The sequence below is a fragment of the Haliotis rufescens genome, unplaced genomic scaffold (genome assembly GCF_023055435.1).
Source record: "Haliotis rufescens isolate VD_foot unplaced genomic scaffold, xgHalRufe1.0.p SCAF_4, whole genome shotgun sequence".
Classification (NCBI taxonomy): domain Eukaryota; kingdom Metazoa; phylum Mollusca; class Gastropoda; order Lepetellida; family Haliotidae; genus Haliotis; species Haliotis rufescens.
Window position 1 is genome coordinate 51348606 of NW_025964112.1, and position 285455 is coordinate 51634060.

General features: G+C 40.0%; 3 protein-coding genes and 2 long non-coding RNA genes across 27 annotated transcripts; 3 read left to right on the forward strand and 2 right to left on the reverse strand.

Annotated features, from left to right (window-relative positions):
- Positions 1-436: 436 nt before the first annotated feature.
- On the reverse strand, positions 437-85889 carry LOC124150920. Its single transcript, XR_006863294.2, has 3 exons — positions 83141-85889; positions 4114-4173; positions 437-2851 (listed from the first exon to the last, which is right to left on the reverse strand). It is a non-coding gene; the product is annotated as an uncharacterized LOC124150920 (long non-coding RNA).
- Positions 85890-108777: 22888 nt separating this feature from the next.
- LOC124150898 (glucose-6-phosphatase 2-like) lies at positions 108778-118407 on the forward strand. Of its 3 annotated transcripts, none has more exons than XM_046523091.2 (8): positions 108778-108916; positions 109917-109986; positions 110587-110744; positions 112370-112479; positions 113908-113992; positions 114303-114421; positions 116632-116874; positions 117736-118407. In XM_046523091.2, the coding sequence occupies exons 2-8, from the start codon at positions 109918-109920 to the stop codon at positions 117993-117995; spliced, it is 1044 nt and encodes a 347-aa protein (XP_046379047.2). In that variant the 5' UTR covers positions 108778-108916; position 109917; the 3' UTR covers positions 117996-118407. The 3 variants fall into 3 exon arrangements, with proteins under 3 accessions (XP_046379047.2, XP_046379063.2, XP_048238077.1); XM_046523107.2 differs by having other exon boundaries at positions 108793-108902; XM_048382120.1 differs by lacking the exon at positions 108778-108916 and having other exon boundaries at positions 108925-109986.
- On the forward strand, positions 114430-116625 carry LOC125372366. 2 transcript variants are annotated; one of them, XR_007218095.1, is made up of 3 exons: positions 114430-114633; positions 114694-114723; positions 114904-116625. It is a non-coding gene; the product is annotated as an uncharacterized LOC125372366 (long non-coding RNA). The 2 variants fall into 2 exon arrangements; XR_007218096.1 differs by having other exon boundaries at positions 114430-114723; positions 114904-115393; positions 115484-115494.
- A 1470-nt stretch (positions 118408-119877) lies between the features above and the next one.
- Positions 119878-233336, reverse strand: LOC124150819 (bromodomain adjacent to zinc finger domain protein 2B-like). Of its 20 annotated transcripts, none has more exons than XM_046522921.2 (39): positions 233110-233336; positions 204049-204123; positions 178178-178268; positions 177267-177443; positions 170236-170427; positions 167833-168209; positions 166909-167205; positions 166050-166247; positions 164959-165067; positions 164108-164224; positions 163563-163741; positions 162276-162377; positions 161288-161459; positions 157720-157734; positions 155726-155818; positions 154612-154727; positions 153054-153083; positions 150643-150708; positions 148699-148764; positions 147491-147553; positions 146712-146789; positions 146169-146280; positions 145587-145729; positions 144752-144859; positions 143618-143802; positions 142893-143130; positions 142310-142366; positions 139931-141182; positions 137393-137551; positions 136703-136932; positions 134047-134255; positions 132092-132311; positions 130458-130547; positions 129330-129386; positions 128761-128873; positions 128036-128078; positions 126505-126644; positions 125513-125656; positions 119878-124759 (listed from the first exon to the last, which is right to left on the reverse strand). In XM_046522921.2, the coding sequence occupies exons 3-39, from the start codon at positions 178245-178247 to the stop codon at positions 124603-124605; spliced, it is 6174 nt and encodes a 2057-aa protein (XP_046378877.2). In that variant the 5' UTR covers positions 178248-178268; positions 204049-204123; positions 233110-233336; the 3' UTR covers positions 119878-124602. The 20 variants fall into 20 exon arrangements, with proteins under 20 accessions (XP_046378877.2, XP_046378938.2, XP_046378900.2 ...); XM_046522982.2 differs by having other exon boundaries at positions 132092-132314; positions 167833-168167; positions 233110-233335; XM_046522944.2 differs by having other exon boundaries at positions 132092-132314; positions 150664-150708; positions 233110-233335.
- A 12791-nt stretch (positions 233337-246127) lies between these two features.
- LOC124150811 (lymphocyte-specific helicase-like) lies at positions 246128-279099 on the forward strand. The gene is made up of 22 exons (XM_048382103.1): positions 246128-246293; positions 247955-248094; positions 249175-249248; positions 252705-252869; positions 253567-253764; positions 255042-255081; positions 255545-255621; positions 255795-256034; positions 258319-258432; positions 261238-261420; positions 261796-262019; positions 263208-263333; positions 263716-263818; positions 265459-265620; positions 267214-267404; positions 268765-268990; positions 269698-269817; positions 271301-271417; positions 272821-272980; positions 274929-275123; positions 276308-276477; positions 277868-279099. Coding segments are annotated over exons 1-21 (3015 nt in total). The 5' UTR covers positions 246128-246291; the 3' UTR covers positions 276466-276477; positions 277868-279099.
- Positions 279100-285455: the final 6356 nt, after the last annotated feature.

Below are 285455 nucleotides of genomic sequence, written 5' to 3' on the forward strand. Positions count from 1 at the left end.
TAACTGGTTCTGTCCTATTTACAAGTGAAATGACTGACAAGGTACATATAGCATATTGCAATCTAACCCTAGTCTAACAATTATCATTGTCAAAACCTGCTAAGGCAATGGTCAAGGGTATTTATCGTTGTAATACAGTACAATGTAACCATCTCTACATACACGAAAACACAATATTGTAATATCACACACTTTTATTAATTATGCTTTAGCAATATAGGATTCGTACATTTCCGTCTTGTATTGTTGTCTGTACTTCACAGAAGAGTGTTTAAGTGAGTGAGTTGGATTTAACGCCGCTTTTAACATTATTCCAGTTATATCTTTGCTTAATGTGGGAGGAAAGCCCGAAGTGATGCAGATCTCAGACGTTTAGCACTTCGGTGAAACCCACGAGCACGGGTATGGTGCTGACAAACCTAGAAACATAATTAGGGCGAACCGGGATTCGAACCCACAATTATAGGTTTCTAGCGTGCCTAAGGGACGCAACTCTGCACGGCGAATTGCGGCGCCTTAGAAGACTGGACTACCCGTGCCCCCACTTTACAGAAGAAGAAAGTATAGCTTCCATATGAAAATGTAGTTAAATATAAGCAGTACAAGGAATAGGAATACTATTACTCAAAAGCGATTAAATGCACGCTATTGGTTAGACAACTCCAACAAGTGAGAGAGTGAGTTGGGTTTAACGCCGCTTTGAACAGTGTTTCAATTATAGCAGGGTGTGTCAGTTTGATGTGGGAGGAAAGCCCGAAGAGAATCAGTTCTCAGACGTTTTCCACTTTGGTAAACCCACGAGCACGGGTATGGTTCTGACAAACCTAGAAACATAATCGGGGCGATCCGGGATTCCACCCACGATCATAGGTTTCTGATTGAGGATATGATTCGTTTATGGGATGTTAAAAATCTCTAAGCCAAGGAAAGATAAATATCTCGTTACCAACTGTTCTGTTCTGAGAATGTTTTCTCGAAAACGAGGCTACACTACCAAACAGTGTCATGTATTCTGATGCCAATGTTGCTTATATTGTTGCTATGTACTTATTCCCCTCAACTCGATACTTCATCTGTCATACCGGTTCCCTGAAAGAATGTATTCTATATATATTCTATACAAATGGAATTGATATTGAAGAGTTAATAGTTGTATGTTTTATTTTAAAAAGTCAGTTAAACAATACAGAAGTTGTTATCCATAAAAAATTCAAGTCTTCACGATCTTCCAACTCCTGTCAAAGACTTCTTTTACTACTTTTAAAAAACATTCTGTATGTGTTATTTTTCACCAATGTGTATATACCACACTAACATTAAAAACATAGGTTTTTTATCCCGGTACAATTCTCTGCTAGAGTTCATAGGGGACCTCCGTTATCTTTAGATATACTGACGGAAGAAAATATAAGATCACATAACTATTACAGATCAGTTTTACAAATATTTTCAGTAACATTATTAACACCGACAGAATATGTGTATGGTAGTGACTTTTATTGGCTTGTGTCTTGTTTAACACCGCATTCAGCGATTCAAGTGACCTGTACAAATACGAGTATGGACCAGACAAACCAGTGATTAATATTGTGAGCAAAGACCTACGCCGTCGGAGTACAAATCGAAATTTAGTTGCATGCTACTACAGGCATATCTTAACCCGGAATCACCCGGAATCATCCGGAATCACCCGGAATCACCCGGAATCACCCGGAATACCCCGTAAACCCCCGGAATCCCCCAGAATGTGAGTAATGTCTGATGTGTTATTTCCAAAGACGAAAAACCCCTTTTTTGTACAGATAACCTTTCACACTTAACACACTTTTAACCTTCCCTTATTTCCGCCAGTCAGTATATATTATGTGAATGCTTACCATAGACGTACAGAAAGATACAGGAAATCCCCAAACAAGGGTATCAACACGTATGTTAGATACAATTGGACAGGACGTCTTAAAGGGTGCATGAGGTTCTTTCGGGAGGACACCTTACCCTTTCGCGAACATCAATAGTCATCACTGATTTTCAGTCATCCATTCATATACTTTCCACCGCTATTTCGCCCAATGGAAAATGTTTCGTCGGATAATCGAGACTGGTTATTCTCTGGCCTTGGTTTTTTATGCTTATGTTTACGTCCGGGTTAAATTCAATGTTCATTGTCCCTAGCAACATGTGCTTGCCGTAAGTGCGGTTTGTTGGATAGGGTGATCAGGCTAGATGACTTGCGTGTCATTATGCCCTGACGATCTGGGACGTCGCTCATAATGTCAACCGCCAGTTTGTCTGGTCCAGACTCGTATATATACAGGTCGGCGCGATGAAGCTGGAATATTGCTGACTGTGGTGTTAAACAACAAATAAACGTTACGACCGAAGATAACTGTATGTGACACACTGGATATATTTAATCAGGAAAGGATCTACACGTGTGGGTCTGCGTTGGAGGCAGTGGTTGCCAACATGCACATACAATCATATTCATTGTTATGTACCATCACATGAGAGATACTGGTTTGGCACAAATTTCAAATATTGCATTTCGATGAAGATCAACTATTCTGACTGTTCTGTAAGCGTTATAATACAAAGCGACAGCAACCAGCCAATGTGGATGATTGCATGGTCTACATTGTTGCATAATAAACGGCCAGGAGCCGAAGTCGTTGAAGGGTTTTATCCCTGGAATCACACAGTATCCAACACAAATATGTATGACGTCATCAATCTATGTGCATACTGTCATCAGTAGTGTGCGTTGTGGAATTGTGGTCCGTCTTGGGGGGCTTATTGTAACTATGCTGTCTAAACGTGGACTGTTTTCGAAGAAGTTCGTTCGATTCCCGTACTGAAAATAAGAAGTGACATGTTAAATTGCAATATTGTTAATATCGACATCTAAAAAGGAAAAACGGAATGAAATATCAGCACTGAAAAGAATAAAATCATCAATTAAACGAATATCAATATTCAAATATGTCATAAGTGACACATGTATACCAAGAAAACTTCAAACTGGAAAGCAAACATATTGCGTGTCTACTGCTGAAATAAACATAATATAAACAAGGACATATGCTAACTTTAATACGACTTAAAATATTTAGTATACATTATAATGCCGTTACATTTGCAAGCATATGGGATGTTATGTCTCATGTTAAAACCAGGATTAATTATAATTATAGAAATTACGTTTTTAAATTCAATTCATTGCCTTAAATATACCTTTCTATTATACCTGAAGTATTATAAAAATATGATGAATTAACTTCATGCTTTTTGTCTAATTGTCATTGTCATAATAAAATTATATACGAATCTTAAAAAGAAAACTTGAATGATCCGTGTCATACAGAATCATTCGAGCATGCTAAATACCATCTCATAAGGAAAGGTTATATTAAAGTATGTATGTGGGAAATGTCATTAGTTTAGCACGATGCAATGGTTCAGAAATACTAAAGCAGGCACCGTATAGTTGATGTTAAATTCTAACTAGTACAGTTTGGAAGCGTGCAGACAAATAATTGCCAATCATGATTATTATGTATAAAGTCCAAAAACTTATAATAATTCATTCCATTGGTGCATTGATGAAACCATTTAATAACTGAATTGTGATAACATTGTTGAATGTACACTCTTTCGTAAATAGGATTATATTAAGTTGATGAAAGTAACAAATTATAATCTATTTCTACATTAAGAACTTATTTATGTATAAAAAAAAGTTTTCTTTGTTCGATCTTTGCTACGCGCAAATTGTTTAAGCAAAGTTATCTCCCCTTGAAACAACGTAATCGTTTTATGTATATAAATTTGCATGATTTGTTGAGAAACATATATAACAATAGAGGAGGCGTACAGCAAGGATATATTTTGAGACCACTACTTATTGACATGCTGAGACTAATAAACATAGAATATAGGTTATCAGCGTACATATGCAGATTGGACAAAGGCACAGGACAAACATTGAAGAGCACTTTGGGAATTTTTTTGCATTCACGGCCAAAGACGTAACGAAAATAACGGAGACTAACGTAAAATCCGTAAGTCACATGAAACTAAAATAAACTAAGGGGAGATAACTATGATAGCGCAAACCTGGGTTTTCCTGCTTTCTCGGTGGCCAGGTCTTTCCACGGGCTATAGATCTGTTTGCATCTGCTCAGTGTGAAGCAAGAAAAGAAGGTCAGATACGGAACAGTCTATTTGCGCATGATGAAGCCATAATAAATATTGTTAATGCGGCCTAAAACAAGACAGGGAGAGTAAACATGTAAACAAACATTGAAGGGACGCTAACAAGGGATATACACAGAATCCTTATATGCATAAACATGTGATTAATATTTGTAAGCGAGCATGATGACCCAGTCTATATCGCTGTGCAGAGTGGCGTCCATTAGGCGTACCAGGATTCAATAGACGTTGTCAGGGGTAATAGTCCGACAGCACCTTACCGTGCTGGTAAGTTTGACATAGTCGTAAGCGTCCATGACCTATGTCGGGCTGTGCCTTTTCCCCTTGTTACGTGAGTACGGATTTAGGCCGCGTTTAGCAATATTCCAGCAAAATCACAGCGGGGACACTAGAAATGGGCTTCAAATATTGAACCCATCTGGAGAATCGAACCCAGATCTTCGGCGCTTTAGCCATTAGGCTACCCCACCGCACCGTTGTTAAGCCGATATGCTATGATCTTATTGAAATATTGTTAAAATGACGTTAAACCCACTAATTCACACCTTTCATCATGAGCGAGTGAGTGAGTATGGTTTAACGCCGCTTTTAGCAATATTCCAGCAATATCACGGCGGGGGACACCACAAATGGGCTTCACACATTGTACCCATGTCGGGAATCGAACCCGGGTCTTCGGCGTGATGAGCGAACGCTTTAACCACTAGGCTACCCGACCGCCCCCCTTTCATCATGAAGGGCAAGACGTCCTTTGAAACATTGCATGTTATAACATCAATATAAGGATTATAGATTATTCATTTGGTAAATATAAATTATGATACGAGTTGTATGTCATACTGATTTTACAAAATAAGTGTCAGAATTCTTGTATTTCCTGAGCGAGAGCGAGGGTAATGCATGAATTCTTACACGAGTTTCGTAAAATCAGTATGACACACATGCAAGTGTAATAATTTCTTAATCCCTTCTAGCTCCCCTTTTGAAAACTGTACTTATCACGACCGCCGTTTCAGATAAAAAAAACACAATTGTCGAATGACGTCAACAATTTCAGCTAAGACATCGTTTCCTGTGTGACGTCATTCCGACATTACGTCACAATGAGATTCGAATGACGTCAACAATGCCTCCGGATGACGTAAACAATACAGTGGTGCACGTGAAGTGATATGTTTGCACTAGTGCACACACTATGTTAATTAACTTATTTTTAACCGTATAGGTAATAACAAAACTTGTAACATCGAAAATTCAATATCTGTCAACCTTTTTAATTTGTTTTTAATACTAACAGGCTCAATATAGGCAAAATAACTTTTTCACGTGAAACTATGTTAGTAATAAGTTTCCATTACTGAACAATAACAGAACCTACAGCGTTCCTCCAGTTCACAGTACATTAGAAAGTAGGTCATTGTTGCAAAGTCTTCACTCGAAAACAAATATTGCCAATCTATTTTAATGTTTGCACTGCACGCCGCCCGTCGATAGTTTTGTATATTGATATAATTAGTGTTAGTGAGTAGTCTGTTTGATCCCCATACTAGGCAAATGGTTAACGTTCAAAACTGATTGGGTTTAAAAATACAAAAACAAGTTTTCGATCGATAAGAATTGGATTGACGACACCCGTATGTTATTTGTATGGAACGGGAGCTAGTAGAGTGTTGATTTTGTGACTCAGGGGATTTCCATGCAAGCAATGACGATGATGTGAATATTAATGACAGAAACCGAAGTGTATATAGGTGATTTGTCGCTAGTACAATACATGACACTCTATCCAACATGATTTGTCGCAAAAACAATGCATAATACTCTATCCAACACGATTTGTCCCTGATATTATGCATAACATGCTATCCAATATGATTTGTCCCTTACACAAGGCATAACACTCTATCATATATGATCGGTCCATAATACAGTGAATAGCACTCTATCCAACACGATTTGTCACTGATATTAAGCATAACATTCTATCCAATATGATTTGTCTATCATATATGATCGGTCCATAATACAATGTATAGCACTCTATCCAACATTATTTGTCCCTAATAAAATGCATATAATTCTATCCAACATGTATTGTCCCTAATACAATGCATAAAACTCTATCCAACATGATTTGTCCCAAATACAATGCATAACACACATTTCTATATGATCGGTCCATAATACAGTGTATAGCACTCTATCCAACATGATTTGTCCCTAATACAATGCATAAAACTCTATCCAACACCATTTTGCCCAAATACAATGCATAACACACATATCTATATGATCGGTCAATAATACAATGCATAACACTCTATCCAACACGATTTGTCGCAAAAACAATGCATAATACTCTATCCAACATGATTTGTCGCTAATACAATACATTACCCTCTATCCAACATGATTTGTCCCTGATATTATGCATAACATGCTATCCAATATGATTTGTCCCTTACACAAGGCATAACACTCTATCATATATGATCGGTCCATAATACAGTGTATAGCACTCTATCCAACATGATTTGGACCTAATACAATGCATAAAACTCTATCCAACATGATTTGTCCCAAATACAATGCATAACACACATTTCTATATGATCGGTCAATAATACAATGCATAACACTCTATCCAACATGATTTGTCGCTAATACAATACATGACACTCTATCCAACACGATTTGTCGCAAAAACAAAGCATAATACTCTATCCAACATGATTTGTCGCTAAACAATACATTACATTCTATCCAACATGATTTGTCCCTGATATTATGCATAACATGCTATCCAATATGATTTGTCCATTACACACGGCATCACTCTATCATATATGATCGGTCCATAATACAGTGTATAGCACTCTATCCAACATGATTTGTCCCTAATAAAATGCATAAAACTCTATCCAACACGATTTGTCCCAAATACAATGCATAACACACATTTCTATATGATCGGTCAATAATACAATGCATAACACTCTATCCAACACGATTTGTCGCAAAAACAATGCATAATACTCTATCCAACATGATTTGTCGCTAATACAATACATGACACTCTATCCAACACGATTTGTCCCAAATACAATTCATAAAACTATTCAATATGATTTGTCCCAACACAGTGCATAACACTATATCCAACATGACTTGTCCTCTACTACAAAACAGGAATGGTCAAGAACTGCTTGAGATATGTGTTCATCCCATGTTTACCTGAATGTTTTTGTATTCTGGTAAATATCAGTGCCACGACAAGATTCAAAATACTATATATGTCATGGTGTGCATGAAACGGTGCTGTTGTTATGCTGTTGTTATGCCGTTGTTATGCTGTTGTTATGCTGTTGCTATGCCCTGTGTACGAGTGAGAGGGTGCATGTGTACTGATGCTGCAGTCAGTAACATCCCTGCTACACCACGGAGGTGTGTGTCGGTACTGGTAGACCAGGGATTGATAGCATTAGCACCGATCCACGCCATCGGGGTACGATTACACACAATGAAAGGTCACACCGGTGCCTTACGCACCCAATCCTCATCCGTCAACAACGGGCTAGAGATTAGTTCTGCCCCTATAGAGGCCCTATGTCTGAGTGAGTGAGTGAGTGAGTGAGTGAGTGAGTGAGTGAGTGAGTGAGTGAGTGAGTGAGTGGGTGGGTGGGTGGGTGGGTGAGTGAGTGAGTGAGTGAGTGAGTGAGTGAGTGAGTGAGTGAGTGAGTGAGTGAGTTGGGTTTAACGACACTTTGAACAGTATTTCAATTAAGTCACGATGTGTCGACTTGATATGAAAGGAAAGTGATGCATGAGACACAGAGATCTTAGCTCTAAGTCGATCGTAAGTCTATGTTAAAGTACAGGAGTTTAGGTGGTCGTAGCGCTGCGATCGTTTTGTGAAACGGGTCCCTGGTGAAACCCACAAGCACGTTCATGGCGCAGACAAACCTGAAAGCATTATCAGGCCGAACCCGGATTCGAACCCACGATCACAGGTGCCTTAGACGAACAGGGGCGCCTTAGACGAATCGGCTACCGATGTCCCTATGTTGTACTGGCATACCACTCGGTTGTCACTGCTGGGATTTGCAAACTTATGAAACTTCAACATGTACAAGTTGACGAGCCCTCCTCAGTCTATCGAATCTCATTTGGTATCCAAATATTTACAGAAAGAGCAATTTACAGAAATTCGAAAGCCGGCAGTTGTACAGTTTCAGAGAAGCCCGCTAATGTCTATTTTTCCAAGGGTCAAAGCGTATTCTGAAATTCTCTGTTGCCCACGATATTATACAAGGCCAAGTAAATCAGCTCCAGTAACGAGAAGCGTCAATATGCAGGGCTTTGTAAGTTATGTGAACGCCGAGCATATAATTGAAATTGAAAGATAGGCGAGGAAAGTGAATTACGGCGAAGAGAATTGGAAACGCGAAATCGGATGCAAAATCAACGACAAACCAAAGTTAAATATAGGACAAAAAAAAGAATAGCTTGCAATTGGATGGCAATAACTTTAGATCGGACAAAAACTAGATCATGTCCCATAAATCAAATGGCTTACAAAAAATGCCTTTCTGAGCTTAATTCATCTGATTTAATGGCTTGGAAAGAAATCATCTCCCAAATGAAATGAGATCCTAGTCGCAATAACAGAACATGGGTATTTGTTTCTCCTTGCCATTTTCATTCCCGGAATCTCGGTTATGTCCTCGAGGTCTGGAGCGCGACCATACTTGCCTGGATATACCTTGGTTTGCGTCCATATAAATCAGGGTGATACAAGCCTCGCGAGACATAGAGTGACCACGGGGATTCTGTGATGGGGATATCGGTGTTTTATGAGTACACTCCATAACTGATCAACCATCAGCGGTGTCAGGTTGATGTCCTTGTCCAAAGTAGAGTGTCTGCGGCATCACCTTGAACAATGACCTCCCTTCACCCGTGCCTTTCTGGGCTGCGGTGGTCGTGTGATCTCATTGGTCGCTTCCCACTATTCAGAGTTGCTTCCCTTAGTCATTGCAGGCTGTGCTGGTCGTGGGTTTGAGTCGCGGAACCGTACTTCTTATGAACCTCATCCTTGGGAAAGTCGTTTTCGTCTTTCCATATTAGTTACTGGCCATTTGGGGTGGGTAGAAAGTTTTTAAACAATGAATTGGACGAGGAAATGTAGGTGAAAAAATATTTTTGCCTTAATTCTTGGAATTAAAATAAACGTTCGCTGGATATGCTCGGAGTCTCAAGAAATGTGTTGTGAAAATAATGTAGAACACAATTGTGAACTGAGAACCGGTGACATCAATAATATTCTGTCTCCCAACCCCCTGATCATTTAAATTGACGCCATGACATAAAACAAAACTATTTATTTTCAAGCCTTAGTTAAGTCAATGCACTTAAAAACGATGAACGGTAGATACCCGGTGTACGTAATATTGAGTACAGATGTGTGTTTAGAAACTATAGTATAATATGTGCATGTTGCACCTTTGGAACATAACAGGTTGATAATGTAACGTTGAGCCTTCTGTATTTTGCACAATGTGGACATAAATAGCCATTAATACATTGCTGATGGCAAGTATGTGATTTGAAAGATGTAGTATGCCCTCATTGTTGCCATATACTTGACTGCGTGAACCGCCCCCGTGTTCAAGTTGTAGAGCATCCGCCCGGAAGGTCCGGGGTTCGATCCCCGGCTCCGTCATACGAAAAGATTTGTTGTTACCCTGTCTGGCGCTCGGAATTAAGGGGATAAAACAAGGACTGGTCGGCTCGGAGTCAGTCTACTGTGTTTGAGTGGGGTACTCATGTTAAACTGCGGCATGGTATCTCAGTGAGCTAGCACTATAAATCGGCATCAGTCCGGACTAATACAAACAGCGACACACATGCACGTGCATGCACGTCGCTATGCAAGTGCAATAATCTTGTACGCGACGTGAAACCCAATTTCACATCCCCTCTTCATGAAAATTTGACAATATCATTCCTTCCCATTCAGTGATTACCTCCCTTATCAAGCAACACTGGGTTAAAACGACCGCCGGTCCTGCTGATGGCGCAGACTAGAATTGTAGAGTCAGACCCAGCACACCTGGGGTGGAAATGGGTATTGTCTCCTCGATTGTAGGATTTGCAAAGCCAACTCGGCGTCAACAGATATTTTCCAAATCTTTCATGTTTTTAATCAAGGTGCTCACGTGATTTCACGCACTTCGCGAAGTAGGACCCGTTTTATCACAAAATAGAATTTGATTATCTTCACTGGGCGCCGCTATTTTGTTAAAAGCAAATGCAGACAGACATATTGCAAATGCAAGTGATATGAGAGGTGGAATCTACTTGGTCAATAGGAGGGGACATATAAGGGCGATAACTCGTAATAGCCACTGGTGGCGCTACGATGGAGCTTAGAGATTCGAGCCTCGTTCGACAAGGGTGGAAACTTGACTTTTACAGTCAGTTAACTCCCTTGCCTCGGGAAGGTGGTACAAGATTTGTACGTTAAAGCCTTTGCAAGAAGGTCAAGTTGAGGTAACTGACTTGCAGTTCTGGCAGTAAGTACAGCAATATAAATGTCAGGCAGGGTCTCATGACGCTTTTGGGAAGAAACCATCCTGTTTTGTTGTGACTTCTGTATTATTTCATACTACCTTGATTATACAATCGAGACATTTGTGTGTCTCTTCACGGGTGTCTCATCACAATCACAAACATTTATAATGATCCCAGCTCTGTGTGTTAGACAACGATGCAAAACTGAACATTTATAGCAGAGTTGATTGTTTTTGTAACCATCTGTATATACAATGTACATCCATCATATTATGAGTTGATTTGTCGGCGTGGTACAGACACGTGGAAGAGAGTACAGACCCAGCACCTGTTCTCAGGGTTCCTCCACATCCCCTGACAAGCGTACATGTAGCTACATATATCATCCCAGTCTCCAGGCTGCAGAACCAAGACCCAATATACATTACGTACAGATCACACTGATCCGTCACTCGAGACTGTTGTAACAAGAGCCCTTTGAAGTAATGAATTTGAAATAACTTGAATTATTTCAAGCACGGAAGAGAAAGTTGTCATGAACTTACTTGTTTTGACGCATTTGTATTCATTGTCATAAGTGCAGTGTGACGAGTATATTTTGTTAAGCGGTACGGTGTCCAGTCTACCAAGGCGCCGCAATTCGCCGTGCAGAGTTGCGTCCCTTGGGCACACCAACCTATGATCGTGGGTTCGGAGCCCGATTTGCCCCGATTATGTTTCTAGGTTTGAAGTCACCCTACACGTGCTCTTGGATTTCACCAAGGTGGTAAACGTCTAAGACCTGCATCATTTCAGGCTTTCCTCCCACACTAGGCTGACAAGCCGTGATATAACTGGATTACTATTTAAAGGTTCCTCAAACCCAAGTCACTCACTCACTCACTCACTCATATATTGTTAAGATAACTATGGTTATAAAAAGTATCATAATGTTCAAACGGTGACGTAAAAATAAAACGATGACTAAACACGCAATACCATTTCACCAGAGTAATAAATCTGTTTAGTTTCTTATCACCAAAACTTGAGTTGGAATATGAAGATATATTATACCATAAAAACTGCACCAACGAACTTCAGAGTCCATATATATTACGCAAAAATAAGAAATTCAAGTGGTTTTACAGGTATATCAATTTGATGCCAGGGTTTGCCTTTTGAAAATTTTAACTGCTTGCTGATAAAACATGGCAAAAGACTGTTAAGCGGTGGTGTTAATAATTTACAGGACTTGTTCAAACTAGAAGGCCTGAATATGATATTCGGTTACACGTCGAACACAGCATGCCTATTTGGCAATAACGTTATTATCACAATCTGTTTGATATTACAAAGGTTGTAACGCATTACGTTTCTCGTGCTTAATTTTACGTATGTCTACTCAAAATTGCACTTAAGGACATAACTGTATTTAATTCCTGTTATATGGTTATTTCACTCATAACAAATATGTATTCTCAAACGTCAGCTACATATTTATTAGTTTCTCTATCCGCAAATCAGCCATTATAATTATTTAAAAAATGCTACTCCAGTCATCGAAACAACTGTTTTGGTAAACAAATTTACGGATAATCTAATCACTTGGCCCATATTAAGCCCACCTCGAGACGTCAGTCAGTAATGATAGTCCATAGTGCATTTCTGGTCGTTATGGGAATGTACCAAATGACACCCCTTATGCCATATCATATACACTGAAGCACGACTACTTATCTTGGATGACGTCATTGCAGTGAGGTCATTGGGTGCAAACATCAGCAGTTGTCGTGCCCGTCTTCAAAGAAGAAGCTTGATGGTAATTATTGTTATACTTTTGAAAGAGGGGGGGTCGGGTAGCCTAGCGTTCTCTCGTCACGACGAAGATCCGGGTTCGATTCCCGACATGGGTACAATGTGTGCAACCCATTTCTGGTGTCCCCCGCCGTGATATTGCTGGAATATTGCTAAAAGCGGCGTAATACCATACTAACTCACTCACTTTTGAAAGAAAAATTGTTATGAATACATCACACTTTTTATGGATAGTAACTTTTTTTAATTCTTTGTACGACGTTTAAGAGCTACTTCTTGCTCCTTCATCAGGATTGTTATAACACTAGTCCGATGTAGTATTTGTGATTATATTTTTATTTTTTAAAGTAAACATGGATAAACTGACCTCGAAGATATCTGATGTTTTGCAATCGCGTATACTGCATGTGCACATGACGGACGCCATCAATGGGGTGGGACATGATCAATGCTTTTTCGCGAACACAAGGTATTATCACTATTTGATAGTGATTCACAAACACGTGGTCATTATGTAGCCGGAATCGTATAATCGACATTGTTTTTGGCAGAGATTTCTTATGAATATGGAAATGTTTTTGTCGCTTATACTTTTTTAAAACACCAGGTGTCCTTCATCAATAAATCCTTGTTATTTAGAAGACTGAATATCCTTTGGTCCATAGTAAACAGAACCTAACAGTGGCCAGTGGTTGGGATGTTTTACAGTGAAGACTATTTTACAGTCAAATTATTTATACACAATATTGGTTAATAAAATATTGACAAGTTACGAAGTGTACACGTTTTAACAGAAGACATGAAAGATAAAAAATGTTTTCTAATTTTGGGTTATTTAGGAAATAGTTTTACGTTTATTGTATTCTTAAAGCTGAATATATTGCACACTCATAATGAAAGTGGAATTAATCTGACAATTTGTTTGTTTGTTTGTTGTTTAACGCCGCACTCAGCAATATTCCATCGATATGACGGCGGTCTGTAAATAATCGAGTCTGGACCAGACAATCCAGTGCATCATGAGCATCGACCCACGCAATTGGGATCGATGACATGCACCAACTAGGTCAGCGAACCTGACCACCCGATCCCGTTAGTCGGCTCTTACGACAAGCGCAATCACCTATTCTGACCATGCTCTTCACGGATGAATCTACAAATTTACGCGTATCAAAGGGGAACACAAAGTACGTGATCTTCACTACCAGTTGTCGGAATTCCATTTTGCGGAAGTATCGGTGTCAAAGTGGGTTAGATCGCTGACTTCTCGGAGAAGTCTGGGTTCGAATCCCTTTGGGAACTCCACCTAAATAAGTACTAGAATTTGTACTTTACTAAGAAAGTGTGATCCCAAATATATCATAGTTAATTCTTTTCAAGTTATACTTCTCTTGAATTTCTACCTTTACATATATTTCACAGTTTTCTTTAAAATTACTTTCAGGTAACGATGCAATATCTTTACTCGCTGCAGAAATGCTGTAACATGTTTTTCGCTCAAATAACCCCCACAATGTCTTCTCTGATACCATGAATAAATATTTACCCCGCCCAGCTCGATCCGTACAAAAACAGAGTGTTATGCCGTGCAGTGAGTGTGACCTTATGAATATACTGCAGTGGGAAATAAGATTAGACACAAACGTAACTACAGAAAAAATCCATATTTTGGGGTCATTCAAAACGCCTTCGGTCAGGGCGACGCCTTTCAAATCGGCTACATATCTTTTCAAAATGGCGGACCGCATGCAGTAAGGTTGTCGTTATAATCTACAGATCTAATTTGATTTGCTTGGATAATACTTCAGGGCCTTTAATCTCCTGGCTTGAATGATACTGGAATATTGATTCTTGTTAATTCTTCCTAATTCAGATCACACACGGCATTTTCACTTTTCCATATCACCGCCTCCAGTGAAGCCTTGACTTGTCTGGAGTTGGACCGCGAGCGAGATGAAAAAAGCGATTATATTCAGAGACGCATCCCAAACTATCTATTTGATCACGACATCGCCTATATAATACACCATTCTATATTTGGTTGAATACTTGAAACAGATAATTACACTTATCAGAATACTAAGAATGTGAAAGATACAGAAAATATGCTGCTATCGATGAGATTAGTCTTTTCAATATCTCTTTATAAGTTGGCTGAATCAAGAAGTAGGAGCTCAAGTAACCCGTGCTTCCAGTTGTCTGGTCTATAATCAAAGAGATAAATTAAATGCCACTTAAAAATGCAAACATCGTAGGCGCCTGTAAATATATTAATTGATCGCTCAGATTTAAAATGCGCTAAAATGATAAACCTGATTAATTGTTAAAATAATCACCTGAAGTGCACAAGAATTTGGATGAAGGCCATTTGAGAAGGGCATGTGTGTAGACGAAATATTATTTATGAAAAAGGTCAGAGAAAAATATTTCTCCTTGAGGACAAATGAACTTCAAATAGTGATCACGTTACACAGGGTGGTATTTACAAGGAAAACCGCCGGCATAATTTGATAATTTGATGACAGTTTATGGTTCGATGTCAGGAAGCAAGTTATTGCACTAGTTCCCCCAGCAGTGAATGGGTACCCGGTAGTTTGAGATGATAATGTTACTGTTAACCTTTTAGCGTCTCACAGGCAGCTTTGTATACACCAAGGAAGCTGACCTTGAATTTAGCTTAGCTGGAATTCGGCGCTATATAATTAGATTATTATTACGATTATTGTTATTCAGCGCAGTAGCAATATTCCGCTTACAGCACGGCGGCCCGACAAACCTGTGGTTGATAGCATGATCAACGTACGACGTCATCGGGATACGATAACACACTATCAGTCAAAGCACAGAGCCTAACAATCGCATTGAAAGCAGATCTTCGTTCTCGCTACCCCTAAACAAAGATCTGAGGACATCCCTTTACAGGTCACGTCAGAACGACCTTTCATCCGACCAATCAGAACGTCGCTTACCAGATCAGGAAAGTGGCAATCGGAAAGGGTTTTCTAATCATGCAACCTCGAAAAGGTTAACACGGGGTATTCCGAACGGCAGTTACGGGCTGTACGACTGATTCCGTCAGAATCATCGACTATCTCTCACTTCAATGCCTTGAAACATTTGAAACGGAAGGGATTTTCAACATACCGTTAGAAGTACTGCTATGCAATCTCGGCCATCTATTTGACATTCTACATTCTGACATTTTCACATTTGAATCGATAATTTGTAAAGCGTGGTCTGGAATGGAGGTCGCCACTTTAAAACTAGTGCCCTAAAGCTGCAGAAAGCTGATTGGCTAATGTCGACCTTGTCATTTCATTGGTCAATGAAAGTTTACGAAAGGTCGTTCTGACGTGACATGTATAGAATCTCCACAGATCTTTGTGTAGCGGTAGGGATCCCTAAGATCTGACTTTAATGAGAGAGAGCTAAACCACCGGATCCACAATCTCACCCGTTATTAATATCTGGGATTGAAATATGATGTTTTATTGAAGGTGTGTGGTTTTTTATTCTACGTGAACATTAGTACTTATAGGCTGGGGGAACGGGTGGCCCAGTCGTCTAAGGCGCCACGATTCGAATCCCGGTTCGCCCCGATTATGTTTTTAGGTTTGTCAGCACCATATCCGTGCTCGTGGGTTTCACCGAAGTGGTAAAAGTCTGAAACCTGCATCACTTCGGGCTTCCCTCCCACATTAAGCTGGAATACTGTTAACAGCGGCGTTAAACCCAACTCACTCACTCACTTATAGGCTACTGCTCCGTTGCAAGATGGGTACCAGTGACGTCAATTCAAAATCCTAGTTTATATTATTAATTGAGCCACAAACACCATACAGCTATACCAACTTTCAACATCCCGAGCGTGAGATATCGTGATTAGAATTAATTCAGTCTAATTATCAATTGCAATAATGAAACGAGTCGAGACATCTCGTGTACACAGAATTAGCAATGAATACCTGATAGCCACATCCTCCTTGCAGCCGACCATGCCATCATGGTTACTGAGTCTACCACCACAAAAGGGGTCAGGACGGGAGCTGAGTCTCCGAATTACCACAAGCAAACACAAAGATATGGGACAGGCAAATGTTTGCCGAGACTGTGGGAGAACAGAATCAATGTAGCAACAATGAAAACTTGTTAAGAACGTGGATTGTTATTTCTCCCCGAGTGAGCAGGATAGGATTACAAACAGGCAGGACCTCGACAAAGTGATTAATCGTTGATAGATGGGAGATGAGCAGACGATCTGAGCACGTGACATCAGTTCCAGACACACGCTTTCTTGTGCTCTCTCAGACCTGTTTGGTAGATGAAGCAGGGTTGCAGGCACTCTCTCATATTTGTTATTTCCTTTTATTTTTGTCTACCAACGTTTTCTATAGAACCGGACGGGATCCGACGAGTGAGAAGGGAGATTGTCAGACTCAGTGAGTGATATATGCTCAGAATACGTTTCCGACACGGGTGCACTGAATCTGCTAATAAAGCATATACATTCTCCAATCAATGGCCAAACAGTCTTCACTGTGAAGCTGATGGCCATCTACAATGCCCTTTACATTACTCTTAAAACAAACAACCCTAAACTGTAATATTTACTGAGCCAGTAAGTGGCTTACGGGCGCTCCTAAACAAATCTATTATAAAAAATAGGGGTAACAAAATACTTTCAATAGGATACAATCCAAAAACAGTATTGGGAGGGCCACTTGACTGAAGTCCTATCCAGGCACATCGTCTAAATGTTAACGCCCAAGCTCGTATTCTCTCAAAACCCAACATATCATCTTTTGTAAACACTTTAACTCCCCCCCTCCCCTCAGCCCTTCATCATCATCATCATCATCATCATCATCATCATCATCATCATCATCATCATCACCCAACCCAAGTGACAATAGATGGTATGCCTTCCAGAACCTCTGGTGCACTGAAGTATATATAATAGATGGTTTACCTTCCCGAACTTTGGTATAGGGAAGCATATAGCTCTTATAATAAATGGTTTACCTTCTCGAACTATGGTATACGGACGCATATAGCTCTTAAAATAGATGGCTTACCTTCTCGAACTTTGGTATACGGAAGCATATAGCTCGTATAATAGATGGTTTACCTTCTCGAACTATGGTATACGGACGCATATAGCTCTTATAATAGATGGTTTATCTTCCCGAACTATGGTATATGGAAGCATATAGCTCTTATAATAGATGGTTTATCTTCCCGAACTATGGTATATGGAAGCATATAGCTCTTATAATAAATGGTTTATCTTCCCGAACTATGGTATATGGAAGCATATAGCTCTTATAATAGATGGTTTATCTTTCAGAACGTTGGTATACGGAAGCATATAGCTCTTATAATAGATGGTTTATCTTCCCGAACTATGGTATATGGAAGCATATAGCTCTTATAATAGATGGTTTATCTTCCCGAACTATGGTATATGGAAGCATATAGCTCTTATAATAGATGGTTTACCTTCCCGAACTTTGGTATATGGAAGCATATAGCTCTTATAATAGATGGTTTATCTTTCAGAACGTTGGAATACGAAGCATATTGCTCTTATAATAGATGGTTTGTCTTTCAGAACGTTGGTATACGGACGCATATAGCTCTAATAATAGATGGTTTATCTTTCAGAACTTTGGTATATGGAAGCATATAGCTCTTATAATAGAATGATGGTTTATCTTTCAGAACGTTGGAATACGAAGCATATTGCTCTTATAATAGATGGTTTATCTTTCAGAACGTTGGTATACGGACGCATATAGCTCTAATAATAGATGGTTTATCTTTCAGAACGTTGGTATACGGACGCATATAGCTCTAATAATAGATGGTTTACCTTCCCGAACACTGGTATATGGAAGCATGCAGTCCTGATAAATGTTTTTTTTATACATTTTGTACTCTTGCATGCTAATGCTCACATCTCTGATAACAAATAACGTACATTCTGCAACATTCTAGACATACTGAAGCATACATTGTACATGCTACTTAATGATAATTTTATTATACATTCTCGAACCCAGGTACAGGAAGTATACCACCCTATTGGTAAAGTACGTACATTCTTCAGTCTACATACTAGTATATGGAAGCGACCAGGCTAATTATCATGTGTATTGATTATTTCGCTGATGAAGTCAAGTTCAGTTGGGCTGGAGACTCTCCAAATCTATACGATTAAGTGTTTTTTTAATGGATTTTTGAAGGTGAACGAGGAACTTGGTACTTTACATTCTAATAGACTATATACAGAGAATAAGGTCCTGAGATCAAAACTTCAAAATGTGAACCTATTTTGCAAAGATCTTATACAGGTGACATATCAACTGTTCGATAGTCAACTAATGTTAGGTTAAAACAATATAACGAAAAGCACACAACATAATATTGCTAATATTGATGAATATTAAACATATATTGATGACTGTATATTACTTATTAAACAAACATGGCAAGTATATAATCGGCTAGGGTTTGAATAACACCAGATCCTGGGCGAGGGACCTTTAATTAATAAATTTGGGTACATAATAATTAACTCTATTTTGTTTCTCACTAAGAGTAATTTAATTTCAAAGATTAAAAGAATATGCTCGTTTAAAGCGACATCAACAATCTTCCGATATACTGACGTCACGATAACTGTTTGTGACGTCTTGAACAATGGAAAACGCAATGGTCTATTGTGTGCAATGAATGTCATCATATGACGTCATGTATCCAAAGGTCAGACCGAAATTCATTCATAAAAATAAATAATAAAGCTGATGTCTTGATGACAATTTTAATGCACAATCATCTCGGTTTGCGTCCATATGGGTAATAGTTTATTACTGTTTTAGAGGACATACTACAGTGACCATGGAATTAGTGGTTATCGTAGCCATTTTTAGTAATTGGAGTTGACGTCATGCATTCTCAATAACGTCACAGAATCTTGCTTGAATCAATAGTATGGCTTAGGCGAGGTCTCGTTTTTCTACTTATTCTTCCAAAGAATGACGGGGTAATCTTCAGAATGGATCGGCACTCGGAGTTATATTATCCTGAGTGGATAACTGGGTAACATTGAAAACATTATTAATAAGTTCATTGCGGAAAATACGAATAGTTGTGCTCTACATCGTGAATAAACCCCTGTGAGTCTTTTCCGTGTGTCTAATTTCGATAAAAATAAAGTTGAATCAAAATTATAATCATTATAAAATCAGATTGTTTAACTACACAATAAAACGATTGTATTTTTGTTCTTAAGCTTGTACTCAGATATTTACACTGATCATCATAATTATTAAGATTTACCCTGTTTTAGATTCGGAAGTCGAACCTTCTGGGGATTAATGTCATGGAATCAATGTTCAAAACAAGGTTGTTTTTTTGTTAAAGAAAACAAATACAGGTAAAATATATTAAACGAGTTAAATAATATCGAGTAAAAAAAGCAAGAGTGAGTGAGTAAGTTTGGTTTATCGCCGCTTTAAGCTGCTTCTTACAATCCTTCGGGTACATCACGAGATGGTGCCATGATGTAGCAGAACAGCTCCAAGTGCCTTTTACACCCAATGGAATCTGTTTGGGCAGATCATCTAGATACCGTTTTGATTATAATTAGATGTACACCACTTTCTGGATAACCACCAGCACGGCCATGGTGATGAAAGTCCGAGAAAAATAATTTGGCGAATCTTGGATTGAAACCCACGATTGTAATGTGCCGCAACCCCTATGGGACGCAACTCAGCACAGTTCTAAATAATCCAGGTAGAGAAATGTAGAGAATATCGGATTGTTATTACTTGGTGAAGCCAAGGAACTTTACTAAAACGTATCAAAATCCATCCTGTCAAATAGCTTCTTATACGTCCATATGGGATTTTCATCTTTATAAGCGTGAATTTTAGTTACGAAAAAAAGTGATAATTCTCTGATACTGGAGTGTGCCATGTTTATGTTTCTGACAGGTGGCTCGACAAACCGATTTTTAGGAGTGTCGAACTGTCGATAAACTCCCAATTGTTTGCAATACCGAACTGTAGACAAACACCTATAGGTAATGCCGAACTGTAGACAAACACCGACAGGCAATGCCGAACTGTAGACAAACACCTACAGGCAATGCCGAACTGCAGGCAAACACCTACAGGCAATGCCGAACTGTAGACATACACCTACAAGCAATGCCGAACTGTAGACATACACCTACAGGCAATACCGAACTGTAGACAAAAACAAACAGGCAATGCCGAACTGTAGACAAACACTGACAGGCAATGCCGAACTGTAGACAACCACCTTGAGACAATGCCGAACTGTAGACAACCACCTTGAGACAATACCGAAATGTAATATCGTGTGATTACATCTATCTGAACACTGGAGTCTAATTCAAACTCAAAAGTAAAGTATAAATAATACGTTCCTTGCAAAAGCACAAGTTCAACTGCCTCGCTATCTTTCACATTTCAGGACCTCTGTGAAAATAAGGGGCGGCACTCTATTGATCCAAGGTACATAATTGCGACATCGGTAGATGAACTAGACAATAGACGTGCTAGACACCGTTGGTAACCTCCTAGGGCCATCTTGTACGTTAGTGGTCTGGCGGCATCGGTCTGGCTGAAGGGTAAGAGCGCATCTGCACTCAACCAAATGTCACCGAAGACGTGAGGGTCATGAAGTGGAATTAAAATGTTTAATCAGAGATGTCTAATGCTTCTGTTATGAAGCTGCCTTCAACGATTATTCCTTGAAGTGGGTTGTTTAGGAATAAGGTATTCTTATACCTAAATGTGGAGACGAACATTTTTGTATTGTCATGTGTAAGGAAACGTTAATTTTGAATAGACTATGTAAACTGATCTCCGCTATTTATGAGGTGACTCTATCGCGTTTATATTTTGTCACTATGGTAACTGTATGATAACGCTAGTGTTTACTTATATTTGAAACGGTGGGGATTCTGGTTAGGATCTAGGTCACCCAGTCGTCGTACCGGAGACCACGTGTCGTCATTTAGAGGTCGTTACACCATGGTAGCACCAGTTTGCTTAATGATGCATGAAATACGTGTGTTTTATTTAGAATGTATTTTATTATCCAGGCGATCAATGTTATCATAGTGGAATCTTGACAATCCACAACAAAACACATTGTTATAACACTAACTGTATCATCATCATCAGTTATTATTATCAGCGCACATTGTTGCTTCATCAGTGGGACCCGTGAAGATCCGGGGTAGAATAGGTTTTCAGCAACCCATGATTGTCGTAAAGACGACTGGATGAATCAGGTGGTCAGGGTCTCTGACTTGGTTGATGTCATCGTATCTCAATTAAGTAGAGGCTCATGATGTCAATCACTGGATTGTCAGGTCCAGAATCGATTTTTAAAGACCGCCGACATACAGATTGCTGAGTGCGGCGTAAAACAACACACATCTGTTTCCGCTTCCGTTTCAGTGAACTTGAAACCATATTATGAATGAGACCCAATTTAAGTTAGACGCTTTGTTATACCCGCTTACCCACATTAATAGAGCATTAACATATTCAACTAACTTGGTCATCACCACAAAATATTACATCAACTTAAACAAGTAGCTGCTATTTAAATGGGGGCACGGGCGGCCCTGTCGTCCAAAGCGACGCAATTAGAGTTGCGTCCCCTAGGCACGCCAGGAACCTGTAATCATCGAATCCGGTTCGCCCCGATTATGTTTCTAGGTTTGTCAGCACCATACCCATGCTCTCTGGTTTCACCGAAGTGGTAAACGTCTGACACCTGCATCACCTCAGGGATTCCTCCCACATTAAGGTGCCTATAACTGGAATACTTTTCAAAGCGGCGTTGAACCCAGCTCACTCACTCACTACCTATTCAAGTGGACGCCCCAGTACAATTAGCACGGTCCACTCCAACCGTAAAACAATATGTCTTACATTCAATTATTGATTCGAATGAATCATAGCATTTTCGCATGTACATCTCCGTACACAGAAGGCGTGGCAAACGCAGGCAAAGAGCTTTGCACTTCTTGAAGAAGGGGACGAAGCGCCAGGAGGCACGCCCTATCAGAAAGGTATCTAAATCACGCATATGACTGCAACGATGTCTGTTGACTGTGCACAGAAGAAAAAATATGAAAAGCAATTAGATCATCGATCTGCAGGTAGCTGTTCTATAGCCCGTCCGACAAGAACAAAGCTTTCGTATATGATATCAAAAGGCATTGCTAATCTCGTCCTAAAGTCAACAATTACTGTGTAGGCATTGTTGTAGAAGAAAGGAGTCATTTAGGGGGTTATTTTTTTAGGAGAATAAGTTGATGTTAACAAGTAACATTAGTACGTGGTTTTGTGCCAACATCAAAAAGCAAACAGCGCCGGCACGGGATCGATTCGGAGGAAAATGTCAGAACGTCACCCGATGCGTGATGTGTGCTGGGATGCCATATGGGTCCCGGATAATGATGCTGAATGTCATCCTCAGTTGCAGATATGTAATAGAGAGGATTAGTGATAGTTTTGAGTTTATTGCCATTTTACTGGCAGTAATTATGCCACTTAGCCTTTGTCTATCATATTGCCGTGTTCAGGATGATATGTCTTCTGTTGATGCATATGCTTAACAACGTTTCGACGTCTGTCGACGTGTATTTTTTACAACGTCACGTCCGATGTCGACGTATATGCCGTAACAACGTCAGGCCCACTGTCAACGTAGGTACAGTTACAACGTCAGGCCAACTGTCGACTTACATGCAGGAGCAACATCCCGCCGACTGTCAACGTGTATGCAGTAACAACGCCACGCCCACTGTCGACTTACACGCTGTAATAAAGTCACGCCATCTGTCGATGTGCATGCAGTAACGTCACGCCTACTATCGACTCACACGCTGTAATAAAGTCACGCCATCTGTCGTCGTGCATGCAGTAACAACGCCACGCACACTGTCGACTTACCAGCATCAACAAAGTCACGCTGACTGTCGACTTACAAGCATCAACAAAGTCACACCGACTGTCGATGTGCATGCAGTAACGTCACGCCTACTATCGACTTACACGATGTAATAATGTCACGCCATCTGTCGTCGTGTATGCAGTAACAACGCCACGCCCACTGTCGACTTACGAGCATCAACAAAGTCACGCCGACTGTCGATGTGCATGCAGTAACGTCACGCCTACCGTTTCTGTAAAACCATTTACCAAGTACACATCTCGTTAACTTTATTTATCTCAAGGAGGAGATACGTTATTCACAGTTCATTGTATTAGTTCCCCGTTCAAATTCAATAATGTCTTTGAGAGTCGTTTTTAAATCAGAACAAATGATAATTGTATGTAACTGAAATGGGCGCAAACAATTTCCGTTTAGAAAGTGACATTACTGATAAATAAAAATGACAAAAACCTTTCCATAATCTTGAGGAACCTGTCTGGCTGCTTGTACCGCTGATTTCATAATGCTATAGATGACTTTATAGTTACCATGCCGCAGTTTAACATGGATATACCACTCAGACACAGTATACTGACTCCGCACCGACCAGACCTTGTTTCATTACCTTAAAGCCGAGCACCAGGCAGGGTAACAACAAGTGCCATCTTTTAACATCTTTTTATATGATGAAGTAGGGGACCGCCGACCTTCAGCTCTGCACCAAGACGTTGGACCCACTCCCCGGTGCACCACGGAAGCGGTCTTGGGTCTGTGAGTCGCGTTGCACAGTTTCGTACATGGTATAAGAATTTAGGCAAGAGGGGAAGTTAAAAGTGGATTGGATTATTCATTGATAATAATTAGATCCATCGCTTAATTACCAAACGAACGCGTCTGATTTATATTGTTCAATAAAGCTGTCAATAATCTAACTAAAATAATCTATCTAAAAGCAGTAAAAGAACATCGGATTCTTCATTACAGACAAACAACAGTCGTATTGATAAAAATGGGTGTTCTTTTCAGAAGTACATAGAGTCGAAACTCGTTAGCTCGAACCCGGTTATCTCGAACCTAGTTATCTCGAACCCAATTAGCCCGAACCCCGTTATTTTTAACCTCGTTAGCTCGAAATCCGTTATCTCGAACCCCAAAATCTCGAACCTCGTTAGCTCGAACCCAGTTAGCACGAATGCACCGATATATCGTACCTGTTCTCCGGTTTCGACCGCCTCATCGTGTACTAACGTATACTTTTCCCCGCTTATCTCGAATCGATATAGAAATACATAGTGCTATCAGGAACCTTAGACTCTGTCCAAATTTTTTACCAATAACACGAAGTTGGAATTGGCCACATTAACAGTTTTGAGAACATCTGGTGAATTCCCCACACATCTAACATCGCAGTAAAAGTAAAGTGCAATTTAAACCAATTATATGTTTATCTTTTAATGGTGATCTTTATTCACAAGTATAACATCGTCAGTAGACAAGAGTAAAACATGGCGGCTTTTCCTGGTTACATCAAAAAGTGCTAATCAAAGTCGAATTAAAGGAATGAAAGCCGCATAACGCTACGCACAATATCCAAACTGTGCATAAACACGCATGAGGGGAGAGTGGGACTCGTTTTTGTCAAGGCGTCAGACTAAATAATGATTGTTGCTATGCCTAATAAGGTAAATGTACACTGTACAGAATTTGTAACTATGATACGTTCACTTGATCGGTCTAAATGTTATCTCGTATCTCCGGATGTCTAGAAGTTAGTCACGCTAGGTTCGAGATCACGTTTATTGGGACCAAAATAAAATAATCGAGTGACCTCATTTGCTTCTTTAAGAAATGGTTTCAGACAAGTTACAACATGAAGTATTGATTTCTGTCTATAGACGGGCTCGGAAGTTATTGGTCTCTCTACTAACTTACAGAGTAGATCAACAGAATGATAGCAACACGTGAATATAGCATGTCAGACAAGGATTTAATATGATTGTAAGACGGTACTTGTTGCAAATTGCTACATAAAAAAATATTTTCCCAAGGAAAAGCTTTATGAGATAATTCTCTAATGCCATCAGACACAGATCAGCGTTCAGAATGTATTTTCTCAGAAAACAGGAACAGGGGGTATTGATTTAAGTTCCCCATTCCCTCCCAAAGACAGTTGTCCTGGACGTGCTTTTTTCGGGAGAATCAACGTTACCATGGCAATACTTTCTATATCCGAGTTATTCTCATCAATCAAGCGGTCGACTTGGGCGGACGTCTGGTGAACTTTGACGGGAAGGCATTGACAATTTTAGCACTAATCACAAGTCGTAAAGAAAGTCGTATAGTATTGACGACGTGAAATGCACATCGTTTCGAAAAATGTAATTTATTGATGGTTTTCAAAATGGTTATACTGAGGCGAAATTAATGGTATTTAAGTACCTGCACTTCAAGATCATCGGGGAATAAACTGACATTCAATTCCAGTACTCCAGCAGGTGACTTGAGGTTAATTAGTGGATCGTGTTTAAGAACCAAGACTACGAGAGCGTGCTCAGATTTGTCATAATGATGTTAGGTCTGGTATTAACGGAAGATACTGACATAACTTGCGTGAGTGGATAGTTTGGTTTTAATGCTCATTTTTCCGTCAGGCTAGGACGTATCAGCTTAATACTAAATAATTTTAAACAGCTTCATATTTATATAGACTTTACACAATGTATTAATAGCATTAAATAATATTATTAGCTGTATTGCATGTGTCCACATTGTCCACTCATTAATGGTGAACTTAGTGTATTTGTTTTAATACGTCAAAAAGCTAGAAGTTTACATTTCTGATAAATATTAATCCATTTTTTAGATTTAATTGTTATAATTTCGCCAAGTTGAATTGCACTTTTGAAATTTTTGGATTGAGAATAAATACTTTATTATTTGATTTCAGTGTTTTTCGAATATTGACTTGTAGCAACGTTTTGATCGCCTGGATAATAAAATACATTCTAAATAAAACACACGTATTTCATGCATCATTAAGCAAACTGGTGCTACCATGGTGTAACGACCTCTAAATGACGACACGTGGTCTCTGGTACGACGACTGGGAAGGTTGATGAAGTGTGTCAATGGTTCTTTAGCCATGTGCAATCAGAGAAGGTTTGTCCGTTTTGTACTCTGTGATGCCTAATGAAAACTTGGCCCAAAAGGACAGCGCTATTTGAAGAAGCAATCAATGACACAGTCGTTTAATTTGTCGGTCGAAAATGCCTCATTAACTTATTAGGCAACAGGAAAGATCTCAGGAAGCGAAACAAATCGTTGGGAATGCGGAAAGGCCATAACAGCTGTAAAGCCTTTGTGGACTAAAAACATTTTTTGTGTTTAGCTCTTTTAAGCAGTAAAAATAGCCATAGTACAATGATATTGAAAGTTGAAAGAGAGTTCAAACTAGTGACCTCAGCGATACATTTCCCTTTTATAGCAGGACGATGTTCCATATGTTGGAGTGCTTTATATAAATTTGAATCATTTGAACGATTTGCCTTTGCATGTGTTTGTGACGGGTACCACCGGTGGGGCAGAATGTGCTTAACTTTTCGCGAACACCTGGTACCATCACTATTTGATAGCGATTCATAAGCACATATGTATTATCAACTTTGTTCATATGTTCCCGTGCGTATTCAGGTGAACAATTGACATGCCTTTGCATGCGTTTGTGACGTGATACCGGCGTGGCAGGATGTGCTCACGTTTTCATGAACAACTGGTATCATGCTCACGATATAGTCGGAATCGTACACTGGACTGTGGTTTTAGGAGATGATTATGGACACATCGCTTGTATTCATATTATATGGTATCTGTGTGTGTGCCCTATGTACCATAAACAAACATTTTACAACCATCGTTTGTTATATTTTGATATACATCATCGTCCCTTTTAAAGATTATTTCTCTACGAGGAGAAAGCTACCCATAGATAGTGCCCAGGCTCGTATCATGCTTGGCCTACGTTAACGGCCTACAGACGAGGGCAGAAACCTCAACGCAATAATGCATGCATTATGTTCACGGTCGTACGGGCAACGGTCGTAATCTGTGTCAGGTAGCAAACAAACAAACAATGCACATGGTGTGAGTGGCGCGTTCTACCAATATGGCTTACCCTTTTAGCGAACACCTGGTGTCATCACTGATTTTCATTGACCAATTCAGTTTTCAACGTTATTCTGCCTTTTACCCCCAATGGAATCTGTTTCGTGGGACAATCGAGACTGGTTATTCTCTGGCGTTGACTTTTTATATTATACATACACGTGCTTGTAACCATTCATTGCTCTGAGTTTATAATTGTTGTTCACAACAACTATCAAATTTTCAGCACTATTGGAAGATATCTGGAGAATGATATGAACGATATGAAATAGCATTAATGTACGTACTATGTTGCCCTTTCAAGCTTAAAAAAGGCAAACTCTATTGATCACAAATACCCCCAAGGAAGCAATTGGAAAGAATGATATCCATTAATCACTCCCATAGAGTGTGTATTACTTGTACTGTGGCCAAGAAAGATTTGCCGACCAATGGGCCATGTCGGCTCCATAGACAGGAAATGGCGCCACCTTGTAGATTGGGTATGACTGCATTTGCCAATGGGTAAACATCCGAGTGAGTAATGGAATTGCGTGTATGGCTTCAATTGCCTTGGACCGCCTCCGTGGTCTAGTGGTAGAGCGTCCGCCCGGAGAGCGGAAGGTCCGGGGTTCGATCCCCGGTCGCGTCATACCTAAAGCCGTTAAAAGATGGTTCTTGTTGTTACCCTGTCTGGCGCTCGGTATTAAGGGGCTAAAACAAGGAGTGGTCGGCTCGGAGTCAGTATGTTGTATCTGAGTGGGGTATTCATGTTAAACTGCGGCCTGGTATCTCAGTGGGTTAGCACTATAAATCGGCATCAGTCCGGACTAGTACAAGCAACCACACAAACACACACACTTGCATGCATGTCACTATAATCTTGAACAAGTGCAATAATCTTGAATGCGACGTTAAACCCCTTTTTTTAACCACACCTCAAATGCCTTGGTTTTCACATGCTGAACGTAACTGCAGCTTGCAATTTGCTAGATATGCCTTGGTTCACACAAGCTAGCTTTGTTTTTCTGTAGTATATGCCAGCTACCTGACTAGCCAAAATGCAACGGTGGCTTGAGTAAAGCTACATAGTATATGATATAATTTGCCGAGTATCCAATCTCGCATGGGTTTATGCTTCATATGTCACGGTTCACAGTACCTAGAATTCAATGGAACCTTGAGTATGCTTACGTGTAACACTATTTGCTATGGTCTCATGGTTTAATGTTAAAGACTCATGAATTAGAAGAGAGTTCACTGCCAGGGCGAGAAGTCATGATCAGGAAAAGAATTTACTTCAAGAGAACCCCGTGAAGATCCGGTTTAGAATAGGTCCACAGCAACCCATGCTTGTCGTAAGAGGCGACTAAAGGGATCGGGTGGTCAGGCTCGCTGACTTGATTGATGGATGTCATCGCATCCCAATTGCGTACATCGATGCTCATGATGTCAATCACTGGATTGTTGAGGGCGTACTTGGTTTTCTACAGACTGTCATATAGCTGGAGTATAATAGGGTGCGGCATTAACAGTGAATTACGGTACCTCATGCATTGAGTTATATAACATTTTCAAACGATTCACATTACTAAAATTAAGAACGCTTGGCATTTAATCGATGTCAAAGACTGTTATAAATAATGTATTAATGGAACACAGAAGGTGTTGTGCAACAGCAAACCCACACCTTGACGCCCACCACCTTCCCATCACCCACATTCCCATCACCCACCTTCCCATCACCCACCTTCACATCACCCACCTTCACATCACTCACCTTCCCATCACCCATCTTCCCATCACCCACCTTCCCTTCACCCACCTTCCCATCACCCACCTTCCCATCACCCCCTTTCCATCACCCACCTTCCCATCACCCACCCTCCCATCACCCACCTTCCCATCACCCACCTTCCCATCACCCATCATCCCATCACCCACCTTCCCATCACCCACCTTTCCATCACCCACCTTCCCATCACCCACCTTCCCATCACCCACCTTCACATCACCCACCTTTCCATCACCCACCTTCCATCACCCACCCTCCCATCACCCACCCTCCCATCACCCAACTTCCCATCACCCACCTTCCCTTCACCAACCTTCCCATCGCCCACCTTCCCATCGCCCACCTTCCCATCACCCACCAAGGTAACTGTAAACCCTGTGCCTCGCGACATCAATATACTTCCACTTAACAGTCGGTTATATTGCGCTTTGACATCAAATATTGGTTCAAGTCATTCTATCTATACTGAACTTTTCCAAAGCAAATTAATATTCATGATTCTATTTCGACAAGTACGTCGAGGGCATCGAACATATAGATCGGATACAGATATCGCACGTGGGAAGACATGAATAAAGAAGGGTTTGTATCTCTGTATTAAATGTTACTGCACTATTAATGCGGGTATTACACAGCGCGCTGAAAATAGCATGGCATCGCAGGAAAGCCGTCAGTTATTGGTCTGTAGCAGGCATGTACACAGTAACAAGACGTCAGCAGATTAGCAGACCGGCGTGAAACCCTTCTGAGATTCAGAGATTAGCCAGGTGTAAAAATAAACAGTTACTATATGTGGAAAACACAACAGAGCTGGTTGTCTGTGTTTGATAGCAATGTCAAGGTTATGTAAACTGTGCCACCTAGGTTTGAGGTAAAGTGTAGGGTTTGCTACACGGGGTACTCTGTACTCGGATGCTGGGAATTTATAGAAATATTAGTCTGGTCGTGGAAAAAGGACCAAAATATGGTGTCCCCCGCCGTGATATTGCTGGAATATTGTGTAAAGCGGCGTAAAACCATACTCACTCACTCACTCTGACCGAAAGAACAAGTGAGTTTGTTTTAAGGGCGCTTTATGTGTGTTAGCTAGATGTGGGAGGAAAGCCCAAAGTGATGCAGGTCTTACATGTTTACCACTTTGACCGGTATGGTGCTGACTAACACAGAAAGAATCCGGTTGAACCGGGATTCGAACCCACAATCACAGGTTTGTGACACACCCAGTAACACAATTCAGGGTAAGGAATGATTGCTGTGTCTTAGACAACTGTGTTACCCGTGTCCCTGGTGAAAACAAGAAATCAGTATAGACTGTGAGTAGTCTTTTCCCCTCACCCTTTTCCCAAACGTATCAGGAGTTGGTTGGTTGGTTGGTTGGTTGTTTAACGCCGCACTCAGCAATGTTCAAGCTATATGACGGCGGTCTGTAAATAATCGAGTCTGGACCAAACAATCCAGTGATTGATATCATGAGCATCAATCCACGCAATTGGGATCGATGACATGCATCAACCAAGTCAGCGAGCCTGACCACCCGATCCCGACGTATCAGGGGAGGTCGGGTAGCCAAGCGTTCGCTCGTCACGCCGAAGACCCGCGTTCTATTCCCGACATGTGCACAATCTGGGAAGCCCATCTGTGGTGTCCCCCGCCGTGATATTGCTAAGTATTGCTAAATATTGCTAAAAGCGGTGTAAAACTTCACTCACTCACTTCAAACGTATCATTTGTCAAATGAAAATGCATTTATATTTATGTCATCACGAGTGCAATTCTGAACATACCGAGCTTTCTAATTTCTTATAAGCCTCAAATAGCTATAACTTCCTCTCTCTGAATGGTTGCCCGTAGACCTCCCACCTGAGGCTCAAATGAGAGACTTCAACTTGTGACAATAAATAGCCGATACTCAGTGCAGGACGGCCATGGGTCGATATTAACAGCATCCATTAAAGCGCGACACCATGCAGCTGCATTTGTTATCAGCCATTAGTTGTTTATATGAACTCCAGGAATAAGATATTTGTGTTTCTATATTTTGGCCTCATACAGTATTCATGTCATCAGATTGATATTTGTTCCTTTCGAAACTGCAAATACACTTGTGAATTAGAATATGAACGGGTTGTCAAACATGATGTCTGATGCAATTCCCTATTTAGACTTGTGCCATATGTTCCCGTGGTTTTTTTTTAGGTGAACAATTGACTAGCCTTTGCATGTGTTTGTGACGGGTGCCATCGTACATTCGACTCTGCTTTTGACTATGGAAAGGGATTTGTCGCTTTTATTTAAATATATAATTATATGAATAGGGAATGTAAATGACAAACGAGGATAATGTTCATATCAGACCAAGAGCTCCCTAATTGACCTCCGCGTATGTCTGTAAGGTGAGGTGAAATTGGGTTTAACGTCGCGTCCAAGATTATTGCACTTATATAGCGACGTGCATGCACGTGTATGTGTGTGTGTGGCTGCTTGTACTAGTCCGGACTGATGCCGATTTATAGTGCTAGCTCACTGAGATATCATGCCGCAGTTTAACATGAATACCCCACTCAGACACAGTATACTGACTCCGAGCCGACCAGTCCTTGTTTTAGCCCCTTAATGCCGAGCGCCAGACAGGGTAACAACAAGTACAATCTTTTAACGTCTTTTTGTATGACGCGGCCCGGGATCGAACCCTGGACCTTCCGCTCTCCGGGCGGACGCTCTACCACAAGACCACGGAGTCGGTCGTATGTCTGTAAGACACAAGCTTAATAAACCAGGTCGGTCTGACAAAACAGCTTAAAGCATTCCCACAGCACAACTATATAACAGATTGATCACGAATGTCAGACCACCATAGGGGTGTGAAGGTCCTACCGCTGAAAACAATGCCAGGCACAGTCGAGCATTTTTCATGCGGCAGTGCCAATGTTGAAGGTGCCAACCCCTTTTGGTACCCGGATGCTGGTCTCTGTGAAGTGGCATACCTGATGCGACAGTGCAGTCTTGATGGATGCCGTGAAAGGTTAGGAGGAACGCGGATGCTAATATTTCAATGTTGATAATCATGATCGTTTTTGTTACAAATCAATAATAATTTACCTCTAAGCTCATAAGCACCTATGGCTACGCATTCCCTGTACAAATGCCTGTCTAATTTACTTGTACCAGCGGAGGGACGGGTGGCCCAGTCGTCAATGGCGCCGCGATTCGCTGTGCAGAGTTGCGTCCCTTGGGCACGCCAGAAACCTATGATTGTATGTTCGAATTCCGGTTCGAACCGATTTTGTTTCTAGGTTTGTCAGCACCATACCCGTGCTCGTGGGTTTCACCGAAGTGGTTAACGTCTGAGACCTGCATCACTTCGGGCTTTTCTCCCACATTAAGCTGACACGCCGCGAAATAACTGAAATAATGTTAAAAGTGGCGTTAAACCCAACTCACTCACTACTTGTACCAGCTGTGTACATTGATATGACCAGACAGATCTTAAATTGGATGCCAAAACAAATTAAGTGGTATGCCGTATGCCTAGAGAGAAGGCGGGGTTAGCACCCTAATGCTGCACTGTCATACGTTGTGTTTCTTACATAAAACACAGACTACTCATATCAAGATATTCTCGAAATGCACGTGCAGAACCTATGAACACTAATATGGAGTGCACTGTCCTTACGTAACCTCTCACTGCACGGGATCAAATATCGATCTTACCAGGACAAGAATCTCAAGCAATGCTTTAATTGGCATCCCCCTTTGTCCTCAGAACGAACTTTACGATCTCCACATGGCCGAGAAACGAGTTAGAACGTATCCATGACAGGAGTGTAATATTAGACACTAACTACCTTCCACTTCAACACATCTACCCCATAAACTATCATCGGTCGGGGAAATAATTTGAATCGTACATTCAAAGAGCACCTGTTTGCCCATCTAATCGCATCATTATCCAACGCACCCAATCCACTCACCACTCAGCACGATTACGAAAGTAATGCCATCTCTTCCTACACAAATCTCGTGACATTTTCCACCTTGGATCAAAGAGCATTCGCCGAGACGACAATGCCTATATACACTAGCAAGTTCCACACTTGGCATTTGAAGAATATATTCTCATAGCAATGGTCAACGTTATTAACCACACAACCTTCATGGCAAGGAGCTGTTACTGTCGTCACCATCATTCGCAGGGATGACAATGCCTATATATACCAGCATGTTCCCCACTCAGCATTTGAAGAATATATTCTCATACCAATGGTCAACGTCATCAACCACACAACCTTCATGGCAAGGAGCTGTACTGATGTCATCAAACTGTCGACCACACTCGAATGCTAGGGATATTCAAACGTGTCACGCAGTTTTGCAGACGGACATGTTTGAAATAGTCATGGTATCAACAGTGATCACAGGGACCCAGTCGTCTAAAGCGGCGCAATTGCATGTGCAGAGATGCGTCCCTAAGGCTTGACAGAAACCTATGATCGTGGATTCGAATCCCGGTTCGCCCAGATTTTGTTGTGTCTTGTCCTGTCAGCTTGATGTTAGAGGTCCGAAGTGATGCATGCCTTAGACATTAACCGGTTTAGTGAAACCCACGCGAACGGGTACGGTGTTGACAAACCAAGAAACAAACACATCGATGGCTAAAAGCGGCGTCAAACCATACTCACTCACTCACTCACTCACTCATGCGGCACTTCGGTCTTAAATTACTTAAAATACCATACTCTAAACATTACATTTTTTATTATATATTTTTTTTTAATAATTTTATGTAAGTTTCTTGCTCCTACATAGCAACATGGGCATCAATGTCGAAGGCCATTAGCCCGAATTATGTCTTTGATAGGCATTTAGAAGTTGGGAGAACATGATTACATGAAACTTTTTTATGGATAACAACTTCCTTTATTCTTTGTACGTTTAAGAGCCACTTTTTCTCCTTAATCGGCCCGAATTATGCTAAAATTTCAAAAACTTTCTTCAAAACGTTTCAATTCTACTTTCCTCCGAAGACTTTTAACATCTACCACGAACATAAATTTGCAGGAAGATTGTTTGTGCAAAGGACCATGAGCGAATCTCAGTGTGAAAAAATATCATGCCATCAACAACAACCCTCATACAAGGAGAGTCCACAATAGCATTGCCTTCAACGCGTTTTAGTTATACATGTATGTAAGCACTACACTGATACCTATAAGTTGTGCTGCATTTTGTATCTAGCGCCATTAACACTGGTATATGTTCATCCGTTCATTCATTCAATCTTTATACGTTCATTATGCTAATAAGGTTATCGAGTATAGCTTGTGCCTTCAACGCGTTTTAGTTATACATGTATGTAAGCACTACACTGATACCTATAAGTTGTGCTGCATTTTGTATCTAGCGCCATTAACACTGGTATATGTTCATCCGTTCATTCATTCAATCTTTATACGTTCATTATACTAATAAGGTTATCGAGTATTGCGTATCTAGCGCCATTAACACTGGTATATGTTCATCCGTTAAACATTCATTCATTCTTTATACGTTCATTATGCTAATAAGGTTATCGAGTATTGCGTATCTAGCGCCATTAACACTGGTATATGTTCATCCGTTAAACATTCATTCATTCTTTATACGTTCATTATGCTAATAAGGTTATCGAGTATAGCTTGGTGTTATTCTCGAACTGCAAAAAGTCCTCTCATGTCCTCTGTGTACACAAAAAGACTGCTTGATTACAGAATACAACAAACGAGGAAATCACGCCGAAACGATAGTACAGCACCGAATGAACGGACCCAAATGTGGCTCTTCTCAACGTATCCCGAAGCATGGAAGCTATTTGACTTATTTAACCAGAGAACTGTCGACCATTCGGTCCGCTTGGCTGGTCAGACTAAAGAAATCTGGAATGGCTTGATGGACCATAAGTTAGGGTTAACAACATGGAAAGTTCGGCGGAGGTCGTATCGATCGTTGTTGGGATGTCTTTATCTTTGATTTTAACACATTGTAATGTCCTCCGTCGTTCAACCACCAATAGGACATTGATTCAGCTGTAGGAAACCGTAGCTTTTGTCTACTTCATGATAGATGGAACGTTGTGGTGGCGTTGAACCAAACCAAGTGGAAAATGAAGGGACTGGAATTACGATGTAAAGAATGACAAAGACGTCATTGATTCCTACAGATTTGTATTCATGTTTGAAGGTATAAAGAGTTCTTAATGAAAGCCAGGATTAATCACTCTGGCAGCATGCATAAACAACTAGTAGAACATGGTGCTTGTTAATTTCCTCAGATATTTCACACTGAGCTGTTGTATCACGTGATTGATTCCTGTAAGTGGATAACATTTCGTCAGATCTTTCATCTTTTGCAAGTATAGGCCATAAAGGTATTGATTCCTGGATCATACAGTCTTACATCTACGATGACGAATAAGTCGTGAACATGCAATATAAAAATTCCAATGATTTCTAACACTTCGGAAGCTCGTGAAAGTCAGTGTTCAGTGACATGACACATTTTATAACATTAACGATGAATTGGATACAGGTTGGGTTTTTTATTTTAACACGATCAGATTCACGTGACCGCTGACTATTGCTTGTCACTGGCCCACGATTCTTAATGAAGATGTAAATGATTAATGAGCTCTCTGAAAATAGACAATCACTTTACTTTCGCAGTTACGACCATGTACTTCTTGAACAAGCAGAACCATAAAGGATTCTTAAAGGCACCAATGGTTTAGGGTTTTATAGCAATATATAATTTACCGAAACGAGTGCCATCTCCGACCAAAACACGCGCGTGATGAAAAGTAATAATATAAAACACAACAAAACATTCATGTATCAAAGTTCTCCGCCATGCGTGATGATGTTACGGGGTAAGGAATTAAAATTTAATGCATGGCAAATTTAACGGGAGAAAACTACCTGAATATACTACACGGAGCTTCTGCATGACAAAAGTGAAAGGCTTGAAGCTGCAGAATTATATTTACCACACGTAAGACAAGGCTGATATGCAAAGAAAAACAATATTTATTATCAGCTCCGTTTGCATAACGTGGCTGTAGTTTAAGAACGTAAATCGTATGCAATGCAAGCAGAACCATAAAGGATTCTTAAGGGCACCAATGGTTTAGGGTTTTATAGCAGTATATAATTTACCAAAGCGGGTGCCATCTCCGACCAAAACACGCGCGTGATGAAAAGTAATAATATAAAACACAACAAAACATTCATGCATCAAAGTTCTCCGCCATGCGTGATGATGTTACGGGGTAAGGAATTAAAATTTAATGCATGGCAAATTTAACGGGAGAAAACTACCTGAATATACTACACGGAGTCTGCATGACAAAAGTGAAAGGCTTGAAGCTGCAGAGTTATATTTACCACACGTAAGACAAGGCTGATATGCAAAGAAAAACAATATTTATTATCAGCTCCGTTTGCATAACGTGGCTGTAGTTTTAGAACGTAAATCGTATGCAATGCAGCACTTTCTGGCACAAGAATAAACATGTTGAAAACGCATCGAAACAGCCTACAATAAAGGCAGATGGATATAATCAAATAATATAATAACATTAAGGCATTAAGGCATACTGTACACGAACAAGTCTACGGATTCAACCACCCCTACGTGGATCGATGCTCATGATATTAATCACTGGATTGTCTGGTCCAAACTCGATTATTTACAGACCGCCGTCATATAGCTGGAATATTGCGAGTGCGGCGTTAAACAAGAAACACAATTATTGGAACAGCTGCCACAAGATTGTATTACTAAAAACAAATATATAACGAACAGGGCGTATTTGACAGAAATCTCCAACAAAAGAACATTTAAACCACAAAACACATGCTCAATACCAGTAATGTCAATCATTCTGCGATTTATCATCGAAAACATTTGATCACTCGCCATACTCATGTATCAATAATTATGGTATGTACACGCTGAAAGTTTCTTTGAAGTTGTGTAGGTAAGTAGCTTGAAAGTGATTGGTATTTTTGCACAGGTATTTTCAAAAGACTGTGAAGGGTCGAACTTTGATGTTTGTTTGTTTGTTGTTTAACGCCGAACACAGCAATATCCCAGCTATATGACGGCGGCATGTAAACAATCTGGACCAGACAATCCAGTGATTGATATCAAGTGAGTGAGTTTGGTTTTACGCCACTTTTAGCAATATTCCAGCAATATCACGGCGGGGGACACCAGAAATGGGCTTCACACATTGTACCCATGTCGGGAGTCGAACCCGGGTCTTCGGCGTGACGAGCGAACGTTTCAACCACTAGGCTACCCGACCGCCCCGATTGATATCAAGAACATCGATCTACGCAATTGTGAAATGCGATGACCAAGTGAACGAGCCTGACCACCCGATCCGTTACAACAAGCATTGTTGCTGAAGACCTATTCTAACCCGGATCTACACGGGTGACCCTGATGTAACATAACACTGACCTCATAGCACTCGGAGAGTGTGCCTTCATGCAACAGATTATCGAGGTCAGTGGAACACGGTACTGACGCAAAATATGTGATAGCAGCCAGCGCTACGGCTGTGCACTGTATTCATAACAGTTGAAAAAATACTACAGTCTTGATGCGAATTCTCCGACAAACTTCTTATCATTTTGCTTCAACTTTGGCAGCTATCAGCGTTTCTGTTTCAAACGTACATGTATCCAACGGATGGGCGTTGCACTGCGTACATAACCACGGGGGACTGGGTTACTTTCAAGAATGGAACGAAGCAAATCCAAATCTTTTCAGTGAGCATGATCATCCTGATGATTTTAGTTCGTCTTTTGTAATACACCGTGTCAATCGGAAAATGAGTCCTTGAGGAAAAAACCGAAATAGGATTAAAAAATGAAGGGTTTGATAATATCAGTCAATTACCAGAAACAGTCAGATACAGCAGGTAGCTAAATGAGGATGAATTTGATGTATATCTTAGCGTTAATAAGCCTAAACATTTCATGACCATGTTTCTGTAACTACGTGGTCTTAATTTGCAATAATCCAAAATGGCGACATACATGGTATAGAATTAAAGTAACCTCTTCATTTTCCCGCCTTCAGGGCGGGGAAGGATAAAAAAAAAAAGCACAGAGCAAAAATGTAGTCTTTTCAATGCACGTTTACTATGGTCTTAATACTTCATTTTATTAAAACCCATATATTTGTTCATTTATTCTATCGTTCGAGCTGATTGTTCGCTTTTCTTCAATAATCCATGTATGATTTCGTATTTACAGTCAAACATGTGTCGATCTTGCGGTTGTCTCAAAGTGAAAGTTTGGTCCCTGCGTGTTCCTACTTTCTTCATCATTTTCGGTGTGTATTTGGTATTTACGTATTTACCCTTCAACTTTGACACGACGGTGTTTGACCGTATTTCAAATTGTCATTTATTCAATCATTGATGTATTTATGTGTTGGTTGCTTTGTTTGTAATCTGAGAGATTCCAAGGGTCGTAATCTCATTTACGTCTCGCCGTAAGGGTTAAACTTGCAGACAGGGGACTTAGCATGCACAATGAAGTAACCAAAATACCTCAGACAAAATCAATGCCATAAAACCCGAGTCTATATGAGTTATTCTATAAAGACTAACACATGACTAAGGTGTCCGAGACCAAGGCCTCTAACGATGACACACAAATGGAAAGATGAATAATTCAGTGATTGGTGATTGGTTGAAGAACAAGTGTTTAAGTTAGGCTAGAGAAACGACATAGTGACTTGCTCTGTGTTAATGATTTATCAAGTCATCGTCTTAAGATAGCTTGTAACCAAGATCGATCGACGGACGTTGGAATCCCTTGGCTTTATAACAACATTTGATTAGTCAGGATGGTTGATCTTGTCTTCTCTCACGTCCGCGCGGCTCAGTCGGGATGTATTTGATTCTGAGCAACGATATTTTTTCAACCTAGATTTACCAGGGGATATACACTATACAGAAACACACGTTTTAAAGCTAATTCTCTGAAATCATGAATCATTAAGGGTCAATCCAGAGCAATAGAATAGGAAAACATTAAAATCAATGCATAAATTAGGATATAAACTGCCGGGCAAAAGAAAGTATACACTTAACAACTGGATGTGACCAAAATTTCAAACGTTAATATATCAAAACGTAACTAGGCAGTAAACAGCCTCCGAAACACTGCAAAGGTAAGGTCCAAAACACAGCTATGATACCCGCATCAAATACATCAACGTCGAATAACCAATTTTAGATGTATACGTTCTTTTATCCCGCAGTTTATCTACAGACGTTGATACTGTACTTATATATCAACCAGAAATGGGTATTTGATAAGCCGTGAGTCTATACAATATGATCATTTTCTTCAGAACCGTGTTGATGTTCCCTATAGGCTTTGAACCCATTCGTTCAAATAAGCTTGGAACCAAACAAATGAGTCTAACATCAACTGATCATGAGAAAAACTTGTTAAAAACTTAATGTCTTTTAAGCACTATACCCAGGCGGCCCAATACCAGGATTTTAATTTTAACAAATATTATCTCGAGAACGTTTAATGCGTTTGTTATTCAGATTCTTGCCTATCTTAACATCGTTACAACGGTTGACTTATCCAACGTGGTTCCTACGATGAACCCGTCAGCTGAGTCAACACCACCTGCCTCCACACCCCCATCCTTCTCTTTGGCAGTGTTCCTAGGGGGAACACAATAACACAACTAATCTGAACAGTGATGGGAGACCGGCAGTCGAATCCGGCTGATCCCCTGAGAAATCACCGGTCATATCTGTCTGACGGTCGTCATATAAAGGAGGGTGCCATGCTGATATAATATTTGATTAGGAGAAAATTTGATCCGTTGTTACAGGCCTGCGTAACGTAGTTTAGAGGTGAAGTCTCAGGTCTGGCGTTTCTTGGTGGATTTGGATCAAGAATATCTGATGGCAGGAACAGTCAATATATCTCTCGTTACGTTTACCCTCTGGAGTTTGAATTAGTTCTTGCGTTTGGACGAATATGCACGTTTTACTACCGTTTGTGTGTATTGACTTTGGATAAATCAAGTGACGCACCACACAATGGTTTGGTTTTGTTTAAACTGATTTTATATGAATACAAACACGAAAGCGAATTTTCCATTTGGGATTTATTCCTGTTCTTCTGTTCGTCAGGTTGTCGAAGGGTCACATTCATATGAAAGTGAGGAATAACATACAGAAAGTAAGCTGTTAACAAAAACACCTTAATACGTACATCAAAGACCTTTTGTTTTGGAAACAATTGTTCACTTATACGGTCCGAGGGGGAAATGAATATTTGATAAGAATAATAAGGTTAATGCTGATCGATGATCGTTTCTCGTTTTGGATCAATATTTGCCCTTGCATCTTGCAATATTTATAAGGGAGTTGTGTATTTGTTCGTATATGGTGTCAAGACATTTATATTAAGATAGTTGCGTAGTAGTAGTAGTAATAGTAGTAGTAGTAGTAGTAGTAGTAGAAGTAGTAATTTTGGACAGTATATTATTTCGCAAGGTACACATGGTCGTGCTTAGAGCAGCCACGCCATCCCGCAACCCTGGACAATATATCCCGCAGGTACACGTGGTCGTGCTTGTAGCAAGCGCACTACATCCCGCAATCCTGGACAATATATCCTGCAAGTACACATGGCCGTAAAGCACTACAAACAGCAATTCTGGACAATATATCCTGCAGGTACACTTGGCCGCGCTTGGAGCATGCAAACCAACGTCTGCAAGTAACCATTGCACCAAGAGAACGAGAGCGACAGGACCTTGTGTAACCCGATGAGTTAGATCATATTACATCATCAGTTAACAGCTGGTGTATAAAACCAGCGGAATACATTAACGTGTTTCAACAAAATGTAAATGTGCCGTCACTTGATCATCTGGTTTGTTTTACAGACCGCACTCGCATGGCAGGAATACTCCTGTGCGACGTCGTTCAACAGAATACACTTTTTTTATGCAACTTGTGTGAGTTGAGGGTGCTACTGGAGGGAGGGGGGAAGGGGGGAGGGGGGGATATGCTTACCCTTTTCGCGAACACCAGGTGTCATCATTTTCAGTGATCCATTTACGCCCAATGGATTTGGTTTCCCTGGCATTGCCGTTTTATATTTACTGATCTTAGAATTCGACAGTGAATGCAAATTCAGCATAATTGTTCAAATTAATTGAGCTACACGCTGCATCCAATGGCATCAAGTTGTCTTTCACAACATTGACGCATGGCAGCCGCACTGTATCTACTGAAGGATCAAATTGTCAAATTATTTGATATCATCAAACAATACAAATGATTTAAGTAATCCTCTCCCTGGAATTGGTTAAATACGTCATGTTTGATTATCTGTGCCATATATTGATTTCCCTCAAATGTTTCCTGTCGATCTACTTTAACAACGATCTGGCCGATTAAAATGCATTAATAACGTAAACATTCATTTTCTACTATAAACAACATGGCCGGAGAGGCCGAGGAAGGAGCTCAATAGAAAATGGTCAATAACTCCCCTTTGTCGGTGAACTGACGTAGTCAACTCTATGCCTTGTGCGGCTATAAGTAGGTTCTTTATACGTTAAATCAATAAGTAAAATAAATACCAAACGTACAAGATGTTGTCCTAAATCAACGCAAGGCTCTTCACGTGTGTATTGTGTTACACAGTTTGTACAAACGGGTATTACCATCACGTATAGAGTACAGCGCGGAGTTGTGCTTCCTTAGCGTGGGCTGGGTGGGACTTTGGTTCAAAGTGATCCGAGCCCATTTACTCTTTAATCCAAGTACAATGCCGGCCAAAAGAAAGTTCCCACCTATGTTTGATGGTGGCTAAAAATGGTGACGTATTTGATACGGATGTAATAATTGAGTTTTGGAATTTATGTTTGCAGGAGTTCGGCGACGGTTTTCAGCTTAATAACTTTTTGTAAACGTTTGAAATTTTTAGGGTCACATCCAATTTTCAAGTGTAAACTTTCTCTAGCCTTGCAGTTCAGTTATGCCATTAAATATGTTAAATCCTATATGTTGTACTGTATTATAACCGAATTGGACGTATCGCAGAACTTTGAAAATTACCTAAATAAATACATGCCCCTTTCCAATGAACGTTCAACCTCCACTCTAATATATACATCCCCTGCCGCGTCATACCAAAAGACTTTAAAATATGGTACTTGTTGTTACCCTGTCTGGCGATCGGCATTAAGGGGCTAAAACAAGGAGTGGTCGGCTCGGAGTCAGTATACTGTGTCTGAGTGGTGTATTCATGTTAAACTGCGGCATGGTATCTCAGTGAGCTAGCACTATAAATCGGCATCAGTCCGGACTAGTACAAGCAGCCACACAAACACACACACGTACATGCACGTCGCTATATAAGTGCAATAATCTTGGACGCGACGTTAAACCCAATTTTACCTCACCTCTCATATATACAGGAAACATTGCTTAACCAGATGCATCATTCCCGATTAAAGAACACGCTTACGAAGTAAAGGCGATTTATGTTCGTTTTAACCGTAGTTTCCTGTATCTGTACTGAATAAACCGAACAGCAAATACGCTGATCCTGCTTCTACTGAGCAGGATGTCTTTAAGTACACCTTTTCTTTAGAACCCAGCAAACACACAAGTGTTGAAATACACGAAATGTTTCTCAACTTTTGACGACAAGACTCGGGCAGTTCTTGACATGATTCTCTTCAACAGCACTTTGATCAACAGTCTCTGTGGATTGTGAGCACATGTCAATGTTTGTAAACTAGACCAAATTATGAATGCAAACATCAAACATCCATGGATCCCCTTAATTGATCACTGCTGACAGCATTGGTGGCCGGGAACGTGACATGAAGTCAACCATGGGGCCTTATGATAATATGTGATAGGGCTGATTCGGATGGTTTAAATCTGTCTTTAGTCAAAGGATGGCGTCGGGAAAATAAAACCTCGAGTTTCATCGAGGACACTGTGAAAACAGGTTCCCATAACAACCTTTGCTAAATGAGTTCTTTATGGAGTTCCAGTTTCCAGTTCGTAGCTCACCCTATACAACGTTTTGGTGTCATCACTATTTGATAGTGGATTGGATTGGATTGGATTGTTTTTTAACGCCGCACTCAGCAATATTCCAGCTCTATGACGGCGGTCTGCAAATAATCGAGTCTGGACCAGACAATCCAGTGATTAATATCATGAGCATCGATCCACGCAATTGGGATCGATGACATGCATCAACCAAGTCAGCGAGCCTGACCACCCGATCCTGTTAGTCGCCTTTTACGACAAGCATAGTCACCTTTTACGGCCAGCATGGGTTGCTGAAGACCTATTCTACCCCGGAATCTTCACGGGTCATACATACATGCTTATGATATAGTCGGAATCGTACAATAGACTTCTTTTTTTATTGGAAAGAGTCGCTTTTAATTATTTAGATATGATTTGCGGGGAACAGCTACGTGAATATTAACGGGGCATCCACAGCCTTTGTTCTCACCATTCGTTGTGATGCATTTGTGATGCATGGGTAGCACAGTTATGCTCCGTCCGTACAGCGCTCAGGTCACAAATCAGATGAAGCTAGGCAACGTTTGTGGCGGAGGGTAGTTGGATGGGTGACCGTGTTCGGCTGCTTGACTCAGAACCCACCAAGAACTTTTCGTGGAATTTGTAAACTCCTCAACAATGCAGCCTTCTGCATTACCCAGATTGTCAGAAGGGCTGTATACCTGGCACCGGGTACTCTCTCAATGTCAGTCAACAGATTGGGAGGGACCAAACCTAAGGCACCGAGAACAATGGGGAATGGTACTTGGGATGCAAGCGTGACATTTCGAAAGCAAGGTGCGCATATTTGCCATGTTTTTCCTGAATCTTGTCAATCACATTGGTGTCAAAAGGGGCAGAAAATTCAATGATATCAATGATTTCATTGGATTTAGGACAATATCAGGTTTATTGGCCTAGATAGGTCTGAGGCTGTATACGGGCCTATTCCAAAGAATTTTGTATTTGTCATTTTCCATGACGCCCTCAACATATTCTTGGTCATATTATGGATGGACCTCTGTGTGAAAACCACAAGAATGGCGAAGTATATGAAGGCCCCGGGTGAGTGAGGTAGAGTGTATAGTTTTACGCCGCTTTTATCAATAAGTATTTCTCATTGTATCTATCCATAGCTCTATTCGTCCTTCATGATATCAAGCTTTGGCTAGTCTGGCCCAAACTCGTCAATGATTTACAGGCTTAGGTCTATAGGTGCAATATTGCTCACGTATGTCAAGTGGTAGCTCATTCACCTTGTAGTGTACAGCGTCAGTATAACGGTAAAGGTTGCCTTAAAGTCTCCTTACTGGTCCAAGTCAGAAGAACAAGACCAGTGAGTAAAATATGTCAAATAGCTCGCATGCATGTCGCCGAGCTAAAACACCCGATCCATTAATTTGTCTTTACAACAAGCATAGTTGTTGGACACCACCAATTCTAACCCAGGTGTGAAAGCCATTCATTTTGTGGACACCCAAATAACATTCTTTTCATCTTCAACTAAACTAACAAAGTCAACTTTTGCCTCTGCATCTTCAACATAACAATTATACAGAATATGGTCTTGTTTTATCCGTATACAATAAAATATATGTCACTAAGATCAATTTCAAGTTCTTTATTTTGAGGATTTGTTGTCCAAATATATGATGTTCAAACAGATTATTTCGCTGGCCTATGCTTGCACCGATGACAGTGTTCCAGACAGCAACGTGGAATGTCAAAGAGTGGACATCTTACTTGATGGTTATTCAGCTCCATGCTCTTCACATTCACGTTCCATACACCCACACATTGTTTCTTGACTACAATTGAAATGTTTCGATCCAAAATAAGACAGACTCCTAATGGGTTATTGAAAATATGCATGAGCGCGGAATCACTCACAGCTAGACACAACCCACGTGAGTTATCGGGGCAGGCGTTAAGATACCACGCCTATAGTCCTGTGTCACACCAGGATTCAAATACCACGCCTTTATCCTCCCTGTGTCACACCAGGATTCAAATACCACGCCTTCATTCCCCCTGTGACACACCAGGATTCAAATACCACGCCTTCATTCTCCCTGTGACACACCATGATTCAAATACCACGCCTTCATTCCCATTGTGACACACCAGGATTCAAATACCACACCTTCATCCTCCCTGTGTCACACCAGGATTCAAATACCACGCCTTTATCCTCCCTGTGACACAGCAGGATTCAAATACCACACCTTCATCCTCCCTGTGTCACACCAGGATTCAAATACCATGCCTTTAGCCTCCCTGTGACACACCAGGATTCAAATACCACACCTTCATCCTCCCTGTGTCACACCAGGATTCAAATACCACTCCTTCATTCCCCCTGTGACACACCAGGATTCAAATACCACTCCTTTATCCTCCCTGTGTCACACCAGGATTCAAATACCATGCCTTTATCCTCCCTGTGTCACACCAGGATTCAAATACCACTCCTTTATCCTCCCTGTGTCACACCAGGATTCAAATACCACTCCTTCATTCCCCCTGTGACACACCAGGATTCGAATACCACTCCTTTATCCTCCCTGTGTCACACCAGGATTCAAATACCATGCCTTTATCCTCCCTGTGACACACCAGGATTCAAATACCACTCCTTTATCCTCCCTGTGTCACACCAGGATTCACATACCACGCCTTTATCCTCCCTGTGACACACCAGGATTCAAATACCACTCCTTTATCCTCCCTGTGTCACACCAGGATTCAAATACCATGCCTTTATCCTCCCTGTGACACACCAGGATTCAAATACCACTCCTTTATCCTCCCTGTGTCACACCAGGATTCAAATACCACGACTTCATTCCCCCTGTGACACACCAGGATTCAAATACCACTCCTTTATCCTCCCTGTGTCACACCAGGATTCAAATACCACACCTTCATCCTCCCTGTGTCACTACAGGATTCAAATACCACGCCTTTATCCTCCCTGTGACACACCAGGATTCAAATACCACGCCTTTATCCTCCCTGTGACACACCAGGATTCAAATACCACACCTTCATCCTCCCTGTGTCACTACAGGATTCAAATACCACGCATTCATTCCCTCTGTGACACACCAGGATCAAATATCACACCTTCATCCTCCCTGTGACACACCAGGATTCAAATACCACGCATTCATTCCCTCTGTGACACACCAGGATTCAAATACCACGCCTTCATTCCCCCTGTGACACACCAGGATTCAAATACCACACCTTCATCCTCCCTGTGACACACCAGGATTCAAATATCACACCTTCATCCTCCCTGTGTCACACCAGGATTCAAATACCACTCCTTCATTCCCCCTGTGACACACCAGGATTCAAATACCACGCCTTTATCCTCCCTGTGTCACTACAGGATTCAAATACCACACCTTCATCCTCCAGGTGTCACACCAGGATTCAAATACCACGCCTTCATTCCCCCTGTGACACGACAGGATTCAAATACCACGCCTTCATTCCCTCTGTGTCATACCAGGGTTCAAACCCGGTCTATAATCACATGAAGTAAATGTTAGCTATGTATGCCGACATAGAAGGAAGCGCTGTGGGCGGCTTACAACGCCCGGTAAAGGGCATCGGCTCCACAGTCCAAACATTGCACACAAATCTCCATCCTACGTCGTATCACATGAGCCGTACGTACGATCTGTTTGAACCCAAACCGCATAGAGAACGACTATCATTACACGGTCACATGAACTAGACAATACCCTTATCAAAATACCATTATAAGGTTGAAGACCCCAGAGTAGCAAGATCAAGTCTAACGTATGAAAGGGAGATTATGGTGTCTATACTGAAGCGATGAGATAACTGGATGTGTGGGTCGATGTTTGGATAACCCCAGCTATACGGAATTGGATATAAGCCCACGCTACAATGAGGTATAGGGTTACGAGGTGGAAAGCATTACCTGGTGGGATGAGTCAATAGGAAGATAACGAAAATATGGTGCATTAAACTTCCCCCGTACACTGCAGGAGTATTATGTACACCCGTGAACTTAATAACGACGGAAGCAGAAAGATATGATCCTGGGTTTTGATAACCCATAACAAAATGTGCATTGTGTGCAACTACAGAACTTTAAAGTATGATATGAGCATCAAATACGATTCAAAGTATATATGAACTAAGACAATATATGAACTAAGACGGTATATATGAAATCAGTGTCATGCTTTCCTATTAAATATAGTTTTCATATTCTATTTCCAAGGGAAACAACCATGGTACTGCCTTTGAGGAGAGTAATGTTTCTTTAACATTTGACATATTCCCTCACCAGGGGGCGTGGGTTGAATAAAACAGAAGCTACATTCCACACTTTCGTATTCGCTGTTTTTAACGCCACATGGTGCTTGTTAGGGAATATTTACAGATTCTCGTGTGATAAGGTAGAGTTTCAGAACCGAATCGTGATTACTGCCTACGTTGTAGACACTGCCTGCCCTTCCCTGGCCGTGTTGTTTATTTTCATTAAGGCCTGAGAGCAGTTTCCGGTGAGATTGTTACGCGAGAAGAAATAGTTCTCATTAGATGACCGACTCACACCACGAAAACTAATCCGTTCCTCGTTTCAAGCCTTCGGTGAATTGCTATTTTCTACTTGAAGTTTTCTTGACTCGAAAATTTCGGCACTGAGCAAGTGGCGTGTTTACACAAGATAGAAAAGTGCCGATGTTTTGTCTGCAGTCTTCAAAAATAGATTTAGAAGGAGAATTGAAATTCAAACGTGTCGATTGACTCTAACACAGAAAGTTGATTGACAAGAGAACTGATTTCCCCAGATATCACTTCCAAAATAAACTTCATTGACACACAGCACTCAAATTATCGAGCAACGCGATTTGGAACATATTTGTGACCTGCACTATCACCCTTGGGGATACATGTATAAGAACGATTTTGTAAAATCTATTATTATTGGCGCCCGCATCCATAAGGGAGAAGGGAGCACAATTTGAATCTTTGAGGTTAAATCGAAAAATCTGAATAATTCACAAGCCATTTCCCAGTATGTATATGTGCATCTTCCTCAGTAATGCTGTTTGTTTGTTTGGTTGGGGTTTTTTCAATCTTCTGACACAAGTTATAACAATGTGTGCATTTCCTCATCTCGTCAAAATGATATTAAATGTCATTTCCAGGAATTATTAAGGCACTATCATTTAGGTTATTGATGGAAAGGGAAGATTAGAATCCAGTTCGAAGAGATATTTTGTCTCTCCTTTGGGCTGTTTCTCCAAACCAAAGCGATAAAGCAGGAGGGGCCGAGTGAGTGAGTGAGTGAGTGAGTGAGTGAGTGAGTGAGTGAGTGAGTGAGTGAGGTTTAACACTACTTCTGACAGCTTACTGTGTCAGTCACGTGATGGCTCACGTGACGCAAAAGGAAAACTGAAATATACATTATTCATGGATGTTATCTAGCGTAATGAAACACGGGGGAACAGTCACTAATAACAACTACATTGATAACATATATTCAGTGTGTGGCGTGGTGGGCACATAGACATCTCGATAACAGATGGATAGATAGACATGCAGACACAATGCCTTCTGTCAGGTGTTAGGTGAGGTGAAGTGAAAAGGTGTTTCGCGGCAACGATTATAGCACTTTTATAGCGACGTGCATGCACGCATACTAGCGCCACTCAGACATACGTAACAGACCCCGAGCCAACCTCTGGGTTCATCCCCTTACTGCCGAGCGCCTGGCACGGTAACAACAAGTACTATATTTTAACATAGGTATGGGGCATTTCATGGTTATCAACACGAAGTGACAGAGAATCGTGCGATCTACAGTGTGTTCAATAATAGGAAAGAAAACGCTGAATTTCCAAAGTCTCTGTGCACACGTGCTCATGGACCATCTTGCACGGGGAGCTCCAGATGTGATGATGGATACGTGCAGGCAGCCCTAAGACGCAGAGGCCGACTCCAGTCAGAAATAGTCTTCAGCTTTTCAGTGCATTTCTCCAACGTCCGGTGTATATTTGGGTTGTTGAATTAAGGAACAGATAGCAGAGAATTGTAGGTTATGTTTCGATCGAGGGCAGAGGGTTATACGCTGAGGGAGACACACTGTTTTATCTTTTCTGTTTGTTTGGTTGATTTATTGTTGTTAAACGTCGCACTCAACAATATTTCAGCAATATTACTGCGGCCTGTAAATAATCGCGTCTGGATCATACAATCTAATTGTCGATGTTATGAGCAACAATCCGCGCCGTCGGGTTACAATGACACGTTATCAGGGGGTGAGTTCGGTTTAACGCCGCTTTTAACAGTATTCCAGTTATATCACGGCATGTCAGCTTAATGTGGGAGGAAAGCCCGAAGTGATGCAGGTCTCAGACGTTTACCACTTCGGTGAAACCCACGAGCACGGGTATGGTGCTGACAAACCTAGAAACATAATTGGGGCGAACCGGAATTCGAACCCACAATCATAGGTTTCTGGCGTGTCCAAGGGACGCAACTCTGCACAGCGAATCGCGTCTACTTAGACGACTGGGCCATCCGTGCCCACCCGACACGTTATCAACCGCTAACTGCGGAGCCTTAGACGACTGGGCCATCCGTGCCCTCCGTAAAGTAGTCACTTCATGTAGTAAAAATACATTATATGTCATGTTGGTAGGTACGTATATACACAATTAAAGTACCTATCCATAATCAAAGAGAGGTTGGGTAGCCCAGTGTTTAAAGAGTTCGCTCGTCACGTCGTAGGTCCGGGTTCGTTCCTACACGGGTACAATATGTGAAGCCTATTTCTGGTATCCCGTGCCTATATATTGCTGGAAAGTTGCTGAAAGCGGCGTAAGATCATACTCACTCACTCATTCCATATGTCGCTTTTAGTTATATTTGAGCCATCGGGGGGGGGGGGGGGGGGGGGGGCACCAAGGTATCCATTTTTCCCAATAATAAAAATAATAATAATAAAAATAAAAATAATAATAATAATGTGCGTATTCATTTTGCGCCAAATCGACACCCATATAAGGCATGGTCAAAGCGCTACATTATTACCCCGGACCGGTGTGCACTCGATTGATTTTCATTCTCAGCTCCCTGAGAAATATACCACCAAAGCTGCCCGTCAGGCGCTTCATAATATTTATCATGTCTCTGTCATCATCCTTTCCGCTCAACCGTTTTGCACTAAAACCTACAGTTTTATATATAACTGTAATAATCAATACTTCACTGGAACGGAAAATAGTCATAACAACACCACTGTATACATGCACTCGAAATCAATACAAACACTCGAAATCAATGAACAATTTTACACAAAATCGAAATTACCGATTCTAGCCTTGTGATCGTTTTGATGATCAACTAACAGTTATGTGCTACCGTTTTATATACTTTGAGGTATGAGAGAACATATTGATTTAAGAACCACGGTTCTGATGGGACCCGAAAATGATTGTGGTTTCAGTAGGCTAGCAATCAATCACACTACTTGTTCATTACAGTTATAAATATCCCGATCCAAGACATTTAGCAGTGGCGATCATCCGTTGCCTTAGCCCCTGAAGACAGGCGTAGCTGCTGGGGCTGTAAGAAATGCTATCAAGCTCATCATTTCGCTTCACGATGTTACCAAATAAAACGTCTGTAGCTTTAAATTTCCTGTCTAAACAACCTAGTGACACGAAAAGAGACGGTAAAACGTCGACGAGTGACAGATTAGAGAGCCGTGTTACTGGATTGAATTTCAAAACCAACAGTGGTTCTGAGGGGAAAAAAGCAGGCAATGCGTGTTAACAGGATCACATCTGAAAGGTGTACAATTACATTAAAAGTGAGTGAGTGAGTGAGTGAGGTTGGGTTTGAGTTTAACGTCGCTTTGAATAGTATTTCAGTTATATCACGGCGTGCAAGCTTAATGTGTGAGGAAAGCCCGAAGTGATGCACGAGAATGACAAACCTAGAAACATAATCGGGTGGGGCGAACCGAAACCCGAACCAACGATCATAGGTTTCTGGCATGCCGAAGGGACGCAACTCTGCACAGCTAACTGCGGAGCCTTAGACGACTGGGCCATCCGTGCCCTCCGTAAAGTAGTCACTTCATGCATTCCGGTTTAAGAACCCGTTCATGTCATTCATCAAACATTCGAAGTCTGAGAAAAAAGATGCTGGAATCCATGAAAGGCTGTCCATTAAACAGGGTTAGGATGCAGAATTCCATCGGGTTCTCTGCAATGTGTTTCATGTCATTGTTACGCTTGGGATTTCCCTAAGTGGCAAGTATTGCACCGAGGATGAGAATCTTTCTGGGCTTTTAGAAGTCGGATGTATTGAATTAGGACAAGGAGTGAGTGAGTGAGTGAGTATGGTTTTACGCCGCTTTTAGCAATATTCCAGCAATATCACGGCGGGGGACACCAGGAATGGCCTTCACACATTGTACCCATGTCGGGAATCGAACCCGGTTCTTCGTCGTGACGAGCGAACGCTTTAACCACTAGGCTACCCGACCGCCCCAGGACAAGGAGTATATTGAACAACAACTTCTTTAACGTACACACACAGAAGCAGGCCTGACACGCCGTGTATGAGAGGTAAAAAAAGTTGTCATATATGATACTCCTTGTCATCAGCGAGGATGGGTTGCCCCGTTAACCGTAGCTCGTTATAGTGAGTGAGTGAGTGTGATTTTACGCCGCTTTTAGCAATAATCCAGCAATATCACGATTAGGTTTCCCGAAATGACACATATAGCACTGAGAATGTATTTCACGAAATTATATATGTTGAGAATAGGTTTCCTGAAATGACATATAAAACATTGTGAACAGGTTTCCCGAAATGAGATATATAGCACTGAGAATGAGTTTCCCAAAATTACATATATAACATTGAGAACAGGTTTCCCGAAATGAGATATATAGCACTGAGAATGAGTTTCCCAAAATTACATATATAACATTGAGAACAGGTTTCCCGAAATGAGATATATAGCACTGAGAATGAGTTTCCCAAAATGACATATATAGCATTGAGAATAGGTTTCCCGAAATGAGATATACAGCACTGAGAAAGAGTTTCCCAAAATGACATATATAGCATTGAGAATAGGTTTCCCGAAATGAGATATAGAGCACTGAGAATGAGTTTCCCAAAATGACATATATAGCATTGAGAATAGGTTTCCCGAAATGAGATATATAGCACTGAGAAAGAGTTTCCCAAAATGACATATATAGCATTGAGAATAGGTTTCCCGAAATGAGATATATAGCACTGAGAAAGAGTTTCCCAAAATGACATATATAGCATTGAGAATAGGTTTCCCGAAATGAGATATAGAGCATTGAGAAAGAGTTTCCCAAAATGACATATATAGCATTGAGAATAGGTTTCCCGAAATGAGATATACAGCACTGAGAATGAGTTTCCCAAAATGACATATATAGCATTGAGAATAGGTTTCCCGAAATGAGATATACAGCACTGAGAATGAGTTTCCCAAAATGACATATATAGCATTGAGAATAGGTTTCCCGAATTGAGATATACAGCACTGAGAAAGAGTTTCCCAAAATGACATATATAGCATTGAGAATAGGTTTCCCGAATTGAGATATACAGCACTGAGAAAGAGTTTCCCAAAATGACATATATAGCATTGAGAATAGGTTTCCCGAATTGAGATATACAGCACTGAGAAAGAGTTTCCCAAAATGACATATATAGCATTGAGAATAGGTTTCCCGAAATGAGATATACAGCACTGAGAAAGAGTTTCCCAAAATGACATATATAGCATTGAGAATAGGTTTCCCGAATTGAGATATACAGCACTGAGAAAGAGTTTCCCAAAATGACATATATAGCATTGAGAATAGGTTTCCCGAAATGACATATATAGCATTGAGAATAGGTTTCCCGAAATGAGATATACAGCACTGAGAAAGAGTTTCCCAAAATGACATATATAGCATTGAGAATAGGTTTCCCGAAATGAGATATAGAGCATTGAGAATGAGTTTCCCAAAATGACATATATAGCATTGAGAATAGGTTTCCCGAAATGACATATATAGCATTGAGAACAGGTTTCCCGAAATGAGATATACAGCATTGAGAATGAGTTTCCCAAAATGACATATATAGCATTGAGAATAGGTTTCCCGAAATGAGATATAGAGCACTGAGAAAGAGTTTCCCAAAATGACATATATAGCATTGAGAATAGGTTTCCCGAATTGAGATATACAGCACTGAGAAAGAGTTTCCCAAAATGACATATATAGCATTGAGAATAGGTTTCCCGAAATGACATATATAGCATTGAGAATAGGTTTCCCGAAATGAGATATACAGCACTGAGAAAGAGTTTCCCAAAATGACATATATAGCATTGAGAATAGGTTTCCCGAAATGAGATATAGAGCATTGAGAATGAGTTTCCCAAAATGACATATATAGCATTGAGAATAGGTTTCCCGAAATGACATATATAGCATTGAGAACAGGTTTCCCGAAATGAGATATACAGCATTGAGAATGAGTTTCCCAAAATGACATATATAGCATTGAGAATAGGTTTCCCGAAATGACATATATAGCATTGAGAACAGGTTTCCCGAAATGAGATATACAGCATTGAGAATGAGTTTCCCAAAATGACATATATAGCATTGAGAACAGGTTTCCCGAAATGAGATATACAGCACTGAGAATGAGTTTCCCAAAATGACATATATAGCATTGAGAATAGGTTTCCCGAATTGAGATATACAGCACTGAGAATGGAGGACCGGTTTTACGAAAGGACAGATAAATTAATATTAAATTAAACCCACAGGCGTGTACAGGGGCCGGCAGACCAGGTAACAATTCAAGATTCAAGCTCCAACAACAGACCTGGCAACTAGTCCTAGTGGGACACTACACCCCTGCTCCAAGTGCTCAGTTCAAGGTGATGGAAGTCAGTGTCACTCTGTGTCTATGTTTCGGGATATTACGGAACACGCACATCGTTAAATATAAACGTCAACATTCTCGATTATCCCACGGAACAAATTCCACTGGGCTTACAGGCAAAATAACGGGGGAAATTATATGAATGTAGCACTGAAAATCAGTTATGACACCAGGTGTTCGCGAAAAGGACAAGCAAAATCCTGCTCTAACTGAAGCACCTGCCACTCACGCCGTTTCAGTATACATTACGTCAACGCCAGAGATCAGTCGAAAAAAACAGATTCAATAGGTCGCAAAATGCAAATAGCAGTGCAAAGTATATGACTGGCTCATCAGTGAGTACACCTTGGTTAAACTATGCATAAGCTTCCATATCATCAGTAGCTATAGTACAAAAATCCCTGCGGATTTTCTAAATACCGAACGAAAACAAAACACTTACAAATTTAATTTTAAAAATATAGTTTGAAATAACAATGTTACAAAAGTAACATTAACACTCTAATAAAGATTTGACTGATTCATACAACTTCAAAGACTTGCTATTTTATTGAAATGGTCTGAGTAGTGGGTGTTACCGGAAGAGCAGGATATGGTTATCCTTTTCACAAACACCTGGTGTCATCTCTGATTTCCAGTGATCCATGATCCCTATGGCTTTCACCACCATTTAGCACCTACTGGAATCTGTTCGGCTGATTATTCTAGCGTTGACGTTTTATATTAAATAGGTAACTGATGATTACCAGGAACAATCTTGAACCCTTTTCTTAAAAAGGTTGATAAACAGTTCATCATCTTCTACCGCCTGAGATATACAATCCACAATTCCAAACCATCATTAACAGTGGATACGTAACATGTGTTGCTCAGTTTGGGTAGCTTCTCCAACATGTGTTTCTCAACTGCCTGAGGTAATGTATTACTCATATTCAAAAGAAATGTACTGAATTGTCCGTGGACACATTAAACACTGTCTCGATTCTTAACCATTTAATTACAGTAAACTACAGTTATGACGAACTCAAAAGGGACCACTAATTTTAGTTCGTTATAACCGTAGTTCGTTATAGGCATATATGCAGCACATATACAACAAATGGCCGGGACTAAAAAATAAGTTCGTTATATCGGTCAGTTCGTTATAAGCGTGCTCGTTATAATCGTAGTTTACTGTACTTCATTGAGGCATAATAATCATAATAATCTCATTGCACATATCACACGCACAAGCTTGGCGTGTAACGGCTCCAGTACTTGGGCGCGGGCAATGGAACTTTCTAATCCTTTTATAGGGGATTACGTTCGGCTTTCTCTTACGTTATGTTTCATCCGACTTAATTATTTCCTGGGCTGAATGTACTTGTGTAACATATGGGGGAAAATCTGTTATCAAAAGAATTGATCTCATTATACTCATATGCACCATAAAATGATTTAAAAATACATAAATAATCCGGAGTCTGTATCCAATGTCTAGCTGCTCATCATGCCAATCGACCAGGTCTAGTGACACAGGCCGAAGTCCCCACGTCATCTGGCTTTGATTCTTTCAGTGAATTAAAAAAATACAAAGTCGTCATAAAATGCAACATTCTAGTTACATAACGCGCATGAAGGACAATGCTATGAGGTCATTACGTTCACGCAGACATCATCGCCAGCGTCAAACGCCGACTACAAAGACCTTTAGCCTTCTGGGGGATATATGTGCCTGCTACTCTTTTCCTTTTTGATACAAACCCTTTGACTATTGTTCTTTCTGGGACGTGGCGGCTATGAAGGGGCTACTTACATTTATTAACAGCAAACTGGCATACTATTTAATGAGGTTTCTAGATAAAGGGCACATCAGTTAGTAGTTTCAAACGTAACATTTACGTCAACAGCTTCCAAAATATAACGCCATAAATACCCATCACTCGTCTCAAGCCCTGGCGTCATTGTAACTATTCGGGCTATTTTAGTTCAAACGACGTATGGACTATCTTAGCTGGGCGAGGTAAATGAAGTTTATTGATTCTTAGACTGAATGCTGCGAATTCATCAGATCTGAAGGTTCTTGCCCGATCACAGAGGAACAGATGTCAAAACCACGTCATCCGATTGAAACCTGACACCCCTTTAGATTTAACTTGGTATCGTCTTCCTTTTGATGATGGCAACTGAAAACGGTAGTTTGGGTTGATTGAATGTTTTCAGTCGATTGTAGTAGTATTTTTAGAACTTACAGCAATTTAACCTCGCTTGATATTGAAATGGAAATTTGAAATTTCAGATGTATGTTGTATAACTGTGATACTTTTATTTACTTTTTATTATCATATTTTTTATTCAATGTGGTTGGGATATTAGTTTCAGTATCGATTTCTCAAACTAAAACCTAGACCCGCTACAAAACTGTATAATAGAATATATGACGGCAGTTGAACGTTAACGATTTTTGCCTTTACAATAACGTGCCACTGCAGTGAAGTAATTAATTTAACATATCAGAGAAGCTCATTGTAATGATCCAATGTGTGGACCCGAGTGGGATAATATGAATAATTCGAGTAGACTCCATTGGGATCATATGATAAATCCGCATGGACCTCAGCGGGATTATATGAATAATTCGAGTAGACTACGTTGGGATCATATGATAAATCCGAGTGGACCCGAGTGGGATAATATAAATAATTCGAGTAGACTCCATTGGGATCATATGCTTAATCCGAGTGGAGATCTTATATGTAATACAAGGGGACCTGTTTGGAATCATATGATCACTCCGAGTGGGATCATATGATTAATCTCAGTGGACAAGAGTGCGATCAAATGATTAATCCGAGTGGAAGAGTTTGGGCGTGTCAGTTTCATGTCTCATGAAAGCCAAAAGCCACACTTTTCCCAGGGAGATCTACTATCAGTTGGTCTGGTGCTTGCAGACCAGGGGTCGTAATCGCGTCGAAGTGTAGCACCGACAATGGACGCGACTCTGCACCGCGAAATTCGGCGCCAGCAAGACGAATATAGGATTCACTCACACCGTCAATGAATTGTGGCACGCTTATAGGTTGCAACGCTGCACACAGAATACCGGCGCTTCAGAAGACGTGGCAGCCGTGCCTCCAATGCAGTTAAGCCAAAAACAATAAATTATCGTCCTGTTGAGGGCATTATGGTAATACGATTTATTTGTTTGTTTGATGTTTAACGCCAAACTCAGCAATATGCGAGCTTTATGACAACGGTCTGTAAATATAGACCAGACAATTAAGTGATTGACATCATGAGCATCCATCCATGACGATAGGATGACATGTCATCCACCGAGCCTGACCACCCGATCCATTTAGTCGCCTTTTCGACAAGCATAGGTTCAGGGGCTTACATTTCTTACCGGAACCACTGTGGTCATATGAGAGAGTGTTCAGTGAGTGAGTGAGTAAACAGTATTCAGTTATACGTGACGCGGGCCGTGGGCGTTTACCACTTTGGTGAAACCCAAGCAGGAGTATGGTACCGGTAAGCCAAGGTTTATAATCGGAGCGAACCTTTATTCAAACCTCCGATCATAGGATCCTTGTAAAACTAAGTGACGCAACTCTGCATGGCGAATTTGGGCGTCTCAGACAATTGGACAGCCCGTGCCACGAGGGAGACAGACGCGCCGATAACACCTGTGAGTGAGTGAGTGAGTTCGGTTTAACGCCGCTTTTAACAGTATTCCAGTTATATCACGGCGGGTCAGCTTAATGTGGGAGGAAAGCCCGAAGTGATGCAGGTCTAAGACGTTTACCATTTCAGTGAAACCCACGAGCACGGGTATGATGCTGACAAACCTAGAAACATAATCGGGGCGAACCGGGATTCGACCCACAGTCATAGGTTTCTGGCGTGCCCAAGGGACGCAACTCTGCACAGCGCCTGGGCCACCCGTGCCCCCGATAATACCTGTGATGGATGTATCTATGAAGACGTCAGCCACCTGATATTCTTGGCAGAAAGATCCAACGTATCAGATTTTTAATAGAGTCAACGACGCGTTAATAAAGTGCCCGACATTTCCACCAGATATCCTTTGGTAAGCGCCAATTTAGAGAATTGCACCCGTTCGTTTTTGAAGACTCTGTCGTGTTATTTCCCTTTCAATCTTTCGGTTTTCGAGCACTTTCCGTGAAAGAGATGAATGAAGCGTTCATCGATTCCGTCCAAAGAATGTTTTTAGACCCACTTTGATTAAATTGTTCAGACTTAAAAGCTAAAAGACCACTTGGGTTTTCTCCCGTGTCAGTCTATCGCGGATCGATACACTTATGAAAAAAGTTCTCTAGCCTTCGTCGGGATACTGTTGGTACATCCGCCAAAAGAGTTCTCTATTGCTCGATACTTGTTACATGTAATAGACTTTTTAGAAGCCTTCTTTTCGGTATCTGAGTTTGATCGGAATATATTGGTTCCTGAAATTTGATTACCGCGCCCACCGGGATCACAAATAGCGCTGGGGTATTTAATATCATACAGCGATCAAGAGTGAACAGTTTAATGTCAAGCTACCTAATGTAATAATAACCTTATATAACTCCATGACGTTCTCTGTCGTGTGCACAAAGATGACGGAGGCGCGTTAAACGAATTTAAGAGAACTGACATTTGCAATTCGATATACCAGTATGCAACTTTGATACTTTGAAAGTGCTGACTCTTTCAAGCTAAACGGACTTCAGCAGATGCGAAATAGCTTTCATACCGGTGAGGTTCGATGGCACTTTAGGGAAATAGTATTAAGGGCAACTGGAAGAGGGTTTGGTTTAGCCTTTCAAACGCAAGGCATATATAGATGTGAAAGACAGCGTGACCTTCGCAACGTGGTAGCTGACTTGTGTTTTGGGGCAATACCTTAACGGTATAGCAAGGGCATAGTTCTACTAGAGTATGCAAACGTTTGAGTAGCACGATCTGACGGATACAAATGTGTTATAGCAAAACACAAATCCAGTAATCGATAGTATACCAACACTATTACATTGGACCAGTGAAGATCCGGGGTAGAATAGGTCTTCAGCAACCCATGCTTGCCCTAAAAGTCGACTATGCTTGTCGTAACAGGCGACCAACGGGCTCGCTGACTTGGTTGTTGCATGTCATCGTATGCAAATTGCGTGGATTGATGATCATGATGTGAATCACTGGATTGTCTGGTCCAGACTCGATTATTTACAGACCGCCTACATATGGCTGGAATATTGCTGAGTGCAGCGTTACACAACAACACCAACTATAACCTTGACACGTGGATATAAAATTTACCTGGATTACAAACACTAGGTGGTTTCTTGTAATTTATAAAACTTCAAACTTTTATGATCTCAAATCATAAATGAACTTAAACATGTATCACAATTTATCCAGTTGTTTCCATGTATGTACGTGTTAAGGACAGTTGAGAATTCTGTGAATATGTCGTAAATCGTAACCAGTCTTGCCATATGATCTAGATTAAGTAAATATGTACATTGTATTATGGTGTCTTGTGATTTTGAGAAATAAATAATGATTGATTGATTCTCATTTCGTTGAATATAGTCATGCATCCATGACAGCTAGGGGGGTCACGTACTCTGTCGGAATGTGTCGAGAATTGTGGTGAACAAAAGCTCTAGGAATTCAATCAACGCATGTGTCATCCCAAAGTCAATTATCTAGAGGAAAACAGTAAGGTCAATCTTCTTGTGAAAATCGGATCGGTGCCGAACATCTCAGCTTATGGTGACCTGCGGGTGCATAAGGCAAACTAGTGGTTCACAGCTTGAACAAAACACCAACCCACCCACCCAACCCCCACCCAACCCCCACCCATCCCCCATCGGGACAAGATGACACTCAATCAGCTAAATCACACATTGCAAAAAATTCCATCCTAATTAATCGGCCTCTATAAACATAATCAGTGGTAGTTGCGGTTACCGTATTGTTATATATCAGTGTTTCAATATGTCACTACTTTCTGTTGTCAAAAATCTGCCAATTTACGCTGTAGGATTAACAGCGCAATTCATCATCGCCGATTGGCTACAACACATAGATTTCATTTTTTGAATCTACATAACATATCTCTTCCTGAATTCATTACCTCTAAATACGTATACTTCTTTTCGTCGAAACTTGAACCAGGCTTCCAGATCAAAGCAAAAACCGGTGGTGTATTCATGGGGCCGCCATCTTGCTTTCCAAAACCCGTACCGATTCGTTTTCGATCTGGAATCCTTATTCAAAGTTCGCTATCGACGTATTTAAAGGCATGTGATTCAGAAAGTGGTCCATATTTGTATTCGTTTCAAGGTACATGTATTTCAGACATACTATTCTCACTTCTGGCTGTCGTAAAACTAGGTCCATCGATACATGTCCAAGACTCGACAGTGATCAATGCCCTTATGTGCCATCCTTACATAAGATCTATAGATTCCAGTCCTCCTCAGTTCATTTCAGAGACACTCCCAGCAGCGTCGGTACTGGCCGCAAGGTGGGGTGTGTCAGTATAACAGTCTACCCTTTGCTGGCGGTTGTGCAACCCTCTGTCATCAAGGCCTCAGGCAGGGAATTGTTCCTGCGATAGCTAGTGCTATGCATATATCTGGAGTTTCCCCATTGGGAAGCGAATCCAGCTCTGGTTTTTATAGCATGTTAATATGTTGGATGCATGAGCTCTTTTATGCAACCCCACGTTTTGGCTAGGAATTGTTGGAAGTAACGCACACTTGGAACGAACGACCCAAACATTCCTTAAATCATTTATACCTTCAAAATGTTAATCTCAACCATTGACATATTTCTAAACAACCTGGTAGAGATATGGTAGGTATTTTATACGACACTAAGCTCGCCACACTCGTTACGATCTCAGTATGTGCACACTGTGTGAAGCTCATCTTTGACAACACCTTGTGGAGTTCTTCCTGGCGCGATATGGACATTAAAGAAATTTTAATTCAGTGGCGACCAGGGCCCCGTTCCACAGAGCGATCTTAGTGCTACGTTGGTCGTGAGCCTATGATAAAGTATGGGAGTTACGATCAACTTTGCACTAAGATCGCCTTGAGGAACGGGGCCCAGAGCCTACTTACACAAAGTTATCTAAGCGCTACTACTATCGTAAGCTGATGTTAAAAAATCGGAGTTACAATCATCTTAGCGCTAATATCGTTTTGTGCAAGAGGGCCCAGGTCACTCGTGTCTGAGTGGGACGTCTAAGAGACTCGTTCTTCGGCGCTCGTCGTCGATTCTTCATACACACAAATAAACTTGCTGCCACTTTTGCCTATTGAATTGTAGGTATCTTTCTCTTGTAATAACATCCGGGGAAGTTTTACTTTTTTCCTTGTAAGACCTCATCCCGGATATCAGATTTTACTTTTTCCTTGTTAGACCTGATGATTTGAGGTGCAGATTGAATTTAGACTAAGTGTTTCAAACGTCAAATGTTCTAAAATGGACAAGAAGCGAGCCAGACAAGAATGTAACCTGCAACCTCACATATCGTGTTAAGTTTTCTAGTCCACAGTCTTCCCCCTGAGCCATCGGTGTAGGTGATAAGAGAATGTTCAATTTTAGATGTCATGACTTAGTTTTGTCTATGCTGCACGTGTTTCTTTCTCTCGCACGCTTTGATCGTATTCCTTTTATTCCACGACACACTGTACTGTTTCACTGTAAGATATCTCGATGTTTTCTTATTTCATTATTTATTTATTATATCTCATATTTTCAGTTATGTCTTGTATTTTTGGTTGGTTGGTTTATAAGTGAGATAAAGCCCTCCTCCTCGGTTATCGTGGAGGAACTTAAGAATAAGGCGTTAGGGAGTGATCATTGGGCATTCGGGTGGGTGGTGGAGGGTGGTGTCGGTTTGTTCTTTAATGATTTGTCCTGGGCCCACTTGCACAAAGCGATCTTAGTGCTACGACTGTTGTATTGAGCTTATGGCAAAGTATGGGAATTACGATCATCTTAGTGCTAAGCTCGCTTTGTGCAAGTTGGCCCTGGATATTTGAAAATGCGTGGTGTACAAATTGTTCCGCGTCCCTTTTCAGAGGAAATTATCGTATGTCTTGAAACACTGGCCGAAAGAAATCCTGTCTCTAACAATAACCCCCGTTCATCCACCTAGAACATTAAATGGTCGATCCATTACTATTAATGGCTTCGGTTGATGTTTCAGACAGCATCAGATGCTTAGTCAATGTAACGGGCATTAAATTCGCTTTCACAGAAGGGGACATTTAGGCCTTTTAAGAATAGCTATATTATATGTAAGCTATCGATATGATCGCCATCCCAATCGGATGTGAAAATGAAATAGTGTTACAACATATACTACGTCAACGTGTACGGCAGCGGGTACGACGACCATCGACCACATTTATGGCTTCTACGGGATCGTTTAAACACTCGTTAGGATCATGAATATTATTGGGGTGTGGGGTGTGTGGGTGGGTGTGGCAGGGGTGTATTTTAATCGTGAAGGCGAGACATACAATTTCATGTAAATAACCCGAAAAATAGTCATGATCCCTAATTTTTATCTTCAGTATATATGAGAGCTGTTGAAAGCAATCTGAAAGGCGGATTGCTGTTATATTTTGTGAAGTGGATAATCTAGTGCTGATAAAGTTAGCTTCGTAAGCCTAAGCCGAAATTCGGGGATCAATCCTGACTATTTACTTGTGACACACATTCTTTGTTTTCCTTAACGTTTCCCCCCCCCCCCCCCCCCCCAAATCACTCACTCTCTCGATCGATCGCCCGCACGCACGCCCTCACTCACTCACTCTCTCGATCGATCGCCGGCACGCACGCCCTCACTCACTCACTCTCTCGATCGATCGCCCGCACGCACGCCCTCACTCACTCACGCAGCGAGCTAGTATATAGGACAACCCAAATGGGGTTAATTATTAATGATATAATCTAGGTTAACCACTGATATATATTGAGACTCACTCATTCACTCACTCAATCAAGCAGCGAGCTAGTATAGAGGACAACCCAAATGGGGTTAATTATTAATGTTATAATCTAGGTTAACCACTGATATTCTGAGAAAGTTCCTACAGTGGAACAACTTCATTCGCCACACTTCTTTGCCTGCATTGATCCCCGAGGATACGTGCGAATCATGCCGCGTGCTCCAGCCCCCCTCATCTGGGACAGCCTGGCCCGGCGTGTGTTGTCCACAGCGTGGATTGGTACAGAGCATGAGGAATTCTACAACACCCAGAGGCAAACATATCAAGAAATCAGAGATTTTCGCTCACCCCTTCATGGAAGAAACGCCACATAATTTGAGTGAAGGGTGAATGAGATAGCTCTACTCTAACAGAAACTGTGGATAAATAGCGTATCCTGATAACGGGGTTTGATGTTTGTAGCTTCTTCTAATTAAGCTCTTTCAGTCTAGATGTAGATTACAGGGAGTGATCTGAGATATTCAGTGTTCTTGCTTACAATCCACCCTCTGTGAATTGAATACTCCTGACTCAAGTGAGTGAATTGAGGTTAACGACGCGTGAACCGTATTTCAGTCACATAACGGCGTTGATGTGGGAGGGATGGCATGCAGGTCGTAAAGGCTTATCACTTTGGCGAGACCCACGTGCACGGGTTCTGACAAACCTAGAAACCGAATCAGGGCGAATATGGGATTCGAACCGAAGATCTAGGTTTGTGGCGCGCCAAAGGGACGCAACTCTGCATATAGAATTTTGTAGTTTCGTTTTTGTATTTTTTGAAAGCAATATTTAGTGTTCCTGATTACCTTTCCAGTTTCAGTTACTAAAAGATGTGTAATAGTTCGAATGAATATGTGTGATACTGGAGTGAGTGAGTGAGTTGGGTTTAACGCCGCTTTTAACAGTATTCCAGTTATATCACGGCGTGTCAGCTTGATGTGGGAGGAAAGCCCGAAGTGATGCAGGTCTCAGACGTTTACCACTTTGGTGAAACCAACGAGCACGGGTATGGGGCTGACAAACCTAGAAACATAATCGGGGTGAACCGGGATTCGAACCCACAATCATAGGTTTCTGGCGTGTCCAGGGCACGCAACACTGCACAGCGAATCGCGGTGCCTTAGACGACTGGGCCACCCGTGCCCCCTTGTGATATTGGAAAAACTCAAATATGTCGAAAACGTTTCCCTTATGTCTCACCGTAATTAAGCTGTAGCATTGCGGTCGAGCCAGAGTGAGTGAGTGAGTGAGTTTGGTTTTACGCTGCTTTTAGCAATATTCCAGCAATATCACGGCCGGGGACACCAGAAATGGGCTTCACACATTGTACCCATGTCGGGATTCGAACCCGGGTTTTCGGCGTGACGAGCGAACGCTTTAACCACTAGGCTACCCGACCGCCCCTAGTCGAGCCAGAAGAATTGTTAATGAGGACACGACGAGCTATCGGAAACATCCTGGAGTATACACTGTATTGTCGATGATTACCATATAATGGATAGTGTTATCGACGCGATGAAGCAAACCGATAAACTTGGTATAACGATCCGATAAATATGCAAATGAAGTCCTGGCAGGAACTACTTATAATCTCCAAACATCGATTCAATGTCTACTTGTTCCATAGAATATTGACTAACGTCCCCAATACGTTTAGATAGGGTTTGATTATGTAGGTGTGGGTGATTATGATTATTCACTTTATGATAAATAGGACGGTTCACTTAAAATGACTGATAGTATTCATACGCGGTTAATAAAGCTACTTCCTCGAGCGAATGACGTCTTAGATATCGATAATCTTAGGAACGACATCAAAATATAAATGATTATTACCTTCGTCTGTTATGTATCGGAAATATCAATATTAGGAAAAATAATTTGGCTCGCATAATGCAAGTTTTATTCCTAATATATTATATTTATCTAAGAGAAACACACTCGGCTAATAATCTCTATTTATGTAATGACATATATACCCTCGACCCATTCGACGTTTCGAAAGTGACGTCTCCAGCTCCAATTCACTTGGCACGGAATTTCTCTGCTCAGGATCTTGATATTATCAACTGGTAATCAAAATACCCTTTCTGAAGGCGAGTTCGGACAAGAGCGGGAAGACGTGGGGGGGGGGGGCGGGGAGACCTCATGCCACATAACGTGCTGGTTGTACTTGTGAAAGTACGCAAAAGTTTAGTTGCATACTGGTGATAACACTGCTTGTTTTAGTCATGACAGAACAGGGTACTTTGATTGGATGTCTCTGGTGGCTTTGTCAGGCTGTGCAGAGTTATGTCCCTTTGACATGCCAGAAACTTATGATCGTGGGTTCAACTCCCGATCATGTTTCTAGGTTTGTCAGCACCTTGCCCATGTTCGTGGGTTTCACCAAAGTGGTAAACGTCTGAGACCTGCATCACTTAGGTCTTTCCTCCGATACTAGGCTGACGCGTGATATAACTGAAATACTGTCCAATACACTGTTGGTGTTAAGCCCAACTCACTCACTCGCTTTTTAACGTCTTGTCATTCGAATCGGCTCAAGACTAAGGAATGATGACGAATGGGTCCAGGGTTTTTATTATAATAGAAATAATGATTCAGAATAATACCCTTGATAATTGAGGATGGCGGCAGAGTACTATGACATACAATCACACATGGTGGCCACCCGATACCCAATAAATCCGCGGCCACGGAAGCAAGGGGATCTTGTGCACTCCATTGCCACTTGTGCTAGAGAACGTCCATTGCCACTACGTAATTACGAACTCAAATCTCCTTTCAAATTGCATTTAATTTACCTTTCAGACAAAAAAATCCAAGATTTAATAAGATAATCATTATATGTGTTTCTGATCGGACGTTTCCATGTTGCAACAGAGGCTTAATGGTACTTTTTGAGTTTCGGAATGAAATAATCGCATATTCGCCCAGACGACCAAACTATTTGCTAAACCTAAACACCACTTCGTCCCATACACTTGCCAACACTATGAGGCCCCAGTCAGAACTGAATTACCCTAAGTTTATATTTAGATAAATTATTATTCCCCCTGATGATAGCCTTGAGGTAATGGGATCTTCCGCCATCATATCAAAGGAATTTACTGAAGTAGCTATCACCTCTACTCCTAATCAGCCTACAAATAAACCGTTCGATGACATTAGGGCTAAATTCATTTTGTATTGAATGTTCGACAAGATTAAACTATACAAATTTGCAGATTAACAAACTTTTCGATGTCATTAGGTCACAGGAAATTGATTATTTGGTCTTCGAATTCTCCCCAAAAGCAAGGATACGAGGGAAGGAATGGGCTTCTTTAAATGAAAACATGAATAATTTGTTTTCTTGATACATTTTCTTGGCAGATGCTAATGTCTCATCAACTGGGAATATCAGTGATTAGAGATTATTGATTTTAGATATTTTCATTCAACTGAGCTTAGGCTGGTATAATTTGACTCTGCGCATTGTTCGTAAGGTAGGTCATTAAGTACGTAATTATAGCTGTATGTACCTGATCAGAAAATTAGCCCCAAAATACAGGTTCGGGGTGATCGGGATGGGTTGCAGATAAATAATGAATTCGTTGCGGACTTCGTTGCGAAAAAATTATGCCTTTTATTCAGCTTGGAGGTTATTTATTACTCGATCCTCGGAAATGTATTTGGAACAGATGGAGTAAGACAAATGTACAAAGTTTATCCAAAGAGCTTAGAAACAGAGTGTCGTCACCCTTGAATGCTGACCGCCTCTAGAGGCTAGAGTGTCTGAGCCTGTCACCCTTGAATGCTGACCGCCTCTAGAGGCTAGAGTGTCTGAGCCTGTCACCCTTGAATGCTGACCGCCTCTAGAGGCTAGAGTGTCTGAGCCTAGAGCGGAAGGTCGGTGGTTCGATCCCCTCCTGGCCGCGTCATACCAAAGGATTTTAAAAGACTGGTCGGCTCGGTGTTAGTATACTGCGTCTGCGGCATAGTATTACAGCGGTCTAGCTTTACAAAACCCGAATTACTCAAGACTAGTCCAAGTACACACACACACTAACACACACTAAAACTAACACACACTAACACAAACCACATGCATGCGCGTCGTTATAAAAGTGCGATAACTTTGAACGCGACGTTAAACTCCATTTAAACCTCTCCACCTCATCCTTGAAAGCTATGACGCCGTCATAAAAAGTTCGGCCTTTTTACCACTACACACAGACACAACTAAGCTGACAAATAAAAAGCAAGAGCAAACTATATTGAATAAAAGGTCATATCTCCATTCGAATGAACCTTCTTCAAATTTGGGATTCCGAAACATTATGCTAATAAAGTATTCATAAGCTGTAAAAAATACAAGATTTTTCCGGACTCCAAATCCCTATAAACCGTCGGATAGCGTTACATGCGTTTTACACTTTATATAGTCTGTCATACAGACCCTGAAACAAGTACCGTATTTGACGTAATAAGCGCCCCGCTATAATAAGCGCCCACGGCGATATTTGCTAACATACTGGCTGGTGAACAATCCCAATTACCCCCCTTCCGATTGATAAATGTACACAAGGCTATTTTTTCGTGCATAATATGTTTGTTATATGCACCCTTAATTATGGGCAATACATTTCTGGAAAAATACATCTGTCGTTTATAAACATTTACAAACCACGAAATTTACGCTCTTTGAACTCTGTTGTTTTTCACCAAAAAAATGTTCTAATAAGAGCCCCCTAATTCTAATTTTGAGAGCGCCCTGGGTGCTTATTATGTCGAATACGGAATATCCAACACAGTCGATAATGTTTGGCAAGTCTAGATTACTGCAGTATCTGAAAATGAAAAGAGTCTCTCGGCCCCTTTTTATTTTATTTCATAGCTATAATTTAACAACAGTTACTGTTTTTCTCTGTAAAATATGTTCATTTCAGAGACTGGATGTTAGTCTACATTTTATACTGAATATTTAGTTAAGGATGTATCTAAGCCTTCTTGGTGTCCCTGGGTGCCTTCAGATGACCCTATGACCTACACACGTTGTAATCTAATAGCTTTACCTTGCGCTAACAACCACATTCAAATCAGTGGTCAGCTGTCTGCGCCTAGTGCTCTGTTTTCTTCAGACGGATTTGCGTGTAATGAATGCCTGTTCTAATTACAGGAACCGATATCGAAAACTCTTAATACCTCCGATAGAAATCGCTTCCTCCCTACCAATTCTGCATGAAGGACAAACATCACTCTAAGCTCTTCACACAACTCTTGAGGTCAAGTCGCTGCACGGAGAATTAACCCCGTGACATTCTCCTGACCAATGGCCGACATATTGATTTTGATAATTCACAGTCACGGTGTGGGGAGTTTGGGAACACAGCCCTTTTACCCCCTGCTGCAAAGGAAGACTGCGTAAACAAGGTTGGGATTTCACTGCGAAAATGAGGAAGTCAACACGAAAAGTACACCATTCGGCCATTAGCGACATGAAGACATCATTCTGAAGCCATTGTGTCCCATACACCGTAGCCACCAAAGTCTTTCATTACAAATCGTTATTTAATCCATGTTACATTTAAAGCCGATAAACGTCCAACAAAAGGTCGCAGCCGGTTTTACAACCAGTTTGTGATACCATGCATCTGAGCGTTTATATTTGAAGCTTACTGTGGCATCGGGCTCATTGAGATATAAAACTCATAATCAGACCTATCGGACCATAAAATCTAAGTCTTACTTTTACATGTAAATTGTGTGAGTGGTGGTTGCTACAAGTAGGGCAGGACATGATTACCCTTTTCGCGGTGTCATCACTGATTTTCTTTGATCCATTCTTATAATTTCCACCGCTATTCTGCCTTTTATGCCCAATGGAATCTGTTTCGGTGGATAACCAAGACTGATTATTCTTTGTCGTTGGCGTTGTATGTTAAAAGGTCTATGTACTGTACACTGTGGCGATTGCTGCAAATGCTGGAGACCAAATGAAACGGCTGGTCAGACTTGGTTCAAGATGTCTCATCGTACCCCGACCGCGTGGATCGTTGGACACAATATCAATCACTAGACACGACTATTTACATACCGAAGTCATACAGCAGGAATATTGCTGAGTGCAGCGGCTTTCAACATCAAAAGAGGTTGTGGTTTGGATTTCAGTTTGACAGTTGAATTTTGGTAAGAAATAGTCAAAAGGTAAAAACTCTAAATGCCTCGTGTCGAGATATCTGGGAAACTATTATCTCTGGTCAAGATCGTAACAGGCATTCGGTCTTTCATTATGAACAGTCCTCCCTGATAATAATCCTATCCTGGTAATAATGCAAGTGGGTTTGTTTTTAAAAAAACAAAAAAACGATCCAATTCCCTGGTTATAATGCCATAGTTTTTTTCAATTCTGACACATTGTCAATATAGTTAATCTTTTGGGGATGGTGCCCTCAACAAACTAATTGCATTGATCTCAGTTGTTTCCACAGCTAATCCTCACGCAGAGAATCGTTCACTTTCTTAAAAGAACAATTTTGAAAGAAATTAGTTTGATGTTAATAATAATATCCTTTTCTACAAGCTTAAAAATACTCAGTCTGTCATTTCCCAATTCTATATAATGTCTTTTTATCATTTCAGAAAGGTCTGTTTTTCACCTCCCTGGTTATAATGCCATAGTTTCCGTTGGACGAAAGCGGGCATTATAAGCAGGGATGACTGTACATTGTCGACGCAATATTGGCTGCAGCATAACTCACACTGAAACACAGACCATCTGCAACGGCCTCTGTAACAATGATCGCCTTTCAAAATCGCCTCCAGGCTCATTCCAAAATCAGGTTAACCACTTACACCTAGCCTTGAAAGACTTTAAATTTCAATTGACTAAAAACATTGTGTGCTGACAAAACACTGAAATCCATGAATGCCCTACGGAGCTTCGTTTATGTTGTTTTTCTAACCAATAGACGCTCAAAAAGCACTTATACTCATTAACCTACTTTACACCATAATAATGAAGCGCCAAGGGCATTCATGGAATGGAATGTGGAGCGTTATAATTATCTATTTGTTTGTTTGTTGTTTAACGCCGCACTCAGCAATATTCCAGCTATATGACGGCGGTCTGTAAATAATCGAGTCTGGACCAGACATTCCAGTGATTGACATCATGAGCATCGATCCACGCAATTGGGATCGATTACATGCATCAACCAAATCAGCGAGCCTGACCACCCGATCCCGTTAGTCGCCTCTTACGACCATCATGGTCGCCTGTTACAGCAAGCATGGGTTGCTGAAGACCTTTTCGACCCCGGATCTTACGGGTCAGGCGCATTATGTAAGAACTTATTATTACAAACAGGTGACTGATACCTAGGAGGCAACAAAGCCTTAGTCTGAGTTGTTATGCTGTGGTCAGCATCATGTGTGATATTTTTCAATCAGTGATCTAATGATTGCGACGACATCGACTACGACCTGCGCCAATAGAACGCTGTCCCCCGAGCTCTCCTCCAGGTTACCTCTACCGATATAGACTAAAACACAACATCGAAATAACAGAAATAAAAAATTGATGAAGGCTGGTTTTGATTTTCCTGCTGGCGACGTATTTCAATTATGAAGCCTCGGGAAGCTTCTTTAAATAGTGGCCTTCCTGGCACGAGAATTACTTTATTGATATATTCCCAGTGTTGTCAACTTGGCATCTCGTCTCCAGTGTCTCTTCAATCCAATTTGAATTGGACTTTACTGAATGAGACCTTTCCTCCGCCGCACGGTTTTCTATTACAAGTTTAGCGTAACTGCCAATGGCATAGTTCGACATTGAGTAACGGTGATTGTTGACTCTTTGATACGCGTCAGATTTGAATTGATTGAGAGACGTAATTAAAGTCGATTTGATTAGTAAGACACGCCGTGTACTGTAAAAACAATCGATTTTATGGTGTTTTTTATGTCACGTCGACTCGCGACAGAATTTTATTATGTGTAAATGTTGTTTGTTGGTTTTTACATGATTTTAGTTTTATGTTTTTCTGTAATAAAAACTTGTATCAACGTTTAAGGTTTCAGTCAAGATACAGGGCCGTTTGACAAAGCTATGGTGGCGCTGACTGCCACAACTTACAAACTTTATCATTGGCTTAGGGCATTCGAAGCGCTACCTTCGCTTTGTGCAGTGGGATCCATCAACGTCACTTTGTGACGACTTCGTCGACGACTAAATAGAAGACGTTCATATCTGCTACAGCGCCTACGCCCACATGAACTGTAACCTTTCTACCATAATTGCCACACCGAAATAGCCACATCGCTTGCGCAAATAGAGCTATATATGTTCATACACAGTACGCGAAGTCACTGTAATCGCCTCTTGTTGTCTGAAACTTGGTTATCTCGAAATATTGGACGAGAGACGCCGATTGTTTTTTGTTCAGATCACGTGTTCGGATGTATGCCCCGGCAAGTATTCAACTTATTGACGAACTTGTTGAGCAAAATATGAAACTTACCTCAACACCACAATTAAAACATGTGTTAAAGGAATCAAAAGAACATTTTAGTAGGACTGGCTGTCGATATAGATTATAGATAACGATAATCGCTGACTAAATATCGATCAATTATCGATAAATATCGGAGACGTAACTTTAAGCAAATATGCAAGCAAGTACCGAAAGAAATCAATATATTTCACGCTACTGGTGGGCAGTGACACATTTATACATAGATTACTTTGTGGACATTTGAGATATAACAAAAACAGTTGCTTTCCGTCTTCGACAATTTGCATTATTGACAATAACAAGTCTGTTTCGGCAAATCTAAACTTTATTTCATCACAATAGTTTACATAAGTTATTATAGATTACAACTATTTCATGTCGATAATCTTTCATATTTCTTCTCATCGACTATTATTCCTGTTGTCGATCTTTTTCGCCAGCTCTACTTTTTAGTATCACCGAAGGAAAACAGCGTGAGATGGTCAATGGGTTTACGGATTCTTGGGTACTCATTCCACTGTGACAGATCAGATCGTATTTTGTCAGGGTTCAACGAGTAAGCTAGATAACTACTTTGAAACGTATTTAGAAAGCACAATAAAATGTATTATTAGAATTGTATATTGGCAGTAGCTAATTACATGTAGAAGGGCGAATATACCCTGAGCGAAGTCTTACAGTGACATGTACTCGTAAGTAACTGACTCTGAAAGAGACACCCGGTTGATCGGTATGAGCAACGATCCACACCCCCAGAGTACAATGACACGAAATCAGGTGAGGTGAAATGTAGTTTAACGTCGCGTCCAAGATTATTGCGCTTATATAGCGACGTGCATGCAAGTGTGTGTGTTTGTGTGTGGCTGCTTGTACTAGTCCGGACTGATGACGATTTATAGTGCTAGCACACTGAGATACCATGCCGCAGTTTAACATGAATACCCCACTCAGACATAGTATACCGACTCAGAGCCGACCAGTCCTTGTTTTAGCCCCTTAATGTCGAGCGCCAGACAGGGTAACAACAAGTACCATATTTTAAAGTCTTTTGGTTAGACGCGGCCGGGGATCGAACCCCGGATCTTCCACTCTCTCGCTCTACCACTAGACCACGGAGGCGGTCGACACGCAATAAACCAAGACACCGAGTCTGACCATACGATCCATTAAGACGACAGGTATACGTTGCTGGGGATTTATTCTAACCTGGATTCTGCAAGGTTGGTTGGTTTGCTGTTTAACGCCGCACTCAGCAATATTCCAGCTATATGACGGCGGTCTGTAAATAATCGAGTCTGGACCAGACAATCCAGTGATTGACATCATGAGCATCGATCCACGCAATTGGGATCGATTACATGCTTCATCCAAGTCAGCGAGCCTGACCACCCGATCCCATTAGTCGTCTCCTACGACAAGCATAGTCGCCTTTTACGCCAAATATGGGTTGCTGAAGACCATTCCACCCCGGATCTTCACGGGTCGTATTCCACAAGGAGGCTTGATACAAATAGCTTTGTTCTTAATTGGCAGTAGTTAAAAATCAAACTTCACTCGTTTGTAAACTCAAAACCTCAACGCCACAATACAATAGAGAGCTGTTTGGCACCATCGAGAGCTGCCCAAGGATGACTACAACGGCGAATCTTAGATTGGGAGTGATTGGCTAATCGTGCACAGCATGCGACACGTAAGACCATTGCCACCAACTCTCTACCCCCATCTTGCCTCGAACCTTTGTCAATAAATACACCCGCGTCTAGAATATTCACAATATTTTCAATGTAATGTCATGTAAGCATATAGCCTTGTGTAATTACCTTTTATAAATAATAAATGTGAGCAACAAAACTAGCTGTTCGAACGTGAAAAAACATCACAACACGATCCTCTTCTGGGCAGAGTCAGGCTTGGATAAATGTCAGAATGTGGCCCTTGTTACCTCGCGACCCGATCGGATAGTCTACACGCCTGGTACTATTTTGACATAGCATATGGGGGTCTGTATAAACAATGTGGTATGCTCAAATTGCCAGGAGCGATGGAACAACCACCAGGCAATGCTAACCTTCATTACTGATAAAAAATAGGTCACTGGTACTTCACTGGAAACCTGACATCAAACGGTTAGGGCTATATATTCGTGAACTCCATCTACACGCTGAGCCAGAATAAACAATCACTATATTAAAACTGATATAATATACATGTTGTGTTATTATCCATAATTTTAAAAATAGGTTGGAACAAATAAGGAATTCCTAGCTATACACATGGGGATGTTGAGTATTATATAACCATGAGGTCTTCCCTTGGTATCTTTTTCAAAATTATGCTCAATCTCGGTTACAAATATAAGTTGGCAACGATTTGTTTGTCCGGACCAGCGGCTAATTATATATAATAGCGTCTTAAATCATTCATGAAACTGTGGACACACAACAACATCAGTGAAATGTGGCAGTATTTTCTTATCCATTTCGCGAACACCTGGTGTCATCACTGATTTCATCAGTGACCAATTCATATAGTTTTCTTCACTATCTAACCTTTCACGCCAAATGAAATAAGTTTCGGAAGATGTGGACACTGGCTATTCTCTGTCGTTGACGTTTATACTTAACAACTGAAGGTAAAACTGATGGATTGCTAAGGCCGAAATCATCATGATCTGAGAAATACTCCAACAGTTGTTTTCAATTCCAGCAGTAGTAACAGAAACCATTTCTTGACGAGTTAATAAATCATGCTCAAAGAGCAAGTAGATCATTGTTGTAATACCCATCAACTGCAAAGGGCGCTAAATGCGTTAGATAACATCGCGCGAGTAACAGCCATTCAAATAAATTACGGATTTCCGGAAGATACGCATAAATAACAAGAGTTATTTTCTCTCTATATGTTCTGGTGGTGCCCAATTAGCGTGGAAGAAGCAAGGCAAGGGGCACACTCTCTGTGGGTCAGGCTTAATGAGGGAACAGCCGAAGTAGACTGGAATGCAACATCATATACGCCAACACGTCTAGCGTATCAAATACTTTTAGCGTTTCTTGTAAAAGGTCCCTGATTTAGGAACACAGAAAAATTCTAGCGTTTGCTTGACATTTTACTACATTTTTTGTTTGGTTTGATGAAATATCGAGTATGTTAAGAATGTTCATTGAGGAGATTTTCAGGACTCAACATTTTATTGCTCAACACTTTTCATACGAATTGATAAATTTCGTATTTTTATAAATCTAAATGTTATGTTGGAGAGTTTCGGCATTAACTGTCTGGCAAAGCTTTGCAGATGTGTTTTTTATAATAAAAATGGCCAATAGTTTGTGTTCATAATTATTTGGCACAATTACCTTTTCACAAGTACAACAGTACAGCAACAGTACTACAACAGCTATGAACAGTTATCCACAAGGAAATATTTTTTATCATTACACTTCAAATCCAGCAAAGTGCGGATGATTAAAACACGTGCAGCATGATAGGTCAAGACATGTGGGTAATACACTTCAAATAGTCTACACGTTAAAGAATTTGTCGGAACGGTAAAGTTATAAATTCTTAAAAGATATAACGAGTTTGTGTCAATTTCATCTAAATCAGATCTTAGCGCTCGATACCGCTACACCAAGCCGCGGGTACCGGTCGGAGTTCTTAGACCAGACTTTGTGTTCGAGGTACAGATTTTTCAGCATGTTAACTTAGAAATACTGATCAAAGGCAATGTTTATTAACCACTTGACAAACTCTAACACACTGCTTTTGTGTCCGTAAATTTCCGGTGGTTTGAACATCTCTTGTTTACGGGGAGTGAGGAGGCGGGTTGATGTGAGGTTGCTCTTAAGTAGCCAGAAGTAGAACTATATTTACCCTAAATCACTGAAAGGTAATCCCGATAAATTCAAGTCCCGCATATGCACAACATGATTCTGTAATCAGAAGGCGAGGGGGATAAGAACCACTCCAAGATGTACGTCAGGCCGCTGACCTTTCGTTGTCTGAGATCCTGCGTTCTCCTACCATTCATTGCAAACAGGTTGTCGTGGGGGCCAGTCACCGAAACCAGAATCTCAATAATCACATTTATCGATGATGACGGATAAATTTTCAGGAGGCCTAATGAAGTCGTGTTGGATTAACATTAGGCGGAGAATGTGTTAAGTGTTCTTGATAGAGTATAACATGGTTATCTCGCTCTCCCGTCCATCCAACAAGTGTACTCTCGGATGTATCTATATACGCAGCACAACATGAGCTGAGGTAGATACCATGTTAATATCTCATAGGACAGCAGCCGCGACCAGTGTTTTATATTACGTTATATATATATGTATTAGAATATATCACTAAGGTTTTCCGTTGTTCTTGGATTGGCAGACTAGAAGTCGTTTAAATAGATAGCATAAATATCATTATCATGTTTTGAATAGACGTCCTATCCAGCATTGATGTACAAATATGCGTTCACGATTAAATCTTGAATACCAACTTCGGCATCTGTAGCGACATCGATGGCAATGCTTTCAAGTAGCAGGGAATATCTACCACTGTGAGATTATTTTGCCAACTATTAGCGACAAGCAATAAATCAGTTTGTATTTTCAAAACATGTATTAAGGAGCAATGAACATTTTATTCTCTGAATTTCAACGTGATTTCGTTTTTTGGGGGAAACTGAATAATTTTAACATCATCTCTTGCTGAATTTAATATCCCAGTGTCACACATCAATATTAATCGTTTCTTGGTATATTATTTTCCTCTTCTGAAAAAATCTTTCTTCTCCACATATGCTATCAATTCGGTTTGTGAGGCAACTCATGAAAAAAACTGTGATGATCTGGTTCTGAGGAGACAACCATTTCCTATTTACTGCATCCTTTCTGAAATGTCTTACCCTGAGATATATGACGATATCTTGCTTTCATTGTCTCACTCTACAGCATTGAACATTGACATTGACTGCTCTGTGATGGTCTGGTTCTGAGGAGACAACCAATTCCTATTTACTGTATCCTTTCTGAAATGCCTTACTCTGAGATATATGACGATATCTTGCTTTCATTGTCTCACTCTACAGCATTGACCATTGACATTGACATTGACATTGACTGCTCTGTGATGATCTGGTTTCTGAGGAGAAAACCATTTCCTTTTACTGTATCCTTTCTGAAATGTCATACTCTGAGATATATTACTTGTTCTATTTTAAAATGTCTATCTCTGAGATATTTGACTGTATCTTGTTTGAAGTGTCACCGTTTGAACTATCTTTCACTGTATAATGTTGGCGTGTTTAAATCTTAAGACATCGTTCTTAAACACTATCGTTTAGTTAAACTGTGTTACAGTAAGGTACGCGATTGCATAATGTTGGTGTGTCTTACACTAAGGTATATTACTGCATACTATTTGAAGTCTATTACCCTCTTTTTGACTTTCCATGTACAGTAAACTACGGTTATAACGAACTCAAAGGGACTACTAATTTTAGTTCGTTATAACCGTAATTCGTTATAAGCATATATACAGCATAACTACAGCAAATAGTCGGGACTAAAAGGTTGGTCCGTTATATCCGTCAGTTCGTTATAAGCGTGTTCGTTATAACCGTAGTTTACTGTATGTGTTTTAATCTTACATACGTTGTTTAATTTATAATGCACGTACTCTAAGATACTTCAGTGTATATATTGTCTTAAATACCTTACTCTGAAACATTTCTGGTATGCAAGTTTACACTTTCTAAATGTCGATAAAATACCCGCACCTCCTAAAAAAGAAAACGCACACTTCATCTGACTTCACGGCAAACACACGTAACCCATCTCTGAAATTAGAGGCTAACCTGCGCCCCCTCTCCACGGCAGCATATATAACACATTGTGAAACGTACATGTGGAGCCGTAATAGGCAGGTGCGCGTTGCATACCGGCATGACATGCATAGACTGTATTACAGAGCAGAGGAGAGCCACCTGTAGCCGAGACAGGGTCTAGACATCGGGGGCCTCGGTAGGGGAAGTAGATACGCTAAGAAGGAGCTGATTTAAAGGATGAAGACCATTGGTCAAGTGTTGGATGGGGCCTACTTGGTCGAGAGGCTTCTTGAGGGCGTTTGGTAACAAACGCTAAGGTTTTATGCAAATTGTGTCAGTAGCGAATGGTACCCACAGAGCAGGTCATGCTTACCCTTTTCGCGAACACCTGGTGTCTTCGCTGATTTTCAGTGAAACATTCATGTAATTTTCATTTGCCATTTCTTGCCGAGTGGAATCTATTTCGGCGGATAATCTAGATTGGTTGTTCTCTGATATTTACGGGGTTTTTTTAGCTATAATGAACGTACTGCCTATATCAAGGAGGCATGCCCTGTGGTATTATTTCATTAAGTAATCAAGTTTGGCTGTCTAAAGATCGCATAGTTACCACAGTTCGGAACTGAAATATTTCCCATACTATTCAGTGAGTGGGTCGGTAGGGTTAGCCAAGAGTATTTCAGTCTTAACGGCGTGTCAATTTGATGTGGGAGGAAATTCCAGAGTGATTCAGGTCTTAGTGTTTTACCACTTTGGTGAAGTGTGAGCACCGGTATGGTGCTGACAAGCCGAGAATCATTATCAGGGCCAATATGGGAATCGAACCCAATAATTGCTATAGGTTTGCCGTCTGGGTCACCCGTGTCACAATTTACAAGGGGAAAGGTCTTCGTACGAAAACTCGTATTCTTATCCTGTACAATATGCAGTTGATAAACGTTTCGAGTTATCCGGAATTGGAGACAAAAGGAGTGCCAACAGACACTGTCCCAATAAGTATTCTGCCCGTATCACAATATTTCACCGTCTTTAACCATATATCGAATTAATGATGTTCGCGTTACCATGATTCCACAATGTTTACTATAAAGAGAGACGATAGTGTTACAGCTTTAACATATACTACTCAAAAGGAGTTAAATAAAAGCGACAGAACTCTTTCCATATTCATGAGAAGTCTTGGCTAAATAGTAGAGTCGATTGTACCATGCTGACTATATCATGAACACGTATTTATTAATCACTATCAAATAGTGATGATACCATATGTCCGCGAACAGAACACGCGATATTTTCATATGACTATGATTAATATGTCATGCCATGAAAGATTAACTATAGTCATGTGGAAAAAATCGGGTGTTCTTTGACTGAGTGTGTATATAATGAGTAGTGTATAATTGTTTTATTTCGTGTGTGTTATAAATAACCTGTAATGTCTCAATAATGACAGAGTCTAGTGAATCAGGAGTGTATATATTCCGATTGCTTGTAATTAACTACAGCTAAACGCCTGTCAAAGGGATGCCAGATCTTTATTTACAGCGAAGCTGATACTGACGACTATGAACGTCACCCATTTCTCAACCTAATCTGATGGCCTGGTGAGATACGTGTCAGTGGAGCAAAGACCCCAATGTTAACGTGGAAGCAAGTGTGATGTATTTAGTGCCTCTGCCAGGTGCTGACGGCTGCTCACATACATCTTCTGTAATAGTCGAAATCATTTCTTCGCTGAAACTGTCCGATTCCACTGCCGCTTCCAAGTACTGACATGCGGACCGCTGGGCATAGACTTACACAAATCTCTAAGGCAATAATTGTTAAGTAAACTACGTTTATAACGAACACGCTTATAACGAACTGACGGATAGAGCGAACTTACTTTTTTGTCCATACTATTTACTGTATGCTGTATATATGCTTCTAACGAACTACGGTTATAACGAACTAAAATTAGTGGTCTCTTTGAGTTCGTTATATCCGTAGTTTACTGTAGTTTAAATCATAATTTCTAGATTATATAAATAATAAGATCAATATGTCCCTGTAAGAGACTGGAGTCCTGTCCACAAATCTAGACTTGCCTATTAGGAGGACAGCATTACTACACATTCATGGACTTTTCTTTCAGTACAGTTTTGGAGCAAGGCTACGCTTGGTACAGGATGGTGGACTCCTGTGTAATGGTGGTGTTTAAGAGATTATGTCTAATTTGGTTTTAATTTGATTATAATTCGATTTTAATTACAATAAAATGATCTCTGCATCATAGTAAATTTATGTTCCGATTATGCTGGAGGTTTAAGTTCTGGGGTTTGGGGAAAATGTATTACCGCTTACCTCTATTAGGTGTGACGTACAGTAAAACATTGTTAAGACGAAACGTTGATCTTAGACCATAGTTCTAATATTAGAACCACTGTGCTGATATTAGACCATTAGGGCTGATACTAGATCATACAGCATATATTAGACCATAGTGCTGATAATAGACCACAGTTCTAATATTAGAACCACCGTGCTGATATTAGACCATTTGGTCTGATACTAGATCACATAACATATATTAGACCATAGTGCTGATATAAGACCATAGTGCGAATCTAAGTACATACTGTGCTCATCTAAGTGCTGATCTTGGACCATAATGCTAATATAGTGATGATATTAGACCACAGTGTTGACATTAGAACATAGTGCTGATATGGGACCATCTAGGGCTGATATTAGACCTCAGTGCGGATATTAGACCATAGAACTGACATTAGACTGATGCTCATATTAGATCATACATCAAATATTAGAACATAGTGCTGGTATTAGACCATAGTGTTGATATTAGACCATAGTGCTGATATTAGACCATAGTGATGATATTAGACAATAGTGATGATATTAGACCATAGTGCTGATATTAGACCATAGTGATGATATTAGACCATAGTGATGATATTAGACCATACTTGTTGATGGGACTAAAGTGAACTGACTTGGTGAAGAGCTGATTATAAGGGTTACATAATCAAAAATGTTTTTTCTCTAGCGAAGACGATCTATATCTTACAACAAAGGGTTGGACGATAGGTCAGAAAATTAAAGTGAGTGGGTATGGTTTTACGCCGCAATATTCCAGCAATATCACGACGGGGAACACCAGAAATGGGTTCACGCATTGTACCCATGTCGGGAATCGAACCCGGGTCTTCGGGGTAACGAGCGCGCGCTTTAACCACTAGGCTACCTGACCGCCCCCTGAAACTTAAAGGAGAATTGCAAAGAAGTTACTGTACCTCATAGACAGTAAACGTCACATTGATGTAAATGGTGCAACCAAAAAATGAAATGATGTGTAGTTTGCTATAATAATTTATATTATCACAAATATGTAACTCTGTGGGTTTACACAAACTGTAACATAAAACGTTGACACCAGAGAATAATCCGCTTCGATTATCTGCCGAAAACAGGAAATCCATGGGGCGTTTAAGGCAACATGATGATGAAAATTGTATGAATGGATCACTAAAAATCAGTGATGACACCAGGTGTTCGCGATAAAGGTAAGCAGGTCCCGTCCCACTGGTACTGTTTTTCCTTGTGTGTAGGCATTGATAACAATATTTTTTGAAAATTACAGAAAAAAGGATCCATTTTTAGAACACCTCTTTAACACCTGGTTAGCAGCAAAATTCCATCCAAGATAACACTTTTTACTGCAGTGTTCCAAAATCAACTTAATAATACATCTTTTCCGCTCTAGTGTTGATAGCCCTGCACATATATACGTACATGTGTATCGCATCTGTCTGATAAGGAAATATGCTTTACATATCTTTCCAGAATCATTTCCAAGAGTACTTTCAAACTCTGGCTTCTAACGCTACACTGATACCCAGTGCAACTCACGACTGTGGTGATAGAGATAAGGGACTCACTTCGGCACATCATCTCGCTAGTCATAAAGTTCATGGTCTATCTGCATACGTCTTATCATAATAGGGCTGTCTTATCATAAATTGGCCTTCTTCGACACAGTAGAAAAAAATCCATTTGATCCGAAGTTAGGTTTTAAAGGTTAAAGTTGATTCACGTGATCCTTAGAATGAAGCTTGTTAGAGGTACGATTTATCACACACCCAACAAGGCATAATGGCAGTTTATAACTTTATGAAAGGACATGACACGAAACACAGTGGTCACGTACAGATTATTATATCATAACTGACTGAATTAGAGCATACTAAATTATAATCTTGTCAATAAGAACACGTAATCGAGGTGAATCTATTTTTAAAATGGAATGATGGAACAAACAATGCTGATCTATTGACAAAATAATAAACATCATTGATATGGATTACAGTTTATAACCTTTAACTTAGGATAAATCCTCTTCTTTTAATGCTGATATATCATTTCCTCAATAAGGGAAACATGTTTTCTGAGTGATAAAAATTATATAGCGTAACGCTAACGTCATAAGCTGTGAAGCAATGCAACGGACGTAACATCGGAATGCGGAGGAGAAAACATTGAGATCAACCACGTGCCAGTTACAGAATGATAATTCAATTCCTCCTGACTTTTTATATACCGAATCTCTTGGAAATGCCATAATATATCAGTGAGAGCGAACGGCGCCTTAAGACCAGGGCATGCATACCAACACAACAAGCCAATATAGCAAAAGGAAAAGATGGCAGAGTGCCTTTGATGATATATTTCTTGATTTAATACATATATCGTTATCTCGTTTGGAAACGATATCTTGCAGTTATGCATAAAAAATATATCTTTATGGCTTCGTGCTATCGGTGATTGAGCTGTAGAATTTACGTGGTCAAAGGATCGTGTTGGGTGTTATGCAACACATCCGTGCTATAATCCTCTGGGATATTATGTCAGTCTTTCATCACGGCAAAGTGAAGCACGACGCTTATTTGCTCGCAACAATTACTCAAATTACTGGCTCAGTTTCAACGAAGTACAATTTTCAGTTGCGAAGGTAATTTGTTCAAAAGGAACATCACCTAGCCTGCTGGAGTGAGAAAATTGTGGGCAATATTATCGATTGGCGGCCATGAGTTTGTATTGTTCATATAATCTAATAATAAATACGCTTCTGTCGCGCGGAAGGTCAAAACAGGAGATATGGTTTATTCATGATTTCAGACACGTGCTTAAATATTAGAATATACTCACCTAAGTCGTCGATATTTTTCGACATGTTGAGAGATACTCCTATCAAAACGACGCTGAACAGAAGCAGGACAAAGGAGACTATGGCCACGGCACGTGCGACACGCTTCCTCTGAATCGTAGCCGGATCATCTTCCAGCTTAGCGTTCGTGACTGACACATTGACAGTTGTCGTCTGCTCGATGACGTCATCCTCGTTTTCGATATGACATGACAAAATCTCAATTCCGTCATCTTCGGTTGTTGTCATAGCGTCACGAGCGCCCCGAGGTGTGAGCTGGAGCCGCTCGCGATGCTCCTCGGACGAGTGGGCCAGAGGGATGGCGATGTCACTGGGTACACAAATTTTGGAACGCTAAGAGCCACCCATTATTAATGCCAACACAAAACAGTATCCACGCTAAGCATCCACTGACTGTAATCGTTGATAGCACCACATACTCTTAACACATACCAGCAGTTTCAATTCGATCACGGAACTCTATACACGTCCTTCCCAGGACTATCACACCTGTAAAAAACTCTGGTCAATGAACCACACCACTCCCAGAACCGTTCCTCTCTAAGCCAATCTAGCCCCACGTGGCCACGTTTACCAGGTGTTCTCTATTGACGCCCCCTGCTACAGATTCCCAAATACTCGATCTCAAATCTTTTTATCCTCAAGCAATGCAAACTCTGTATGGAGCTAAAGGTGAAGGTTCCGATTTGTAAGTACTTTACACACTTGAATCAAACACGTATATCCCAATGCGTTTTACAACCAATGGGAGTTTTTACATTAAAAAAACCCGTTAGCTGGTGTTTCTCTTCCTTGAGTCTATCGCTTCCGCCACGGAACGGTATTATTCAGTTATAGGCAAGAAGAGGAAACAACAGAAAGCACAGCTCTAAACACTTGAAGTGCATGCGTATATCGTACGTCGTTTTGAAGAGACTCTGCCGCAAGGCGCGAAACAAACCAGTGCAAGTCTTCACGTCATTAAGATGTTTGCACTATGTACAGATCGAAATTCCAAACACACTTAAGCCAGACGGTAAGGTTACTTCTACCGCTACAGCCCTTGATAAATTCTTCCCAATGGAAAGTCCCAGACGTTCAGTCCATGCCAACTGCTTTCTCTTCGTCCAGTAATACGACCCTTCTTTGATAAAATTAACTTCTTTGACGGAGAGTGGTATTTTGGAAAGGGGAGACGCCCAGGGTTGCTTCTCTTCTAAGTTAGGATTTTAGAGTTCTTATCTTGGACCTCTGTGCCGAAGGAGAAGCTATCAGGCATTGCTTATACCACGAGGATACCTGACAGGTAGCAACTCGATCAGGGCCAATCGTACTATACGCTAGTCACCAACACAGTTCAGGGTAGAGCGGAGATGTGTGGAAACGGCGGAGTTATCCAAACACACAGGAACACAGCATTAATTGATTGGAAGATTCTATATTACATTATTCATAACATTCATTCACAGGAATATATAGAATCTATTAGTGTGAAGGAAAAGTTATATTTGTTTGAGAAGCCTTTTTTGGATCAGGAGCTACGTGGACGCGTACAGCGATGTCAAATATTTACCTTTTGGAATCGACGAAATGCTAGTGTCAATGTAAACAGTTTGCTAACGTCGGTGTTTTCCTGGACTGTTCAAGCAGAAAAAAAATATTATCTAGATTAACGGTTAAGTATCTCTAATTGAAAATTCAATAATTTCTTGTTTTCAGAAGCATCAGTAATTCTCGCGTAATGTACACATAGTAAAAGCTTTTTGATCTTGATAGTTATTGGAAATTGCGAATTTTTGTTTCAGTTACCTTAACTGTTTATTGACTGTTCATCATGAAATTAATGGCAAGTTTAACAATAGTTTGCCTTACATTTTCATCCAAAAACATAGAGTCATACATCATGCGTTATGAAGCAGTGTGGCATTCAAATATGGGAAATTGAAATTGATCTGGTGCATTTAAATACATGCAATATCATTTATCAGTTTAACAATTATAGACTTTTCATTGAAAGAACTCAAAGGTATGCTTTTATAGATATCTGACAAGAATCCCAGAATTGGTTATAAATGGAAACATAAAAAATGCGATATACCCCTCAACCATCCTATATTATCCGCATCAATACTTTCCTGTCGTTTGAAAACTAAGCACCGCCTATGTTAACGTTGGACCAATAGGAATCCCAGCTGACCGTGCTTCCGAACTCCAAATTATTACATCAAACTCTGAAGCTGTAATCCGGGACAGTACTTTCCACAAGTGTCTATCTAACCAGCGTTGTCAATGCAGTGGGTGTCTATTGTCAAGGAACCACATGCCTCACGGTACACAGAGAAAAGCATATCCAATTCAGGGTAATTTTTGTAGTCATCTCGGGGGACAGTTGATCTTCATCAATGGGTACAGGTGTGTCTCGGCCAGTAGAGGAGACGCTGGAGCACATGAAAGTCGGGAGACTAGCCCGTGGGGCCGTGCTTCATGTTTACTTGTGTTAACGTGGTACTCTTGCTATGCTTCCACTCATCAATCACAACTTAAACTGCCTCGCCGTGCATCCCACCGCAAGATGCTGCTCGGGGCATTCTAGCTGGCCGCCACGAGCGCACGCCGACAGATCGATCTTCCCCCGGATCGATTAAAATGACGTCTGCCGCAGTAGATGTAGATGTTCAGGCTGACGAGTTGGGCTGTTCCCTCTCATTTATGTCCATATATAGACCAACAGATTAGTGTCTGATCTGTAGAAATAGCTGAAAGGTGTGCTTGAGTGTACTGCTCTGAAATGAATGAAGAGCAGTCACTGTGTTTGAAAGAAATGAATATTCAGTGGTGTTAGGGGGTTATAGTTGTGTGATATACTGAGCCTTGAATTACTGTATGGAGCTTTGACGGTTTTCGGAATCCGTTTTTGCGAGGTAGGATAAGGAAGATGTCTATACAATATCATGTGAAGTTCAAATGGAATCACCCAACACGGGCCATAACCGCTATTGAGTATGTTAATAGTAAATTGCGTAAAACGGAACTCTTAAATGCCTCTTAGATTTGCGAGTTCCCGGTATTGGTGCCCGCTCGAAGTACCCCGTACCTCATGCCAAAGTGTTAATACCCGATAAATGTTTAGCATATTTATGAAATCCGAACACTTCAGTAAATCGCAATTTAGAAAGTTTCACAAACATACACCAGAAATACTCATAACAAACATGACTGGACATGTCGAGTATTGCCACTGAGGCATGAGGTTACCGGCAATACATGTATGCATATTCTGAATCCATCCACCTTTCCCTGTTTTGCAATTCTCAAGAAGTACTGAATGTGTCAGTGTCAATGGAGCTGCTAAATGAGTATGGTTTGACGCCGCTTTTAGCAATACTCCAGCAAGATCACGGTTGGTCTCCTGAAATGGACGTCACATGTTGTAAATAGAATCGACAAAAACCTTTTTCATATTCTAAAGAAATCTCCGCTGAAAGCAGAGTCGATTTTACGATTCCGATCACGAGCATGTGTTCATTAATCTCACATATAGTGATGATACCATAGCTTCACAACTGTATACAAAGCATCTGATGGAGCAGTGGTTCCCATTTGCACTAAATGTCAGTGAACATCGTGTTTAAAGTTGATGGGTGGAACTGCTAAATGTCAGTGAACATTCTGTATATAGTTGATGGGTGTAACTGCTAAATGTCAGTGAACATTCTGTATATAGTTGATGGGTGGAACTGCTAAATGTAATTGAACATTCTGTATATAGTTGATGGGTGGAACTGCTAAATGGCAGTGAACATTCTGTTTTAAATTTGATGGGTGGAACTGCTAAATGTCAGTGAACATCGTGTATATAGTTGATGGTGGAGCTGCAAAATGTCAGTGAACATTCTGTATAAAGTTGATAGGTGGAACTGCTAAATGGCAGTAAACATTCTGTATATAGTTGATGTGTGGAACTGCTAAATATCAGTGAACATTCTGTTTTAGATTTGAAGGGCGGAACTGCTAAATGTCAGTGAATATTTTGTTTTAAATTCGATGCGTGGAACTGCTAAATGGCAGTGAACATTCTGTTTTTAATTTGATGCGTGGAACTGCTAAATGGCAGTGAACATTCTGTTTTAAATTTGAAGGGCGGAACTGCTAAATGTCAGTGAACATTCTGTTTTAAATTTGAAGGGCGGAACTGCTAAATGGCAGTGAACATTCTGTTTTAAATTTGAAGGGCGGAACTGCTAAATGTCAGTGAACATTCTGTTTTAAATTTGATGGGTGGAACTGCTAAATGTCAGTGAACATTCTGTATATAGTTGATGGGTGAAACTGCTAAATGTCAGTGAACATTCTGTATATAGTTGATGGGTGGAACTGCTAAATGTCAATTGAACATTCTGTATATAGTTGATGGGTGGAACTGCTAAATGGCAGTGAACATTCTGTTTTAAATTTGATGGATGGAACTGCTAAATGGCAGTGAACATCGTGTATATAGTTGATGGTGGAGCTGCTAAATGTCAGTGAACATTCTGTTTTTAATTTGATGGGTGGAACTGCTAAATATCAGTGAACATTTTGTATATAGTTGAAGGGTGGAACTGCTAAATGTCAGTGAACATTCTGTATATAGTTGATTGGTGGAACTGCTAAATGTCAGTGATCATCGTGTATATAGTTGATGGGTGGAACTGCTAAATGTCAGTAAACATTTTGTATATAGTTGATGGGTGGAACTGCTAAATGTCAGTGATCATCGTGTATATAGTTGATGTGTGGAGCTGCTAAATATCAGTGAACATTCTGTATACAGTTGATGGGTGGAACTGCTAAATGTCAGTGATCATCGTGTATATAGTTGATGTGTGGAGCTGCTAAATGTTAGTGAACATTCTGTATATAGTTAATTGGTGGAACTGCTAAATGTCAGTGAACATTTTGTATATAGTTGATGCATGGAACTGCTAAATATCAGTTATCATCGTGCATATAAATGATGTGCTGAGCTTCTAAATGTCAGTGAACATTCTGTATATAGTTGATGGGTGGAACTGCTAAATGTCAGTAAACATTTTGTATATAGTTGAATGGTGGAACTGCTAAATGTCAGTGATAATCGTGTATATAGTTGATGGGTGGAACTGCTAAATGTCAGTAAACATTTTGTATATAGTTGAAGGGTGGAACTGCTAAATGTCAGTGATCATCGTGTATATAGTTGATGGGTGGAGCTGCTAAATGTCAGTGAACATTCTGTATATAGTTGATGGGTGGAACTGCTAAATGTCGGTGTACATTCTGTTGATGTGTGGAACTGCTAAATGTCAGTGAACCTCGTGTATATAGTTGTTGGGTGGAACTGCTAAATGTCAGTGAACATCGTGTATGAATTTGATGGGTGGAACTGCTAAATTTCAGTGGACATTCTGTTTTAAATTTGATGGGTGGAACTCCTAAATGTCAGTGAACATCGTGTATGAAATTGATGGGTGGAAGTGCTAAATGTCAGTGAACATCGTGTATGAAATTGATGGGTGGAACTGCTAAATGTCAGTGAAAAGTCTGTTTTTAATTTGATGCTTTGAAGTGCTAAATGTCAGTGAACATTCTGTATATATTTGATGGGTGGAACTGCTAAATGTCAGTGAACATTCTGTTTTTAATTTGATGGGTGGAGGTGCTTAATGTCAGTGAACATTCTGTATATAGGTGATAGATGGAACTGCTAAATGTCAGTGAACCTCGTGTATATAGTTGTTGGGTGGAACTGCTAAATGTCAGTGAACATCGTGTATGAATTTGATGGGTGGAACTGCTAAATTTCAGTGGACATTCTGTTTTAAATTTGATGGGTGGAACTCCTAAATGTCAGTGAACATCGTGTATGAAATTGATGGGTGGAAGTGCTAAATGTCAGTGAACATCGTGTATGAAATTGATGGGTAGAACTGCTAAATGTCAGTGAAAAGTCTGTTTTTAATTTGATGCTTTGAAGTGCTAAATGTCAGTGAACATTCTGTATATATTTGATGGGTGGAACTGCTAAATGTCAGTGAACATTCTGTTTTTAATTTGATGGGTGGAGGTGCTTAATGTCAGTGAACATTCTGTATATAGGTGATAGATGGAACTGCTAAATGTCAGTGAACATTCTGTTTTTAATTTGATGTGTGGAACTGCTAAATGTCAGTGAACATTCTGTATATAGTTAATTGGTGGAGCTGCTAAATGTCAGTGAACATTCTGTATATAGTTGATGGGTGGAACTGCTAAATGTCAGTGAACATTCTGTATATAGTTGATGGGTGGAACTGCTAAATGTCAGTAAACATTTTGTATATAGTTGAATGGTGGAACTGCTAAATATCAGTGATAATCGTGTATATAGTTGATGGGTGGAACTGCTAAATGTCAGTAAACATTTTGTATATAGTTGAAGGGTGGAACTGCTAAATGTCAGTGATCATCGTGTATATAGTTGATGTGTGGAGCTGCTAAATGTCAGTGAACATTCTGTATATAGTTGATGGGTGGAACTGCTAAATGTCAGTGAACATTTTGTATATAGTTGATGGGTGGAACTGCTAAATGTCAGTGATCATCGTGTATATAGATGATGGGTGTGAACTGCTGAAAGTCAGTGAACATTCTGTATATAGTTGATGGGTGGAACTGATAAATGTCAGTGAACATCGTGTATATAGTTGATGGGTGGAACTGCTAAATGTCAGTGAACATTCTGTATATAGTTGATGGGTGGAACTGCTAAATGTCGGTGTACATTCTGTTGATGTGTGGAACTGCTAAATGTCAGTGAACCTCGTGTATATAGTTGTTGGGTGGAACTGCTAAATGTCAGTGAACATCGTGTATGAATTTGATGGGTGGAACTGCTAAATTTCAGTGGACATTCTGTTTTAAATTTGATGGGTGGAACTCCTAAATGTCAGTGAACATCGTGTATGAAATTGATGGGTGGAAGTGCTAAATGTCAGTGGACATCGTGTATGAAATTGATGGGTGGAACTGCTAAATGTCAGTGAAAAGTCTGTTTTTAATTTGATGCTTTGAAGTGCTAAATGTCAGTGAACATTCTGTATATATTTGATGGGTGGAACTGCTAAATGTCAGTGAACATTCTGTTTTTAATTTGATGGGTGGAGGTGCTTAATGTCAGTGAACATTCTGTATATAGGTGATAGATGGAACTGCTAAATGTCAGTGAACATTCTGTTTTTAATTTGATGGGTGGAACTGCTAAATGTCAGTGAACATTCTGTATATAGTTAATTGGTGGAGCTGCTAAATGTCAGTGAACATTCTGTATATAGTTGATGGGTGGAACTGCTAAATGTCAGTGAACATTTTGTATATAGTTGATGGGTGGAACTGCTAAATGTCAGTGATCATCGTGTATATAGATGATGGGTGTGAACTGCTGAAAGTCAGTGAACATTCTGTATATAGTTGATGGGTGGAACTGATAAATGTCAGTGAACATTCTTTATATAGTTGATGGGTGGAACTGCTAAAAGTCAGTGAACATTCTGTATATAGTTGATGGGTGGAACTGCTAAATGTCAGTGAACATCGTGTATATAGTTGATGGGTGGAACTGCTAAATGTCAGTGAACATTCTGTATATAGTTGATGGGTGGAACTGCTAAATGTCGGTGTACATTCTGTTGATGTGTGGAACTGCTAAATGTCAGTGAACTTCGTGTATGAATTTGATGGGTGGAACTGCTAAATTTCAGTGGACATTCTGTTTTAAATTTGATGGGTGGAACTCCTAAATGTCAGTGAACATCGTGTATGAAATTGATGGGTGGAAGTGCTAAATGTCAGTGAACATCGTGTATGAAATTGATGGGTGGAACTGCTAAATGTCAGTGAAAAGTCTGTTTTTAATTTGATGCTTTGAAGTGCTAAATGTCAGTGAACATTCTGTATATATTTGATGGGTGGAACTGCTAAATGTCAGTGAACATTCTGTTTTTAATTTGATGGGTGGAGGTGCTTAATGTCAGTGAACATTCTGTATATAGGTGATAGATGGAACTGCTAAATGTCAGTGAACATTCTGTTTTTAATTTGATGGGTGGAACTGCTAAATGTCAGTGAACATTCTGTATATAGTTAATTGGTGGAGCTGCTAAATGTCAGTGAACATTCTGCATATAGTTCATAGGTGGAACTGCTAAATGTCAGTGAACATTCTGTATATAGTTGATGGGTGGAACTGCTAAATGTCAGTGAACATTCTGTAAATAGTTGATGGGTGGAAATGCTAAATGTCAGTGAACATTCTGTATATAGTTGATGGGTTGAACTGCTAAATGTCAGTGAACATTCTGTATAAAGTTGATAGATGGAACTGCTAAATGGCAGTGAACATTCTGTATATAGTTGATGGGTGGAACTGCTAAATGTCAGTGAACATTCTGTATAAAGTTGATAGGTGGAACTGCTAAATGGCAGTAAACATTCTGTATATAGTTGATGTGTGGAACTGCTAAATATCAGTGAACATTCTGTTTTAGATTTGATGGGCGGAACTGCTAAATGTCAGTGAATATTTTGTTTTAAATTCGATGCGTGGAACTGCTAAATGTCAGTGAACATTCTGTTTTTAATTTGATGCGTGGAACTGCTAAATGGCAGTGAACATTCTGTTTTAAATTTGAAGGGCGGAACTGCTAAATGTCAGTGAACATTCTGTTTTAAATTTGAAGGGCGGAACTGCTAAATGTCAGTGAACATTCTGTTTTTAATTTGATGGGTTGAACTGCTAAATGACAGTGAACATTCTTTATAGTTGATGGGTGGAACTGCTAAATGTCAGAGAACATCGTGTATACAGTTCAGGTGCTAAATGTCAGTGAACATTCTGCATATAGTTCAGGAACTGGAACGAGTAAATGTCAGTGAACATCGTGTATATTGTTCAGGGGCTTAATGTTAGTGACTATGCTGCATGTAGTTCAGGGACTGGAACTGCTAAATGTCAGTGAACATTCTGTATATAGTTCAGGAACTGGAACGAATAAATGCCAGTGAAGATCGTGTATGTAGTTCAGGGGCTTAATGTCGGTGAACATTATGTATATAGCTCAGGAACTGGAACTCCAGACTACCATTGGATATTCATTGGAGTTCATTTACTGGAACGAGTAAATGTCAGTGAACATTATGTATTCCTTGTCCCATACTTTTGACATGTTTATGTCTTAATATGGTTAGGACTAAACAATTTCAGCAGTGTAAATGGATTAATGGATTAATTTGAGGCGGGGGACTAAAGTAAAGAAAACGGTCTATCGTAGTAATCAAACTTACCTTCATTGTCAACTTCCTGCATGAGATTTATTATAATCAACTTGTTCTCATCGCGATATGGCTGCAATATTGCCGATGCGATGTAAAATTATAACTCACTCACTCACTCCTGCATGAGAGAAATACCATCAGCAGACACTTCATTTGTAGACCTCCATTCTACCAACTGTGCAGCGGAGACACAAATGTCACCTTTCCTAGTCATCATCAGCCGGTCTATTTGTACATTTTCAAGTTTATATGGTACCAAGTGCCTGTGAATCTGATTTGCACAATTACCTCTATGCACATTTGACTCATTGTCTAATGATATGCACTATATTTAAACATATGCATGTTTAATATGTTCAAAACATGTTCAAATTCTGGACATGTTAAAAGGTGTTTAAATATTCTTAACATGTTGGATTATGGGGAGGTTGTGTTTAGGCGGTGTTTAGGCTGTGAGACGATAGCTCATTTCGTGCGTTTAGACCCCAAACATGTTTAGATAGAACACACCAAATACGTATTCCGTTTAGGAATGTGTTCGCATTCTAAACACAGAGTAGTTGATGCGATGGAACTATTAAATGTCAGTGGACATGATGTACACAGTTCAGAGACTGAAGCTACTGAGTGAGTGAGTGATTTTGGTTTTACGCCGCTTTTAGCAATATCACGGCGGGGGACACCAGAAATGGGTTTCACACATTGTACTCATGTCGGGAATCGAACCTCGATCCTCGGCGTGACGAGCGAACGCTCTAACCACTAGGCTACCCGACCGACCCCTGAAACTACTGAATGCCATTGGACATTATATAGTTCAGGGTGCCTTTGTTCAAAACAACCTCAGCGCTACGACTGTCGTAAGTCTATGTTAATGTACGGGAGTTACGATCACCTTAGCGCTACGACTGTCGTTAGTCTATGTTAAAGTATAGGAGTTACGATCACCTTAGCGCTACGATTGTCGTAAGTCTATGTTAAAGTACGGGAGTTACGATCACCTTAGCGCTACGACTGTCGTAAGTCTATGTTAAAGTATAGGAGCTACGATCACCTTAGCGCTGCGATTGTCGTAAGTCTATGTTAAAGTACGGGAGTTACGATCACCTCAGCGGTAAGATCGTTTTGTGCAACTGCACCAAGGGCCTGGAAATACTGAATGGCAATGAAAAGTCGCTGCCTTGGGTGTATGTAGACCTGCATTCGGTACAAGAATGCGTAATATAATGTTATATGGTGCGTTAGAGAAAATGCCAGACATTGAAATAATTAGGTCTTTGAAGGCATTTAGAAGTGATACGCATAAGAGATTAAAAAATATATGGATGTCTACCTCTTTATTATGAGGAACACAACGTTTCGGAGAATATGCTTACTCCATCATCAGGTGAATGACACTGATGAAGGAGTAAGCATATACTCCGAAACGCTGTGTTCTTCATAATAAAGAAGTTGACATCCATATATTCTCTTCCGTATTCCGTGATTTCATGAAAATCCTTCTCTATGTCACGAATTCACCGTCCTTACATAATTCATGACAGAAAACCAGCGTGTACAGAAAACAACAGAATCTTTATTATACCTAATCGCATTCTGATGTCTTAGTGGGAATAATTATGCCAGTGTTTCACTCTGCTATACAAAGAGCTTTGGAATGACTGGTACCGCGTGGGCACTTTCAACATATGAGTCCTTCTCACGCCAAGTAAATGGGATTAACTGTGGCGCGAGTGATTACAAATTTTATCACTTCAATCTCACCTCTGGCCTCATAAATGTAAGAACTGATTATGGTTATTTAAGTATTCGTAGATTTGTACAGCACAATTTTGACTTTGATCTTCGTATATATAATAATCGACAATGTTTCAGTGGGTGACTTTGACCAGAATATCAGTTACAACACGGCGTGTCACCTTCATGTGGGAGGACAGCCTGATGTGATGACGATCCTAGACGCTTGTCACTTGTGAAACCCACAAACACATGTTTGGTGCCAACAAACCTTCAGATATAACAAATATAGAGGACCTGGGAATCAAACCCACGACTATAGGTTTCTGGCTCGCCCTAAGGGACGCAACTCCGCCTGCCGCGACCAGAATTATTATTAGTATCAGTAGTATACGTATTTATTAGTAGTAGTACAGTAGTAGTAGTAGTAGTAGTAGTAGTAGTAGCAGCAGCAGTAGTAGTAGTAGTAGTAGTAGTAGTAGTAGTAGTAGTAGTAGTAGTAGTAGTAGTAGTAGTTATTTTAGGTGTGTTGTGTGTGTGTGGTTGTTTGGTGTTTTTGCTTTTTTGCGGGGTGGGGGGTGCGTAATCTGGGCCAATTCACTTTTGTGTGTGTGTGTGGGGGGGGGGGGGGGGGGGGGTCAAGACGGGGATGGGTAGTGTGCGGTCCCTGTCTAGAAGATCTGGCGTGACATACACATCCATTTTTTATGGAAGACACTCTCGACCTCTGTGCAGCTTTAACAGCAGCAAAAATACATATTAGCCTCAAGCACAATGCTCAATCAATATTGTATCTAATGTTCTCGGTGAGAGTCTCTTAAAAGATTGAAGTGTATGCCTGTCGAACCAATGGTTTATAGAGTTTTCCTCCGCTATTCCAACAGACCACTCTTGTCTATTGACTTTTTAAGTTTGAGTGACACTTCAAATCGAATCTTCCAAAATTTACTTAAAAAGTGAAGCGTTCCTTCCAAATCAATATCTCTTCGAAGCCAGAAGATATATCACATTTGAGGTCAATAGCAAAAAAAGAAATGAATCTACTGTCAGTAGAAACCGAGTTTATGTTTTAGTGTTCAAATACCAATTGTTGTAGGGTTATCCATTGAATGACAGGAGACAGTCTATTCGAACTGGTGATTCTGACAAACATAGAGACAAAGCGATACGTCACGTCATATTTTCCTACAAAGCTAACTCTTAATTGAAATTCAGGACTATCTTAAAAGGTCAAAGGGGGTTGTCTTGAACTGAAGTAATACGTTTGGAAAAAGATGTGGACTCTCTCTACGCAAACTGGAATTTTAACAACATTCATCTCCGCCTTCTTGTAACAGGAAGACGCCACTAGATTTGTACTTCATGGCGGGTTTGATGTGTACTTGGGAATCGCCCATTTAATACCAAGTGTAGGGATGGATTTTTGTTTGAGACAGAATATAGACTCATCGATTTGTCACATAAACAAATCTAAAACGAGAGAAAGAAAGCATTACGTGCTAACTTGGAGCACAGGGTGTTCGTCTGAATTTTCATTCAGAACCACTCGCTCCTTTCCGTAACCTCCAAGAAGACTTATCCTGGAACGACCCGAACGAGGCTATTGGTAGAATTCACTAATTGTAAAGCATTGAATTGACAGGTCTGTTGTGGCTCTAGGGTAAAAAACAATAATATTGATGGTCCACTTTTCTTCCAAATGGCTGTAGAACATTTGCGGGAACAATTCATGTTTGTGTGCTTGGGATCAGAAGTAGATGAACAATGTCTAACTATTGATTTTCAATATAAACATCAGCCATGCGATATATATTTTTTTAATATCTTCCAAGAGTATCCGCCATTTTAAGACGATTTGATCACGTGATTCGTTATATGGAATCAGTGTTGGCTTTGAAGTCACCCACGATTCCGACTTTACTGACACTACCCCTCTCTCTTGAAGCACTCAGATTATCGCTGTTTCCGTCATTCATTTCTTTCTACATGGAACGAGTACGGCTGTGCAGTGCCAGGCAACAAACAAACACTTATGCAAATTGGTGACTGGAAGGGAAGGACATGCTTACCCTTTTCGCCAACACCTGATGTCATCGCTGATTATCAGTGATCCATTCATATCATTTTCACTTCTATTTTGCCTTTTACGCCAAATAGAATCTATTTCGGCGGATAACCGAGGATTGACGTTTTGTATTTCAGATTTGTTTCTGGAACATTGCCAGAAACGGCATCAACTGCTATTCACTGTACGGGAACACGGCCTCTATACCCCCTGCTGCAACTTAAGACGACGTAAACAAGGTTGGGATTTCACTGCGAAAATGAGGAAGTCAACACGAAAAGTACACCATTCGGCCATTAGCGACATGAAGACATCATTCTGAAGCCATTGTGTCCCATGCACCGTAGCCACCAAAGTCTTCAATTACAAATCGTTATTTAATCCATGTTACATTGGATGCCGATAAACGTCCAACAGAAGGCCGCAGCCGGTTTTACAACCAGTTTGTGATACCATGCATCTGAGCGTTTATTTCAAAAACATAAAAGTGCCAACGAACAGAGTGATATCAAACTCATGAAAGGCACTTAGAAGTGATACACATAAGGAAGAGAGTTATTGGCTTGTCAACTTCTTTATTATGAGGAACACAACGTTTCGGAGTATATGCTTACTCCTTCATCATGGGAATGAATGCTATGAGGCAGAGAGAATATATATGTACATGTGAGAACAGCAAAAGTAATAAGATAACAAAAAGGTGGAAATAAACAAGGGAAGCCAACAGATGCGCTGGTGGATCCCCTGCAACTGTGGCCACCAGTACATTGGTGAAACTCTCAGACCCCTCAACACCAGACTCAAAGAACATCAGACCTCTGTCAACAAACTAGAACTATTTCCGAAGACATTCTCAAGAACCACAACCGTAACATCATGTGGGAAGCCATTAAAGTCCTGTCTACCAACACCAACAACTGGCGAAAAAGAAACTACAAGAAGCCATTGACATCAGGAGACACCAGCCAGCCATGACCCGTGACCAGGGAACCTATCTGCCCAGTGCTTGGGACTTATTGCTTTGACTTACTTACTTACTTACTTTGGAGATTTAACGTGCGCTTTCCGACTGATGCGTATTTCGCACACGGGCCCGGCCAGGCCATTTAATGTGTTTCCGAAAGGGGCGAAAGTGGTCTGTGCAACCCAAGAGGGGGGTTTTAGGGGTTGCTTATATAGAATTTGGGAATTTTGAGATTTGGAATAGATGCCGATGGGATTGGAGAGGAGGACTTAGGGAGCTGGGTATGGTGGATGTTTGTTTGTTTATGTGATTTTGATTTGGTAGGTTATTGTGTTTTTAGATGCGTTTTATTAGTTCCGTTTTTATTAAGAATACGCCTAAGGCCTTGGAGTTTTCTAGTTTATTTTGTGGGTTTAGTATTGCTTCTAGAGTTAGAGCCTTGTTTAAATTGAGGGTGGTTTGTAATGCGGTTCGATGTCTTGGTAGTGTGTGCAGTGGATGAGTGCGTGTTCTGGGGTTTCTGGTTTTTTATTGCTTTGATCTTTGTCACTGCTAATTATCTAGATGGCTTCCATTTGCCCATTGCTATTTCCATTCTTTTACCCATCAGTGCTAATTACCCCCGGCCTCCCGTTTGCCCATTGTCCATTGCCAATTACCAATCAGGAATATTTAAATCCTGGCTTCCAGTTATCCATAACTGTCGGCGCTAATTACTGTGAACTTTTGACTTCTACTGCAATTGCTAATCACCTATCAGCGCCAATTATTTGTTGGCTTCCCTTGTTAAGTTTTAACTTTTTGTTATCTTATTACTTTTTTTTGGTTCTTACATGTACATACATATGCTCTCTGCCTCATAGCATTCATTCACCTGATGGAGGAGTAAGCATATACTCCGAAACGTTGTGTTCCTAAAAAAAAATTGACATCCATAAATTCTCTTCCTTGAGTTTAAACTCACCTGTCAGGCAACAAACATACTTCTCCGGTGTTGACGTTTTAAATTTCAAACTCATTTCTGGTGTGTCCAGTCCTGATACAGTTTGAATATTGCTTAAGGAGGCTTAAAACCCTTCTCACTCATAACACTATTACGGATGACGCTATTGCCAAACAGTGCAACAAAAGAGAATGCGTTCATCCGAAACACCTATATAAACCCTGTACTGACATCCTAACGCTGGTTTGTTTGTCCAGATTTTTAACCCCTCACTCAGTCAAATTCATGTTATATGACAGCGGTCTGTAGCGAGTCTGAACCAGGCAATCCAGTGGTTGACATCCTGATCGATCTTCGCACTTGGAATAAGATGACGTGCATCAACCAAGTCAGCGCGCCTGATCACTCGATCCAGTTAGTCGCCTCTTGTGACACGCATGGGTTGCTGAAGACCAATTCTAACGGAGATCTTCACGGGGAACATCTTAATATCTGAAGGAAGTCAAAACTTGTTATTGTAAAGATGGTGAACCTTCTGGTCTTTAAACAAATATCGAATTCATTGTTTTTCATGTATAATTTTATCCACTTAGAAAGCTCATCTCTAAGTAAACCATCCCTAACCCATTACCTGAATAATGGCGTGACCTAACACACCGTCTGGCGTTCCGCTAGAGGTCGCTGCTTTCACACCCAGACGATAGGTCTAATCTGTCTGTGTGAAATTGGAGGCAGGGGTGTGAGACAATCAAACGGGAATCAAACATTTTGGTTGACAGCCAAGGGATGTCGGGAACAGGTGCCATCACTTTAGTGACATATGAATTATTAAAGGAAACGTGCTTGAGAAGTCAAGCCCCTTTTACAACGAGATCGCAGGAGCTGAGACAATCGTAGCGTTGATATCGCTTTGGACACTCGCACCTACGATGACAGCAATTCCCGATATCTCAATCCAAATTCCCTCCGTCTTCTATTTAGCATTACATTTCATATGTGTTTGTTTGTTTTTTTATGCCGCACTCAGCAATATGCCAGCTATATGACGACGGTCTGTAAATTAACAATTTATTCTGGCCAAGACAATCCAGTGATTGATATTGTGAACAACGGTCCGCGCCGTCGGGGTCCATCCATAAGGCGCAGATGCCATTCACCAAGTGAATGCTCATAGCGATAGTCCAGTGATTGGTATCATGAGCATCGATCCACGCAATTGGGATACGATGACATGCATCAACCAAGTCAGCGAGCCTGACCACATGATCCCGTCAGTCGCCTCTTGCGACAAACAGTCTCCTTTTACAGCAAGCATGAAGACCTATTCTAACCCGGATCTTCACGGGTCAGGTCTTAAGTGAGTAGGGGTGGTTGTGTAGCCTAGTGGTTAAAGCGTTCGCTCGTCACGCCGAAGACCTGGGTTCAATTCCCCACATGGGTAGAATATGTGGAGCCTATTTCTGGTGTCCCCCGTCGTGATATTGCTGGAATGTTGCTGAAAGCGGCGTAAAACTATAATCACTCACTCACTCATAAGTGCGTGGAATTATACGCCGATATATACCATTATTCCGGAATTTCACGGGCCGCACCAGAAGGGGCCACCAGAATTAGGCTTCACACATAGTACCAATCGAACCCTTTTGTTCAGTGTGATGATAACGTGTTTTTTTTACACCAGACTACCCAAACACGCCATACATCCCCTAGATGCCCCCAACTGTTCAATGTGTTTTTGTCAAAAGATTCAAAGCCATTGGGATTTCGATCTCTCCAGTGTTTTTCTCAAAGATTGACTCGTCTGATGCCGGCTCCAGTCTTTGGTTAGGTTGTGTAATCAGTTGCCCGTGTGAAACTGGGGGCTGTCCCTTATTTATTAGGTAAGCACTTATTGTCGGATAGAAACTTAATTAAGAGTTTGGCTGTGAAAAAAATCTGACAAGTCTTCCTAACCAAGGCTTCCTGGTCTATATTTCTTCCCGCAGTTAAAGGGGCGCTACGCAATTTCAGTTGGCATGCTTTGTAAGTTTAAAATTATTCATCGTTTTAAAACCAGTTTGTTAAATCAATCAATATCAATCCAACAATAAATAACATTATAATTTAATTATGTAGATACAGTAGAGATAAGTTATACTGTAAACGTCACACCTTCAAGTAATCATAACGAGGATGCATACCTTCATCTTGACATCATCCTCGATAATCCGGGGTATTATTTGTCCAGTCTATTGCCCATTCGACACCCATTAGTTTCGAACCGTAGTTCACACACGTCGTTAAAGATAGACGTTCAACCAGATTACACCCAAGAGCGGGAGAATTCTTGTGCCGAGTGATAAGAGAGATGCGGGCGACGTCACTTCCGAAATGAGGCTATGGGGGCGAATGGGTCTAGGGTATTTATCAATATAAGATAGCTACGCGATAAATCACAAAGAACAATAAAGAACGAAGCGTGGTTTATTTCACGATAAAACATTGTTCTATCATGACGTCATTTCTGGAGATTCGAACATGCGCTCGAAACTTGATGACGTCGTAAATAGGACGACGTTATTTTTGAGAGGGAAGCATTGAGTGAGTTGTTCCTCACAGATGTAGCTGGGCAACGTAGAAAAACGCGATGGTCGAACGATCGCATCCAAAACTGGAAGCGATATGACAATTGGCATTGGCAGAAAATCGACAGGTAATCGAAGTGAGAAAATGCGGGAAATACCCACCTTTTCAAAAGATAGACTTGTCCTACATTGACTATGTCGGATTCTATTTAGGGAGTTATCATTATTAAACTACGGGTATATATGTTTAAAGCTTGTATATTTCATTACCGCCCTGTATATAATGTTGATATATCATATAAGAAATAAACAACTCGTGTTCGTTGTTTATCGTACAATAAAACACTGCAGGGAGAATAAACCATGCTTTACGAACACAAGTGATTTATTCTCCTTGCAGTGTTTTATTGTACGATAAACAACGAACACGAGTACTGTTTATCTTACAATAAAACGCTGCAGGGAGAATAAACCATTGTTTATTCTCCCTACAGTGTTTTATTGTTCGATAAACAACTCCTACTTGTTTATGTCATAATTATAGAATGGAGATAGAATAAAGTGGATTATCGAGGATGTGGCTCATCTGCAGTCGCGGAATTGCAGCAGTATCTGTGTCGCATCTCACATTGTCCACTCAGTGAATGAAAAGAGAAATGAACTATCGATCATCAATATGTGGTAAATACCGACACTATGTGTGTAACTATTTATAGGGACCAGGCATGCACATAAGACAATAATACTTCTTCATACATCTCCTTTCGAGTAAACAGTGATTCATCTGTTCTCTTGGCACTGTAGTTCCATGTCCCGTGGGTAAAACGGAATCACAACTGTAGGTGTTATATTAATTTTAATTCACGTCTTGTGCTTATGTTCCTGTAATACTATCGTCAGTATGGACCAATGTCTGTCTGTGTGTCACGTTCACTCAATCTGGCCCCCATCTTCTGGATTCCCCTGTGGGTTTTCTCTCCTCATTCCTAAACAACATACTTGCATCTCCGCCCACACCTCGCACGTGCTATACGTGCAATCGGTATGCAATAACATGCGCTATATAGGATGGTTTACTTTCGAGTGGATCACAATTCGCTGTGGAGAGTTACGTCCCTTAGCTGTGCCAGTAACCTATGTTCCTGGGTTCGAATCCCAGATACGCCCTGATTATATTGCTTGGTTATCCAGCACCATACCATGCTCGTGAGTTTTACGTGAATGTCATCGGCCTGACACACTGTGGTGAAACTGAAATACTGTTCAAAGCGGCGTTAAACCAAACTCACTCACTTACACACATATAATTCGCTGTGCAGAAACCTATGATCGTGGGTTCGCCCCAATTATGTTTCTATGCCTGTCAGCACCATACCCGTGATCGTGGGTTTCACCAAACGTAAACGTCTACAACATGCTGGTTTTGGTTTGTTTGTTTAACGCCACACTCAGCAATATTCCAGCAATATGACGACAGTCTGTAAATAATCGAGTCTGAACCAGACAATCCAGTGATTGACATCATGAACATCGATCCACGCAATTGGTATACGATGACATGCATCAACAAAGTCAGCGAGCCTGACAACCCGATCCCTTTAGTCGCCTCATATCAGCGACGTCTTTCCCTAAATTTAAATTGAGATAATGTGCAAAGTTTAAGTGAGTAAAAAAACAAATTATTACGACACTCGTCCACATAATCATATACCGTTAGATATATGTTTGCTTTCTTAAGGAGATAAACAGTCGAGGAAACGGTTGAGCATTGTCTTCACATAAGCTACTGCATCCACTTTCTCCATCACACCAGGTAGGACCATGTGTCTGGTTCAGATTGATCGGCAGTAAACTCGTGTTCTATAACTTCCTCAGGTAAATATTGGAAGTGTAGGCTCAGGGTGTTGACCTATATACGATAGATACTAATGAACGTTGCTATAGTTACTGTATTATGCGATGTTTGATGCCTACATATTTATTCTGAACAAACTGTTAAGATATTCTAGAACGTCTTTAACATTATAGATGCATGGATCATTGCTTTTCATTGGATTTTTTTAACATTAAATATTTACTGGATCCTTTCACAGAACATGCTATTGGTTTCCTCAAGATCAAAGAGGGCTGTCGGATAAAAGCGCGTCTTGAACAAACATAACTTTGTAAAATTTTAATTTCCTTACTTCTGAATAACGAAGCCACACTTTGAGCGTGTAAGTGAGTATGGTTTTACGCCGCTTTTAGCAATATTCCAGCAATATCACGGCGGGAGACATCAGAAATGGGCTTCACACATTGTATCCATGTGGGGAATCGAATCCTGGCCTTCGGCGTGACGAGCGACCGCTTTAACCACCGCCATTGTTACTTAGAAGTAAAATACCGGCCACCCATGTCGATGTAGCCGTCTATGCATAACCCGTGTTGGATCCATGCAGCTTTCATGTTAAGTTAAAAATCAAGACAAAATCAAGACAAAAGTATGTATCATTCCACCTAGTCCAGGCATAATACGTACATGATCAGTACGGGTATAGTGGATGCATAAATATTGCAGGCATAGTCCAAAAACAGTGCAGGCATAGTCCACACATAAATATTGCAGGCATATTCCGACAACAGTACGGGTATAGTCCACACATAAATATCTAACCCTTTCAACCAACAAGCCAGTGTCCCTGGTGTCGGATCTTGACTCGGGGCTGTCAGACGCCTCCAGCATGACACCAACCCCCGTCAACCAAATAGCCAGTGTCTATGATGTCGGGTCTTGGCTAGGGGCTTCAAGAAAAGTACTTTCAACCCTTTTGCCTTACCCCTGCAACAAACTAGCTGGTGTTCCTGGTATCGGCTCTTGGCTCGGGCTGTCAGACGCTTCGAGCTCCTTCGACTCCTACCCCCTTCAGCCAAGTAACCATGATGTCGGGAATTGGCTCGGGACTGCACGGAAGGCACTTGTCAGACACTTTTTACCCCTTTTACTTATCCATATCAGCCAACTAGCCGGTTTTGATGGTGCCGGACCTTGACTCGGGGCTGTCAAACTCTTCCAGTATGACTCCTACCCCCGTCAACCAACTAGCCGGTGTTTCTGGTTTCGGGTCTTGGCTGGGGGATGCAAGAAAGGTACTTGTCAGACACTTTCAGCCAAATATGAATCGTTCCCGGTGTCGGTCTTGGCTCGGGGCTGCAAGGAAGGCACTTGTCAAACTCTGGAAGCATGATCTTTACCCCTTTCTACCAATAAGCCAGTGTCCCTGGTGTCGGATCTTGACCCGGGGCTGTCAGACGCTTCCAGCATGACTCCAACCCCCGTCAACCAAATAGCCAGTGTCTATGGTGTCGGGTCTTGGCTAGGGTCTTCAAGAAAAGTACTTGTCAGACTCTTTCAACCCTTTTTCCTTACCCCTGCAACCAACTAGCCGGTGTTCCTGGTATCGGATCTTTCCTCGGGGCTGCAAGGAAGGTACTTGTCAGACTCTAGAATCATGACTCCTACCCCTTTCAGACAGATAGGTAGTGTTCCTAGTGTCGGATCTCAGCTCGGGGCTTCATGGAAGGTACTTAAACGGCGTCGATAGAAAATGTTGTTGATTTTATTGAGCTTTTACAAGAGATAAACAGTCTGCGTTCATGGCAAGTCTTCTGACATTGAAAGTAACAGTCTTCGGCTCATCGCCAGCATGGTGGGCGTCACATTAGTTAGTGATGAGACATCCATGAGGGAACTGATTTATATATAAACGTCTCATCAACATCTACTGTCTGAGTCTGGAAACTGATTTATATATAACCGTTGGATGAAAACCCTCTGTCTGAGTTTTTCATTCACTATTGTAGACATAAACTGACATCGGGTTTGGCGATCACAAGTCTGGTGTTTTCGTTTAATTATTTCTCCATTACACGGCCAACAATTTAGTGTGTTACACTGTTGGAAAACACAATAACAGTCTGTACGTAACAACACGGAAATGGGTGTTAAGATTCCCCCTATCCTAAAACCGAGTGTTTAAAAAGCGCTCTCAAAAGTATTCATTACAGTTTTGAGGATGTAACTGCGTTTCTTTTGTTTGTTGTTCAACGCCACACTCAGCAATATTCCAGCTACATGGTGGCGGTCTGTAAATAAATGAGTTTGGTCCAGACAATCGTACTTTGTGCCCGAGAAATTTATTTTGAACTAACGATTTTCTACGTTCACATGGGGCACGGGTGGCCCAGTCGTCTAAGGCCCCGTGTTCGCTGCGCAGGGTTGTGTCCCCTAGGCACGCCAGTAATCTGTGATTGTAAGTTCGAGTCCATGTTGGCTTAGTATTTTCTAGGTTTGTCAGCACCATACCTGTGATCATGGGTTTCGCCAAAGTGGTAATCGACTTAGAGCTACATCCCATCCTACCAAATACACTTATTCACTCACAAGTCTACGATTGTCTTACATACATCGGATTGTTATGTAAATTTAAAACTATGTATGCTAATTTTAACAGTTTTAACAATAATCTATTGGCCTTTATCCCCGTTAGGTTACTGTTATTAGTAGGGAACGTGGACGCTTGGTGCTCTAAAACCCACAGAAAAAGGGAAACGATGTATTTCACCGTACTGCTTCAGCTCATGCTGGTAGCTTGTGGTCAATTCGCTGTGCAGAGTTGCGTCCCTTGGGCACGCCAGAAACCTATGATTGTGGGTTTCAATCCCGGGGGGTGGGGGGGGGGGGGGTATCCCCGCCGTAATATGGCTGATATATTGTTGAAAGTGGCGCAATACCATTCACTCACGCACTCATTCATTTTCGATCATCAAGTTTCACAGTTTCAGAATAGCCAACGAGAAAATTTCTACACCATGAACGTTCAGCTAATAAAATCCCGTACTTTTGACAACAAAATGTACCATAAGGAGTTAACAGTGAGTGAGTTGGGTTTAAGGCTGCTTTTAACAGTATTCCAGTTATATCACGGCGTGTCAGATTAATCTTGGAGGAAAGCCCGATGCAGGTCTCAGACGTTTACCACTTCGGTGTCACCCACGAGCACGGGTATAGTGCTGTCAAACCTAGAAACATAATCGGGGCGATCCGGGATTCGAACCCACAATCGTAGGTGTTTGGCGTGCCCAAGGGACGCAACTCTGCACAGAGAATTGCAGCGCCTTAGACGACTGGGCTACCCGTGCCCCCTTGAGGAGTAAACAAGTTACAAAGTCAACTTGTGTTTGTAACATGTAGATCATGTAAGATAGATCTGATATTGTCACACAAGCATATTCCATCGTAAATGGATCTCTGCAACCTGTGACCACCCAGTGATCAGTTCGTTCTATATGTGTCAATAGGCGGGTGTATGATATTGTACGAGCTGAACATATTTGTACACCTTTCGGTCTTGTGGTGCACTAGCCCATTCAGCTCCTAAAACACAGTACACACCTTAGGTGACTCATGTAAATCATATTGTTATCAGTCTGAGACGTCATGAACAATGGGTGAATGTGACGCCATGAATCGCTTCAACTGACCAATTAGCATTAGCTAAAATGCACATACGAAAATATATCAGAAAGTTATTACACTCGAACTTTCAACCCTCGTTGGCCATACGCTTTAACATTCACTCCCCGGGACAGATAACACGTATTTCATCGTGCCTCCTTGGCTATTCAATGTTCAGCGTCCCCCTACTTTGTGTGTTCAATATAGTTTCAATGTTCAGGGTCCCCCTACTTTGTGTGTTCAATATAGTTTCAATGTTCAGCGTCCCCTTACAGTGTGTGTTCAATATAGTTTCAATGTTCAGCGTCCCCTTACAGTGTGTGTTCAATATAGTTTCAATGTTCAGCGTCCCCTTACAGTGTGTGTTCAATATAGTTTCAATGTTCAGGGTCCCCCTACTTTGTGTGTTCAATATAGTTTCAATGTTCAGCGTCCCCTTACAATGTGTGTTCAATATAGTTTCAATGTTCAGCGTCCCCTTACAGTGTGTGTTCAATATAGTTTCGATGTTCAGCGTCCCCTTACAGTGTGTGTTCAATATAGTTTCAATGTTCAGGGTCCCCCTACTTTGTGTGTTCAATATAGTTTCAATGTTCAGCGTCCCCTTACAGTGTGTTCAATATAGTTTCAATGTTCAGCGTCCCCTTATTATGTGTGTTCGAAATAGTTTCAATGTTCAGCATCCCCTTACAGTGTGTGTTCAACATAGTTTCAATGTTCAGCGTCCCCTTACAGTGTGTGTTCAATATAGTTTCAATGTTCAGCGTCCCCCTACTTTGTGTGTTCAATATAGTTTCAATGTTCAGCGTCCCCCTACTTTGTGTGTTCAATATAGTTTCAATGTTCAGCGTCCCCTTATTATGTGTGTTCAATATAGTTTCAATGTTCAGCATCCCCTTACAGTGTGTGTTCAATATAGTTTCACTGTTCAGCGTCCCCCTTCTTTGTGTGTTCAACATAGTTTCAATGTTCAGCGTCCCCCTACTTTGTGTGTTCAATATCGTTTCAATGTTCAGCGTCCCCCTACTTTGTGTGTTCAACATAGTTTCAATGTTCAGCATCCCCTTACAGTGTGTGTTCAATATAGTTTCACTGTTCAGCGTCCCCCTTCTTTGTGTGTTCAACATAGTTTCAATGTTCAGCGTCCCCCTACTTTGTGTGTTCAATATCGTTTCAATGTTCAGCGTCCCCCTACTTTGTGTGTTCAACATAGTTTCAATGTTCAGCGTCCCCCTTCTTTGTGTGTTCAACATAGTTTCAATGTTCAGCGTCCCCCTACTTTGTGTGTTCAATATAGTTTCAATGTTCAGCGTCCCCTTACAGTGTGTGTTCAATATAGTTTCAATGTTCAGCATCCCCTTACAGTGTGTGTTCAATATAGTTTCAATGTTCAGCGTCCCCCTACTTTGTGTGTTCAATATAGTTTCAATGTTCAGCGTCCCCCTACTTTGTGTGTTCAATATAGTTTCAATGTTCAGCGTCCCCTTATTATGTGTGTTCAATATAGTTTCAATGTTCAGCGTCCCCCTACTTTGTGTGTTCAATATAGTTTCAATGTTCAGCGTCCCCCTACTTTGTGTGTTCAATATAGTTTCAATGTTCAGCGTCCCCCTACTTTGTGTGTTCAATATAGTTTCAATGTTCAGCGTCCCCTTATTATGTGTGTTCAATATAGTTTCAATGTTCAGCATCCCCTTACAGTGTGTGTTCAATATAGTTTCACTGTTCAGCGTCCCCCTACTTTGTGTGTTCAACATAGTTTCAATGTTCAGCGTCCCCCTTCTTTGTGTGTTCAACATAGTTTCAATGTTCAGCGTCCCCCTACTTTGTGTGTTCAATATAGTTTCAATGTTCAGCATCCCCTTACAGTGTGTGTTCAATATAGTTTCACTGTTCAGCGTCCCCTTACAGTGTGTGTTCAATATAGTTTCAATGTTCAGCGTCCCCCTACTTTGTGTGTTCAACATAGTTTCAATGTTCAGCGTCTTCTTACTTTGTGTGTTCAATATAGTTTCAATGTTCAGCGTCCCCCTACTTTGTGTGTTCAATATAGTTTTAATGTCCAACGTCCCTTTCAGTGGGCAATAATGCCAGTATAGTTTCAATCACGTATCGAACGACACACTTCGCACACTTCCTAATAGCTTTCTTTCCTCCCAGCCCGAGCTAATCTAATTAGGAATGAAATGAAGACATTCTCGCTCTGTAAAGTGGTTGATTTTGTGCATGCATAATGAATGTCATCGCGTTAGATGGCATTACACACGGAGGGGCGTCACGTCTTCTTTTACGACTGCTTCTACTGATTGTATGAATATTTTATCGTGTGTGACAAATAATGTTATTCAATATATTTTTTGTCATTCTTGTTGCATGGTTATAGCACATAATATTATAATACGATTCATCCCAGTGTCATGTTGATATTATGTCCGAAAACAGTCGAATAATTCATAGTTCAAACTAACCCTCCGGAATTAAACGATATGAGCCGAATCTCACCGGATATCTTCCAAGGCCAGTAACTCTAATCTCACGTCGTTGACGAATGTTGCAAACGTGTTTACACCAGCCGGTGTGACATATATGTAGGCCTACAGATATCACTGGTTCTTTCTTCACATTAAGGCCTTGCTGTTATCCCTACAGTCCCTACAGAAAACGGTGCAAATACTGAGGTTGATGACATTTCTCCATGTTTTAAACCAGCAGCTACCTATTCAACATATGAATGAGTAATGCGTTTAGACCATATGTCATATGGTGCCTCGTATTGTTTAGCAGCAATAATCTGCATCATGATGAAATGAGACTACTTCATATGGGTCTATAATGTAAGAGGAATGGCATTTTATTGGTTGATAAAATTGTCACCAAATCCTGTGCTACCTTTTTTCATTCAACCTACATTTATTTTTAAAGGCTATTGAAACATGTTTCATAATCATGATAATGGTGGTGTGGGTGGATGAGGGCTGGGATGGGTAGCTCGGGTAGTCGGGTCGGGTGAGTAGGACCTGGGTACCCACGGGACTACCAGGGCCCATTGGTAGTCATGTGATATATTGTTCAATGTCAGAAAATATCTAGAACTCTATGGTTAAACCATATGTGACAAATGTTTACATTTCTCTCTGACTATGCCTACATTCCTCATTACCAGTCCACTAGAGTTATTCTATGTCTATATGCCGTATTTGACATAATAAGGGCTCAGGGCACTCTCAAAATTAGAAATAGGGGACTCTTATTAGAATATTATTTTGGTGAAAAAAGCAGAGTTGAACGATAAATTTCAGGGTTTATGCAGACAGCCTCAAATGTTTATGTACGACAGGTATATCTTTCCAGAATTTAATTGCCCATAATTAAGGGTGCATATAACACACTGGTGCGTATTATACACGAATAAATAAGTCTTGTGTACATTGATCAATCGGAAGGGGTGCTAATTGGGATTGTTCACTAGCCAGTATATTAGCAAATATCGCAGTGGGCGCTCATTATGTCGGATACGGTAAACAAAACTGTTATGGTCACTGTCAAAACATTGTTATGGTAACCTACGCAACCAGTATGAGTCTGACTGGTGAGAATGACGAACAAGCAATGCCACAATAGTATATATCCCATATGGTCACCTCCATAATATATATTATATACCCTGTGATGTTTCAGAATGGCAGTGATGGAGGATGTACATGTTATGGGGGTTACAATCATCACACAGCTACAACACTGGTTCCAGGTAGGACATTGACTCACCACACGTGCAGACTACATCCAGGCAGGTTTTATTAGTATTTTACAGATTGATCCTAAAAATCAGGAATTTTGGGAAAATAATTCCAGTTCAAATCATTTTGTTTTAAAGCTAAGACAGATAATCCTTATTCATCACATTGTTATTGTAGTGTAAACTTTGGACCCAGGATAAATATTACCTATGTAAACTTTTACGTGCGCTTCAGTGACTTTGCCCAAGCACGCTAAAATATGGTTCTGTGGTGGGAACTGAAAATCCACATCTGTAAGAGGCAACCCTGACTGGTAAATAGGTTGTGATGTAATGCAAAATAGTTTGATATAATATAGATAAGATTCAAATGACTTTAATAAGACCTTGATAAGAAAGGTTTGGCCGAAAACGATTATTTGTTCATCTCTTGATACTGGGACAGTGAAAGGGTGAGGGAACTTGAGGATTAGACCTAGTCGTTCATGCCTTGCGGGATGAGAGCAAGCCAGATCGAAACTAGTCACTGATAACAGAGATTACTCTTGGGTGTTAGCCCCACACGTTTCGTCTCTGGTGGTTGTTCAGAGAATGTGTCATTGTTTCCTTCAGAACCAGAGTGAGTTTATGCTGTTCCTCTCTCACGTTGGCGATCCTCACAATGCGTTCCTCATCTACTTCCCCTTGGCTTACTTCCTCCGTCAGTCCGTGGGCAGGAGAGTCGTGTGGGTGGCGGCCATCGCTGAGTGGCTGAATGCAGTCTTCAAACTGTGAGTTAAATTAGTTCATTCAGGCTGTCACAATACTGTTGTGAGTGAGTGAGTGAGTGAGTATGGTTTTACACTGCTCTTTGCATTATTCCAGCAATTTCAGCACGTGGGACACAAGAAATGATCTTTACACATTGTTGGTTGATTGGTTTGTTGTTTAACGCCGCAACCAGCAATATTCCAGCTATATGACGGCGGTCTGTAAATAATCAAGTCTGGACTAGACAATCCAGTGATTGACATCATGCGCATCGATCCGCGAAATTAAAATAAATGACATGCATCAACCAAGTCAGCGAGCCTGACCACCTGATCCCGTTAGTCGCCTTTTACGACAAGCATAGTCCCCTTTTACGGCAAGCATGGGTTGCTGAAGACTCACACATTGTAACCATGTGGGGAATTGAACCTGGGTTTTCAACATGATGAGTGGTAAGGGTGAAATGATACAGCAAGGTCATGATACAATACATTGCACGATATGCATATTTACGTCAAATCTCATGGAAACGTCTTCACAATGAATATTTCAGAGCAGGTTCAAAAGGAAAAGCTAGCTGTAGACACATGTTCGTAGCGGCTATTTCTAGTAGTGAACTTGAAATGCCAGTTACAACACATTTTGCTATATCTTGCTGACAAAAACACCAAGGGTCATTAAATGAGTAGTACGTAATTTCTTTCAGCAAGTGCACGTCTTGTATCGATACAGAAAAAAATGTATCATGTATCATATCGTCACATGAAAACTCACGATGCACCGGTATATCGTTTTTAACCCCTAATGAGTGGACACCTTAATTATGTTAATCACAAGGATACCCGACACTGTCACCATGTCCAACAACAGAACAGATTGTTTGACTGTAGGACTTTTGCTTGTCTAGTTCTAGAAGGACCAGAACTAATATATAAACAGGATAGGCGTATCGTGTATCAAGGTGTACAAAAGCAATGGAATGATACATCCATACATCCATGAATCATAGGACCACTAGAGTTTGGTTGCCTTAATATTTCCAAAACATTTTGAATATACATATAAAACGCTTTATTCGGCCATTAAAAAGACCTTGGTTCCAGATTCGATTCCTGACATGGGTACAATGTGTGAAGCCCATTTCTGGTGTCCCCCGCCGTGATATTGCTGGAATATTGCTAAAAGCAGCGTAAAACCATACTCACTCACTCCTAGTGTAATTACAGACCCACTGATCCACCTGTCTCCAAAAGTGTTGGCCATCCAGAGTGTGTGGTTTGACACCGCTTTCAGCAATATTCCAGCAATATCACAGCAATCGACAACCATGCGGGGAATCGAACCTGGGCCTTTGGCGGGACAAGGAAATCCTTTAACCACTTGGCGACCCTGCCGTCCGGGCCATCAAGAAAAAAATTTGGGTCATGTGAAGGTTTTGAGTAGACCACATTATGATCCACAGATTTATTCTGATTTCATACACCACAATTTAAGAACAATTATCATGATTGAATACCACGAGTCTCATAGGGAACTTCATCTTGTTTGCCATCTTCACTATTAGTTTAACTGATGTATCTGTCGGATACAACAGGTGCTTTTTGGCTCTGCATCCTCTGTAAGCTGCTGTTTGTATCACCTGTAGAATACTTCATGGCGAGCGTCCATATTGGTGGGTGCAGGAGTCCACAGCCTACACCAACGCCACCAGGCCCCAACTGCAGCAGTTTAGACTGACCTGTGAAACAGGACCAGGTAGGTAACTAACTAGGTTGACATGTGAAACAGGACCAGGTGGGTAACTAACTAGGTTGACATGTGAAACAGGACCAGGTGGGTAACTAACTAGGTTGACATGTGAAACAGGACCAGGTGGGTAACTAACTAGGTTGACATGTGAAACAGGACCAGGTAGGTAACTAACTAGGTTGACATGTGAAACAGGACCAGGTAGGTAACTAACTAGGTTGACATGTGAAACAGGACCAGGTCGGTTGACATGTGAAACAGGACCAGGTACAGGATGAGGTAGGTTGACATGTGAAACAGGACCAGGTCGGTTGACATGTGAAACAGGACACGGTCGGTTGACATGACATTAAATATTGTATACCAAAAATGGTTCATGGCAGCATTTAGCACATTCCATAATCTTCTAATATGGCCATATCAACATTCTCAGTTTTTAATAAGGATACCTCCAAAAAATAGTAAAGGGAATTAGACATGATTTTGGGAAAGTTGTGCTTTCAAATTATAACAGTCTTAAATTATCAGAAATACAAAGTATTAAAGATTTCTTGCCCCTTCCTATATTCTATTATACCACTCAGAGACATTGAACACGTTCTTATGTGGTTTAGAAGTGGTGTTAGATGTATGAAAGATATTTTTACAAATACTGGGCACTTGAAAACATTTGCAAATCTAAAAAGAGACTTTAAATTGAAAGGAACATATCTACCATATCTTTTAAGGATTGACTGTGTATTTTTTTTGGTTCATTGAGGTATGAATCGAAAAACCGATGTGCAAACAGTATGAATCCGCGTCAATTCTTAACTTAGATTAGATATTGCTATCCTGTCCACTCCTCTGCACCCTTCTTCTTTTCTGGTGCACAGCCCCTATCCCATCCACCTCACTATTGTGTCGGGGGCACGGGTGGCCCAGTTGTCTAAGGCGCCGCGATTCGCTGTGCAGAGTTGCATCCCTTGGGCACGCCAGAAACCTATGATTGTGGGTTTAAAAACCCGGTTCGCCCCGATTATGTTTCTAGGTTTGTCAGCTCCATACCCGTGCTCGTGGGTTTCACCAAAGTGATAAACGTCTGAGACCTGCATCACTTCGGGCTTTCCTCCCACATTAAGCTGACACGCCGTGATATAACTGTAATACTGTTAAAAGCGGCGTTAAACACAACTCACTCACTCACTCACTCATTATTGTGTCATTCACTATAGAAAGAAATTCTTACTATCCCAGTAACCCTTAACCACGTGGGTATGTAAGGGAATATGTGAATCATGGCTTCTCAATTGTCAGTAAAGGTGGTAAAAAAACAAATAGGACAACAAAAAGCTGATTATCTTGACATGTGAAACATGAGCAGGTAGGTTACCGGTAGGCTGATATGTGAAACATCAGTACTATTCTTCTATTCTATAACATCTTCAATTCCAGGCAGCCCATCCGGTCATGCCATGGTGACATCAGCGGTTCTCTATATTCTTGTGTCTGACTACCTGTTTCACAGCAAAGTCAAAAGGTAACCATGGTAACTCTAGTACACCTTTATGTTAATAAAACTGTTGCTGCAGAAAATTTTGCTTTACAGTTCACATAAACAGACTAAAATATACCTGCAAGATTGGTATTTGCCTGTAACATGCTTATTGTTTTTAGATTTTTCTTGGACACAAAAGATAAGCTATCATGACTTGGCTGATTCCTTTTAAAGAACATGTGTGAATCATTAGTACAAACTGTTTTCAGTGACGCAAATTGTTCTGTAAAAGGGCAATACATTTATTTTTTAAATTTTGTTTATCCTAAATAAGAATCTGATTGCTTTTCAGTGTATTGATGCGCATATTCTCATGGACACTGTTTTGTGTTGTGATGCTGGCTGTCAACCTATCCCGATGTTATATTGCAACACACTTCCCTCACCAGGTGGTAGCAGGGGTCATTGTAGGTCAGTTGGTCATCAATTGGTAGCTTTTGGGGGAAGGTTTAGGTCACCAGGTGGTAATAGGGGCACAAATAGGCAAACAATTGGTAGTAAGGGTCATTATAGGTTACCAGGTGGTGGTAGAGGTCATTGTTGGTCTACAGGTGGTGGTAGAGGTCATTGTTGGTCTCCGGGTGGTGGTAGAGGTCATTGTTGGTCTCCAGGTGGTGGTAGAGGTCATTTAAGGTTGCCAAGTGTTGGTAGAGGTCATTGTTGGTAACCAAGTGGTGGTAGAGGTCATTGTTGGTCTCCAGGTGGTGGTAGAGGTCATTGTTGGTCTCCAGGTGGTGGTAGAGGTCATTTAAGGTTGCTAAGTGTTGGTAGAGGTCATTGTTGGTAACCAAGTGGTGGTATAGGTCATTGTTGGTAACCAAGTGGTGGTAGAGGTCATTGTTGGTAACCAGGTGGTGGTAGAGGTCATTGTAGGTCTCCAGGTGGTGGTAGAGGTCATTTAAGGTTGCCAAGTGTTGGTAGAGGTCATTGTTGGTAACCAAGTGGTGGTAGAGGTCATTGTTGGTAACCAAGTGGTGGTAGAGGTCATTGTTGGTCTCCAGGTGGTGGTAGAGGTCATTGTTGGTCTCCAGGTGGTGGTAGAGGTCATTGTTGGTCTCCAGGTGGTGGTAGAGGTCATTTAAGGTTGCCAAGTGTTGGTAGAGGTCATTGTTGGTAACCAAGTGGTGGTAGAGGTCATTGTTGGTCTCCAGGTGGTGGTAGAGGTCATTGTTGGTCTCCAGGTGGTGGTAGAGGTCATTTAAGGTTGCCAAGTGTTGGTAGAGGTCATTGTTGGTAACCAAGTGGTGGTAGAGGTCATTGTTGGTCTCCAGGTGGTGGTAGAGGTCATTGTTGGTCTCCAGGTGGTGGTAGAGGTCATTTAAGGTTGCCAAGTGTTGGTAGAGGTCATTGTTGGTAACCAAGTGGTGGTAGAGGTCATTGTTGGTAACCAAGTGTTGGTAGAGGTCATTGTTGGTAACCAAGTGGTGGTAGAGGTCATTGTTGGTAACCAGGTGGTGGTAGAGGTCATTGTAGGTCTCCAGGTGGTGGTAGAGGTCATTTAAGGTTGCCAAGTGGTGGTAGAGGTCATTGTTGGTAACCAAGTGGTGGTAGAGGTCATTGTTGGTAACCAGGTGGTGGTAGAGGTCATTGTAGGTCTCCAGGTGGTGGTAGAGGTCATTATAGGTCCCCAGGTGGTGGTAGAGGTCATTGTAGGCCCCTGGGTGGTGGTAGAGGTCATTTAAGGTTGCCAAGTGGTGGTATAGGTCATTGTTGGTAACCAGGTGGTGGAAGAGGTCATTGTAGGTCTCCAGGTGGTGGTAGAGGTCATTGTTGGTAATCAGGTGGTGGTAGAGGTCATTGTAGGTCACCAGGTGGTGGTAGAGGTCATTATAGGTCACCAGGAGCTGGTAGAGGTCATTGTAGGCCCCCAGGGACTGGTAGAGGTCATTATAGTCACCAAATGATAGTAGGGGTAGTTGTAGGTCACCATGGGACAGGAAGGAGTCATGGTTGGTCACTAGGTCTCTCGATAATAATCTGGATCAGTGCAGGTCATCATGGGGTTGGAAGGGTTCATTGTATGTCACAGTTACCAGGTTGTAGCAGAGTTCAGTAACTTATAGTATCTAGAGGTTCCTATAGCTCAGTCAGTGACTGGTGGCTGGGAGGGGTCATTGGAGGTCGGGAGGTCACCATGTAGTAGCAGGCATCAATGGTAACAGCACTGTGTGCAGTATCTTGAACCACAATCATGTACAGTAAACTACGTTTATAATGAACACGCTTATAAGAAACTGATGGATATATTGAATTTATTTATCCCATCCATGTGCTGTATATATGCTGTATATATGGAGGATGTGGGACATATCAACCGAGTCTTAGTTAGTCTGTAGTTAGTTAAATGCATCATTTAACTAACTCCGGTTTAACAAACTAAAATGAGTGATCCCCTTAATTTGTTATCACCGCAGTTTACTGTAGTTTGTAGTTCTCAAAGTACAGAAATAATAGTAGACCATTTTACTCTCTGGTAAATGCCATAAACATAGATTGTAGTAACCTACTTGACTTTGGAAATTTGCAACTTTGCATTATTTATGCCATAATAAAAGGGGAAACAAGACTATGCAGCCATTTCAAAGAACAAAAAACCCTGAATACTTCATCACGTTTTCCAGGTGTTGCGATTGGTCAGATCTTCAACAGCTTCTCTACGGAGACCTTGACCTTCAAGCACTATCTAGCTGCTGCCGGGATCTTCATAACAACGACCCTGATGACCTTTGGAGCGATCCAGGCTGTAGGCCTCGATGCCATGTGGTCAGTCAGCAAGGCCCAGCAATGGTGTGCACGAGCCGAGTGGGTCTATTTGGATACCACGCTCTTCTACAGCGTCACAAGAGATGCATCAAGTCTCTTTGGTAGGACTGAGGAATCTTTGTTTCTTTTGTGTATGTTCAGATGAATTTTGGTGAATTCTACTCAAAAGAATTGACTATGACTAGGCATCATTGTTTTCTATTAGATGATGGCAGCCCCCCCAAATGTATATACGTAATAAACGCCCAGGGCGCTCTCAAAATTAGAAATAGGGGGCTCTTATTAGAATATTATTTTGGTGAATAGTTGAAAGATAGATTTCGTGGTTTATGCTGACAGCCTGAAATGTTTATGTACAACAGATATACTTTTCCAGAATTTAATTGCCCATAAATACGTGTGCATATAACACACATATGCGTATAAAACCGACTAAATAAGTCTTGTGTACATTGATCAATCAGAAGGGATGCAAACTGGGCTTGTTCACTAGCCAATATATCAGCAAATATCGCCATGGGCGCTTATTACGACGAATACGGTATTTAGTCATTGTAGATTGATGTTAGAAAGATGGAAGATTGTTATTGTGTAGAACTATGTACACCATGGGTTATTTAAATGGCATTGACATTATTGAATGTTACTAAGGCATAAAAAATAAAAGAATTGGTTCTCAGGCCATGGCTTTTGAAAATATAGGGCGGGCAATATTCCTATGATATTTCTTTTTTGTTATGATATTGGCCTTGATATTTTTGTATTAATAAAACAAAATCACCCATAGCTAGGGGAGAAACTGTGTAAACAGCTGAGTTCTCTAAAATGGTAGCTGTCTAAAACCTGCATCACTTTAGACTTATATTCCATAAGAAGCTGTCACTCCTTGATATAACTGAAATAATGTTCAAAGCAGCGAACCCAACTCACTCACTCACACACTCGTGTCATGTTTGTTTCAGGTCTTGGCATCGCCCTGTTCGTGCTGCCACAGGTCAACCAAGCCGGTCATGCCATGGCGAACCGCCTCGTCCACATCTCTATCTCCCTGATAGCGTCCCGGGTCATTGACTCGTACAAGCTGCCTCACTCGCCAATCACCCTCTTCTATCTATTGGCCTTTTGCAAGTTTGTGCTACTCTTTATATTCATTATTAACATTGTCCCGAGAATTAATTTGTTTTCTAACAATTCCAAACAAGATGAGAAGAAAATGAGCTGACTAGAGGCATGTACTTGTCCAGATTTATAATCTTAGATCAACATCAACAGCTGCAGGTTCATCTCACTGGTCATCGTTCTTCTTTTGATGGCACCAGTGATGTCAGATTTGATTTCTGGGTCCACAGGTTTTTTGTATTTTTGTGAACAATCATTCATTGTTTCCATGTTTGTTGAACTTTGTTCTTGTGTAACAGTCCATCTGGTGGTGATTAGCAGCCCCTTGAAACAGGAATGCTTTAAGGTTTTGTTGGATTTTGACTGCCACTGCTGGTTATTTTTCTAATGTCTACTGGGGGCACAGATGGCCCAGTTGTCTAAGGCACCGCAATTCACTGTTCAGAGTTGCATCCCTTGGACACACCAGAAACCTATGGTTGTTGGTTCAAATATGGTTCACCCCGATTATGTTTCTAGGTTTGTCAGCACCATACCCGTGCTTGTGGGTTTCACCGAAGTGGTAAACGTCTAATACCTGCATCACTTCAGGCTTTCGTCCCACATTAAGCTGACACACCGTGATATAACTGGAATACTGTTAAAAGTGGCGTTAAACCCAACTCACAAAGGTTATTGACATTAGATATTATTCTTCCATGGACTTCTTCCGAATAGCACTGGGAATTCTTTTTGCACATACCATGAAAAGGTCAAGATTGTGAGATAAAAAATACCATGGTTACACTTTCTCAAAAACAATATAATGCAATTTTAATAATCATTGTACTTGGTATATACCGCCTCTATGAGGAGCCAAGCTTTGAGAAGGTATTGGTCCAGATAAGTTAAAGGTCAAGGTCAGCATTAGGGTTTTTGTAAAACATGATTATATCATTGTCACTTTCAGAGGCATGCACAGGGATGTAACTTTATACTTGCATGTACCGTTTCAAATCTTACCTTATGAAATATTCGTGCCATGTTATTACAGGTCAAGGTCATCTTTGAGGTTATTGTGAAACATGGTTGTATCGCCATTTCTTGCCAGTTACTGTTTGCACTTTAACGCAATTATGGACTTGGTACTTGAAGAAGCTGTCTTGATTAAGGCCAAGATCTGGAAGTAATGCTTTTGCACTGGAAACATATGCTGCAATTTGATGACTTAAGCTTTGAGGAAATGGTGCTTCTGTTTTTGCAAATACTTAAAAACACCTCCAGTTCATTTTTTTTTTAATGGATGAATGTTTGAGTTGCCATGTAACCATGTAATGATGCTGTTTTTAAGAAGTAAATATCAGTTATGAATTGAATGGTGTTTTTTATGTGCAATATTTAAGGTGCAAGTCATATATAATAAATACACAAAGTAATAGTTCAAGATTATGAACAATGACTGCTGGGTTGGTATATAGTGAGACTATATTTGTAATTTCAAGTTGTCTGTTTTGGAGGCTTGTGTCCTGTACAAGATAAACACAGGAAGGAGATGTTATTGTTATAGCACGCCCTTTGGCATGTTACTGATGTATTCAGGTCTTTAGACATTTGAAATAAATCATTGAAAACCAATTTGTGTTTAATTCATTTCAATTCAATGGTTACACCCCTGAAAAGAATGATCCACAGTGCTCAATTCTTTTCATAATTTTTAGGTTTGTTTGTTGTTTATATTTAGCAATATTCCAGCTATATGATGGCGGTCCGTAAATAATTGAGTCTGGACCAGACAATCCAGTGATTGGGATCGATGACATGCATCAACCAAGTCAGCGAGACTGACCACCTGATTCCGTTAGTCGCCTCTTACGACAAGCATAGTCACCTTTTACGATTGTGCGTGCGGCGTAAAACAAAAAACAAACAAACAAACAATGGCAAGAATCTATGTTCATAATATCAATCCCAACTTTACTTCCTGTCCACACAAAACCAAAAATCTGTTCTCTTTCACAAATTGTTTTATTGGATACATTCTCATGATGACGTTGATCACCTGTGCATGATATCTGTGTATGCTGACCTCCGATGAAGGTGTAATGGCTGAAGACTCACAAGCTATAACAAATGTCACAATATGCTCCAACATGCAACTCACTTATCATTGAGACAAACACCTCTAGTCTTCGGATTAGTATTCCACGTAATTCAACACAAAAATCATAATTTGGAAATTCAAAATTAAAAGTATTGAAACAAACATCTCTGGATTGAAAGCTGTAACATTCACGGCTCCAATTAGAATCTATTCACATTATTGAGACCCTAAACCTTTCACATTCTTGTCAGATCTGTGGGTTCATCTACATGGACATGCCCGTTGGGAAGTTAGTTGCGCGATCATGATATGAATGTTTTTTGAAGATGCAATGTACATAGCCGTCTACCAAAGAGTGATAACAATAAATATACATGGTACGTACAAAACAATAAATAGCTACCATCATACATGGTTCTAACACCGCTTAATGAAATGGAAAATGCAACATTCAACACATTCAGTGTTTGATAGCGGAAATGAGCTAATTATTTGACAGCATGAACATTTTCTTTGAAAATATCACATCTAAATTACCCAGGGTACATCATACTACTCAAAAACAAGTTAAGGCCCGCCCAATTTCACATTACTGTACTATAGTTAGCATAGCAGGACAGATTAATTATAGTGTTATAGAATCGGATGGTATTAAGCATATTTAGTAGTATATAATAATTAATGTAACTGAATTTTCTTTTAACAGATAATTGATAGATCATATAATAATTTTAAATTAAATTAACATTTAGCATTTTTAAAACAGTTTCAGTTCTTTGGAGAAGTTCATAATGTGTGATATATGAAGGGAATGATTAAACAGCATCGAAATGTGTCAAAGGCTGGAACATTATGAAAAATGTTATCCTTAAAGGACTGAAGGTTATCAACGACTGAACTCAACACTTGATTCTGTACGACCTGTGACCCCAGGAAACAGCTATACATATTGGTCCTTCCACAAGTAGTCGGATGATTAGGGTTCATCACCTCACATGCATCATCAACCAGTCCTTCATCAGTCACCCATGAATACACTGGTCCACTGCAGTGGAGTCGCTATTTATAACAACCAAATCCACCATTGCCTGATTCCAGTGGTGGAGGCTACGAGTACACGACCAATTACCCCTCAGCTGACATCACACAAACGTTTCTTACTTCACAACAGGGGCACCGTGTGCCCTAGCACTGTAGTATCTGTTCCCTATACTGGTTCAGCCAATGCTAGAGTTCGCGCAAAGTTATAAAGTAGTTATAAAAGACCTCATTTCATAAGCTTAGGCACACTTTTTAAATTTTATGTTTTACAGAATTATTCCAGCTTTTCCACACAAGGTCAGCAGAAATAAAAGTAAAAATAAATAGCGATGTCAATCATTTATTTATTTATATAAAAGTCATTCTGCCGTGGAGTTAACACTGCAGCTGGCTTCTAGAATCACTGATAGTGATGTAGACAAAATTTAAACATAACGTTTTATGTTGTATAAGAGGGTCTATATTACTAGCGAGAGACATAATAAAATATATTGTTTTAAGTTTAATTGAATTCTTTTCCAGTTGTTTTTCAGTAGGGGTGGCGGGACCGTGAAACGAAAAGTAGAAAATGAGTGGCCTTACTAAAATAGACACATACTGCTACAGGACATATCTGTTGTGTGTAATTACAGGTGAAGGAGGAACGTTGTGTATAGAAATCCACTGATGATGATGATGATGATGATGATGCATGTGGGGCATCTGTAGTTTCCGAGAATCCTGTTAATAATTCATAAATAGTGTTAGACTTAACCAACACAAAAATACTGTTCTTTCAAAGAAAGGACCTGCTTGGCTTACTTCATTGTCTATATTTTATAATTACCTAATTACCTAAATCATCACCAATACCATCACTTAACCCTTTAAAGTTAAACTTTCCATTCATAGTTAACCAACAATTAATTTAGATAATTAAATAATATCAACATACATATGTTCATTAAGGGTCTTAAGCCCTTAGATATTGCAGTTGTTGTAATCAGAATATTTACGGTAATAAATATATTTCTTGGCTATTTCCTTTGAATCATAGTGGATCCCTGACTGATTGACAAATCGGAACCTGCACAGGAGTTGCCTCCCTTACATAGATTCGCTGCAACTAAACATATTTCAAAATTTAGGCTGAAACGAAAAGACAAGGTGATGTAAGTTCCGAAAATGCCTCAAAAGCACTTTGCTATGTTTTACAGTGCCCGTGCATGACATCTTTAAAGCTGACACACGAAAACAATGGTCATAAAAAGATCATACAAGCCCAAGCGCAACGCTAAAGTTGTAAGAAGAAATTCCCAAAACAGGCTCACCTTCAATTATGTCCATGTTTCCATAAAAACTACAAAACTACCTCATCAGTTACAGATACCGTTTCATCATCAGGTTGATATGTTTGCAAAGATTTGTGGAGGTAAATTCAAGAGCTCTTGAATAACAAATCCCACTGTCTGCTGAACGTCTATGGAAATGACAGAAATTATGACAATAATCTCTATCTAGCAAAAGGCACAGCTTCAACACTAGGTTGATATGTGTGAAAACTTTGAGGTATGCTCCGTAAATCAAATTGTTACAAACATACATCCTGAATACTCAGATAAATATATAATACTTAAATGTCTTGTACAATGCATGAAACTTTCACTTCAGCCTAAATTTAAAAATACTTTCATAAATCACAACAATAATAGTGTTTGAAAGACATCTATACACTTACTTTGTCCTCGACAAACACGCTGAATCATTCCTACAGGGAATTAAGGATCTACGGAAGCAACTGAAATGTTCTACGTTACAGCTAGGAAACAATAATGCCCAGACTAAAGACTGTTCTGTGATGAATATTTTATATCAAACAAAACATAAATAACATTTTGACAAGAAATAACATTTCAATGACACAAGTGGAGCTACGAGCTTATAAAAACCACTAAACATTCTTGTAAAATATTGTAACATTTTTTTTGTAATTGCAGACAAAAATACTATGAAGATTTAAAGATAAACAATATAAAAAGTCTTTTGTAAGTATTGATAATTACAACAGTATTTACATCATATGATAGCAATGACACACTAGATGAAATTACTGACCGACAATGTGTAAAGGCAATTAAGCTGACAGATTGGTTATTTGGTGGCATATTATTAACAACTGCAGGCCCGTTCTGCTGGCGACAAACTCAGTATTATTGGGTTATTAACAGTAATTTGTGAGTCCACTTTAATATTTATTTGATCACTGTATTGGTCTCCTTTTGATCCAACTTGCCAATATTTGAGCCAAGTTGGTGGCGCTATCAATCAATATTGCTTTATTGACCCTCTCATATACATACAACTTATTATGACATTATTCATACTTAATACTACCCAAACATTAAGGTTCACCAAAAGCACTTTTTATAAAAGGCCAAATGAAGACATTGCCTACCTCGATGAACCTACAAACCAAGTTTGGACACAATCACTGTATTTCACTGATCACTGAACATGCATTTGCATCTGGTATTTTCATCTTAGCTAAAATAATTTGTGGTAATTTCTCATCTACACAGGAAAATAGCTGCACATATTAGTATAAAGCTCTATTGCTCCCAAAAAGATTGTTGCTATGGAAACCATAACAATAATGCCGTGGCAACGGGCCCAATGGCACCAGTCACACACCTTGAAACAATTTATTTATAACTTGAAGCTTAACATTGTTTAATGAATAATACATGTGATTTTAAAGAAAACTTGATTCCTCCATGTAGTATATGTATCCTACAATAGGATCGGAGCCAAGCATCTCAAGACAAATGTGAAACTGAAGCTAACTTACCTTTCCACTTTCAGCAGAGAGGAGAGTTCTATACAGCAGTACTTTATATAAATGCATTTGTAAAAGACCATATGGTGATGATGACTAGCCAATAGGCATGTTTGATTACGTAGGTACTGTTTCGTCACTTCCATCTGAAGCTCGCACTCCCTTCTTAAAACAACTCATCAATACCAATTTCATAAATAGCACAAAAGGATTTCTAATTGAGCACATAAGTGTTATTGGACAACTACTCTTGGTGAATACTTTATTCCAACATTAAACTTGCCCCACAAGTAAAGCACTTGTACAAGCCCCGTACTCGTAATCCCATCTAAAACTGTGAAGTTGTGTCACAATTCGATCAATACTATGCACAATATTGCATTTTTATTGAAATAAATAATCACCATATTTGAAACAATGAAACACATAGAAATTCAAATTGATTATGGTACCATTGCTTTGTGGAGTTTCAACATTTTGCTCATGTCACATAGTGAATGAAACAAATGACACCTCGGGTTCTTGGTGTCGAAACAATGAGCACATATAGTCATGTAAACATATCCCTGAAAACAAAGAACACATCATGGCATGGTGACGAGAGTATCCATGGCAATGAATCTCCCCGACAACAGTCACCATGGCAACAAGGTCCAGTGAGTATTCCCTATTGCTGAACACTGGGATCTGATTGGCTGGCTGCTGTTTTTGTGGTTGGTCCAATGAAATACACTGGGTAGGTGTCAGCAACTGTCAATCCAGTTGCCATGACGACTAGCTGTCTTCTCCGAAGAGTTCCTTGAAGCGTTTTTCTAAAAATTTCTTCATCGTGTGTCCTGCTTGGCCAACTTCGGAGTCATCCTCATTATAAGTTTCACAATTGTCAAACACAGTTCGCCCATCAGCTGCGAACTCGTGGCGTGACTTGTAACTGGAAAATAAATGAAAGGCATTGGAGGAACCGGAAGATAAATTATGAGCATTATTAGAATAGGAAAATAAATGACATGCAATACTCATCTTCCTGAGGTAAGGGAGTTAACTGACTATAAAAGTCCAGTTTCAACCCTTGCTGAACTAGGCTGGAATTAAGGGGTTTTATTTTGGCTGGAATAACAAGTCTATGCATAGTCCAATCAAAATCGCATAACAAAATCAACATCTGGTTCGTAAACTGCTGTGCAGCTTTCGGTCGATTGCAGGATTTCCCTGATCTTTTCATCTTTTTAACCAAATGATTTGATGCACTTCGCAAAGTAAGACCTGTTCTATTACTATATAGATCTTGATTATCGATCAGATCGTCTTCACAGGGCAACACCATTTTATTTGAAGCAAATGCAAGTGATATGAGAGGTGGAATCTGATTGGTCAATAGAAGGGACATAACTGGAATAGCTACTTATCTCATTAGTGAAAACCACAAGCCCAGGTATGCTCCAACAAACCAAGGGTAACAAGCAGTTTGAAACCATGATCAGCAGATCCTGGCACAACAGATGAGATGCAACCATGAGTTGCCTCCCTTTGCTGGATGGTCAGCGCCAACCATTGCATGTTGATTTGCCTGGGGCTTGCACCACATTAAACAATCCTCTCACAAAAAATTCACCTCTCATGATAGAAAAATACGAAACTACTGTTAACTGTGGTATAAAGTAGATGGTTCAATGCACAGACTTACAGGTTGTCCCTGAGTTTGGTCCTCATGGTGGCAAAGTCCATGGGGTGTTTGATGTATTTTTTATAGGATGGGAACTTCTTGACGTTGACAGGCTGGAGGAAAGGCCATCCACAGTTGTGCTTCTCCATCTCTGCCAGGAGCTTCCTGGAAAACACAAGGAACAACATGACACCTTCAGGATGTACTAGCTAAACACTGGGGTAATTACATGACATCATGTATGAACTGTGCTCATTTCTAATCTTTGAATTGCCAGCCAGTACTAAACAAGAGTGAGTGAGTGAGTGAGTGAGTGAGTGAGTGAGTGAGTGAGTGAGTGAGTGAGTGGGTGGGTGGGTGGGTGGGTGGGTGAGTGAGTGAGTGAGTGAGTGAGAGTGAGAGTGAGAGTGAGTGAGTGAGCTAGCGAGGTTTTACGCCCCCTTTTAGCAATATTCCAGCAATATTAGGGCGGTGTCACCAGAAATGGGCTTCACACTTTGTACCCATGTCGGGAATCAAACCCGGGTCTACTGTGCTTTAGTGAGTGAGTGAGTGAGTGAGTGAGTGTGAGAGTGAGTGGGTGGGTGGGTGGGTGGGTGGGTGAGTGAGTGAGTGAGTGAGTGAGTGAGTGAGTGGGAGTGAGTGAGTGAGTGAGCGAGCGAGGTTTTACGCCGCTTTTTAGCAATATTCCAGCAATATTAGGGCGGTGTCACCAGAAATGGGCTTCACACTTTGTACCCATGTCGGGAATCAAATCCGGGTCTACTGTGCTTTAAACAATAGTCTACCCCACCTGTCGCACACCTGCATGAGTGGTCAACAGTTCAAGATATCTACAATGACACAAGTTGATGAGTTGATGACATGGCTGGATACAGATTTGATTTACATCTGGTTTTTTTGCTGTAATGATAATTGTCTTAAAGCCCCTCTTCTCCAGCTCATACCACACTGTATATGCTGTTACACCACATGTGAAGAATCTAGAAAACTGAACATGGCCGAGTGCTCACCCGCAGATGACTAGATCCTTATCCTTGGTCGGTGAGCTGGACTCTTTTTTCTTCTTCTCTGTAGGTTCCGTCTTGCTACTTTCCGAATCCTTTCGCTCTCGTCCTTCACTTGGACGCTTCTTTCTCACTCGCTTGGGTTTCTAAAATGAAACACATACCGTTGGCATCACCACATATATAGAAATATTCAGTTACCCTAGTCACAACAAATAATAGTAACATATCACCACCTGAAACAATACACTGAATTTACCTTGCCTTCAAACTTGTCAAGAACAACAGACAGGGACTTATCAAGGACTCTGAACTAAGTGCCCTTTTTAGGCAAATTAGGGAGTGGGGGGGGGGGGGGGGGGGGAGAGAAATGGTTATCTTGTTGAAAATATTGATTTTGTAAAAATTCTTATTTTCGTAAATTTTGTGGTACTTCCAGATTGCTTTTAATACAATAAAACTAAGTATTAAACCCTCTTTCTCTCCATAGGTCTGTTAGGTTACCTCTACAAAGCCATAAAAGTATTTATTAGATATTAAACGAATTGGGAATTTTTTAATTCCAATTTGGGAATTTTACTGACATATGTCTAAGCAGGTCTAGACAAATGATATGAAGCAATGTGTAGAGTGAGTGAGTGAGTTTGGTGTTACATAGCTTTTAGGAATATTCCAACAATATCACGGCGGGGGACACCAGAAATGGGCTTCACACATTGTACCCATGTTAGGGATCAAACCTCGTCGGCATGACAAGCAAATGCTTTAACCGCTAGGCTACAACACCAACCCAAAATTGGTTTCTTAAATTATACACTTAATTGCACAATAAAGGGGTGAAAAGAACTGTTTCTTTCCCAAGCGTGAGTGGAGGAGGACTCAAGGCTATGGCACAAACACTGCCAATGTAATCTGAGCACTCACTGGAACAAGCAGTCTCCTTTTCCCCTCTCTCAGGAACCAGGCCCTGGCTAAAAATAGCAACTACAGAGCAAGTGTCCCATGTATTCACTAGTGATGGAGGAACGTATGCAAACGTGTGAAGTATTGACAATAATATATCTGAAGAAGCTTCATTATAGCTAAAATGGATAGAATTATCATTAAACCGCCCGCACGTTATCAGAAATGAGCGGGCCACAGTAACTTGATAATGCCCTCATATTACTTGACGACGGGCCATTATCACGCCCGTTGTTAGGTGACGTCATAGGGTTGAGAAAATGACGTCACGTATTATAGTGACGTCATCTGGTTTGTTCTATGACGTTTCCATATTTGTAAAATGTGGTCAGTGACATTCGTGTTGATTGCAGTAAATGTTTCAAAACCGATATTGTTGTTTCTTTTTATTTGATAACAAATTCCATCCATTTTAGCTATAATAACGGTAACGCTCTTTTTCAGGGCATTATCATTTGCAGAAGCCCTCGGTCTTTTCAACTGCCCTCCTTCGTCGGGCAGTTAATGAAAAACCTCGGGCTTCTGCAAATGATAACGCCCTAAAAAATAGCGTTACCGTTATATTAATACCCACCTTTCCAACCATACAAGCAGGACAGGCCCATTTCTTGGGAATACTGAAACAAAATGTCCACATTGTCACATGATCATAACGATAAAGACTTAAGTCTAATGATGTTGAACTCACCCTTAATAAAATGTATCTAATAAGTTTTGTTTGTTTGTTTGTTGTTTACCGCCGCACTCAGCAATATTCCAGCTATATGACGGCGGTCTGTAAATGATCAAGTCTGGACCAGACAATCCAGCGACACCACAAGCAATTATTGTGAGAATAAAGTTCCTTCTAGAGAAACAATTTACTTCCAAAAGCTAAGTGTTTTCTTCTTGATAGAAATGAAGCACAAAGAACAGCAACTGGCTGACTAAACATTCACGAATTCAGTAACATCTGCAATAGATAATCAGTGATGCCAACACTAGATTGATGCAATTAGTTAAATCCTTAAATGACATTAAATTAGAAATTCACTTCAAAATTAGTAGCCCCTCCTAATGACAAGCAATACTGGAATAATTTGGAATAACATCTCCTTTAAATAACGTCACATCAGTCTGCTATCAGACTATCTCACATTCCTTTAATGTTTGAACAATGACAAAAAGTATTATTTGCATTTTCAAATCACTTTGAATGGCATTCATGGTAAAGTTTTAAGAATTATGGCGAAATCTTCAGGTTTTGCAACTCTGGACAACAGAAGAAGACTGTCTATGTACAGTATGAGGGCAACGTACCGAGGTAGAGGTGGGTCGAGGCAGTCGATGTGTATGGCACGGGGACAGTGATCACACTCCACTATCTTCCCCAACTTCTTGCCGCACACAATACAGTGAGGGGCGCCGCTAGCCTGCAGACAGATCACCATGGTTACTTACGTCGTTCATTTCTATACTATCAGGCACATCAATTTCTTATTTTAATTTCTGTCAATCTGATTGGAGGCATGAGGCAAAACACACAAAAATAATCAAAAAATGGAAAAAGGTCAAAATTAATGTGCAAGAAAAATACATTTAAAAAAATGTTTACAAAAAGTTGGTTGGTCCTTGTCTTACTTGACATAGAGTACAACATTCAGCCACTTTCAACACAGAGTGAGTGAGTGAGTGAATGAGTGAGCAAGTATGGTTTTACGCCACTTTCAGCAATATTCCAGCAATATCACAGCCGGGGACACCAGAAACAGGCTTCACACTGTGTCATATAAGGGATCAAACCCAGGCGTTCGGTGTGACAAGCAAATGCTTTAACCACAAGGCTACTCCACTAATGTTCCACCACTGAGGTTACCATGGTAACTTACCTTTGAAATACACTCATAACAGTACCAGTCTCCATCTGGTATATTCTCCATCTTCGGCTGGAACACAGATAGAAATTATGCGATGAATACCTCCAAGCACAACACCAGGTTTAGGATCTGACAAAAGTCCTTGAATTCGTAACTTTGTTTTTTTAAATAATATACAGATGGGTAATGTTTTAGGTTTTCTTGACATCAGAAATACATCAAGAGACTAGTTTCAACTGAAAACTGCAATGTAAGCAATACTAATGATATTCTGAATGTGTTTCCCACTTTCCATGTGACTCATGAATCTAGACTTATACATGAACACTTAACGACTGCTTCATCCGGTTCTACTCCAGTCTATTGTTGTTTGTTTGGTTGCTGTTTAACGCTGCACTCAGCAATATTACAGCTATATGACAGCAGTCTGTAAATAATCAAGTCTGGACCACACAATCCAGTGATTGATATCATGAGCATCGATCCACCCAATTGGAATACGATGACATGCATCAACCAAGTCAGCAAGCCTGGCCACCCGATCCCATCAGTCACCTTTTACGGCAAGCATGGGTTGCTGAAGACCTATTCTACCCCAGATCCTCACAGGTCCAGTTGGATTGTATTCCTAACAGACCCACTACGTAGGTGGGAGTTAGAGACTCCTAGCATATCTCGTCTAAAACTCACAGCTTTACCCTGTGTTTTTTTTTTCTTTGTACTTTTGTTAAGAGCAATATTCCAGCTGTATGATGACAATCCAGTGACTGATATTATGAGCAACGAACCGCACCCATCTGGGTAAGAGGACACAATCAACCAACTCACTGAGTGACCACCCAATCTATTTGGTCGCCTCTTCCAACAATCATAGGTAGGGGACCTATTCTAACCCGGATCCCCCACAGGGTGCATAGCTTAACCATGTACATAGCTTCAAGAACTTTTCACTTCTTTCGTGTGATTACTGCGAGCCAAATGGGGATGTCAATGAGTTCGTTTGGACACCAATGTTAGCAATATTGCAGCAACTAATGAGCTTCATTGAACCCATGTACAGAATCAAACCCAGGTCTTCAGCACAACAAGCAAAGACTTTACCCACTGGCCCCGATTCCCTAAAGAGTGGCCCACTATTACCTTGAAGCAGTAAGTATGGTAGCCCTTATCACACCCGTCACACAGTAGGAGTTCGGCTTCATTGTCATCCTTCCGGCAAATCTGGCAGATCTGAAACAATATCAACACTTTTCACCACCTGTTTCCAAGTACAAATTCATTTTTCAAACTCTCTGAAACATCCCACACCAAAAACAACTTAAGATATTGAGACGAAAATCTTTAAACTGAAACCAAACAGAGATGTTATGCCTAACTCAGTTCTCCAAACACAATTCACACCTGACATCAGGTATCAAACTGCCATTGAATCATAGCTGTTTGTTTGTTTGTTTGTTGTTTACCGCTGCACTCAGTAATATGACAGCTATATGACAACGGTCTGTAAATAATCAAGTCTTGACCACACAATCCAGTGATTGATATCATGAGCATTGATCCACACAATTGGGATATGCTGACATGCATCAACCAAGTCAGCGAGCCTGACCACTCAATCCCCTAAGTCGCCTCTTACGTCAAGCAGTCTCCCTTTCCAAGCATGGGTTGCTGAAGACCTATTCTAACCAATTCATTATTGCTTTTAACAGTCGATGTATCCTACTTTAAACCATTATGATCACATCACTCTACTGTTGATTGTGAATTCACTGGCCATTCTGAACGTCCACCCTGAACTGATGTAATTATTTATCATTTTGCAAATTAATAGAGAAACTATACATCAACCATAACATGGTTTAAGTCGGAGAAATCACTCCAATCTGGTGATTCTACTTCAAAATGAACAGATTCTCATGATTTCAACAGTACAAGATTTTATGCCCTTTTTACTATTAAAGACCCCTCTCTCAAAGACAACAGGCGTGAAATGCCATCTCTCAAAAAGTTGTGCATCACTCTCATGTATTGTCGTATTACAGTGAAAAAGGTGAGGTGAAATTGGGTTTAACGTCTCGTCCAAGATTATTGCACTCATATAGCGACGTGCATGCACGTGTGTGTGTTTGTGTGGCTGCTTGTACTAGTCCAGACTGATGCTGATTTATAGTGCTAGTACACTGAGATACCATGCCGCAGTTTAACATGAATACCCCACTCAGACACAGTATACCGACTCCGAGCGGACCAGTTCTTGTTTTAGCACCTTAATGCCGAGCGCCAGACAGGGTAACAACAAGTACCATCTTTTAACGTCTTTTGGTATGACACGGCCGGGGATCGAACCCTGGACCTTAGGCTCTAACACTAGACCACGGAGGCGGTCTACAGTGAAAAAAATCACATCAGTCAGCAAGAATGTGGTCACAGTCTCAGTAAGAATTCGTCTTTCTAACTGCTAGTTCAAAGACACCACACCTATCTGTCTTTTTTTCCACAATGTTAATTGCAATGATCCTACACTTTCTATCATTATTTTATTTAGGGCAGGCGCAGTTGCGTCTTTCATGAGGGATAGTGTTTCCCTCACAACTATTAGATATGTTTGCAGTGAAGAGGACGTCTGTTGAAAATTTATTAAAGATTTCTAGCATGGTTCTCTGAATAAACAGGAATTTATGGCTATGATGTAATAGAGGTAGGGTATTCACAAGAATTATTTTATTTAGGACATCAGATGCCTGTGAGATAAACTAACAATTAAGGCCACCCACCACTTTCATAATGGACTTCTCCCAAGATATGGAGTTGTTGAGCTGTAGTAGACACAACATGAGCTGTGCACACGACGTGGTTGCAGCCACCGCCTTCCGCCACAAGACCAGGCCTGGCGGAATGTTCTCCTCCACATTGGTGGGTTCCTGGTCGTCGTCTTCCTGGTCCCCTGCATGTCCTTCACTTGAACTCGACATGTTGGCTAGATTAGGTGGCAGGCTGCTGAAAAGAAAATAGCATATTCAGAGATGGACAGACAAGCTCCTTCCCAGCGTGTGACGCCTTAATTACACTCATTGCCCTCTAACCCCAAATGTAGTAACGTTTATATTTTTGTTTATGTTTTTGGGAATGCCATCATTGTGATTTTTTAAAAGGTTTACGACAGACCATATTTCCCAGAGATTGCAGACTAAAGAAAAATCTCTTAACTTCCCCGTTACATTCTTACTATACCAATTACATGATAGTTTGAATGAAATAGAAATTCAAATTGACAAACAAGGAACATAATTAAACTGGGGTAAGAGTATACGGCGTCACGGCAGTCGATCATCACTTGTTTGTAAACATAACGGTCAGTCGGTTAGTAGTTCAACTCCAAGCATTGTTGTAGTCACCTATCCCAGTGGGGAGCTTTGACTGGTGGCAGCGATAGTACTGAGAGCTCCGCGAACGGGCTAGCACTGGGAGGAGCTTGATAGAGAAACTCTATGTCTACATGCACACAGAACTGCTGGGTTTATAAGGCCCCCAAACAAAATATGCTCTCAATTCAACCAGCAGCATATTCACTTTTGTAACACTGCTCACCTGGGGTTAGTTTAACAAAAACAATAATCGAAAGGTACAGATCAAATCTTTTGCGCAGATATGTTTAAATGATGAAGTCAACCAGAAAACTATTTTTAATTTTTCAGCCTGAGGTTACAGATTGTTTATCTATAGGAGATATTCTAATGTTTGATAGGAATCTCAGGCCTTAGGGAAACATCACATGAGGTTTCATGATATTCCTCAATTTGATTAATGTCTCTGTGGTCTAGACAAGAAAAGGGGAGGAGTGAGTGAGTGAGTGAGTATGGTTTTACGCCGCTTTTAGCAATATTCCAGCAATATCATGGTGGGGGACACCAGAAATGGGCTTCACACATTGTACCCATGTCGGGAATCGAACCCGGGGCTTTGGCGTGACGAGCCAACGCTTTAACCACTAGGCTACCCGACCTCCCCGAAAAGGGGAGGAAACAAAGTGAAACAGACAATGTGGAGACTGTGAATTTTCTTCTTAGAATATTTATATTTCACATCGCACGACGTCTACACATTAACAGAAAACAACACCAACACCAACACAACACTGAAATGGACGTCTATAAGGGTAAATACACAGAAGTAATTTTGTCAGTATTATTATTTCACAATTACTAGTTTTGACAAAGTCTAACTTCAGTAGCTGAAAGTCCAGGGGACATTTGAAAAATACACAGAAAGTTTCCCACAGTTCATCACAACTGGAATGGAAATCTTAACCATTGTATCAATACAGGTTCTGAAAGTACCCTAAACTTGCATCCTCTTAAGCCATATGTTAAGTCCAATATCTGGTCAGAGATTTATCTAGGATTTCAAACTAAGTGCCCCTGACACGCAAATCAGGGAAAAATCACAATTTCCAAACCTGGGCCTTATTCATAGGCCTTATTTTCTTTAATTTAGAGAAATTCAACTAGTAATAATGCAAAATGTCATCTTAAAAAAGCAAAAACATTAGGATTGTTTTCATTTTCAATCTGGAAATTAATAAGAAGATTTGTTTGAGAGTTCCTTGATAAATCCCTGGTAAGCTGATATGGTTAGTATATCTGGATGTAGGAGTGTGATATGTCTAGAAGAAAGCTCCCTACCTTATGACGACAACACTGGACACACAGATATAAACAGTCAAAACTACCTGTACTTATTGGTGGTTCCGACCCACCTCACGTTCCTCTTGATGAGCGGGGGTTTGAGGTAGCGTCTCTCCACGTTCGTCTCCAGCTTCAGAAGCCTGTCCCTGGCCACATCGAGCGGGTAGCGCTGGTGTTCCTTCAACTCAGTAACAGTGCGACACACCAGCTCCAAGTTAGGGTCCTCGGTTGCCTTCGCTGGCAGCTTCCAGCCCTGAAGCACACAGGACAGTCTTCTCATAGAACATTGTTGGAGAGAATAGGGTGAGGGTGGGTGGGTGGGTGAGTGTGAGTGTGAGTGAGTGAGGTGAGGTCCATCTCCTTATACAGTTTAGAACATCTGTACTTGTACTTGTACTTGTACACGCCCTATGCCAAATTTCAAATAGGTGAGGTGAGGTGAAATGGGGTTCAACGTCGCGTCCAAGATTAATGCACTTATATAGCGACGTGCATGCACGTGTATGTGTGTGTGGCTGCTTGTACTCGTCGGGACTGATGCCGATTTATAGTGCTAGCTCACTGAGATACCATGCAGGAGTTTAACATGAATACCCCACTCAGACACAGTATACTGACTCCGAGCTGACCAGTCCTTGTTTTAGCCCCTTAATGCCGAGCGCCAGACAGGGTAACAACAAGTACCATCTTTTAAGGTCTTTTGGTATGACGTTGCTGGGAATCGAACCCCGGACCTTCTGCTCTCCAAGCGGACGCTCTACCATTAGACCACGGAGGCGGTCGAGTGAGTGAGTGAGTGAGGGTGAGTGAAAGTCTGCGAGTGAATGTTGCATAACAACAATCCATGTCATGATCATAATATTTGTTTGTTTGTTTGTTTGTTTGTTTGTTTGTTTGTTTGTTTGTTTGTTAGTTGTTTAATGCCACACTCGGCAGCATTTAAGATATATGACACCGCTCTGTCAGTAATCTGAAAGTAACCAGACAATCCAGTGATTGATGTGATGAGCATCGATCCATGCAATTGGGATACAATGACATGCATTAACCACAATGACATGCATTAACCAAGTCACCAGCTTGACAACCCGATCCCGTCAGTCGCCTCTTATGACAATCATCATATTAGTCGACTTTTACAACAAGTATACACACCTCACATACTACCTTGGAGTGAGTGAGTGAGTTGGGCTTAACGCCACTTTTAACAGTATTCCAGTTATATCATGGCATGTCAGCTTGAAGTGGGGGCAAAGCTTGAAGTGATGCAAGTCTCGGACATTTACCACTTTGGTGAAACCCACAAGCATGGGTATAGTGCTGGCCAGCCTAGAAACACAATCGGACAATGACCCCTGACTGCCTTGGAATTAATGTGACTCAAGGTCATGTGACTCAAGGTGAAGTAAATGGGGTTTAGCATCATGTTCAAGATTAAGCACTTATTTAGTGATATGTATTCATGTGTGTTGCTGTTTGTATTAGTCTAGACTAATGCCAGTTTTATAGTGCTAGCCTACTGAGATACCATGCTGCAGTTTTACATGAATACCCCACTCAGATACAGTATACTGTCTCCAAGCCGACCATTACCAGGCAGGGTAACAACAACTAACGTCTTTTAACGTCTTTTGATCATTTTGGTTCAGTCCAAATGACTGAACCACCTTCATTCCTCTCTCTGGGCAGACACTTTGTCCACAACACCACAGAGGTGGTCATATGTCGCTCAAAGAAATGAACGATTAATAAACAACAGTGGAGGTATATGAGGGCAGCCGGTAGTGCTTGAGTTGGGTTTAACGCCGCTTTTAACAGTATTCCAGTTATATCACGGCGTGTCAGATTAATGTGGGAAGAAAGCCCGAAGTGATGCAGGTCTCAGACGTTTACCACTTCGGTGAAACCCACGAGCATGGGTATGGTGCTGACAAACCTAGAAACATAATCGGGGCAAACCGGGATTGGAACCCACAATCATAGGTTTCTGGCGTGTCCAAGGGACGCAACTCTGCACAGCGAATCGCGGCGCCTTATATGACTGGGCCACCCGTATCCCCGGGCGGCCAGTAAACAGTGAAGGCTGAACCAGCCAAACTTGGAACAATGACATACAACCAACCAAGTCACAGAGTCTGACCACCCCATTGAGTGTTGTTTAACACTGCAGTCAGCAATATTCTAGCCACATCACACCGACCTGTAAATAATCAAGTGCGAACCAAGCAAACAAGTGGGTGAAAGCATGAGCAACTATCAATGCCATCGGGGCACGACAACATGCACTCAGCTTTGCTGGTTTGTTTGTTTGTTGTATAATGCCGCACTCAGCAATATTCAAGCCATATGACGGCGGTCTGGAAGTAATCGAGCCTGGACCAGACAATCCAGTGACTGACATCATGAGCATCGATCAACAAAACTGGGATATGATGACATGCAATCAACTAAGTCAGCGAGCCTGACCACTTGATCCTGTTAGTGGCCTCTAACGACGAGCAAAGTCACTTCTTAGGCAAGTATGGGTTGCTGAAGACCTATTCTAACCCGGATCTCCACAGTTCACATGCAGCAAGCACAAAGCCCAAACACCTGATACATTTTAGCCGCCACTTATGACAAGCACAGGTTACACATGACAAGCAAATTCAAAGCAAACAACGAGTAAACAGAAGATATTGAGTTAGTGGGTGTACGCACATTCCTGACACTGACCTTGACCTGCAGACTGGCCTGGAAGATGCGCTCTTCCAGAGCTTCCACCTCCTCCAGGGCGCCCATCTCCACCTCCAGGTTGGCATCTGGGTGCCAGTGGTCAGGGTCATCAGGCCGTGGCACCTCCATTTTCTTTAGCCGAGCTGCCTCTGCTTCTTTGTGGGCTTTGCTCTTGCCCGGACTATTGCACTCCTTCTTTACTTCAAACTTCATCACTGCACAACAAAGCATATGCATATATATATATATACAAAGTGTGTGTGTGTGTGTGTGTGTGTGTGTGTGTGTGTGTGTGTGTGTGTGTGTGTGTGTGTGTGACTGTGTCTGTCTCTGTGTGTGTGTGCCTATGTGTCTGTGTGCCTATGTGTCTGTCTGTCTGTGTGTGTGTGCCTATTTGTCTGTGTGTGTGTGTGTGTGTGTGTGTGTGTGTGTGTGTGTGTCTGTGTGTGTGTGTGTGTGTGTGTGTGTGTGTGTGTGTGTGTGTGTGTGTGTGTGTGTGTGTGTGTGTGTGTGTGACTGTGTCTGTCTCTGTGTGTGTGTGCCTATGTGTGTGTGTGCCTATGTGTCTGTCTGTCTGTGTGTGTGTGTGCCTATTTGTCTGTGTGTTTGTGTGTGTGTGTGTGTGTACTGAGGTGTATGTAATGTCTGTTGTAGTCTGTTTCATAAGTGCCATACCTTTGTCATTTCCCTTGCCACAACAGGAACAGGCGTACTCCAGGTACTTCTGTATGTTCTTCATGAGATTCTTCTCCCGGATGCCGCGTGAATGGAGGCACTTGAGGATGTCCTTCACATGCTCCTCGTCCAGGAGGCGCCACCAGTTTAGCTGCTTGTCTGCAACACCACCAACCTCATCAACGTACAACCACAACATCATTTTCTGTACAACCACCAGAAAGGGAGGCTTATTTTTGTCACATTCTCCATGGAATAAAGTCTTGACAGGAAGAAACAGTCATAGGATTAGAACAAAGGAGGACTGTCTCAGGTTGGATAGCACATTGAGCTTTCTTAAAGCAATATCATTGCTGCCTATAAAATAGACTGGACCAGAAAAACAATGGTGTTAGAAATGATCAAATCTCTCAAGGTACTGAGGACCTAATCTTCACCATCTTCATCTTACAGCAATATCATGGAGTGAGCGAGTGAGTGAGTTTAGTCTTATGCCGCTTTTAGCAATATTCCAGCAATATCACGGCGGGGGACACCAGAAATGGGCTTCACACATTGTACCCATGTCGGGAAATTGAAACTGAAACCTGGGTTTTCGGTGTGACAAGCTAATGCTTTAACCACTAGGCTACCCCACCGTCCCTGCAATATCATGGAATAGGGACCATATATTTGGACTCAAAAAATGAATGATGTGTGTACCTATAGTGATAATATGAACCACCACATACACCTATTTACTGAAAGAAGAACTGATTCCTTCACATTTATCTGTAAGCTGAAGGGGGCACGAGTGGCCCAGTCGTCTAAGGCGTCTGTGCAGAGTTGTGTCCCTTGGGCACAACAGAAACCTATGATTGTGGGTTCAAATCCCGGTTCGCACCGATTATGTTTCTAGGTTTGTCAGCACCATACCCGTGCTCGAGGGTTTCACTGAAATGGTAAATGTCTGAGACCTGCATCACTTCGGGCTTTCCTCCCACATTAAGCTGACATGCCGTGATATAACTGGAATACTGTTAAAAGCGGCGTTAAACCCAACTCACTCTCACTCACTCACTCACTCACTCACTCACTCACTAAGCTGAGCAAAACTGTACATTTAATTATCCCTGAATTTCATCACAGTTAGTTTGTTCAACACAGCACTAAGCAATATTAAGGATCATGGATATTTTTGGGGGTAGTAAAGACTGTTTGTTGTTTCACCCCGCACTCAGCAATATTCCAGCTATATGACAGCAGGCTGTAAATAATCCCGCCCAGTAACGGTGAGAGCAACAATCCATGCCTTCGATGTACGATGACACGCAACCAACCAATCCATCCCATAAGATGATGGGACTTATTCCAGCCCATAATCACCACAGGGCTGGAGTGAATGTGTGAGAAACTTATCTTATTACCAACGAGGGCAAACATATTGGGGATTATTAAAATCATATGTGCCCTAGGGTCATCACGTCAGGAGAGAACAGTGTTTTGTTTCCGTCATCCGGATGGCATTGTTGAAGTCATTTGAATCTTATTGTGACGTGAGGTCGGAATGACGTCACACTAGAGACGACGTCATAACTAGTGCTGTTAAGCTAGAGAAAGCTGCTTTCTGTTTGGCTAATGTTGACTTCTTGTTAGTTATTTCATTGGTCAGTTATAGTTCACCAAAGATCGTTCTGACGTGACCTGTAATGGGATGTCCTCAGATCTACGTGTAGCAACAGCGAACACTAAGATCGGATTTGCGATTGAATCTACTCCGGCCCAGCAAACCACATTGTCAATCCCAACAATCTGCATCAGTGGGTTCCAACTTGACCAAATCTATTTCAGCACAAAACTTCAACTCCCATGGTTTATCATGGACAACAATAGTCATAATTCTACAATCACTTGAAGCCTCATCACACACAGTAACCAATCCTCATCAATTGCCTCTCAATCACAGCTGTGATATCTATTCTGCCATGGAATCATTTTAAAGTTCCCACAAATTATCTACAAAAGAATTGATTCCTGTTTAGAAAATTGAACAAAACACTGAACAATGTGCTGAGTGAGTGAGTGAGTTTAGCAAAATTCTAACAATACCACGGCAGGGACACTAAAAATGGACTTTATACATTGTACCCATGTCGGGGAAATACTCCAGGTATTTGGCATGACTATCAAACATTTTGACTACTTGGCTACCTCACAGACCCTGATCAACCCAAAAAATGGTGAGTGAGTGAGTTAGGTTTAACGCCGCTTTGAATAGTATTCCAGTTATATCATGGCATGTCAGCTTGAAGTGGGGGGAAATCCCAAAGTGATGCAGACATTTACCACTTTGCACCACACCACGGATATGGTGCTTACAGCCCAACGAACATAATCAGGGTGAACAGGGAATCAAACCAATGATAATAGGTTTCTGGTGTGTCCAAGGGACGCAACTCTGCACAGCAAATTGCGGCTCCTTAAACGACTGGACCACTGGTGCCCCAAGCACCAAAAAATAAGCAAACATGAAACGATAACATCTCCAGCCTTACTTACCATCAGGAATAGGTAGCGGCTCGATCTTGACAGGTTTGAGCATCTCCATGGTAACACTTCCAGTACAGCTGGAGCTGGTTGGAGTATCACAAGGTGGGGGCGGCACTTTGAAGGACGACAAACTTGACGACAAATTTGCCAAAGATGTGTCTGAATTTGACAATAAACTGGAGTCCAATGTACTATTCTGTAACTGACCCATTTGGAATGAACCAAACCCTGGGCTTGATGGCGGGAATGGCAGAAGAGGGAAAAATGATAAGGATGTGTTTGACACAATTGATGGTGAATTGTTGGAGTGGGGTGTGCGCGTTAATGACTGCTCATCGCAAGGCATTCTGGGTAATATACTGAACCATGGCTTTTGTTCAAGGATGTCTGTATAACTGTTCATGTGATGATCCTTGATTAGAGGTGATGGGGGGAAAATATTTGGAGGGAGAAAATGATTATTAGATGTATTATTTGTAGTACTGTCTGTCTCTTTCTTGAGCAACGAATCGATGCTTGTGAAATTATGCTTGGTCTCGGTTTTATGAGAGGGGGACGATGGACAAGGGGAGGTAATTGGTGTACTACTGACCAGTGATGTGGAATGCGAAGATATTGGCGACGGTATCGTCAGAGCTGTGTGAACATTATTCACAACCTCCTTTGGAGAGTTTTTCAAAGAGTCTCTTTTTGGTATTTTCAAGATGTCACTAAGTTTTGTAATGTCCGCCTTTTGGAGGAATAAATTGGTATCAATTTTACAATTACTCTTTTCTTTTTTTTCTTCATTTTCTCCATTTTCCTTCACAACCTTTGACAACTCCTCCATTATAACACTTTCAGATTTCACCGAGTCCTTCTCCGAATCTAATTTCATTGAATCACATTCACCATTTACAACTTTTTCATCCTTCTCAATCACAAGGCCCCCATCTTTCTCATTCACCACTTCCTCCTTTTCATCCTTCACTTGTTTTTCCTTTACTTCATCTGTCTCCATCTTTTCCTCTTTCACATCTGCCTCTTTTTTAACGTCTGCTTCCTTTTTAACATCTGCTTCTAATTTCACTGTCTTCTTCTTTGGTCCGACTAACTCCGGGTTATCATCATAAATCTCCTTCGAAGACTCCAGACCTTCAAGATACAGGCCACCAGCATAAGGCAATATCCAGAATCGGCGCTTGTACCTGTCCTGGCCGAGTGTCAAGCCACGCAGTTTGTGAGAGGCATCAAAAACCTTGTTCCTGTACAGTCCATGTTGCTGGAAATCAGACATATTTAGAGAATAACCATTCATTCATGGGGTGAGGTGACATGGGGTTTAACAACGCGTCCAAAATAATTGCACACTTGTGTAGTGTGTGGCTGCTTGTACAAGTCTGGACTAATGCCCATTTTATAGTGCTAGCCAACTGAGATACCTTGCTACAGTTTAACAATAATACCCCACTCAGACACAGCATACGGACTCCGAGCCGACCAGTCCATGTTAAAGCCCCTTAATGCCAACAGGGTAACAACAATTACCATCTTTTAACGTCTTGTGGTATGATGAGGCCGTGGATCGAACCCCGGACCTCCCGCTCTCCGGGCAGACCACTAGATCAGGGAGGCAGTTCATTCATAAGGGACAAATGTGTAATTAAATGATTGAGTAGAAAATGTAAACTGTAAATCTGAAAAGTTTTGTGCCACCCTGATAAGATTACCAAAGATCAAAGCAACTTTTGCATTTGTTATTTTTCATAAGTAGGAAAAGGTGTTGGTAGGTTGGTTGGTTAGTTGTTTAAGGCTGCACTCAGCAATATTACAGCCATATGACGGCGGTCTGTACATAATCCAGTCTGGACCACACAATCCAGTGACTGACATCATGAGCATCGATCCAGGCAACTGGGATACGATGACATGCATCAACCAAGTCAGCGAGCCTGACCACCCAATCCCGTTAGTTGCCTCTTACGACAAGCATGGTCACCTTTCACGGCGAGCATGGGTTGCTGAAGACCTATTCTACCCCAGATCTCCACGGGTCTGTCGGGTAAGTGAATATTCAGATGAAATAATGTCATCAACGTACGACATCCTGAACAATGGATGACATCATATAGCAATGTTCATCATATCACCTCAACTGACCAATCAGCATTGAGTGAGTGAGTGAGTATAGTTTTACGCCGCTTTTAGCAAAATTCCAGCAATATCACGGCGGGGGACACCAGAAATGGGCTTCACACACTGTACCCATGTCGGGAATCAAACCCGGGTCTTCGGCATGATGAGCGAACGCTTTAACCACTAGGCTACCCGACCGCCCCTCAATCAGCATTGAGAATCATGACAATTTTGGTCATTTATTTCTGTATGTTATATCTCATCCATAGTTACCTTGGTCAACTTTTCAATCTTCTTTTCACATTCTTCAATTGTGATCCCATCTTCTTCCTGAAATTGAAAATTCAGTACAGTAACACAAGTAGGACTCTTCAATTGAATACCACTCAAAAGTTGGTAAAGAAAACCTGATTTCTTCACAGTTAATTGGTCATGCGAAACGTCTGAAGGTACATAATGCTTCAGTCAGCAATCACAAGAAGGAAGTACAGGCTGCGTGGTTTTGTAGCTCAACAAAATCAGGCAATTATGTTCCCTATCTACATAAACAACAGAAAAACTTGATACACACCCTGTGTTAACGAAGCGTTTCCTTTGTTTGTTGTTTAATGCCGCACTCAGCAATATTCAAGCTATATGGCGGCAGTCTGTAAATAATCAAGTCTGGACCAGACAATCCAGTGACTGACATCATGAGCATCAATCCATTCAACTGGGATACAATGACCACCCAATCCAGTTAGTCGCCTCTTACGACAAGCATGGGTTGCTGAAGACCTATTCTATCCCGGATCTTCACAGGTCTAACAAAGAGTGAAAGCCTCAGTTGTACTTTAGTGTACAAGTGTATTCTCACCTCCTCAGACACAGCACCTGTGGCGTTGGTAGTATTGGTGGCATCACTGTCATTACCACTGTCGTCATCCTTGTCCTCATCGTCCTTATCGTCATCCTCATCCTTGTCGTCCTCGTCATCACTCCCTTGTTTACTGGCAGACATGTTTGTGCTGTCCTCCTCCACATTAGGCTGGTTGGCGGACGTGTCCAGGGGCTTCCCTGCCTTCCGACACTTCTTGGCTTGAATCATCCTCAATCTGAAGCAATTGATATCAATAAATATCAAGAAACATCTCTTAATATCAGTTGTTTCCCTCCCACTTGACATGCAGTCAAAATGACAAAATCTATAAATCTATAAATCTTTGTGCTTCATTACATTTTAAGCTTACTTCTTTCTTTTTAAAACATTACCTACAAAATCCCTTTGATAAAATTCCTGAAATAAGCAGGAAAAAAAATCCCTTGATGAATAGTAATATTTTATACAATTAATAGGCATCAATGCATGTTTGCAGAATTTCCCAGGGGTAAAAATAAAAAGAAGGTAAATATTATTACAGCACTTTGTGAAGATTAAAAGTCCACAAAGGGAGATAATAAATAAAAGGGAGATAATTTGCAGTAACTTAAAGGACTTGTACTTGACAAGGACTGAAGAAAAAAAGGCGAAATATTGTTCCTTTTTTTGTATACATCCATAAAAAAAATGCGAACTTAGGGAATAAGTCAAGGAACACCTACTGCCTGAGCTTTCCCTCCACCAGCCACTTGTCCCTGCGGAGTGTGTTGATTGTCTCTATGTTCTTGTCCACCTCGCCCGAGATGACTCGGCTGCCTAGCAACTCATTGCATATAAAGGCCAAGATGGCTGCCTTCTTGGTGGGATTGAGGGCTTCCAGGGGATGTAATTCTAGCCAGTCGCTCATCTGAAGAAACAAATAACTCTTCACAAATATTGCTTATATAGGAGGCTGCATACTAGGGCTGGGTCGAGGCCAAATTCACTACCCAGGTGCCCAACCCTACACAGGTATCCACTGTAGGTCTCAAGTTGGGTAAAAAATGTCCATTTGGGAATTCTTTTACAGAGCCCTGGTAAAAACTATTTAGATACACGTAAAAACCGAATTGACCATGAATACAATGAAGTTAACTGAAGCTCTATCTTTATGCAAACATATGAGTTGGAAGGAATGTGTTTATAGTAAGAAAGAAGTATAAACATAAGCAAATTGTAGTGTAACAATGGAGTTGTTGTGCTATTTTCATGATACAATATATCATGTGACTAACCACGCGTCTGGGTAGTCATGTGGGTGGCATGACAGGTGAGGTGAGGTGAGGTGAGGTTAGGTGAGGTGAGGTGAAATGGGGTTTAACATCGCGTCCAAGATCATTGCACTAACATAGCGACGTGCATGTACGTGTGTGTTTGTGTGGCTGCGTGTACTAGTCCGGATTGATGCCGATTTATAGTGCTAGCTCACTGAGATACCATGCCGCAGTTCAACATGAATACCCCACTCAGACACAGTATACTGACTCCAAGCCGACCAGTCCTTGTTTTAGTCCCTTAATGCCGAGTGCCAGACAGGGTAACAACAAGTACCATCTTTTAACATCTTTTGGTATGACGCATCCGGGGATCAAACCCAGACCTTCCGCTCTGCGGGCAGACACTCTACCACTAGACCACGGAGGCGGTCTGGCATGACAGACTAACCATAGTAATATAAAAGAATGTGTTCTTGAACTTTTTTGCGTAGTAGATATGACTTGGTTGGCCCTGGGTAACGTCTGGACCTTGATTAGAAATGGGCTTCAGTGCTTGGAGTATTAGCTCCTTGTCACTTTCTCAAGGGAGTCTTCACCTACCTCAGTCTTCTTGCCATTGCGGGCAATGATGAATATTCGGAGGATCTCGGAGAGGGTGGAGTCTGTGAGCTCGATGTCAGTAATCTTCTGGTTAAGCTTCGTCACAGCCTGGGATGATGAAAAGTAACAGTGTCACTTAAAGGCATCAATAAATCCTTTCTAGACACAAATATCCAATATCAAATAACCATGTTCAGGGATTTCCGTCTATTATCCTTTTGGACTTACATCTGCCTTAATCTCCCGAAGTGAGGGGTGAAAAGGGTTTTACATTATTTCTTGCAACGTACATCATGACAGGGGACACCATAAATGGGCTTCAAACATTGCATCCTTGAGGGGAATCGAACCCGTGCCTTCTGCCTGTTGAGCAAATGCTTTAACCAGAGATTTATCTGGGACTCCAAACCAAGTGTCTTTGGCATGCAAATTGTTGTTTTCAAATTGGAATTTTTTTATCATTTTTTTAGAATTGCATCATTGTTATGATTTTATTTTTGTAAATTCCGAGGAATTGGAAAATTTCTAATTCAAATTGAGAATTTTTACTGTCATTTGCTGCAGACTTGAGGCCGAATATCGGCATCTGAGCAGGTAAGGATAAATCCCTGTAACCACTAGGTTTTCACACCGCATCTTTCCATGAGTGAGTTATTGACCTAGGCTTAGCACCACTTTGAACAGTATATCTATTTCATCCAGACATATTCAAACCCACGGCCAGCAGATCCTGGCAGGGCTAAGGGGAGCTACTCTGCAAAGTGAACTGCAGCTACTTAAGAAAACTGGAACACATATACAAACATTGTAAACAATCTGACACCAGGTCACTGACCTCTTTAGGGTTCGGAACACCAGGGTCATCCAGTCCAAATCGAACGAGATGTGACATGAGGCACAGAAACTCCTCCATGTCTTCATCGTTATCATTCAACAGTGCATTCTGGAGGATCTTCATCGTGGGGATGGAGTCCTTGTCTGAAACAAGGTGAAAACAGAAACACTTTGAAACCTTAATTGGAAGGCCTAGGGACTCAGCAATACTCCAGCAGCCTGTAAATAAGTCTGGGCCAGACAATCTAGTGATCGATATTGTGATCAACAATCCATGACCTTGGGGTACAATGACATGCATCAACCAAGTCACCGAGCATGACCCATCAGTCTTATGCAGTGCAATAATCCCCAAGAGCAGACATATGATCGAGCCTTCACTAAAATGATGTCTAATGACGATCAAGAAAGCATACTTTCTAACATAAAACACAGATAAAAATCTCAAATCAAAGTCAGATAGACATGCAATGTAGGTTTGAAAGGAACCATTCTATCAGTGTGGAAGCTGCCCCGAATTTGCAAACAAGTCTGTCAAGAGACTATTTTATCCCATGCTCTCTATCTAAGGTCTCACACTCACCAAGTCCAAGAGCGTCCCCGAAGTTATGCATAAACTCTATCGCCATCAGACAATCTGCAAAGGGAGCTCCTGCCAGACGCACACCGGGGATTCTGGGAAATTCCTGGAACTCCTTTGAAAATAAATTGATCATGAAATTAGAAAATACTCTAAAAACTTGTACATCATAATCAACACAAAATCAACCATCAAACATTTGGCTCAACGTCAACAGATTTCAACATAAAATCTTTCAGTTTTTCATTGATTTTAATAAACGAAGAGAATAATTATTTTATCCAGAAATCCGTTTTCAATCGCTGGTTCACAAGTTCTGATCTTACAGACCGATAGGAGTGACTGAGTTAAAATAACATATGGCAGTAGGGCAGTTGGCAATATTCAAACAAATCATGAGAGGCTGTGAATAATCAAGTCTGGGTCAGGCAAACCAATGTTTGATAGTATGAGTAAAAATCCCCATTGTGAGTCTCAAAAACAGCCACAGTGACCACCAAATCATCACTTAATGAACCAGTGAAATCAACAAGAATGATGTCTGACCCGGTTGTCACGAAGCTCCATGTCCTCGCAAGGTCGCTTCATCTCTCTCGCCATCTCTAGCTCCATCCGACGCTGCTCCTGCAACACCAAATACACACATTGGCTCCGATATATTCCCTATTGGTGATAACATGATACACACATTGGCTCTGATATATTCCTTATTGGTGATAACGTGATACACACATTGGCTCCGATATATTCCTTATTGGTGATAACGTGATACACACATCTGCTTCGAAATATTCACTATTGCTGAAATCGTAATACACACACTAGCTCCGATATTTTCACTATTGCTGAAATCGTAATACACTCACTGGCTCCGATATATTCACCATCACTGAAATCGTAATACACACACTAGCTCCGATATATTCCCTATTGCTGAAATCGTAATACACACATTAGCTCCGAAATATTCACCATCACTGAAATCGTAACACACAGACTAGCTCCGATATATTCCCTATTGCTGATAACGTAATACACACACAAGCTCCGATATATTCTTTATTGATGAAATCGCAATAAACACATCAGCTCCGATATACATGAATTCACTATCACTGAAATCTTAATACACAAACTAGATCCGAGATATACTCCCTATCGCTCAAATTTTAATATACACACATTTGCTTCGATATCTTGACTTCCTTTGAAATTGTAATACACACATTAGCTTCGACAGATTCACTTTGGCTGAAATCATCATACACACATTAACTCTTATGTGTTCATCAAAGCTTCATAATAATAATCTTGATTAACCTCACCAGTTTTCTTTCTCTGAATATCCGTTTCTCTTGTAAGCGTTCTACTTTCACTCGCTCCTTCTCCTAGAAAAACAAAAAGCATCATCAAAACTTGGCATACATATCAAATGGAGATTATTTACGTCCTAAAGAGAGAGAGAGAGAGAGAGAGAGAGAGAGAGAGAGAGAGAGAGAGAGAGAGTGAGTGAGTGAGTGAGTGAGTATGGTTCAATGTTGCTTTATTCCAGCAATAACAGAAGCAAAAATCATAATGCTCAGTGAGGATTACTGAAATAATATGACTGATATTCTTGACCCTATTGAAAACTGGATTCTATTTTTTGCATACCATATTTATTTGTGTATAATACACACTTTTTTCACAGTTTGTAGATTCCCAAATTAGGGGCGTGTATTATACACGAGAACTAAATGTTACCCCCTTTTCCCCAGCCTAGTGTGTGGCCAGACAACAGAAGATGACCAATGTAACAACGGAACGGAAATTATCGGTAGTTACCGTATTCGACGTACTAAGCTCCCCGCTCTAATAGTGAGTGAGTGAGTATGGTTTTACGCCGCTTTTAGCAATATTCCAGCAATATCACGACGGGGGACACCAGAAATGGGCTTCACACATTGTACCCATGTCGGGAATCGAACCCGGGTCTTCCGGGTGACGAGCGAACGCTTTAACCACTAGGCTACCCGACTGCCCCCCCCGCTCTAATAAGCGCCCACGTCGAGATTTGCTAATATATTGGCTGGTGAACAATCCCAATTAGCACGCCTTCCGACCCCTATTCGCATATAATACGCATCGCTTCCTTCCCCTATTCGCGTATAATATGCACTCATGTGTTATATGCACCCTTTATTATTGGCAATTAAATCCTGGAAAAATAGACATTTCACGCTGTCAGCATAAACCACGATATTTATCTTTCAACTCTGTTTTTTTCACCAAAATAATATTCTAATAAGAACCCCCTATTTCTAATTTTGAGAGCGCCCTGGGCGCTTATTACGTCGAATACGGTAAATCCACTGATGCATAAGCATAAAAAAAATCACAACACTTACCTTTATTTTTCTGTGATAATGATGATATATTTTATGTTTATTACCACTTCCTTATTTCAGCTACTCATTTGTAAAATTAATTTGAAATATTTTTTCTCAAAACATATTTGTTGTTATTCTGTATGTACTCTTGTTCATAATCTCACCTCTTGCTTCTTTCGAGCCTCAAGAGCCTTCACAAGCAGTAAGTGCTGGCGCCGTCTTTCACGTTCCTGCAAGTCATCATATAATACACATACAATTAAAAGGCATTCTAGAAGGAACAAATATCTGAGGATGATGAAGAAGAAGAAAGCTTTCAAGCTTGTAAAATCTTCTGATCTCTTTACAGTTATCTCAACAGTTATTTTGCAAATTGATAAACTGAAGAAAAATATACTCAATGGATAGAGTGAGTGAGTGAGTGAGTGAGTGAGTTGTGTTAAGTGCTGTTAGGAACACTATTTCAGTTATATCACACAGCCTGTTAGCATGCTGTATTTGGAAAGACTGACTGGATCATTTTTCAGAGAGAGTGAGTATGTCTTTTCCGCAGCAGTTAGCAATATTCCAGCAATATCATGGCGGGGGACACCATAACTGGGATTCACACATTGTACCCGGGTGGGGAATCAGACAGGGGCCTTCAGCATGATGAGTGAATGCTTTAACCACTTGGCTACCCCAGTGCCCCGCAATTCTTAGACATTTACCGCTTTGGGTGAAAGTAGGGGTAGGGTGCTGGTAAATCAGAGGTCATAATCAGGAGACATCTTGGACTCGAACCCATCAAAGTAAGTCATGTCTAATGAATATGCTTTAGACCACTAGACTACCTCCGCTCTAGTTACATAAGTGAGTGGGTGAGTGAGTGAGTTTGGTTTAACGCCGCTTTTAACATTATTCCAGTTATATCACGGCGTGTCAGCTCAATGTTGGAGGAAAGCCCGAAGTGATGCAGGTCTCAGACGTTTACCACTTTGGTGAAACCCACGAGCACGGGTATGGTGCTGACAACATAATTGGGGCGAACCAGGATTCGAACCCACAATCATGGGGTGCCCAAGGGATGCAACTCTGTACAGCGAATCACGGCACCTTAGAAGACTGGGCCACCCGTGTCCCCCCTAGTTACATATGGAACAAAATAAGTGAGTGATCATGAATATTTTGGGGATATTTTTTTGTAGTGAAGACTGAGCACACAAGTCCTAAAAAAAATAAAAAAATATTCATGATCCCTTACTGTTCTTGTTTAGTATAAATAGCATATAATACCTTACCTATGATACATACAAAAGCATACGAGGCACATTAGAGAGTGTTAGTGAAAAATACAATATCTACTAAATAAGTCATTTGAACATCATTTTTCAAATAATGCATAAATTCAAATTATCAAAAGAAAAGTGCACAAGAAAAACATTTCAGCAGATGATTCCAGTAATAGATTTTTGTGCCCTTCACAATTTTCAAAAGGAATAATTTCTTGAGGATTCGAAAGGATGGCGCTCATTTCAACAAATGGTCACAAGGTGCTGGGTGCACCAAGTGACCTGCTACTTGGAATCATGTACTGATAAAGGGTCAATATTAACTGCAGTTAACACATCCCTGCCTTCGTTCATCATTCAAGTCAGCTGTCCAACATGTTAAAATACCACTAGGCCCAGCTCCGCAAAGTGTCTTAGTGCCATGACAGTCGCAAGTATATGTTAAAGTATGGGAGTTACGATCCCCTTATACTGGAGCTAAAAATCATAAACGACTTGTTTAAAATAGGAAGTGGTTTCATCTGGGCCTTCTCAATCTTCAATAAATTCATTCATGGATATTTTCTCATGGATTCATTAAGTTTACGTTCAATGAGCTAAAGATAAGTATTTGGAAGTAGATTAACGTCAAGATAGACATAAAGTTTTTGAAAAAAAAGAAGATATTTATCATCTTAGAAGTGCATTTTAAATCCTTTTTCACACAACATTGCTAACAGATGACTTCACACATATCAGTATGGCATACAAGACAGCTGATCATAAACAATGAATAAATGAAGGGTTGATAAGCGCAGAAAGACCGAGATTGCGTGTGATGTGAGGAGGTGAACGTACGATGCTGAGATTCTTCATTACCTGCTCCCTCATCATGACGGCTTGTTGTCTCTTCATCTCTCTCTCCTTGAACCATCATCATCATCATCATCATCATCATCAACATCAAGTATACCACATCTACTAGACATATATGTTGAACATGCTGATGGCATATTTCTCTTTACATCACCATCAGCATCCATGCTTCCAAAAATCAACACAGATTGAGGCAACGTAATAGTTTAGTCCCTAGCTACTGTTGCAGTGATCTTTAAAAATGAACATTTGAACTTTGTTGAAGATTGGTTCAAAATAAACACATTTTTTATTAATTATTCTTTGGCAGATTCATGTAACTAATACACAACAATGACCATGCCAAAAAACAAAATTAGAATTTAGACAGTTATTCCTATAATTGATAGTGGCCTTACCAAGATCTCAACTTAAACTAACCAATCAAATGTCACATGCAGCAGATACTGACCAATGAGAGCAGCTTGACAAGAACACAAGACAGATAAGCAGGGTAAGTCACAAAGCTTAGAGCCCAAGACACACTTTAGAAATCACTGGTCAAAGCAGAATTACAACTAAATACCTACAAGCATAACTGTTCAGTCAAAATATACTTTGCTAATATACATAAGGGAAAGCTGGCGTTTACCTTTTACAAAGGGAGATAACTCTTGAACAAAGGGAGGTTATTCTTTCTGCTAGATGACATATTTCCAAGTTTGCCCTTAATCCATACTATGAAGACATACTTAGCTTGTCATTATTGATACTGTGGATCAATATTTACCCCTTAACATGGAAATTACCTTTAACAAAGGGAGATAACTCTTTCTGGCGCCATAAGACATTAACGAGTTTACTATAATCCATACCACTACTGAGACATATTAGTTTGTCATTAATGTCATAATGTGAATCAACTTTTAACTCCTAAATCCTAATGTTTACGTTGTTTCTTTGGGAAAGAAAAAAGATATCGACAAAACATACATACAGAAATACACAAAGTTTCTGGCAACAAATGCATTCTAATGGCAGCAATTTGTCACCATGCCATGAAGTCAATACTTTATTAAAAACATTTTAGTAATGACATCAGCATTTGATATACATGTTAACAATACAAGAATAATAGTTTATTTGTATCGAAGTAAAGTTGCTCACTGAGGTCACAAAATGTGAAGGTTATTCCTTTCAGACTTCAGAACAGGAACATATTTCTTCAGTTTTTCTACTTCATGTGTTTAGTTGATTATTCAATATGCACATACGTTTAATCTGAATAGTACCCACCATGTAACAAGTGGTACCCATGTAAGTACTCAAAATCAATTAAGCACACACGATTCTTATATTACTATAGTTAATATGTTATAGTTAATATGTTAACTGTAGTAATATGAAAGAATTGAAAGGCCCAAAACCTCTTCTGGATAGTATATATTATACTTGTTTGACACATTATCAACTTATCAACCAATATGTCAACTTTCTTAAATTGTTGATAACAAACAGGTTAATTTCATGTGATATAAATTTTTTAGTCAGACTATCCTACCATGCACATGCAATGGTCCGATATTACCATTCTATGCTACGTGTGAGCATCAAATTAACCCAACTTTAACACTATACTCATGCATGACCGTACATCCTTATTTTATCCCTTCTCGAAACATTGTCAATATGAACATGCAGTTCACATGCTTTGCATACGAAAGTTATATCCAATTTCTTACTAACTCCTATATTCTGAATGATATTAATCAAATATGTTAATCCTATTGCAGGATGCTAATCGAACCAAGTGTTTATGTCAATAGATGAGGCTATGAATATTATTATCTAATATGTTTGTAAACAAAGTTAATGATAAAATAGTTTAAGTAAAAAGCAGATACATATAGCTGAGGAATACGGCAAGCCTACAATAGGTGATATAGCTGTACAATAGATTGACAGCTGTCAATCAAGGGACAACAACCAATCAGAGGCCAGCAAATGAAATATTGAGTGTCTTCCTATTTTTTTTAATACCTACTAATTTTTAATTGGTATGATGCTTCTAGTTGTCAAATCCAAAAAGAAATTCTCTTCGAAATTTGATCAAGCCCAGAAAGTATGTTATTTCATTAATCAAACATATTTAAGTAAAAGCTGTATTTCGAAAGTAGGATAACAAAGAAAAGTTAAACATTGTCAATAATGTAAAGAATATGTTTCTACATTACTTTTGCCAATATTGATGTCATAAATTTGAAAAGATAGCAAAGTTTCATAATAAATACATATGATAGTTTGCATTGAAGTTTGATAAACATTTTATAGACTATTCACAGATGCCTGACAAACGTAAAATTTCATTGGCTGGCCTGACAAGACAAGCTGTCAATCACTGTCAATCAACTTACTCTCTCCATATGAAACCAGAGTATGTTGGACTGCAATGAACAATACTATTTTTATAGCAAAATCATCATATTTTTTTGCTTCAGCCAAAAAAAGACAAACTTTTGAATGTATTTCATACAATTGGCCATTTACTTCTCGCCAGTATTTCCTCTTTTAGATATAGTGACTTTCCAGTGTTCAAAGACTGAACTAAAGTTCATGCCTTGGAAGTTTTGCTGCATAAAATCTGACAAAAAGCTGTTAAAATCAATACCAAAGGTCTGTAATATTGTCCTAACAGTGATACAAATCCTTGAAAAGCTGCTCTCATTTGCAGTTAAAGGCAGACACAGAAACACACAATCCAACATTATAAAGAAACCTTCAAGCCGCAATATAGCATCATGGCAATTCATATTCCACAGAACTGTCTCTAATCCAAACTTGTATAATTCTGAACAAAGGCCACACCAATTTGTTTACTTCTTTTACAGTATAGCTTGGCCACCATGCCAGCAGGCAGTGAGAAAATAATGTAAAACAATTTTGACAGAGGGTGTTTCCAAAACACAAATCTTGCGATACAGTTCCATCACACTAAAATCAAATCGTAGTTCTTGCTACCACTAAACAAAGATCTGAGGACATCCCATTACGGGTGTAAGACCTGTCACAAACTTTGATTGACCAATGAAATGACTTTGAAGAAGTCAACATTAGCCAATCAGATTGCAGCTTTCTTGACCTTTACGGCACTAGTTTTAATATCCATTCCAGACTACGAAAAGCACTGATTCAAAATGTGAAAACTGAACAAACGAAAATTCTGGAATGTCAAATAGCTGGCCGAGATTGATTGGCAGTATTTTCAACGGGCCCTGGAAAGTCTCTTTCATTTCAAACATTTATCCCATTGATGAGAGAAACAGACGATTCTGATGGAATCGGGCATACAGCCTGATTAGAATACCCCGTATTAACCATTTCGGGATTCATACTGTCATTTTCCCAATTCGGTAAGATGTCCTCAGATCTTTGTTCAGCAGCAGCCAGAACGAAGATCTGATTTTAATAAGATTGCAAAACAGTTCAAATCCAAAGGAAATGATAACATGTAAAATCAAACATAGCACTCAATCTTATTTCTTTTGAAACTTTGCAAAACATAAGGGTAAGCTTGTTTGTAAAACAAGAAACTTAATTGGTCACACCAATGTAACAAATCATAATTCTATACTACTCAAAGAAGTTAAGGACCACACAATTCTTTCATATTACACTAGATAATCTCATGCCATCACAGATTAACTTGAGTAATATGAAAGAATCGGATGATCCCAACTGCTTTAGAATACTATGTAACTACACCATGTACTGTTTAAACTAGACTGAAATATGCAAATACTGAATCAATTTTCAATTCTGATATTTTGTCATAAACAAAATACAGCAATATGGATGACTAGAAATGGCTGTCAATAGTTTCACTAGCCTAAGATACATTTCACAAGTAGTAACCTTGAGAAAATGTTTCCAGGGATTTTCATGACACTTTGAAAATTCAAAATGGCCGCCTACCTCTAGGATGTGCTGGGCTCTCATCTCTCTCTCCTGCCTCATCTGTTCCTGTCTTCTAACCTTCTCCTGCTGCTTCATTACCTTACTCTGTTCCTTCTGTTTCCGACGCTCAGCCGCTAAAACACAGCATCGGGACACTCAAAGCAAAGCTTGGTAGGGCAATTCAACCATTGAATCATGATCAGCTCTTCGCGGCACAACTAGAACACAATACCTCCTTATCTAATACAGAATAATAAAAAAAAGACCATTACACCGTAAAACATGAAGATAAAGTGTCGAAAGTTAGAACCTGAAAAAGAAATTTCACCCACTGGCAAAAATGATTCCAAAAGTAAAATTACCGAAAATGGCACCAACACCCTGTAAAGCAGTAGAAACAAACACTATACTTGGACAATACTTGCATATTAAACTCACACCACAACATCCATGCAGAGAATTGACTCAATACGTTATGTACACACTCATTCCAGTACCTACCATACTGTTGACTGGTCCACTAATCATATCAAGCCATGGATTTTCCAAAATATAAATTTTCAATTTGAGAATATAGATGAAAAACGTCAACTTTCATCAGCCAATCAAAAGCTAAGATTTTAAATTTATTCTTTTACATCCTTTGCTCAAGAAAACCAAACAAATATGCTCCTGTATTGTTTCCAATGGTTTGAACGTACAGGGTTTCTAGGTGAAGAAAACATCTCCCTGCCCCGGACAAGAACCTGGTTGTTAGTCAGAGTGTAATCAGCTGATACAATGGTGCAGAACTACTACTACTGAGGGATTAACGGAGGCATGGGAAAGAGGGGATTATAGCGTGGTTTGCAACACAGGGAAGATCAAACACAAATAGGTTAGATCAAAATATGCTGATGCTCAAAAATGTGTGTGTTAGTCACAAAAACTCATTGTCAAATTATCAGTTCATTCCAATATAACCAATGCCAACCATTATCGTTGAAAAAAAATCATAATTTTGTAAAGTGTGTAAATTGTGAGATATGTGACAATAAGAAGATATATGAACAAAAGGATATACGGGTATCAGGTTCTGGGTGGGGGTTATGAACAAAAATAAAGCACTTTGAGCAACACTTCAGTTGCCTACCTTTGAGCTGGTTTGACTTCTTCGAAAGCTCTTTCTGCCTTTGTAAGTCAAGTCTCTTCTGAAATTTGTTCTCTGCAGCTTTTTTCGCAAGCTCTACAAATACACAGAGTCAACTTTACTCCAAAGTTTTCCTTAATTATTTGGGGACAGAAGCCTTCCATTTGCTTATGAGGGACTTACAAACCAATGTCAATTTTTTGTTTTTCAAAAAAGATAATTATGAAAAAGCAACACTGTTTACTGAACACAATTAATTGTTCCTTGTCCTTTTCTCGATTGTCATTTTTCTTTTATATCTTATTCCGGAAAATAAACCTTCTTTCATAACATTTTGTGGATAGGTAAAAACCATATTCACAAAAATCCCATTACATAAGATTTAGATTCAATCCAAATCTAAATGTCACTTTTCACAAACTATACAACAAAGCATTCATGAACTAGATTCAATAATGAAAACACTATAATACTACCCATTTCGTTCAAGAAATAATTTTGAATCATGCAAAAAAGACAACAGCTGTGCAAACTAATAAGTCTGCACAATAGAACATAATTATCTTTAACATGGCAAGTTCCTTGGTCTGCATCAAGTCTTTGAATGACTCCCGTATACAAGTATAACTCAATTGTCAACGAGAAAACATCTGCATCAACTAAATCTCTGTAAAAACAAGAACACTTTCCTGTTTTTCAACACATAATCAAGATACCCATGATGATATATTTCAAAAGGCAGCAAAATAAATCCTCAGCGAAGTCATAGTTAATGGTTTTCATAAAACAACTTTGTGGCGACAAAATGTTATTTTAAGCAAAGTTAGCACTAAATGTTGTAAATATGATATCATTACAGCAGAAAAAGAACTTAGCATTAGTGTTTGTGATGGAAATCACCACGTACTATCTCCTAAAATACTCAGAAAATTGTTTCAGATGTTGCTTCTGGCACACAATTCGCAATATGGCTGAAATAACGCCTATGCGAGGTAAAATTTTAACTCACTACTGTCACACACAGGGAAGAAGTGAGGTTTTCCCACTCTGCGAATACGCAGAACATTGAGAGGAAGAAAACTATTATCTACACGACTTATTAGGGTCAGCTGACAATGAAGTGGACTTCTGTTGAAAATCTAAAAGATTTTTATGGTGTGATAACAGCCAAAATACAGGATTATGGCAATGATGGAACAAAAGTATGGTATTCGCAGGAATTAAAGAGCCTGGCATTAGTATTTGTGACAGAGAACACCACACACTAACTCCTAGAAATCCATCGAGTTTTACGAACAAAACAATACAGACAGGATCAAGAATGGCGCACAAGGGTGACGTGTACATGGAAATTGGCTATTATTTCATTTATTGGTTCAAAAAGAATAGACGGCTGCTTTCTATATTTGTCGGTATTGGTCTAAACTTTAACTATATATTTTTTTAAAGTTTACATTCAAGAAATTGCCCATCAAAATATTATTACCAGTTACTCTCAGAAGCTCAGTGTATTGATAAGTGTCATGTTTTAAAATGAAAATGCAGAAATTGACTGGCCTGATCAGAAGAGAGAATGTTGCTTTGGGAGGGAGGGAGGGGAGAAGAGGAGTGAGGAAAGGAAAGGAGAGAGAGAGAGAGAGAGAGAGAGAGAGAGAGAGAGAGAGAGAGAGAGAGAGAGAGAGAGAGAGAGTATTGAACAGACCGAGGTATGGATGGGGTTAGTGGATAAGAAAGTTCCTGCTAAATTACAACACATACTGATTATTCCAAACGGTGGTTTCACCGAACAACCTTGATCCCCTCCCACGACACAAACATTTCACACTTCAGCTCATTTCCTTCTTTCTCCCCGGGTTCACAGGCGTTATTTGAGGTATTTTAATTTTGTTTCTCCACCAAGTGAGGTCACACAGTCACTGACAAAGCAATCTCAGACTAATGTCATTGTGAAGGGGTTGACAGTGTCGAAGTTGAACAAAAAGCAGCAAATGTCTTACCAATAGAGTGAGCCTCTGAAAAAATAACTTTCAGTTTAAACCACAAACCTCACAAAAGCATTATCAGCAAACAAACACAAACTAAATCACAATGCAGAAAATAAACCTTATTTTCGGAAGAAAATCCAATTCCTGGAATTGACTGACAGGTAACCATGGCAACCACAAAAATGCTCTTCAACAGCATGCATGAATTCGACAACCATAGCAAAACAGAGAAACCAGAAAAGGATGCAAAATGTATAAAGAAAAAAGGTCATGAAGTTTCACATAACATATTATCTAAAGATGAATCAAATTTGCAAAGTTCATTAAATTATATTTTGTTTCCCAGCACAAAGCATTAACATAATACCTAACCAGGGGGCACGGGTGGCCCAGTCGTCTAAGGCGCTGCGGTTCGTTGTGCACAGTTGCGTCCCTTGGGCACGCCAGAAACCTATGATTGTGGGTTCGAATCCCGGTTCGCCCACATTATGTTTCTAGGTTTGTCAGCACCATACCCGTGCTCGTGGGTTTCACCAAAGTGGTAAATGTCTGAGACCTGCATCACTTTGGGCTTTCCTCCCACATTAAGCTGACACACCGCGATATAACTGGAATACTGTTAAAAGCGGCATTAAACCCAACTCACTCACTCACTCACTAATACCTAACCAAGAACTGCCCTTTTCAGATGCATCCTCGAACCCAATTTGCACTGCAGTATAAACACATCAGCCAACAACCACTGTATTCCTTCCCAAGTATGGTACCGCCAGTATTGACTTCACCAAACAGAGTACAGCCAGTATTGACACATCCCCTCACAAAGTACTGGCAGTATTGACACAACCCCTTACAAAGTACTGGCAGTGTTGATGCATTTCCTCTCAAAGTACTACCGCTATTGACACATCGCCCAACTAGGAACTTCCAGTATTGATGTATCACCTGACAGTATTGTACTGAAGTATTGTACTGAAGTATTAATTGTGCTATAGACATAATCCAGAAGCAAGTACAGTACTGCCAGTATGTTACCATAGACATATACACTATGGAAGTGTAGTTCTGCCAGTTCTGACACATCCCCCTTCAAGTATAGTTCAACCAGTATTGACATGTCCGTTAGGTATAGTTCTGCCAATACTGACAGATCCCCTTTCAAGTATAGTACTGCCAGTATTGACATATCCCCTTCAAGTATAGTACTTCCAGTATTGACAATCCCCTAAGCATGTATAGTACTGCCAGTATTGACACATCCCCTTCAAGAACAGTACTGCCAGTATTGACACATCCCTTCTTAGTACAGTACTGCCAGTATATTACCATAGACATATACCCTTTGTAAGTATTAGGGGTGTCACGATAAATCGAAATATCGATATACTGCTATTGGTAAGCACTTAAAATCAATAAATCGATTAATCAGTTTCGGATCAATAGTATCGATTTCAGTTAGGAATATCGATAGTTTCGATTGTATTTACCATATCAATAAAATACATGTACTGCTGTTCAAATTTGTTTTTCTTTTGATCATGAGTGGTAGTAATTTACACATGGTAATATGGAAGTTCCTTTTTCTTAAATTATTAGGGTAAAGAGAAAACAAATCAGTCATATCTCAAACTTTACTTTTATTTGTTGCTATGGTTATCACATTCAAAGGAAACGTCAGTTCTAAGGTTGAATTCAACTCCAAAATCCATCTAAAATGATACACTGAAAACTATCGTTGCTTGCAATATCAATAGTTATTGGCATAGTTTCTTTCAATATCAATAGTTATCGCAATAGTGATTTCCAGACAAATAGTCACCCCTAGTAAGTATAGTACTGCCAGTATTGACATATCCGTTAGGTATAGTTCTGCCAGTACTGACACATTCCTTTTCAAGTACAGTACTTCCAGTATTGACACATCCCCCAAAGCAAGTATGGTACTGCTAATATTGTCACATCCCCCAAAGCAAGTATGGTACTGCCAGTATTGACACATCCCCGAAAGCAAGTATGGTACTGCCAATATTGTCACTTCCCCCAAAGCAAGTATGGTACTGCCAGTATTGACACATCCCCAAAAGCAAGTATGGTACTGCCAGTATTGACACATCCCCCGAAGCAAGGACAGTACTGCCAGTATTGACACATCCCCCGAAGCAAGGACAGTACTGCCAGTATTGACACATCCCCCAAAGCAAGTACGGTACTGCCAGTATTGACACATCCCCCTAAAGCAAGTACAGTACTGCCAGTATTGACACATCCCCCTTAAGCAAGTACAGTACTGCCAGTATTGACACATCCCCCTTAAGCAAGTACAGTACTGCCAGTATTGACACATCCCCCAAAGCAAGGACAGTACTGCCAGTATTGACACATCCCCCAAAGCAAGTATGGTACTGCCAGTATTGACACATCCCCCAAAGCAAGTATGGTACTGCCAGTATTGACACATCCCCCAAAGCAAGTATGGTACTGCCAGTATTGACACATCCCCCAAAGCAAGTATGGTACTGCCAGTATTGACACATCCCCCAAAGCAAGTATGGTACTGCCAGTATTGACACATCCCCCAAAGCAAGTATGGTACTGCCAGTATTGACACATCCCCCAAAGCAAGTATGGTACTACCAGTATTGACACATCCCCAAAAGCAAGTACAGTACTGCCAATATTGTCACATCCCCCAAAGCAAGTATGGTACTGCCAGTATTGACACATACCCCAAAACAAGTATGGTACTGCCAATATTGTCACACACTCCGAAGCAAGTACAGTACTGCCAGTATTGACACATCCCCCAAAAGCAAGTATGGTACTGCCAGTATTGACACATACCCCAAAGCAAGTACAGTACTTCCAGTATTGACACATCCCCCTTAAGCAAGTACAGTACTGCCAGTATTGACACATCTCCCTAAGCAAGTATGGTACTGCCAGTATTGACACATACCCCAAAGCAAGTACAGTACTTCCAGTATTGACACATCCCCCTTAAGCAAGTACAGTACTGCCAGTATTGACACATCCCCCAAAGCAAGTATGGTACTGCCAGTATTGACACATACCCCAAAACAAGTATGGTACTGCCAATATTGTCACACACTCCGAAGCAAGTACAGTACTGCCAGTATTGACACATCCCCCAAAAGCAAGTATGGTACTGCCAGTATTGACACATCCCCCAAAAGCAAGTACAGTACTGCCAGTATTGACACATCTCCCTAAGCAAGTATGGTACTGCCAGTATTGACACATCCCCCGATGCAAGTATGGTACTGCCAGTATTGACACATCCCCCAAAGCAAGTATGGTACTGCCAGTATTGACACATACCCCAAAGCAAGTATAGTACTACCAGTATTGACACATCCCCCAAAGCAAGTATGGTACTGCCAGTATTGACACATCCCTTTCAAGTACCGTACTGCCAGTACTGACACATCTCCCTAAGCAAGTATGGTACTGCCAGTATTGACACATCCCGGAAAGCAAGTATGGTACTGCCAGTATTGACACATCCCCCAAAGCAAATACAGTACTGCCAGTATTGACACATCCCCTTCCCAGTACTGACCTTGCTGTTCCAGCTTCCGCTTCAGCTTCACTTCCATGAAGTGCTTGGCCAGCTCCTGCTGTTTCAGGGCCTTTTCCTTCCTCTTCTGGGCCAGCTCCTTCATCCTGGCTCGCTTGCCCTTCGACATGGCGATACGCTCTAGAATCTCTGCCTCCACCAGTGGCACAGGCATCTACAGAGTGAGTGAGTGAGTGAGTGAGTGAGTGAGTGAGTGAGTGAGTGATGTGACAGCATGGATCTTTCCATCAATGTTGTTTGGGCAAAACAAATTTATCAGCCTGCATCACTGTACGGTTTATAAAGAGTCCAAACTCTATTTAAATTGAATGCTACTTCACTTATATATAGATCCATGCCTGTGTCTGCACACAAAGATGACAGAACCTGATGAACCTAGTGTCAAACTTTGGACTGGCAACACTTAACTCAATGTCTTGCCAAGTTAAATTTACTACTCAACTTTTGATAGGGATAATTAGTAATTGTCACACATATTTAGTGTGTTTGTTGTTTAACGCCGCACTCAGCAATATTCCAGCTATACAACGGCGGTCTGTAAATAATTTAATCTGGACCAGACAATCCAGTGATTGACATCATGAGCATCGATCTACACCATTTGGATACGATGACATACATCAACCAAGTCAGCAAGCCTGACTACCAATCCCATTAGTCGCCTCTTCCGACAAGCATAGTCACCTCTTACGGCAAGCATGGGTTGCTGAAGACCTATTCTAACCCAGATCTTCATGGTTACAGATATATCTAATATACACTTGACATATTATGAGATGTATCATGGAAGATTAAAATATCCCAATCAAAAACTGAGTAGCATATATTGGTTTTTCATTCATTAATAATACATAACTTTGAAGTTGATTTTTATATTTCCAAAAGCTTCAATTTTCAGCCAAACTTTTGTTAATCAACAAATTAAAAATAAAATTCGACAAGTATGTGACAATGACCAGCCCCTACTCACCACATGCCCATGTCTCATCTCGGAGAACTCGCCGACATTAACCTTGGTGTTGAATGTGAAATTGTCTCTGGAGAGGTCTGTGATGCTATTTCTATCCAAGTACTGGAACAGAAAACAGTCAATCAGTGTCAACAGTAGGTTTACACCAAAAGCAATGTGGATTATGTTTAAACAGGTAACATAAGCAAAGTATAAATATCCGACTGTTAATATCGTCAATGATTCATTTTTCCTAGTTTTTTGGAAATCATTATTCCTTCCATCTTCCCGAGGCAAGGGAGTTAACTGAATGTAAAAGTCAAGTTTCCACCCTTGCCGAACTACTCTGGAATTTCTGGGCTCGATCGTTTGGTTATGACGAGTTAGGTACCTTCTATGTCCCTCCTATTGCCCAATCAGATTCCACCTCTATATCACTTGCATTTGTTTCAATGACGATCTGATTGATAATCAAGATCTATTTGTAATAAAACGGGTCTTACTTCACGATGTGCATCACATCACATGAGCACCTTGATTAAAAACATGAAAAGATTTGGAAAATATCTGTTGACGCTAAGTTGACAGTACACATGCTTTGCAAATTCTGCAATCAACCGAAATCTGCACGACAGTTTGCGAACCGGATGTCGATTTCGCAACACAATTTTGATTGGACTATGCATAGACTCGTAAGTCCAGTCAAAATATAAGTCCATAATTCCAAGGGTGGAAACTGGACTTTTATAGTCAGTTAACTCCCTTGCCTAAGGAAGATGCATTCCTTCCACATTGCAAGAGTGTACAAGCTGGTATTAATAGTAGCAATATTGTAGCACTATCATGGCCAAGGGTACAAGGATTGTCTCGGGTATTCACCATGATTATAAACCCTTTCATCACAAAGCCACATGAATGACTTGTTTTACTGGCACAAACACCAACATGTAAGAGGCAGAGAAAGAAGCCATTCAATAAGACACAAGGTCAAAACTAGGCATACATTATCAGCGAACATTGACTGCACATTGACTCAAACAGCTTTCAACGAAATTTCAGTCATATCATAGACGTTTATTAGCTTATTGTTGCAAGAGGTCAAGGTTACTGATGACCGCCACTTTGGTTAAACCCAACTTCAAAATAGTGACACACCTGACAAAAGACAATAACTGGGGCAAAACGGAATCTGAACCCTTGACTAGCAGATCCTGGCACAGTTAAGGGATGCAACTCTGCACAGTAGATTGCAACAATTTAAACACTGGGCCACCAAACATTGAACCAATCACAAAAAGATCCTCTCACCCTCATCACATCAGGAATTGTCTTCATCTTCTTCCCACATGGTGCAAAGTACAGCACTTCTCCCACAATGCCTCTGCGACCCATTGTGTGAATTGTTGTCTGTCGTCGCCATCCATGCTCAAGGGGAATGCGAAGGTCATTTTCATTTGTAATGATGCGACGACGCTTTGCTGGTGAGGCTTTTATCGAATAAATGGATTACAATCTTAAATTCATCACTGCAAATGATACCCGACATTCTCTGTTCAGTACAATAAGGAGGTGAGTTATCTCCCTTTACCCATCCAACTTCACAACATTCAAAGAAAGAACAATTTAAAAACCTCATTCCCCTGAAATGACACTTGAAAAAACTAAAACCAAGAAGTTCTAGCTTATATATGTCATGTATTCCTTTTTAATATCTCAAAACATGTATTGGAATACTGTATGAATTTACAGATTCTATGGTTCAATTGTCAAAATGAGCACACAAACACAAAAACAATTAATGAACAACCTTTGTTACTGTTGTCATGGAAATAAAATGGAACCAGGACACTTACCTTCCTCCCCATCCTCAGTTTTGGTCTTTTTCGTCCCATCCTCGTTACGAGAGGCATCTGGGTCACTCTCCGAGTCACTGTCCCCGCTGTCATCGTCGGAGTTGTCACTGTCACTCTCTGTCACGTACAGAGAGCAAGCAGTCCATGAATATAGGGACCATGATATAAAGATGAGGTGCATGCATGTGTGTGTGTGGCTCTTTGCACTGCTCCTAACTTATGCCAGTTTTATAGCACTAGCCCACTGAGATACCATGACTCAGTTTAACATGAATACCACACTCTGACACAGTATACTCTCTCTGAGCCGACCTGGTTTTATCCCCATAATGCCGAGCACCAGGCAGGGTAACAAAAAGTACCATCTTTTAGTGTGACGCAGCAAGGGGATTAAACCACTGACCATCCACTCTCTAAGCAGATGCTCTCTCCACTAGACCACAGTGGTGGTAGATTATTTAAAAGGAAACTAGACTTGCTCTAATTAGGGGACCCAGCAAGTTAAATTCAGGTAATTCAAAACTTTTGTGAGTTTTCAAACACTGTGAAGTAGCAGGTAACTTTTACCATAATAACACATGGAAAATGTCCAACAACAAGTCACAAGTTACAATATCTGACTGAGACAGGAATTAGGCACTTCAACAAGGGCAAGTCCACCATTACTGTATGTTTAGATTACAACATTAAATTGTTGAAATAATCTTCCAAAATACACCATCAACCTGTATTTGCTTATGGAAACATTTCAATATGAATACATCAGGATGTACCAATCTCATGGCAAAGACTTTCACATGTTTACCTGAGATATAAATAGACAAGAAAGTCATGTTGCTATGGTTACTGACCTGAATCAGAATTATTAGAGTTGTCTCCCCCTGACTCACTACCCGAGGTGTTCAGACTGGACTTTGAAGTTCCAGGGCCATCCTCTCCTAGTCTGTGGTTTAGGTGTTTCTGGAATAGATATACGAATTAAAGGCTACACAAATTGTTGACTTTCCAAAGCATGATATTCTCATATATCATATATATACTATTCAAAACAAGTTCATGTTTTGAGACAAATATCCCTCACACACACACTACAAGCAAACAGTAAGCAACAATCACTAAACTCATGGGAGCACAATGACAGTCAGTGAGGTCACACCATCTGATTCTCTTAGTCACCTCTTAGAAACATGGGATTAATGGAGACCTATTCCAACAAGCAAAGGTTCTCGGGACCTATTCTGACCTTGACATCCAACAGGGAGACGAGCATAGGATCTCGGGACCTATTCTGACCTGGACATCCGCCAGGGAGACAAGCATTGGATCTCGGGACCTATTCTGATCTGGTATTCCCACAGGGAGACAAGCATGGGATCTCGGGACCTATTCTGACCTGGAATTCCCACAGGGAGACAAGCATGGGATCACGGGAGACAAGCATGGGATCTCGGGACCTATTCTGACCTGGACTTCCCACAGGGAGACAAGCATGGGATCTCGGGACCTATTCTGACCTGGACTTCCCACAGGGAGACAAGCATGGAATCTCGCGACCTATTCTGACCTGGACTTCCCACAGGGAGACAAGCATGGGATCTCGGACCTTTTCTGATCTGGAATTCCCACAGGGAGACAAGCATGGGATCTCGGACCTATTCTGATCTGGTATTCCCACAGGGAGACAAGCATGGGATCTTGGACCTATTCTGATCTGGAATTCCCACAGGGAGACAAGCATGGGATCTCGGGACCTATTCTGACCTGGACTTCCCACAGGGAGACAAGCATGGGATCTCGGGACCTATTCTGACTTGGACTTCCCACAGGGAGACAAGCATGGGGTTGCAGAGGACCTGGACTTCTCATGGAGTACTGACCGAGACAAGCATGGGGTTGGTTACTGAGCAACTACTCTGACCCCAATGGGACCCACCCTACTTACAGCTATTGCAGCTTTACTGATGTGGAGCTTGAGTCCCGTGGTGCTGCTGTGACATGGGGAGGATGCTCCTGACGACGCCTGTTCTGGCATGTGCTGAATTGCCTCCTTCTCCTGCTTCTGGAGCTGCTTGAGCTGCTTCTGCTGGTGCTGCAGCTCCGCCTCCAGTTGCCGCAACTCCTCCTCCCGCAACTTCCGTTCCTGACAAGTACATCAGTTGGTTGGTTTGTTGTTTAACGCCACACTCAGCAATATTCCAGCTATATGACGGCGGTCAGTAAATAATTGAGTCTGGACCAGACAATCCAGTGATTAACATCATGAGCATCGATCCACACAATTGGGATCGATGACATGTATCAGCCAAGTCAGCGAGCCTGACCACCCGATCCCGTTAGTCGCCTCTTAGGACAAGTACAGATTATTGCACACCACTAGTCCAGGGGTCAAGGTACACCATTAGTCAATAAGGCCCCAACACACTTTATTGAGACCAAATGAATACACATTTGTAAATTTTTCCCTTCTTTGTCAATAAAATTGAGCAACTGTTCAAAATTTATTTTATTTTGTACTGCCATTTTATTGTAGAGGGAGCAAATAATTCACCTCTAAAAGGACTCAGCACATTGCCATACTGTCATCATACTTCGAACCACAGGGGACTTGCCAAAAGAGTTTGCATGATAAATCAATAAAATTTGATTTATTGTTGTTTAACCCCCCATTCAGCAATATTCTAGCTATGAGACTGTGCTCAGTAATAAATCAAGTCTGGGCCAGACTATTACCCACGAGAAACAAGAATAATTTTTTAACTGGTCTATATTGTGTCTTTGTAAACTATGTAAATTTTCCCTACCCGATCATGATGTGAGGACTTGGATGAGCGACTGTGTTCGTGTGACTTTGAGGAGGACTGGGGCGACTCTGGTTTACTCTGCACACGTTGGCGGATCTGGTCGGCCAGCAGCTTCTTCTTCAGCCCGTCTATCTGGTGAGCTAGGGCACCTGCCTTCTTATCGAACTCATCACTGGACAGATTTTCTCCTGAGCTGTCATCACTGAGACTAGAGCTTGAAGAGCTTAGATCCGAATGGCTGCCGTTTTCAGCCATGTTTACTTTCTTGCTCTTCTTTTTGTGGACAGGCGACGATTTCTGTGACACATCAGTGTGACATAGGCATAAACAACATTGTCAACATACTCAGACCTTGTTTGTTGCTTAGGGGCGGTCAGGTAGCCTAGTGGTTAAAGCGTTCGCTCGTCACGCCGAAGACCCAGGTTCGATTCCCGACATGGGTACAATGTGTAAAGCCCATTTCCGGTGTCCCCCGCCGTGATATTGCTGGAATATTGCTAAAAGCGGCGTAAAACCATACTCACTCACTCACTTGTTTGTTGCTTAACGCCGCACTCAGCAATATTACAGCTATATGACGGCGGCAAATGTAAATAATCGAGTCTGGACCAGACAATCCTGTGATCGACATCATGTGCATCGATCCATGCAATTGGGATATGATGACCTGCATCAACCAAGTCCGTGAGCCTGACCACCCGGTCCCGTGAGTCGCCTATTATGACAAGCATAGTCACCTGTTACAGCAAGCATGGGTTGCTGAAGGCCTATTCTACCCCGGATCTTCACGGGTCTAATCTTGATGGAAACAAACTACTAGATTTACACTGGGATATGATAACATACTGTAAATGACAGAAGAATGGAGCCTGTTTCTATATCCCGCAAACTTTATTAAGGTTCTCCAAACCAAGCTGAACTTACTTCTTGTGATGGTTGAACAGTAGTGGTTAAAGCCAATGGTGATTCACTTTTAGGTAAGGATGGCTTGTACGTTGACGATGATGACGTTGATGATGGTATGGCGGGCGAGGGCGTCCCTGATGAGTGAGAAGAGGATGATTTTTGTTTGCGTTTACGTCCATCACTATGTGAACTAGGCCCTGTGCCATTGAGGAGGCTCCTGGCAGTGGAGGACGATGACGTTGATGTAGATGACTTGGTGCCTCGTGAGCGTGATGACGATGACGACTGTTTTGACGATATTGGACCTCCTGCGGAAGCTTCGGCAAGATGTTTCATCCCCGACAACAGAGAGCCTGGAGATAGCCCAAAGTCAAGATAGTCAGAGAGCGCTCGATCTATATCACAAAGTTAAAATTTCAATTATTAATAGAAAAATGATCAATGACAAAAAAAAATACTATACAATGTTTCATAAGAAAGAGGAAAAAAATGTTTTGTCCAGCCAGCGTTTGAAATTAAGGGTCCTGATGGTCTCAGAGGTTATTCCATACCATTTTCCAAGGTCATTTTGGTTGCCATTCAGTCAATGCCATGGAACCGATCTGAAACCCTGGCATTAGAATCAATGGTCACCTTTAAAACAAGGACCCCATGCTTAATTTCAAATACTGAGTCCAAACATAATTGCTACAACAATTTCCCTTTTTTTCAATCACATAAAATGTCTTCAGTTCCTAAATATTTGAGAATTCCTATCTAAACCCATGTGGGCATGTCACTTAATTTACTCAAAAACTAACATGCCCAATAACTGCTCACTTCTTAAGACAATATACAGTCTTAAACGTGTTACTACAAAACCTGGTCCCGTTCTACAAAGAGATCTTACTGCTACACATGTCATAAGTCTAAATATTGAACCAGTTACACAAGTATCACCCCTGTAGATCATGGCCCTGAAAGGTAAAAAACTTGCGATGACCTAATTCACTTGTCATCTGTCAAGTACACTGGCAGTCTAATCCCAAGGGTTAATCATATCCATGAGTGATTCATAGCAAAAATTCTCATGACAAACATAAATTTCATCAAATATGAATTTTCATCCTTGGGAAAAATGATTGCACTAACTAAATGATATTTGTACCAAATAAATTATTATCAATTTATAACATTTATTGACAATTCAAGGAAAAAAACCTATGCATGTAACAAAATGCTTCAAATAATACATTCTACAAAATTACAACCCCTGTGCAGCATTGTCTATTTGATAGGTGTGCAGCACGTAGAATTGCTAAAGGGAGATAACTACGCTGTACTTCTAGTTGAAGTACCACTACACAAACTCAGGGCTGAAGAATATATGCAGGCAGAGGGGCATGTACACCAGAAATAAATGTTTGTTGCTCTATATCACTGTTTCATTGCTTTCCTTCTCAATGTTTGGATCAATGTGAATGCTAAGTGAACCATTTGCAAAAACAAAATAAAACAAGCAGTTCATCAATTTTAGCCATGCAAAATCAAATTTTACAACTTAATTTTTAAAGACAACATTGCCATTCAAGAAGACTGTAACCGAAATTTATTCATATTCGATAGAGTAACAGTAATTAAAACCTGTATCGTATGACACCAAGTTAATAAACTTTCACTTAAAATAAATAATTTTGTATACGTAAATACAATAATCGCATATTAATTTCTTTTGAATTCAATCTTTAATGAAACCAATAGTCGTGTAGATTTTCTAGTGTTTGAAGAGGATGGGAAAAAAGCACTGAGTAATGAGGTGACAATTTCAAAATAGAGAGCCAACACACTCCATGACAGAAAAGATGGTGATGAGAGAGGAGAGTCTAGGTGCACGATTGATTATGTATATAGAACTACACAAGACAACACGTAAGTCCGTCACAAGACCACTTTCAAAACCAGCCATGAGATAGCAAATATTATCTTGGTAAACTTAAAATATAAATCTTATTAACTTTTTAGGTTAACTTTCTTAAATAGATACTCATATGCTAATTCATATCATTGAGATTCAATAAAAATATTGTTAATACAGACATGTCATACTTCAAGAATTAGTTGTTTGAAATTCATCAATATTGCAATCTTAATTAGACTTTGATGTTACATTTGCAGGCAGCTACAAAGTTAAACAAACAAATAGCCCAAAAACTTTGAAACAACTTCAAATACAACTCTCGATTTTCGTGACATTTCTTTATTCAAATGGAATCAATAAATATCAAGTATAATTTCGATCTTGTTAGTTTCTCATGACTGGAAGAGTGCAATCTACTTCACGTGGACAAACAACAACACCAAGAGCGACTGAGCGAGGTTGCGAGCGAGACTGTGAGCGAGCGTCCTACGAAGCGATTGACTCGAGTGTTTGCCCGTGCTTACTGTGATCCATGTCGACAGGGGCTCGCAGCAGGTGCTCGAGCCCCACACGGTGGGGGAACTCCAGCCCTGTGGCGAGTGGTGAGAAAGATGGAGGCAGCACACTGCCCAAACTGCCAGCATATACCTCCAGCCCTGTACCCTCCGCAAGTCTACGAGCCTGCTCAGACGCAGATCGCCACCAGTCGGCGCCACCTATTGAGCAGATAAAGCGTCAGTACCCATAGGCTAGGCATGGCTCAACTTAAGATGTTCTTTTTTTCTTTTTTTTTCATGCGTCAAAACATTCCCCCCATTTTTTTGTATAATTAATATACCTTTAGGTTATGATAATTTTAGGTAATGCGTGGTAACGACTGCAGGTCGATTACACTTGGTTCACTCACTGATCAGGATATACTGTCATTAAGGTAAGAGGCTGCTTATTCTTCGAAAGTGTCTTGGAGGTGAGTGAATGTTATTTTATGCTGGTGTCAGCAGTTTTCCAGCTATATCACAGCAGACAGATATCAACTGGATCTTGGTCGACAAGTGGTTGATAACATGAGCATCAATCCATCAGAGTACAAAGACATGCAATCTTACTTCAGCTGGGTTTAAGGACAAGCATGGGATAATAAGGAACTGTCCTTCCCGGGAAGCCCCTCATGACGAATATACATATATGCCCTATTTTCCTACTTCCAAATTATTATCTTGACAAATTTACATTTTGGAGGTCCTTCGAAGCTTTGATGTTTTATTCTGACCACGACTGTGAGTTGGGTTTAAGGCTGCTTTGAACAGTATTCCAGTTCTATCACGGCATGTCAGCTTAATGTGGGAGGAAAGCCCTAAGTGATGCATGCCTTAGACGTTTACCACTTTCGCTAATCCCACGCAAGTGTATGGTGCTGACAAACCTAGATATATAATCAGGGCGAACAGGGATTCAAACCTGTGATCGCACGTTTCTGGCGTGCCAAAGGGACATAACTCTGCGCAGCAAATTGTGGCGCTTTAGACGATTGGGGAACCCGTGCTCCAACACATAGGAGGCACTTTCAAGCATATAAAACCTTGATGTTTTATTCTTGACAGTAACAACAGATCGACTAGCAGATCAACATTCAATAATTCAAGTCCCAAGTCAACCCTCAATAGCTATCAGATTGTATCTCAAAATATCATCTTAATTTTAGTTTCAGCTGCTATTCATTGATCAGGTAACTCCAACACTGGAGCTTTCCAAGATTCGGCCATATTTGTTGACTGTCCTTGTCAGACACAAGCAATAAATTTCCAGATTTCCTCGCTGACTTGCAGCTGTGACATTTCATGTGATACTGACATCAGCAGTGTAAGGCAAAGTGTTTGCGTAAACTAGTAGGACTTTCCTGCATGGGTACCAGTTTCATCAGGAAACAGGGTATAGGGTCAGGTTGCACATACTGCTGTCACATGAAAGCAATCATAACACTAGTGACAGGCAATCAGGCAAGATATCACAGCTGACATCCAGGAACTATAGTTAAATATTCCTATTCAGAGCATATCTGGCCTCCATTGATTTTTTTTTTGTTTAACGCCGCACTCAGCAATATTCCAGCTATATGACAGCGGTCTGTAAATAATCAAATCTGGATTGGACATTCAAGTGATTGATATAATGAGTATCAATCCACAAAATTGGGATATGATGACATGATTCAACCAAGTCACCGAGTCTGACCACCCAATCCCGTTAGTCGCCTCTTACGACAAGCATAGTTGCCTTTTGAAGACCTATTCTACCCCAGATCTTCATGGGTCTGGCCTCCATTGAGTGACTGGTGTTTTGTGGATTAATTAGAATTAACACAGTTAATGCACTCCTGCATGGAAGCACTTGATCCTGGATCAAACTCATTGTGAGCAATGATCCGTGTCATCAGGTTCTGGTTGTCTTACATCACAGTCAGCAATATCACACCAGCCAGGATTTAATCAAGTTGCGACAAGCAAACCAGTGGTTGATATAAGGAACAATATCTCCCGTTAACTTGTGAAGATCCAAAGTAGAATAGGTCTTCAGCAGCCAATGCTTGCTTTAAAAGGTGACTATACTTGTTGTAAGAGGCGACTAACGGAATCAAGTGGTCAGGCGTGCTGACTTGGTTGATGTATGTCATCGATCATAATTGCATGGATCGATGCTCATGATGTCAATCACTGGATTGTCTGGCCCAGACTCAATTATTTAGACGGCCGTCATATAGCTGGAATATTGCTGAGTGCGGCGTTAAACAACAAACCATCAACCAACATTAATCAAATATATGATGAGAGAACCAGCTAGTTCAACGCCTAACCATAATAAATTCTAGATTTTCATGCCTGTCGGCCTCACTATTATACACTCTGCTTGTGCAAGCAACAGACAATATTTGCTTTGTGTCTTTACTTGATGAAAATACACTGCATTCATAGAGAATTTCAGCCCAGTGTCTTTTGACATAAGATATATCAACATTAGTCTTTTAACCTCCCAGGCTTGCCGAGGGGTTTTAAGTCTTGATCGAGTTGAGTTGATATATCTGACAAAAGACTCAGCTGAATTTCTATTTATCATCAAAAATCATTCTCCAACTTTTTCCGTTTGCAAACTTTAATAACCAGTGTCTTGAATGTAAAACTTACCAAAAAGATTAGTGATGCCATTTGATTGTGATGTCATGGTAACCGATGATGTCACAATGGTCTATAAAGCTTTGTGATACAATTCTTTGTATCTCAATGGAGATTCCGCTCAATCAGATCAAAGTGATTAGCCAGTTTGGGAGGATATACAATCCTACCTAACATTGATGCTTTAAGTGAATCATATCCTAGGACATTTAATGTATACAGATGCCTGGAAGAGTTTGTATACCGGGTAAACAAAAAAATATAAAAAAGAAAACTTCAGGTCTTGGTTGTTGACCACATTCATGAACCAACAAGCACAGGTGTCGTGCTGACAACTAAACATGATAATCAGGTCTAATCGTGGATAAAACCCATGATCACAGGAACCTGGCACCAAAGGGGGACAACTGGGACAGCCACGGATGCGGTAGACAACACTATTCCTATATGGTAAATGTTTCTAAGCTGCTGGCGCATTGTAGTCTGTCCGTCTGAATGAGCATGTACTAAAGAGTAACTGAGCCCATCGATACATATAGCGAACCACTCATGCACCAAAGCATCCTAATATTTGCCTCACATTAACATACACAATTACACACAAAACCAACAATTTCAACCATTTACAATTTTTGGTCGTGTATTTAAATGTACATCTTTTCATCAACCTGATAATCCTTTGAGCAGGCTCAACTTCTATTCAAATAACTTGTATCACTCGAAATATTTACACATGCTGTAAAAGAATATATTTGCAAATAGTGTCCTTGCTAACCAAATGTGGTGTGCAAAAGAATGGCTGGCTTCAAGTTCTACACTGTATAAGCATATTGTTTGTTTGTTTGTTGTTTGACGCCACACTCAGCAATATTCCAGCTATATGACGGCGGTCTGTAAATAATTGAGTCTGGACCAGACAATCCAGTGATTAATATCATGAGCATCAATCCACGCAATTGGGATCGATGTCAGCATCAACCAAGTCAGCAAGCCTGACCACACAATCCCGTTAGTCGCCTTTTACGACAAGCATAGTCACCTTTTAAGGCAAGCATGGGTTGCTGAAGACCTATTCTAAACCGGAATCTGTGGAAAATGCCATGATCATTTATTTAGAAATCACCCAATACTTATGACTAAGGTGTCACTGAAGGTGAGTAAATCGTTCCGTAAGGCACCTTTTTAACACCTGACCCAACTAATACATGCCATATCCTGACATTAAAACACACCTGTGATGTCATTCAATTGTTTGAGCGCTCCATTATTTTTAGGGAATGGAGAGTTGACTGTGTTCTCTGCCGCTGTTGCACGTGCTCTGTTGCGAGCTGATCTTTACAATGAATGTTTTATGACTCTTTAGAATGTTTTGTCAAAGTGTAAAGGTAGAGATTTGTTTTAAGTAGGGGAATATACTCGTAACTCCATTCCTTTAAAATAATGGGCCTCGAACCTTGCAGGGCCTCTGCTCCATTATTTATAAGGAGTGGAGAGTTACTCGGACATTCCCCTCTACGAAAACACCATGATGACCTTCACACATTGTACCCATGGGGGGAAACAAACCCAGGTCTTCGGCATGACAAGCTAACACTTTAACCACAAGGCTAGCCTACCTTCCCTCATAGGAATGAGAAGAATATCAACTTGATACTGAGAATAACATAGTTTCAGTTTATAAATGGAACAGGTTAATATATAATAAAATGGTAATCTGTACTTCCGTGTAATTTACAAGACAAAGGCAGCAAAAATATAATTTTCCAGCACAATGAAATTTGCCCCATTGAGATTCAGTTCCCTGACAAATTCTGTATACTGGCAAGTTGGTGATAGCCTCACGGATGGAACGAAACCAATCAGCACCCCATCTGAAAATCACTCACTGGCTGGTGCTAATACAAGAGGTAAATGTGAAGTGACTGGCTATGTTATGTTGGGCAGGTGCCAAAGGGCTTGAAATGACATGTACCTCGACTCAAACCTCTTGAAATTAATTTCATGAGTGTCTTGTAAGATCTATTTTTTCCCTGAAGACATAACATGGAAGGTAGTGAAGACCCATCTCAGCCACATGTTCTTACAAGTCATCAATAGAAAAAACATACCAGTACAGAACATCCTAAACAGCCTCTTCCTTAAAAGTCTGTCCATCCACATTAGTTTGTTTGTTTGTTTGTTTGTTTGCTTGTTTAACACCACACTTAACAATAATCCAGCTATATGACAGCGGTCTGTAATTAATCAAGTCTGGACCAGACATTCCAGAGATTGACATCATGAGCATCGATCTATACAATTGGGATCGATGACATGCATCAATTAAGTCTGCGAGCCGGACCACCCGATCCCGTCAGTCGTCTCTTACGACAAGCATAGTCGCCTTTTATGGCAAGCATGGGTTGCTGAAGACTTATTCTACCCCGGATCTTCATGGGTCTCATCCACATTAGTTTTGGGATCCGAACTATTACCAAAGTAGAAGTCCTCTGGCCATTGATTCCACTTTTTCAGTGTATGGTTGGTGAATGGATTATCGTTACAGTGCATGGAGCACTGTTATAACCATTCAATGGCAGTCTGTATATAATCAGGTCTCGTCCAGACAAACCCGTGAAAGCATGGATAGGGTCCGTGCCATCATCATATACTACTCCAAAAAAGTTAAGAGCCATTCTTTCATATCACTATAGTTAATCTGTCATGACTATCTATTCCTTCACTAGTTGGTCTATCCAGAAGAGACAGTAGGGCTGGGACGATACAACAACTGTGCGATTCGATACGCATCACGATACCTTGCTCACGATCCGATAGGCATCATGATACTTGCATATGCTCTTATAAGTGCTTTGTAGGTCATCTTTTTCATAGACAAGATGGCCAAATACCTGGCACACTAACAATTTACTATTGGCAGTGGCAAGTATGGCGCAATGGATGAAAGTATGTATGTTTTCACAACTCATTTTCACTTGTAATAAGTGTTTGGTGTAACATTTACTAAAGAATACATTTAAGGTTAGAATTCATACTTTTAACTTAGTGTGCGATTGTGATCCATACAGTATCGAGCAGTAACAAATCTGTATCCACCGATGCATCCATGTATCATCCCTGTACTCAGAGACAGTTAATACATGATCATCAGTAACTGTCTCCTTACAAGAATTACAAATTGCAAAACAAGTTTCTTATGCATAATCTTAATTGCATGGGTCTCAAAATTGCCCCTCGTAATCGCCAAACACAAATGGTACAAATGGTACGACCAGAATAGGTTGCTAGGGACATTTTCTAACCCGAGAATTCCCATGAATCAACCAGCACAGGTTGCTAGGGACATATATAACCCAGAATGCCATTGCACGACCAGCATCTAGGTTGCTAAGGACATATTCTAACCCGGAATCCCCATGGTACAACCAGCATAGGTTGCTGGGGACTTATTCTTACCCAGAATCCCCATGGTACGACCAGCATAGGTTGCTGGGGACCTATTCTAACCCAGAATCCCCATGGTACGACCAGCATAGGTTGCTGGGGGCACATTCTAACCCGCAATCCCCATGGTACGACCAGCATAGGTTGCTGGGGGCACATTCTAACCCGCAATCCCCATGGTATGACCAGCATAGGTTGCTGGGGACATATTCTAACCCAGAATCCCCAAGAGGCTGATATCCAAAACAACCATGATACTGGTACTTTAGCAACTTTCATTATCCATGTGACCTTTTATTTTGATGGCACAGTTACTGAATCAACCAGTGGGTTGGAAAGGAATATGCTATGGCTCTATATGAGAGTTTGGCATTTGTCAGGAATTGTTCAAGACATGTGGCACCACATTTGTCACTGGAGCCTTGTTGTAACACTGTATCACTGACATGAAAACATGCCGCACCATTCCAAAGATAAATATTTTAAAACCTGGTAATATCGTTTGTAAGGGTAATATTCTTATCATTGCCTAAATGCATAAAATAAAACACATATATCACTGACAAAACCATGGCAACCGGACGTCAGGTATATGTATATCCTACATATACATATATATTTATATCTGACATTACCAGAACACGAGTCAAGGACCATGAACCAAGTCCAACATGCAGAGCTCCAGTTAAGTTGCATATTTGCGTAAAATAGGCAAAATAAATCACCATTACCCCTCTAATTTGAAGTTGCTTGCATACAATCATGCATGGAAAATTTCAAAAACCCAACACTCAGAGATCATCACTCACCAAAGTCAGTGAGTGAGTTGGGATAAAAACCACCTTTGAGCCATATTCAACTAATGACAGCGCGTCAGTTTAATGTTGATGGGAAGCCCAGAGTGGCCCGCCAGAGAGTGGACGATACAAACACACACAACATACCTGTGACTGGGTTTGGGCCATGAGCAAACAGGGGGTTTGGCAAGGCTCCGAGGGACCCGAAGAGCGCCGAGGGGGGGAAACCCGGGGGTCGACCAAGGAATGAGAAAGCAGGGAGGTGTGCGAGTGCTGGGAAGGGGAGGCCACCCGGAGATACGGCAGATCCCAGTGGCGGGGGACCTGGAAGATGGAAGGACATCGTGAGTATTCATGAGTGAGTGATTTGGGTTTAACACTGGTTTGAACAGAATTTCAGCTGTAATATGGGGTGTCGCCTTGGAGTAGGAATCGCTGATGGGGAATTATTGTGTGCTGGAATTCCACACACGGAACCCACCTGGCAAAGGAACTCTGTCTACACTATTACATATAACATGTTGAGGTCAAATGGGGTTTAACACCGCGTTTAAGATTACCACATTCACATAGCGACATGCATTCACACGTGTGTGTCGTGTTTAACATGGATACCGTACTCAGACATGGTATACTGACTAGAGCTGAACAGTCCTTGTTTCATCCCCTCAGTGTCGAGCCAGGCAGGGTAACAACAAGTACAACCTTATAACACCTTTTGGTATGACTCAAGTGCGAATCTAACCACTGACCTTCAGCTCTCCAGGTAGACACCTTATCCACTAAACCACGGAAGGGTTTTCATTTGGGGCGGGGTTGAATGAATAATATCTACTTTCTATTATGATAATTGCCCAAGACACATTAGCCACAAAATCGCCATCTCTCTTAATACAAACTCTCACTTGTGAGTAATTTGAATGAAAGGTAACCTGTAGCATAGCATCATTTCAAATCAGGCTCAAAACAAAGAAATAGCAGAAAATCGGTCCAGGGTATTTATGATAAATGAAAGAAGATTATACCCTGGATAACTCAGGATGGTGCAGAGTACATACCCAGCAAGTGGCTGGCTGCATCAAACAGTCCATGGACCGGACTTGGCGCAGGTTTGTCCTCCTTGCTCATAGCATCTGTGGAGATTTACCTCTGAAACAAAAGAAACAGGAATAAGTCACACATACAAACACTATGAAAACAAGACAGGTGCTCAAACAATAGTTATTGTTGAGTATAATTCTAACAATACTACCTATATTACATCATAGCCGTAAAATCCTATTTTGGATGGCAATCACACTATAAAAGCTTGAGATTTTCAAAAGACGTCCTCTTCACTGCCAGCATATCTAATAGTTGTGAGGAAATCCCTATCCTCCAAAGGAAATGCAACTGTGCATGTGCAAGGCGGGAAAACATCACTTGTTTCCTGTGTGTCCAGATTTAACATATAAAATGTTTTGATCACATGTGATCACGTTTGATTTGCTATTTCACACTGTAACTTCTTGGGATCATCGTAATTAATGGCTATGAGTGAGTGAGTGAGTGAGGGGTTTAACGCTGCTTTTAACTCGTTTGTGGAGAAGGAGTTAAGGGTGTACTAAGGTCTTCACATGAAACCAAAACAAGAACTGTCAGAACTAGCAGTAGATCGATGTGGTGTCTATCCTACATCTTTTTTCAAGCCCCTTAATTTCATCCAAACACAATTTTTTCAAGTTTGGCAAGAGCCAGATTAAAGTAGATTTACGACACTCTATTAAAAGAATATTTCCTACCATATCTATTGTAAGGGACTTGTCATCTATCATCATGTCAGGTGTATGATGTTTCTAGAAATGATCAATACCTGAACATAGCATGGACCTAAATTACTGCTTAAAGTCATCAATGCCCTGGCTTCCAGGAAGTCGACAATCCATCTCCAGTTTGTCAACGGAAATCCTCATTCACAACAAAAAAGAAGGGTGAACAAGATCTAACAATTGCTAGTTTAGGGGGATATTTACTCACTTACATAAATCTAAACAGTTCCTAATTTAGGGGAAAATCCTCATTCATATTAATTCATACAACTGCTACTTTAGAGGGATAAATTCTCATTCATATCCATCAAAATAGGCACTATTTCAGAAGCATAAATTCTTACTCATAGTAATGTGAACGGTTTCTAATTTAGGGATAAATCCTCATTCATATTAATCTAACAGTTCCAAGTTTAGAAAGGTAAATTCTTATTCATACTAATCAAAACAGTGTCATGATTCTCTCTTATGTATCTGTGTACATCTTTTTACTAATTTGTCATTTATGCAATATCGCAGATGAAACAAAATTTAAATCACACTCTCATCCCTAAGTACATCTGCAGTGATATCACGATTTTAATTAATAGTTTATAGAATGACTGTCAGACAGTCTGTATTGTTATATGGTAGTCGACTTTATATCTGCTGATTGTTAGTGGCAGCTAATTGAAGCGCTCGTGAAATGTCAAGTGCCATTGTTTCTGGATCTTTTTATTAATGCTATGTGACAACCAGAGTACTTGAGAGTTATCCACCTTTGCGTATCAACACTTAGACTGACTACACAGTGTGACAAGTTTCTGTAAGGCTGACTTTACCTTTGGGAGAGTGAAATGAGGGCTATTCGAGACCTTAACGACCAAATACAGATAGGACTCCTATCTTTCTGCCTTCTTCCAACACTGTTTCCTTGATTCAAGAATGGAGCACATGCCTCATTCAAGTCATTCAACTGTGAATAATTCTGGACATTTATGAGCACACTGACTTACGTAATAGGGCCTTATATTTATTGATGCTGCCTTGTATTGGAGCCATTGTGCAGCCTTTTATGAGTGGTAACCTAATCCTGTGCGTTTCTATATTATCTGTTGACTGTTCTGGGAATCACATCAGTATCTGTTGTCACACCATATTTGATATTTGTTTCAAAGGCAGGAAATAGACTGAATATTCATCTTAATCTCAACCTGATACCTTGTAAGCATTGTTCTTATCAAACACTACATCTGAACAGCGTTAGAAATTGGGACTAGTCCTATAGTTCCCTCCAAACTGCCAAAGTGTAAGGTATCAGAAGGACTAGTAGACATTTGCTATTTTTGAGGGTTTTGCTACATGTTACCATTATAAGGACTAGCAGACAAAAACAGTTAGTTTCTATAGCTGATGACAGTGGGACACATTACATATCAGTCATCCAATTTAAACAAATTGTGAAATAAGACAAATTACATTGTTCCAGATGAGTGAGTTTCAGGAAGGCATACAGATTGCCTTAGGTACTTAGCGTTTTTTGTTCTTCAATCAACAAAATATAGGTGAAAAAATGTATTTTCATGCTCTTTACCAAAATCATTGGAATTTTCAAGATGAACGAAAACGATCCATAAATGGTCTTCTATTATCAAATTGAAAAGATTGCCAAGGTTTTGTTGTTTATTGCTTAACAACGCACTCAGCAATATTCCTGCTGAATGAGAGCGGACTGTAAAATAATCAAATCTGGATCAGACAATCCAGTGATTGTCAATATGAGCATCGATGTACACATTTAGGATACAATGACATGCATCAACCAAGTCAGCGAGCTTGACCACCTGTTCGTCACCTCTTACACAACAAGTATGGGTTGCTGAAGACCACATCTAACCCAGATCTTCCCTGGGGAGACAGTCAAGGATTGTAACAGGCCATAAGACAGTGTTCAAGAAAAAGCATGAAATTCAAAGGTTCTCATAAAAAAATACTCTGAGTCATTACTGTGGTGGACACAAAAAGCCTTAAAATCTAACATTGTTATTAATTTGTCAGAGGGGTGAAAAGCCATATATATTTTTTCTGATTCATTACTGTGGCTGACTCAAAAAGCCTTAAAATCTAACACTTATCAATTTGTCAGTTGGGTGAAAAGCTATATTTTAGGTGAAAATGTTAATATCAATACATTTACATATGAAATTGTCCTTGTTCTGACAATAGCCAATACCTCAATTTGTGCAGTAACTATGATGAATGCTGCCATAACGGCCTTCCTCCCAAGCATGCCGTCCATAATGAAGCTATATGATATGTTCCAGTGGTGGTCTTGCCCTAAGGCAGCTGTAACCTTCAGTCCACACATAAATCACATCATATATCCCATTAGGAGAAAGAGACACCTATGCCATTTAGCCTTCTCAATGCTAATAATTTCAATTCCATCAAAATATTTAATTGCATACATCTATTGCAAAACTAGAAGACCCAGTCAATCTGAGAATTATTTCATTTACTTATTCCGGAAACCATGTCATTTGGACTGATATGAAAGTTCTCAAAATCTTATTCTTTTGAAAAATTGTCAGAATATTTTATTCTACAGTACAGAGGTGTAACAAGGATTATGATAAGACGGGGGTACACACTACACCTAAGTTTCCAAGTGAACAAAAAGGCATTATATGACAAGCTGGGTGTCCAAAACAGACCATAGTTTAACATGGAGGGTGTCCAAAACATGCAATAGTTTGTCATGTAGGGTGTCCAAAACACAAGATAGTTTGTCATGTAGGGTGTCCAAAACACACAACAGTTTAACATGGAGGGTGTCCCAAACACACCATAGTTTAACATAGAGGGTGTCCAAAACACACCAGAGTTTAATATGGAAGGTGTCCAAAACACATGATAGTTTAATATTGAGGGTGTCCAAAACAGACCATAGTTTTAAATGGGGGGTGTCCAAAACACACCATAGTTTAAAATGGAGTGTGTCCATAACACACGATGGTTTAACATTTAGGGTGTCCAAAACACACGATGGTTTAACATTTAGGGTGTCCAAAACACACGATGGTTTAACATTTAGGGTGTCCAAAACACACGATGGTTTAACATTTAGGGTGTCCAAAACACACGATGGTTTAACATTTAGGGTGTCCAAAACACACGATGGTTTAACATTTAGGGTGTCCAAAACACACGATGGTTTAACATTTAGGGTGTCCAAAACACACGATGGTTTAACATTTAGGGTGTCCAAAACACACGATGGTTTAACATTTAGGGTGTCCAAAACACACAACAGTGTAACATGGAGGGTTTCCCCAAAATGGCTGAAGCTCACCTCTGCAACCAACCTCTGGATCCAAATACAATATTTCTGAGAACTGTTATTAATTGTTTATTTCTTAAACTACGCACTCCTAATCCATGTGTCAGGTCACATACATGAAGTCCATCTCAAACGGTCCACCTTACATGTCCAAGGATTTCTTATCAAGTTTTGCACTCAGTAAAGAGCGGTCCAACAAAAGACTTTTCCCGTTGCTAAGGTGAAGAAAGTAACGTCCTTCCAAACAGTGCACTCTCCCTCACCTATCACATGTCACCCACAGGTAATCACCCTACAATATAAACGCCTTCCCCTTTTGTGAGAAATTGAGCTCAGCAAAAACATCTGTTAGCTTTGCTGCTAAAACCCACAAGGACAAAGAGCCCCGAGTCCACAATCATGGCAAAGGCTGCTCTTCAAAAACAATGATATCGGAGTCGGCAGTCCTATAAAATATACTCCCCGATTTGACAGATGTGTATGCACACTGGCCTTGTCACAATGTTTGTGAGACAATGACCTATATTTAGATAAATATATATTTACATGTCATGGCGAGGGAGTCCTATATATCGAGCAGGTATCACGGGCATGGTAGAATGTCTCTAGCTTATACTCGCACCACAACACCAAGTGGCTCATATCAAATTTCACTTGTTTTTCAGAGAAAATATTTCCTTATAGGGTCGACATTGTCAACTGATCCTATACATTTTCTTCAAAAGCTACCTAGCCTGCTGTACATCCTTGTGTTATTACTGTCACTGTTTCATGTATGTTAAAACAATTATTCATGTGATTAATCACTGAACAAAACAAAACAACCTGATATGGATTCTAATTCTTTTTAAAAAAGACAAGTAAACAAAATTCTCTTTTAAAATTTTCATGACCCGGCCAACACTATTTCATGTCTTGGAAATGGGACCTGGGACAGCGGGGAGGACCAACAGACTGGAAGGCATCAGGACAGCAGGGAATAAATCACCTGGTACATTTTGCATTGACTGGACAAGAAATATTCCAAACACATACAATACTCCATGTTTTTTATTTGTGCAACTATGACCGAGCCACAACAGCTGCAAATTACAGGATGTGACATACTTGACCTTTAGTTAAAAAGAATTGACTTAAGCGAGCAAAACATAAAAACTCCCAATTTGTATCATTTCATCATTTTACCAGATGGCTCACATGGGAGTCTGAGGTGGGATCAATATAAAAAAAACTGCCTGCCTGCCTGCCTTCCCGTGGCTGGTAAGTTTTCTGTCGGGCTTCATGAAATTTTCCTCCACCTGCCCAACTGTAGGGCAGATAACTTTAAGACTACTTACATACCATGTTCCATTACAACTCCTCGTAAATTTTCAAGTAATTGTTTGCATTATTTGAACTGAATCAAGACGTGATCTGTCTCCTATTGTTCGCGATATTTCAATATTTAAAATGTCTTAATGCGGGCAAGTGACTTTGAAGATGGGATGGCAACATTTATTAGTCACCTGCCCGATTGTCTTGTTGGGTTTCAAAATTTTATCATCCAAAACTGGCTCCCATCATTGGTTACCATGACGTCACAATCAAATGACATCACTAATGGCTCGATCTGCTACTGAAGCTGTTAGCAGTACCTTTTACACTTAAGACACTGCTTATTACTGTCTACAAACTGAAAAAGTTGGAAGAATGATGTTAGATGAAAAAAAAAATCTCACCCTTGTGTCTTTGGATATCAAATATATCGACACTCGTTGATATATTTGATATCAAAAGACACTCGGGTGAGATTCTCTATATGCCAAACACTGGGTGGGATCAGGGGGCATTGTTTTCCTCATTTCTTTTAGGGGGGCACGGGTGGCCCAGTCGTCTACCGAGATTCACTGCACAGAGTTGCGTCCCTTGGGCCTCCAGAAACCTATGATTGTGGGTTCGAATCCCGGTTGGCCCAGATTATGTTTCTAGGTTTGTCAGAGCACCATACCCGTGCTCGTGGGTTTCACCAAAGTGGTAAACGTCTGAGACCTGCATCACTTCAGGATTTCCTCCCACATTAAGCTGACACGCCGTGATATAACTGAAATAATGTTAAAAGCGTCATTAAACCCAACTCACTCACTCACTCATTTCTTTTACTTCTTTTTTTAAATATTCCATATTCCGCAACGACATCAAACTATTGCAATTGATTCCCTTAAAATAGTACTATGTCAACAGGAATCTTTGTTTTGTTTGTTTGTTTGTTGTTTAACGCTGCACTTCACAATATTCGAGCTAGACCAGACCATCCAATGATTGACATCATGAATATCAATCTACGAAACTGTGATGCGTTGACATGCCTCAAACAATTCAACGAACCTGACCACCCGATTCCGTTAGTTGCCTCTTACCACTAGGAGTGTAAAAATGCTAAAAGTGTTGTCAAAAGTATGTATAACAATCGATAGTTTGAATTTTTGCAATTGGTCATAAATAATACATACAATATTTGAATTTCGCAATACTTAATTCATTTCTATTACATTGATTAACATAAATATCAAGCTTTAAAGTTTGTGTACTACAATCACAATACTATAGCAATAGTGTGGGCTTCTATAGCAAGACAGTCGCAATAGTGGAAAAAGGCCCCCAAAGTCACCCCTTGTGATAAGTCACAAAAATCCACATAGTTTCATAGGAAGTATTACAGCACGTACAGGAACACACCTAGAGATACCTACACATAATACCCAAGAATTTATAGGCCGAGCAACTCCTGACTACCAGGTAATGTTGACACAAGCCATTACTGGTAACATGAATGTAGTAATTTCAAGTAGCACAGAGTGCAGACGACCTAAAGCTTTCAAAGAGCCAGGCTTAAAATAACCATATTTTTATCATTTCTGGGAATAACTAGGTTTTTTCTTTCGTTAAAATGTTTGTGCTTTTACAACGATATATACTACTCAAAAGAAGTTACAGAACACCCAGTCTGTACACATAATTTAGTTAATCTGCCATGCTATGGCAGATTAAGTATAGTGATATGATAAAATCAGGTGGTCCTTTACTTTTTTTTGAGTAGTATACAAAGGACACTCCTATAAGAGGATTGTGACAAACACTAGTCTCAATGACTTGTATATTCATTTCAAACGTGATTACAAATTTCAGCCAAATAATGGCCTTAATACACAATTTTAATGTAACATCAGTAAAATTTCAGTCACAAAAAAATGCTTTGTTTTTAATATTACAAAAATAGACAATAAGCAAATATGGAAGATATGCATAATACTGCACCAATAGATGCAGGGACCTGTCCAGGATTCTAAACAAGGTGCCCATGGCAAGCAAATTAGGAAAATATAATTATTTTATTTAAAATTGGGATATTTCTTAAAAAGTCATTTGTTCCTAAATTTAGAAGGATTTTAACATTGGACTCCATGCAATAATGCAAAACTAAGCATTAATGCCTCTTCCATTTTATTGGCCCTGTTGTCGGTATAATACAAGATACCTCTACAAAGCCATAACATAAGTTATGACTATATTAACATGAACTGGAAAATTTGTGAATCCAATATGGGAAGTTTAACTGACTTTTGCTGCAGACTTGGAGCCGAAAGTCAGCCTTTGAGCAGGTCTATAAAAATCCCTGACATCATCATGAATTCCTGTTATAGATTTGATTCAAATGTTCAACCACCATAGAAATGCAAAACCATCTCAGAAATAATTCTTCCAACAAGGTAATCCAAAATCTCAATGGAGAACGATGTATGTATACCAATGGAAATGAATAAGGGAGCACATAGTTTAGACAGTAAAATGATATGCTATCATGCGTTCCCAGCCATGTCTGCCAGATACACATTGGAAACAAGGCACACAAACACATCTCAACATTTGATTCTGACATGTTGAATTTGTAGGTGCGCTATTTCAAATGTACTATCAGTAAGGCTTATTTCCTTCTCTTTTTCATTGTTCCCTTATTTATTTCCATCAGTATATGTAGATATCATGTAGATAAGAAACATAATAAAATAATTACCATAAAAAAATAATAATAATCATACAAACTACACTTATTGTACTCATAATCAGATAACCAGTAGACTATTTCCACACAAAAATGTTTAGTGCATTAGTTGAGAGGTGACTAACATGTGAGAGGGTATTAAGTGTCAACTGATTAATAGATTACATCATAGAACTTTCTGGTACATGGAGACCATAGGCTCTGAGCAGGGGGTACTTTGTGTTGGCATGTTTCTGTTAGAACAGCAACTGTTTGTGTATGTTTTGTTTTTTGTATGTTTGTTGTTTAGCGCTGCTCTCAGCAATATTCCAGCTATACGACGGCGGTCTGTAAATAATCTAGTCTGGACCAGACAATCCAGTGATTGATATCATGAGCATCAATATACACAATTTGGATATGATGACATGCATCAACCAAATCAGTGAACCTGACCACCCGATCCCATCAGTCGCCTCTTACGACAAGCATAGTCACCTGTTACGGCAAGCATGGGTTGCTGAAGACCTATTCTACCCCGCATCTTCACGGGTGGTTTGTGTCTGGAGGACCATCCACATGGTTCAAGAGCGATGCTAACGGTAGCACTGTTCCAGCTTACCAGATATTCTGAAATTTGGGCATTTTTTTTTTCACAACAGTGTTGAGTTATATAAGAGTTTAATGTATTGTTTGATAGGCATTAATTACTTAGAAGTTGACAGATGACAAAGAAGACACAATTTATGGATAACAACTTCTTCAATTACTGTAAAGGCGACGTTTCGGCATAGATCCTTATACAATTGTCCAGCAAAACGTCGCCTTTACAGTAATTAAAGAATTTGTTAATCATAAATTGTGTCTAATTTGAAGAGTTTAATGTGTTTGTGTGAATGGAAGGAGATGACGTGATGGACGTCATTGACGTTCACCCCCTCAGTGAAGTCCACAAGCAGCGATATGGTGCAGACACACCCACAATCATCACTGTGGTGAATCTTGGATTCGAACCCAGCAGATCCTGGCATGTTAGCTCCATGGGCCATGCTCTGATACCAATACGTCCCTTGGGCACGCCAGAAACCCATCATGGTTCTAATCCTGATTCACCCCGATTATGTTTCTAGGTTTGTCAGCACCATACCCGTGCTTTATGGTTTCACCAAAGTGTTTCACGTCTGAGACTCACATCGCTTTGGGATTTCCTCTCAGATTAAGCTGACATGACGTGATATAACTGGAATACTGTTCACAGCAGCGTTTAACCCAACTCACTCCACAAGAAGTAGTAGTATGTCTAGGAACATGCTCATTTAACAGAACAAGTAGTCATAATACCTGGTACGTTTTGCATTGATGGGACAAAAAATATTCCAAGCACATACAATACTCCAGGTTTTTTACTTGCGCAACTATGACCCAGGCTACAACAGCTGCAAATTACAGGATGTGACATACTTGACCTTTTGTGCAAGTGTACAACGTTACAAATCAACATCTTTCCAGGTGTTTCATTTCACAAATGAATACAACAAAAAACAATACTTAAGTCTTCAAAAACATGAACACTGACACTTAATATGTTTCTCATTTCCAGAATCCTGACCTCCAAGCCTCCTAGCAAGCCCTTCACAACACATGTATGCATAATTTACATGAAATATGCATGTACGTGGGGATACCGGCGAACCTATCTTGTGCGACATGTGAAATGAATCATCAATCCGTCCACACATACATCATTGGAAATACAATCCACTGTGGAAAACTCGCTCCCACACTGTATCACGCCACTGCTGTCGTCATATACAGTGATACATTGATGCAGAAACAGTGTCATCAGTGATCATATAGGACTAAAGAGATCCAACATAGGTGTTTTTGATGGAACTGTTCTGTTATTAAAAAACTCTGCAATGTCACAGAATTGAAGAAACTAGGTCTTTCATTTCAAGACATGAATTTTGTAAACAATATTTTAAAAGAAGCATTTTTATAACTTCTCAGAAAGGTCAGAATAATTATTCATTTTTAAAATTCATTTTTATAGAATTTTCAGAATGAATAATCATTTATTTTGTATTCTAATTTCCATCACAAATTATACCAATGGCACATTTCAGTACTTATGTTTACCATTCATAATGCTGAATTGGTCATGCATTGAAGCCTGGTTCATGTGACCAGAATTAATCGTTACATCCTCGATATATCATGATCATGTTTTAAAATGGAATACAGATTTGACAATTTTGAACTGATAATTTCTTTCATCATAAATTATGCTAAAATTGAAACACAGTAATCATAATGACATAATGATGTCTTAAAATTATGAAAATGGTATACTATATCAGTGTGTTATAACAATATGTTAAACAATATCAACGTATGATAATACTACTGGATCCATAACATATGATGGTATATTCAAGTACCATGCTGTGAATTGTGATGGAATATGAGTACTAGTATATGTTATCAATAATGTGTATATTTACACTATGATGTATAACTGTATAAAAACATTTGAAGACAGGATACCTATATATGTTTAATACGACATTATCTCAACACTATCATGTCTGCCATATTCTTTAAATGGAAAACCTCAAAATGAATTTGAAGCATATTTGTTGTATCTATCGTCTAAAATAGACCTGAACCCAGACTGATCAAGCAAATACTCCATGACTAGCATGTGACTACATAAGAGCATATCTCGGCGGAATTTGAAAGCAATTTTTAACTTTTTAGGCCAAGGTTAGCTCAACTAATATCTGTCAACTGACTACCCAGTCCACAAAGCGGACACACGAATAGTAAGCCTTATCTGTGCACACTATGCACCCTTGTTTCAGTCCTGGCCGACTATGTTACACACCTACTGTTTACTGGAGTATACAGGATTTATTTTCCTACTGACAATGTCCAGTTCATGCATGAGTGGATCTGCTAGTGACTGAGGCTTGACAAGCAGGGAGGTTTTCCTGTCTGGTTCATGTTACCAGGCTGCAAAGAGGAACCTACAGCCTCAAGTGCAGCATTTAGCTGAAATCATAGCCATTAGTGCAGCATTCTAGGATGACACATTGCCCATACATCTACATCCACTCTTGGCACATGGTAGGCAGGGCTACATCAAACAACGACAGCACTGATAACAAGTACAAAAGTAGCAATATATCTTGCCCAAAATATATTTCAGGTAGCGTTTGAATTTGTGTGGGAACAAACTCAACATTTGCTGGAGATAAAACTATCGAATAACAGATTATCAATTTCATATCAACACACAGTATAGGTAGCTATGTAACCTTATCATGCATGATTTACTGTTAATATTAACTGGAAGATATTGTTTTAACTTCTTTTGTTAATACTTAGTCTTTAAATATCTCAGCTTGAAAAAGAACCCAAAATATGCTGCCATATTTATTTGTGGTAACTTTGAAAGTTTCATTTTTTCAACTTGTTTTCACTAATTTAAAGCCTGGTGATGTGCAATAGCAAAACATGTATGTATTTCATGCACTTAATAACACCCATTTTTTACTAAACTTTCTCAGTTAATCATGTCAATCAAAACTTGTTAATTAAATACAAATTACGGCGAGTGAGTTGAGATTAAAGTTGCTTTCAACCGTATTTCATCACGCACTGTCAGCATAGAGCTGGAAACCAGAAGTGGCGCAGGTCTTGGGTGTTTACCATTTGGGTGAAGCCTACAAGCACAGGTATGATGCTGACAAACCAAAGCTCAGAGTCTGGTCCTGCACCATGACTGTGGAATATATGTATTTTATGAAAAGAACACCAATATAGATATATATATAAGCAAGTTTAGCTAGCTCTGCCATAAAAGGCTTCCATAGCTCTGAGCAAGCTCTATTCCACTAATCAGCATCAGGAAAAATGTTTGAGGAAAATTATTTGTTTTAATGTTAAAGGAGAGAAATGCATTGTGTAACAAAAGATTTCATAGACCATATGTTAGTCAGAGCCTTGAGGGGGGATTAAGGCGTAAGGATGCTGCTGATTGTACTAGTCTGGACTAATGCTGATTTTATGGTGCTAGCCCACTGAGATACCATACCACAGTAGTGAATAGGTCCAAGATATTTATGTTTATAGAATCAGGACTTAATACCCTGGATAACTGAGGATGGGTCAATGTCCACTGTTTTCTTGTCAAAACTTTTAGAGATGTCCATTACACCAAAACAAAACAGTGAGCACACAAAAACATGCCTAAAAGAAGACATACTTTCTTTTCTTTTTTGGCTTAACGCCACACTCAGCAATATTCCAGCAATATGACGGCAGTCTGTTAATAATCGAGTCTAGACCAGACAATCCGGGGATTGACATCATGAGCATCAATCTACGCTGGGATACTATGACATGCATCAACCAAGTCAGGGAGCCTGACCACCCAATCCCGATAGACACCGCTTATGACAAGCATGGGTTGCTGAAGACCAATTCTGACGTGGATCTTCATGGGTTAAGAATCATTCTTAACTTCAACAAGAACAAATTTCTGAAAACTGTAACCAGTCTTCATGTGTCCTTATAAAGTGGTGACTTTCTTACACATTATATGTGTAAATATTTGATAACCATTCCAACTATGAAGTCCATACTGTTTCTCCCACAGTCGATCAATACATGACCTCAATTCAGAGAACCTCACCATTGTTCTTCTTACATGTATAACTACCAACCAGATTCGTTGGAATGATTCATCACATTGAAGACTGATCATGTGTTCCTTATATACAGTTTGTCATCAATTTATTTATTTCTTTGAAACTTCCAATTCATCTGAAGTGAGGGAGGTGAAATTGAGTTTAATGTCGCATTCAAGATTATTTCACTTATATAGCAACGTGTGTGTGTGTGTTGCTCCTTGCTCCTTGTTCCGACTAATGTCGGTTCAGAGTGCTAACCTACTAACACACTATGCCACAGTTTAACAGGGGCGGTCAGGTAGCCTAGTGGTTAAAGCGAAGACCTGGGTTCGAATCCCAACATGGGTACAATGTGTGAGGCCCATTTCTGGTGTCCCCCGCCGTGATATTGCTGGAATATTGCTAAAAGTGGCGTAAAATGAAACTCACTCACTCACTCACAGTTTAACATGGATACCCCACTCAGACACAGTATTCTGAATCCGAGCCATATAGCCATATAAAGAAATCAGATGTTCTTTAACTTCTTTTGAGTAGTATAGATGATATATTGGTGGCACAGGTGGTGAGGTTTTACAACGCATTTACGCATTTAACAATATTCCAGCAAAATCATGCTGGCAACATCAGGGTCACAAACCAATCCTCCACTTACAATTTCCATCTGCACCTAATAAAGGACGGTTCACACCTGAATGAGTTCAGTCACCCACAAGAAAAAAACATTCTAATATATTCCACTTAACGTCATATAAAAGCATGTTAGAAACAATGGTTAGAACAGCATGTCATATTACTGACTCCTGCCACCTAGCAGTGTGTACATCACTCAGAGGAAATGACAGGCCTGTATGTTGCTATAACCTATCTTGGAAGCAGTCCGGTGCCAAACTGGCAGCCACCCATAACTTGTACCATCCCCTGGAGTATCTGGAGGGATATTCTCCATGGAACCCAATTCCTGCAGAAACCTGTGCAACCCCTGCCTCGAAGATGGGCCATTAAACTAGCTCAACTTCAACTACTGTCATAGTTTCAATGCACGGCGTGCATGTTAATAATCTACCAGCTCATAAATTCTGACATCCAACTTTGAAACTTTTTAACCTATCAGCATTATTTAGGTTTCCAATCCAGTGCGGCTGTGATTATACCTTCTTGGAATATGACTGCTGGAATATGAGCACAGTGGAATATGAGCACTGTGGAATATGAGCACTGGAATATGAGCACTGTGGAATATGATCACTGAGGAATACGATCACTGAGGAATATGATCACTGTGGAATATGATCACTGAAGAATATGAGCACTGTGGAATATGACTACTAAGGAATATGATCATTGTGGAATATGAGCACTGTGGAATATGAGCACTGTGGAATATGACCACAGAGGAATATGATCACTGTGGAATATGACTGCTGGAATATGATCATCGAGGAATATGACCACTGTGGAATATGACCACTGAGGAATATGACTGGTGGTTATTTAAATGTGGATTTAAACAAGTTTGTGCTCAGCAATGAAATCACTGTGGAATTTCACTGGAATATGGTCGGTGGATATTAATACATGGATTTAAACAAAGCTAGTGCTCGGCAGCGTGACAAGAATCCACTACTACTACCACATATTACAATAGCATGACATCACTATCAACAGCACAGCAATAAACCGTACAGCTTCGGCACACTGTGCAACATGTCTAAACAGCAAAGTGTGTGATACAACCTGTATCTCCCAGCTAAATTAAACTACAAGAACAAAAAAACAGCCATTGTCTCTGCCATACTAATCAGCAAGATACTTCATGCAATGTGCAAACAACAGCCTTTCTTTCCCAAATAGGCTGAATAAAGTGGACAGCGACTCCACCTTATGCACTTCACGTGGATTACCAATTTACCATGACTGTTTTTGAATGTCGACTGTTGAAAATACACCAGCCATATTGAGGTCTGGACTGTCATGGGAAGAGAAGTGATCATGTGACCTAGCGTGCAGCTGATCGCAACATATCGGATGGCTTTTGAGACGAGGAAGCCCTCGACTAGCTAGTCATGGCCAGCAGTGTATCCGAAGACGGCTAGCATGTATAAATTAATGAAAGGATCTGCTCCGAGCTTATAGATTTCTTTCTCTGTCTCAATGGCAGCAGCTCGTCCCGGTTGCTTCCCAGCATGCATGGATCGGCTGTTATCTATGTTGGTGATTTAGCAGTGTTAGGACAATTCGGGGAATATTTATTCTTCTACAGACTTCTTGCTGTTCAATACTAAAAGCTCATAAATGTAATCATGCTAATGCCAATATTTCTGTATTTGCTTCATATGACCGTCATAAGCTAGCGAACCCTATCAATGCATGTTTGTGTCTATCATTAGATGAAATGCTACAAAGTTATTTTCGTCTATGTAAGTGAATTCATTTCACTATTGATCCAAGACAACATGCTAGCATTATTATTTGAAGTTCAAGTCTTTCATGTTGTAGGCGCAGGGTTCCGGCCGAGAGACTCATCACCAAATATGGGACAAATGCTTATACAGTCCTCGATCTAATTCTTTTACCATAAGTTCCCTGATATTGTTTCGTGGAAGTCAGTAACGATAATCGTATTGATTTTCTGTTACCTTATTGGCAAACTTGACAATATCTGACTAAACATTACTGCTCATTGTACCGTCCTGGAAATGATGACGCCGTTCTCGGAAATATTCCAGCTAAATGATGGAGGCCTGAAAGTAACTGAGATCTGGTCCAGACGATCCAGTGATTGATATTGCAAGCAACGATTCACGACGTGGATGTACAATTAACCCAGTCAACCAGCCTGACCACTCAATCCATTTGGTCGGCTGGGGACCAATTCTAACACGGAATCCCTATTGAGTTCCTTGGGTTGAAATTTCATTATTAAGAAATCATTATGAATCATTTGTAATAGATTATTCCAAACAATCAGCATGAAGAATAATCAGTTATTAACATATTTGGTATGTTTTTTCAAACATGTCAAAGTACCTGATTTCATCAATATATTATACACAAAAAGCCCTAAACAGCGCTAGAAATTAGCACTAGTCCTGTAGTTCTTGCCAAACTGCCCAATAGTTAAGGTATCATAAGGACAAGTAGAACTTGGCCATTTTTAAGGGTTTTGCTATGTTATCATAAGGACTAGTGGGCAAAAAATGTTAGTTTCTGACGCTGCTAAATTAACTTGTTTCATCGGCTGGGTATAATGAAATGTGTTTCACTGTGTATTAATCAATAGTTTTCACTAATAGTTCAATATTTGGCTATCATTTTGCCCAAGAAATGTTTTTCACGAAACAAATTTTTCTCTTTTTATTATGGTGTCAACTGCTTAATTGACATTTTGTGGAATACATCTAGCTAGATTTGATCTCCAGACCGCTTTAAATAAAATTAAATGCAGATATTCCTTGGTCATGCTCTTTGATAACAATAAATTCCCTTCTTATAAATTTTATTTAGTGCTAATTTCATACCAGTGCAAAGTAGCTAACTGGAATTACTTATTTTTATCATATAGACTGTTATTATTCATTAATATGCAGATATTTGGTAGTCATGGTGTGGTACTACCTGAAATGTTCATTGTATTTATACACGAAGAAAGATAAACCATCCACAAAAATACACAACATTATGAGGACATGTTTCTATATCTTATTGTGCCCACCTCTAGGGCTCCAAACAAAATCCTATTAATGCTGACTTTCTACAGTAAAATGCTTCCTGTTCAGCAAAAATATTTTTTATTAACCTCAAGAAAAAGAATGGATCCTATTGGGAAGGACTTAAACTAATTCCAAAAAGAAGCTATCTTTAACACACTTAAGCTGTAAAGTTTGGCCCTCAGAGTGATTACAAGGTTCGTATTTTATCATCAGATATTCAGACAAACAAACAAATTTCAATAACTGCACAGCTTTTTTTCAGTCCAGTAAGGAGTTAACATGCATTCTAATGAATGATGACAAGTTACATAAGGCTCAAATGGCCGAATTGATTTGAAGCTGACAACAGTGTATACAGGCCTATCCTCTCTCCCCGATACAAATTTGATACACAGTTTCTTGTCCGAAAGAGATGCTAGCCAGACAATTCCATCCCACTCCATTCAAAGCAAAAATGTCGATCTCTGCAATGTGCAGCTAAATTCATTTCCTGTTTAACATGGACTGAGTGAGACTGCTCTATGACAATTAGCCTTACAAAGAAAAGCGAGGGTATAAAAATAGCGAGACGGAAAGCATCGATACTTGGGGCTGTTTGCTCCACTAGTTTTGTAGCTAAAGCAACACATTACTGAACATTGATCATAGACACTACAGAGTTGTATCTCAATGTGGGTCATATATACTGATTAACTATGCAGAGGCAAGTCAGTCCTCCCTACTGGATGGTAGGTCAGGTCGTCTGTCACGGACTCCAGCTCATCAGGGATGCTATCTCTTGTTGCTCAACTAGACATAATGCTCCACAATCCCTTGTAGCCAGGATCTATCACTTATCTCAATGTCCTCGATGCTCTTGTATACCCGTCCCTGATGTTCTCCCCACCCCTGCACCCCTGCACCCAAAGCTGCTCTTCTATCCATCTCCCATGCTCTTTTATCCCTTGACCCCTGTCCCAACCCCCCAACCCATCCACTACTAACCACCATGACCCCATGCTGCTCTTTAACCTCTGTCTCCCATGCTCTTTTATCCGCCCCCCCCCCCCCCCCCCATCACTCTTCACCCCCATCACCCATGCTCTTATCTCCCTCTTCTCCCCAACTGTACACTTCAATCATTGACTCATAGGATAATTAACAATCTGAACATCATATGGGGATATTTACCATTCCATACTAGAAATTCCGACAGCACATGGGACCTAAACAATTCAATATTTACATCAAATATTTTTTTTCAGTTATACTGTTTTATACATGGAATATTTTCTATGAAATATAAGATACCCACAAAGCACGACTTACATATGACTCTATTATCACAAAGTCAGTTTATTCTGACAATTTCACAGCATGAATCATATTTCTATACACTCATTTTCAAGCTCACCAACATTTCCCATAATGCCTCAGTTAATCCAGCAACGCAAGCAGCCAGGGCACCTTGACAACCTTTGCCATCGCAATTGTCATTTAAACACACGATTATTCAAACAAAGTCAGTGGGCATGGCGAACCACACAATTCCCTAAAAGAAAAATCGCTTTCTACAACCAACACCACTTAATGTGAAACGCATTACTGTGGGTTTTCATGAACTCAAAGCATTAGATATTCATTATTGTCCACACTAACAAATGTGCCTTTACAGTCAGACAAAGGTCCTATACAGGATGGAAACAAACGTTATAAAATAAATCTACATACTGAAATAATTTACATTCCAAATTACCTTTTACACAAATAGGCAGTCACATATATTCAACGAAGGCGAAGAAATTCAGCAGTTGGTGTCATCAGAAATATCTTATCTCGAGTCCAACAGAAATTTACACAAATGACATCTAAGAAAAACTACTTATTAAACTTTATAAGACAATAAATATTAGCAACATCTTACCAAAAACACCTGTTTCAGAAATCTGAGTTCAGATTCTCGTTACTTGTATTTACATCTCCAAAGAAGTTAAGGACCACCCAACTATTTCAGATTACTTTAGTTAATCTGTCATGGCATAACAGAGTAATTACAGTAATATAAAAAAATCAGGTGTTCCCTTAAAATGAAGAAACCAAGAATCCTAGATCAGGCAACTTGGGATTCGATCCCATGATACCCGTTAAGATCCGGGGTAGAATAGGTCTTCCGCAACCCATGCTTGCCGTAAAAGGCCACTATGCTTGTCGTAAGAGGTGACTAACAGGATCATGTGGTCAGGCTCCCTGACTTGGTTGATGCATGTCATCGATCCCAATTGCGTGGATCGATGCTCATGTGGTCAATCACTGGACTGTCTGGTCCAGACTCAATTAATTAGAGACTGCCATCATATGGCTGGAATATTGCTGAGTGCGGGGTAAAACAACAAACAAACAATCCCACGAATCCCGACATGGTTAAGGGACACAACTCTGTCCAACTAATCGTGGCGCCTTACAAAAACCAGGCCACCCATGCCCAACGTAGACGTAGATGACAACCATAACAGTAAAGTAAAGTCTTTTTTACCAGACATTTAAGTATATTCCTCATTTTGTATTCATGCTAAACTTCCACATTTTGTTCAAGGGAATATGTATGTTTTTACACGTCTTTTAACAAATCCTGCGGCATCACGGAGGGGGCACTATAAATAGTCTTCACACACTGTAGCAGTGTGGAGAATTGAATCTGATATCTGATGTGATGAGCAAACATGGACACCACAAACCTACCACAAAGCCCAAATTCTTCTTGTACGTTCAAATCCACTTTTAAGTAATTAATAGTTTACATGTCAGCTACCAATAACTTCAAAGGAAAGAAATTGTTTTACTCGGCCAATTTTCAAGTCATTTATGCTAAGATGCATGACACAATATAAAGCTGTAACTGTTGACTTTAAGCGTTTGTTAAGTTGTGAGTGAGTGAGTGAGTGAGTGAGTGAGTGAGTGAGTGAGCTGGGTTTAACGCCCCTTTGAACAGTATTCCAGTTACATCACGGTGTGGGATATGTGAGCTTAATATGGGGAGAAAGCCCGAAGTGATGCAGGTCTCAGATGTTTACGTTAAGTAACGAACAGAACAGTCAATGTAAATTTGAAATGATGCATTATCAGAAATATCACCTATTCCCTCTCAGCTATGTAGTTAACAAACAAGCAGGTATTATGACAGAATGACACAGCCACTAGTCTGTTAGTCCAAGTCTAGTGAAAAAATAATTGGACTTTTCATTTTTTCCCAAAATCTAGTTATTTTTTACATAACCACTGATCTGAAAAGAGCCTAATTAGATATAGCCACTGGCGTGAACCCTGATATTGTCTTTAATGAACACTATCTTCATCCTGTCCTTCCACAAGAACATGCTCATACCTGAACGCAACAATCTGTAACTCAATATCCACCGCCTCTCTAATATGGTATTGCATATTTCAAACCACAAACGCTTCACAAAAACACATACTTCATCCAGATATCCTAATAAGAAAATCCAGAATATAACTCTTCAAAATAATCAATATTAACCATGACTGAAACGTGTTCTTTTGAAGGCCTCAAAACAACAGACACAGAAAATCTTCATTCTCGATTCTCATTCTCTTGATACTAGTAATTCTCTCTTGTAACAGACAAAGCAAATCTTCATTCTCTCAATCCTCATTCTCTCTTGATAATAGTAATTCCCTCTTGTCACATTAACAAGCACTAAAAATCTTCATTCTCGATCCTCGTTCTCTCTTGATAATAACAATTCATTCTTCACATTAAGAAATACAGAAAATCTTCATTCTCTCGATCCTCATTCTCTCTTGATAAGAACAATTCTCTTGTCACATTAACAAATACAGAAAATCTTCATTCTCTGGATTCTCATTCTCTTTTGATAATTACAATTTTTTCTTGTGACATTAACAAATACAGAAAATCTTCATTCTCTCGATTCTCATTCTCTCTTGATAAGAACAATTCTCTTTTGTGACATTAACGAATACAGAAAATCTTTTTTCTCTCGTCCTCATTCTCTCTTGATAATAACAATTCCCTCTTGTCACATTAACAAATACAGAAAATCTTCATTCTCTCGATTCTCATTCTCTCTTGATAATAGTAATTTCCTCTTGTCACATTAACAAATACAGAAAATCTTCATTCTCTCTTGATAATAACAATTCTCTCTTGTGACATTAACAAATACAGAAAATCTTCATTCTCTCGATTCTCATTCTCTCTTGATTAGAACAATTCTCTCTTGTGGCATTAACGAATACAGAAAATCTTCTTTCTCTCGATCCTCATTCTCTCTTGATAATAGTAATTTCCTCTTGTCACATTAACAAATACAGAAAATCTTCATTCTCTCTTGATAATAACAATTCTCTCTTGTCACATTAACAAATACAGAAAATCTTCATTCTCTCTTGATAATAACAATTCTCTCTTGTCACATTAACAAATACAGTAAATCTTCATTCTCTCGATTCTCATTCTCTCTTGATAAGAACAATTCTCTCTTGTGACACTAACGAATACAGAAAATCTTCATTCTCTCGATCCTCATTCTCTCTTGATACTGGTATTACGTTCAGTACGCTGAACCCACTGCAGTATACCCTACCCCGACACTGCTATTTCACACACCTTGTTACATTCCTGAGCTGATAGTGAGTGGTAAGTCATGTCTACCAGTTTATGAATCCGTAATGACCCGGTAATCAATGGCCATATGCACAGCACAGATAAATATGTTCAGGCCTCACTGGCTGTCATTATTTCCGATCGAGGTGATCATCGGCAACAACACCCTTCGTAACTTAATCAATAATATATCATAAACTTATCCCGTCAAATGTGTGTGTCAACCCTGGAAGGGTGGAGTTATCGAAGCTGACTACATTAGGAATATTTCTGTTATTTGCAACAGTTCTTGAAACAAGAGTGCAGTGAGAAACTGCTTAAGCCGTTTCTAGTGGCAATATCGACAAGTGAGCGAGTGAGTTGGGTTAAACGCCGCTTCGAACAGTATTCCAGTTACATAATGGTGTGTTCCTTCGAGGAAAGTACTGAGTGGCGCAGGTCTCAGATGTCAACCACTTGGGGTAATATCGCCAGGAATCATTTTGCCATTGAATGCCTTCCATCATTTCCATAACGTCTCCATAGTGCATGGAGTTCTGGGAGAGGTGTCAGGTTCACCGACAGAAGTAAAGGTTTACTTACAGAGAGTCTGCCCTGTCACTGAGGGGAGTGACAAGCAGGAAACTGTGATTTTATTGTAGGAATTTATGACTGGACATTCTTCGCCTTTGAAAAATATCTTCGGGTCTTTCGGATGACAATCAGTAAATGTCCGAGAAAAAAAGCCAAACTGAAACCCTGGATGAATGAGTGAGCTATCAACTGGCTTATGTGTGAGTGAGTGATCAGCTGGGAGAGTTAGTGACCGACCAGGAGAGTTAGTGACCGTCCAGGTTCAGCTAGGCGAGTTAGTGACAGACCAGGTCTGTCACAAAATCTCTTAAAAACATCAATACAAAGACCTGAGTCTGCTTCTATCCTTTTCAATCGCCCCCCCCCCCCCCCCCCCCCCCCTCAATTCTAGTTGCAGACTGAACAAATATCTATTAAGAATGAACATGTGTATGCATGCACACACACATGCACGCACACATGCACACACATATGCACACACCACATCACATATACTACTTTTGATGAGGATATTTCTATCTTTCCATGATATACAAAACTGATTCCCATATGCCAAGTGTATATTCAAATAGGATGGCCATATCTAAATCCCTAACAAAGGTTGAGTGGTATATTTAAAAGAAAAATTCTTCCTGATGACAAGGTAGACACAATTTTATGGATAACAACTTCTTTAATACTGTAAAAAGCGACGTTTCAGCATAGATCCTTATACCGTTGTCAAGCTGCCTTGTCACCCGTCAACTTCTAAGTAATGCCTATCAGACAAGTGATCTTCCTGATGATAAAAATAAAACATGCAGCTTACTGTTTAAAGTTTCAAATATATTGGACTGTACACTCGCACTGCAAGTACTTTTGTACGAGTCAAGTACTACATACATTCAATTATCAAAATTATCGTGACCTGAGTGAACAGATATTTATATATACAAGCCACACACCAACAATGCATATCTCCGAGTCCAACACAACTTGAAATACATATCCTCCAATGCAAAATGTCACCATGATAGGACCTAACACTGAAAACAACAAGTGGTAACTTGTGCAGCGAACTTAATCACACACCACAACAATTCCTCCAGTTCTGACAGCTTGTGTGCCTCCCAGGCCTCTGTGTAAGTATACAGAAGACTGCCTGTACTGGATCACATGACCTGTGTCGTGGTGCAGTCACTATCCCCACCATACATAGTGGATACCCTCTCCACACAGGCCAGGCTGTGTCTCTGAGGACATAATTACAAAAGTACGAGAACATATACAAGCCTCATTTCTTTCACATGCTGGACTTAACTGGGTTGGTTGGCCAATACAGATGCCTCTCAGACATATTTTGGGGGGTCAAAGTCATGAACATGGGGTCCCAGTGGGGAGACATGTGGTACCTTCAGTTAATGTCCAAGATATTACTGATGTCACAACAATGCACATGTTCTGAATTCTATAATAGATGGGGATTTCGGTGTTAGGGTCAAGAAAGTCAACCATTGACACTCTAAACTCGGGTGTATTTCATAGCAGAATAGAAATGTCACCTACACTTAACAGGACTCACAATGTAAATTATTTGTGGACATTCTTAACTTTTATGCATATGGGACACAATACTTTGAGGTGAGGTGAAATGGGGTATAAACGTCAGGTCCAAGATCATTGCACTTATATAGCGACATGCATGCATGCCGATGATACTGCTAGCCCACTGAGATACCATGCCACAGTTTAACATGAATACCCAACTCAGACACAGTATACTGACTCCAACTGACCAGTCCTTGTGTTAGCCCCTTAATGCCGAGCGCCAGACAGTGTAACAACAAGTACCATCTTTTAACGCCTTTTGTATGACGCGGTTAGGGATCAAACCCCAGACCTTCCGCTCTTCGGCTGGATGCTCTATTTTGATCCAGTAATACCCTGATATACCAATGTTTTTACTAATTTGGTCACAATTAATTGAGACCGCCTCCGTGGTCAAGTGGTAGAGCGTCTGCCCGGAGAGCAGTGAGCTAGCACTATTAATCGGCATCAATCCGGACTAGTACAAGCAGCCACACAAACACACACACGTACATGCACGTCGCTATATAAGTGCAAAAATCTTGGCCGCGACATTAAACCCCATTTCACCTCACCTCACCTCACCTCACAATTAATTGAAAAGAAATCAACTATTTGAATAAAATTAAAACAGAAGTCTCTTATTCCTGAGACTTTGTTTCCATGTGATTGTTACAGTAGATTTCCTGAACTAATTTCCAAAATGCTCATAATTAATTTAACTTTAATTAATTTGACATCAATTAACACTACATCAATATTAACGTTACTAACAGAAGATCAACAAACCCAATAAATCCAAAACCTTCTTCAGCTTTCAACATCAACATCCCCATCCCCAGTTTATCAAATAAACAACACAATTCACTCCCAAAGTAGAAAACACAAAGCTTCAGACCAACAAAAGATGCTATATATATCTCAGGATGAACTGCGTCTTGAAAGTATTGACAGAGAAATACCAACATTTCCCTATGAAGACAAACGGGAATATGAGAAGGAGTGTACAGTAAATGCAACATGAAAGCTATCCACATCCAAAGAGAGGCTGAAAAAAGCTATCATCACCATTGCACTCTATTGCCATGAAGCTTTTAAAGAATCAATGCATAGATCACTGAGATGTGTTACACTGGCGTCATCCGATGTTTGTCAGCTAGAAACATAATCACAGCCCCATCCAATACCTGCTCATCAGGCTAGATGAGCTCCAATACAAAGATACAACATATTGCCAGTAAACAGAATAACAAGGGAGAGACACAGAAACACATCCTCAGGTACTCTTTGTCTAATGATGCTGTGGTTGTGGATTTCAATATCACTGAGTTTGTTGGGCTGAATGCTTCCTTTTAGTGGGTGAGGAGAAATTGGGTTTAACATAATGTTCAAAACTATTGCACATAGATTACAACATATATGCACGTGTATGTGTGTGTGGCTGCTTGTACTTGTCCATACTTGTGGCGATTTTATAGTCCTTGCCTATTGAGACACCATGCTGCTGGTTAACATGGATACCCCACTCAGACATAGTATACAGACTCCAAGCCAACCAGTCCTTGTTTTATCCCTTAAATGAAGAGTGCCAGGCAGGGTAACAACAAGTACCATCTTTCAAAGTCTTTGGTATGCGTGGGCAGGGATCGAACCACCAACCTTCTGCTCTCCAGGCAGACACTCTCCATGGAGACAGACCTTCTACTTTTCACAATATTTCACCCTGGGGTCACCAGGAATGAGTTTCACACACTGTACCAACATCAGGATTGAAACCTGGTCTTTGTCATGGTGGGCCAATGAATATATCACTTGATTACCCACTGCCTCATTTCAAAAATAAATTCTAAAAGTAAGGAAATAAAGTTTTCTCAAACACTGGAGATCCAATCAACATGGTTTTCTAATAGTTTAAGGTTAAATGCAAGGCCTCTTACTGTTAGTTAGTCTTACACAAATACAGTATGTGAAGTTATTTCGTAAAATATTAAATTGAAGTGAAATTAAAGAGAAATAGAGGGTTAAAGACGTATGTATTTGCCTTTTAAAAATGACCATAAGATTGCAACAGTCAACACTGATAAATTTACCTACCGACAAAAAGTTTTGTTTGACTGACCTACCAACATGGCAGCGAAGAGGACGTCTGTTGAAAAATCTAAAGATTTTATAGTGTGATTATTGCCAAAATAGGAATTTATGGCTATGATGTAATAGATGTAGGAAATTCACAAAAAATCAAGACATACAGAATATCAGGCCAAAAGGATTTCGTGATTTTGGGATTCAAACCCCATCAATACCTGGTAAAAGGAGTGACACAATAGCTTGGGGATCATACTCAGCAGTGTTAGAACTGAACTCAAAAGCTTTACACGCCAGGCTAAAGATAAAATGCCCTTGTAAGCATAAAACAATGGGGGAAACTAGGAAATTACCCCCTTTCTCCCTCCCCCCCCCCCCCCCCCAGGGTAGAAGGCCAATGTTAAGTTCTAGTCCTGCACCGATGAATGATGCATCCTGGGAAGACTTACACATGTGACCTGACATGTGACATGTGCATTCAGTGGCATAAAATAAAAGTGCTTTTCAGATGATTGATGTCACTTACCTGGGGGGCACTACAGCTCCTACAGATGATGTCGACAGGGGAACCTTACTTTCCGTAATTGATTTGAACATTCATCTGCAAACAAAACAAACAGGACATAAGATTTCAACATCACTACCTTTCAATTTCCAGTTACATTCAGATCTCATATACGCTCTGACATGAGTAGATATCTTAGGTAAACAATGTCTTATTTACCTATTAGGAAATGTATTCTCTTTATTGTTTACATTGTAAATACATTTGTGGTTCAATTTGCCTGACAAGATGTAAAAACTTAAAGAATTCCTGTCACATCAATTTCACAATTGCCAGACTTGTATCCATCTTCTGTGTGGAAATGTTCAAACTCGTTCCACTGAAGCGAATTTGCTAAGCTTTCTTGCCTTTCAAAATGACCTGTCTGACCTATTCAGGGCTAACAGTTATTCAGCCCCAAAAGAAAGATCATTCATAACTTACAACACTCTCAAAATACTGTCATGTCATGTTATGTCATGTCAAATCATGATCATACAAAACAAAAATCACAGAATGACTGCGGGTGCTTTAATGACCATGTGCAAATGAATTAGTCAGACATCCACACAAAAAAACAAAAAGATTTCTCTACAAACCAAATGGTTTCATGATTTTGTTGTTTGTATTATACCAAGATGCGAGCAAGTTTTAATGAAATGCCATGAAATGTCGCCCCTCACAGGCAAACATTTCATTATTCCCACAATGCAATTCCCAATTCCCCAAATGAGAATGTAATGTAATACACATATGATTGCTAAGTCTTCATTCTTGATCCACAAAGTAAGGCCACTAGGCAGCCGAGGCCTTGTAATGTTTTAGAGCTCCATTCAAATTTTACTGCAAATTGCTCACATGACACTTGATGAATTACTTCACGATATACATCACTTCATCCTGTGGGGCCTGACTGTCACCATGACAGCTACCAACAACCCCGTGACATGTTATTGATTCAACACAATTCCTAATGTTTCCGAATGTAGTACATATTATTCATAGTTGAAACATATTTCAGGCATAAAAATACAGCCGAAAAGAGGCACTTTTTAAACTCTGATTTCATAATCATATTAAAAAAAGTAGCCTCAAGGCTATATCATGCATATAGCTCACCTGAGAGCTGTTCAGATATGAATTAACCATATAAACACAAATATTCAGCTATGGCGATTAAGGAGCTAAAGTATTATTTTAAATATGGATGCCATTATGGATGCCATTTTGGCTCGTAAAACCTATCAGATTCTTCAAGCGTGTTATCATATACCCATTTTCATACATCCATACATTATTCAGTTTCGCCTTCCTTTTGTTTTCAAAAAAGTTTGAAAGCTTACGACAGAAACAGATTAACAAAGAACATTGACCGCACAAGTTAACATGAACATTGATACAGATGAGTTGGGCTGGGACGGGTAACCTGGGTACTCGGGTCGGGTGGGTACTGAGTAGGAGCCGGGTACCCACAAGACTACCCGGACCCGTGGTTAGTCGCGTGATACATTGTTCAATGACAAAAATTATTGACAACTCTATGTTTAAACTACAAGTCACTAATGTTCGCCGTTCTTTCTAACTATCCCCCCATTCCTTCTGACTTTTATATGTTTGAATAGAAACAAAAATTCCGTCAACTTCAGTGTATGCATGACCCGATCATTTTATATGTATATCTACATACATTTTGCCAGGGCTACAGTCAAACTATTCCCAATCGGACAGTTTGTACTTCTTGAGACCTACAGCAGGTACCCGGGTAGGGTCGGGTAATAGAGGGGTGGGTACCCGGGTAGGGTCGGGTATCAGAGGGGTGGGTACCTGGGTAGGGTCGGGTAATAGAGGGGTGGGTACCCGGGTAGGGTCGGGTATCAGAGGAGTGGGTACCCGGGTAGGGTCGGGTAATAGAGGGGTGGGTACCCGGGTTGGGTCGGGTAATAGAGGGGTGGGTACCCGGGTAGGGTCGGGTAATAGAGGAGTGGGTACCCGGGTAGGGTCGGGTAACAGAGGGGTTGGTACCCGGGTAGGGTCGGGTAATAGAGGGGTGGGTACCAAGCTAGTAAATGTGGTCTCCTCCCAACTCTAGGTAAGCAACAGTGTTGGGTATCAGGCCTCTCATCCACCAATAAAACATATCTACCATCCACCTGCAGCAATATTTGAGAGTCATTGCTATGTTTTTAGCAATATATGATATTGAAAATATTTCATAAGATAAAACCCTTTCACATCTCAAAGTCTCATGATTGATAATGGATAGTGGGTGAAACATTACATTCTCTGTAATGTGGTATGACTCACTTTCAGCAGTCTCAGTGAAGTCATATCAGTTGAGTGAGTCCGGTTGCTAACATTAAAATAAACACAGTTACAGTTGCATCATATCATGTCATGTCATGTCAGCTTGATAGTGGAGGCAAACCCAAGGTTTTGTTTGTTTGTTTCTCTTTTCAACGCCACACTCAGCAATATTCCAGCTATATGACAGCAGTCTGTAAATAATTGAATCTGGACCAGGCAATCCAGTGATTGAGATCATGAGCATCAATCTACGCAATTTGGATACAATGACTTGCATCAACAAAGTCAGCGAGCCTGACAACCTGATACTTTGGTGAGGTGAGGTGAGGTAGGGTGAGGTAGGGTGAGTTGAGGTGAGATTAGGAGAAGCTACCGTGAGGGAGCAAACCACAAATCTCTCCAGTGAGTGTGAGAGTGAGTTAATTCAATGCCGCTTTGAACAGTATTTCAGTTAAATCACTGCATGTCAGCTTGATGTGGGAGGAAAGCCCGAAGAGATATAGATCTCAGACCTGTACCATGTTTACCCCATTGGTGAAACCTACGAGACCGGTATGGTGCTGACAAACCTAGAAACATAATCGGGGTGAACCAGGATCCCAACCCACATTCCTAGTTTTCTCGCGTGCCAAAGGGACGCAACTCTGCACCTTAGATGATTGCACCTTAGATGATTGCACCACCCATGACCCCATGGGCCACCCTAGGCAGAGGCTCCATCCACAAGACCATGGAGGCGTTCCACATTGGTGAATTTAATAAATCTGGGATTCGAACCCATGATAATTAGATCCTGACACAGTTGAAGGACATAACTCTGCACAGCAAATAGCCACATCTGGCAGCACACGTCTCCAAGATCAAGTGAGAAGTGTTAATCCATTGGATTATTCCACTTAACATAACCATTATCCGGTGTCATATAAAAGGCTTAAGACCCAATAGAACTATTCTCTTTATCATTAATAAATCACGTCAGTATAAAGGCTTTGATTTCAGCGCCTTTCAAGATGTCATCCCGCTTTACTGCTTCTTAAAAACATCTTATCTTCTGTTGTGTGTGAATAACCTTCTTTGATAAATATTTCTCCATAAACCAGCCTTTTTAATTATATCTATTTGAAAAGTTGGGATGAATAACTTTGAAGTCTGTTATTTCCTCCTATCCAGCATTTTCCTGACAATAGAAATGTGATCTTTAGTATGTCGGATGTCATATTTCATAAAGTATGTCCTCCATCGTACATCATTACAGTGCAAAGTTAACGTTTTAGGAACATTCCCACATCACTGTCGTGACTGACATTGAAAGAAACATGCCAATAAAATATTATAATGTCATTGTTTGAACAATTGCTGAAGGACCATTTTCATCATCAGATTCAGACTCAGTGTTAATGTTCCTAGAAGTATGAGCCAGTGACACACAGCATGTGAGTATAAGGCAGAAGCAAGGTACAGTAAACTATGTTAATAACAATATATGCTGTATATGTGCTGTATATGTGCTGTATATGTGCTGTATATGTGCTGTATATGTGCCGTATATGTGCTGTATATGTGCTGTATATATGCTGTATATGTGCTGTATATGTGCCGTATATGTGCTGTATACGTGCTGTATATGTGCTTATATGTGCTGTATATGTGCTGTATATATGCTGTATATGTGCTGTATATGTGCTTATATGTGCTGTATATGTGCCGTATATGTGCTGTATACGTGCTGTATATGTGCTTATATGTGCTGTATATGTGCTGTATATATGCTGTATATGTGCTGTATATGTGCTTATATGTGCTGTATATGTGCTGTATATGTGCTGTATACGTGCTGTATATGTGCTGTATATGTGCTGTATATGTGCATATAACGAACTATCTTCACTGGTTCCACCACCTTGGTGATGGTTTTGGCAAAATCATAATCAAAATCAGGGTGAAACTGGGATTCAAACTCACATCACAGACAAAGGATGCAATTGTGAACTGTCAATTGTGCCAAGAATTGTATAAGCAGAGAGTATAGAGTGAAACAATAATATATAACATGTCATTATCATGAATATTCACACATAAAATTCAAACACTGGGTGGGAAAATGTATTGCAAATATTTATTAATACAGTATTGGTAATACCATTTGTTCCAAATCTAAAACATTGAATAAAAATCCTCTAAATTGTTTTTACTTGTTACTTGCTTTATTTATTTTTTACCAAGACAGACCAGGCAGATGTCAATCTGAAAGTGTGGTTTCTTCTGCTATTGGTAGCAGTATCAAAGGGGTTAGTATAGAAGGAAAATAAGAGTGAACTTGGGCCTATATAAAATGTTTAATCAACAAGGTCAAGTGGCTTTACAATGTTGACTCCCAAGACGAATGAAAGATAATTTTTCCGTTACCTTCCTGCATTGGATCTACACCCTATAATACCTTCAGGTGAATTTAAACCTCTATATCGTCACAAATGAAAATGGTTTTCAATACGAAAGTCCATTCCTACAATACACACACACAATTCTCTGCAGTTGTGGCATAGTTTAGTCTACGCCTTTTCGCACCAGGGTAATTTAAACCTCTATATCGTCACAAACAAAACCGGTGTCAAAAATATGAACATTCAACCATGACACTACACCATGATACACACTCAACTCTCGGCAGTTGTAGCAAGCAGTTAGATAATGCTACATACAAAAGCAAAGCTGAAAGCAGTCCATATAGAAAACAGAGAATCGGTCTGTCCATCTTACTGCATATTTAATGTCACCCTTGCAAGAAAAAGGAAAACCAACGACCCAGGAGACGTGGAGAAGCAGGGAGATGTGACTTGGTACTTAGCCTGCAATGATAACTGGAGGTAGAAGATCACAATGAAAAGGACTTCCACTATATTGATTTGCCAATAACATGACACGCGTTTCGTACCAGCTCTGCAAATGGACGTACGTAAATCTGTAGCTAAACAGCCACATTTTCATTCCGTTCAATATCGGAGAAAACACAGCACTGGCAACATGGCATCAAAGGAAAATAATGCTTTGTAGGATTCATCAACATTGCTGCGGTGTCATGGCTGGCAAACGTTGCACGATGCGAACAAGTACATGCATCATTTGGGCTGAGTTAGTCGCAACATATGCAAAGAGAGATTGGAAGTTATGAAAAGGGAGATTTGACGACAGCTCTCATCAATGTTTAATGTCATATTTGAGGGGGAAATCAGGGTTATTACAAGACTCTGGTTGATCAATATGATTGGCGAGGTAATGGCATTCCAGTAATAAAACAATTCAAAGAAAAGGAACTTAGACAAAAAAAAAACTTTTTAAAGTAAATCGGAAAAGAAAAATGATTATCAATTAAATTTCTAATGTGTAAGATCAGAGAATATAATAATAAAGACAAGTTTCTGCATCAGTAAATATGCTTTATTCTAAGAAAAAGCTGTAAGTAAAGTTGAACATGCCTTGCAACAATGGATAATAACTAACGACAGAATTTAATATACCTACATTTAAATTGATCATCTGGTCACAAAGAAATGCCCTACATCACCAGCAGAGATGCGTTTACACACATAACAGCATTTCTAAGGGACTGGTCCTTAGGGGAGGGAGGAGGGGGCAAAAGGGATTAGGGGGATGTCATTTCAAGGGTGAAAAGTGGACATTTTCTGATATTTTTGCATTTTGTCTTCTTTTTTTTTGGAGGGGGGAGGATCCATCATGAAAAAAGGTAACAAGGTCATCAAAAAATATGGGGAGGGTCATTTATCTTCAGAACATTAGTACATCAAACAGCTCTGATCCACTCACCCTGACTGGTCCTAAAGCATGCTGTTGTGATAGAAGATCCAATTCTGACTTTAATGAAATATGTCAATATGTACTACCAGAAGACAACTAGTTCTCTCATCTGTGACAAGAAATATCCTAAAATGTCACTCAAACATTGATTGATTTTTCTATAAAAGAATCAATGCTTTTTTTCTAATGTCCATAACAAAACTCATTGTCCTTATGAGTTGATATTTTCCTGAAGCATTGATCAATTTGCTTACTGCCCGTGAAGATCCGGCTTGGAATTGGTCTTTAGCAACCGATGTTTATCGAAACTGAAATACTGTTCAAAGCAACGATAAAACTATTTCACACTCATACTCACTGGAGTGATTTGTGGTTCGCTCCCTCACGGCAGCTTCGCCTCATCTCACCTCAATTCACCCTACCTCACCTTTCATCACATCACCTCACATCACCTCACATCACCTCACCCTACATCACCACCCTACATCACCTAACCTCACCTCACCTCACCAAAGTATCGGGTGGTCAGACTTGCTGACTTGGTTGATGCATGTCATCGTATCCCATTTGCATAGATTGATGCTCATATCAATCATTGGATTGTCTGGTCCAGATTCGATTTATATACAGCCTGTTGTCATCTAGCTGGAATATTGTTTAGTGCAACATTAAACAACTGACCAACAAAAGAGAAAATTAGAGAAAAATAAGAAACTTATTTTTAGAGTGAATGATAATGGTTTTATGCCACCTTTAGCAATATTCCACTAATATCAAGACGTGACAGCAGAAATAGGCTTCACATATTGGAGTGAGTGAGTGAGTGAGTGAGTGAGTATGGTTTTACGCCGCTTTTAGCAATATGCCAGCAATATCACGGCGGGGGACACCAGAAATGGGCTTCACACATTGTACCCATGTCGGGATTCGAACCTGGGTCGTCGGCGTGACGATCGAACGCTTTAACCACTAGGCTACCCGACCGCCCTCTTACCCAGAATATCCACAAGGATGTGCTATTGCTAAATGACAGTGCCCTAATTCTTTCTTGAATCTCTGCAGCATAATTAGAGATATTCCGATGACTGACAGTTAATGTGTGTATGACAGCTGCATGAAAGTCGTCATTGTAAGACACAAGCGTCCACTATTCACTACAGTGAACAGCTCTGTTTGTTTCAGTATGTCAGTATCAATTTATGTCAAACTCATTGAATTTCAACTTAGGCATTTACATTTAACATTTGATCATTTCAAATATTTATAAAAACTGCCTCTTTGACATGAATATTTTAGATTTGGGAAATATTAAAGTTTACAAACACGAATGATAGATGATGGATCAATTTGAACACACCAAGGACAACCAATGATCTATGATGAACTCCCAACTCGATTTAAAAATCACATTTTACATGAAACGTCCAAATCGTTTGCATATAATGTTGCTTGTTTACCCTAACCTACAAAAGCGGGGGTCCAAGGGACCCCTTATTATAATTAATTTTAAGGGTCCTTTTAGGCCATACGTGGGTCCTGTAAAAACCGTGTTACCGTGTAGTGTACTGTAGGTTGAGATCATAACCTTAGAGCCTGGAATGAGTGAGTGAGTGAGCATGGTTTTACGCCCCCTTTTTTTTAGCAATATTCCAGCAATATCACGGCAGGGGAACACCAGAAATGGGACCCGGATCTTCGGCGTGACGAGCGAACACTTTAACCACTATACTACCCGTCCTTAGAGCCTGGAATGAATCGCTGATGGATGAAATAACAGACACCATAACTGCTCTTGATGCACTGTAGGTACTATTATTGAGTGTCCTTCAGGATGCAGTATATTTTTTTTTCTGCGTCCATTCTCTACATTTGTGCGTACTGGATGCTCATCTGTGCGTTGCATATATATATAACACTCCTTTGTATAAAAAAAGCATTTGGCCAACTATCACTGCAGCAGTCCAAGTTAACGGATCAATTATTATGGATCATCTGTATCTCAGTGTACAGTAAGTGTGATAAGTGTGTATTGCACAGATTCAAAGGGATATCAATATTCAGCCTTATTTATTTTTTTAGTTGTATTAAGAGTCCAAACATCAAAAACAAAAGTCTGAAATGTAAAAAAAAAGGCTTTTTAAAAAAAAATATTTGGTCCACTCATGCTTGCTGTAACAGCCGACTAATGGAATCGGGTGGTCAGGCTCGCTGATTTGGTTGATGCATGTCAGCGTATCCCAATAGCGTGGATTGATGCTCAAGTCAATCACTGAATTGTCTAGTCCAGACTCGATTATCGCAAGACCACCGTCATATAGCTGTCATATTGTTGACTGCAGCGTTAAACAACAAACATGATTTCACACAATGGCAATATATGACCTAACAGTTTCAAATGTATCCAAGCTTAGAAAACATTAGAAAGGACGGACAGCAGCGCTTGAAAACAGGGAAGTGTTGAATCATCATTCAATTGTTTCCATGTACTGACTCATTGCAAACAAGGAAAATTATTTACCATACAACACCAATTGGACAACTGTAAAGTGTTGGCACAGTTGTTTAACTGAACAATTTGGATTGTTAACAAAGTTGAACAATCAATCACTCAGTATATAACTCCCCTCCCACTCAAACACTCCCTGCCCACATTCAATACTTTGATTAAAACACATGTTACACAAACACAAACAGCACAACACACATATATCCTCAACCATTCAACATAAGGAAATCGGACAGGACCTCAATTATACCACTCAAATAAGTTATGCACCACTCGATTCTTTCTTCTCACAATAGTTAATCTGTCATGGCATATGACAGAATAGGGTGGTCTTCTTTCAAGTAGTATATGACAGCCTCACTTTGAATATGGGTTCACGCCGCTTTTAGCAATATTCCAGCAATATCACAGCGGGGGACACCAGAAATGGGCTTCACACATTGTCAGCCATGTCGGGATTCGAACCCGGGGCTTTGGTGCGAACGCTTTAACCACTAGGCTACCCGACCGCCCTGCCTCACTATGAATATGGGTTCACACCGCTTTTAGCAATATTCCAGCAATGTCATGTTGAGCTTCCCACATGGTACCCAATCACATCTGGACCTGAAAATCCAGTGACTGAGATCATGAGCATCGACCTACCCAATTGGGATACAAGAACATGCATCAACCAAGTCAGCAAGTCTGACCACTAAATCCTGTTAGTCGCTTCTTACAACAAGCATAGTCACATTTTACAGCAAGCATGGGTTGCTAAAGACCAATTCTCTACCCGGATCTTCACAGGACCCTATGTGGGGAATCAAACGCGGATTGTTTTCAGTTGAGTGAACGCTTTAACCACTAGGCTACCCAACTGCCTGCTTATCTAGACCAATATCAAGAATCAGGTGATCCCTAACTTCTTTTGAGTAGTAAATATTGAGGGACTTGAGAAGAAGAACTTGTAGCAGGAGGTCATACGATACAGAACATTATGCATTGTCAACCGTCATAACAAAGATATTTGATACTTTTTAAGGAAATTAGACCCAAGTAAAGAAGACATAATACTTTCATATCCACGTCGAAGTGACATGATTTTTAACGTTAATAAAACCACCACACGAGATGGAGTGAGTGAGTGAGTGAGTGAGTGAGTGAGTGAGTGAGTGCTTTTTGCCGCTTTAGCAATATTCCAGCAATATCACAATAGGGGACACCAGAAATGGACTTCACACATTGTTCCCATGTGGGATTCGATACCCACGTTAGTCTGTCTTACAGACCCTGAAACAAATATATATCAAATACAGCCCATGCAAGTCTATAATGTTCGGCAAGTCTAGATTACTGCAGTATCTGAAAATGAAGAGAGTCACTGGGCTCCCTTTTATTATATTTTTATTAAGATAACTGAACAACTGTTTTTTCTGTACGATATGTTCATTTCAGAGACTAGATGTTAGTCTATACCCACGTCTTCGGCGTGACAAGCAAACGCTTTAACCACTAGGCAACTCCACCGGCCCTACACACGAGATGGGAATAAGACATGAACATGAAGCACAAATATCCCGTTCACAGATCGTGACTTTATTTTTCACATAATTAAACATAACCTAATTTCAAACATGAACACAGTAATGGCATACTTCCAAAACAGAAACTGATCATACAATAAACTTCCATAATTGTTTTTCATTATACAGCTTATATTGGATCATGAATATTTTGGGGAATATTTCTTGTAGTGAAGACTGAGCACACTATTACATAAAAATATCACATAAAAATATCACATAAAAATATCCCCCAAAATATTCACATGATCCCTAGCTTTCTTTGTTCAGCATATATTGCTCCTTGTGAGCATTAAATATTTCCGTGGGAGGACTTTCAATGAAGACTAACTATTTAATTATGTTTAAACTTTTGATTAATTCCTTATGATATTAACGCACTACAAAATAGTATACAGGGATAGATACAATTTCTCATATCCCACTTATTTACAACTCATTCAGGACTGGAGAGTTATATAAAATAATTTGATTTTTGGAGAAATCAACTAGTCCCTCTTAAATGCAAATGTGTATACACAAATTTTACCTTAATAAGTAATTACGTTATTCAAATGATGTTTAAATAAGTAATTACATTTTTCAAACCATGTATACAGTTGTTACAGAAACAGTGACATAGCTAGGGCTGGCTAAAAGATCAATAATCGGAATTATCATTGATGGGAAGAAATATTGATGATTAAAGATATGAAATTGTTGCCATAAATAATAACTTACATAAACTATTACCCGGTATGATGATATAAAATTTAAATTTACCAAAACAGACTTGTTATTGTCAATAATGACAACTGTCGAATACGGAAAGCAACTGTTTTTGTTATATCTCAAATGTCCACAAAGTAATCTATGTATAAAAGTGTCACTGCTCACCAGTAGCGTGAAATATATTGATTTCTTTTGGGACTTTCTTGCATATTTGCTTAAAGTTACTTCTCCGATATTTATCTATATTTAGTTAGCGATTATCAATCTCAATAATCTATATCAATAGCCAGCCCTAGAGTCAGCAGAAAGTTGTATCACTAATTGCACAGGACTGTCACTGTCCATATAAGAACCCAGCTTACAATCATCTACACAGTTCATCTAATTTCAAGATCAAGGTGCATTTATCTCAAGGATCACCTTTGTTTGTGATAATGTTTGTCCACAAAATTTAACGTTGATGCAAGTGCAAATATGATTGTCAGCCCGTGTTGACAAACATGCAGTTCCTACAACTCAACTTGTACAATCAGACGAACACTTCCCTCCATGCTGAATCACGATATCAGCGCCCTTACGTCTCTACTAATATAAACACACAAAGCATATATAATCATTTTTCCTTTAAATATTTATTTTAAGAATACCAAAAGTGCAATACCTGGAAATCAGACATCTTGTCCAAATGAAAGTATTCTTGCCACCAAAGCAAAATGCACACAAAGTCTTGAAGGTTAAAATCGGATATGTCACATATTCATGCAAATATGGACAAAAGAAATTAAAACCCTCACAAGCACCAAACCGATTCCTGAGATTCCCGCATCAAGTAACCAGCGAAGATCTCATAAATTACAAATACCAGTAATAACCAACTCAATCAATCCTGAACATATCAACTACACCTTCACCTTCTGAGAGGAAACTGAAAGATAATTCATTTGTGGAGTAGCTGTGCTAGCTCGGCAAGTACAGCTAGCAATGGATGATGCCCAAGTCATAAGATTGAGGTCAGGCACAGTTTATAATACTGCTATCAGCCAACACTGAGCTTGTGGCAGAAAAATCGAGACAGACGAATGTTTGTTGGCTACAGGACAAGCGGTGTTAGACAGAGTTCATCTACTGCTGCCTGAGTCATAATGGCCTGGGTGAATCTCTCCACTCTGCAACATGTACTCTCGCAGGCTTACAGCTACATTCACCTGATACATACCTCCCTACCTCCCGAGCAGACATCATGTTGATCATCACAGAGTAGGATTAGTGCATGACTTATAAACAGGATTGTCCCAGAACCTTGTTTGAGATTGTGTGAGGTACTTATACATTGTTTTACTGTCAAATTAAATAGGACTATATATGCTTTACTATCAAACTAAATAGGGGATATATACATTGATGATGATATGGTAAATACACGGTTCATATTGTTTTTCTCTCATATTAAACAGAACAAAGGACTATATGCTTTACTATCAATTAAACTATAAAAAAGTAAATCGGGGGAGGGTTGGTTTGTTGTTTAACGCCGCACTCAGCAATATTCCAGCTATATGACAGCGGTCTGTAAATAATCGAGTCTGGACCAGACAATCCAGTGATTGATATCATGAGCATCAATCCACGCAATTGGGATTGATGACATGCATCAACCAAGTCAGTGAGCCTGATCACCCGATCCCGTTAGTCACCTTTTACGACAATCATGGGTTGCTGAAGACCTATTCTACCCCGGAATCTTCACGGGGGGGGGGAATAACATTTCCAATTGTATACCCCCCTCAGGGGAGGGGAGGAGGGGGGTATACAATTGGAAAGGAGCCATTTCTCAGTAGGAATTATCTTTGCGCAACACCATAGGCTTATTGATGGAAATTATCATATTTGTTTAACTGGGACTTTAAATATGTCACTATATCGCTAAATGGTGGAAAAAGAGGTATTCCCAACAATAAGAATCAAGAATCAAGAATTTTTAACGTACAGAACACCCTCCTAGGGCAGGGTTCAAACTATCTACTTATGGGAATAAATATACCTATAGACATGAGAGGCAGATATACATGATGTACATCATATATACAGGTATTACATATTAATTTCATTTACAGTATATAAACATTTATGTATATCATGAGGTGGCTGGCAGCGTTCACTTAGTGTTGAAACTGTATTGATAGACTAGAATAGAATATGCATGCACACTTTCAAATTTGTTCTTATTCATTTTTACTAACATGAATAACACATCCGGCCAATAAGGTTGGACTAGACAACTGACATGAGAGAAAAACAAAATTTAACTAAATGCAACTGTTAATTTATTTCTAAATAAAATCAGATCTAATAAATGGTATACAGTCTATGACTTTAGCCACCAGTTTGAAGTCAGACTCAAGTAAAATTAAGATCAGTCTAGTAAGCTTAGCTAACAACAGACAACATGATAACACCAAAATGTAAAATAAAGTATGCTAAAAAGTAGATTCAAAAGTGTTTGGCACAGTTTTGAGTATAAGTCTCTACCATCTCATCACACCTACTGAAGATAAATTCTTGACATAAATATTTACCTGTTTACTGTAAAGATAGTCAATATCCTGTACTGACACAGGCTCTACATGCACTGAACCACTAAATTAACATACATGTATAAGAAAACTAAAAATATTCAGATAATCACAAGTATTTTTATTTGGACCCTTGATAATGATCATTGTCTGACGTTAGTACTATCTCTTTATATATCACATAAGGAAATCCTTTAGCACTAATCCTCATAGGGTTTAGGAAGTCTTTGGTTAGAGTCCCTATTTTTAAGATTGATGCGACTTGTGCCAAAAAACAAAGCTGCAACTACCTTCAATACAATAACATGTGACGAAATTACATGAATAATTAATATGTGAGAGAAACTCGCTCAAACCTAATGAATTATCAACACATCACTAAGAGCAATCATTGTCTGTGTTACATCTTGCAGACACTGAAACCAAAACATTTTAAAATATTAAAGTTAAACAACAATTATTAACTATCAACTGTCATCTATTTGTTTACACTGTATACAGTAAACTATTGAACTCAAAGGGACCACTAAGTATAGTTTGTTATAACCGTAGTTCATTATAAGAATTTATACCGCATATATGCATAGCAAATGTCAGGACAAAAAAATAAGTTTGTTATATCCGTCAGTTCCTTATAAGCCCATTTGTCATAAACGTATTTTACTGTATTTAAAATTAATTATTACTAATCAAAATATTCCTCATAAATAAACAGCTTTCAATCAAAGACAAAAAACAATAGTGAGCATTTCACTATCTTACTGCAACTGTATCATAATTCAATTAAAGTAATAAAGTGTTTAGGGTTAGGGATTGTTAAGAACAAACATTTGCAGAAATCATTTCTCTTTTAAAATTCAACATAGCACAGCTTCAACATCTACTGCATCTCAATGATACAACTCCCATGATGAGAATTTTAAGAGTCCCTGGGTACAAATTCCAGTGCCTTCATTGCAGAGGGAGTGAGCTGATGCCTTACTGTAGCCTCAGCATCACATTATTTTAAGTATGCTCAGCCAAGATTATTTTAAGCAGTGGCCCCTGGACAGGCACATTGATTCAATAAGACTGATACATCTGACTAACTGGCAGTTAAGTGCCGCAGTGCTGGAAAGACCTGCAAACAGATGCACCACATTTGCCACTGGTGCTCCAAGAATGCTTCTCCCAGTGCCTATTCCACGATTATTTCAGAGCAAATTCAAAATCTTTTTTTTCCTGATAGAAATGTACAGCAACATGATAATCATCTCAACGTTGTGAGGGTCTGGCACACAGAGAGACATGGTCTAGTTTAACTGGCGAGAAATGAGTTTTACACAAACACTCCTCCCTCTCTCTTCTCTTACTCAGCCATTCTATGTTGCATCACCTGATAGCCGGAACACACCCAGGCTCTGTCCTGCACACACCTTGTACTGCCGACACTGTCTGAGTTTAAAACACGATGCATAGCCACACACACAGGGATTGTCCCTTGCCCCATCAATGAGTCAATGAGTAAGGTTTTACCCTGCTTTTAGTAATATTCAAGACCCGTGAAGATCCGGGGTAGAATAGGTCTGCAGCAACCCATGCTTGCCGTAAAAGGCGACAATGCTTGTCGTAAAAGGCGACTAACGGGATCAGGTGGTCAGGCTTGCTGACTTGGTTCATGCATGTCATCGATTCCAATTGCGTGGATCGATGTTCATGATGTCAATCACTGGATTGTCTGGTCCAGACTCGATTATTTACAGACCACCGTCATATAGCTGGAATATTGCTGAGTGCGGCGTTAAACAACAAACAAACCAACCAACTAGTAATATTCAAGCAGTACGGAGACACCAGAAACTGGCTTGACACATTGTATTACAGCAAACTGTTTAGAACGAACACGTATATAACAAACTGACAGATATAACACACTGTTTTCTTGTCCAGTCCATTTGCTCATAATGAACTGTGGTTATAACGAATTAAAATTAGTGGGTTTTTTTAGTTCATTATAACCGTATTTTACTGCATGTGGGGAATCAAACTCGGACCTTTGGCGTAAGGAGCTAGTGCAAGGTTATACATTCTGTACAACTGGTTTCATATCCACACAGACTCCATCCAACATTTCGACCCGTGAAGATCCGGGGTAGAATAGGTCTTCATCCACCCATGCTTGCTGTAAAAGGCATCCAACATTTCAGCACTGGTCTTGATAATTATTACCGTGAATGAGAGTTCGGTTTTATGCCGCTTTCAGCATTGTTCAGGCAATATTGCAAAAGGGCTCAACACATTGTACCAATGCTGTGAATCAAACCCCGGTTTTCAGAGTAATGAGCTAATGCTTTAACCACTTGGCTACCCAACCGCCATGCTCCATCAACCATTTCACCGCTGGTCATAATAATGATGAATGACAGTTTACGCCACTTTAAGCAATATTCCAATAATATCACAGCAAGGAATACCAGAAAATTGCTCCACACATTGTAGCAATATCACATCCAGGCCTTCAATAAGACACATGAATGCTTTAACCATTAGACTACCTCACCCCCCTAATAGTTTTGATACATAAAAGCCATAAAAGCCTTTCCATAATAATATTCTGCTAAAACAGAGTCTATTGTACAATTCTGACTATGTCATAAGCACGTGTGTATGAATCTCTATCAAATAGTGATGATACCAGGTGTTCGCGAATAGGTAAGCCTATCCTACCCCACCAGTGACACACATCACAAACACAAGCCGATTTCATAGTGCTAGCCTACTGAGATACCATGCCACAGTTTAACATGAATACCCCGCCAGGGTCACAACAAGTACCACAACAAGTACCATCTTTGAACATCTTTTGGTATGACGCGGCCGGGGTTCAAACCCCAGACCTTCCGCTCTCCGGGTGGATGCTCTAACAGTAGGTCCCTGAGGCGGTCACGGAATAAAAGTCAATGGGTCCTTGTCACAACAATAATGTTTAAAATGAAAGTTTCAGGGTTACCTACACTCAAATATCTATGGCAGTGACTCTCAAGGACAACAGGGGACTATGTAACTTCTGACACTGTTAAATATATCCATAATAAGCAAACCTCAGCAATATGAAATAATTTTACTGCAAATATTGAATTTCACAAACAATAAAGACACATGACTCAATCAAAACATCAAAGGAAGGAAACTGTCATTGATTGACTTACTTTGAGAAGTTATTGAGTATATCAAACATAATCACTATGGCGACATGATAAAAAGACAATCATACAACTAACACAAATAGGTGAGCATAAAAATCATACCATGCACAGACTCTAAAGATCCAAAACCAACCTATACACATTACAATTGTACCTGCATTGCTGTTACCGAAACCTCTTATAAAAAATGAAACAGTGCATCAAGGAAGTCGACAAGAGAAATGAAAATGCATTTTTTAATTTTTCCAAGTGCAGGGATGATGAGTAAGTTTGAACAAGCGCCAAACCGAGACGGCCATGTGCGTACCTTGAACACAAGACAGAAACTCCTGAGGGCCATAATCACATTTTCAGATCTGTACTTAGCATGAAGTTCAACACAACTCTGCAGTCAATCTGAAGGCAAAGTCGAGGTGCACTACATGAAATCATGTCGGACAAGGAAAGGGATCAGCGATGGCCACCAGCTAAGCCTATTTCTCCTACCAAGGGCACAAAACTGCAAATGTTTCTTCAACATATACTTGACATCCTGGAGCCTGCTTTCTCTGGTGTCAGACATGTATTGAGGTTTTCATACAACTCAACTTTCAAACAAATCTTACATCTAAAAATATTACACACAGTAAGTTATACTGGTATTGCTAAAAGTACAAACTTTATTTCCCCAAGAGAAATCCATTCAAGTCTCAGTCCATGAATTGCCGCTCGCTCATCAAATTAAGACTAAAATGTCTTTTTTATTCAATTAACATACACGTAATATCATCTAAAACCCCTTAATTATGCAGGGTTCAATAAAGAATTTCCAAAATTAAAAACCACAGAATTTTTCATGAGCCAATCCTTGGTAGCGAGCTCTGTTACATCTGTTAAAAACATAAATCACAGATGACCCTGTAACTTGTGAAATTAATGTTCCACGCTTTCTCTTAACTAATATTTATGTAATCGTCATCTACTTTTAGTTTCCCTATTTTAAAATTATAATTCTAAATTTAAGTGTTTCATTTCATTTTTACATAGAAAGAGCACACTTTGATGTTTATCTGGGCACAAAATGATGAATGAACATTATTTTAGAACTTGTTGCTAAGAATTTGATGGAGAGATATCATTTGTTTGTCCTTCCACTTCGAATCCAATTCAAGTTAAGGGCATGCCAGAATCCCATTTAAGCTGTGTATTTGCATAAAACTGGCTGATGAGAATGGCTTCCTTTTTTAAAAACACTGAAAATTATCCAGGGGTTTGGGGGTCTATATGACTTATGTGTATATTCTCAAAGCATGTATCACAAAAGTGACCTTTAACATAACGAAATCCTCAGAATTCCGCAGGAAATGCTTATCCCTGGTAAAATATTCAAAATATATCATCATTACCCAATTAACTTTGAGTTGCTTGCATACAATACGCATGAAAAACGTAACCAACTCAATGGTTTAGAACACTGTGCATAAGCACTCTACGTAGCCTTCAGTGTGCATGCTTATACTTTTTTACAGATTTGCAGGCATCCCATCTACATGAATTCAGCTGAAGTGAATAATGCACAAATTGTCATCTGAACATGGTGAAACAGCATTTAAAACAAAACTATTTTCAAAATTGGTTGTGTGTTTATAAACACCCACTAGACTCATGTTCACTCAACCCAAGGGAATATAACACATTGAATACGAACAGAGAAATAAAAATACTTAATGGTTCAGAAAATTCTGGAACCCTGCATGTAGACTAATATCTAGTCTCCGAATTGAACATATCTTGCAGATAAAAAAGTTTTTCAATCATCTCAATAAAAATATAATAAAATTAAAAGGAGCCTAGAGATTTCATTTTCAGATGATACTGCAGTAATCTAGACTTGCCAAACATTATAGACTTGCATGGGCTGTACTGGATATATTTGTATCAGGGTCTCTATGAAAAACTACCCTTTACGCATCAATGCTGTGGTTTTATATTCACAACAATTTCTCAACTTTATTACAATACCTTGATATATCAAACTCTAATACTTCCCAAATTGACCCATGAAGGTCTGGGGTAGAATAGGTCTTCAGCAACCAATTCTTGTCGTAAAAGGCGACTAACAGGATAGGGTGGTCAGACTCGCTGACTTGGCTGAAGCATGTCATCGATCCCAATTGCTTGGATCGATGCTCATGATATCAATCACTGTATTGTCTGGTCCAGACTTGATTATTTACAGACCGCCGTCACCGTCCTCAGCTGGAATATTGCTGAGTGCGGCGTAAAACACCAAACCAACCAACCAACTTCCCAGAATTACATCACTGATACCAAATATTGCCTTGTTTACAGAAGATGTGACCTGGATGGGTGAGGTGATGATCCCACTACATCACGGCTGTATTTGCTGTGATTATAGTTCCATACAAAAGGCTGCTGCAGCCTTCACTGTATGACACTCTAACTATGGCTGCCACTAGGAAACTATATACATCAGTGAATCATCACCACTTTATACCACCACATATAGCACAGGTCCACAAATAACCACCCTATATGACATCTAGTTCACGCAGTGACGTTTGTTTTAGCCTGCTCTTGTCGAGCTGTGTCATGAGCCACCTGTAGTAGAGGTATCTGTTTCGTAAGACTAGGGTTTTACGGGACGCAGAAATATGTGACCAGTAAGCACAAATGTATAGAATGGACCCAGAAAAAAACAGTATTTCATCCTGAGGGATGCGCAATAATATTCATTGTACCTGATTCTTGACAACAAATATTAAGATCCTGTAATTATCAGATGCGCAATAATATTCATTGTACCTGATTCTTGACAACAAATATTAAGATCCTGTAATTATCAAATCTTACAGTACACAAAACTACACCAATTCATCACTTTACAGGACCCTTACATTTCATTAGGTTGAAATTAATTATTGGGCCTGGGTCATCTGGATCCCTAGTTTTGTAGGTCAGGATAAAACACAGTAAGACAAAATTTGAATACAAACATTATCTTCTCAATCATAATAGATCAAACCAATTGTTGGTTGTTGTTTTTATGATAAACTTCATTTTGAAAAATTTGAAAAGTAACTAATTTTTCAGTTAATATTGTGTTGATCTGAATGATAGCTGTGAATAGCTGAGAGATAAACAGGTACTTCCAAAATGGTATCCTACAATCTAAGGTTATTGAACTAAAACTTTTTTCTAAAGATCCAGTACAGTAAGCATGGGTTGCTGCAGACCTATTCTACCTGAGATCTTCACGGGTCTGTTCCAGCATGAACAGAGTGAACATGGTGCGGACACACTAGAATCTGGAACTGAACCCACATTCATAGTTTTCAATCCAACCCGGGTTTTCAGTACATACGAGTAAACTCCCACCAAACTGATTTTGACAGAAAGTCTGAAGGGATAAACTTCTACCACCATAAAAATTCTGCTCCATGCAATTGTACATAGCTGTAGTCAAGTGATATTAACCTTGTAATTGCATGCATTGGCCTCTACCTGGTTTAACCCTGCTTCGAACAATATTCCAGTAATATCATGGAGTGTCAGTTCATGTGAGAGGAATTCCTGAAGTGATGCAGGTTTTAGAAGTATACTACTTTGGTGAAACCCATGAGCACATGGATGGTGCTGACAAACCTAGAAACAGAATCAGGACATATCTGGGGTTCAAACCCACGATCATTGGAACACAACTTTGCACAATGAGTGAGTGAGTTGGGTTTAACGCCGCTTTTAAAATTATTCTAGTTATATCATGGCGTGTCAGCTTAATGTGGGAGGAAAGCCCCAAGTGATGCAGGTCTCAGACGTTTACCACTTCGGTGAAACCCACGAGCACGGGTATGGTACTGACAAACCTAGAAACATAATCGGGGCAAACCAGGATTCGAACCCACAATCATAGGTTTCTGGCATGTCCAAGGGACGCAACTATGCACAGCGAATCGCGGCGCCTCAGACGACTGGGCCACCCGTGCCCCCTTTGCATAATGAAATGTCTTGCCTTCGTGTTTGAAATTAAAAAAATGTTCCATGCTGCCATCAGGACCCACAGACTTTAGAAGTTGCAGTCCCTGACTAAACTCTTCAGGCCCTTTTGAAAAAGGAGCTTATTGTGACAAATAAATAACATGTATATTTACTGCTGGACATAAGGTCCATACTATTTTGAAACTTGGAGCCCCGACAGGAGACTGACACAGACAACAGGCAGGTGTTAATTTCAAACACTGACTGGGCTCCTATGTCCCTTTCTTGTATGTGAAAAGTGAGGGAGCACCAACCTTTGACATGTTGTGACCTAACCTGACTTCATATACACTAAGGTTAATTCATCCTAAGTAAACAATATTACTGACAAAGATCAGCAGATAAAGGGTCAAATCATACCAAATTGATTCACATGAACCGATTAACACTTGCTCCAGAAAGCTTTCATATCCTAAACAGGGAAAAACTTCCTCTAATTTCAATGACAGATTGAGGGCTGCATGCTGCATGGAGCAAACAAACAAACAAACACGTTGAGGGTTATTATCAATACTCAAACATATGGGTCTGCGACTTTAGACAGTCTGAAGCCAGGATCTGGTATAACTTTATTGCAGTCTTGTAAGATAAGCTAATATCACAGCGGGGGACACCAGAAATGGGCTCCACACACACTGTGCCCATGTGGGGAATCGAACCCAGGGTCTTCAGTGTGATGAACACTTTAACCACTAGGCTACCCCAATAAGCTAAGAGTGCTCACAAATTGACATTAAAATCTACTGAAACAATTGCAATACCTATTTGGGCTGAGAGTTTCAGACGTTTGTGGTCGACTAACATGGAGAATGAATATCGATCCGATTTATCCAGGATGCAAAAACACTGCCAAAGGGGACAGAAAGTTTGATTAATGTGTAGCTAGTTTAGCCACTCCCAGTCTATCCTAAGAATAAAACAGAACATTTAACTGTTGAAAGTCAGAATTTGTCATATCCTATCTTGTTCAATATCATAGCAACATCCCAGCCCACCCGTTTCATAACTCGTCTGTACTCAAGTTTCGGTGTCAAGTCAAATGTTGCATGTCAACAAATGTCACGTGACCTTCAATGTGCAGTGTCACATGACTTCCCTCGATCAGGTGTACAGAAGCATGCAGATTGACGAAAGATAGCTGTTGGTTATTTGACAATAAAATGCGTAGAATCTTAAAAAGATAACACATACTTCCAAAACCCTTCAAATCATACTTCCAAGAAGAACACCTTGATTTAGATTGTATACTTTGATAACAAATTTCAAGATCTTGAATGTACTCTTCACAAACAATGCTCCCACTAACCAAACACAATTAAGCCGAAAACACAGTGCATAGTTAACTAAAATATGCAAAACAATCAATATTTAACAACACACTGTGTCTAGCCCCTTCCCCTTCACCTGAATTAGAAAAACAAGTATGGAGCCAGGGAATTTTCCAAGTCTTACTCAGACCAATCTCTGGTACAGCCTCCTGTGGCTGGATAGTTCGAATATTTTTAACGTCCCTAATTTTTTATTAGCACTAATAGAGAAGACGAAACAGTGATCATGACACTACAAGGGCTGACTTACAGCAGTGAAATTGGATTTAACCTCCCATGATAAACCTACTTTTTTATTCTAAAAGGAGACCTGAGCAAATTGGCAGTTGCGAATGGTGAGGTCACGACCCCGAGTTTAAACAAAACAGCTCAAGGCGGGTGTCACTCGCTCAGTGATAACAATTGTCCCTTGCAAGGCATTCTAAACCACATCTGCAACAGCGACAGTAGGTACTTATCCTCTTTCTGGGAGTTTAGCCTTTCTTCTGTGACTGTCCTATTTCTAACTGGACATCTGTCCCGTCCCTGGTCCCTGCCTAACAATAGGACAACTGTACGCATGAAAAAACACTGGTGTTGTCTTGAACTTTGTACTTGTATTTTCTGGACGTTAACAGTTTGGGTGATCTTCAATTCCCTTTCATTCCAAAAACATCATGAATTGAACAAAATACTACTTCACTCTATCCACTATCTATTTTATTCATTTACAACTCTTACAACTCTGTTTAGAATCTTGTTTTTTGAACGTCTGTAAAAACATTCTAAAATGGTTCCCTAACAAATGTTATGTCTTACGCGACTAGACCAATATATACCACTCAACGTTTGGAAGGGATAATCAGATATGTCATTCTATTTAAATATCGTTGGCATACAAGAATAATTTTTGTATCTCATAGAAAAATTAAATAATTTCCCAATTAAAAGTGAAGCAGTGTGGATGAAATATTCATTTAAAAAAAAATCACTTAAAAAAACAATACCGGGAGTTGTCAATATGTACTGCAGTAACATTGTGCAACAAGCTTTAGCAACTATGAACATTCAATAACTAACCCCATTAACATGCATTTCAATCATGAATGATATCCCCAATATTATCAAACATGACAGTAAAGGGAAGTGTTACAAGAATTAACTAAATTTCACTGACATCCATATTCCTTTTATTTAAAGTCAATTAGTTTATGCTATGAATGTAATTAAAATTTCATCAACTCGTTTCAAGGGAGCCTGCCACTGATCAATAACAGGTCTTTAAATCAATTGAACACACTGGCTTGTTAGCTTGTGGGGACAATGAGATTGGATGCACAGCATTTCTCAAACACAAGGCAACACACATAACTTAGTTCTTTTAAAAAATAATTTAAGAGTGACACTGGCAGTTTAGTATCTTAATTAAAATATTTATTTTGTGAATTAAAATTACTTGATCATTACTGAAAAATCATTACAGAAAAAACAATAGGGTAGTCTGTGACTAGTCAGAAGCCAGTGTCTAGTCGAAGTCTGTTTGGTCTAGTAAGCTGAGCTAATGAAAGTCCATATAACAACACTAAAATCTACTGAAAATGATGTAAAGAGTAATGGTGGGACTAGCAAATGCAAATTTTTGAAACAGACTGTTGATAAGTTAGATCAAGCTGGTCCACGGCGGTCCATGCATTAATTAAGCTGGCAATGGGATAATACTTTCTGTGTCGATATTTTCTAACACTACATCCTTATTCAGGTGAGGTTGTGCGAAATGGGGTTTTAATGTTGCATCCAAGATTATTGCACTGATATAGTAACTTGCATGTGTGTCTGTCTGTCTGTGTCTGCATGTACTAGTCTGGACTAATGCCGATTTTAAAGTGCTAGCCCACTGAAATACCATACCACAGTTTACATGAATACCCCATGAAAACTGACTCCAAGCCGACCAGTCCTTGTTTAATGCCGAGTGCCAGACAGGGTAACAACAAGTACCATCTTTTAACATCTTTTGGAATGACATGACCAGGGATCGATCCCCAAACCTCTCTGGGCGGACGCTCTACCACTAGACCACGGAGCCGATCACATCCTTATTCTCAAAGTATAGAAACTATATATCAGATTTCATATTGATAAATACATATTCCAGCTATTTAAACAGAAATGTAATATACTCTAATATATATAATCCATCATTCTTTATTGAACATTCACATTTCACCCATATACTGCTCATATTACTATAGTTAATTTGTCATGGCAAGATATTATTTTGTTTGTTTGTTTGTTTGTTGTTTAACGCTGCACTCAGCAGTTATTTGACGGCAGTCTGTAAATAATCGAGTCTGGACCAGACAATCCAGTGATTGACCGCATGAGCATCGATCCACGCAATTGGGATCGATGACATGCATCAACCAAGTCAGCGAGCCTGACCACCCGATCCCGTTAGTCGCCTTTTACAACAAACATAGTCGCCTGGCAAGATATTAAGCGATGACTTTCATCTGATAAAACATATGAAGGCAGATTAACTAGTATTATGAAAGAAATGGGTAGTCCTTAACGTCTTTTGAGTAGTATAAATTTCAGAACGGAAAGTCATCACTTAACGTCCTGTACCTACATCCCATATTCATGCTACACTAATATGACTATACATCACATTCATGTCAGGATGTGACCAAGATAATTAAATGATACTCGTTTGAAATCTGTGTCACAAGTTACAGACATAAATATGTGCATGTTGTCTGCTTATTACACTCTCCACTGAACAATATGATTCACCCGTAAAGAAACTACCATTCCCATATCCTGAAGCATTAGTACAATACTCATGGCAATTAGCATCATTTCCACAAAGTGAGCTCCAATTTTTATGGATTTTGCTACATATGTTATCGTTATGAGAACTAGCGAACTAAAAATGTTAGTTTCTATCACCGAATCAAGGGTTTTCATCATATAAAATATCAGGCAATTTCGCACTTAACACTAAATATACTACTCAACTTTTCATAGGGATTATCAGATATGTCCTATTTAAATATAACAATTACACTTGCAGTGTTAGAAATTGGCAATAGTCCTATAGTCCTTGCCAAACTGCCCAATAGCTAAGGTATCATAAGGACTGGTAGAAATTTGCCATTTTTACAGGTTTTGATACATGTTATCATTAAGGACTAGTGGAGTAAAACTTTAGTTAGTTTCTACCGCTGTACTTGACTGAGAATCAGTTTTGTGTGTCATGGAAAGATAAAGATATCCTTATCAAAGTGGAGCAATATATATTAGTTCCTGTACACTGCATTATTAACAAATAGCCTATGAAATGTTTTATTAACTCAAAATATTTCTCTTCTCACAAAACCTTGTTAATAATTCTGATGCTGAATAATATATCTAGCTCAACTTCTATTTCTGTTATCTTTAACATTTAACATTGTGGTTATGACAAGGTCGCTCTAAGTTTAATGTTTAATTTCGAACATTGTGCACTGATTAATTGAGTACGTGAATAGTGTTAGTAGGGCTGTCACTGATTAACAAAATATCAACTTATTGATAACCTGTGCGTTCTGATGAGAATATTGATACAAGCACAATTATAACCCTTGAAAATGTGAGTAGCTTTCACCAGCTTTCAAAATGAATTCAGTATTTTGCAAATAATGGTAATGAATGTGTTTTTTAAAGATATTTAAGAAAATTATTATAAGAAATAACTCTTATTATTGCTATCATTGTTATTATTCACATAGAACAATGCAACCACACAGGGTGTGTCTTGATGCAGTGCCTGGATACTGAGTAATTGTTTAAAAGCATTATATAATGCATTCGGTGAAGTTAGCTGCTAGTCTAAAGCTAGAGTCAAGTAAAATTCTATTTGGTCAAGTCAGGTCAGCAAACAACAGTCGATATGATAACACTTAATTGTACATCATGACGCTAAGAGCCAATTCAGACTACAAGACTCAAATGTTTTTGGCACAGAGTAGAAGTCTCTTCGGGGCACAGACTGATATAGTGGTTAATCACTGTTTTGAACAATATTCAGTCATACCACAGCGTGTCAGCTTTAATGTGGAAGGAAAGTCTGAGGTTATGCAAGTTTTAGATATATGCCAATTTCACAAAACCCACAAACATGAGTGTGGCCAACATACAAAGGATCTTAATGAGGATACTTGGGGTCATAAAATAGACCCTGAACAAGAACTGCTACTGTTTTTGACATATAAAATGCCCATGATGCATAAAGATGCTTTATTGTGATACAAGGTGACATGAATTATATATTTAAAGGAGATACCTCGATATTAACATAAGATACTTTAAATTGTATTTTCAAACACAGTGGTGCTCATAGGAGCTGGCTGCTAAAAATGTCTACCACAATAGTTGAATATTCTTGACAAGCTTCGAAATTGTCTGATGCTTCCATTAGAAGAAGCAACTACACAAAGCTTTTATGCAACAATTTGTTATAGGGTCGTAATCAATACCTATCATGACACAAGCATCCCCACATTCTATAGACAATCAATAACATTGGAGATCACATGTTTACATAAGTTATTTTGCCAAGGTAAAATACAAAATTAGGACTGCTCATAACCACTTAAACAATCATTTGCATTGCAAAAATCTTTAATATATCCATATAAAGTAATGTATACAGCAAAATATTTCAAGGAGCTAGCAAGGAAAGGTTGTTGTATGTCATTGTCACAATACTACATCAATACTACAGCTGCATTACAGCGATATCACATTCGCTCATGAAGAATCTGTCTTCATAAAGTCTCAACAAGCCTCTTTTCTAATGGACCCGTAAAGATCTGGGTAGAATAGGTCTTCAGCGACCCATGCTTGCTGTAAAAGGCGACTATGCTTGTCGTAAGAGGCGACTAACGGGATGGGGTGGTCAGGCTTGCTGACTTGGTTCATGCATGTCATCGTATCCCAATTGCATGGATTGATGCTCATGATGTCAATCACTGGATTGTCTGGTCCAGACTCGATTATTTACAGACCGCTGTCATATAGCTGGAATATTGCCGAGTGCGACGTTAAACAACAAACAAACTTTTCTAATGAGTGAGTGAGGGTATTTTTACTGTTAGGTTTATTCTAGCCTTGTCATGAAAGGGGACACCAAGAAAGGTTTCTTCCTCATAACCCATTGGAGAATCAAACCCAGGTCTGAAATGTGATAACCAATGCTTTAACCACGATGCTACACAACTGTCCATCTTTCTTCTAGAAAAGACCTTTTGATAATCACTACGGACAGATTCATACTATTTTAAAGAAGCATGACAGATACCACAGTAATGTGAAAGAATCAGCTGTTCTTTTAACTTTTTTTGAGTAATATAGACTATCATTCCTCAAAAGTAACTTATTTATCCAAAACACAAGAGGAAGTTGGAGGAATATATTCAGGAAAATTGTCATGGCATATCAAGCCCAATATTAAATCATGGCATTACATACAGTTTGATAGGTGAGCAAGGACATAACATTAAAAGGGTGCAAAATGACACTTCCCAAACAGAACTTGTTGAATATAGCTACAGACTCTCAATCTGCAGTGTAGTTTTCAATCACTTCATTTCATGGTTTGAAAATAAATGATCCTGAAAGACTTTATACTCTTGAAGTTTTATATTTATTCATGTATTACCTGCCATTTGGCTAATAAAAGATTAACAGTCAGTGATGGTATGACAAGAAGCAGATAAATAATTAAGAGAAAACATACTTTTACAGTGTATGAAGTAATGCTTACATCCATTTCATTAATAAAACATATTTTATTGTCTATCATATATATACATATACATATGTACACACACTGTTATTTATAATAAGTACCCTAAGAGCCATTTGGCTGATTACACAGCAACATAACCCAGAGTGACAAATAATTATCAGCAATAAAAGAAAACAACATTTCATTCTTTATATATATATAGAGAGATAGAGAGAGATTTGTGCCTTGATTTGGTTAAATCATTTTCTTAATAGATGGTGTACTTTATTTGAATCAGTGGAACACCATCATCCAAGTCATGTTGCATTGAATAATATAATACTTCACAATCAAATCAATCACCCCCTCTTCTAATTCACTCCCATTTAACCAACCGATGTGGGCTACATACTCTTACTCATACTTTTATATGATAAAAACACTCTAACACAAATTAACAAATGTTGCTTTTAGACCTTATCAAATCCTGCGTTGACAATACAGCAAAGTGTAAGAAATGACAGGTGATGAAATGGTATGCACAAAATACACGAAAAAAATATGACCGAAAACATGCAAATATATCCATACCGGCGAAATTGTGACTTACACAAACCACCATTATAACACATCCAGCTTGGACACCCCCCAGTGAGGATAGCGAAAAAACCCACTAAATGTTTTAAAAACGTTTGAGAAATTTCAAAATACACAACACCAAACAACAGAATGAAAACATTACCACGTGGTATGATTGTTTACAACCGGCAAACGTACGAAATAAGAGAGAAAATGCGAGTAAAAGTCACTGTCAGCTAACTCAACGCGAAATGAATATGTCGAGTGAGATAAAATGGCTGTTGTCGAGAAGAAAATATAATGGTCAATAACTACGAACATTCACACAAGAAAGATGACAAGCGCCGATGGAAGTTTTCTTCAAAAATACGATGGAAATAGCCTTCAAATACCATAATATACACACCAAATGAAAGCTTGGAAACTAAGGAACCCTTCTATGACAATATTTCCAAAGTGCGAGTTAAATATGATACCGTTTTTTGCGTCCAAAAGCTGTCGAAGCGAATCTTGCAAATCCATAGGTTGAGGAACAAAGTAAATCGCGGAGGATAACGCTATTTATATGATTGAACAACGCATCAAAACACCGGGAACTGAACACTCACTGCCCCTAGAGGCTTCTGGAGACTATAGTGACATTCACACTGGCATATAAGAAGAAAATCTGAGAAAATAAGCCAAAAAACCTGATTAGAGATCCGCTTCTTCTTTTCCGAGGAAAATGGAGTAGATTGAGACAGGTTTTCAGGTTGAGCGCATGTGGCAGGCAGAGTTCGTGACGTCATCAGCCATAGCAAACAATGTTACTGTGAGACTAGAAGATATAGATGATCATTCGGACATTCTCAAAAATATCACTGTTGCTTCATTGGTATCTGACATCATTCCTGAACATTTGTTGTCATTAATGTAAGGATATACTGTCAGGATTTTGAAATTATGGACAAGCGTTTGACATTTCTTTGTTCAGTGAATGTATTTCTTTCTGCAGTGATTGGGGGACATGATATGATTCTCACCTTATTGCTAGTTTATTTGACGATTATTTGATTTGCGGTTTTCACTGCTATTTCTACGATATTTCAGCTTTCTAGAGCTACCCTACACTTGCGGTGGCAAGCTAGGCCGGGCTAGCCATTCCGACAAAGACTACAGTGTATTTTCCACCGAGTAAGCGAGATCACACATACAAGTATCAGATACTAGGGACTCCACGGAAAATTAGGCCGCATGTCGTACAAGCTTGCAGTTCATAGTGCGGGGCCGGTCTAAGTTGAAATTGGAGGGGGGTCGGGTTGTTTATTGTTAATTCGTTTTTCCTTTGTTGAGAAAAGTGAAATCATTCGTGCGTTACATCCTTAACGGAAGCCTAAACGAAGCAAGTTTCGTTTACCCAGTGATATTAATAATTCACTTCTGTTAAGATTAAACTGATATTTGACGAGTTGTTACGACCTGTCCCCCTCGTTTGCATTAGCATAAATTGTCATAATCTAATCCGGCAATCTATATTACTACCGACGAAACGTTCCACCTATACATCTTGGAGGCTTTCAACAAACATAATGTAACAAACTCAATTTAGTTTAAGTTAATGATACTGTAGATATATAACAAATGTCAATTTTGAACTAAAACAACGATCTAGCATGAATGCGTTAACATTTATATATTTTTTATTGTGTTAAAAATATCATGAGTTGTTTTCTAAACTATTTATATATATTTATATGTTTTCTTTCTATTGCACACGTTAATCGACGTCAAACAATCCTTTTATAAAAATCCTGTATATATTGACGTCAAATAAATCGCAGAAGGTCGATTTGCACAACCATTTCTTTGTATATTATTTATATACTTAGTGTTTAGTTTATTTAAATGTTACATATAAATAACATTCATACGTCTGAACTAGCATGGTACAGAACACACGATCTATTTCAGTTGTGGCAGATATTTAACGACTCTTGTCTGCTCGTGGATATTACGAGCATCGGTGATAAGAGCGTGTTTTTGTTAGCGGTGTATGACATCACAAGTAAAGATGACGTCATCTTTGTTTGTGTCGTTCTCAGAGAACAGTCGAACATGTGCCTGAAATATATTGATTAAAATACACCGCGTATGTTTTTTCTCTCTCACTAAGCACGTTGTAGGTTTAAGCTGCTCTTCACACGCAGTCCTGCGCCATGAGTTTGGAATGTCTGCTTTTTAAAAAATCGAATTTCTTTAGTAAGCATAGTTGATTAAAATTAGAAAGCCAGATAGGTTATTTTGTGATGTTTGTTGTTTAACGCCCGAATCAGCAATATTCAGGTTATATTTTGAAATTAACATTTGGGAGAAAGACTTTAAAAGAAATAATTTTGTATCAATATATTTATAACTTTAATATTCGTGTAGAATAAAATATTCTTTGAACGAAATGTTATTGTATTAAACGTTTCTTGTGTAATTAATTACTTTAAACACGAATGAACCAATTTTAGTAAACGTTCCAATATTGAATGAATAGGCTACTTTGCATTAATACTTTGCCGGCAAGTACTATTACTTCAAACAAAGAGACGCACAATTACACCGTCCAATGACATCTCGCGTTTGTCACCCCTGGGTCAACGACAAGGCGGTAACCGCGAGGGGGGTCCGGCTAGGCAGGCCACTGTCAACAATAACTGTCTCTAATGATAGGAGGAATTTCATTAAGCGAAGGCTATTGTAGTTTACCCAGTCAAATACAACAAAAATGTGTTCTTGTTTCCGAACATAAAGTTAAATCTGAACATATTGTTTTATTTTGTTTATTGATAGCAAAAATATTGTATAAGATAATATTTGATATGTGCATTTGTGCTCTGACTGGCCGCAAATCTGCAAGTACTTTCCTAACGGAAGACCGTCCAATGTCGTGAAATATGTGTCACCTTGTCGTGGAAGATGTTGTCAATATAAACTTATAAACACAATCAAACAGGTTCTCGAGCCGGCACAGGTCGAGTGGTGATGATAGACTGATATTTTATGGGCTCTTCAACTGTTTTCATTCACACGCTGCGGTACACGCGATGTTGTCAACAAGTTTGTGTAAATCAACTGAACATTAACATGTTGGTTTGCGTGTCTCTGCGTTGGGTACCTTTTCAGTGTTGATATGTGCATATGAATGTGTTGTTTACTGTTCCCGTCTAAAATTAGTGTATAAACTGCATGGTTTAATCAGCAATTCAAACAGTACATTTTTGTTTTTATACCAATGCCGCTAGCGCGGTTATGCCAAACCAACAGCGATAACGTCTCGTTTTTATACTAGCTACAATGCTGACAGTCTGCCAATCGGTCGAGTTCACGAGTTCAATATTTTACCGAAATTGTTTTCTCAGCTTATGTGAGAATATCAGGTCTCCGAGTAGGTTCCACCTGGTCAAAATAACGTGGCAAGCAGATGGCGCCATTTTACGTCATGGAGTCCGTACATGCCGGCCTGTTTGTATGGGTTTTTACATGACGGCGACTGGCCAATCAGATAGCTGGGTTTTATTGGGAGTAAAGGTAAAGGTATTCCTGAATGTTTATATGAATAGATTAACATCCTTACATCCTGCACGGATTGCCCAGGCGCCTAGGGAGTCACAAGTTGCTGTGCAGAGTTGCGTCCCTTAGGGGTGCCAGAAACCCATGAACGTGGGTTCGACTCACGGTGTGCCTTCAGTATAAAGCTAGGTTTGTCTGCACCATACCCGTGCTCGTGGGTGTCACCAAAGTGGCAAACGTCTGAGACCTGCACCACTTCGGACTTTCCTCCCACATCAAGCTGACACGCTGTGATGCAACATAAATAGTGTTAAAAGCGGCGTTAATTACATGGTCTCAAATATTAAAATCTTAAAGTGTAAAACTTGAACCACAGTGCAAGCTCTTCCATATTTTCGAAATGCTCAATCTACGCTCAATACAATTTCTCCCGAATACCTGTCTGGAGAGCAACATCTGTTTAATGTATCGTGAAAAAGCTTTCTTTTTAATAAACATGAAAATAAGTTGTTTTTTTATTTTGAAATTTGTATCTTTAAGCATAGAATTTTGCTATACGTTACTATATCCACTTCAATAGGGGATGCCCATTATTGTGTTAAGTGTTTCACGTCTAATTGTATACAGATGTTAGTAATAACCTTTTCAACAACAACGATTTCGTTTCAGTATAACACAACGAAATAAACCAAATTAGAGAATATTTAATAGTTTGTTGAACATTTATTGATCAAGTACGGCTAAACCGACAATGATCATAACATCGAAATGCCAATATTAATGAAATATATATGATAAGTAGAAAATGAAAGGAAATATATTTCGTCGTTTTTTAATTATTTTTGTCGACCATGCATAGAAAACATATACATGTATGTAAATTAACTCACATTGCTGCAGGTACGCATATTTTCTTTATGTGAATTTTGCTCTCCTGTCCTTCCTTCCTCAAATACCCTAAATTGGCCCGGCGTTCATCTGTCTCTTTATATATGGGACAATGAGACCGCCACCCTCGCCTGTAGTTAGAGCCGGCGACGGTGGGTCTTAATGACAGGGGAACATTTGTAGCGCGGGGGGTGGGGTGCAGAGGCGTGCTGTGGTACCCTGGGTAGTCATTCTGCTCGCAGTCACACATCGTTTCTAATTACTCAAACTGAAAGCTCGTCAGAAGAGAGGTGTGTTGCAGGTGACACGAGATTAGCTTTGACAATTTAGGTTGGCTGTGACAATCATCCCTATTTAACGCTGCCACTGGTGGTGGAGCAGGAAATCCCGTCAAACACTATATAACGACGCACTACTTTAACGTGACAAGAATTCCGTCACTCACTGTATATATTTGTTTGTTTGTTTGTTTGTTTGTTTGTTTCTTAGTCTGTTTAAGGCGAAACTTATAGAGAAGTATGTACGTTGAGAAGAGGTTTCCAATGTGTACCAATTAATGACAAAACTAACAATCGGCCAAGTGTTACCACAGAGTGTCTTTATTCTTATCACGATATGCTGCACGTGATTTCCAGACTTTACATGCTTAAATGGTGCATCTCGAGTCATGGATCTATGACGTCACATGTGATGCGTTCATGGGTATCGGTTCACTCAACATTCCAGTATGTTCGTTTGTACATCGAACCATTGTAATATCTATTGAAAAGGAGTATTATTACCCAACATGTATTGTATTCGCGGTCCCTTTGACGGTGAGTATGTATATATATATATATCGCTGGAGTATATATATATAGATGGATATTGCTTGATGCATTTTAAAAATGAAATTATATCAATATAATAAAATAGAAATCATATCAATGCAAAAACGGAAATTATGTGAACACCGAACTCACAATAGATATGTGTACCCTTCTCACACACAGGAGTCCCAAAGAGGGACAGGTCAGCCGAAATTGCCTAGGCAGAAGGCGACCTCTTAAACACTTAATGCAACAACAACAACTTGATGCATGTCATCGTATCCCAATCATATCCCAAGTTCATGATGTCAGTCACTGGATTGTCGGGTCCAGAGTGACTGGACTTCCTGCCCAGTTGTAGCAGTGCGGTGTTTTGAAATGAGTGACGGGAATTTGTTTTATTTTCAAAGATGAGATTTGTTTTCTTTTCTACTCAGTTTATATATATATATATATTTGTGATCCTGACATACATTAGAGAACAAGGTGGTACCAGGGTGATCATAGTCTCGTAAAAATAAATCATCATGTTGCCATTCGATATTCGTTAATTTATGTATGTACCAATCTCATTAAAATCAGTTCTTGGTGTTAGCTACCACTGACGAGAACCAAACTATGTTTTTATAGAGATTGTGTATACATTGAACGAATTGTTGACACGTGAAGACCCCGTGGTGGAATAGGTCTTCAGCAACCCATGCTTGCTGTAAAAGGCGACTATGCTTGTCGTAAGAGGCGACTAACGGGATCGAGTGGTCAGGCTCGCTGATTTGGTTGAAGCATGTCTTCGTTTCCCAATTGTGTGGATCGTTGCTCATCATGTCAAACACTGGATTGTCTGGTCTAGACTCGATTATTTACAGACTGTCATATAGCTGGAATATTGCTGAGTGCGGCGTTAAACAACAAACAAACAATAATTATTATTATTTGTATACTGGGGGTACCCACATACTGCACATAACTGCACTCCCAGGAAGCAGAAGAACTTTCTTCGTGTGATTTCCAAGCATCAACATCTTCGTACATTGACCAAATAATTTATTAAGTTCAGTGGTATGATACACAGTACCCGTTGCTGTATTCAAATACAAACGAACACATGATTACGATAACCCACAATGGAAATGGTAATAAAGCCCTCCACTGAAATAGCACACCTAACCCACGAAAACAAACATATCGGGGTTCATAAAAAACGTATTTGCCTTAGGGTAATATCACGTAACGAGACAACAGTGTATTGTTTCGGAATGACGGCACACTAGAAACGACGTCCAAGCTGAATATTGTGACAAATTGTTGTTCCGCTGCTGTTGCGGCTTGCTGTCCTTATAAGTAAACACTAAAATTCGTCTCTGTATGAAGACATCCTCTTCGGTAATAAATAGAACATTGCATTCTTTCATGTCATACTCAGTTTACGACACTTGCTCCCGCTCGGGAAATACCGGAATTTAGACACTCGTGTCGTAAACATAGTATGACATGAACACTCATATAATATTCTATATATATTACCCATATTTATTGTATGGAATAACTTTCCGATATTTGTACATGTGCATTTCACGATTCTCAATGCTGATTGGTCAGTTGAAGCCACAATACGTCACAGTGTTTAAATGTTGCGAAAAATAAGATATTTTGCTTCACGTAAAGGGAGATAATGGTATACACTGGGATTTAAATTATGGAAGCAGATTATGCCAAATCATGCACAGTCGCCTCAGGCTTGGCTGCAGCGATCTTAACGCAGATCAGTATAATAGATATACATTTGATACAAAAACTTGTTCCTGTGGATATCATACCGAAGATGCTCTACACTTCTTTTTTGTGTGTACAAATTACTATTATCTTCGGAATTAAATGTGTTTTTACCAACATGGTTATTCTTTACAAACAGTGTTATGCGAAAATTCGGATTTGAAGTAAGGAAGAGCAAATGCTGATATTAGATTCTATTCAACATTTTATATTAAAACTGGCAGATTTTCAGTTAAATGATTGTTTAAAATAAACTGCAAATAGATTTATTATATTGTAACACAAATTCCTGTTCTAGCAAGGTTAACAGGTACTCCAAAGATCACATTTAAAGCCTTTTATGATAGTAGAACAACTCCCAGCCTTCACACTAATTTGAACTGTGGTACCAGCATCATGTTGTATGTTATAAGGTTCACATACCTTAAGCAGTGTTTTTCCAAGTTACAGAATCAAGTATAACAGTAAATTCCAACTCGAGTCACGTCAGTCATGTTTACAGTCGCCATCTTGGATTTTCTGACGTCACGTTTGCGTATCATGTGACCTTACGTTACCTATAAATAGACCTGTCAAGGTGAACTTCGGGGCGGCAATTTTGACTTTGACAAGCAAGGTAGGGTTCCAGGGTTACGTCACAGCTAAATTATATTTTTCGCATTCTAAGAGATTTTTATTTTATAGTTTTTAATCTAAATGGCTAATATTAATACTTGGTCTGCTCTCTAAGTATTTGATCGTGGATTAGTGATTATTTACCTTTGTGGACATCCGGATGACGTTTTGTTGACGTCCGGATGACGTCTGACAGTTCCGAGATTCCGACAGCCATTCCGGATTCATTCCGACGGAATATTCCAAATTCGTAATTATTCAAGCATACAAGTTACAGTTACAGTTATCACAAGTCGCAAGTGATGAGTCGTCCGTATAAAATATTACAGTTTACAGCCTATATTTAGATGTTTTGACAGTCGTCGATTGTCATCGCGATCCGGGGGGTCCGAGGTCATTCCGACCGGATTGTTTACATTATCAAATCGCGTGATGATGCCAACACAGTCAATGGTTTTTATCTACAGATGTTTACAGGGATCGTTCTAGAATCAATCCTATATATTTAATTCCAAGCTTTAATTAGGATTTGGCTTCATGATGACTTAAATTGCAGTTTGACAGCTCTCGGAGGTGTGGCCTCATTGTCATTCATTCTGGGTCACATGACTTCCGGAAGGTATTGTTTACATTACATGGATTCAGTTCCGGTTGCAGCCAAGTTCGTACATTTTCAAGTTTCAAAGTTTATTGTACAGTTTAATTGTTTTAACAGTTCAGATATATCAATCGTGGGAGGGATACAGAGACGTACCGGATTCTAGAGCCACGATGTGACAGACAATGCCGAGCGACTGATGTTTCCAGTACAGTTCAAAGCTGGTATCGCGTCTCGCGATCTCGAGACCATGTACAAGATTTTTCACTTCATTGAATAATTAATAAACTCGTTATTGAACTTTACCTACTTGTTGTGTGATCCTTCTGCATTTCGCTAGTTTCGACATTCGTAACTTTGTAGATCCTTGTGATATATATAGTCTCTAAAGCGCTGACATTTCATATTGTTTTTTTATGTTCTCTCTTTATATTTTTTTAATAGTATATAGAATGACCCCCTCGATACTCGGAATTGCGGATTACTTGTCCCTCGGGCCGCCTCCGTGGTCGAATGGTAGAGCGTCCGCCCGGAGAACGGAAGGTCAGGGCTCATACCAAAAGACGTTAAAAGATGGTACTTGTTGTTACCCTGTCTGGCGCTAGGCATTAAGGGGCTTAAACAAGGACGGGGACTCGGAGTCAGTATACTGCGTCTGAGTGGGATATTCATGTTAAACTGTGGTATGGTATCTCAGTGTGCTAGCGCTATAGATTGGCCTCAGTCCGGACTAGTACAAACAGTCACGCACGCACGCACGCACGCACGCACGCGCGCTAGCGTGCATGCACGTCGCTAAAGTGCAATAACCCTGGACGCGACGTTAAACCTATTTCACGCACCTCACTTGTCCCTCTTATTGAATGTTGTATGTTCCTGGCTAAAGGCTCGGTCAATCTCATTAAAATCAGATCTTAGTTCTCGCTGCCGCTAAACAAAGATCTGAGGACATCCCATTACGGGTCACGTCAGACCGACCTTTTGCAAACTCTGACCGACCAATGGAATTACTGACAAGAAGTCGACATTAGCCAATCAGAAGGAGGCTTTCTCGTGCTTTACGGCACTAATTTCAAATTGGCGACTACGCTACGAAATATATTTTGACAAATTCTCGCGTAAAAATTTGAAACCTGAACAAAAGAACGTTCTAGAATGGCTAATATATGGTCTAGATTGTATAGATTCAGTCGTTAAACCCGTAACTATCGTTCGGAATACCCCGTTTTAACGTTTTCGAGATGTCTTCAGATCTTTGTTTAGCGGTAGCGAGAACTAAGATCTGATTTTAATGAGATTGAGGCTCGGGGGAATTACACCATTTATTCATTCAGGATATAAACTGTAATTCATTGGTTATTCTCTTAATGTGAAGTGTTTTGAATAAAACCTTTTTGTCCGGGTGGTACAAAATATGCGAGTTAATAAATACAGATTAGTGCATGATTTTTTTATTTTTGACTGTTGTTTAACGCCGCGCTCAACAGTATTCCAACTACGTTATGTGTCTGTCTGCAAATAATCAAGTCGGGACCAGACAATCCAGTGATACCATCATAGGCTTCAATCTACGTAATTGGGATACGATGACTTGCATCAACCAAGTCACAGAGCCTAACAGCCCAATACATTTGGTCTCCTCTTACGAAAAGCATTGGCTGCTTGGGACCTACTAACCCGGAATCGCCACTCTTGTTATTATTATATTCCAGCAATATCACGACGGGGGACACCAGAAATGGGATTCGTACAATGTGTGAAAACCATTTCTGGTGCCCCCCGCCGTGATATTGTTGAAATATTGCTAAAAGCGGCGTAAAACCATACTCACTCACTCTGGTTATTACGAGTGTGTGTCACACTGATTTTTACGGAATTAATTTACCGAATGAAAGCAAGTGAAATGCAAAATTCTGACGAATTTCGTAAAATCAGTATCAACCCTCCACCCCCCGATTTAATATACCTTGACTAAAACATTTTATTTTTTAAAGATGTGTTAGCATGTGACGTCGATATCCTGTGAGGTCAATATATATTATATTTACAGACCTTAAATATAGCAGGAATATTGCTGAGTGCGGCGTTGAACAACAAACAAACAAACACTAAATATTACACGTCAACAATCCTGTCTGGATTACACCAAAATGTCCTCAGGGCGCATGCAATCATTATTACATGTATTCCTTACACTCAAGTAACAATGTAAATATTAACACGTGTGTTTGTTTGTTCAGTAAAGCAGCACAACAATACTTAAACTTTATGGCTCCGGCCTGTCAATATTAACAATCAAATCTATACCAAAACATCCAGTGATTGACATTATGAGCAACGATCCACGAAGTCCGCAATCAACCAAGTAACCGTACCCGTGAGGATGGTTAGAAAAGACCTGTGAAGATCCGGGATAGAATAGGTCTTCAGCAACCAATGCTTGCCGTAGAAAGGCGACCATGTTTGTCGTATAAGAGGCGACTAACGCGATTGAGTTGTCAGGCTCGCTGACTTGGTTGATGCATGTCATCGATCCCAATTGCGTGGATCGATGTTCATGATGTCAATCACTGGATTGTCTGGTCCAGACTCGATTATTTACAGACTGCCGTCATATAACTGGAATATTGCTGAGTGCGGCGTTAAACAACAAACAAACAAACAAAATAATATCTTGCCATGACAAATTAACTATAATAATATGAGCAGTATACAGGTGAAATGTGACTCGATTATTTACAGACCGCCGTCATGTACATCGTAGCTGGAATATTGCTGAGTGCGGCGTTAAACAACAAAGAAACAAACATTCAGCAATCCATGCTTGCTGGGAAGAGGCGACTAACGGGATCGGGTGGTCAGGATCGCTGACTTGGTTGATGCATGTTATCTTATCCCAATCGATGCTCATGATTTCAGCCACTGGATTTTCTGGTCCAGACTCGATTATTTACAGACCGCGTTAAACAACAAACAAACAATCAAGTCACCGAGCCTGCACGATAACCCGATCCGTCAAGTCGCATCTTACGACCAGAAGAGGTTGTGGCACAGGAACTCGTTATTGGTCAGTAAATAAAAATATATACCTCTATTTTATGAGTAGAGAAAAGGGGGTATATATATTTTTATTTACTGACCAATAACGAGTTACTCTGATTCTAACCCTAATCTCCACAAAATGTTTAACTAACCGATTCCGTCTAAAGAATAATTATGGAAATCTGGAAAAAGGTTATGTTTTTTAGTTCATTGTAAATATGGATAGACTATTAAAATTGTGAAGATGCATGGCCATTTAAAAGCTCACATGATGTGAAAAAACCGTGTTGTCGAGACCGTCAAATAACAGCTAGGCCTGCTTCACCCTTATTCAATGATAAACAAATATCCGGCGTTTGAAAAAAATATAACAAAATGTATTATGAAAAAAGCTATTCGTTTAGCTATCCGTATCAGCTTTTCTTTACAAACGACACAGGAAGTCGCCGGAATGTCATCGTTTCGCGCGTTGGGAAAGATTTCATTCATGTGGGACTATTTACACGTGGTTGCGTTTGGCAGATGTGATCATTCTATCTCCGAACTGTTATAAACAAGAAAAAAAGCGGCTCAACTTTTCTGTTATTCAGCGGATTTAAATCCACATAAATGTAATGTTAGAAGCCGAACTGTGTTAACGTGCGCCGTGTCATTGTGATGACATGACAGAATTAAAATCTGCATGTGTTGAAATTAAAAAAGTCTAGTAATGGGATCACTCACATCGGCGCAATGACTGTTGGCTGTTGTGATCCGGAAAATGTTCAATGTCAACAAAATGGGTGTAATGTTATCAAATGGTGCGTTCACTGTATATCTTTGGGCACATGGGAATTTTCATATTTATAGCATGCATAGATTATTATTAGATGAGTATGCCTCTGCATTGTAAATATATTAATTATATCAGGAAAAAAATTCATTATGATAGCCTCAGGTGATGGTAACACGCTCTTGGTCATATGTCATTCTTAGTAAGTGAATGTGGGTTTATGCCGCTTTTAGCAATATTCCGGCAATATCATGACAGGGGACACCCGAAATGGGCTTCACACATTGTACCCATGTAGGGAATAGAACCTGGGTCTTCGATGTGAGGAGTGAACGCTTTAACCACAAGGGTACGGGCTAAGTCATTAATTCTAAAAATGAGGTGATCTGATTTGCACATTTCTCGGATTGTCCAGAATAACTGTGGCTACAACTGAGCAGAGATTATTGTATGATTTTAGTGTATGATTTCACCGGTCATACAACATGATAGCCGATTTTAAGAAAGTGTTTTTTTCTGAACTGATTTCAATATTTTTGGCATGTATTGCTTGATTAGCCAATCAAACGCCACGGATTCACTTGCAACCTATTTATTACTTACCATGGACATGACCAGGCATTAGCTATACATATGATATCAAGCAACGTTTACATGAGGATCACAACTGCCACCATATTGTGGAGTGCAATTTGAACCTAGTGAGATGATTGGTTGGTTTGTTGTTTATCGCCGCACTCAGCAATATTCCAGCTATATGATGGCGGTCTGTAAATAATCGAGTCTGGACCAGACAATCCAGTGGTTGATATCATGAGCATCGATCCACACAATTGGTATCGATGACATGCATCAACCAAGTCAGCGAATCTTGTTAGAGTGGTAATAAGTGTAATATTTGGGATAACACTTTCTGAGTAAAGTACAGATTCTAGTACATTCAGATTCATAGTATTTGTACTTTACTCAGAATGTGTTATCCCAAATTTAACATTTGTTACATTTGACCATGTATTTTCTTAATGGTTTTGCATTTTTATAGTGAGAGTAATATTGAATATACAGGTCAAATATTGATTCATCCCCTTGCATACCGAGATATCCCATGGGATGGAGATGGACCGATGTGTTAAGCTGTCTTTAGCCCCCCAAACACTGGTGACGATTCAATTAATTACAAACCGTTTTCAAGTGAGGTTTTAGAGATGATGTTTTGTGCAAATGCAATTGCAGATCTCGACGCAGCCCTATGCGCTTTTAGCCCCTTATGTAGACGTTTGCCCAGTCAAAATTAACAGTTTTGTAACGCTAGCATTGCGCTTATAGACAGGAGTCCAGTTATAGTTGACACTTTTCAACACACGCAAATATTAATGAATCATGCAAATGTCTTACGCTAAAACCCAGGCATAGTTGACTTTGACTGTAATAAATCCCCATTTAGACGCACACCAGACGTTCCCTGTTGACTTGTCATGCGTCTGAATCCATATTTAGAAACATATTTAGATAAAACAGCGAAAAGCTGCAAAATTACTTATGCGGCGTAAAGAAATATAAATAAATAACATTATAAGGGTTTACCACTCACCCTTGAATGACAGGGAACAAAGCACTAAAACAAATCGCTCAAACGGAACATACGTTTGAACTTTGACATACGACCACCTTGACCTCCAACAGCGCCATCTATTTGGCGGGAATGAATGTCTTACAGAGCTGTACATCCTAACTGTTTCTGCTGATAGTGCACTAAATGCGTGTTGCATGATTGTGTTAGCGGTATAAAAACAACAACAATCGTTCCAAGACGCGTTGGAGATTTTTCTTTTGAAACATGTAAGTATGGTGTTTTCAAATATCTTGTTCGTCTGCAATACACCTGTGGCGTCTGTAATGGGAAAGATAGGTTTGAAATGCAAGCATATGCTATAGAGTGACTTTCATTTCGTTCGGAGCATTGATAACAAATACATACTCAAAGTATAGTGTATAAAATATTCAACGATGCTGTATCTATTGGGTACGGTTTTAATTAATTGTTGCAATCAACATGAAACAAAAATAAACAAATTCTAAATGTTGTTTAATTTGGACACCTTTATTGGGTCTAATAAAAGAAATAGATAAACTAAATAATGCCTACATAATGACTGCATTGAAGGCAAATTTGTTTAATTGTTTGTTGTCTAACGCAGAACTCCGCAATATTATTCCACCTTTATGACAGCGGTCTGTAAATAATCAAGTCTGGACCTGACAATCCAGTGATTGACATCAAGAACACCCAAATGGGATATGATGACGTTGCATCAACCAAGTCAGCAAGTCTGACCACCTGACCCTGTTAGTCGCCTTTTGCAAAAAGCAAAGTCTCCTTTTATGGCGAGCATGGGTTGCTGAGGACCTATTCTACCAATGCTTTAAGCCAAGTAGGGTCAGATTATCCAGATGCTTGTCAGATGCCGATATACTTAATTTGGCATCATTTCACATTTAACCCCACATTGATTGTACCCATTGATCTCGCATCAACATCAATAAGAAAGTAGAAACTTTTTTTTAATTCCTCATAACCATTGATAACTTTCTTGCCAATTGGTTGTCTTTTGGATAAAAAGATCAACAAACTTTTCCTTGCTGCCTGTGATAATAGTATATAGTACTATATACTGTACATAAACTTTGTTTCTTGTTATTTTCTCACACAGAAAAGTTGACTTGACTCAGTGTCATGTTGATGGGTATTAGTCAGTTGTCACTTGTCCTTCTTTACCATTATGAGTGAGTCTATGGACTCTATTCTCAGTCTAATGACTGGGTTTTCCACAAAAAATTTGGTACATGCAGTATTGAGATACATATCGTATCGTGATTTCTGTATCAAGATATGAATCATACCATGTGACACCTGTATGTTGACATCCCTAGTGGTCCATATGATAAAAAGACTTCATGAGCATCAGTCCACGCAATTGGGATACGATGACATGCATCAACCAAGTAAGCAAGCCTGACCACCTGATCCCGTTGGTCGCCTCTTGCGACAAGCATAGTCGCCTTTTATGGCAAGCATGGGTTGCAGAAGACCTACTACTACCATATTCGACGAAATAAGCGCTCTCAAAATTAGAAATAGGGGGCTCTTATTAGAATATTATTTTGGTGAAAAAAACCATAGTTGAACATGTTGAAAGATAAATTTCGTTGTTTATGCTGACAGCCTGAAATGTTTATGTACAACAGATATATTTTTCCAGAATTCAATTGCCCATAAATAAGGGTGCATATAACACACATGTGCGTATTATACGGTACCTAACAAAAAAGTCTTGCGTACATTGATCAATCGGAAGGGATGCAAATTGGGCTTGTTCACTAGCCAATATATCAGCAAATATCGCCGTGGGCGCTTATTAGAGCGGGGCGCTTATTACGTCGAATACGGTACTTCTACTTTTAGTTCTGAATTCATATGGTCATTTGTCCTTCTCACTTAGGTCAGCTGTTGAGGTTCTTCAGACTGCCGGGCGCAGCGACTCTCCAGCTAAACCCAAAGACTCGGCAGATGTACCCGTGGAGGAGGCTAATGAAGGCCGGGATCCCATGGAGACGGAAGACCCACTGCCTAACGTAGAGGGTATGCAGTGTTCCCACTGGCTTTTGAAACTGCCTGTCCTGTTGGACTGACAACACTCAAAATTAGGACCGCCTCCGTGGTCTAGTGGTAGAGCGTCCGCCCGGAGAGCGGAAGGTCCGGGGTTCGATCCCCGACCGCGTCATATCAAAAGACGTTAAAAGATGGTACTTGTTGTTACCCTGTCTGGCGCTCGGCATTAAGGGGCTAAACAAGGACTGGTCGGCTCGGAGTCAGTATACTGTGTCTGAGTGGGGTATTCATGTTCAACTGCGGCATGGTATCTCAGTGAGCTAGCACTATAAATCGGCATCAGTCCGGACTAGTACAAGCAGCCACACAAACACACACACGTTCATGCACGTCGCTATATAAGTGCAATAATCTTGGACGCGACGTTAAACCCCATTTCACCTCACCTCACTAAAAATTACCAGTCCCCTCCTAATTTGTGTCAGTCCCAACTTTCAACAATTAAACAAAAACATATAAAAATTACCTAGTTTTAATTCATTCAACATGACATCTCTGAAGTAATTTAGTTAGCTCTACACGTCATTCACACAAAGTTCAGTCACTATTTTCTCCTCTTATTTTTTGTATTTCAAGAGTAAGTCGCTACAAATATATATATGTAACCTAGAATCAACGCAAAATGTTATTTCCTTGCACTGAAAATATACAAGGGGAAACCCTGAAGGTAACATACATTCTTCGAAAAATATGCTTATATGAATATCGCCGATTATTTTGTTCAACAACAAATATTTATAAGGTACTCTATTTGCTAGTCCACAGGGACTGGCAGTCACATGCATTACCGGTCCTAGCCAAATTTTTCGGGTAAAAAACTGGTAATTACCGGTAAAGGGGAACACTGGGGTATGTCACACATGTGATTGTGTAAAATGGATTTGCCATCACACTTATGTTGTGCGCCCAAGGGCCCACGATATCCAGTTTTGATGCGTTAATTATTACAATAATTTGTCAATGATACAGAAACACAGCCTAGATCTAACCCTGGGGTTAGCCACATGAAGCTATGATCGTGGTTACATGTCTTCTTTGTTTGTTTGCCAGAGGATGTGACGAAGATTCTTGTAAAGATGGAGCCCAGGACAGAGATGGCTGACAGTGGAGGAGACTCAACTGTGGTACGTGAAAGGGTTCTGTGCCCTGGGGGATTCTGGGTCGAACTGATACCAATCTCATTAAAATCAGATCTTAGTTCTCGCTACCGCTAAACAAACATCTGAGGACATCCCATTATGGGTCACGTCACAACGACCTTTCATCCAACCAGTCAGAGCGTCGCTTACCAGATCATGAAAGTGATAGTCGGAATATGTTTTCTCATCATGCAACCTCGAAATATTTAACAGAGGGTATTCCGAATGACAGATACGAGTTTTATGATTACATCCATACAATCTAGGCCATCTATAAGCCATTCCAGAATGTTGTTTCGGTCAGTTTTGAAATTTTTAATCGAGAATACGTCAAAATATGTTTCAAAGCGTAGTCGCCAGTTTGAAACTAGTGTTGTGAAGCTCGAGAAAGTTGCGTTCTTATTGGCTAATGTCGATTTCTTGTCAGTCATTTCATTGGTCGGTCATGAAAGGTCGTTCTGACGTGACCCGTAATGGGATGTGCTCAGATCTTTGTTTACTGGTAGCAAAAACTAAGATCTGATTTTATTGAGATTGAACTGATCCCTGGTTAGCTGTGCCATGGTGTCGATGTCCTGCTCTTCTTTTGCTATGAGACATTTACTGTTTTCTAGGGCTGGGACAGGTAACTCAGGTACTCAGGTTGGGTGGGGTAGGACCCGGGTACCCACAGGACTACATGGACCCGTGGTTAGTCATGTGACTTATTGTTTGGTGAAAAAAACTCACTATAACTTTGTGGTTACACTTCTTTCTGACGATCCATCTATTCCTTTTGACTTGCACATGTTTGAGTAAAGATAACGCTTCAGTCAACTTCTGTGTACGCATGATCAGATCGTTTAATACATGTATAAATAGTTACTGCCTGGGCTGCGGTGAAACAATTCCCGATCAGACATCTTGTTCCCAACTCTTGTGACCTGCAGCGGGTACCCGGGTAGGGTCGGGTAATAGGGGGTCGGATACCCGGGTAGTAGATTTGGACTCGTCCCAGCCCTACTGTTTACCAATACAAAGCAACGATTTCCTCCACTGTATCTATATAATGTAGTCCGATGTAGGGCTGGCTGAAGAGATCGATAATCAGAATTATCGTAGATGGGAAGAACTATTAACTATTTTAGATATGAAATTGTTGTCATTGATAATAACTTCTATAAAATATTGTGATGAAATAAAGTTTAGATTTACTGAAACAGACTTGTTATTGTCAATAATGTCAATTGTCGAAGACTGAAGCACCTGCTTCTGTTATATCTCAAATCTTTACAAAATAATCTATGTATAAATGTGTCACTGCTCACCAGTTGTGTGAAATATGTTGATATTGTTTTGACTTATTTGCTTAAAGTTACTCCTCCGATCTTTATCGATAATTGATTGATATTTAGCAAGTGATCATCGATCTCTGTAATCTATATTGATAGCCAGTCCTAATCTGATGTTTATTTTGAAGCAGCCTTCGCAAGCTCAGCCCAAGTTCATGTTACAGAATATCTTGGAATATTTTGTGACAAAATGATTATGACCAATGGTCTATGATAAGATCCCGACCATTTCGCAACATGAGCGACCCGTGAAGATTCAGGGTAGAATAGGTCTTAAGTATCCCATACTTTATGTAAATGGTGACTGTGCTTGTCGTAAGAGACGACTAATGGGATCGGGTGGTCTTCCTCGCTGACTTGGTTGATGCATGTCATCGTATCCCAATCCCTGTCTGTAAATAATCAAGTCTGGATCAGACAATCCAGTGACATATTGTCAAGTTATGTTGATATCGTAATGTTAGGTCATTTGCACTTTGATGATCAGACAACCAATAAACAAGAGACTTAATGTCAAGTTTGGCTTTTTGTGTTGTTATCCCCCGCCGCGCGAAAGCGCGAAGCGGGGGATATAGTATTCACGACCGTCCGTACGTCCGTCCGTCCGTCCGTACGTCCCACCTGTTTGTTGCCGCGATATCTCAAGAACTATACACTGGATTGTCTTCATATTTGGAACTATAGTGTATATACAGACTCCGCAGACACCAGTCGGTTTTGGTGACCTTGATCCCATTTTCAAGGTCACAGCAGGCAAATCTGCTTTTAGAGTTGGAAAACGGTGTTGCCGCGATATCTCAAGAACTAAACCTCTCGATTGTCTTCATATTTGGAACTATGGTGTATATACAGACACCACAGACACCAGTCGGTTTTGGTGACCTTGACCCCATTTTCAAGGTCACAGCAGGCAAATCTGCTTTTGGAGTTAGAAAACGGTGTTGCCGCGATATCTCAAGAACTAATCGCTGGATTGTCTTCATATTTGGAACTATAGTGTATATACAGACTCCGCAGACACCAGTCAGTTTTGGTGACATTGACCCCATTTTAAAGGTCACAGCAGGCATATCTGCTTTTAGAGTTGGAAAACAGTGTTGCCACGATATCTCAAGAACTAAACACTGGATTGTCTTCATATTTGGAACTATGGTGTATATACAGACTCCGCAGACACCAGTCGGTTTTGGTGACCTTGATCCCATTTTCAAGGTCACAGCAGACAAATCTGCTTTTAGAGTTGGAAAACGGTGTTGCCGCGATATCTCAAGAACTAAACACTGGATTGTCTTCATATTTGGAACTATGGTGTATATACAGACTCCGCAGACACCAGTCGGTTTTGGTGACCTTGATCCCATTTTCAAGGTCACAGCAGACAAATCTGCTTTTAGAGTTGGAAAACGGTGTTGCTGCGATATCTCAAGAACTAAACACTGGATTGTCTTCATATTTGGAACTATGGTGTATATACAGACACCGCAGACACCAGTCGGTTTTGGTGACCTTGACCCCATTTTCAAGGTCACAGCAGGCAAATCTGCTTTTAGAGTTGGAAAACGGTGTTGCCGCGATATCTCAAGAACTAAACCTCTCGATTGTCTTCATATTTGGAACTATGGTGTATATACAGACACCGCATACACCTGTCAGATTTGGTGACCTTGATCCCATTTTCAAGGTCACAGCAGGCAAATCTGCTTTTAGAGTTGGAAAACGGTGTTGCCGCGATATCTCAAGAACTAATCGCTGGATTGTCTTCATATTTGGAACTATAGTGTATATACAGACACCGCATACACCTGTCAGATTTGGTGACCTTGACCCCATTTTCAAGGTCACAGCAGGCAAATCTGTTTTTGGAGTTGGAAAACGGTGTTGCCACAATATCTCAAGAACTAATCGCTGGATTTTCTTCATATTTGGTACTATGGTGTATATGGCGGGGGATATTTCGTCACTCTGTGACAAATACTTGTTTTAAATATTACAATAAGAAGGTCCAAATTTAGAACAAAGGGATGTTTTTCAGTTTAGAATGCCAGATAAAATTCCTGCCTTGTAGTCTTCTTTGACTGGCTAATACCCTTCCGTTCAAATCTGTTTCTAGAAAACCGAAGAGCTGTCGATAAAGCCGGAAGATGTGACGGAGGCACTGTCGATAAAGCCTGAAATCAGGGAAGGCGTTGTGACGGAGGAGATGGTCAAGGAGGAACAAGAGCTCCAGAGTCAGGCGATAGAGAAAGAGAAGAAACTGGCAGAGGATCAGGAAAAGGTAGGGCAGATGTGATTATGTCTCCCATTGGGATTCCAGGTTAGTTTTGGTCCTGCTGGTTGTAAGACACACCAAATGGATCGTGTGGTCAGATTCCGCCATGCCCCGAAGGTGTCGATCGTTGCTCACAATATCAATTACTGTTTTTTCCGGTCCAGATTCGATTATATATAAATAAATAAATAAATAAATTGATATTGTGAGCAACTATCCACACCTTAGGGGCATGACGGAATCTATATATAGCTGGTAACTCTTCTGTCTGTATTTTATTTTTAAGACAACTTACGTCTTTTAACGCCTTGTATATTCTCAAGTAATTGTTTGCATTATTTCAACTGAGTCACGATACATTTTGTCTCTTATTATTCGTGAAATTCTCAATATTTCTGATGTCTGAATGTGGGCAGGCAACGTTTATGGGTCACCTGCGCGACTGTCTTCTTGGGTTTTAAAATTATTTCAAACACTCGCTGACTTGGTTGATGCATGACATCGTATCCCAATTGCGTGAAATGATGCTCATGATATCAATCCCTGGATTGCCTGGTCCAGACTCGATTATTTACAGACCGCCGTCATATAGCTGGAATATTGCTGACTGTGGCGTAAAACAACAAACCAACCAACCAACCAAATCCTAATGTACAATGTCTCTTTCTGTAATTTGTGATTGTGTGTTATGTTTGGTCATCAGCTTTGGAAACAAATGACGGATGAAGATCGTAACCAGCGCTACCAACGTCTGAAGTTCTTGTTGAGCAAAAGCAACATGTACACACAGTACCTGATAGATCGTATGGACAGACAGACAGAGGAAGAGAAGAAGAAAAAGGAAAGACAGTTGAAGAGGCTGAAGAAAAAGGAGGACAAACTCAAAGAACAACAGACAAAGGTTGGTGCTTAGTTCGTGGACACGTGAAAATCTGGGGTAGAATAGGTCTTCAGCAACCCTTGCTGCCTGTAAAAGGCAACTTTGCTTGTTGTAAGAGGCGACTAACGGATCGGGTGGTCAGGCTGGCTAACTTGGTTGATGCATGTCATCTTATGGTTGCTCATGACATCAATCACTGGATTGTCTGGTCCAGACTCGATTATTTACAAACTGCTGTCATATAGCTGGAATATTGCTGAGTGCAGCGTTAAACAACAAACAAACAAACAAACAATAATTGTTGTTATTTGTAGAATGGGTGTACCCATATACTGCACATAACCACACTCCCAGGAAGCAGAAGAACTTTCTTCGTGTGATTTACAAACATCAACATCTTTGTACATTGACCAAATAATTTATTAAGTTCAGTGGTATGATACACAGTACCCGTTGCTGTATTCAAATACAAACACAAACGAACACATGATTACGATGACCGTTAAACAACAAACAAACAAACAAGTTTAGCTTGTGTTCCTGGTACCTTGTCAGACCTGTTCACTCCTATGGTTTCTCTGAAGTTCCTGCTAATTTTGAAGAAATATATGGGACCAGGCTACAACCTGGCTATGTCCGGAGCAACTAGATATTCATGTCAACATGCACCGGGTGCAAGTTCCTTCAATTGGGCTCTGTGCTTTCTTTCCATACCATGCTCTGTTATGTGAACTGAGCTCTGATCATGAACAAGTTGCTCTGTACTATTTACATCAATGTTCTGGTGAACGCTGTGAAGTCCGACACTGTAGAAACCACACTGTCTGCCATGGTCAGTCCCTGCTGTATTCTGCGGTCTCAAAAAACAGTCTGCGACTTTATCCACTAGTCCAAAGCCCCTGTCTACTAAAATTACTTCTGGTCCAGTAAGATGTGTTTGAACTAGTCCATATACCTTGCCCAATATCTATTGAATATAATACCAAAATAGAAATTCAGACTACTAGACTCAAATACTTTGGGCACAGACTGAGAAAATCACATTTCCTGAAGAACTTGCGCAGAATGTTCCAGTTTTCTGCTGCAGAATTTGTCATATACACTGCAGAAATTTAACATGCGGGGCGAAATAAATGGTTAAATGAAATCACTGTCCTGATTTCGTTTGAAAATGAAGTTAACTTTTGTATTATTACTTAACGGAAATGCATGCCTATATGTTTACACTAGTGTAATATTTTGTTTATTCCAATGAATGTTTTGTTGAACTAAGTCTCCTCTTTACGCTTACATTACAGGAACAGGAGGCGGTGGAATCCAGCAGTCAGTCCAGTGATGGTGAGTTTGACTTTTGGTGAGTCAGCCACTGTCCCATCAAGGGAGTCGAGGCTAACTATGCTGTTGTAAGAAGCAAGGTCAGGGTCGGTGATCTGGATGACTGCATGTCATCGTACCCTGACCAATTACAGTGATGTTGGCACACATATACCAAATGAATTGCTGTGACCCGTGAAGATCCGGGGTAGAACAGGTCTTCAGCAACCCATGCTTGCCGTAAAAGGTGACTATGCTTGTCGCAAAAGGCGACTACGGGATCGGTTGGTCAGGTTTGCTGACTTGGTTGATGCATGTCATCGATCCCAATTGCATGGATCGATGTTCATGATGTCTATCACTGGATCGTCTGGTCCAGGCTCGATTATTTACAGACCGCTATCATATTGCTGGAATATAGTGCTGAGTGCGGCATTAAACAAAAAAAACAAAAAACAACTTCTAGTGAAAACACTTCCGTTTCCAGTTTCAGAGACATCTACCAGGAGGTCGAGAAAAAGAAAATCAGACCTGATGGCTCCAGAACCTGTCAGCTCAACAAAAGTAGGATTATGTACTTAGATAAATAATCAGTTGTCATAGCAATTGTTCTATTTTTATTCGATCAATCAGGGAAAAAACAATATTAACAAATATTTTGTAAAATTTAATGTAAACTTGATGACTGACTTTCAGTGATACGACAAAGGTGATAACTTGTTTTGTATCTTTCTTAGACCCCTGGGAAAAAATCCAAGAGAAACACGAAGACGGAGCAAACTACTGCAACACCAAGTGAGGACAAGGAAAACTCTGCAACAAGTGATAACACTCAAGAAGAACCCTCTGTTAAAGCAGGACAGAAAACAACAGAGACAAGTGATCGGACCGCGATTGCAACAACAGAGGATACCACAGAGAAGGCGGGTCCAGGAAGTTCAACAACGGAGGAAGTGGGGGAAGACAATGAAGAGGAGGTAGGAATATTTGTCTTGTGTCTGAAGACAATTGGCCATACATCTGAAGGTGTAGAGAATTAGGAATACAAATTTTTCATGGATCTTGTTACATCAAGGTAATTATTGAGATACAGTAAACTACGGTTATAACGAACTCAAAGTGACCACTAATTTTAGTTCGTAATAACCGTAGTTCGTTATAAGCATGTATCCAGCATATATATACTACTCAAAAGAAGTTAAGGATCACCCGATTCTTTCATATTGGTAAAGTTAATCTGTCATGGCATGAGAGATTAAATATTGTAATATGAAAGAATCAGGTGATCCTTAACTTCTTTTGTGTAGTATACAACAAATGTCCGGGACTAAATTTTTTGTTTGTTATATCAGTAAGTTCGTTATAAGTGTGTTTGTTATAAACGTAGTTTACTGTACATGCCATTACAATCTATGCATTATAGTTCCTAGTCAGTAGTTTACTGTACATGCCATTACAATCTATGCATTATAGTTCCTAGTCAGTAGTTTACTGTACATGCCGTCACAATCTATGCATTATAGTTCCTAGTCAGTAGTTTACTGTACATGCCATTACAATCTATGCATTATAGTTCCTAGTCAGTAGTTTACTGTACATGCCATTACAATCTATGCATTATAGTTCCTAGTCAGTAGTTTACTGTACATGCCATCACAATCTATGCATTATAGTTCCTAGTCAGTAGTTTACTGTACATGCCATCACAATCTATGCATTATAGTTCCTAGTTAGTAGTTTACTGTACATGCCATTACAATCTATGCATTATAGTTCCTAGTCAGTAGTTTACTGTACATGCCATCACAATCTATGCATTATAGTTCCTAGTCAGTAGTTTACTGTACATGCCATCACAATCTATGCATTATAGTTCCTAGTCAGTAGTTTACTGTTCATGCCATTACAATCTATGCATTATAGTTCCTAGTCAGTAGTTTACTGTACATGCCATTACAATCTATGCATTATAGTTCCTAGTCAGTAGTTTACTGTACATGCCATTACAATCTATGCATTATAGTTCCTAGTCAGACTTTCAGTGCACTTTTTAAATTAAACAAAATTCTCATTCCTTCAACGACTGAGAAGAGGGGGTAATAAGATTTGTCTGATGTCTAGAGACAATACACCATGTGGGAGTAGGGGCAGAGATTCAGCAATTCATTTAATGAGTGACTCAAGGTCTGAGTCGTATTTCATTATGATAGGATATTTCAAATAAAATGTTTGATAACGTGTTGAGGCTTGAGACATTATTCTAACCATAATGATTTTAACCTCCCTGTTGCAAGGAATTTGGAACACTTTTCTGTATGATCATGTGCATAATTTGTGTCATGTTCATCAAAGAACATAGCAGGACTATTGCATCACAGATTCCAATCTAAGTGCCCTTGGCAGGCAACTTGGGAAATATCATTATTTTGTTCAAAAATAGGATATTTTTTAAAAGGTTCTTTTCTTGAATTCAAAGGTATTTCAACATTAAATACAATGATATTAAACAAAGGCTTAATAGAATAAAAGAATTGGTTCTTGGGCAATGTTTTTTGAAAATATAGTGCGCTCGGGCGGTGTCTTGTTTTGGGGAGGAAAGGGGGGGGGTGTTCAAACCAGTATGTAACCTAATAAGCAGTTTTGTAACCAAATAAAAGTTTTGTACAATCAACCAGGGAAAGTGCCTCCCTACATAAATGTATTCCTTGATGAGTAAAATAGTGGAATACAGTATTTGGCTACTGTTGGATTTGGAATATTTAAAGATTTTTAGGGTTTTTTTAAAAACGGAAATAAAAATGAAACATGCAGCGGACTTGAAGTGGGCAGTGCCTGAGAACCAAGATTTTTAAAAAAGATTTTAGCCTAAGCATTGAAGCCTCTTTTTCCATATATGTCCCTTTATCAGAGAAATACAAGTCATTTTTCAAAGCCATAACATTAGTTATAAACTTGTAAATAAGATATGATTCATAACCACAGGCTTATGATATTTTCTGAATCGTACAATGGACTCTGGGTTTAGCCGAGATTTTTTTGTGGCTATGGAAGGGGTTTTGTCACTTTTATTTAGTTGTAAATGTAACAGCATTACTTGGGAAATTTTGATTCCAATGTTGGGATTTCTATTGACATTTACTGCAGATTTGGGGCCGAATATATGTTTTGTCAGGTCTCAATAATCCCTGTGCTTATAGCAACAGAAAACAAAGTAACCAATATTCAAGTAGAAATGTATTTTGTATGTGTTATTTTGTGCAGCTGCCGATTCCGCGGAGAATGATAGGCGGACAAGAAGCCCTGGCTGGTCAGCCGTTGATGTTCAGTGGCGGAGTACTTCGGCAGTATCAGATGAATGGATACAACTGGCTCAAGGTGAGCAACACAGCATCAATAGCTGCATACTTGCTGCCTCAGTGTAAACCAATAATCACTCTCTCTTTCTTGAAAGACAGGGTGCAGACAGGGCTTGAAAAGGGCTTGATTTTTAGCATTTTATAGGGGGTAATAAAATGGACACTGTCAGTCCGTGTGTCTGTGCAAGATGTTGTTTCCGGAGCAGATCTTGAAATAGTATTTCTTCACCAAACTCGGCACATAGATAGGTCTAGTGGTGAACTGTTGCCTTTTGATGGTTTGGGATTTTAGAAAAAAAATTTTTTTTAGAGTTTCCATGGCAACAAGTTTGACTTAGGCTGGCACTGGCAGTACTGCTCATTTTCAGAGCATAACTTGAAAACCTTACAATATTTCTGCACATTGAAAGGTCTAATGGTGAACTGGGAACTTTTGATAGTTTGGGATTTTTGAGAATTTTGTTTTTCAAGTTTCCATGGCAACAAGTTTGACTTAAGCTGGAAATGGCGGTAGTGCTTGTTTCCAGAGGTTATCTGGAAAACCATACAATATTTCTTCACCAAAATTGTCACATAGATGTGTCTAGTGGTGAACTGGTGACTTTTGATAGATTTGGATTTTCGGAAAATATATTTTTCGTGTTTCCATGCCAGCAAGTTAGACAAGGCTGGAAATGGCGGATCTGAAAAAAACCGTACAATTTCAACACCAAACTTGGGACATAGATAGGTCTAGTGGTGAACTGGTGCATTTTGATAGTTTAGGATTTCAAGTTTTTCATTTTATTTTATTTTCGAGTTTCCATGGCAACAAGTTTTGCTTAGGCTGGAATGGTGGTATTGCTTGTTTCCGGAGCAGATTTGGAAATCTGTGCAATATTTGTTATCAAACTTGTCACACAGATAGGTCCCACAGTGAACTGGTGCCTTTTGATAGTTTTGTACTTTTGAATTTTTTTTTATTTTATTTATCATGGCAACAAAGTATATTTATAATTAGTTGACATGTTCACTAGGGTGATAGTGATGACTTAGTCCTCTTGTTTGGAATACAAACTTGCCTGTGAATGTGATAAGACTGTGTGATAAGGAGCTGATTTTTTATACCTTGTTTGCAAGATCGACACATGATTGCTTGAATTACTTGTGTTTTACCAAATGAGTGTGACAGCAATCCAGGATGAGTTACTTCCCTAATGTCATGGCCCTGAGTGTTTGCGTCTTGCTTGTGTTACTTATTTGCCTTGAATTTGACGGAAAGTGCCTCGAAAAAGCGTTGAAAAGGCCTTGAAATTGTTGAGGACATATCTGTACCAACCCTGAATGATGTTTTTGGTATTGGTTTTCATATACCACTGTTTTTCACCACTGGCCTCTCTTGTTGCAATATGTACTCAAAAGGAGTTAAAAAACACCAGAACAGATTGGTTAATCTGCCACGGCCTATAGTCATAGTCAGATAAATAATCAGGTGTACCTTAACTTCTTTTGAGTAGTATATTAGAACCTGTACATACGTGTCCATGATGATCTGGTTAGTTGTGAGGTATGTGTTTTCATACAAAAACATGGAAAGATGCACTTCACATCAGTGAAGGTTTTTAAGATAAGCTTTTTGAACAAGGCTCTATATTTTCCTGATTCTATGCCAACCGTGGAACTGCTTCCTTTTGTATTTGGGGAACTTTAATATGAACTACATCTCATTTGAAATCCCCAAGAATGCAACTTTACCTGAAACATTGATGATGTTTACTAGCCTGCATTGTGATAATAATTTGCGTCAGGATACCTTTAACAGTAGATAGACTCTGGCTTGTGGCTAGTGCTACCCTATGTCCTTGAATCACTTTAAAGGTTGACTGTATAACTTCAGTTGGACAAAAATTTTCTTCTTCTTTATAAGTTTTTCGAGTTACACTGTAGCTTGTCAGAACTCTAGAAAAAAATAACCCCTTGAAAATCCGGGTTATTTTCTGTCTTCAACAACCAAAGATTGTCATAAGATGTGATTAACAGGATCGGGTGGTCAGGCTCACTGACCTGGTCGGAAAGCCTAGAGGTTAAACCGTTCGCTCGTCACGCCGAAGACCCAGGTTCGATTCTCGACATGGGTGCAATGTGTGAGGCCCATTTCGGGTGTACCCCACCGTGATATTGCTGGAATATTGCTAAAAGGGGCTTAAAACCAAACTCACTCACTCACTCAATTGTGTAGATAGATGCTCTTCATGTCAATCGCTGAATCGCCTGGTTCAGATGATTTTATTTACACACTGCCGTCATACAGCTGGAATATTGCAGAGTGCTGCTTTAAACAACCAATATGTAAAGAACAAAAATGACTGGAGTCTATTTTTGGTTTAACTCGTTACAAATATGATAATGAATGTATTTTTTCTAAGGGTGTGAGGTATTACTGGTATATCGGTAAATTGACGTGTATTATTTCCATGATATGCAGCAATATAATTTTTTAATGCTTGATATATCGGGTGATTTCAAATTGGGATTTTTACTAAGTGCTTAATGTTGTATACTTGCCAAATGTCTTCGCTGCCCAGGAGCGAGCATCCAGGGCCCCAATATGGCTGTGTATTTATTGACTGAGTAAACATTATGTTGTACCAGCATCTTGTTTTGTTCCATTTATCAACTTCAGTTCATACCTTAATGTATCCGATTGATCCTGAATTAAACATTTGGAATTATACAATATATAGTGATACTTATTGCGATACAGCCTTGTACATTGCAAAATATTGTGATACACTTTAAACCTCCAATACCAATCCCTAAAGTTTTTCTAATATGATCCTTGCAGGTTTTATTTGAGAACGGTGTCAACGGTATCCTGGCTGACGAGATGGGGCTGGGCAAGACAGTGCAGTGCATTGCTCTCTTAGCTCATCTGGTTGCCATGGGCGTGTCCGGCCCCTTCCTTGTTGTGGGCCCTCTATCCACTGTACCCAATTGGTATAGCGAGTTCAAGAGATTCACACCAAAGGTAAGATCTGTAGGAGAAAGTTACAGGAGACTGGCCAACAAAATACTTATTTCTTTCAAGTAGATTGCAAACCAGTAGGGATTCCGGGTGAGGATATATGTCCCCGGCAACTTATGCTGGTCGAAAGAGGCGATTGCTGGAATATTGCTAAAAGTGGCGTAAAGCTGGCTCACTCACTCACTCACTCACTCACTCACTCACTCACTCACTCACTCACTCACTCACTCACTCACTCACTCACTCACTCACTCACTCACTCACTCACTCACTCACTCACTCACTCACTCACTCACTCACTCACTCACTCACTCACTCACTCACTCAAACTTTGAGATTTGTTTTCTAGACTGTCCAAAAATCCACTTTGTCTTTCAGGTACCGGTCATATTGTATCATGGCACCAAAGATGAAAGGCGGACTCTACGGAATAAGATGCGGGTGAAGCATAAGATCAAGACGAACGTGGAAGTCCAACCTGTTATTATCACTTCCTATGAGATAGCCATGAATGATAGGACTTTCATGCAGCACTTTGACTGGAAGTACCTCATTGTAGATGAAGGTCATCGCTTAAAGAACTCACATTGTCGACTTATTAGGTACGAAGCTATGATTTGGAAATAGGTTGTGCTTGTGGATGTTGTGAGAACCTATGTTGGTTGTAAGAGGTGACTTGGTTGATACTGTGTCATTGTATTTCCACTGTCGATTGTTGCTCAAAGTGTCAATCACTGGATTGTCTGGACCCTACCAGGCCGAACCTGTTAAGATCTGGGTTAGAATAGGTTTTCAGTAGCCCATGCATGTCGTAAGAGGCAACTATCGGGATTGGATGGTCAGTCTCGTTGACTTGGATGATGCATGTCATATCCCTATTGCGTGGATCGATGCTCATGATATCAATCACTGGTTTGTCTGATCCAGATTTGATTATTTACAGACCGCCGTCATATAGCTGGAATATTGCTGTGAGCGGTGTTAAACAACAAACAAAAAATCTACCAGGCCACCATCATATTGCTGGAATATTGCTGAATGATGTGTTAGATAAGATTCAAACATTCGCAGTTCCTGAGGCATGGTTTCCTCCGCAGGCACATTAGGTAAGAAGCTATGATTTGGAAATAGGTTGTGCTTGTGGATGTTGTGAGAACCTATGTTGGTTGTAAGAGGTGACTTGGTTGATACTGTGTCATTGTATTTCCACTGTCGATTGTTGCTCAAAGTGTCAATCACTGGATTGTCTGGACCCTACCAGGCCGAACCTGTGAAGATCTGGGTTAGAATAGGTTTTCAGTAGCCCATGCATGTCGTAAGAGGCAACTAACGGGATTGGATGGTCAGTCTCGTTGACTTGGATGATGCATGTCATATCCCTATTGCGTGGATCGATGCTCATGATATCAATCACTGGTTTGTCTAATCCAGATTCGATTATTTATGGTTTCCTCCGCAGGCACAAGACGTTTTGTTTGCATGTTTTCAAATCTTACCTCCTGGATGTTGGCATGTGTTTTATGCCTCCACTTTTCTCAATTTGGGGGCACGGGTGACCCAGTTGTCTAAGGCGTTGCGATTCGTTTGCAGAGTTGCATCCCTTGGGCATGCCAAAAACCTATGACTGTGGGTTTGAATCCCAGTTCGCCCCAATTATGTTTCTAGGTTTGTCAGCACCATACCTTGCTCATGGGTAAGCTGACACTCCGCAATGTAACTGGAATACTGTTAAAAGCGGCGTTAAACCCAACTCACTCATTCACTAAATGCGTTGTTTTGCACTGTTTCAGGGAACTGCGTTTGTACAAAACAACACATCGACTGCTGCTCACTGGAACGCCATTGCAGAACAACCTGGCAGAACTCTGGTCTCTGCTCAACTTTCTGTTACCGGAAATATTTGACGATTTAGGAAGGTGAGGAAATCACTTTACTGAGTTGACTGTAATTCAGTGTTCATTTGTAGGAATACCAATGTCTGGGATGTCTTGCTGGAATTGTGCTTAAAGCAGTGTAAAACCACTGACTCACTCGCTCACTCTGGGTGTGGATAAGAATTCGCTGTGGATGGTTGCTCACAATCTCGATCACTGGATTGTCTGGTCAAGATTTGACTATTTTATAGGCTGCCACCACATGGCTGTAATATGGCAGAGTACGGTGTTAAAGAACAATATCATGACCTAATTGCTTGAAGTTGTTTTGACCCAGTGAATTCATTTTGTTTTTTAGTTCAACTTAAAACTTAGAAAAAGTTGATAAAATGGACCGTTGAAAAATACTGTTTCTCGTTAACAGTTTTGAAGCCTGGTTTGATGTTGCGGGTATTGAAGGAGATGCTGCTGACGAGAGAATTGTAGCCGAAGAACAAAAAGGCAACATCATCTCCATGCTGCATCAGGTTAGCTACAGCAAAAAGCTTCACCTAACTATCTAACTCCCATTGTCTCACTAAAAACCAAACAAATTGCCTCACTGAATTTTATCGGCAGCTATCTGAGTTTGCACCTGGTAAAGAAACTGGCGCCATGTGCTAGAGCTTTTCATAAGACGAATCATCAAATTATACAGGCTTCAGTCTGGATCACAGTATAGACAGTGTATATTCAGTATAGACAGTGTATATTCAGTATAGACGGTATATTCAGTATAGACAGGGTATATTCAGTTTAGACAGGGTATATTCAGTATAGACGGTATATTCAGTTTAGACAGGGTATATTCAGTATAGACGGTATATTCAGTTTAGACAGAGTATATTCAGTTTAGACAAGGTATATTCAGTATAGACGGTATATTCAGTATAGACATGGTATATTCAGTTAAGACGGTATATTCAGTATAGACAGGGTATATTCAGTATAGACGGTATATTCAGTATAGACAGGGTATATTCAGTTAAGACAGGGTATATTCAATTTAGACGGTATATTCAGTATAGACGGTATATTCAGTATACACAGGGTATATTCAGTTTAGACGGTATATTCAGTATAGACAGGGTATATTCAGTTTAGACAGGGTATATTCAGTTTAGACAGGGTATATTCAGTATAGACAGTATATTCAGTATAGACAGTGTATATTCAGTTAAGATGGTATATTCAGCATAGACAGGGTATATTCAGGATAGATGGTATATTCAGTATAGTCAGGGTATATTCAGTTAGACAGGGTATATTCAGTTAGACAGGGTATATTCAGTTTAGACAGGGTATATTCAGTATAGACGGTATATTCAGTATACACAGGGTATATTCAGTTTAGACAGAGTATATTCAGTTTAGACAGGGTATATTCAGTATAGATGGTATAGACAGGGTATATTCAGTTTAGACGGTATATTCAGTATAGACGGTATATTCAGTATAGACACGGTATATTCAGTATAGACAGGGTATATTCAGTATAGACAGGGTATATTCAGTTTAGACGGTATATTCAGTTTAGACAGGGTATATTCAGTATAGACGATATATTCAGTATAGACAGGGTATATTCAGTTTAGACAGGGTATATTCGGATAGACAGGGTATATTCAGTATAGACGGTGTATATTCAGTATAGACAGGGTATGTAAGTTGACATCAGTTTTGAAGATTTCTACAGGGGGTCGTATAATAGGGGGTATTTGGTACTGTAAGATTTGATAATCATTTTAATTACAGTACTTTTATCTTTTTTTTGTCAAGAACGTCAAACAATTGCATTTCTGATTGGTCATCAGCAACTATTTTTTGTAGATCAATATGTTGGCTGTCTGTATTTATATGCAGGTTTATTGTGTGAAAAGGCATAAAATGTCAATTTTATGCAAACACCTTTCTAGTATATATCTTTTGTGTGTCATTAGTAGGGCAACAAAATTGTATTGCGATACAGGAATATGTCAACCGATTTCGAGGGGAAACATTATTTGTGAATGAATTTCTGTGCAGATTTTAGGTCAAAAGATACAAATAAATACAGAACTTTTTCTGTTTCTTTTACCCAATATACCGAAACACAAACAAGTCATTTGTGACCTTTTGTTGTTGTCAGATTCTGACTCCATTCATGTTGCGTCGTCTCAAGTCCGACGTTGAGCTGCTTATTCCTCCGAAGAGGGAAGTGATGGTGATAGCGCCGCTCACCACGATGCAGAAGGACTACTACTCCAGCATCGTGGACAAGACCATCATGGACAAGATACAGATGAAATATGTAGGTGTTTAATGGGATGTTTGTATAGTAACCCTGTTCCCTGTAGGGTTTCACGCCAAAGACCCAGGTTCGATTCACGACATGAGTATGATGTGTAAAGCCCATTTCTGGTTGCCCCTGCTGTGATATTGCTGGAATATTGCTAAAAGTGGCGTAAAACCAAACTCACTCACTCACCCCTGTTGGGTTTCCAGTTCAGAAGCGATTCTTTGCATCGCAGGCCTGTATAGCTGCCTACTGTCCCAAATTTTAACTTATCCTGCATTACTCCTTAATGTATTTACTGCTTACCTTTCGAGAGAGACAGCGCCTTACGATGGTAAACTGAAGAGAAAAGATTGTTTCCAAAAGGTTGTCTATTGCTGTCTGAGGACCACTCACACAGCTGTGACATGATCGTCCAGAGTGACGTCACGTCTCACCACGTTACTGTCTCCACCTGTAATAAATTTAGTTTCTGAAGCTACAATGGGGAGGCAGGTCTGCCACAAGTGGGCCCTTAGACGTAGAAATGCAGGATAAGTATCCAAATGTAAAAAATATTTAGATTATGCCAAAAAACATTAGTTATCCTGCATTATTCCTTAATGTATCTGTATCAGACGGTTCGGCGGTGGACATACCTTCAGATGTAATCCTCAATATGGGTAAACACCTCACAAGAATGTATGTTTATTTTGTTGAATTAAAGTCAAAAGCATGCATTTTGCAAAATCTACATCAGAGACATATTGATGTCTCACAATTGTAAATTGGGAAGGTTGGCACATATGGCTTGTCATAAGAACAGAGTGACCTGAGGATTGGGTGGTTACATTGTAACTGACAGAAAACCACAATTCATGCTTTCTTCTAAATTATGCAGGTTTATCTGAAAATACTTAATGAGTAGACTTGCATACTTAACTTGTAGACCGCCTCCGGTCGAGTGAATAGAGCGTTTACCCAGAGGGAGGAAGGTCGATGGTTCAACCCCCTTCCGCATCATACGAAAAGATGTTAGAAGATAGCACTTGTTGTTACCCTGCCTAGTGCTTTATGTGGATAAAACAAGGACTTGTTGGCACAGTCAGTATACTGTGTCTGAGTAGGGTATTCATGTTAAACTGCGACATAGTATCTTAGTGGGGTAGCTCTATAAAACAGACATTACAAAACCTGAGTAAAACCCATTCATGATTAGTACCAAATATTTGCAGCCACGGCTGTTTGCACAAGGACTTGCTCATTGGTTGTTTGGTAGGTTTGTTGTTTAACGCCGCACTCAGCAATATTCCAGCTATATGACGGCGGTCTGTAAATAATCGAGTCTGGACCACACAATCCAGTGATTGATATCATGAACATCGATCCATGCAATTGGGATCGATGACATGCATCAACCAAGTCAGCGAGCCTGACCACCCGATCCCGTTAGTCGCCTCTTACAACAAGCATAGTCGCCTTTTACGGCAAGCATGGGTTGCTGAAGACCTGTTCTTCCCCGGTTCTTCACGGGTATCTTGCACATTTGGAAAATGCTATTTGATCATTTAGGGAACGTTATGCTATAGGTTTTGAGGAAGTGAACAAAAAAATTTAAATTCCCAACAGGAAGATGCAGCACCAGTGGAGACAGATGCTAGAGGTCGGCCAAAGAGACGGTCGACGAAGAATAAGATCAACTATAACATGATGGTGGAGGACCCAAAGGACGAGGGTCCCAAGAAGAACAAGAAGGCTGCGTACGAGGAGGATCTGGAGTCCTGGGTACATACAGTGATTGATGCCCAGGAGGAGAGGAGGTATGTGTTCAGCTTTGTTCAATGTCCATTAGGACCCGTGAAGATCCGGGGAAGAATTGGTCTTCGGCAACCCATGTAAAAGCGACTATGCTTGTTGTAAGAGGCGACTAACAGGATCGGGTGTTCAGACTCGCTGACTTGGTTGATGCATGTCATCTGATCCCAATTACGTGGATTGATGCTCATGTTGTGAATCACTAGATTGTGTGGTCCAGACTCGATTATTTACAGACCGCTGTAATATTGCTGTAATATCGCCGAGTGCAGCGTTAAACAACAAACAGAGAATGAGGGGCGGTGTGGTAGCCTAGTGGTTAAAGTGATCGCTCGTCACCCCGAAGACATGTGTTCGATTCCCGCATGGGTACAATGTGTGAAGCCCATTTCTGGTGTCCCCCCGCCGTGATATTGCTGGAATATTGCTAAAAGTGCTGTAAAACCATACTCACTGGCTCAAAGAATGATTGTGACCCCGTTAGATTCAGGACAATATTTTAAATATTTTAGACACTGTTAGATTAGCAAGTGTGGACAATACAGAGATTATAACATTCATGTATATGACTGCATGAAACATTTGTCTGAGAATGTGGGGTATTACTGGTATATTGGTGAATTGAGTTTCACTCTTTTCACGTAATGTATCACAATATCATTTTGTTATGCTTGGCATTTCGGGTGATTTCGAATAGCGATTTTTATCATGTGTTTAATGTTATGCACTTGCCAAATACTCAGAGCGTGAATCCGGGACCTGCATTCCTGCATATTGTTTTAATTAGTAAACCTTATGTTGTACCAGCATCTTGTTTTGTTCCGTTTATGAACTTCAATTCACGGGTGTTTCAAATTGCTTCTGAATTCAGAAGTTTACAGCCTTGTGCATTGTAAAATATTGTGATGCACCTCCAATACCCATCTCTAAAAAATGTAAGAATGCATGTAATTTTTTGTTGCCTGGAAAATACAAAGATTTCACACATTGGTTCCTAATACCCTGATCAATATGAAACATATGACATTCACAGAATATTCTGTATTTTTTTTAACTTGTATAATACTTGCCTCTACACTTTGTCCAAGGTATTATGTAGGTATTGGATAGTGTAAAATGCACGCGTACCTAATATATTTTCCAAGTCTGATTAAAATCAGATCTTAGTGTTCGCTACCCTGTGTCAACCTTTGGATGTTGCTTATTTTGAAAACACATAAGTTTCACGATCTTGTAAGTGATGTTCTGATTAGTCGTATGAGAGATCATTTTGATGTGACCTGTAATGGGATGTCCTCAGATCTTTTTGTAGCAGTAGTTAGAACTAAGATCAGATTTGAATGAGATTGATGTTGTGTGTTCCAGCGCTGCAAACAAGAAGAAAGTCAAGGAGAAGAAGGCGGAGATCAACATCAAGATGCAGAACTCGATGATGCAGCTCCGCAAGTGCTGCAGCCACCCCTATCTCCTGGAGCATCCTATAGATGCAGCCTCAGGTCACCTGATAGCAGACGAAACCTTGGTCAAAAACTCGGGGAAGATGCTGATGCTCGACAGGCTGCTGCCGGAGTTGAAGAGGAGGGGACATAAGGTAGGATGTGACTGGGTTAGAATTTGCCCCCTGGTGCTACGAGGTGGGCCCATTAGGGGCACAGGGTAAGGGTAATAGTCCCCCTGCAACCTTTGCTGATTGTACAAGGCGAGCACTGTTGGGATTACGTGTTAAAATGGGTCCCCTGCAACTTTTGCTGATTGCACAAGGCGAGCACTGTTGAGATTCCGTGTTAAAATGGGTCCCCAGCAACCTTTGCTGATTGTACAAGGCGAGCACTGTTGGGATTCCGTCTTAAAATGGGTCCCCAGCAACCTTTGCTGATTGTACAAGGCGAGCACTGTTGGGATTCCGTGTTAAAATGGGTCCCCTGCAACCTTTGCTGATTGTACAAGGCGAGCACTGGTGGGATTCCGTCTTAAAATGGGTCCCCAGCAACCTTTGCTGATTGTACAAGGCGAGCACTGTTGGGATTCCGTGTTAAAATGGGTCCCCTGCAACCTTTGCTGATAGTACAAGGCGAGCACTGGTGGGATTCCGTCTTAAAATGGGTCCCCAGCAACCTTTGCTGATAGTACAAGACGAGCACTGGTGGGATTCCGTCTTAAAATGGGTCCCTAGCAACCTTTGCTGATTGTACAAGGCGAGCACTGTTGGGATTCCATCTTAAAATGGGTCCCCAGCAACATTTAGTAGACACATCGCTTTGAGTCATTTACACAAAAGATTTGATTGTGTTGCTACAGGTGTTGATATTCAGTCAGATGACGAGGATGTTGAACATCCTGGAGAGCTACTGTGAGATACGGAACTATGAGTACTGCCGACTAGATGGGTCGCGGTCTGTAGAAGATCGAGGAGAACAGGTAATGGTTGCCTCCATGCACATGGCTGGCCTAGAGTCTAAGCTTCTGCAACCAGGATTAGAAATCAAACTTGTCTGCAAAAATGATCTGCCAGCATGTGTCAGATTGGTTCTTTGTCTTTTCTTTAAATTTGTTAATGTATAGAAGAATGTCTATAAAGGTTCATGCTGTCATGAAAATGTTTTTCATACTGTTTGTCTTATCAAAATTACTGGCTACCAAATTTTATTAATGTGTAGAGTTTTGGCACGTGTTTCACGGACGTCTAGGTCTAACGAAAGAGCCAAAGCGGAAACCTCCATTATGTTGCTGTTATTATTACTCTTTTTCACATGAAATTATTCTTCTTTTTCCCCCACTGATTACTCCAAAGCTTCAATTAGGGTTGACATCTTTGAGTTCAGCAAATGAACTTGTCCACCTGTACAATTAAATATTATGAAGCTACAAGATCTATTGCTTTCTCAAATTGTAAACAAGCTAAATATTTCTCTTTTTGGTCTTCATTCCACACATTATTCAAGAATACCAAGATATGATTATATATTACAATTTGTCTGTTATTCTGTATAGAAACATTATATATAGATCTACCAGATGTACTAGAGAAACAAACTACTGAATGTACAACAAGGCGATTTGAATATATACCATGCTGATCTTAATGTAACATGTTCCATGTATACTTTGTATTTGAAATGATGGGAATAAAAAGCAAGCAAAAAACCATTAATCCAGGGGCCTGTTCCACAGTGCGATCGTAGGGTTAAGACGAACATTATCCCGATTCTTTTACATAGGATTATGACAGTTTTAGCGCTACGATCGCTTTGTGGAACAGCACCCTGATCAGTAAGTAACCTGTTAATAATAAGAAATGTGTCCCCTAGTTTTATTTTAAGAATTAAAAGACAAAATTTGGACGAATATTCGCAATATCAAGTTGTGAAACTTACTTGAATGTTTTATATTTAGCTAGCATCTGTTCTTCTGCAACACTTGTCCTGTTGCCTACCAAGAGTATATCGTTTGTCAAACAGTAGTCAGTTGTTTCCTGATTTTCCTCTGAGGAAGGAGGGAATCTGGGTTGGAATTGGTCCCCAGGCACCTGTGTTTGTGTACAAGGCATCTTGATAGGTCCGGTGATCAGAATCGGTGACTTGGTTTATTGCATGTCATCGTACCCTGTGGTGTGGGATATTGCTCATAATATCAATCACTGGTCTTTATTGTTGATTATTTATAGGCTTCCATCATATAGCTGAATAATTGTTAGTTTGTTTGTTGTTTAACGGCGCGCTCAGCCATATTCCAGCTTCATGACCGCAGTCTGTAAATAATTGAGTCTGGACCAGACAATGCAGTGATTGACATCATGAGCATCGATCCACGCAATTGGGATACAGCTGGAATATTTCTCAGTGGTGCATTATTAACCAAATTTGAATGCAATATTTATTTATTTCATGACGTCTGATTTCAGATCAAGACCTTCAATGAGGACCCCAATGTCTTCTTGTTCCTGGTGAGCACGAGGGCCGGCGGCCTTGGCATCAACCTGACAGCAGCCGACACTGTCATCATTTACGACAGTGACTGGGTAAGTTCTGATATCGACTTTTTACTTTGCACCTCAGTCAGAATAGGTTTGATTTAAACATTTATTCACAAGGAGTGAACGGGATTGAGGGACAAGTTCTTCCAACTTAGAATGCCCTCTCCCTGGTATTTACAAAATTTCACAATTTCAAATTCAATATGTATGCATACAGCAGGAGAGAGAGCTATTCTGCTTTGAGGGCAGGACAGTTTCCTTTTTGGCTTTTCATAATTTATTATGACAAGGCATGATGCAAGGGAAAAGCAAAATGTAGTTATGCTTGGGTTGATGCTTGTAGAGGAGACATAAAATGAGAGACAGACAAAGAGAGACAGACAAAGAGAGATTCTTTACACAAATCTTTTAGTTGTACATACATGTATATCATGTTGTACTGCCTTAAATATAGCTTCATTTTCTGTAACGTGATCTGCATTGCCATATAACAGTAGGTGTACATCAACAGGTATGTTATGAACAATATGTTTAAGGCTGTTAAACATAATTTCACGCTGATGACTAAACAATGACTAAAAATAGGCTCCCAGTATGTCACTCTTGTTGTAAGATCTGGCATTGGGTGGTCTGACAGTGTGACTGTATGTCAACCCTGATCGTTGTTTAAACTGTGAATCAGTGGGTTGCCTGGTCCACACATTATCATTTACGGGGTGTAGCTGCCCACTGTCCAAGATTGTTCGTATTTTTATGAATTTTCAAGATAATACGAAGATATGATTTCTTCCTTAAATAATTCATACAAAAGTGCCAATCCTGAAAATAAATAAATTCACAAGGGCTAATTTTAGGGTTGGTATGTAACTAGTATTGCCATATATCGCGATATGGTGAACTATATTAAGATACATGTTGCAATATGTATTAGGGCCCAAATTTCTTCCGGAGAACTCCAAAACCGTTGCATATTTCTTGATGAAACTGGAATGAAGTCTCTTTTTGTTTTTGCATTAGTCCAATTGAGACACTCCACTCATATCATCTGAAGTGTGTAGTCGAAATAGTAACTACCGTATATGACCGTAGATAAGCTGAATTTTGAGGACCAGAAAAAAGATTCTGTAGAAAGGGGTCGGCTTATGTAAAGGTTATGGTTTCATCAACCTCTTTCTGTTCATAAAAAAACTACAGCGTATCGCTTCAGGTGAATGGACAACGCTATTACAAACTGAAATGAAAATGTGAAATTTGCCATTAAGCATCACCAGACATGATATTTTTTACTTATCCTGCTTTACTCCTAATCTTACGACAAAGAAGTGCCTAGCGATGGTCCTTTCTCATCAAAACTAGCTGTTCCCTGGAAAGAAAGGGTATCTTATTTCCATGTATTAGTTGTGCCACTATCACAGATTCCTGATTGTCCACTCTGTGTTGTTCCTCAGAACCCCCAGTGTGACCTGCAAGCCCAGGACAGATGCCATCGCATCGGTCAGACCCGGCCGGTGCTGGTGTACAGGTTCGTGACTGCCAACACCATCGACCAGAGGATTGTAGAACGAGCAGCAGCCAAGAGGAAGCTTGAAAAACTCATCATACACAAAGGTAGGACCTCATCATACACATAGGTAGGACCTCATCATACACAAAGGTACGACCTCATCATACACAAAGGTAGGACCTCATCATACACATAGGTAGGACCTCATCATACACAAAGGTACGACCTCATCATACACATAGGTAGGACCTCATCATACACAAAGGTACGACCTCATCATACACAAAGGTAGGACCTCATCATACACAAAGGTACGACCTCATCATACACATAGGTAGGACCTCATCATACACAAAGGTACGACCTCATCATACACATAGGTAGGACCTCATCATACACATAGGATCTCTTCATACACAAAGGTAGGACCTCATACACAAAGGTAGGACCTCATCATACACAAAGGTACGACCTCATCATACACATAGGTAGGACCTCATCATACACAAAGGTACGACCTCATCATACACATAGGTAGGACCTCATCATACACATAGGATCTCTTCATACACAAAGGTAGGACCTCATCATACACAAAGGTAGGACCTCATCATACACATAGGACCTCATCATACACAAAGGTAGGACCTCATACACAAAGGTAGGACCTCATCATACACAAAGGATTTGCAAAGGATGTGTACCGTCAACTGGGTGTCGACAGATATTTTCCAAATCTTTTCATATTTTTAATCAAAGTGCTCACGTGATTTGATGCACTTAGTGAGGTAAGTACAGTATAAAGCTTGATCATCGATCAGTTCGTCTTGACTGGGCGTTGCCATTTTGTTTGAAGCAAATGCAAGTGATATAATAGGGACATAGGACACAACTCGAGCGTGGAAATTCCAGACAAGTTTGGCAAGGGTGGAAACTGGACTTTAACAGTCAGTTCAGTCCCTCGCCTGGGAAGATGTCACTTGCCCAATGTCCGGGAGTAGTTCAGCATGTTCGACCAGTGGTCAGTCAGGTGTGTGATAGACTGACGGAGAAATAATGGCAACTACATCTGCACATGAACACATACTACTAACAACAAGTCAGGACCACCCGATTCTTTTATATTACTTTATTTAATTGTGATGCCATGACAGATTTACTGTAGTATATCTGAGTTTGTCATAATCCTTGCTAAACAACCACACAGGCACGTTTGAAATGTTACTGTAAAAACAGTTTCCTGGTGTTTTATTTATAACTACTTGAGACTATTGAAACTATTGATTGTTATACATACTACTGACAATTAGGGCTTGGACGATACCCCAACTGTGCGATCAGATACATATCACAATACTCGCATGTGCTCTTATATGTGGTGCGTAAGCCATCTTTTTCATAGAGAGGATGGCCAAATACCTGGCACACAAACAATATACTGTTGGCAGTGTCAAGTATGGCGCAATAGATGAAAATATTTACGGTTTCACTACTCATTTTCACTAGTAATTAGTGTTTAGTGTAAAATTTAATAAAGAATACATTGAAGATAAGAATCGATTCTCTTTACTTAGTGTGCAACTGTGATGGATACTTGTATTGAGATTTAAAATAATTGCGATGCATCAGTGTATCATCCCGCTACTACCGACAATACCATTGGCTATTTATAATTCCTATAGATATTGTACAGTTTTAGGGCAAACAGTTGCAATATGTCAATAATTGCTAAGTCAAAATTGTTATGGATGAGCAACTTCTTTATTACAATTGGGCAACGTTTAGGTGTAGATTCTAGCACCGTTATCAAGCAAATGATCATCCATAACAATTTTGACTTAGTTACCATTCCAACTTCTAAATGCCACTCAAAGAAGTTATGTCAATAGTTGGATATATAGTTGCTTGGTTATAGCGTGCCAGTTTATAGCAGGAATATTGAGGACTACTGTGAACGACAGACCAATACCCAGCACTAATCATCAACACATACTGTCTCTTGTTTATTATGTCCGTGCGTACAATGCTCTAGTGTCTGGTCTTTTTATACAGGGAAGTTCAAGACAGGTATGAACGAGTTCAGCACAAGCCTGAAGCCGATCAGTGCCCCGGAGCTTCTGGAGTTGTTGAGGTCGCGAGATCACGAAGCGATTGTGCAGGGTAGTGAGAAGAATGTCATTTCTAATAAAGATCTGGAGAATCTGCTGGACAGATCGGATCTCGTCCGAAAGTTTGAAGTGATGAAAGGTGAGCTGCTGACAGTGTACGTCCGTCCGTCAGAGGGCTTGGCTCTCTCTTTGTTTTTGCTTCAGTTTTGTCTCTTGGCTCTATAGGAAGTCTTGGGCATTATTTCCTCATCCTTGCTGTAAGAGACTATCCTGGGTTAGATTTGTACCCTAGCACCCTGTGCTTAATGTCTTTAAGCCCTCTGTAGGAATTCTGTGGCATTATATACGCACGTCGGTTCCCATTCTTTTTTAAGCATAGTTATTCATGTTATAATTAGCCCCCAGAAACCTATGCTGGTCGTAAGAGGCAACCAACTGGATCGGTATCAGGCTTGGTGGATAAAAGTTGCTCACATCTATCACTGGATTGTCTGGTCTGGTCCCGTCAAGAGTTCGATTGTTTACAGGCCGGTGTCATATTGCTGAGAGTGGAGTCAAACAACAAATGAAAACTATAGTTTGTTTGTTGTTTAAAACCGCACTTAGCAATATGATGGCGGTCTGTAAATAATCGAGTCTGGACCTGACAATCGAGTGACTGACATGAGCATTGATCCACGCATTTGGGATATGATGACATGCATCTACCAAGTCAGTGAGCCTGACCACCCGATACCGTTGGTCGCCTCTTACAGCAAGCATGGGTTGCTGAAGACGTGTTCCACCCCGTATCTTCACGGGTCACCTACAGAGCTGACACAGTGGACCGTGTCGTGAGCAAACCAGACCGCCTCCGTGGTCTAGTGGTAGAGCGTCCGCCCGGAGAACGGAAGGTCTGGCGGTTCTATCCCCGGTCGCGTCATTACAAAAGACATTAAAGATGGTACTTGTTGTTACCCTGTCTGGCGCTCGGCATTAAGGGACTAAAAGAAGGACTGGTCGGCTCGGAGTCAGTATACTGTGTCTGAGTTGGGTATTCATGTTAAACTGCAGCATGGTACCTCAGTGAGCTAGCACTATAAATCGGCATCAGTCCGGACTAGTACAAGCACACACACGCATGCACGTCGCTATATAAGTGCAATAATCTTGGACGCAATGTTAAACCCCATTTCACCTCACCTTATTTATTTGTTATTTTTTCACAATAGTGCAGGTGTGTAGTAAAACTCAGAATTTATTATCTCCCATCATTAGTCAGTGCAGTCTAGAAACCTAAAAACACATGGTCAGGACTCTGGTATATTGACGGATTGTTTCCAGGCAAGTCAGCGGATCAGAAGAAAAGGAAGTCCAAAGCTAAAGATCCTGTGATGGAAAGCAAGACATTCAAAGTGTTGGAGACTGATGATGGATATTACACAAAGCAGGTGGAGGAGACGTCGTCACAGCCGACTGAAGCCCAGAGTGGCGAGACATGAGCTAGATTGTGTGTAGGTGGCATTGTACCATTTGTGTGTATCTGAGTTGGCGAGACATGAGCTAAATTGTGTGTAGGTGGCATTGTACCATTGTGTGTACCCGAGTTGTTGAGACATGAGCTAGCTTGTTTGTAGGTGGCATTGCACCATTGTGTATACCCGAGTTGACATATGAGCTAGATTGTGTGTAGGTGTCATTGTACCATTGTGTGTACCCGAGTTGTTGAGACATGAGCTAGATTGTGTGTAGGTGTCATTGTACCATTGTGTGTACCCGAGTTGTTGAGACATGAGCTAGATTGTGTGTAGGTGTCATTGTACCATCGTGTGTACCCGAGTTGTTGAGACATGAGCTAGATTGTGTGTAGGTGTCATTGTACCATTGTGTGTACCCGAGTTGACATATGAGCTAGATTGTGTGTAGGTGGCATTGTACCATTGGGTGTACCCGAGTTGTTGAGACATGAGCTAGCTTGTGTGTAGGTGGCATTGTACCATTGTGTGTACCCGAGTTGTTGAGACATGAGCTAGATTGTGTGTAGGTGGCATTGTACCATTGGGTGTACCCGAGTTGGGGAGACATAATCTAGATTGTGTGCAGGTGTCATTGCACCGTTGTGTGTATCCGAGTTGAGACATGAGCTAGATTGTGTGTGGGTGTCATTATACCATTTGTGTGTATCTGAGTTGAGATATGAGCTAGATTGTGTGTAGGTGGCATTATACCATTTGTGTGTATCTGAGTTGAGATATGAGCTAGATTGTGTGTAGGTGGCATTGTACCATTGTGTGTACCCGAGTTGGGGAGACATAATCTAGATTGTGTGCAGGTGTCATTGCACCGTTGTGTGTATCCGAGTTGAGACATGAGCTAGATTGTGTGTGGGTGGCATTGTACCATTGTGTGTACCCGAGTTGGGGAGACATAATCTAGATTGTGTGCAGGTGTCATTGCACCGTTGTGTGTATCCGAGTTGAGACATGAGCTAGATTGTGTGTAGGTGGCATTGTACCATTGTGTGTACCCGAGTTGGGGAGACATACTCTAGATTGTGTGCAGGTGTCATTGCACCGTTGTGTGTATCCGAGTTGAGATATGAGATAGATTGTGTGTGGGTGGCATTGTACCATTGTGTGTACCCGAGTTGGGGAGACATAATCTAGATTGTGTGCAGGTGTCATTGCACCGTTGTGTGTACCCGAGTTGAGATATGAGATAGATTGTGTGTGGGTGTCCTACCATTGTGTGTATCTGACTTGGCGTTACACTGTGACCTGGCTTCTGGTGTGTATGGCATGGCTCAGGTTACAGATGATGGATGAAGCTTTACTTCTGCAGCATGAAACACCAGCTTACTCAACTGCCTCCAGGCAAATAGTTACATGTTTTCTTCTGTTGCAGGTGCATGTGTGGATGTATGACCGACAAGACGAGAGGGCGAGTCAAGCCTCATCAGTGATAGACAAGGCCAAGTCCTCCAGATTTCATTGGGCTTGGGACTAATGGTTGTTACCGTCCCTTTCTCCGTGCAATGACAAACTTGAAACATCAATACTTGTGTCCATAGTTGATGTTGGTGATGAGTTCTTTATGACTTCTTCCACTTCTTCGATGCAATGGCAGCATGAATCAGTTTGAACATTTGAATCAGTGAATACAATCCATGATGAACTATGTTTGTTACAGAGGTTTCGTAAGGTGGTAGACATTGATACATTTATCAGATAATCAGTGTGTTTTCTATCTGTGATCAAATGTTTGAGTTGTGTGAAGTAAAATCACTATGTGCATGGATGGGAATTTTATTTTAGGCTTGGAACAGCTTTTTTCTCTTTTTTTCTTTTCAATTTATGGGGAAATTTCTTCTTGAGGAGCCAAGATAACTTTTCAGCTTAATTTATATTCTTGAAAGCAAGTCTTTCCAGTTATATTTTTCATCGACTTAGACGCCACAATTTGCTGCGCAGAGTTGTATCTGTAGTCGTGCCAGAGATCTATCATAGTTTTTAATCCCGATTATGTTTCTAGGTTTGTCAGCATCATACCCGTGGTGATGGCTAAGACCTGCATCACTTCAGACAGTGCTAGCTATGGATTATCAGTAATGTAATACGTGCAGCTGTTTAGCTGGTAGTGTTAAAGGTGCTATTTATCCAAGGGTAGTTGTTATACTCTATACCATATGTTAACAGTTGGGGATGGTGTTAATTGAGATGCGTCTACTGAACGTTGTCCATGCCGGCGTCAGTCTGCCTCACTGATACTTAGTGCATTGTTTGATAGGCATTTCTTAGAAGTAGACGGATGACAAAGTAGACACAATTTAGGGATAACAACTTCTTTAGTTCTTTAGTTCTTAGTTCTTTAGTTTACTCTAATAACAATGTTTTGGTATAGCAAGAAAACGTATAAGGATCTATACTGAAATGTCGCAATGGTATCATAAAGACGTTGTTATCCCGAGAGAGTGTCTACTTTGGGTACAAATGCAGTTCATGTGGTGGTTGTGTTATAATAGATAAACATGTATTCTTCATTGAAGACGATACGGCCAGATCAGTTTTCCTTCAGTTCATCTTCAAGGACATTAATTGATTGTCTTGCAAAAAATGTCTCCAAGATATCTTTCAAAATTTGAACCAAAATATGATATCAAAGAGTTACATGTGTGTAATAGGTCACAGTACTGAAATGCTTCCGGTGTCTGTGAGACGCAAGTGATTTTATCTCATTGACAAGAAGTTCTGGACTGATCCAGGTTAAAAACAGATCTGCATCAGTTCATGCTTGCTGTAACAGGCGACTATGCTTGTTGTAAGGGGTGATTAGTTAGGACCGGGTGGTCAGGCTTGCTGACTGGTTGATGCATGTCATGGTGTCCCAATTGCGTGGATCGATGCTCATGATGTCGATCACTGGATTGTCTGGTCCAGACTCGATTACTTGCAGACTGCTGTGGACCTGTGAAGATCTGGGTAGAATAGGTCTTCAACAACCCATGTTTGCCGTAACAGGCAACTAATGGGATCAGGTGGTCAGGCTTGCTGACTTGGTTGATGCATGTCATCGTATCCCATTTGTGTAGATCAATGCTCATGGTGTCAATCACTGGGGTGTGGCGTTAAGGAACAAAGTCGACTGCTGTGCAGTGTTGAACAACAGTCAACCACACATTTCAATGAGTGTAGTCATAAGCAGAATCATTAATAGTACTGTGGCCTGTTCATGGAGTTTGCAAGCTAATGATTCTTCCCAGCTAATGTCAAATCAGGGCATTTTGTTATATTCTTTTCTATTTAGAAATTGAAATCCAACTCCTTCAAAAAAAATAATTTATTATTGGTCTGGCCTGAGCCTCAACATAAATAGAGAAGTGATTTCAAGTGATTGCACTACTGATATTTGAAGTCAATATAACCAGTGGAAATGTGACAAAACATGTTCAGAGCAAAATAAACAACCCAAAACAAACATTTGTTTTTTGTTCATTGTACTGGTGAAAACTTGTGAATATAATCTGACATTGACAGTTTCACTTCTATTGCAACAGATAAGCAAGCAAACCCAACAAACGAGTACCCCTCGTACAGTTGAATTGGCACCCACCCACCAACCAATGCTTGTCATTGGAGGCGACTTAATTGATTGGGTGGTCAGACTCGGTGACTAAGTGGATTGGGTGGCCAGACTGTGACTTTGTGGATTGGGTGGGTTTTAGACACTAGTTAGTTTGCTTGATTATTTTTTGGTGACTGTCGTGTTTCTGGAATAGTTGCAGAAGAGTTGACAAGAACTGTGACCCCAAATGATATACCCTTTTAAAAAGTAGGGGGGATCATGAAATGTCTTTGTTCCAGATTTTGACACTTTCAAGGAAGGTCTCTGTGGAATGAGTGAGAGAGTTGGGTTTAATGCCGCTTTTAACAGTATTCCAGTTAAATCATGGCCCTGTCAGCTTAATGTGGGAGGAAAGTGTTGCAGGTCTCCGACGTTTACCACTTCGGTGAAACCCATGAGCACGGGTATAGTGCTGACAAACCTAGAAACATAATCTGGATTCAAACCCACAATCAATGGTTTCTGGCGTGCCCAAGGGACACAACCCTGCACAACGACTCGCCGCCTTTGACGACTGGGCCAACAGGGCTCCCAATCTCTGTGGAGCCTTGAACCACCAATGCAGTGTATGCAACACACACAGCATCTACAGACTATTGGCATGCTGGAAACTGGCAGAAGTCATCCGACCTGTTCACTGTTTCACACCCCTGTTCTTCACAGGTCCCTTACACAGGGGAGGTTGTGTCTGGCGATGTTGAAATGAACATCAAGCCAATGTCAGCCTGGGACCTCTCCACACATTTGGAGATGGATTGGTTATTGTGTGGGGTGGCATCACTGAGCGAAGCCCACTTGATATTGTGTAAGGAAGGGACTATCAGGACAACCTAACGACACCCTTTATTGTCCCACTTGCAAGGCCCATGCTCGTCTTGCACAAATTGTCAATGATCATCTCCAGCAGCACAACATGGCCATCAATGAGCCCAAACCTTTCCCCCCATGAAACACTTATGAGACCAGACAGGGAACCGTGTGCATCAACGTCACTGGCCGCCAACCATGTCGGCAAGAGGAACAGCACAGATTAGATTCCCTAATTAGGAGACTTGTTAAATTAGTGAATGTTCATCAAATCATGGCTGTTGATCAAAAAACAGCAAATTAGAAATTTCCCATCTTACCCCTATTGCCATAACACAACCCGTTGTAAATTAACTATTACCAGAAACTAATCTCTCTTGCAATTTAATCTCTTATAATTTGAAGTTATTTCAGAGTATCCCTTTTGGGGGGAGAGAGTGTATTTGCATGGGTTGTATTGCTTTCAACTGGCGACTAACAGGAACAGGTGGTCAGACTTGCTGCCTTGGTTGATGCATGTCATGACCCTTAATGGGATGTCCTCAGATCTTTTTTTAGTGATAGCAAGGACTAAGATCTGATTTTAATTAGATTGCACAGCCACTTAACAAAAGTGGCTGACAGCACTGATATTTATTTATTATTCACCAAAGAAAATGTATCCATTTCAGCAGTTGAACCATGTATATCTTGACAAGAAAAACAGAACACAGTTGATCAGTGTAACTAGTATAATGGCTGGCGATAAGACGAGTAAAACAAATGACTTATCATACAACCACAGTTCAATAAAATGACGATGTATATCAATGCAGTAAATCTAACATGTCTGCTCTGTTAAAATAAGTCTTTCCCCAAGCCTTACTTCAATGACCATTGTCTATATTGCATCAAGATCCAGCTTTTCAAAATTCTAATATGAAAATGAAACTCTGCTGTCAAACACCCTCTCCCATAAACTACAGTAGCTTATGTTCAGAGAGAACGTCCAATTCCTGTGGTTCCATCACTACCTCTGAGTTCAAGCAAAAGGACCCCATGAAGTTCTCGGGGTAGAATAGGTCTTCAGCAACCCATGCTTGTCATAAGAGGTGACTAACGGGATCGGGTGGTCAGGCTCGCTGACTTGATTGATGCATGTCCTCGATCCCAATTGTGTAGATCGATGCTCATGATGTCAATCACTGGATTGTCTGGTCCAGACTCGATTATTTACAGACCGCCATCATATAGCTGGAATACTGCTGAGTGCGGCGTTAAACAACAAACAAACAAATCAAGCGAAAGGATAGCTGACATGATACAGATGACAGACATTTCCGTCTTTGGTAAACCCACTGGTACCAGACCAGCTGAGCCTGTATCTAAGAGATTCCACAAGGAATTCAATTTGCAAAAAATATAATAGACTTTCGCTTTTTTATGAGGAAATTTTAAAAGAGCAGACATGGATATTGCAATCCCATACAGGTGCAAACCTTAACGAGACCACAAACTCTAATTTCTATTTACTAATTGTCTTGTTTTCAAATCAGAGCATATATTAACAGTTGACCCATAAACTGACTTGAAACAAGATGAATGTCAATTAAATACCATCTGTTTCTGTATGAACAGATTGGGGTTGGTATGGTCATTCATGTGACAAATTTCTATCAGAGAAGTTCCAGAAAGCATATGGATGTCAATGTCTATCTATCGAAGACTATTAAACAGATACAGTTATTGCACATACAATCCTTGCATCAATTTAATCAACTAAAGAATGCACGCAAACAATAATCCATGACTTCACGCCAGTTATTTCAAACTTCAAAATCGATCAGGGACAAAAACTTCGCTACGGAAGGAGCAAGTCATTTCAATCTTTCATTGGACAGATTAGACCAAAATATACAATTCTCCAGCAAAATTAACAGAAGACAATCCTCAAAAACAATATAAACACAATTTAACTGAACATTGAATAACTTTTCATGAGTCCAACTTCAAGTACATGTGTTTGAAGAATGCAAAATAAAAAAAATTACTTTACAAAATGAAATCGGTTGACACAAAAATTTGGATCACTATTACACATTCCTGTATACGATATCGTGTTTCCAAACTATGTCACACACACTAGTACACAGAATACAAACAATTTAATCATGTGATATACCTGAGAGAATGTGATTGGAAACATGCTTGCAGCTGGGGACTGTTAGAATAGTTATTTTCTCAGAACGTTAACCAAACAATGGTTTCACATTCTACTAAATATACCCAACACAATAAAACTCACTCTGTCTTCTCAATACAGTTAACAAATGTGACGATACAAGAATACATTAGTTTATCGCTAAAATAGATTACTGTATTCGACGTAATAAGCGCCCGGGGCACTCTCAAAATTAGAAATAAGGGGCTCTTATTAGAATATCATTTTGGTGAAAGAGTTGAAAGATCGTAAATTTTATGGTTTCTGCTGACAGCCTGAAATGATACAAAAGAATAGTATGTGCGTATTATACACGACAGATATATTTTACAGAATTTAATTGCCCGTAATTAAGGTTGCATTTAACACACGAGTGCGTATTATACATGAATAAATGTACAGGAATTGTGTACATTGATCAGTCGGAAGGGTGGTAATTGGGATTGTTGTTCACTAGCCAATATATTGGCAAATATCGCCGTGGGCACTTATTAGAGCGGGGCGCTTATTACGTCGAATACGGTAGTTTAGTTCCAGCCCCTGACAAAGATCAGGGGATTCAAAAAGACATATTGTGGTGATACATGGAATTGAAGACAGAAGTTTTTTATCAATTGATTACCTAAAGTACAGTTACAAAAGCTGATAATTTTGACTTTTTTCAAGATATTTACAAACATGTCATCATTAATTCATATTTATAGTTACATCAATGCTGAGTTAGACTTGGGTTTGGATGATTGACATTTAACATTGATAATGTGGAACTTATTTCGTCTCGACCAAACGATAATTTATACTTGGTAATTGGAATAACGAAACAGAATAGATTAAAAATGAAAATTTTACAATAAATTGTATATTAATAATTCTTATCCTATCTCACACTATGCATTTCCCATTCTTTCGATCCTTAGTGGAAACATGCCTAAACATAGGTTTCCAGCTTCTAAAAAACAATTCACCCGAACACACCTATCATCACCATGGTCACCTCCCATCAATTTGGGTCGATCGACCTACATGCTCTGAACATGTGACCTCCCCAGCCACTCATTCTCTTTCTAATCGCCAGTGAAAGTAGAATGAGAAATGCAAAGTGTGAGATAGGATAAGTTATAAAAAATACAAAAATACAATTTTTTAAGAAATGGTGTTGGAAGGTGACACACTCTTAACCAATCAAACGATTAAACACAGCTGGACATTCATATCAGCATCAACACACAAACTTAACAGTTACACAAACACTCGCATATCATATCTATACAGTAATTCTGGTCATTAAAATAGGGATCAGGTTAAAATAAATTTGGCGAGCTTAGTATGCAAGCTCTCCATAGGACATGAACAACCAACAGAAACACAAGTATTACACAGAAACCCCCCTCCCAGTATATTCTCTGTAATATTGCTGCTAAACTCTTCAAACCATCATCAAAGCACTCATCAAATACGTTTCTTATTTAAAATCAGAATATCACACCAAACAATAGCCAGGATAGGTTCTTGGATCAGATAGGACAATATGAGATGTTATCAGTGGTGAAAGAAATAGTTGCGTTTTACTCCGCTGATAACAATATACAAGTAACAGTGAGTGAGTTTGGTTTAACGCCGCTTTTAACAGTATTCCAGTTATATCGCGGCGTGTCAGCTTGATGTGGGAGGAAAGCCCGAAGTGATGCAGGTCTCAGACGTTGACCACTTCGGTGAAACCCACGAGCACAGGGATGGTGCTGACAAACCTAGAAACATAATCGGGGCGAACCGGGATTCGAACCCACAATCATAGGTTTCTGGCGTGCCCAAGGGACGCAACTCTGCACAGTGAGTCACGGCGCCTTAGACGCCTGGGCCACCCGTGCCCCCATACAAGTAATATCATGGGAGGAGCGTCACAATTGCTTCCCCAGCAACCTATGCTTGCTGTAAAAGGCAACTATGCTTGTCGTATGAGGCGACTTACGTGATTGGGTCGTCAGGCTTGCTGACTTTGTTGATGCATGTCATCGTGTCCCAATTGTGTGGATCGATGCTCATGTCAATCACTGGATTGTCTGGTCCAGGCTCGATTATTTACAGACCGCCATCATAGAGCTGGAATATTGCTGAGCTCGGGCTTTAAACAACAAACAACAAACTACAAATGCTTCCTACATTTATGCTTAATGGGAATCAAACGCAGACTTTTATCATGATGACCCAACACTTTAACCTCTAAGCCACCCACCACCCCTCACTGGTCAAATCAGCAACCATCAGCAAGCTAAGTATCCCCAAATCCACATGGAGAATTAAGAAATAAAAATGTTTACCAACTGATCTCACTTCAATAATAAATTCATTCATTAATTCACTTTA

Excerpts from the sequence above, each read along its gene's own strand:
- LOC124150898 (XM_046523091.2), top strand. The coding sequence starts at position 109,918 with ATGGCAGTGATGGAGGATGTACATGTTATGGGGGTTACAATCATCACA. Across the intron at positions 109,987-110,586 it reads AGCTACAACACTGGTTCCAG|AACCAGAGTGAGTTTATGCT; the intron begins GTAGGACATTGA and ends TGTTTCCTTCAG. Across the intron at positions 113,993-114,302 it reads TTTCACAGCAAAGTCAAAAG|TGTATTGATGCGCATATTCT; the intron begins GTAACCATGGTA and ends ATTGCTTTTCAG.
- LOC124150819 (XM_046522900.2), bottom strand. The coding sequence starts at position 178,247 with ATGAGCAAGGAGGACAAACCTGCGCCAAGTCCGGTCCATGGACTGTTT. Across the intron at positions 166,248-166,908 it reads AGTCCTCACATCATGATCGG|GAACGGAAGTTGCGGGAGGA; the intron begins GTAGGGAAAATT and ends TGTACTTGTCAG. Across the intron at positions 124,760-125,512 it reads ACCAAACTCAGGGACAACCT|TTACAAGTCACGCCACGAGT; the intron begins GTAAGTCTGTGC and ends TTTATTTTCCAG.
- LOC124150811 (XM_048382103.1), top strand. Across the intron at positions 262,020-263,207 it reads TCACATTGTCGACTTATTAG|GGAACTGCGTTTGTACAAAA; the intron begins GTACGAAGCTAT and ends GCACTGTTTCAG. Across the intron at positions 265,621-267,213 it reads ACAAGATACAGATGAAATAT|GAAGATGCAGCACCAGTGGA; the intron begins GTAGGTGTTTAA and ends AATTCCCAACAG.